Here is a 243,793-nt window from a genome sequence, read left to right as displayed (position 1 = left end):
GCAGATCACACCGTCCCTCATGTAGCTCCTTGAACGTTAGTGCTCTGGCTCCCCTGGAGCTGGACTCCAGAACCAGACGGGAGACTTGCAGGTCATCAGACCCATGGATTTGCAAACTGTGCTCCTGGAAGTCTCAGAGATTCCAGGAGGTCCCCAGAAGCAGCTATGGGAATGAGGAAGAGGCTGAGGAGTGGGCCTGGAAACTATCCAGACCCTGGGCACATTTCTCACTGCCTGTTACTGCTACTACCCTGGTCTAAGCAACCTCATTTCTGGCCTGAATCAGACACTAGCCTCTTAACTGGCCTCTTTGCTTCCATTCTCATAACTGTCTAGTCTATTCTCAAAATAGACAGGCAGCAAAAGTGAGCCTGTGAAAACAGAAGTCACATCAGATCTCTCCCCTGCTCAGAACTATGCGGTGTTCTCCATGTCACTGAGCATAAAAGCCAAATTCCTGACAAGACTCTGCAAGGCCTTGCATCATCCAGCCCCTGGTTCCCCTCTACTCATCTCCCATAACTGACTTCCTGGTTCATTGCACTCCCACCTTCCTGACTTCATTGCTGTTCCTCCAGTGCACAGATATGTTCATGTGGAGAGCCTTTGCTCCAGCTGCATTCTCTGCCTGGGACATTTGTCTCCCAGATATGTGCTTGGTAGTTCCCTCAACCACTTTTCAGGTCTTTGCTCAAACCTCACTTTCTCCCTGAGGCCTTCCCAGACTCCTTTCTCTATAGCATTTACCTCCACATCAACTGGACACTGTGGACTTCCCTTCCCCTAACTTATTTTCTTTATACTGTTATATATATCACCTTCTAACATATCATAGAATTTGCTGACTTACTATGTTTATTTATCATCTGCCCCCCACTATGTTTCCCAGGCAGTAAGAATACTAAAAAAAATTTCAAAAAAAAATTTGTTGTCTTGGTGTATCTGTGAATGAGTGAATAGGTTGCTGGGTCTGCCACCCCATCATCAATCAGAGCAACTTCATCTTTAAGATTATTATGTGGTGCAGTGACACGTGTAATCCCAGCTACTCAGGAGACCTGAGGCAGGAAGGTCGCTTGAACTCAGGAAGTTTGAGGCTGCAGTGAGCTATGATCAGGCCTGTGAATAGACAATGCACTCCAGCCTAGGCAATATTGCAAGACGCCACCTTTAAAAAAATAGAATTACCTTTGATGTAAGGTTTCTGTATAAGATACCACTTAAAGAAAAGATTCAGCAACAAATTGGAAATCACTATAAACCACCACTCTGGTCCAATCGTCCTGTTGTGGGAAGTCAGGGACCCCGAACGGAGGGACCGGCTGAAGCCATGGCAGAAGAACATAAATTGTGAAGATTTCATGGACATTTATTAGTTCCCCAAATTAATACTTTTATAATTTCTTACACCTGTCTTTAATGCAATCTCTGAACGTAAATTGTGAAGATTTCATGGACACTTATCACTTCCCCAATCAATACCCTTGTGATTTCCTATGCCTGTCTTTACTTTAATCTCTTAATTCCGTCATCTTCGTAAACTGAGGAGGAGGTATGTCGCCTCAGGACCCTGTGATGATTGCGTTAACTGCACAAATTGTAGAGCATGTGTGTTTGAACAATATGAAATCTGGGCAACTTGAAAAAAGAACAGGATAACAGCAATGTTCAGGGAACAAGAGAGATAACCTTAAACTCTGACTGCCAGTGAGCTTGGGTGGAACAGAGTCATATTTCTCTTCTTTCAAAAGCAAATGGGAGAAATATTGCTGAATTCTTTTTCTCAGCAAGGAACACCCCTGAGAAAGAGAATGTGTCCCTGAGGGTAGGCCTCTGAAATGGCCCCTTTGGGGGCGGCTGTCTTTTATGGTTGCAGCTGTAGGGATGAAATAAGCCCCAGTCTCCCGTAGCGCTCCCAGGCTTATTAGGACGAGGAAATTCCCGCCTAATAAATTTTAGTCAGACCGGTTGTCTGCTCTCAAACCCTGTCTCCTGATAAGATGTTATCAATGACAATGTGTGCCTGAAACTTCATTAGCAATTTTAATTTCGCCCTGGTCCTGTGGTCCTGTGGTCTCGCCCTGCCTCCATTTACCTTATGATATCTTATTACCTTGTGAAGCATGTGATCTCTGTGAGCCACACCCTGTTCGTACACTCCCTCCCCTTTTGAAAATCACTAATAAAAACTTGCTGGTTTTACGGCTCAGAGGGCATCATGGAACCTGCCGACATGTGATGTCTCCCCTGGACACCCAGCTTTAAAATTTTTCTCTTTTGTACTCTGTCCCTTTATTTCTCAGACCAGCCGACACTTAGGGAAACTAGAAAAGAACCTACGTGAAATATTGGGGGTGAATTTTGCCCGATACCTCCCTTTCCACAGATGGGGAAAGCCTGGGCCTACAGGATTCACACATCTGGTTAAAGCAGAACTGAAAGATAACCTATCCCGCCTGATTATGCTCAGCCTTCTTCAGTCTGTTTCACACTCATCCTCCCTACTTAAATGTCTTTCTCTTTTCCTGCCATAAAGCTTTACATCTGCTTTTAAAGAAGCAATATTTCACAATTAGCCTAAACAAGACCATCACTGCTAAGAACTAATAACATGACAGTACCCTGAAAAGCCCCTCTCCCTTTTTAAGCTCTGATTACCACAAGTGACAGGCTTGTAAGAATGTGATAAGCTGGGTTTTCTATTTCCAGCTCAACCACCCCAGGTGTGATTAGGTTTACTGATGCTGTTATTACTAGTAATTAACTTTTATGTGTTTTTTTCATTCTGGCAACACCCAGTTCCTAGAAGTTTCGCAAGAATTTCTCACATATGCAAAGGTGAATGAAGGGATAAACATCACCATCTGTTCTGTATTTTCCTCCCCAGCAGGTATTTTTTTCCCCTTATTTTTTCCCCTTTATGTTATATTATGGGGGAAACAGTTGGCCAATTGTCCAGCCAGAGTCACAGACACACTTTATGGACTTTGTCCTGTTTCCAGATTTAAATAAGAAAGAAAAAGAAACCGGTGTGATTCCATCCTGTGCAGCTGTTCTCTGGAGCAGTGATCCTTTATCATCACCCACCTCCTCTCTCATCTAAGTGTGCGCCGCTACCCTATGGAAGATTTGATGGACATGTACTTAAGCCTCCTAAGGCCCAGAACTATCTTTTCAGTTGTGAACTAAAGGGCAACAAAGGTTGTCACTTTAAGGTGGATAATGATACAAATGAGCGCCAGTTATCTTTAAGAATCACCAGTTCAGCGGCTGGTGCAAAGGATGAATTGGACATTGTTGAAGCAGAGATAATGAATAATGAAGGCAGTCCAATTAAGGTAACACTGGCAACTTTGAAAACATCTGTATAGCCAACAGTTTCCCTTGCGGGCTTTGAAATAACACCACCCATGGTCTTACCATTGAAATATGTTTCAGGGCCAGTGCATATGAGTGGACAACACTTAGTAGCTGTATAGGAAGCTGCAGAGTCAGAAGACAAAGAGGATGAGGATGGGAAACTCTTAAGTATATCTGGAAATCGATCTGCCCCTGCAGGTGGTAGCAAGCTTCCACAGGAAAAAGTAAAACATGCTGCTGACAAAGGATGATGATGATGAAGAAGGTGATAATGATGATGATTTTGCTGAAGAGGAAACTGAAGAAAAATCTTCAGTGAAGAAATCTACAGGAGGTATTTCAACTCAAAATGCAAAACAACAAAACCAGAATGGAAAAGACTCAAAACCATCAACACAAGATTAAAACGTCAAGAATCCTTCAAAGCAAGAGAAAAAACTTTTAAAACACCAAAGGACCTAGCTCTGTAGAAGACATTAAAGCAAAAATGCAAGCAAGAATAGATAAAGATGGTTTTCTTCCCAAAGTGGAGGCCAAGTTCATCAATTTTGTGAAGAATTGCTTCCGGGTGACTGACTAGGGGGCTATTAGAGATCTCTGGCAGTGTAGGAAGCCTCTTTAAGAATAGTTTAAACACGTTGTTAAAATTTTTCATCTTATTTCATTTGTGTAACAGTTGATATCTGGCTGTCCTTTTTACAATGCAGAGTGAGAACTTTCCCTACCATGTTTGAGAAATGTCTGGACTCCATTGCTAAGTATGTGTTGTCTGAAATGCCTGTTTAGTATTTAAAGATAGAACTCTCCCCTTGGCTTGGCTTTAAGTATGTGTGAAATGTCACTGTGGGACATAGTAGTAGCGATGGTCAGACACGGAAATGGTGAGAAGACAAAATAAACATGTGGAATAAACCCAGTATTTGAAGAAAAAAGAAAAGATGTAGCTAATGTTTATTTCAGTGAGATTGGTGTTTAGGAATGAACCATTTGACACAGAAGGACTGGTAACAGGGAAGAGCACAAAACCTTTTCCGGTACCAGTGTCAGGGTATTCATAGTGACGATTTCCTCTGCCCAGATGCTCTGGCCCCAGGCCTGGCAGGGTGGCCCTGAGCTGCCTAGCATGAGCTCCATTTGCTGAGACAGGCCTTGCCTGATCCCCAGTCTCCATCATCTTACTCTCTCGTATTATCGTCATGTGACTGCATGTGAATTTACCTTGTTCATCTAATTTTTTAGACTGTTCATCTTTTTTTTTTTTTTTTGAGATAGAGTTTCACTCTTGTCACCCAGGCTGGAGTGCAATGGCACGATCTTGGCTCACAGCAACCTCTGCCTCCTGGATTCAAGGATTCTACTGCCTCAGCCCCCCAAGTAGCTGGGATTACAGGCATGCACCACCATGCCCAGCAAATTTTTGTATTTTTAGTAGAGATGGGGTTTCACCATGTTGGCCAGGCTGGTCTCAAATTCCTGACTTCAGGTGATCCGCCTGCCTTGGCCTCCCACAGTGCTGGGATTACAGGCATGAGTCATCATGCCTGGTCTAGACTGTCTATCTTTAACCCCACCTAGAATGTGGACCCCATGAGCGCCAGGACCTCATTTATCTTGTTCCTTGCTCTATAGCAGTGCCTGGAAGAAGGCTTGTCATGAGTTGAGTAGACATTTTCATTTCACCAATAGTTTGTAAGCTTTTTGCTCACCTAGAGCTATTAATCTCTGGGTTACCTTACTGTCCCTTTTGTGCTGTCACAGTCCTTCCAACCCTGTGTAAGCAATTCATTCTATTAACTTTGTTTGAAATACCCAGAGTGGTTTCTGTTTTCATGATTCGACCTTGTCAAAGGGTGATGAGACCAACACTCAATATCTGGGGTGAGTGGGAAGTAAATTTATTGCTTACTATTGAAAGGGAGAGCTTTGTTAGGCACATTCTCTCTGAGCAGAACTTTCTGCTAATATTCTATAAGGCTCTGGGGAAGCATGAGTTTCAGGGATAGGAGGACATTTAGAGACATAAGTGTGTTAATATCTGTAGAAGCACTCTCTGAAACTTGTTGATTGGCACTCAGAGTCATGTTTATTGAAATGAGTCCATCCTGCCTGGCCGACTTGTAGAAGTGAGGATTGACACTGATTGGTTGGCTTGCAAAAGCAGTCACTGAGACAAGTTGTTGATCAATAGAACAGGTTTAAAATCAGTTTTGGTGACTTCTTGTTACCATGGTTATAGAACAATCAGTCTTTCTAGATTACTGAACACTTACTTTGTTTTTATGTTCAACCCTGACTGATAGACCTACCTTAGTCTAGGTTTGGACTCTAGATCTTTTTCAAACTATGCCCCTTATTAACTTTGTGACATTTCTTGAATAAATCACTTAACTTTACTAAACTCCTCATTTATCAGATAGGGCTAGTGATGCCTTCCTCTCGGATTATTCTGAGATTAAATGTTATAATGTGTGTGAACACTGTAAATTATAAAACATTCTGAAAGCGTGAAACACATTTGAAATCCTCTTAAAATTTGACAATATGCCAAAATGGTGTGCAAACTCTAAAGCACTATATAATTATAAATATTTATATTATCTTTTTAGTATTTAGTATTGTTTTAGTGCTTATATTATTATCATACCCTGGTCTTTAAGTCTCAGCTGAAGTGTTTTTTTCCTCCAAGAAAGTATCCTTAACTACTCAAGTCTTTATTGATCTTCTTTTTTTCTGGGTTTTGATATTTATCATATTTACTGAAAAAATTAGCCCTTATACTTATTCTATCTTGATTATTCACTGTAATTTGTGGTTGTTGATCTTATCTCCCAACCCAGATTTTAGCTTACTTTAGGCAAGAATTTTGTCTTCATTAACGTCAATAGATATCAGAGCTGCAGAGCTCATGAGACCAAGGTCAATAAGTAATAGCACACGTACTCCTGCTGCATTGTGAACCTATAGAGACATAGCTATGTTATTGAAGAGTGTTGTCTCCCTAAGCCCACACATTGCCTTAGGATTATTTCCATCATAGCACTCCAGGCAGCCACTATAAGTTCAGTGGTATTATACCTGAGATAAAACCTACCGGCTATGGTGGATCTATGCTAATCTTCTCATTTTCCGAAAGTGGAAATTAAGACCCAAAGAGGAAGTGATTTACTCATGGAGCACAAAGTCAGAATGAGAACTCATGTCTCCTATTCCTTGTCATCACTCTTTCTTCAACATCATGCCACATGCTGCTTGTCAATATCCCCAAGGTGCCTGACACAGTGGCTGAGGTCATACTGAGTGCTCAATAAACACCTGTGGCTGTCTTTCTTAGGGCTGAGTTTACTCAGGTATTTGGAAAGCAGAGCGTTTCCACAATACTGTTGACATTGTAATTTAATATTGTTGGGTCTGCCTCGGTGGCAGCTTAATTCATGATTGTGAATTATACATTAATCACATTCATAATGAAAATTCAATGTAAAAAGCATAAGTCTAAAAATATATTTGCATGAAATTAGTTTATTCTCCTCTCAGTAATTTAAGACTGAGTTTGATGCATCTGAGTGAAATTTTCCTCTCAGTTCTCTCTCCTGGCACTTAACTGGGCACCTAACAAACCAATTATTAAAGGCAGTATGTTTTTTCAACCCCAATACCAATAGCATTTTTGCTGTTTGGAGGTAGTTGTTGTAAACTAAATCTCAATGTCTCGAGAAAGGGTCTTTGCTCAGGAAAAGTCCAGACCACGAAATTCCTTCAGATAGAGTCCCTAATATGTATTAATCCATAGCAATAATAGCTGTTACTTACCATTGTAACCAAGCCATCCTCACTCTCTTTGACTTCCTACGTTAACTCTGGGAAAATAGTGGGTATTGTGACTTCTTTAGACAGGTTCAGGCCTGTGAAATTTAGAATTGTACCCCCTACTCCCACAAGTCCTTTCTTACCCCATTTCATTTCGTAAAAGAAAATGTGACCAATCAGGAAAGTCAATTTATGAATAACTCTAATAGTAACGTTCATAGGGGCCGTAGTAATGTTTATAGGGTTTGAGGCTGAAATTTCACCTCCTAGAATTTATTCTAAGAAAAAATTCAGGCCGGGCACGGTGGCTGACACCTGTAATCCTAGCACTCTGGGAGGCTGAGGTGGGCGGATCTACTGAAAATACAAAAAATTAGCCAGGCATGGTGGTGCATGCCTGTAATCCCAGCTACTCGGGAGGCTGAGGCATGGGAATCACTTGAATCTGAGAGGCAGAGGTTAAAATGAGCTGAGATCATGCCACTGCACTTCAACCTGGGCTATAGAGTGAGACTCTGTCTCAAAAAAAAAAAAAAAAAAAAAAAAAAGAAAAGAAAAGAAAAGAAAAAACTCAAAAAAAATGAAAAAAATTGGGAAAGTGACAAAACATTCAACAATAGGAAAATAATTAATCATTATATGTCTATCTCAAGGGCTGTGATACCAGACTAATAGCAACATAAACAGCTCTTACATTATAACCATAAATAAAAAATAGAAAAAATAGTATATATATGTAAATTATAATTCAAACCATATAAATATAGATATGAGCAAAGACTGGAAGGTAGTGAACAAAGACAAAATTAATTTACATCAGAGTGGCAGGAGAATGGTGCTGTTTTGGTGGTGATCATTTTTAAAGTGTTCTTTAGTAATGCAAAAAATTAGTAATATACCAGTAGAGTTAGTATTATGGTATATGAAAGCAGAAAGAACAATAGTTTGGGAGTCAGAAAATGCTACTAACTGGTAACGTAAACCTGGAAAATTATTTTGCTCTCTGATCTCATGTTTTTCATCTATAAAATGAGCAAGTTAGGCTGGGTGCGGTGGCTCACACCTGTAATCCCAGCACTTTGGGAGGCCAAGGCAGGCAGATTACGAGGTCAGGAGACTGAGACCATCCCGGCCAACACGGTGAAACTCTATCTCTACTAAAATACAAAAAAAAGTAGCTAGGCATGATGGTGCGCACCTGCAGTCCCAGCTACTCGGAAGGCTGAGGCAGGGGAATTGCTTGAACCCGAGAGGTGGAGATTGCAGTGAGCCGAGATCATGCCAGTGCACTCCAGCCTGGGTGACAGGGCAAAACTCCATCTCAAAAAAAAAAAAAAAAAAAAAAGGAGCAAGTTATTTCTAAGTTATGTAGCTTTAAATTATATCATCTTTCATGGATTTACTTACTTCCTTAAGTTGTTGTTTGAAAGTGTTTGAAAATGTTTAAGGATGGTAAATATTTGTTAAATTTCAGGGTCTTGGTCCCAGTAAAGAAATTCGCAGTTTTCAGTTTTAAGCTTAGCAAAATGGGTTACATAAAATAAAAAGTAATACATCTATCTTGTCTCAAAACTGGTCATTTTTTTTTAGCTTAAGAATTTGATTTACCCACTTTTCAGAAAAGCTCATACTTTTAACCTGCTACTGATTACACAATTAACCAGGCAGAAAAATGTCTTTGGAAGATGGAAAAATAGTATCATTCAAGGGCAATCTGATAATATGAGTGAAAAAATGGAAGTTTGACTGCCCTCTTCTAATTGTTGCAAGACACAGTGATATGTATATTTTTGTTTTATGTGCTAACAAGTCAGCAAATACAGATCCCCAGTAGTGGCAGTATGTTCATCAACAGAACCTTCCCTAAAGGTGCTGCAAGGAAGCTGTTGGGGACCTAAGAATCATTGTTTCCAGAAAACATTTTACTTAGCTTGGCTCCAAAACTTAGTTCCTTTTCTAAGGCTTCCCTTTTCCCTTTCCTTTGCAGATGCAAGTCCAACCCACCTTTTGGGTATCCAAGGCCTAGCAGAGGCTTTGTGGTCACATCGACATGGGTCTAAATCATTGCCTTCCCCCTCACCAGCTGTGTGACCATGCTCTTCTCTGAGGATCATGATCTACCTATCAAGCCCTTCCTCACATAGCTGTGGCACAGAGACCTAATACTTAATGTCCTAGTATAGTGCCTGGAATTTGGTGAGTATTAAATAAATGTCGAGGCCAGGTGTGGTGGCTCATGCCTGTAATCCCAGCACTTTGGGAGGCCGAGGCGGGCGGATCGCCTCAAGTCAGGAGTTTGAGGTCAGCCTGGCCAACATGGTGAAACCCTGTCTCCACTAAAAATACAAAAATTAGCCAGGTGTGGTGGTGGGCGCCTGTAATCCCAGCTACTCGGGAGGCTGAGGCAGGAGATTCGCTTGAACCCGGGATGCCGAGGTTGCAGTGGGCCGAGATCGCACCACTGCACTTCAGCCTGGGTGACAGAGAGAGACTCCATCTCAAAAAAAAAAATAAATAAATAAATAAAAAATAAAAAATAAAAAAAAAATAAATAAATAAATAAAAATGTTGAGACGTTTCTCATTTTCTGATTCCCTCTTTTAAGACTCCTTGTCTATAGTACTATTTGTAACACTTATTTTGGCACCACATATATTTCTCAAGTGGCTCATATGAGTATAACTAGTCTACTAACTCTCTTTGCTATAGGATCCTGGCTCTAAGATAAGCATCCATTGAACATGCTAGAAGCTTGGAGAGAAATCTAGTAACATCATCTATTATGAAGCAAAAAGTAGAGCTAATATTTATTGAGTGGTTCTAAATATTAGCCACTGTGCTGAGGACTTCTAATGTATTATCTCCTTAAATCTTTACAAAAATTTCATGTGGTAGGTAATATTTATTACTCCTCTTTACTAATGAAGAAATGGCATTTAGAAAGGCTAATTCATATGACCAAGAGACACAGTTAATAAATGACAGCTGAGATCTGTAACCCACATTCCTCTGATTTTGAATTTAAACTCTGCTTAAGAAATGAATTTGTTATTGACAATGATGCTTGTAGAGTTGCTACAGAGTGCCCAGGGCCCACAATCCAACCCCAGATTTGTAGGTGGAGTGGTGCCTTTGACTCATGACTGTTAGAAACTGGCTCTGCAGCCGTATTCTAGCTCTGATGTCACTACGTGGCTCATATTTCTGCTCCACCAGCTGCAGGATAATAAAGAAAGGAAAGGAGGGATTGTCGGCTCCTTGACAAAAGTGAACTTTATCAATCTACCTAAAAGAAAAGCAAGAGAGTGTCTAAGCCCCATCTCTAGTCAGACTTTTCTCAGATTATGTAATTGTTATCTCCTTTAATTGACTGTCACAAAATTTGATCCTGCTGTATGATAGATCTGTTTTATCTGTATTTTTTTTTTTTTTTTTTTTTTGGCAGAGTCTCGCTCTGTCGCACAGGCTGGAGTGCAGTGGTGCGATCTTGGCTCACTGCTACCTCCGCCTCCTGGGTTCAAGTGATTTTCCTGCCTCAGCCTCCTGAGTAGCTGGGACTACAGACGCACGCATGCCACAATGCCCGGCTAATTTTTGTGTTTTTAGTAGAGACAGGGTTTCACCATGTTGGCCAGACTGGTCTCAATCTTCTGACCTTGTGATCCACCCGCCTCGGCCTCTCAAAGTGCTGGGATTACAGACGTGAGGCACTGTGCCCGGCCTATCTGTATTGGTTTTAAATGGCTAAATTAATGACTTTTGGAAAGAAACACGGTAACTCTTACTGAACACTAAAGCTATGGAATCATCACTGAATATTTAAAAATCTTGATGTTCCAGGTTTCTTTAACGGACCCGCATATTTTCTGAATATCTTATACCAAGATAATGATGATTACATTACATCGAAATTCGAACGTACAGTTTCTATTGAATGCATATCGCTTGCTCACCATTGTGAAGTCAAAAAATTGTTAAGTAGAACAATTTTAAGTTGGGGACCATCTGTATATATTTCCTTCAAAAGTTCCTTATTGTGCAAGTGTTGGTGAGGGTGTTGAGCAACCAGAACTCTTACACCTTGTTGGTAAGAAAGTAAAATGATACAACCACTTTGGAAAAGAGTGTGTCAGTTTCTTAGAAAGTTAGATATACAGTTACCATATAATGATCCAGCTGTTCCACTCTAGGTATTTACCCAAGAGAAATGAAATCATACATCCATGCAAAATCTTGTACATGAATTTTTGTAGCCGTTTTATTCATAAAAGCTTCAAATTGGACATAATCTAAATATCTATTAGCAGGAGAATGGATACTGATTCTGGAAGCCTAACTTCCTGAATGGGGTCAGCCTCCCTTTAAGCTTATCTTATAATGAACTCCACCATATAAAGAGCTTTAAAGTTGTCATTCCCATTCTTACAATAAGAAAAAAAAATGAACAAACTAAAAATAATTTTTCTTAGATCTATCAGAGATTTGATGTAGCAGGGCAAACCACCACCTGAAATGTGGAGGAACAGGCTGACATGGAGAGTCAAGCCAAGATCAGCTTACCTAGAGCAGAAGCTACTGGAGCCATAAACTGATGGGAATACTAAATGGTTATTTTGACAAATTCCTGGAGGCTGACTATGGACTAATGTGAGCATGAGATACTCCTGGGATCCACAGTCTTCGGGCTGGGGGAAGGGTGTTGTAAGTGACACACTTTCATGGGTTATTTCCAGAAGCCCCACCAGGTTCTCATGGTGAAGAGCTAAGAGAAAACTTAGCAGTAATCATTTTGAAATACTCTCAAAGCATTTTTCCATAACAAAAATCTACTCTTCTTGAGAAAAGGACTTTACCAGAGTCTTATGAGCTTAGGAGAGGGGCAATTCCTCAACTTGAGCCCTGCTATCCTTCCCATCTCACCTGGAGAAAAAAGGCTAAGAAACATTTGTGAAGGTCTCAACCCAGGGACAATGGTCCACTAGTAGACTGAGATTTAATCATAGAGTTATAGACTGCTTTCCCTTCCCAACATTTACCACCATATCGACAGGGTCAGGACATCAGTGGATAACAGCTGAAAGAGTTTCAAGGCAGATACTTTATGTAAGAAGGTGCTCTTAGGGATACTCAAAGACAGCAGAGGAGATAAAAACATGGACATTAAGGGAAACTGGCCGCAGATACAGCTATAGCAAAGAGCAACCACAGCATAACTCCTCCAGATAAACATAAAGCCTCACACTATTTACCTCAGTTCCTAGCATCTGATTATTCATGTCCAGCTTTCAATAAGGCACACTAGGAGACAAGATAAAAACAATCTGAAGAGACAAAGCAAGAGAACCAGACTCAGATACGACACAGGTTTTAGAACTGTCCGACCAGGAATTTAAAATAACTATAATTAATACGTTGAGGGCTAGAATGGGAAAAGCAGACAACATGCAAGAACTTGTGGGCAATGTAAACAGAGAGACGAAAACCTAAAAAATGAATCAAAAGGAAATGGTGAAAATTTAAAATGGTTTCATTAATAGATTGGGCATGGCCAAGGAAATAACCAATGAACTTGGAGACGTGTCCATAGAAATTTCCCAAACTGCAATGCAAAGAGAAAAAATAAAGAGCAGAATATCCAAGACTGTGTGATGATTCCAAAAGATGTAACATATGAGTGATTGAGAGGAAAAGAGAGAACAAAGCAAATGAAGTAAAAATGGATGAAAGTTTTTCCCAATGAATGACAGACACCAAAGAACAGATAAATTAAATAAATTACAATGTGTTAAGGGAAGGGAGGGAGGAATTGGGAATACCCTATTATAATATAGCTACCTGCCCATGAAGCACTATAGTGCAGGGGTACCCGATCTTTTGACAGGGGCCACATTAGAAGAAGAATTGTCTTGGGCCCCACATAAAATATACTAACAATAGCTGATGAGCTAAAAAAAATAAGCAAAAAAAAACTTATAATGTTTTAAGAAAGTTTACAAATTGGTGTTGGGCCGTATTCAAAGCCATCCTGGGCCGCATGCCGTCCACGGACTGCAGATTGGACAAGCTTGGTATAGTGTCAGTTGAAAGGGATTTAGATTACTTGCAAATACATAATGCAAACACTAGGGCAACCACTAAAGAAATTTTAAGAAGAACTATGATTGATATGCTAAGAAAGAAGATAAAGTAGAATCCTATGAAATGTTCAGTTAAAACCAGAGAAATCAGAAAAAGAGGAGAAGGGAAAAAAGAAACAAATAATGAGTGCAAGGAAAACAGTTACAAATAAAGGGATAAAATAATTGGGGTTTAGACATTTGACAGTCATCCATTCAGCAATATAAAGAATGAACTATTGATACAGGCAACAACATAGATATATCTCAATAATGCTGAGTGAAAGGAGCCAGATTCCCCCAAAAAGAATATATACTCATTTTTTCCATGTATATAAAATTCTACAAAATTTGAACTAATCTACAGTAATAGAAAGCAGAATCAGTAGGGCCATGGAGAATTCTTAGCTAAGAATTTTATTATGGGCCTATAATGTCTATGACATTAATTTGATGGGATTTTGCTACGTGCATGTACAGAATAGTAAAACTTGGGTTTCAAAACGCCATGGGCTGTCGTGCATCTGTTTTATCTGTGAACTCAAAAGCCTGGAGGCAGAACAGTTTCTTACATGCCATGGTTAAACTAAGTGCTGGGGATGGATATGGAGAGAATGTGAATTGTTGAGGTGTGTATAAAAGAAAATCAGATTCAAAGAAATTATCATCTGGGAATATTTGAGCCACACTGAAGCTAGTATTTTAGTTTAGAATACATTATCTTTGTAAAACCAGCTGACAATGCAGTGTTAACATTTTTACTCAACTGATGCTATTTAAACTGGCATATTCTGTTTATTGCGTAGGGCTTTTCTTTGAGTATGTTCAAAGAAAAGATATTTAAACCACAAAGAGGCAAGATCATGCCATATCATTTATGGAGAAGATGTGAGTACTAAAGCTTGTTGAGAAGAAACATGAGAACTATTAAAAGCAGTTTTCTGTAATCAACATGCTGTTGCCACACACTCACAACTTCATTATTACTGGAAAAAGTTTTCCTCTCTTTACTTAAATCTAAAATATTTTTGTCACCTTGTGCTCTCAGATAGGTGTATTAAGTTACTTTGCAATGTGAATCTTCACTACAATCTAATATGAGCAAAGGTCTTCAAGAAAATACGGTCCTGGCATTAGATGGACCTTTAGTTGAAATGGTCTAATATCTAATAATAGGGGTAGAGCCAATTGACAAAACACTTGAGGGATCCACTAGAGGGCAGTAAAGTGTAAATGAAATTTAAATTTGCCCCAGAAAGGCTAATGTTATCCCAAACATTTGTATTGCAAATAAGATTTCTTGAATGCAAAAACACTGGATTGGATTAGTGATGTACAGTGTTTCTCTTTTCCTGGAATTAGTAGTCAAAGAGCCATTAGATGGAAGAGCAAAATGAAAATCAAATTTGTTCCAGTCTCAGCTCTTTTTACTGATTGTGTGATTTGGGGCAACCAAAAATTTGCTTCTCTGGTCCACTTCTATGATATAGATTTGCACAAAATGATTATTTTTAAATATTTACTTATTTATTTGTTTATTTATTTATTTTTTGAGACAGTTTCGCTTTGTTGTCCAGGCTAGGGTGCAGTGGTGCGTTCTTGGCTCACTGCAAGCTCCACCTCCTGGGTTCAAGAGATTCTCCTGCTTCAGCCTCCCGAGTAGCTGGGATTACAGGTGTGCACCACCACGCCCGGCTAATTTTTTTGCATTTTTAGTAGAGACGGGGTTTCACTATGTTGGTCAGGCTGGTCTCAAACTCCTGACCTTGTGATCTGCCTGCCTCTGCCTCCCAAAGTGCTGGGATTACAGGCATGAGCCATAGCACCCGACACAAAATGATTATTAAAGTTCTTTTCAACTCTAAAATTTTATGATTTTATAATTTATGATTCTATCTCAGCCCCTTTAAAACCTTTCTGATTAGACTCTTATTTGATCAACCATAATTTGCCATTAATGGAGATTCTGTTTGGAAATCACCACCACTATTTCATAAAAAATTTAGATCCCTCAAATGCACTGATTTACTTTCACAAAAAAATTTACTTAATAAAATGACATGTATATAAATCTAGTGACAATAGTTATTGCAACATCTTCCGGAATAAAAACTTGGGCTATTTAAACTATCAATGCCATTTTTTATTTTAAAAACAGAAAAATTAAAACCCACAATTATACGTAGCCAAGTTGTTTTCACTCTCCATTTATTTTCCTTTTAAAGTGCTACATTTGTGAACTCATTAGTAGTTACCCTACCAAAATTTCAAAATCATGAAGAAGATTATACATAAAAAATGAATGTTGGCTTGAGGGCCAAGGAAATATTGACTGATTAGATAGAAGAGCACATGATAGATCTGAACTACTGTATGTCCTCATTCATTTGGTCAACAACTGCAAGCTTCTGGATGTGGCTGATTTTGACAGAGTCATAGAATTCACAGTATTCTTCACGTTTGTTCAACAGTCATCATAAATACACGTCACAATAACCCTAATTTGTGACTAAAACAGAAACTCTTTTCTTTTTTTCTTTGAATTTTGTACAATATTTATTTTATCAAACTCTTTTCTAAATAGCATTTTTAATGAACATGAATGGATAAAACTGTGAACAATTTTAATAAAAGCAGAAACTGGTCGGGCATGGTGGCTCACGCCTATAATCCCAGCACTTTGAGAAGCCAAGGAGGGTTGATAGCTTGCGTCAGGAGGTAGAGGCTGCAGTGAGCTATGATCGCACCACTGCACTCCAGCCTGGGTGACAGAGTTAGGCCTTGTTTCTAAAAGATAAAATGAAATAAAGCAGAAACCATTTCTGAATCCAGATTGATAATGGAGTCATATTTAACACCATCCTGTATATTTAAATATTTTCAATTTTTTAAACCCTCACTTAGGTTGCATTTTCCTATTTGCATAAAAAAAGAAAAAATGTCCTACTGGCAGTGAATTCAAGGGATGAGGGAAAATCGTCCTCTAAAACAGGATTGTTAAATCTGGAATTATTATCAGAAGCCAGAGGTAAAACCATGCTATCTGTATACTCTCCACTGCCTGTTCCAGCAGATTAGCTCACCTGGTTACAACAATGCTGGCACCCATTTCTATGATTCTGAGGCCAGTTAGCTTCTTCCTCAGAGCCTTAGACCCATCAGCTCATCTCAATGCCTGAAGTTATTAGCATGAGACAATAAATTATTCATTTCAACCAATTTGCTTTTTCACCAAAAGCAGGATGAGGAATGCAAGTAGACACGAACTTCAGAGTCAACAGTTTCAGAGAGAAGTTACACAATTCTCGCAACTTTAATAGTGAGCCCTTTAGACACTGTGGTATTACCTACATAAGAGTAATGAGTGAAATACCGATTGTCTAGGTTCAAATTCTGACTCTGCTCTTGATTCTGTGCCTCAATATCCTCATCTGTAAAATGGGCATAGCAGTGCCTCCTTTTGGGGGTTAAAACATAAACAAATTAACACTTGTAAAACTATTTATTATTATTATTATTATTTGCAGACAGGGTGCCACTCCGGTTGCCCAGGTTGGAGTGCAGTGGCACGACCTCGGCTCACTGCCGCCTTGACCTCCCAGGCTCAGGTGATCCTTGCGCCTCAGCCCCAGAGTAGCTGGAACTACAGGTGCGTGCCACCACGTCCGGTTAAATTTTGTATTTTTTATGGAGACGCGGTCTTGCCATGTTGCCCAGCCTGGTTTCAAACTCCTGGGCTCAAGCGATCTGCCTGCCTCGGCCTCCCAAAGTGCCAGGATTACAGGCGTGAGCCGCCACACCTAGCCTATTATAACTATTATTTAAGCTTAGAACATAAAAGGGTTTCATTTTCTCCAATGCTTTTCCAGTAAGATATAGCTAGGAGTATCAGACTGCATTCCAACTAATAATTCACTGTTGATCTTCGTCAAGTCACTTCACCTCTATTGCCCTCATTTTTCTTATCCGGGGTCTTAAACAAAATGCTTCAAAAGTGAATGCTCCAAGATGGTCTCGATGCATGTTGTGGAAAGCACCAATTTTATAATGAGGTGATTGGAGCAAATAGATCGCCAAGGCACTTTCTAGTTCTAACACTTCATGTGATTCATTATTTCCCAGGCGTGTGTGGTACATATGGTATGCAAATGGCTGTCTGTATTGGGAAACACTGTAGAACCATTCCATTTGCTGAAAAGAATTCTGGAGGTATCTATGGAAAATATCACATCTTTTACTGGGATAGTTAATCTAGAATCATCTCTGCCGGTGTTGGACTGAAACAGGCCTGATGAGAACAACAAATACACGTTTATTTTGTACCACGTGGCTGTCAGTGTCCGGAGTCCCCCAGGCAGAGCGCCCCGGGGAGGGCTGGGCCCTCAGAGCAGCAGGAGGGCGCCCAGGGACAGCTCACCCTGGCCCAGCAGGCGGCCCCGCTCCCGGCCGCGGCCCTCGTCCCGGGCCTTGATTCGAACGGCCAGGCGGCGCACCTCGTCCTCCGAGAGGCCGTCGAAGCAGAAGTCCTGGTCAAAGGAGGCCTTGCGGCTGCGCCCCACCACAGCGCTGCATTGCCAACGCGCGGTGCCCGGCGGCCGCAGGACGAGGCTGAGGCAACAGCTGACGGCTCGGGGCCCGGGGGCGCATCCGGCCAGGCTCTCGGCGCGGAGCAGCCGGAGGCGGAGGCGCCCGGTTCCCGGACAGTACTCAGCGGCCAGGCGCAGGGCGTCGCCGGCGCGGCCCAGAGCCACGGTGCCCTCGGCCTCCAGGCGCTCGGGAAACGAGACCCGGGACGACGGCGGGCTCGCGGAGGGGGCCTGGAACGGGAACTGGGAGCCCGCGCGGCGCTCCTCGTCCTCGTTCCCGCTGGAGACGGAGCGGACGCGGGCCAGGCGGCGACTCCTCCCCGCCCGCAGCACGCGGCTCAGCAGCCCGTCGGGGACACGCAGGAGGCGGCAGCCGCGGGGCCGCCGGGCGAGCGCGTCCTGGGGCGGGCGGGGACAGCCGGGGGCCGCGGGGGTGGCCGGGCCCGGAGCTCGCGGGATGCGCAGGGTCCCCAGGAGGGCGTCCGGGCCGCCGCCGCCGCCGTAGGTGTAGGCCCGGGGCCGGGGCGCGGGCGGACACCCGAGCAGGAGCGACTCCTTGCGGCGCGTGTGCGGGCTCTCGAGCAGCACGCAGAAGCCGTAGGCGGTGCGCACACGGGGCAGGTGCGGCAGTGACAGCGCGGCCTGCGAGCGCGGGTCCCAGTCCGTGCGGCCGGCGCCCTCGTCCGTCCCTGCTTCTTCGACCCAAGAATCCCGGAGTGCAGCCAAGGCCAGGCGGGGCATGAGCCGCGGCGGGATGCAGAACTCGGGGATGCGGTCCGGAGTGAGCACATTTGCGCACGCGGCGGTGGTGCGAGACTTGGCTCCGCGGGCCCGACCCGGGAGAAGCCAGTCTCCGCTCTGCCGAAGGCACTCAGGACCCAAGCGGAGTCGCTCCAGGCACCACATCTGGCCACCCTCTGCTGGAGCTTGTCTACCTGCAATGCACAAAGGCACAAGGATCGTCAGAGCGAGCCCCGCAAGGTGCAGTAATTCCTGTCCCTTTTCTCCTATTAATACTTTCGGGGTGTTTCTTCCTGCCTTTCCCGAAACAAGGCAAACTGCTCTTGCTTGCCGCTATTGCAAACTACTTTTCAGTGAGCGAAAAACAATTGTTTTTCTCTTGTCCTATCTCAACTCTGTTGTAATACACACTTCGGAGCTTGTTTTAATCCCTTTCCGCCCTCGCTGGCCTAAGGCAGAGATTCACCAAATGCTGGATTGTAACTTCAGTCGCTCTGTTCTCTGTGCCAACGATTGCCTTGCAATCGTTTCCTGACTCTTTGGACTACAGCAGTCTAGTCCTCAGCTAGAATTAAAATAATTGTTATTCCTTCCAGGAAACTGTGGCTTGTTCTCCCCTAGCAGAGGCAAAGAGCCTCAGACGAATCCCCCGGGGAATTAAGCAAGCCGATGGGTCCCTCCTAAAATACCTGGAGTCCTGCGTCAGATGGGTCTCTGCACCTTTCTGCCTGGGACACCGACCAGGAGAGGCGCTTAGTCGCCGGGAAATTCAAAGCGCGCGCGGCGGGGTTCAGCACCAGTGTTCAAGGACTGCCAGCCTGAGCTTTTATACCTGCCGCTGGGAGCGCTTGCCAGTGGGCCGAGCAGAGGGGCGCTGCCTGGTAACCTGACGCCAGGCCCTTCCCTTTCCCTCTGCCACGTGGCTGGATTTGCTGAGCAAGGTCTGGAGACCCAGTTCTTTCTCCGGCTTCAGGTGGAGGTGTTTTCCTCGGAAACTCCGAACAAGTTTCTGTTTCCTCACATGCAAAATGGTATTAAGTCTCTACTATATCGCAGGGTCATGTGAGGATCGACGGGCGTAATGAATGTGAGCACGTAGAAGTACTCTACATTCACCATTAAAATGAAGACAAGTCCGGTTTGTCTTATTCCTGCCTAATACCCTTCCCCAAATCCAGCTTCCCAATTGCCCAGCTTTCGAAGTTCTTTACTTGCTTTCCGGTTTTCAGTTCTGATTTTAGATATTCTTTTCTGATTATAAACCCCTCTGGGTTAGGGGGAACATTTCATGTCTTGATCAGGGTGGAGTTACAGAGGTGTATCCATAGGTAAAAAAAATCAGCTAGTGTACACTTAAGATTAGAGTACTTTATTGTATGTTATACATCAATTTAAAAAATCACAATCTACTTCTTAAGCCATGTGTGCTGATTTTTTATCGGGAAAATGTACACTTGCATGCATCTGGGCAGTTGGAATCATTCTTTGGAGGCGCCCTGACTACATCTGGCCTTTCTAGGCTGTGCCCACCAGAGAAATCCTTTTCCTTCCTTTTGAAAACTAACCTGTGTTCATTTTGTAAGAGAGTTGCTTCCAGTTAGCTCAGGCTGAAAGAGATCTGAGGCATTTTGTTCAACAGCGTTCAGGCAGATATTTCTGCCTAAGATACTGCCTTGCAAATTATTCACTTATCTAAATAATGTTTAATGAATTAAATTGAATTCATGCAAAAATGATTTCAGGATAGGGCATGTGCACTTTGTTTCCAGGACACACAGGCACTGTGCTAGATGATTTACATATAGTCTGTAGAACTGTCACAGAAACCCTGCATATTTGGATCATCCTTATTTTAGAGATGAAAACTCAGTTTCAGAGGTCAAGTATCTTATCCAAGGTCACATAATGATGGGAAATGGAGGAAATCATACCTACTAATGGGTATAAATGAGCTGTTTGGGGAAATAATAATGTAAAATATTTTGCACCATGTAACATGGTAAGTGCTAAATACATAGAACTGATTATTATTAATAGAGATAGAAGGAAAGTTGTAAAGTATAGTGGTTAAGAAAATTGGGTCTGAAATCGAATCTACTGTTAATGCCAGAATGGTGGCTATGTGACCTTGAGCAAGTTACTTAACCTTTCTAAGCCACAGTATCAAATTTAAAATTCATAATAGTGTCAACCTATAGGGTTATCATGAGTATAAAGTAAGATAATGAATATGAAGAGTTTAGCATAGGGCCTGACATACACAATGTCAGATATAATATTATTATTACAGAAGAGAGCAAATGCTCATTAGTTCATTCATTCAAAGCAATATGTACTGAATGTTTTCTAGGTTCCAGCCACCATGCTAGGCAAGTGGATACAGGTTGGCTGTACAAGATCATATCAACTATGTAAATCCATAAATGATGGAATAAAATGATGAGGATAAACTATTTGAATTCCATTTGGGTGAGGCAGGTGTGAAAAGAGACTACCGAACATTATTTATTTATTTATTTATTTATTTATTTATTTTTAAGACAGGGTCTCACTCTCTTGCCCAGGCTGGAGTGCAGTGGTACTATCTGGGCTCACTGCAACCTCTGTTTTCCAGGCTCAAGCAATCCTCCAACCTCAGCCTCCCAAGTAGCTGAGACTACAGGCATGAGCCACCAGGCCCGACTAACTTTTTTTTTTTTTGGAGAGATGGAGTTTCAACATGTTGACCAGGCTGGTCTTGAACTCCTGGGCTCAAAGTGATCCACCCACCTCAGCCTCCCACAGTGCTAGGACTATAGGTGTGAGCCACTGTACCTGGCCTGAACATTACTTATATGTTTCTAGTAGGGGGCAGGATTGGTGGGTCTCTGGATTTACTGTGTTCTTGACTAGCTATGTCTTTTTTTTTTTTTGAGACAGGGGCTCACTCTGATGCCCAGGCTGGAGTGCAGTGGTGCAATCATGGACACTTCAACCTCAACTTCCCAGGCTCAGGTGATTTTCCCATGTCACCCTCCTGAGTAGCTGGGACTACAGGCATGCACCACCACCTGGCTAATTTTTATATTTTTTATAGACATGGGATTTTGCCATGTTGCCCAGGCTGGTCTCAAACTCCTGAGCTCAAGAGATCCCCCAGCCTCGGCTTCCCAAAGTGTTAGGATTACAGGTGTGAGCCACTAAGCCCAGCCTACTTCTTTGTCTTGAAATCACCTCTACTCTTTGCCAAAATTCTTGGGCCTGGGCTAAAACTATGGGAAAAGTTTTATCAAATTATATACTTGAGGGCCATGTGCATGTGTTCTGACTCAGCTTTTCCTGGGAGACAAGAATGTTGTTAGCCCTGTTGAGGGCTCTTGGTTAAAGTGATTAGGAGCACAGATCAGAGTTTTACAGTCTGAGAAGTTGGCTGAAAAGTTGTTAAGCAAGTTAATGAACCTGTCTGAGCTCAAGTTATAAAATGAGGGTAATAATACCGACCACATAAGATTGTTGTGGGGGTTAAAAAGATACGCATGAAAATCCTTGGTTGGCAGTTAAATGCTGGCTAACAGTTATTATTATTACTATCATTTTATTATGAATGTTTGCTTGGGCAGGGATTAGCTGATTCATACATGGATTCCTTTAAAAACATTTTTCTCCTCAGGCAAGCAAAGCAGATCTACTTTGTTTTTATTAATGATTCACCTTCTTTAGTAACACCTTAATAGCATTTCCTGTACATGATTTCTTGAAAATAGCAGAGATTTGCCATTACATGGCTGGTCCCTGTGACCCTGTTAAGCCTTATGTTTTACTTAACTCGGAAGCATGAACCAACCACCCAGTACTTGGGAGGATGGTGTAACAGGGTGCCCGGAACACACAAATCTACTCACAGGAAGACAGTGGCTGTTCCAAGCTCCCAGCTGTAGCTGTGGGAACATCCAGTATTGGAGCTGGAAAACAATTCTGTAAAGTGAGCATAAATAGACCACATACCATCAAGACCAGAGGTGCTCTAAGAGTAAAAGGAAATTAAACATTTTAAAGTATACTTACAAAAATATAGGAGGTTGAGTGTCAAGGAAAGCAAGAAGAGAGATTACAACCAATAAAACACAAGTGTTCTGACTTATGCATCTTCTTCAACACAACTAGAGTATGGAGTACTGGAAAGAATACAGAGCAGGGAGTCAGGACACTTGGGTTTGGGTTTTTGCTCTGACAGTCACTAACTTGTGGGACTTTGGGCAAACCCTTAATTCTCCCTGGCACTCAGTGTCTCCATCTGTCAATTGAGGGGGCTGGATTAACAGGATGTCCTCCTTCTGGCACTAACATTCTGCAATCCCGTGCTTTCTCCTAGTTAAGCTCCCTAACTTTTCCTGCAGTCCATGGTGTCATGGCTTATACTCCAGCTTTCTCCTCCATTTCCTTTCCCCCAGATTCCTTCTGCTTTTCTCCAAAAACTCTAGGGTTGGGGACTAGGGTATGGGTGGTGGTTAGTGTGAAGTTTTTTTTTTTTTTAAACATTTTTGAGTTAATTTTTAAGTGTCCCTAACTTATACTTTTGTTTTTAACAGAAATAATATTTTGCTCATCTGTTTTTATTGTTTAGTCCCTCATTGAAGTTTAGTTTTGTAATTTCCTTTGTTGTCATTCTCATTGTTCTTAAGCCAGAATGAAGGCAAGAACTATAATTAATTAGAATGCTCATTTTCTTTAACCTCTGTATCCAAATTATTTCTGATATAATGCCATACATAAGGGTGCTAATGGTGTTTCTTGACATTGGTTATGGTTTGTTTTAAATTGGGACTGTATATTTCTGACTTGTTAAATAATGGAAGATTTGGGGCATTACTGAATGCACATAATCAATCCCTTAAAACATGCTGAAAATGGAAAATAGTAAAATTTAAAGCTTTTTATACTACATGGTAATAGCATTTTTTTGTACCAAAAATTTAGAGCCAAATTTTCCACTCTGAGATTTATTTTTCCTGTCATGTACCTTTCAAAGTAAGATCTCTGAAAATGACTAATAGCCCAGTGTTGACTAAATTGTATAATTACTGGAAGAGAAAAGGGTGGCAGTGCTCAGGGAATCAAAGGAAATTAATATCTGCTGTGTGATTTTGGGTACGTCACTTAACATTCGTGAGCTTAATTTTTCTATAAAATGAGGACCATACTACTACCTGCATTAGTTACCTCACAGCTCTTTTGTGAGGATTACACAAAAATGCCTACCTTCACATAATAATGACATGACGCCTTACGAAGTATAACTGAAACATAATAAAATTGAATGATGCATATGAAAGCACATTTACACGTTATTCTTTCAAAATTACAAAGTTATACCATAGAACTGTAAGGAATTACTTTATTAAACAAAGCATTAGTGTTACTCACTTCTCCCAAAAGATTGTGCCTATTGCTCCACCTGCTTGACCAAGCTATGTTGCCTGTGCCATCTTTCCTATCATCTTATACTGTTATTTATACATCCTTGGATTGATTTCTTTCTTAACTTTTTATGGTACATGCCTTATCTCAACCAGAACATATATTGCTTCTTTACATTCCTCTTGAAGCATAGTCAGTGTGAATGTAAAAAGGAAGCGGGATCGTTAGGGTGTATGACTAGAAGGAACGTAGAGAAAGTTTGAAGAGAGTGTTCTAAACACTGGGAAGTTATTGGATGTTTTTGAGCAGGTGACTAACTTAAGCTCACCTGTGCTTTGGGAAAACAAGTCCAGTGTTCATGAGAATAGATTGGAGGAAGGAATAACTGGAGGCTAGGAAGTGAATTTCAAGGAGATGGATGGCATGGTCCAGAAGAAAAACACGGAGAATTTAGGAAAGATGGCAAAAGCAAAATAGACAGGTTGGGCTGTTATTTGCTTGTGGATGGTGAAGAAATCCAAAGTACTTACTGGTATTTTGTCTGTGTGACCAGCTAGGAAAAACAGATGGTTGAGGATTTATCTTCTTGAAGAGTGGAGTGTGCAGGAGTGGGAGAGGAATGTGATCTTGACAGTACTAGTTAGTACTGACTGGGTCTTTCTTTGTACCTTCAATTTTATTTAATACACAACGCCAATTGTAGCCATTTTGATTTTCTTTCTTCTCCAGCGGACCTTGAATTTCAGATTTTTCTTTGTGATCCTGTGCAAGCCTAGGTTGTTTAAGAAAAATACACGAATAGTTTCTCAGACACTTCCTCGTAGCAAAGGACTTAATGCTTGTGACTACAAATAATCAGCATTTCTTAGGTTTATTTCTGTTTACTGTATCTCAACAACTTTTTGAAATATGTTTTAGGAAAAAATTTCTAGTTCTCTAAAGAGGTGAATGTCAATGGGTGGTTAAATTTCACAAGGGTTGAAAGACCTTGTGGTATAAAAGCTCTGCTTTTAAGGTCGTGCTACATCAAAGACAGTTCAACGATAGCATGGAAGAAAGTGATATATAATTAACAAGTACCTCATACTTAAAAAGGCACTACTACGTTTTGTTTTTTATATCTTTAATGAGATAGGTAACTAGTTAGTGGCTAGTGAATTAAAAGCGAATCTTAGAGAAAGGGGAAAAGAACGCGTTTCCCACAAAACGTGTATATTCAGTTCTCATTCTATGATATCTGCCATTTGATGTGGTTCTGTTCCCCTCCTCCCACTTTTAAATTATTTGTCGCGCGCCAGTGGTCTCAGCTACTCGGGAGGCTGACACAGGAGGATCTCTTGAGTCCAGGATGTCAAGTCTGTAGTGAGCTATGATCCCGACACTGCATTCCACCCTTGGCAACAGAGCGAGACCCTGTCTCAAACAAAACAAAACAAAAACAAAATAAAAAACCAGTGTGTTTTCAAGAAGCAGAGACCAACCCCCAGGCGGAGTCGAACTCTAGCAGGACAAGAACGCGGGTCGGTCCTTTTCCCCCACCTGATCCACAGGTGCAGGGGTGGTTGCCTAGGTGACGCTCAGCGCATACTCCAGGCCAGGCGGCTCCGGACACCGCGATGCGGCAGGAGGTCAACAGCAGGTGACGGCGGGAAAGCAGAGCGGCCACATAGATGTCCCTGTACTCGGTGACTCCTGCCCTCCCTTGTTCTTCTCGAAGGTCCTTTTCTTCTCGTGCACGGCTGCCGAGACAGGCTCAAGCTAACTTCCCCTGCACGCCTCCGTCGGCCCCTAGAGGGCCGGGGCTGCGACTCCTACAAGGCCTCGGGATCACCGCTGGGCCTCCCTAGCTACCGGCCGGGCGACGGGCGCGCCTGCGCACAGGCGGGGTCACGCGCGCGGCGCGGGGTGGGCCGGCGCCGGAGGGGCTGTCATTCGCAGCGCTGGTCGCCGCCCTCAGCTGCGCCGAGCGGTTCCGGCTCCTCCCTCTGCTGGTGCCTCAGCCCCACCATGGTGCTGGAGTCGGTGGTCGCGGACTTGCTGAACCGCTTCCTGGGGGACTATGTGGAGAACCTTAACAAGTCCCAGCTGAAGCTGGGCATCTGGGGCGGTAAGCGAGCGGGGCGTGGCCAGCGGGCTGCGGGCGCTGAGGGCCCAGCCGAGGGCTGCTCCGTCCGGGATTCTGCCCGGGCCCTGCTCCCTCCGCCGCCCGAGACTCCCCATCTCGGTGCGGCAGGTGCTGGATGCGGGAGCCTCTGCCACCCGCGGATTCTTGGGGTCCCAGTCCCGACTCCGGCTGGGGAGATGCGGTGGGATCCCGCCCGCGCTGCCAAAGTTCCCACCTTTCTCGTCCCCCGAGGCCAAGCCCTGGCCCTGCTGTCCCCGCCCTGCCTGTCTCTGTGGTCCTCTCGCTGCACTCAGGGTGGCCGCCTTGGCCCTACAGCATAAAAACAGAGCCCTTTCTGTTTCGGTACCGCGTGGAGTGAGCATGGTTGTTTGGTCATATACGCTCGAAGTGGCACTAAGAAAAAAGAAGGAGGAAATTGCATTTCGCAGTTATCTTCACTATCATTTTACAGGGAGCAAGAACTGGGTTCCTTCTCTTTAGGATTACCGGGTTTGGAGAAGAATAGGCAGGAGATCTTTAAGAAAGGCGTGTGCTTAGGGATTCTTACTCTTAATGCTTTCAGCTCCTGTGAAAATGATTTCTTCCTTTAATATTTACTTTTCCGTCAATACGAAGAAGATTTTGAATTTTGTTTTGGAGCAATAGAGAGAAATTCAAGCCTCGACCAGCGTCGTCGTTAATTAGATGTCTGCTTGGTTGCATGCTCAGGAATTTATGCCAACGTTTTTATCCTGGAGATTAAGTGTATAGAAGTATTCAGTAAATAGTGTACTTAAACATACACTCTTCAACAAGCTTAATCGTTTGCATGAATTACGTGTTAAGCTTTGAGGACTTTGGGACCTTCTCACTCCGCAAAAGGTTTGGGTGGGAACTCTGTCAGCTTTGGAGGAAAATTCAAAAAACGACTCAAATGTGTGGGTCTGCTTTTAATTCAAGCAACAACAAATAGCCATAGACTTCCCCTGTCCACTAGGGTAACTACTAGCCACCGTAGCTGTGGAGCACTTGATATGAGGTTAGTGCTAATTGAGACGTGGTGTATGAATTAAAACATCGTTTTGAATAAGTATTACTCCTAATGAAGTAGGAGAAAAAATATGATACTTCAATAATTTTTATGTTGCTTATGTGTTTAATATTTGAATATATTGGGTTAAATTAAATATAATATTAAAATGTATTTCCCGTGTTTTTTAGTTTTCCTTTTTTTCTTTTTAAACCTGGCTTCTAAAATTTATAATTACGTATATGGAACATATATTGGGCAATGCTGTTTATACCCTGAATTACGTAAGAGCCTGGTTTTGTTTTGTTTTGTTTTTTGGCTTGTCTTTTTGAGACAGGGTCTTGCTCTGTTGCCAAGACTGGAGTGCAGTGGCAAGATCGTAGCTCACTGCAGCCTCCAACTCCTGGGCTGAAGTGATCCTCCTGCCTCAGCCTCCCAAAGTGCTAGGATTACAGCTGTGAGCTATAGTGCCTGGCCAAGAGCCTGTTTTTAATAGGTGGCTGATCATTTGATTGGTTCACTGTGGTTTGCCCAACAATACAATAGTCCCTTGGTATCTATGGGGGATTGGCTTCAGTACCCCTGACCACACCAAAATTGGAGGTTGCTCAAGTTCCTTAAATAAAATAGCCTAGTATTTGTATGTACCCTATGCACATCCTTCTGTGTACTTTAGGTTATCTCTGGATTACTTATAATACCCAATAAGTAAATTCTATGTAAATAGTTGTTGTATTATTTTTTAATTTGCATTTTTTTATTGCTGAATTGATATTTTTTATTTTTTTCCCCCAAATATTTTTGGTCTGCAGTTAGTTCAATCCGTGGATATGGAGGGCCTACTGTACATACTTTGTTTACATCCCCCCCACCACACTCGATACAATGTAAAACAAAGGGAAGTAAAGAAAGACACATTTAAGGAATTAAATGATCAGCATCTTCTGTAGAAATCAAGTGTGTCTTCAGAATACTGGCAATATTATTTCCAGTGATTCCTTATAGTTTGGAAACATTTGAAATTTGAAAATGCACTGGAGTAGCAAATCTGAAATCTGAATAGGCCTAGTGAATGGTGCACTGTGTTGGACAAGCCACTTACCTTATTGGGCCTTAGTTTCTTCATCTTAATTTAAACTTTATAGAAAAAATATTTTTAAATTCTGAAAAGTTTAAATCATACTGGATAATATAATATTTTCATGTAATTACTCATATTTTAATGTTATAATATTATGCCATATTTACTTTAGACATTTTCTTTTTAAAAAGATAAAACATACGGATATAGTGAAAGGTTCCGTTGCCATCAAATGTTACACTCTCTTTTATCTTTAAAATTGGAGGTTGGACTAGGTAACATCTAAGGTGATGCCAATATTCTGTTCTTCTAATAATGGTTTAACCATGACATTGAGGAGTATACTGCTTGAAGATTTTGAAGTTTTTCACAACTGAAATTAAAAATGTCATAATTTTATGTTATTTCCCCTTTTGTCTTTTTTTGGTGAAATCTAGAAAAGGAGACTTTCTTTCGTCTCATTTTTAAATTTTTAGAATAAGGTATTCTGCCAGTGGCCAACATTAACTTTATAATAGGCCTGAGCAAATAAACCCATTTCTTTCACATATTGTGTCCAGTGAACATCCAATCAGGGATTCTCCTAACTTTATCAGCTCACAACTCTGCCTCTGTAAAGTTTTGCTGCCTTTTATTTTTGTGGTTGCTATAAAGAAAGCTAGAAGTCATGAGCTTTTATCGTTATTGTACAATCTGTTGTTGATAACCCTAATTTCTCAATAAAACTGGAAGGCAAGATATCTGAGTTGATTTTTCCTGTTCTTTCAAAATATTGCTAAAGAAATTTGTCTGAAACTTTTTTGGGTAAACAAATGGGAATATTTAATAAAATAGCTGATATTTTATGATATCCATGATGTTGACAAGTTTTACAAAAAATTGAAAATTCTATATAATCTTGTTTGACAACTGTTTGCTTTAGCAGATAAGGTTTACAGTTCACAGAGTGTTTTTTTGTTGTTGTTGAATTTTCAAGTCTTGAGAAAGAGAAGAATTCATCTTGTAAATATTTCACATATCTGATCTTAATATTCTTTGGAATCAATTGATAAACTACTTTGATACATCTTAACTGGAATGTCTAACTAGCCTAAAGCAGTGATTTTCAATGGGAGGTGACTTTGTACCCAGGGGATATTTGACAGTGTCTGAGACTTTTTTGGTTGTCACACTGAGGGAAGAGGTGTGCTATTGGCATGTAGCAGATAGACCCTGGAGTACTAAACATTCTACAACGCAGAGGACAGCTCCCTGCAATTGTCCAGCTCAAAATGTTAGTTGAGAAACCCTAGTCTAAGGAGAAGACTGAGATTGTCTTCTGCATTTGTAAGGGACCTACTGGGTGCTGAAAAAATTGTAGTAAGGTGTTAAAAAGGACATGGAAGAAGTAGATTACTCTTATGAAATCTATAATTCGAGAGAGAAATTGATATCTTAAGTGACTGAAACGTATCATGTCAATAAAAATGCATAATCTTTGCTTGGGTGATCTTTGGAAGTAGTTTTAAGAATCGAAATATTGTGTTAACATGATTTGGAAAAGATCATACTGTGCATATATTCATATATGTATATATAGGTGGTCATAATGAAATTTACAATTAAAAAAGGTTGAGAGGCCAGGCACTGTGGCTCACGCCTGTAATCCCAGCACTTTGGGAGGCCGAGGCGGGCAGATCACGAGGTCAGGAGATTGAGACCATCCTGGCTAACATGGTGAAACCCCGTCTCCACTAAAAAAAAAAAATACAAAAAATTAGCCGGGCATGGGGGCGGGCGCCTGCAGTCCCAGTTACTCAGGAGGCTGAGGCAGGAGAATGGCGTGAACCTGGGTGGTGGAGGTTGCAGTGAACAGAGATTGCGCCGCTGCACTCCAGCCTGGGCGACAGAGCGAGACTCCGTCTCAAAAAAAAAAAGGTTGAGAAGGTTGGGGAAAATTACTGGAATGTCCAGAATCAGGAAGTATACTTTAGATGTTGCCTTTAAATTTGAGAAGCAAAGCAAACACATCCTACCATTATCTTTCTGTTTCTGTTCTTTAAAGATTTTATTTAATGCCAAGCAATTCTTATGTATTTTTAAAAGTAGTTTAAGCAGAATTTCCTTTTAAAAATCCTTGCCACTGTAGATAATTGAGACCTTGATTATTTATTAGCTGTGGGACCCTGGGCAAAACATTTCAATTCTCAGTCTCCTAATCTGTAAAGTGGATATATAACACTCAATGTATTGGTGAGATAGATTATGTCAAAATCCTTTGTCATTGTTGATAATATTGATAATAATAATGATTAACAAACCTGGCTGGGTGATGAAAACAGTCTTTGTTTTATTTTCATAAGGATGTTTCTTCGAACTTCAGACTTTTAGAGGTATTAATCTTCTTCTTCTTCTTTTTTTTTTTTTTTGACTTTTACTTTAAGTTCTGGGATACATGTGCAGAATGTGCAGGTTTGTTACATAGGTATACATGTGCCATGGTGGTTTGCTGCACCTATCAACCCATCATCTAGGTTTTAAGCCCTGCATGCATTATGTATTTGTCCTACTACTCTCCCTCCCCTTGTCTCCCACCTCCTGACAGGCCCTGATGTATGATGTTCCCCTCCCTGTGTCCATGTGTTCTCATTGTTCAAATCCCACTTATGAGTGAGAACATGTGGTGTTTGGTTTTCTTAGAGGTATCAATCTTCTATTGAGTGATAATTTTGTGTAGAGCTATCATTACATATCTAAACATTTCTTATTTTCCAAACAAATTTCTTTAAAAAAAACCCCTATTTGCCTTTGAATTTATGCTTATGCTTTTACAGTATTACCTGCCAGCTAGTTTGCAAGTCAGGCTTTCAGAGGTTCCGAAAAGTGCCTGGTGGGTACCTACTGCCTACGTAAGTAGGAAGGTTTATCTAGATTTTTGTTCCCCACAAACTGGTACCAATAGATAAATTTCACAGCCCTTAGCTATTGAGATGTGTCCAGGATATAACTTAAGAGTAACATATATTTGAAAATGTATGTTGAAATGCCACATCTTTGCAATATGATTTGAGTAGTACTGTTGCAATGTAGAACCTTTGTCAATTTGATTTTTCAAAATGATTTACCGTGGAGAGTCAGCAGGAAAATCCTCCAGAACTCAGAACTCTGTTGTTCTCAGTTCCATTGGACAGGTGGAATCAACATAGGAGCTGTGATGTGTTAGATACAAGGGTGACTCTGGTGACCAGGAATAGAAGCCCAGTGCAATGCCCTCAGAATCTGTGGCCCTGCAAACCAGACTGAACCTGTGCTGTTTATCCTACTCCTGACACTTTATCCCACTCCTGACACTTCCCCTTGAGCTGCCAGATATTGTTGGGGCAGCACAGCATAAGAAAGGAGAATGAACACTGGACTGGGAATGAGCAAACCTCTTTAATCTTATTCTATCTCTGATTCTGTCTAGTTGTGTGGTTTTTGGCATGTATCTGACAGGTGACCATTGGTTGCTTATCTGTAAGTGAAAAGGTTAGACAAGGTCATCTCTTCTGTCTTTAAACTTCTGTGATTTGAGCAAGGTAAGAACAACGTGAGATCCTTCATTGGATGAGTGGTACTGCCACTTCCTCCGCATTCGTAGTGAGAAAAGGTAGTTAAATAATGTATCTTTATCTTTCCTTTTTGCTCTTCACCCGATATTGGTGAGCAAAGAGCCACAGTCAATGACAGTGACAAGATAAATGAAGTTCCAGGCTCATGCTGATATTTGTGGGTCTAAGTCTAATATACTGTAATATATTGTCTTAACAGGTACCTGTAGGGCAGCTTGAGAATGAAACAAAAAGCAGCTCTTTTTGCTTTTTTTGGCTTTGACACATAAAAGATGGCAGTGTCTAGGTATTTCTAAACCTGTAGAGGGATTTTCTTTAGTCTTTTCCTCCCAGCCAACACTTGATGTAGTGGAGGCCACATTTCTCATTAGCTCGTCCTATAGCATATAAAAATAAACAATAATGAAAAGGTCATTAGTGTAATATATATTTAGGCTCAGTTACTACCAGTTAAAGCAGTGCTTAAAAATTTAAGCACCTTTTCACATATTTAAGTAGCATTACTAATTAAAAATTAACTCCTTTTCTAGAACTAAAACTGAGAATTGGTACTTTGGTAACCATTCTGCTAGGAAGCTCTACCACATTACTCAATATTATGGGATCCCTAAAGTGAATTGAAAGGGGGAAAGTTCAGTGGTGATGTTGCAGCTTTTTACCTTTCTTTGCCAAAACTTCCTGTTTCAGTAGGGAAATGGGAAGAGTGGGAGAGTTGTTTCCTTTCTCTTTCCTGTTTTCCTCTCTGAAGACAAAGTCACTGTGAACTCATTAAAAGGAGTCTAGATTGGTTAATTTGGGTTGACTAGCTAGATTCATTTGAAATTAATAGCTGTAATATTTTCCTTGGTATTCTTTTTTTTTTTTTTGAGACGGGGTCTCGCTTTGTCGCCCAGGCTGGAGTGCAGTGGCACAATCTCGGCTCACTGCAAGCTCCACCTCCTGGATTCATGCCATTCTCCTGCCTTCGCCTCCAGAGTGGCTAGGACTACAGGCACCCGCCACCACGCCTAGCTAATTTTTTTGTATTTTTTAGTAGAGACAGGGTTTCACCGTGTTAGCCAGGATGGTCTCGATCTCCTGACTTCGTGATTCACCTGCCTCGGCCTTCCAAAGTGCTGGGATTACAGGCGTGAGCCACCGCACCAGGCTTGGTATTCTTTACTAAAACATAAATCATTAGAATAATTTGATTCATGCTTTGCTTTAAAAAACTGTTCAGTCATCTACTTTAGCTCACCTCCCTGGAAAATGAATTGTGTCAGAACATTCGGATATGCTTTCAAATAAATGATGTTTATGTTATAGATACATAAACAAAATCTTAAAAGATAAGTACAAAGCATTCTTTATTTCACTATTCTTTATATGCAAAGCTAGTTTCATGGATTATGGCATGGTATTTTTGTTTGTTGGATGGTTTTTGTGTTTAATCACAGTTTTGGATTAACCTCTATATTTTATATTAAGAACGTTGACCTAGGAGTCGGGAGACATAGCTTCTATTCTTAGTACTGCCACAAAAAAATTGTGTAACCTTGGATAAACTACCAGATCTCTTTAGACTTTAATTTCTTCGTGTATAAAGTGAGAGGGGCTTAGATTTGAAAATCTTTATGGTCCCAAATAGTTCTAAATCATAACTTGTGAATTTCTGTCTTTTGAGGAAAAAATAGATTTTTAAAAAGTACTAAAATGACCATTTTGTAATACCATCTCCTGCATCTGTTTTCCCCTGTGGCACTACCTTTTCTTCTGGTTATGCTCTGAACATAACCCCCTTGACTGTATCCTACCTTTCTGCCTGTGCCCTTGTTATACTAATTTTAGTTATCCTTTTTGTTTTGGATTTTTTTACATCTCTTTGAAAATACGTAGACCAAAAGTGGAACTGACAACCACACTGGCCTGTGAATGCTGAGTCTGATTCTTTTATGGTGTTTTTGTTGTCCAGGGAGGTCGAATTACCTTCTGAATTAAAATCCTATACCCTTTATGCTCTGCTATTCGGGAGAACAGTGTTATTCTGAACATAGCATTGAGTGTTAAAAGATTTGAGCCTTGAGACTACCACTTACTATTAGGTTGCCATAGGGTTCTTGGGCTACTCATTTAACCTCTCTAAGCCTCAGCTTCTGTTGCTTAATGTATACATCCTGTTTCTTGCCCAGGAGGCTGTGAGGATTGAGTAATGTTATATATCTGAGAGTGTTTTCTAAAATATAAAGATTTATGATCTTATTGTAGTTGTTTCCACCCCAGTACAATACGCATTCTGAAGTCAATATTTATTGAGTACCTACTCTGAGGAGAATCGGTAAGAAGTTTATAATCAGACTGGAGATTTATATAAAGTTAAGTGTTAAGCACCATAAGAAAGGTATGGCCTAAATTTCTGCAGAAGTTTAGAGAGATTATTTCTGGTTGGAGGTACTTAACAATAGGACTATATTTCTTACATTTATTTTGTAGGCCATTATGTATTTAAAAAGCCATTCTTGGACTTAGGCAGGCTTTTCCATATTGTGTCAGTACCATTTGATTTTTTATTTATAAATATACTAGCTTGGTTGTTTTCTATAATTTAGCAACTATTTCTACTTTTTTTTTTTTTTGCGATGACTCCAACTCTTCATGGCATTTGCTAATTTACTTCCATTTTCATCTTCTGGTTCACTGATGAAGAATACTAAATTTTGATATCCAGAATTTACCCCCTTTTTTTTTTTTTTTTTTTTGAGACTGGGTCTTGCTCTGGCTGTCGCTAAGGCTGGAGTGCAGTGGCATGATCCTGGCTCACTGCAACCTCTGCCTTCCTGGTTCGAGTGATTCTTCTGCCTCAGCCTCCCGAGTATCTGAGATTACAGGCACCTGCCACCATGCCTGGCTACTTTTTTTGTATTTTTTGGTAGAGACAGGGTTTCGCCATGTTGGCAAGGCTGGTCTCCAACTGCTGGGCTCAAGTGATCCAGTCACCTTGGTCTCCCAAAGTGTAGGGATTACAGGCATGAGCCACGGCACCTGGCCCTTTTAGTGTATTTCTTAAAATATCTTTCAAGATTGGCTTTGAAACTATGGTGACTTTCTAGCAGTGTATGCACATCCAAAATATTTGTAGTTTATTAATGAGAATGATATGGGGTCTCTTCTGAAGCACAGACTGCTTACTATGCATATTGTCTACCCTCCTCCCATGGGCCTGTCAGTCCAGCATAAAGGAGATCGCTTCACAGAATTTCCTTGTCTGTCACCTTAGTCTGTTTAGATTTGGTAAGATTAGAGCCACTTGATTGTGGGATTGGCTTTAGAGCTTTCCTTGCTGGCAGAGTTAAGTTTATTCATCTCCAATTATTAGTCACCATATCCCTGTTTGTTTTTTGTTTTTAAAGATTAGACACAAATACCCTTCCTTCAGTTTTTTTGAGAATTTTCTATGACTTCTATGTGTTCTTAGTCCTGGTGATCTGGCTATAGCACTAAAGTTATTTACATTGTATAGAATTATTATGTTGTTTTAAGGTAGAAAAGGAAAATGAAATCTTTTTTATCGGTGTTCAGTTAAATATAAAATGGTTGATTTTTAGGAGAGATGTGGTCTAATCTTGGTCTTATAAATTCTTTTTCTTTAAACAGGATTTGTGGAATTCATAGGATATGTAATGACACTGCTGCATATTTATCAGTCAGAATAGCATGCAGTTGAGTGGAGAGTACTTGTTAGTCCAATGCCTTACCAAGATGAGTACTCATCTACTGCTTGAACGAATGAATGCACTTTTACCTCTTTACACTGGTGCCAGTGTTAATCTGAATTATACTGCTTATTCCTTCCCTATTTGTATTAGAACTAGAGCTCCTCCTTCAGTGCAAATAACTTGGAGAATGTATTATTCTTATTTCACTGTTACAGTTACTGTTCGTTAGATAACATTCACATTTTCAAAGAGGAAGTATCCATTTGTCAGACTGGGTGGCAGAAATAGATGCTGCTTTTTTTGTTTTTTTTTTTTTTGGGATGGAGTCTTGCCGTCGCCCAGGCTGGAGTGCAGTGGCACGATCTCAGCTCACTGCAACCTCCGCCTCCTGGGTTCAAGCAATTCTCCTGCCTCAGCCTCCTGAGTAGTTGGAATTACAGGCTCATGCCACCATGCCCATGCCTGGCTGATTTTTGATTTTTTTTTTTTTAGTAGAGATGGGGTTCCACCATGTTGGCCAGGCTGGTTGCAAACTCCTGACCTTGTGATCCACCTGCCTTGGCCTCTCAAAGTGCTGGGATTACAGGCGTGAGCCACTGCACACCAGCCAATATTTCTTTGTTATTCTTACGTGTTTGTTATTCTTACTAGATATAGAAAAAATTTATATAAAAAATATTTAAATCGTATTGACATGTGAATTTACTGTTGTTTTATTTCCCTATTTTCCTTGTTATAATTTTCATAATAATTTCACATAAAAATAATATCTAATTATTATAAAAACTAGAAAATACTGAAAAACATCAATAAAAATCTATCTTTATTCTACCACCCAGCAATAATAAGTACAATCTCTTTTTGTCCAACAGTCTAAATATACTTGTCTAACTCTGTTAGCCATATTGGTAGTTTTCAGCATTTCACATCTTAACTACCACCTGCTATCCTACTACTTGATCAAACAAGTAAAGTGTCACTGCAGTAGAAACAGCCCACTTTTTATAAGTATATTTATATTTTTGCAAACATTATGGTAGTGCCTTAACAATTGTTATAAAGACTTCATCTCTAACGCAGATGATTTCTGATCACTCCTGGTGACTCTTGGCCCACCAATTGAGAATGACTAGGTAGAACAGTCACAATTTATGAGCAGAGCTGAAAGTCTGCGTGTGGGCCTTAGATCTTATTAAACTAGTTTGGATGGCTTCAGATAGGCACTAGCATCTGTGCAGATTACCCTGTGGGCTAGAATAGACTTCCCAATTGTAATTTTGTGTAATTCATCATGTGACAGATTTGAATCTAGGAATATTTGTCTTTATGTAATTTTAGTGCATATATAATACGTAAGGACTTTTTTTCCCCCTGTTGCTGAACACACTAGTCTTCCATGACAACTTTATTACTCGTACATCTGGACAGTGATGATATCCTGTCAATTCTGCCTCCAGAATAACTCTTTACTGTGACTCTACCTCTTTCATCCTGAAGTTACTGTCTTATTTTTGGTTTTACTTTCTTTTCAGTGTATTATAGAAGTTTCCTGACTACCTGTATTCTTTCATTTCCCTCCTACTGTATACTATGGTATTTTCTTACCGTTTGTGAAGTTTCTTTCCTACTTTTCTTCCTTCATTATAGTTTTTGAAAATTTATTTTAGAAAATTTGAGAACTATATGTACACAGAAAATGAACTTTATTACATAGAAATAACCACTGTGAGCATTATGGCATCTTACAGTTTTTTAAATTTTTTTCTATGTATGTGTGGAATGCACACACACTTGTGCATATATAGATACTTCTAAAATTAGATCAATCTGGGCATTCTTTTACTTTTTGAAAAACTCAATATTCTATGAACATTTTCCCATGTCTTTCTACTTTTTTTTTGTTTATAATATAGATGTATTGTGAGTTAGGCCTTGTTGCTGGACATTTAGATCTTTAGGTCCTTCTTTCCTTCCTTTCCTCCCCCCTTTTGTCCTTCCTTCTTTCCCTCCCAATACTGCAATATCCTTGTAGCTAAATTGTTTGGACAGATCAATAGTTATTCCTTAGGACAGTTGAGTAATGATTCTAAAATAACATAATCTCTGTTATATATATTTTGTTTCTTTGTATTGAAAGTAATGGCAAAAACCGCAGTTACTTTTGCACAGTGCCCTCTACTAAGCCGTGAGTGCGTTAATGAATATCGTTCTAGTAATCTTTCTCTTTCCAGCACCTAACATATAATGGATGCTTAATAAATGTTTAATAATTTTGAGATTTGGGAAAAGCAGATCTCTAAAATGACGTAAACAAGTTAAATATACTTTTAAATTCACTCCAAAATACCCGGAAGAAAAAGTTACTTGATTGAAAAATATTAATGGGGAGTATAGCTACTATAGTTTTTAAAAAATAAATGTGTCATAAATGATTAAGAAAATATATAACAGTAATTTATGCCTGCATTTAATGTTGAAACTATAGTTTTATTAGCCTTAACATAATTTAAGTGAAATGAAAACTTTTTCCTTAAGTTTTTATGTGAGCATGAATATTTCACTATTGTGTATCAACAAATACAGGGATAGTGTTTAAAATTCGAGTCATGTAATAGTATTTTTATAACTTAGCATTTGAATATAATAAAAGTTGGACTGATTAAAGAATATTAGAAGCACATACAGTAATCATTGGGAAGGTAGAAAGTTTGGAGACATGAAAGACTAACACCATGTTTCTGAAGAAAATGTTAATTGATACCATAATTAAAGAACCCGGGATGATTGATCTGACCTTGTAATCATCTCTTTATATCTTGAGATTTTGGCTTAATCATTCAAAATAATGGCTACTTTCTTTGGTCTTAAAGTTCTTCTGTCCAAAAAGCTCCAACTTCTTTCCCATTGTTTGTTTAAATGTTAGCTAGTTTAATATTTTATAATTTCTTTTACACTGGGTTAACCTATAGTATGCTACAATTAATAACTCTTGAGCATATGTAGCAACTATTTTGTGCCGATAGCCTTTTAAGTCAGCTTTGTTTATCATTGTATTCTTAGCACTTAGCACAGTTTCTTAGTGCTTGGTACTACATTATGATAGGTTTACTAATTGGTATGTTATTGTAATATTTTTCTTCGTTTTCTTTTTTTAAAGGAAATGTGGCTTTAGATAATCTACAGATAAAAGAAAATGCCCTGGTAAGTTTGTTTTAAACTATGCTAATAACTCACTTAATTTGGTAAGTTCTTAGAAACCTTCGCCTACTAGGCATCTGATACCAGGTACTAGATAAAGTGATGGAATCACTCAAGGGATTACTTGTTTAACTATTTGCTGTTGGAAAATCTGAGATTAAAGATTTAGAAATTTTTTCCCCTAATAGTCAAAATAGTATCTCTTGGAAACGGAGTGTTTTTCCTTGATCTAATTTGACTGTATAGTTTTGTGGTTGACTTTTTCCTTATAGAAATATTTTTCTTCAGTAGTGTCTTTACATATTTTTGAGATAAATGAGGGCTTGATTTTAAATAACATATCTAATTTCGGAAATATATTGATGGTCTAGCCTTATTATAGTAATATGAAGAGGTAAAATAGGATTTTCTGGACTTTAGCTCCAGAAAGTAATTTGCATCATTTATTGTTGAGTTGAAAACAAACGAAACAATGCCCTCCACCCCACAATTAGGTTTCTGTTTAGCTTATTGGCCTAAATGTGAGTTTGTGAAGTCACTTAATGAGTTTATTGTTTAATTAATTTTTTCAGGTTTCTAACCTCTTATTTTTATTTTTATTTCTTTTTGAGACGAGTCTCACTCTGTTGCCTAGGCTGGAGTGCAGTGGCATGATCTCAGCTCACTGCAACTTCCGCCTCCCAGGTTCAAGCAATTCTTCTGCCTCAGCCTCCCTAGTAGCTGGGATTACAGGTGTGTGCCACCACGCCTGGGTAATTTTTGTATTTTTAGTAGAGATTGGGTTTTGCCATGTTGGCCAGGCTGGTCTCCAACTCCTGACCTCAGGTGATCTGCCTGCCTTGGCCTCCCAAAGTGTTGGGATTACAGGCATGAGCCAGTGCGCCCAGCCTAACTTCTTAATTTCTTTGATCTTTTAGCATGAGTTTAATCATCTATAAAGTGGAGTTAATTATAAAACAATATAATATCTCTGTGTCTTTGTGGCTTGAATAAGATGAGAAGTAGAGCCTGGCACATAGTAGGTACTCAAAAATTTAAATATTTTTCTCTTTTTTATATAGGATACTACAACTTTTTAAATTTTAAACAAAAATTTAGACCTTCTGATTCTGTTGTTATAGATTGGAAAAGAAGTTTTTTTCTCTATTTATGACAATATAAATAGAATGTAGTGACAGGGTATTTATCTAGCATACTAAGGAGACAAATTATTTGAACTCTATTTTAGCCTAATTCAAGTTTTGGTTATAATTAAATATAATAAACTATCTTGTAATTTTTATATATATATATATATTTTATTATACTTTAAGTTCTAGGGTGCATGTGCACAATGTGCAGGTTTGTTACCTGTGTATACATGTGCCATGTTGGTGTGCTGCACCCGTTAACTCGTCATTTACATTAGGTGTATCTCCTAATGCTATCCCTTCCCCCTGTAATTTATATTTTTTATTCAAAGTAGCTCCTTTCCCTAGTTAAACCAAATTGATGAATTTTTACTTTGATATGGGTAATTTACATTTATTTTGTGTGGAAATTATTTCAGGAGGATTAAAATGAACATGAGACCACCTTTTTGTAGTTTGCAGTTTGTATACTGTATAATGCGAATTCCCTTGAATTTATCTTTCCTGTCCTCCAGGAGGACAGAGCTGCTCTTATTGGCAGCAAAGATTTTTTTTTTTTGGTCTAAAAAAGACTTATTATCTAAAGCTATTATAATAGTACTCTGTTGAATTCCTGTTTACGTAGCATTCAGACGTAATCAGATGATCAGGTAAATTGATTATTTTAGTTAATTATTACCTGTATTTTGGTGATCAGATTTTTATAGTGTTAGTATATATTAAGTCACACCTAACAGAAAGGATGTACTGACTGGTTTAATTTTTAATAATTCTAGAGACTCAGGTGATCATTATGGATATCAGTTATTGTTTAGTATTCTGTGAATAAAAAAAGTTATTTGAACTTTCTAGTTGTTTGGAATATAGGTAAGTGAAAGTTTATTATTATTTGTTGGTACCTCTCTGTAACTTATCTAAACGAAATACTAATTTGGTAAATAATATATTGGGAATCTAGCTTTTCTTTTAAAGATTTTTTAATTTATTCATTTACTAAATATTTGAGAGAGAAATGTTGTTCAGTATTGTTTTCAACTAATTTATGCAAAAAGACTCTCTTCTTTTTTCTGTTCTAGTATTTCAGATAAACATTGTCTGTGTGTTTAAATTGATTTGATTTGATTTGAATTTCCATTTGTTTTCATTTACTTAAAACAAGTAACCAGTTTACCTGGTTATTTACAAACTTTTTCTATTTTTACTATTTATCGTTTTGTTTCTTTTGTGAATTCTTTCTTTAAAGTCAAAGTTTAAGTTATAATTTTTTTTTTTTTTTTTGAGACAGAGTTTCGTCTTGTCACCCAGGCTGGAGTGCAGTGGCATGATCCCGGCTCACTGCAACCTCTGCCTCCTGGGTTCAAGCGATTCTCCTGCCTCAGCCTCCTGATTAGCTAGGATTACAGGCACCTGCCACCACGCCAGGCTAATTTTTTTGTATTTTTAGTAGAGATGGGATTTCACCATGTTGGCCAGGCTGGTCTCGAACTCCTGACCTCAGGTGATCCACCCGCCTCAGCCTCCCAAAGTGCTGGGATTACAGGTGTGAGCCACTGCACCAGGCCTATAAAACGTTTTTTGGCTATAAAACATGTCCTTTATGAGTTATTCAAATATAGAAAATTTGGTTTTTGTTTTTCTTTCGAGATGTGTGTTTAAGTGATCACACAAAAGGGAGTTTTGGGTTGGCTTAATAATTTAAGATGTCCTTTACATTTTCTTTTTCATCTGAAGAGTGAATTGGATGTTCCTTTTAAAGTCAAGGCTGGCCAAATTGGTAAGTACTTTAGTCTTCATTTGAATTATTCTTAGCCTATCGTTTTCTATTTTGCTTGTGTTATTTAACCTAAAAAAACTTTGATTAAAAGTGTGAGAGTTTTTTTTTTGCTTACGTTAATTAGAGCTTGTAGAGTTCTGAACCTAATGTATATTATATATAAAATGTACATCTTATTTTTTATGACAAAAGGTAGAAAATGGAAGGCTGTTTGAACTACAATTGAATTTTTCAGGCTTTGGTTCCACCACACAAAATATACATTCATTTTCAAATTAGATTTCCAAGTTTTATGTGCTTTTTCTTTAAATGTGGAAGTAGTGTAATTTGCAAACTCTAGTAGATAAACTGTAAATGTAGCTTATTTCCTTCATGTTTTGTTCAACCATTTTCACTTGATGTATTATGCAGCAATGTGGTATGGAGGATATGTTTTGGTAAGTACAAAGTCTCTCTCTCTGCAGTTAAACTCCTACACTAAGACCATCTATAAATAAATGTATATCTTGGTTGAATAAATTTTTTCAACAGGAAATTTAATCTACAAAGTCTTCCCATCTAGTCCATGCTATCTGGTTTTTATGTTTATTTATTTATTTAATTTATACATACTTAAATTTTGGATTTAGGTGGTCCATGTGTATGTTTGTTACATGGATATATTGAGTAATGGTGGGGATTGCGTTTCTAGTGTATCTGTCACTCAGATATTGAACTTTGTATCCAGTAGGTAATCTTTGAACCTTCACCCCGCTCCTTCAATCCCTACCCCTTTTTGGAGTCCCCAGTGTCTATTATTTCCATTAAATTTTTTTATTTTTAATTTTTGTGGATACATGGTAGGTATATATATTTATGGGGTACATGAGATATTTTGATACAGGCATGCAGTGTGTAATAATCACATCAGGGTAAATGAGGTTTCTATCACCTCAAAACTATTTATCCTTTCTTTGTGTTACAAATAATGTAATTAATACTCTTAGTTATTTTTAAATGTGCAATCAATTATTGTTGACTGTAGTCACCCTGTTGTGCCATCAAATACTGGATCTTATTCATTTTATCTAACTTTGTTTTTGTATTCATTAACCATTCTCCCTTGTTACCCTTCCTAGCTTCTGGTAACCATTGTTCTACTCTCTGTCTCCATGAGTTCAATTGTTTTAATTTTAGTTCCCACAAGTAAGTGAGAACATGTGAAGCCTGTCTATTTGTGCCTGGCTTATTTCACTTAACATAATGACCTCCAGTTCCATCCATGTTGTTGCAAATGGCGGGATCTCGTTCTTTTTTATGGCTGAATAGTACTCCATTGTGTATATTTACCACATATTCTTTAACCATTCACCTGTTGATGGACGCTTAGGTTGCTTCCAAATCTTGGCTATTGTGAATAGTGCTGCATTAAACATGAGAGTATAGGTATCTCTTCAATATAGTGATTTCCTTTCTTTTGAGTATATACCTAGCAGTGGGATTGGGGGATCATATGGTAGTTCTATTTTTAGTTTTTTGAGGAACCCCCAAATTGTTCTCCATAGTGGCCATAATAATTTACATTCCCACCAATAGTGTACAAGGTCTTCCTTTTCTCCACATTCTTGCTAACATTTGTTATTGCCTATCTTTTGGATAAAAGCCATTTTTACTGAGGTGAGATGGTATATCATTGTAGTTTTGATTTGCATTTCTCTGATGATGTGATGTTGAGCACCTTTTCATATACCTGTTTGCCATTTGTATGTCTTCTTTTGAGAAATGTCTATTCAGATCTTTTGCCCATTTTAAAATCAGATTATTAGATTTTTTCCAATAGAGTTGTTTGAGTTCCTTATATATTCTGGTTATTAATTCCTTATCTCTTACTTGTCCTGGCAATGTCTCTGTGGAGCTGTGTACTGCAAAGGCTATTATGCACATTTATGTCTATGTGTACCCATTGTTTAACTCCTACTTGTAAGTGAGAACATACAGTATTAGATTTTCTACCTTTGAGTTGATTTACTTAAGATAATGGCCTCTAGCTTCATCCATCTTGCTGTAGGGGACATAATTTCATTCTTTTTTATGGCTGCATACTATTCCATGGTATATATGTATGACATTTTCTTTATCCAGTCAACTGTTGATGGACACTTAGGTTGGTTGTGTGACTTTAATATTGTGGTTAGTGCTGTGATAAACATATGAGTGCAGATGTCTTTTTATATAATGATTTATTTTCTTTTAGGTACTCAGTAGTGGGATTGCTGTTTCTATTTTTAGTTCCTTGAGATATCTCTGTACTGTTTTCCATAGAGGTTAAACCAGTCTACATTTTCACCAACAGTACTCAAGTGGTCCCTTTCCTCTGTATCCATGCCAATATCTGTTATTTTTTGACTTTTTAATAATAGCCATTCTAGCTGGTGTTAAGATGGTATCTCAGTATGGTTTAAATTTGTATTTCTCTGATAATTAGTTATGTTGAACATTTTTTCATGTGTTTGTTGGCTTCTTGTATTTCTTCTTCTGAGAAATGTTTGTTTATGTACTTTGCTGTTTTGAATGGGGTTTTTTTCTTGTTCAGTTGTTTGAGTTCCTCGTAGATTCTGGATATTTGTCGTTTGTTGGAGGCATAATTTGCAAATATTTTCTACCTTTCTGTAGGTTGTCTGTTTACTGTGTTGATTATTTCTTTTGCTGTGCAGAAGATTTTTATTTTTACTTTAAAAAAAATAATTAATTAATTTAGAGACAAAGTCTTGCTCTGTTGCCCAGGCTGGAATGCAGTGGCACAGTCATGGCTTACTGCAGCCTCAACTTCCTGGGCTCAAGGGATCCTCCCACCTCTGCCTCCCAAGTTGCTGAAACGACGGGTGTGTCACCATGATCGGCTCATATTTGTATTTTTTGTAGAGATAGAGTTTCATCATGTTGCCCATGCCGTTCTTGAACTCCTGGGCTCAAGTGATCTACCCACCTTGGCCTCCCAAAATGCTGGGATTACAGGTGTGAGTCACCACGCTTGGCCTAGAAGCTTCTTAGTTAAGTCCTACTTGTTTAATTTGTTTTTCTTGCATTTGCTTTTAGGGTCTTTGTCATAAATTCTTTGCCTAGGCTGATGTCCAGATGAGTTTTTCCTCAGTTTTCTTCTAGGAATTTTATAGTTTCAGGTTTTATGTTTAGGATTTACTTTAAAAAATAAGTAAATTACAACCCAAGATAGCTCACTCTTATAATTTTACTTATGCTACATCCTTTCTCCCAACTTTATAACCCTGCTATTACACTATATCACTTTTATTCTTTATTCAATATTCTGTATTATAGGAAGGCTTTGTCTTTCACTACTCTAGCATCTCTTAGCAATTATTTAGATACTTCTGTTTGGGTCATTTTATATGACATATATGTTTCCTTTTAATATATAAGAATATTTTTATGTTTTTGTCTCTTGAAACAGGATAAATTTTCTTAGATTGAAAGCATCTTTAGACATGTGTCGTCTTTTTTGTTTGTTAGATAGCGCTGAATGTGGTGGTTATGTGTAGCAGTGCTCTAAAAGTATTGTGGCCCTATATGCTTAACTGAAATCCTAGAATATAGAAGTTGTAGCCATTCATTTATTCTTTTACTTTTGAAATATTTATGCACATGTTATGTACAAGACTACGCAAGTGCTATGGGAGATGCAGGGATGAAGGTGATATCTTTGTCTTCAAGGAAGTTATAGACATCTAAAATTAGAACATAGATTGAAATTGTATTTCCAGTGTCTTAGATCAATTATAGCTGACTAAAGAAATTTTGCATTATTTATTATATTCTTACAACTAGATTTATATTTTGGAGGAGGTTTTCTAATGGTTCAGAATTTGTTCTTTTTGCTTTTAAAGTACACAAAGATTTAATGGCTTCCTTCAGTATTACCCATTGAGTTATGAGAGACCCTTTACAAATAAGTATGCAAAGTATATTGTCTTTATGACTATCTTTTTTTTGGTTTACAGAGCATTTATATTAGTTGTTAAATTTCTCCTTAGGTTAAAATATTATACCTAACCTGTAGGGTCAGTGTGGCTAATTAAGCTCAAGTGTGATTTGGTTTTCCAAGAACTAGACATATTTGTGGGTGCCCTTGAGTTACCCTTTTTCTTAAAAATTTTTAAAATTTCCTGATCTATAAAAGGAGGGAGTAATATATAAACAACTCAATTCTAGGATCTTTATGAGAGATTGGGGGATAATTAGTATAAATGTAGAGAAGAAAAGGTTTAGGGAACAGACAGTCCCTTTCTGGTATGCTAGTTAAAGGGACATTTCCCACTTTTTCTATCTTATGCTCACCAAGAAGGCAATCAAATAAATTTTGTTAGGAGATTTTGAGATAATTACAAATGTAACAGTACCTATTGTAAATATAAAATCATTGGACTTAGAAATGACCCAGAACGTTGTAGACTTCCCTTGACATGCAAGCCATTTAAGAAATTCAGCAGGTTTACAAGCTGAAGAGAAGTGAAAATCTAAATGGAGAAATAATTTGATATTTTAACCTTGGGAATAGATACCAGGTAAAACTGGCTTTCCTACTTATCCATCTAGGTGATCCCAAATATTCTGTCTTACACTGCATTGTTTTATTTTCTCTGTAGTTTGTTATACTGTTTTTCAGTTCTTTGAACTTTGAGCATTTTCATTTAAAAATGATTTTAAATGAAAAGCCACCAGTGATTCTGGTGGCGTAAGCGACTTAATTATTCATATACAAGCATGACTTAGTTGAATCAAATTCTTTTCTCCTGAAAATCTTGATTAGTAGCTCTGAGAGACCTATAGATTTTAAATAGAATTTTAAAAATTATAGATGAAGGAAGGTATTTTATTTTGGAACATGTAAAACTTTATGTGTAGGAAAGGTTTGGATAGAATTGCTGTAGTAAGGCAGATTAGGGACATTTTGCTGCCTGGAGACCTGGAAAGAGGGGATACTAGAGATTAGGGAAAGAAACATGGAAAGATTTTGACAGATTTTGCCTATTTCAAAATTTAGCTGAGAGCATGCCCTTTTGGTCTTCTCTTGTCTGCCCTGAACAGGCTTTTCCCCCATAAAACCCCAAACTTGGGACAGTAATATTAGGGCCATAGTTCATCTGTGTCATTGAGTGAAAGTTTTTGTGGGCTCACCTCAGGAGGACTTGACATTAATACCATTGTTTCCAAGAGAGAACATGTGTTCTGTCTTCTAAGTGATTTATAAGTAGATATTTGGAATATAACTGGTCTGAGTTGCCTGTGACTCATAATACTATTCCTAATACCGTATGCCTTGCTTTTAGAGCTAGCCTCTTCCTGTTGTGACAATTGGGTATGCTGTTAAAATTCCATTTGCACAAAGTTCCTTTGCATCTCTTCTCTGTGTTGCTGCTTCAATTCCTGGCAGCTTGTGCAGGTATTATTTTACTGTTGATCTGTAAAGATTTATTTGTTGATGTGGATAGAAGAGCATGTGCAGTATTAAGACTGTCAACTGTTGTCGTGCACTGAATCTGGTTCAGCATCCTTACTAATAATCAGGTCACTGCTTAACCCACTAGATAGACTTAAGCAATTAATTTAACTTCTCTAGGGCTGAGTTTCCTTTTTTTCAGGATTGAAATAATAGCTGACTTATTCATTTTACAGTTTTTGAATATTAAATGGATAATGATTATCAAAATATTTTATATTAAAAATAAAAATTACAATGTGAATATTCACTTAATAGTAATTTTATGTGGAAAAGACCTTTGTAAACTTTAGTGTTGGAGTTTTTTCATTTTTTCTGAGTGATGTACATACCATGAAGAGTTTTTTATGCTTTTTCTCTTAGTGGAAAGTGAGAAATTTATGTGTTCTTGAGCAGTCAAATAATAATTTAAGGTTGAAATTATGTTTCCTTAGATAAATTAACTTTGAAGATTCCTTGGAAAAACCTTTATGGAGAAGCAGTTGTTGCGACCCTAGAAGGATTGTACCTGCTTGTTGTCCCTGGAGCAAGTATGTTATTTTAGGTTATAACCATTCAGTAACATCACATTGAAATTAAATTGTTATGAGTTAAGTATTTTAATACTTTTATTTATTAAGATAGAAGGTAATTTAAATAAATGAATCATACATAGATGCACTTATTTGCATACTTTTATATATGTATGCACATATATCTTACCACATTTGTGTATAAAGTATTTTTGTTGTTGAAAATTTAATTCATTTTTGCAATTTATTCTCTTTTCTATGAGTACTTGTTTTGCAACTAAGGCTCCCTGTTGAGCTGCATTAGGCAGATTTACTGATAATAAATGAAGTGAAATAAATCTTTAAAAATATCCTGATGTGTTAATTTCCAGATTTCAAGATTGAAAAATTAATTTTTTTTCCTATTTTGTTGCTTCTGATTTTGAGTGAATGTTCTTTCAAAAATGTGTAAAATTGGTAATTTTTTCCTTTGAAATGATAGTATTTTAATTTTTAATGTCTTATAGTGATGTTTAAGTAATATCTTTATTATTATTTTTTCATTTATAAAAACAATATAATGTTAAGAAAAGTTTGGATGTTTTAGGGAAAAATTACTTACAATTTCTCAACCATTGTATAAATAAAATCTTTATTTTTACATTTTGCTCTTCAGCAAATGTAATAGTCAATACTATAAATACGTCATTGTAGTCAATACTATAAATATATCATTATAGATCTTTTTTATTCTTTTGTGTTATTTCCTTAGATTGCATGATCAGAAATGACATTACTAGATAAAAAGGGCTTATATATTTTATGATTGTTGATACGTATTCCGAATTACTCTCTGAAAGTTTAAAAAATCAATCTATATTGATCCCAGGTAGTATTGGATATTAAGTTATTCCAAATTTACCACTGATAGAGCAATATTCTGGTGTACTTTCTGTCTTCCTTCTGTTTCTGCTTCTTATGTTTGTTCTCATCCTCCTCCTGTCTCCCTTTTTCCTACCTGCCTTTCTACCTGTAATTTCTTTTCCTCCCTCCGTCTTTTTGTATTTAAGTTTTTGTAAGTGAATAGGAATAATTTATGTTTAAACATTTCGTAAAACTAAAAATGTGAAAGTATTTTTGTTTTGCGGAAAGATTATACACTTACACAATCATAATGAGGCTGAACTTTTTCTGTTTATTTATGAATTCCATTTATTTTTGTGTGAATTGACTATATATTTTTAGGTATTAAGTATGATGCTGAAAAAGAAGAAAAATCCTTGCAGGATGTTAAACAGAAAGAGCTATCCCGAATTGAAGAAGCCCTTCGAAAAGCAGCAGAAAAAGGTAAAAAGTTTGTTTGAGATAAACTTAGACATACCTGTATTTTAGATATAATTAATATCCTTTAAAGAGGATGCTTTCGTAAGTCTTCATAAGTTGAAGTTCTAAAGACATGATTTTTTTTAAATCTCAAAATATTGCTTATATTTTCATGACTCACTTTTAGGAAAAAGTAATTGCCTTTTTTCTGTGAGTGTTTTATTGTGTTGACAATTTGATTTTTCCACTTTTCTTAATTAGTCATTTTTATGGTGCTAGTTTGGGAGACTTTCCAAATTTTCAGTATTTGCAGGCCTGTTTATTTTGGGCAAATGGTAACAGTTTCTTTGTGTGCATGTTTATCCGTGTTCTTGCTGGATAATGAGGTTAAGCATAATGCTATAGTGAAATGATGTTTAGAGGAAATGCTGCTGTAATTCTAGTCCTAGCTATCTCCCTTCATGTTGTACAGGATATTTTAAAAAACCCCAAAACTTGATTCTTCAGGTTTTAACATTTTAACATCTGCCTTACGTTTACATTTTTATTTTTATCTAAAAATAAATCTGATGACTTTGTTTGGTTTATAGAGCAAGAACAAGGATATGATGAAAAAGAGTAGTCTATAGAGTGATGAATTGAAGGACTTTTCCAGACATCTAATGTTTATCTCAATCAACAATTGCTGATTAGGGTATATGAGTTATTAGCATTTTATGTAATTTTTGTGTCATTTGGTGGCATGTGTATATATTTTTATGATGAAGATAGTCTCTCTCAAAAGATAAAGCAAATATTGACTTAGAAATGATGTTAATTATATTTAGATATAATAAGATTTCTTTTCCTAGCTTAAGCTGTTGTCATTTAATTGAATCAATTAGAAATCTTTTTTAAAAATAGCTTGTTCCTTAAAGTTTTTAATCAAAGTTTTAAATTCTTGCTCCAAGTATTTTTTCTTATGCAGAAATATTGATTCTTTTATTAAAAGTTACTAAACTATTTAAAAATACAGAGGTTACCATAATGGAAGAAATTTTCTAAAAGCTTCAACTTTTTTTCCCGTTTTTTTCACACTTAAGCATATTTTGTCTTCCTGCTGAAGCTTAAGTATCTGTATTTCTAGGAAAACAGTTTTCTTTATTTGTATGACTTTAGCATGGCAAAAAAGCAAGCCAAGAATGGTTTTGTTTCATGACAATTAAGTGTGAGTTTTTTCTTTATATTCAATTTTGGCTAATTAATATATGTAAAAGTAGTACTATAAAAATGAAGACTAAGAATTGGAGAGCACTAGGATTTCATTTTTTTCTTGAAACTATTCAGATTAGGATATTAACATATGTATATTCATCATTAGGTGTATTGATGTATACTTAGATATATTGATATTACATATAATTACACATCATTTACAATTACATAATAAGTTACATATATTATTTAGAAACAAATCTTAAACTCCTCCTTTTTAAAAAATGGAGCGTAACTTACATTTGCCTAAAGAATATTTTAGTGTTTTCAGTCACCTGTAAGAAAAGGCGTGGTATATAGTCTCATTTGTTTTCGTGGTTGACAGTTTAATTGGTAATAAGATTATTACACATTTTGTACTCAGAGTTAGGAAATTTTGACTCCTGAGTCTTCAGTGCTGAGAAAACAGACATTTGGGTCTCACAAAGAGGCTATTATGAATGGTTTGATATAAAGGATGTACATCTGTAGTATTAATTTTGTGTAAATAGAACTGTTAGGCCTATGCCGTATATGGTAATGACATTGCAGCTTCTTGAATGATAAAATTTAAGTTTTTTTCATATAGAATTAAAATTCAAAAAGTGAAACTGTTTTAACACTCAGTTTTAACATGTTATATTTGTCAAAAAAGTTTTGAGACTAAAAGATGAATTCAGGAATTGGGAAGTATATTTAGATTATTTTTTTCTTAACTGTTAAGAAACACATTTAAGAATGTTGCAGTATTTTCTCATTTCTATGGATGTGAGTCACATCTTCAAATAATATTATTCATGTGAATGATAGAGGACAACCCTGACCTTTATATATTTCACATTTTACCGTTATTAATAGTTATTAATTATACTTTATTTCTTACTTGTTTATTGATATTAAAAGCACAAAAGCACCATTGCACTGTATAGGGACTCAGAGAGGGAAGGAGAGGAGATGATTCAACTCTAAGCAGCAGATGATAAAAATGAAAACAAAATTATCATGCTGATCTGCTCATAAAAAGGATTTTGACTTAGCTTGTTTTATGTGATAAAAATATACTGTTTCCCACTATCATATAGGAATAAAATAAATTGAAATAAAACTATGAGTTCATTTCTAGAAAATTTGCTTAACTGTAAAAATAAACTCTTTGATATTTTTCTCCTTTTATTTCATTGGAGTGAGTCTATTTTTCTGGAAGGCTATCATAAAGAGAAAGATTAAATTCCTAGTAAGGCCAAAATATTCGCAAATGCTAGATTCTGTACTTAAGATGTTGGATTTTATCAAAGTAATAGGTACACACACTTGAAAATCAATAGTTTTGCCAAAACGACAAGATAAAAAATGGCAGTCCCTTGTTTCATCCTTTGCTACCCTCCAGACCAACTCCTTTGAGTTAGTAATATTTTTTAGCAATGTTAACATTCTGTCATTAATCTAGTTCATTAATATAAGGCATTATCTAGGACTTCCTGTTATGGTAGTCAAGGAGTTTACTTCTCTTACTATCTCCATGCACCCTGAATTCTTCCCGTTTTCTCATAATATGGATATATCATAATTTTTGGCCAATTACTAGTCACTACTTAGATTACTATGACAATGCGATTATTGTTCACTGTGCAGGTCACATGATGTGTGTGTTAGGCAGTTTTTGCATTGCTATAAAGGAATACCTGAGACTGGATAATTTATGAAGAAAAGAGTTTTAATTGGCTCACAGTTCTGTAGGCTGTATAGGAAGCATGATGCCAGCACTTGCTCCTGGTGAGGGCCTCAGGAAGCTTTCAGTCATGGCAGAAGATGAAGTGGAAGCAGGCATGTCACCATTTATGAGGGACCCACCCCAATGATCCAGTCACTTCACATCAGGCCCCACCTCCAACACTGGTAATCACATTTGAACATGAGATTTGGAGGGGACCAATATCCAAATCATATCAATGTACTACGACTGTATTTCCTTTCTTATACAACCTTTTGTTTTTCTTGAATTTGTGAATGCTGCTTTCTTATTTGCTTAGTCTTCTATGTAAATTTATCTTTAATTCTTTTTCACATGCTACATGAAATTTGTCTGCTATATGAGTATTGATAGTATTTTCCAATCGCGTAAACCCATCTGTTGGTACTCTCTACCACACTGTTGTCTCTTGGAGTTCCCCCTCTGAACTGATTGTTTTTTAGACCAGCTGCACATGTGTCATCTTAGGACTGGTCTTAATTGCTCGTCTATGTTTAATTCCCTGTTTCCTGGGTCCTTTGCCTTTTTTGCTTCCTTAGTTTACTCATTTGTTTTCCTAGAATACATCTAGAAGCTTTTAAGAATGGATGCACCGTTTATAATTTCGAAAATTCTTTTAAGGCTGAATGTCTTTGTGTTTTACTTCTACGCTTGTTTGATTTGTCTGGGGATAGAATGCTAGGTTAAAAATTAGAATTTTGTAGGCAGCAATGTTTTCTAGCTTCCAGGCTCCTTTGAAAAAAGTCTGATGCCGGTCTACACATTGTTGAAAGCAGAAAAATTAGAGAGTCCTTGGACCCTCCTGTTAAAGACCTTACATTTTAATTGGACAAATAAGAAATTTGCGTAATAATAAGCAAGAGAAAGTGTTGAGTCCCATCAAAGAGGTACAGACAGTTTTATGGGAGTTCAGAATGAACATGTCATAGTCGGCCAAAGAGATCAGGGTAGACACTGTGAAGGTGTGTATTTCAACTGAATTTAAAGGATGGATCTGCAGAAAGGAGAGAAGGCATAGGTAGAGGAGACAGTGAAGGTGGGAAAGTATAGAGTATCTGTGGGATCAGCTAACAGTTTGGGAGTCTGATAGAGAGTAGTTGGATGTAGGGTTGGAAAGCTAAGTTTAGGTCAATTTTAAGAGATTTGCATGCTCTGATGATGTTAATGGTAATGACAGTGAAAGTAGTTGACGTTTATTGAGGATTTACTATTCAGCAGTCACTCTTCAAAATACTTTATATGAATTAACCCATTAATAGTCACATTTGATATAGGTGCTATTTTTGTTGCCATCTTACAGTTGAGGAAAGTGAAAGTTAAATAATTTGTTCTAGGTCACACAGTTAGAAAATTGTAGAGCTAGAATTTGAACCCGGTCTGGCTCTAGATCTTGTAATCTTAACCTGTACAATGTGAACTTTCATCTGTAGCTAGTGGGGGAGTAAGTTTTCCTTTTTCTTTCTTTAAGGGTCCAAAGAATGACATGATCAGAGGTATGATTTAAGGAAAAACTTGCAGTGTTGTCTAGGATAGACTGGATTTGGAGAGCGAAGTGGAAGATGCTATCTAGCCATCATTAATGAGAATGGATATAAAGGATTCAGATAGTGTATCTAAAGGGACCAGATCACACTAAAGTAAGATGAGGTCATTTCAGCCGACTCTAAAATTAGTGTCAAATATCACAGTAGTATTTTATTCTGAAAATGGGCAAAATGGCATGCAAAAAGAGAACCAAAATAGTGCATTTTTGCACTGTTTGAAAACTTGTCAAAAATTTTAGTGAGCCATTAGCCGTAATTGATATTTACCTGCCTCACATAATTTGAAATGATTATTATAATTTTAATTGTTAAGAAGTTTGTGTGTTGAGAGAACGAAAATGGTGTCACTATGAATACTTCCTTAGAAATAAAATAGTCTTGGTGTCATCAAATTTTAATTACCCTGTTACATGATTTCTAATTATTTGAAATTAAATTTAGGTATATTTTACATGCAAAATTAAAGGTGTCTTTAAATTGCTTTGCATTTTGGTTATTGCTGCCATGTGGGATGCAGGCACACATTCAGGGGAGTTCATATATGGCTTGGAGAACTTTGTTTACAAGGACATCAAGCCTGGTGGGTATGCATGGTTAATTATATTCAACTATATAAACATATTCTTGTGTATGCTTGTGCTTTTGGTGGAGTCCATTTGATGGCATGCCATCCTTTTAGAAAATATGGAAATGCAATTTGTGTTTTCCCCGTTTACCATCATTTCCTTTTCCTCACCTGTAGTCATTTATTCATTCACTAAATATTTGAGTGTCTTCTTGTGGCTGTCACTGTGCTGGATGATGCTGGATGTTTGTGGGGTAAACAAATATGATTCAATCTGTTCTTACGAAGCTTAGAATATGATCTACAAATAACTTTCAGATTTGGGCTACTCTTTTGACTTTAGTTCTAGAGTTCAGTAGTTTCTGAATTAAGCAGTTCATCTCTGATAGCGGTGGTTTTGGAACGTAAAAAGCAATAAAGTGGATTTTTTTCTTTTGAATTCAGAACCTTGACAGGAGGTGTTCCTCTGAGCTTTGATTTGTTTCACCTCTGTTGTAGCTCTAGAGGTACCTCTACACTACTGTCCTGTACAGCATATTGAAATTTCAAGCTTTGCAAAAGGCAAATTAAAGGCTTACTGTTTGTATTAGGATTTATAATATGATTCTTTTATATACTAGGAAATCTACCAAATACATTAAAATAATACTTTTTAGTATTTTACATAATCTTATTTGTTAAACTTTATGTTTTATATCATACTTCAAGAGCTTGTTAGGTTAACTCAATCACACTTAAATTTGTTTTGATTAAATGGCAAGTGGGTCTGTATCTTGAAATTTGTAAACAATAAGCATCATGTTAGAATTATTTCTGTAGCTAGGAACTTTAGTAGGTTGATTCATGTGACAAATGGAAGAGGAATTTTCATGACAGGCTTTACAGCATTAGGTGAAATTACCCTGAAAGCAGTTTCCGTTCTAATAAACCTGCTCCTTCCGTAAGTGTGCCTGTGTTAATTTGTCTTATAGTTACTTTGTTTAATATCAAAGATAGCATGGAGATACTCATGGCTCACTGTCCGGTTTTGTAGGTTATAATCAAGCCAGCTTACTGTAGTCTGGGTAGCATTGTTAAAAACAGCAGACTATAACAGCTGTCACCATAAAAGAAAACATCATTGATTCAGTTTTTTTTAAAGGTATATTAGCGTAGATAAAAAAATGAGGTCCAGAATGTTGGTGCTTCTGAAATGAGAATAGTTTATTTTGTTGATGATATCTTCATTCAGCTGGCTAGGACTCAACGTGTGTTTCATGATCATTTCCTCTTTTCAGTTTATGAGTACATATTATTTCCTCATTTGATGTTACTTTTTTTTTTTTATTCTAAAGCAGTGGTTCTCAAAAAGTCAAAATGATTTTCATAATAATACTAAGCATTATTTGATTTTTCTTTTTGTTGACATTTACATTGCTGGTGCAAAAGCAATAGTGTATAAAAATTGCTAGCTGCCTTAGCATGATTCAAGGCAGTGGCACCAGACTATAGTAGTAGTCACTGTATTCTTCACTACCATGCACTCACAGTAAGCAAAATGAAACCAAAAAATTGCCAGTTTTTACTTAAGAATTCCCTTGATGAAGTAGGAAGTTTTAAATTTTAATAAACTTCAACCCTTGAGCATGTCTCTTTAATATTTTGTGCAACAGCAGAGAAAGTATGCCTGAAGCATTTCTGCATACTGAAGTAGGATGATTGTTTCAAGGAAAATTACTTGTGCATATGTTTGAGTTGTGAGCTGAGCTAGTTGCTTTTTTTCTGGAAAGCCATTTTTAGTTGGAAGAATCACAGACTATCATTATTCAGTTTTGGTTGTTTGGTAGACACTTCAACAAAACCACTTCAAGGAAAAGCAACTGGCAATATTTGTTGCCAATGATAAAATTTGAGCTCTTGAGTAGAATTTTGGAAAACTTGTGTTTGCCAACTTGAGATCGACAGCTTCCCAGTAGTACTTCAAGACTTTTCTGATGAGATTCTGATGTAATATTAACAGATGTGACTTTCAATATTAAATAATGAAATGACTTGACATTTGGAAGATTTGCATAATTCAGTAAAGCAGTATTTCCAATGGAAGATAAAAAACATACATGTGTAAAGGGGTTCATTTAAAGTGCAAGATGGACTAATTGATTTTAATTTGTGTGAAAAATTCATTGATAGGGCTTCAGATTCCATGATGCAACTACCTTTAAGAAACTTCCACTTGTTGAGTTTGATACGAAAAGGCAATGAATATACTCCCCCCTTTTCTAATTATATATCTATAGTGAGATCAGATTTTCATCATGTACTTCAATTAAAACAACATATCTCAACAGGTTGAGGGCAGAAGCAGATATGCTAATCCAACTGTCTTCTACTAAGTGAGACATTAAAGAGATTTGTAAGAATGTAAAACCATGCGACTTTTCTCACAACTTTCTGTTTAAAAAATATAGCTATTTTTATAACTATACGTTATTATGTAATGGCTTATTTTTAAATGAATTCATATTTTTTCAGTTTTTATTTATAATATGGTAAATATCAATAGTTATAACCCATATAAATAAAAAGTTCTTTAGAGTCCTCAAGTTATAAATGCTAAATGGATTGTGAAACCAAAGTCTTTGAGAACTGCTTTAGTTTGTGATTGAGAGTCATAAATTTATTATTTATTGGATTAATTAGAAACTTTCTCTAAAGAGCTATGTTAGCTCTAAGATTAGATTTAAACTGTTTAGAGAGGTTTAAACATGGTGTATCTGCCATTGAGATGAAAGACAGAACATGGGGCTAGAACAAATATGAAACCAGAAAGATAATTGGTCAGGTAAGAAGAGAATTTAACACGAAGCAGCTGAGTCTATGTCTTTGAAAGCTGTTCTAGCCAAGTGGAATGGTTTTCAGGGCTAGTCTGGCTTTCTTACTTGTTTCTTTTCAAATGGTATTTCTTTGAGAACTCATTCTTTTTATGTATGTTTGATTTATGAATAGAACAGAGTCAGTGACTTTCACAGTGGCAAGAATTACTGGAATAGCACTATCCTGATTGTGTTACATTACTTATTAAATGTTTACTTCTTGAAACTGAGGGTTTTATTTTTGTAGTCCAGGATTTGTTTCTTAATTTTTGTAGTGGCAGAACAATTTGCTTTTAAAAGTCAAGGAAGAACAAATTAAAAATTTCAAGCTCAATTTCACATATATTCTCTAAAATATATATAACATGAATTTAGTTGGATCTGAATTTTTTTTTATTCATTTGAACAGATAAGTATTGTGTGCTTTGTGCCCAGGTATAGGATTATCTCTGACCTAATGAAGTCTGCTTCCTGATGGCAAGACAATTGAGCAAACACTTCAAATATGGTATAATCACTGTTTAATGCAATTCTGTATAAGGTACAGGCCCTGGGGCTACTTGGAGTAGTTTAAGAAGGCTTCACACAGGCAGTAGTGCTGAACCTGAGATTTAAAAGCTGCCCAGGAGTTCGCCTGGTGAAGAACTTCAGGGAGGGCGACAGAAGTTCACGGAATGACATGTGTAGAGGCATTAGGCATTAGAAAGTATGGCTTGTTTGGGAAAGTGTAAATATTATTTCTGTAGTATCCACTGCAAGGATGCATGGCAGGAGATAGAACAGGGCAGGGACGTAGGGTCACATCATAAAAGGACTTTATTGTGTAAACACATTTTAATTATGTCTGGGGGGTTGCAGAGAGCCTTTAAATAATTTTGAGCAAGAGATTAACAGGATATGATTAGTATTTTAAAAGACATCAATCTGGTAACAGGGTAGAAGGACCTTTAATAGGAGCTGAGGCTGGAGACTAGAGATCAGTAGATAATACAGAGACTGCCTCAAGAGTTCAGGCTGGAGGTGATGCCTGATAGGAAGTTGGGTATGAAGATTTGTAAGTTGAGTAAGACAGGTATTGGTAAATGCCAGAATGCAGTGAGGCAGTGTCGAAAGAGAATGAGGTTTTAAAGGAATTCCTAATCGAATTCAGTGTACAGTCCAATGTACATGTTATGCCCACTTAATATTCTTTATATCTTTGAGTCATTAAATAATTTGCTTGTGAAGTGTATCATCCAGAGGAAGTCATCTGTGGGCAACTTACCCTTTCATTTCATTTGTATGCCTATGTTCTTACCATATGTTTATCAAAACCTTCTTCTGAAAGTTTTATATTCTGTCGTTGTTACATTTCCAATATTTTGGTAATACTGAAATTAAAGTGTAACTTTGTAAAGTCATTAATATTATAAATGGCATTGGGAATGGAGATTTTATCCAATTTTAGTATAATTACACCTGCCAATTTATTTTCTAGATTAAAGAAGGTTATTCTTTACAATAAAAGGTTATTCTAGACTAAAGAAGATTTGTAAATTTGTCTTTATATTGAAGTAACAGATCAGTTTAGAATAAGGTAAGGTGAGTTGTGCCAGAATTTGCTGTTAGGAAGAATTCTCTTGTTTTCTTTTCTGTCCTGTAGTCTGCTAACTTGAATCTTATCCTTTTCTCACTAAAATGCTTCCACTGAGAAGGACGTAAACGTAAAAAGCACAAAAAACATTTTAAGAAACCTTTTAAAGGTCTTGATCGTTCAAAAGGTAGGTAAAAGTGGTTTTATGCCATGGTGTTGTTTATACACATTGCCACTTTATTTCTGATTTGGAATGTGAAATGAATGTCAGATAACAGTATAAATTCAAAAACAAGTTTTAAGTTGGAAATGCATATTAAAATATAAATAAAGACACTATTGGCTGTAATTTCCATTGAGTAGTACCTTAGCTATCCTTTGGTTATTAATTTTGAGGTATATGAGAATTTCAACTCTTGAGCTTGTATTTTTCTGTTTTTTAATAGATAAGCCAAAAGAAGCCAAAAAGGATACATTTGTGGAAAAATTGGCAACTCAAGTAATAAAAAATGTACAAGTAAAAATCACAGATATTCACATTAAATATGAAGATGATGTAAGTAATTTTTATTTACTCAGTTAATAATTAAATATGTATTTTATAATAGTCTTGACTTTTCTGTATATGGATTATCTGTACCCATTTTTAAATCCAAGATTAATTTTTTTCTTATGAGTACACTACCATATCTTCTTGTGTTAGGCTAGTTTTATTGGGCATTTATGTACATAAATATACTATAAAATTACCATGTGTTCCTTTCTGAAGCTGATATAAGAGGTTTTTGGATTGTCTTCTGTTATTTTTTTTGAATTTTACTTTACGTGTTAAGATATAATATTATAACTTTAAGGAACTAGTTTTTGCTTTATGCTGACAAAAGAGTTAATTCTAAAAGGTGATGAATAACTAATGATAATGTTAATTGGCCAAAAAGTGACTAAAATCTGATCACTTGACTGTAGTCTCATTTTCTTTACATTCCACTGAGTTGGATTGAACACCCAAAACTATTCACACACATGTGCAACAGTAGTTGCACAGAAGAAACCAAACTTCACTCATAACCAAAAGTGTAACATCAGCTGATTAAGAACTGTTTAACTGGCTAATTTTAATTAAAATACAACACATATTTTGAACAATATGCATTGCTTTGTTTAAAAGTTTGAAACATGTAAGAACTTGAATTTTTTCGTTTATCTAGAAACCTGGAAATGTTCCTTGCTTCTAAAAATGAGTTTGCATTCTTTTTGTTTTTAATTTGAATTGAATTAAAGCAATACTGACATTTCTAGAATTTGTTTTTCTTTACTTGATAAGTTCCCTATGTAACTTGATAAGTCAGCAGGACACATTTGTAGATTGTCAAAAAATACCACCTCTGTCTTATACTGACTTTATTTATGGAGTCATTAAAATGAATTGTGTTAACAAATAAATGTCTTAAAAAAATCACTTATAAATGCCTTTGTTAATAACAAACTTAAGAAAATAAAGTATACTCAACACATCATGAAAGTGGAAGAATTATCATTAAAATCCTATGTCGAGAAAAGTGAACCTGGGTACACTGTTGGTGGGAATGTAAATTACTACAGCCATTTTGGAAAACAGTATGGAGTTTCCTCAGAATCTAAAAATCAAATTACTGTATGATCTAGCAATCCCATTTCTAATTTGTAAAATTAAACTTTATCATAGGTATGTATATGTAGGAAAAAACCTAGTGTATTTAGGGTTTGGTACTATTTGTGTTTGCAGACATCCACTAGGGGGCTTGGAACATATCTCCAGAGGATAAGGGGGAACTGCTGTATATATCCAAAGGAATTGAAGTCAGTATGTCAAAGAGATGTCAGCATTCCCTTGTTCATTTCAGCACTATTCACTATAGATTGCCCATCAGTGGATGAATGGATTAAAAAAATAGATAAATACACAATGGAATACTATTCAGCCTTTAAAATGAAGGCAATTCTTTCATTTGCAAAATTATGTATTAAGAAATGAGTGTAGAGAAAATGTAATAATTTATCATAAAGATGCTCACTGGATAATAGCTGTGGTTTGTAGATAGTACATTAGCAACTGAGGGTTGTCTTTAATAAAACAAATGAGTTTCCTCAGAAAGAGCTGCAGGTTATTTTGAGCTAGTTATCTCTAAGTATAAAAAGATGAGTGTGGGAATAAAGGAAAATATTTTGCCACAAATCATCATATATCTGATGTTAATTAAAATGACTTATAAAGCTATTTGTACTTCTCAACTGTACCACATGGATTTTTTCCATTTAGAAAATTGTATGTGACTAAACTCTGGAGTCCCAGTTGGATGATTTAGAACATTATCCATTTCCCTTCTCCTTATTTCCCTTAGTTTCTGCCATGACCAAACAGTTCTATAAGACTTTTCTTTAAGATGTCTAAAACAGTGATACTGTGCATATTGTGGTATAGTTTAAGCACCGTGGATTGCAACTTAGATATTGAAGATTAGAAATAGAACAAAAACTTAATGTTGACAGATTTTGGATACAGAGACTAAATAAATTAAATATTAAGGATCTAGAGATTTTCCTAGAAGCATTTTGAAGTGTTAAGAACATTAAAGGCTTAAAGAGATAGTTCATATTTCCAAGTATGAAAGCCTTTTTTTTAAATGTGTAAATTTAAGGAGTACAAGTGCAGCCTTGTTACATGATATACTGCATAGTGGTGAAGTCTGAACTTTTAGTGTCTCCATAACCCATAATATACATTGTACCCATTAATAAATTTCGTATCATTTACACCTACTTCTCACCCACCCTACCCTTTCAAGTCTCCAATGTGTATTATTCCACACGCTGACCACGTATATTCATTATTTAGCTGCCACTTATAAGTGAGAACATGCAGTTTGTTTTTCTGCTTCTGGGTTGTTTCACTTAAGATAATGGCCTCCAGTTCCATCCATGTTGCTGCAAAAAAACCCAAACAAACATGTTTTCCTTTTTTTATGGCTGAATAGTATTCCACTGTGTACCCTAAGTGTTATTAAAATGATTTAGTGTCATTGTTATCTGTAACACCTTTTAAAATTTATCTGTGAAAAAATCTTTGATGATACACATAAAAAGATTATTCCTTTTTAACTGTCTAGAGAAAAGTCTTGTTAGTCATAGTTAGTGAGTCATTTTCTAGTGTGAAAAGAGTTCCACTGGGAAAGGATCTTATTGGTAGCATAGAAATGTTATGTCTACAAAATATGGATAATCCCAGCCATGTTATTACCTTCTTCCTCTGTGTTTTCCACAAATCCAATTGGGTTGTATGACTTAGCCTGTAAACACATTTCCCTCTGCTGCCCATTGTGAAGGACATGGATTCGCCTTCACCATCGCATATTTTACTGTTATCTTTTCTTCTTTGGTAGGTCACTGATCCAAAGCGGCCTCTTTCATTTGGTGTCACACTGGGAGAGCTTAGTCTACTGGTAATGTTTGCTTTTTTTAAAACTTCTATGGAACCTGTAAAGTATTATTCTGAAGTCACAGGGTAAATGGTCTAAAATCAACTATGCAACAAAGAACTATGATTTTTTAAATATCATGCTAAACAACTTTTCTAGAAGTTTAACATTTTTAGTGATGCTATTATTACATTTTAAAATTATTTTTGTCTTTCTGTGTAACAGGTATCAAAATATCATTTTCAAATTATTTGAAAGAAATAAAAGCTGTATCTTAAACATGTGGGGAAAGTAGGGGAAGACGAATTTCTGTAGAGTCATGTACTCATCTTTGGTGTAGGTAGATGGAATTTCTAAATAGCTTATAGATATGCATATGTTTATGTATGTGTATGTGTGTGTGCGCACACTCATCTCATTGGGCAATATGTAAATTAATTTATTGTGATTATTTTATAATGAGTTTTTCTTTTAATGATCTTTAAGGGTAGACTGTGTGTGTATATATATACACACATACATACATATTATATATAGGCTGGACATTTTTATTTCTATTACAGGCAACTAAGTGGTAGGAAACATGTTTTGGGGCATGTATGGAGAGGAAGATGTGGTTCACTTAGATACTTTTAAAGTTAAGGAGGGTACAGGAATTGAATTCAGCTCTGCACCAAGCAGACCTAATAGACATCTACAGAACTGTCCACCCCAAATCAACAGAATATACATTCTTCTCAGCACCACACCTCACCTATTCCAAAGTTGACCACATAGTTGGAAGTAAAGCACTCCTCAGCAAATGTAAAAGAACAGAAATTATAACAAACAGTCTCTCAGACCACAGTGCAATCAAACTAGAACTCAGGATTAAGAAACTCACTCAAAACCGCTCAACTACATGGAAACTGAACAACCTGCTCCTGAATGACTACTGGGTACATAACGAAATGAAGGTAGAAATAAAGATGTTCTTTGAAACCAACGAGAACAAAGACACAACATACCAGAATCTCTGGGACACAATTTAAAGCAGTGTGTAGAAGGAAATTTGCAGCACTAAATGCCCACAAGAGAAAGCAGGAAAGATCTAAAATGGACACCCTAACATCACAATGAAAAGAACTAGAGAAGCAAGAGCAAACACATTCAAAAGCTAGCAGAAGCCAAGAAATAACTAAGATCAGAGCAGAACTGAAAGAGATAGAGGCACAAAAAGCCCTTCAAAAAATCATTGAATCCAGGAGCTGGTTTTTTGAAAAGATCAACAAAATTGATAGACCGCTAGCAAGACTAATAAAGAAGAAAAGAGAGAAGAATCAAATAGACGCAATAAAAAATGATAAAGGGGATATCACCACCGATCCCACAGAAATACAAACTACCATCAGAGAATACTACAAACACCTCTATGCAAATAAACTAGAAAATCTAGAAGAAATGGATAAATTCCTCGACACGTACACCCTCCCAAGACTAAACCAGGAAGAAGTTGAATCTCTGAATAGATCAATAACAGGCTCTGAAATTGAGGCAATAATTAATAGCTTACCAACCAAAAAGAGTCCAGGACCAGATGGATTCACAGCCGAATTCTACCAGAGGTACAAGGAGGAGCTGGTACCATTCCTTCTGAAACTATTCCAATCAATAGAAAAAGAGGAAATCCTCCCTAACTCATTTTATGAGGCCAGCATCATCCTGATACCAAAGCCTGGCAGAGACACAACAAAAAGAAGAGAATTTTAGACCAATATCCCTGATGAACATCGATGCAAAAATCCTCAGTAAAATACTGGCAAACCGAATCCAGCAGCACATCAAAAAGCTTATCCCCCATGATCAAGTAGGCTTCATCCCTGGGATGCAAGGCTGATTCAGCATACGCAAATCAATAATCATAATCCAGCATATAAGCAGAACCAAAGACAAAAACCACATGATTATCTCAATAGATGCAGAAAAGGCCTTTGACAAAATTCAACAGCCCTTCATGCTAAAAACTCTCAATAAAAGGTATTGATGGGATGTATCTCAAAATAATAAGAGCTATTTATGACAGACCCACAGCCAATATCATACTGAATGGGCAAAAACTGGAAGCATTCCGTTTGAAAACTGGCACAAGACAGGGATGCCCTCTCTCATCACTCCTATTCAACATAGTATTGGAAGTTCTGGCCAGGACAGTCAGGCAGGAGAAAGAAATAAAGGGTATTCAATTAGGAAAAGAGGAAGTCGAATTGTCCCTGTTTACAGATGACATGATTGTATATCTAGAAAACCCCATCATCTCAGCCCAAAATCTCCTTAAGCTGATAGGCAACTTCAGCAAAGTCTCAGGATACAAAATCAATGTGCAAAAATCACAAGCATTCTTATACACCAGTAACAGACAAACAGAGCCAAATCATGAGTGAACTCCCATTCACAATTGCTTCAAAGAGAATAAAATACCTAGGAATCCAACTTACAAGGGATGTGAAGGACCTCTTCAAGGAGAACTACAAACCACTGCTCAACAAAATAAAAGAGGACACAAACAAATGGAAGAACATTCCATGCTCATGGATAGGAAGAATCAATATCGTGAAAATGGCCATACTGCCCAAGGTAATTTATAGATTCAATGCCATCTCCATCAAGCTACCAATGACTTTCTTCACAGCATTGGAAAAAACTACTTTAAAGTTCATATGGAACCAAAAAAGAGCCTGCATTGCCAAGTCAATCCTAAGCCAAAAGAACAAAGCTGGAGGCATCACACCACCTGACTTCAAACTATACTACAAGGCTACAGTAACCAAAACAGCATGGTACTGGTACCAAGACAGAGAGATACAGACCAATGGAACAGAACAGAGCCCTCAGAAATGATACCACACATCTACAACTATCTGATCTTTGACAAACCTGAAGAAAACAAGAAATGGGGAGAGGATTCCCTATTTAACAAATGGTGCTGGGAAAACTGACTAGCCATATGTAGAAAGCTGAAACTGGATCCCTTCCTTACACCTTATACAAAAGTTAATTCAAGATGGACTAAAGACTTACATGTTAGACCTAAAACCATAAAAACCCTAGAAGAAAACCTAGGCAATACCATTCAGGACATAGGCATGGGCAAGGACTTCATGTCTAAAACACCAAAAGCAATGGGAACAAAAGCCAAAATTGACAAATTGGATCTAATTAAACTAAAGAGCTTCTGCACAGCAAAAGGAACTATCATCAGAGTGAACAGGCAACCTACAGAATGGGAGAAAATTTTTGCAATCTACTCATCTGACAAAGGGCTAATATCCAGGATCTACAAATAACTCAAACAAATTTAGAAGAAAAAAACAACCCCATCAACAAGTGGGTGAAGGATATGAACAGACACTTCTCAAAAGAAGACATTTATGCAGCCAACAGACACATGAAAAAATGCTCATCATCACCGGCCATCAGAGAAATGCAAATCAAAACCACAATGAGATATCATCTCACACAGTTAGAATGGCAATCATTGAAAAGTCAGGAGAAAACAGGTGCTGGAGAGGATGTGGAGAAATAGAAACACTTTTACACTGTTGGTGGGACTGTAAAATAGTTCAACCATTGTGGAAGACAGTGTGGCGATTCCTCAGGGATCTAGAACTAGAAATACCATTTGACCCAGCCATCCCATTACTGGGTATATACGCAAAGGAGTATAAATCATGCTGCTATAAAGACACATGCACACGTATGTTTATTGCGGCACTACTCACAATAGCAAAGACTTGGAACCAACCCAGATGTCCAACAATGATAGACTGGATTAAGAAAATGTGGCACGTATACACCATGGAATACTATGCAACCATAAAAAGTGATGAGTTCACGTCCTTTGTAGGGACATGGATGAAGCTGGAAACCATCATTCTCAGCAAACTATCGCAAGGACAAAAAACCAAACACTGCATGTTCTCACTCATAGGTGGGAATTGAACAGTGAGAACACTTGGACACAGGAAGGGGAACATCACACACTGGGGCCTGTTGTGGAGTCGGGGGGAGGGGAGAGGGATAGCATTAAGAGATATACCTAATGTCAAATGACGAGTTAATGGGTGCAGCACACCAACATGGCACATGTATACATATGTAACTAACCTGCACGTTGTGCACATGTACCCTAGGACTTAAAGTATAATAAAATATATATATATATAAAATAGTTAAGGACAGTGAACCATAAATCATACCAGACAAGTTTGCCTTATGACTACTTATATGGAGAGGGCCTCGATAAGGAAAGAAGAGGAAGAAGAATGGTAGGGTGGTACACCGGCAGAGAAACAGAAAAAGAGGGACATGGCTATGTGGAAGGCTTAACAATGTTGTGGGCATATAGAGAAGTAGAGATACACATTGAGTTGAAGAACAGAGCAGAAACAATAAAGAAAAAGAGAGAGCTGAAGAAACAAAGGAAAGGGAGTGAAGGAAACTAGTTTATCCTTTGCCTGTTTCCAAAATGAATTTGAAGTAACTTTTGACAAAAAGAAGTATACAGTAACACCTTTAAAGAGGATGGAATCTGTGTTCTAAAGGATAGAGAGAGAATTGTTCCAGAAAACTGTAACTAATGATAGTGGTCATAAGGGAGCAGAGTGACTTTGAGCTTCTAGCCGACAATGCAAAAAATACAAAATAGTCATATACCTCCTGTTGTCTGATAACAGGTATACTATTGCATAAGAATGTGTAGTTTCCTTAGTGTTTGCTGCTGTTTGTCCCTTCGTATCTTTGCTCAGACTCTTCATTCTACTTTAGTTGTCTGTATTACTTTCTTCTCTTTGTCTGCCTGGTGATTCTACTCAAGTTTTAATACTTACGTGATATATGACCTTTCTTTCTCATTATTTTTCACTTACTTCTTAGAATTTACCATTCCCTCTTTTATGCTTCCTATTGTATTTTATCAAAGACCTGTAAAATATTATTGTACTGGTTATCATGTTAATCTCCTTCTGTCAAAACCACATTCATTCACTGAAGTAGTACCTACCTTTTAGTGTTTTTGTGATGATTAAATGAGATAGTTTATGTAAAACATTTGGCACATTGTCTGGCTCAATTGTTTCCTGCTTCAACTATTATAGTGGCTATTATAACAACAACAGCAATAGCAAACCTACCTCTTTTGTATCCATACCATTTATTTTTCTTTGCAATTACAATCTAACTTATAAATCTAAAGTTATCTTCCCACCTCTGATCTGGATCTCATTTTACCTATCTGCCCATTGTACTCGCACTCTACTACTCCACTGAAACAGTTGTTAACAAGTTTCTCAATAACGCCCTTGCTGCTACCTAAGTTTAGTATTTGATGTTGCTGAACATGCTGTCCTTGTAGAAACATGGCCATGCTGTAATTTCCATACTCTCCTGGTTTTCTTCCTGTTACAAAACAATTACTTGTTTTTTTAAAAAGCATGTGTACTATATTCAATAGTGTATAGGCTGGCTCTCTGTTTTCATTCACACCTGATTCTTTCCGTAATTCAAATACATACTAACCCAGTAATTATTTTCTGAATTAATGAACTCAAATTAGAATCATGTCAATTCTCTTTTCCTTGTTTCTGTGATTTTGTCTTATAAATATGTGTAAAGAAATAGATAGCTAACACTAGTTAACATTAAGTAGATGTCATTTCTTCCTAAATTATTTTGTTACATTTTATAAGTATTAGAGCACTATTAATGACATCCATACCACATTTCACAGGTATTCTCTTTTTTCTTTTAGACTGCAAATGAACACTGGACTCCATGCATATTAAATGAAGCAGACAAAATTATATACAAGGTATTATGTTGTAATAAAAATTTTTGTTAGTTTCCTAGGTGCACTTAATTTATTTTCTTGAAGAAACATTGATGGAGCAGAATGTGCCATTGGAGTGTGAGTTAAAAGTCTAGGGTCTAGTTTTGGCCCTGCTACTTACTATGTGACCCTCTGTAATCACTTACCAATTCTGAGATATAGGTTCTTTACCTATCAAGTGAAGATACAGGATACAGTTAATAGTTCCCAAATGGTACTTTATTAGATATTGAGATATTTTTAGATGTTGTAGAGAAAATATTCTCTGATCAAGTAAGATTATTGATTAAAGTACTAAGCTATACATAATTAAACAGATATGTTTCATTTTATTTTAAATTATGGAGCTTTAGATATGTTAACAAACACTGTGAATCTCCAAGAGGGATAATTAGTATGTAGCTTTCCCACCTTGTTGACCATAGACTCCTCTGCTATCACCTGTTTTCAGGAAACAGCTATTCATATCTGCTGGAGGGATCATGTCTTTTTTTTTCAGCAAAATATTTACAGGGTCTGTTAAATACTAAATTCTGAATAAATATTTGATAATTGAATGAATGAGTTCCTTGGAAATAGTGTTCTTGAAAATGCAGTTTAGCAAATGCTAGACTTAATAAAGTCTGAATAACATGAATATGTTTTCCCCTCATTTTTATATTATTTTCTTTCCTTTAAAAATTCAAAATGGCATTTGGGTAATTTTGGAGTGGTGAACATGAGAATAATCTTTTAATATTGATTCATAATTTCGGTGTGTTGATTGCTTGATCTCTTTCATTTTTCTCCTATAGCTTATACGACTTGATAGTCTTAGCGCCTACTGGAATGTAAATTGCAGCATGTCTTACCAGAGATCAAGGGAACAGATTTTGGTAATATTAATGTATACTTGGAAGAGCTAACTTCACTCCCACTCCCTAAATTTGTTTCATATAAGAGGGCCTTCATGAGGACAGGATATCAGCCATTTGTTTAACTTGTATTTCACTAAATCAGAAATATGAAAAACATCCTTTCAAATCCACTATGTGTCTTCAGAACAGCAGTTTTGTTTTTGAAGATGTTTGTGAAATCATTCCTGGGCAGTGATATCAGAGCCCATGGTATTAAATTAAAACTCTATTTATGCTTTTTTACATTCTCATTGTGATGATATTCTTGTCACATTCTGATATTTCATATTAGAATGATTAAGAGTATTATAAAGATAATATTTCTCAGATATAAAGCATGTATCTTTGACAAATGTTTTAGACATTTGTGATGATGATTTTCTGAATAGTAGAAGATTAATTCAAAACTTCAATGTGCTGAACCAGTCTTAGCCATGTTTATTTACTTAGAGGATAAAGAAAGAACAATTCAGTTTTTAGAACTGGATAAATTTCAATCTTCTATCTCTGATTTGTCAGAAAGATACTGTAACATACGATTTACCTTTGACTAGAATGTGTCTGAAATCCCAGTGTATGGATATACATATATGTACATTTTTTCGGAGTCAGAGTGGACATACTACAAGGTTGTTTGTAGACATACAGAATTCTTAAAATTATCTGCTTCTGTATCTTTATACTTGTAAATGATGCTCAGTGTATTTTTCTTATTGACTACTAGTAACAGAGAAACAAAGATATTGATGAAGAACCAAGCTTTGTGTGTGTGTGTGTGTGTGTGTGTCTGAATATGTGTGCATTTTCTTTTTCATTCTCATTCAAATTTTTTGTTTAGGATCAGCTGAAAAATGAAATTCTTACAAGTGGAAATATACCCCCAAATTATCAATACAGTAAGTAATAGTAAAAGTTTATTTCATGTTATAGGAAGAAACGTAGAATTAAATACATTATTTTAACATACTTTTCTGATAAACTTACTTAGTCAAAGTATATTAATTTTATACCTTACTATTATGATACAGCATGTTTGGGTTATAATTTATTATTTAGGAATAGATTGTAACACACACCACTGGAGAATAAGAGAGAGAGAAGGGCAGTATAGCTGTAGTTCATTCCCTACAGCCAACCTTCTTTGAATTCCATGTATTCTTCTTAGCTTGCTACAAAGCTTAGCTTTGTTTTAGGATTTAGGTTTTCTTTCTTTTTTCAAAAAGTGACTAAATCTCAGAGATTCTGGTATTCATGTCACCCTTATGTTACTATTGCAGTGTTAACATAATCCTGCCACTCTAGAGAATTTTTTTTGTGAGCTTTTCTATTTCTTGGCAGCCTCACCTTTATTTTACAACTGGATCTCTAACAAAGCTTGCTGCTTATTTATTTATTTTTTCCATCTGTTTTCTTTATTTCAGTTTCATGCTAATGAAGCTATTGGTTTTTTATTAGTATACCCCTTTATGGTTGTTCTCAGCTTTCATACTCATGTTGTTCCATATTACTTTGGTTCACTGTTGTTTTCTTCATGTTCTTTTATAACTAATTGACGCTGGATAATAGTTGGCACTTATGTTACATAGATCCCTACATTTTTTTATGATGAAACTTTCAAGTGCTGCTAGTTTGTGAAATCATTTACGTTCATTGATGGTAAGAAATAGTTAAGGAAAATCTACAATTTCATTCTTAGGCATTTTCCATTTATAACTAGCCTTTAAAGCAGTTGAAAATTTTGTACAATCTTATGCAAATTGTAATTACTGAGATATCACAGTTTTTATAGTTTGATACTATTCACGGTTAAAATTTATCACCTTGCATTCCCCTATCATCTTCCCTAATACACCTTTTTATATTGCTTCTCAACCTGAAGATTATTTTCTTTAGTTGATTCTAAGGTTATATACGTAATGATCATTTTGACAATAATAAAGTGGTGAGCAGTTTCTTTTTTTGGAATGAATTTTATTCATGATTTTGTTACTAAATTCTGCTGGTGATTAAATAAGACAAATTTATCAGATCTTATTTCCTTTTTTGTATTAGTATTTTTAATGAATAATACAATCATTAAATGTCTTGCAACAAGGAAGAGAAGTCTAATTTTATGCAGACTGTGAATAACCAAGAGTAGATTGTCTGTCTCTTTTATACATTTCTTACCTAGAAGCATAGGACTCCAATTTCCTCCTTGGAGATTTCGCTTTAACCATTGAGCTTATTATTATGCATATAGGTAGAAGCTTAAATTGCTTAAATATTTTTTGGTAGTGATTTTGTTACACACATTTTTATCATTTTTCTTTACTTCTAGAGTAACAGTGTTCTCATAATTATTTACACTTGTTTATATGTAAAAGCATATAAACATATCTTATGTCTTCCCATGTGATATAAGTTTTCCAGCCAATATCAGCCTCTGCAAAACTCTACATGAATCCTTATGCAGAATCAGAGCTCAAAACGCCCAAACTGGATTGCAACATAGAAATACAAAATATTGCCATTGAACTGACCAAACCTCAGGTATGATTCATGTGGATATTTCCAGCTTTGATTAGCCTTGAATCTTCACTGCTTTTATTTGTGATTATTACTTCTCTAGTGGTTGGTGGTTTTTTCGGGTTCGTTATGTTGAGATTTGACTGTTTAAAAATTTTTGTTTTAAAGGAAATGAATTTCAAATTTGAGTAGTTTTTAAAGTCTTATTTCATCTTTTCCTAAAGTGTGGAGAATCATATCAAACTGTAGGGAATGACATTATTTCCATTTGATTCACAATTGTTGATGGAAGATTTTTTTTTTTTGAAAAAAAAATCTCACTCTGTTGCCCAGTCTGGAGTGCAATGGTGCGATCTCAGCTCACTGCAAGCTCCACCTCCCGGGTTCATGCCATTCTCCTACCTCAGCCTTTAGAGTGGCTGGGACTACAGGCGCCTGCCACCACTCCTGGCTAATTTTTTTGTATTTTTTAGTAGAGACAGCGTTTCACTGTGTTAGCCAGGGTGGTCTCGATCTCTTGACCTCGTGATCTGCTGGCCTCGGCCTCCCAGAGTGCTGGGATTACAGGCATGAGCTACCGCACCTGGCCTGTTGATGGAAGATTTTAATGTGTTTTTCTGTCCTCAGTTTTTAATGGAAGACACTCTTATTAACTATTGTTTCTTTAATTTTTAGGACAGCTATGTTGGCAGCTTTTTATTTGTTTCCCAAGCATGGTTACATGCCCAGAGAGTTGGGGTGACAGGCTTGGTGAACTGGAAGTGAAAGGAGGACAGGAGATTTAGCTAATTTAGCTTTTTTGTACAATTCTGTTCAATAAAAATGTAATGCAAGTTGTAATTTTAGATTTTCTAGTAGCTGTGTTAACAATGTAAAAAGAAAAAGGTGAAATTAACTTTAATAATACATTTTATTTAGCTTAATATTTCCAAAATATTAATCATATCAACATATAATAAATGTAAAAAGTTATAATGAGACATTTCACATCACTTAAAATACATTTAAGTTCAGACTAGACACATTTCAAGTGATGAACAACCGCATGGTAGGTAACCTTTAGTTAGAACTGCATTGTGAAAAATTAGAGATGAGGAAGCTAGACTTGCCCCTTTTTTTTTTAATCTTCTCTGCTTTCATGTTACCTCTGGGTGTATGTTTCCCTCCATTTGAACTGTTTGTCAGATCTACATAGAGTTGCTGTGTTGATGGTAAGATGGCTGCTTAAATAGCTTTATCTTGCTTTGGTTATGCAATAATTTTTTGCAGTAATTTCAAAATCAGCTCATAGATAGCTACTGCTGAAACGATGGTCCAGAGGAAAAATATATAGTCTTAGAAACAGGCATATTTTGTATCATAATTTACAGATACCATATTTCATTGTTTATAAGATGTTCATTTAGTTTACATTTTAACATATCTGAAAATAGGATGTATATATTGGTGATAAGAGAATTTAATTAACAGCAGTTTTCTTTTGTAGTAGAACCTAAAATTATATTACAACTAAAAATTGATAGTGTCTTAAATTTGATGAACTATAGTATACTTGTAATTGATAGCATCTTAAATTTGATGAAATATAGGATATTATTGGTCTACCAGGCAACATTGTTCAGGGAATTTGGAGTCTCACTAGTTTAAAAAATGGAATGAAATTTAGTCTTTTTTTTTATATGTACAATGTAATAAATATAATTTTATATTTGTTTTAACAGTACTTAAGTATGATTGACCTTTTGGAGTCAGTGGATTATATGGTTAGGAATGCGCCTTATAGGAAATACAAGCCTTATTTACCACTTCATACCAATGGTCGACAGTGGTAAGTTAGAATTTGTTTTTTGTTTCGTGAGAAACATATAATCATATATTTAGTTACTCTCAGAGTTAAGCAACCTTTAAAAGCCAAGTAATTCAGCCACTTTAAAAAAAAGAGACGAGTATTTAAAGACAAATAGTAAATATATTGATTACTTATAAAAACAGCTTTCACTTCTTTTGTATGTCCATATTACTTTTTTCATATGAACATCCACTTGTATTTCTGCTCCTAGGTTCCCAAATTCTTTTTTTTTTTTTTTGAGATAGAATCTTGCTCTGTCCCCATGCTGGAGTGCGGTGATGTGATCTTGGCTCACTGCAACTTGTGCCTCCCTGGTTCAAGCGATTCTCCTGCTTCAGCCTCCCAAGTAGCTGGGGGTACAGGGTGTGCCACCATGCCCGCTAATTTTTTATTTTTTATTTTTTTGAGACAGAGTCTTGCTCTGTTGCCCAGGCTGGGGTGCGGTGACACGATCTTGGCTCATTGCAACCTCCATCTCCCGGGTTCAAGCAACTCCCTGCCTGAGCCTCCCAAGTAGCTGAGATTACAGGCACCCACCAACCACGCCTGGCTAATTTTTGTATTTTTAGTAGAGACAGGCTTTCAGTATCTCAACATCTTGAACTCCTGACCTTGTGATCTACTCTCCTCGGCCTCCCAAACTGCTGGGATTACAGGCGTGAGCCACCGTGCCTGGCCTAATTTTTGTATTTGTAGTAGAGATGGGGTTTCATCATGTTGGCCAGGATGGTCTCAAACTCTTGACCTTGTGATCTGCCTGCCTTGGCCACTCAAAGTGCTGGGATTACAGACGTGAGCCGCTGCACCCTGCCGGTTCCCAAATTCTTAACTTAACATTCAAGACATTCAACATTTTTATAAAAGTTTTATCGCTTATCAGTCATCCACATAGGCTCAGTGTTATAACCATACTGGAATACTATTTCCCATGTGTCATTTTGTGCCTTTTGGATTTTGCTTTGGCAAACTCTGTTCCTTAAGGGTTTTCTTGTATCTAAGTCTATTTAAGTCAGACAATTTTACTGGGAATTGCTGAGCTCTTGTAGGAAGACAGTTAAGAAGAACAAAAAATTTGACAGCTAAGATCTAAAAAGTCAAGACTTTTCCTGTTTTCTCTTAAACCTTTATATTAACATTTACGTTAACAAAATTTGATTTTCAGGTGGAAATATGCAATTGATTCTGTTCTTGAAGTTCATATAAGAAGGTATACACAGATGTGGTCATGGAGTAACATAAAAAAGCACAGGCAGTTACTCAAGCGTTATAAAATTGCCTACAAAAACAAGTTAACACAGTCTAAAGTCTCAGAAGAAATACAGAAAGAAATTCAGGTATATCTTGCATATATTAGTGAGAGCTATTATTTGTCTAATCATCCTTTAATATTCTTCTGCATGTAATTTGAATCAAAAAATAATTTTAGGAAGAACAGAATTCACCTCTTTTTGAGAGAGAATTATGTGGGAAAATGCAGAATTTTTTTTTTTCCAGTTTTTCTTCTTTAAAAAAACTTTTCTTCCCCCTGCAAATATCAGATAAAATAAGGTTACTGTAAACTATTTGGGGAAAGGTGTCTGGTTTTTATAATAATGTTTAGGAAGTCAGTATCAGAGCTGTTTAAATATGTGTTTATTAGATAGCTATATCTTACTTGTTTTGTTAGTAAACATCCTGTATTTATACGGTAGTGGCTTTTCAAAATACTTCAAAATATTGTTTATAAAAAACAACTTTTACTAAGAAGACATTTATGCAGCCAAAAAATACATGAAAAAATGCTCATCATCACTGGCCATCAGAGAAATGCAAATCAAAACCACAATGAGATACCATCTCACACCAGTTAGAATGGCGACCATTAAAAAGTCAGGAAACAACAGGAGGATGTGGAGAAATAGGAACACTTTTACACTGTTGGTGGGACTGTAAACTAGTTCAACCATTGTGGAAGACAGTGTGGCGATTCCTCAGGGATCTAGAACTAGAAATACCATTTGACCCAGCCATCCCATTACTGGGTATATACCCAAAGGATTATAAATCATGCTGCTATAAAGATGCAGACGTATGTTTATTGTGGCACTATTCACAATAGCAAAGACTTGGAACCAACCCAAATGTCCAACAATGATAGACTGGATTAAGAAAATGTGGCACATATACACCATGGAATACTATGCAGCTGTAAAAAAATGATGAGTTCATGTCCTTTGTAGGGACATGGATGAAACTGGAAACCATCATTCTCAGCAAACTATAGCAAGAAGAAAAAACCAAACATTGCATGTTCTCACTCATAGGTGGGAATTGAACAATGAGAACACATGGACACAGGAAGGGGAACATCACACACCGGGGACTGTTGTGGAGTCGGGGGAGGCGGGAGGGATAGCATTAGGAGAGATACCTAATGCTAAATGGCGAGTTAATGGGTGCAGCACACCAACATGGCACATGTATACATATGTAACTAACCTGCATGTTGTGCACATGTGCCCTAAAACTTAAAGTATAATAATAATAAAATTAAAAAAAAAATAAATAAATGAATAAGAATTTCTTTAAAAAAACAACAAGAACAGCTTTTACTTCTCAGGAAAGAAGAGGACTTATCTACTCCCTTTTAAAAGGTAGAAACATGGCCGGGCGTGGTGGCTCACGCCTGTAATCCCAGCACTTTGGGAGGCTGAGGCGGGCCGATCACCTGAGGTTGGGAATTCGAGACCAGCCTGGCCAACATGGTGAAACCCCATCTCTACTAAAAATACAAAAAATTAGCTGGGCGTGGTGGCGGGCGCCTCTAATCCCAGCTACTCAGGAGGCTGAGGCAGGAGAATTGCTTGAACCTGGGAGGTGGAGGTTGCAGTGAGCTGAGATCCCGCCATTGCATTCCAGCCTGGCAACAAGAGTGAAACTCCCTCTCAAGAAAAAAATAAAATAAAATAAAATAAAAAATAAAAAAATAAAAGGTAGAAACACACTGGATACATAATTTGCTTAATGTCTTCTGATTTCAGTTATAGAACTATTTCTAGCAATGATTCATAATGTGAAAAATCAGTTGAATTCCTATTTTTCTGAAGTATATCACAATCACCAGTATGAAATATTAGAAAAAGCGTAGGTATTGGAGTTAGATGGATTTGGGTTCAAGTACTGACTTGGATATTTACGAAGTGTCCTTCTGATATGGACACAAGTTTCTCAAACTCTCAGGTCTAGCGTTCTCATATATAAAATGGTAACAATATCTGTCTTACAGAGTGGTGAGAATTGTATGAGACAGCACATAAAGCACTTGGAACACAGGTCACCTGGTTAATGTTAGATTCCCCCACGTACTTTTATATAAATGCCTCAAATCAGTTTCTACTTTAGCCTACTTATTGATTTGCAGAATTTTACGTTCTTAAATATTATGTGTTTTGTAATGGCACCCTTAGTACAATGGCTATATAATGATAAGAATAGGGGGGAGTTAGAAGTAAGAATCATAAGGATGATATGTAAAACAAGTCCCCTTCCTAAATATTCTTGTTTTCATGTGCATTTATGTCTATGTGTTAATTATAATGGTCTCACAGAAAAATTATTTTCATACTGTATTTAATGAGGATTTATTTTCTTGGAAAACTTATTTTCTCTTACTGTAAAAAATTAAATTTAAAAGTCTAGAATACATTCAAATTTATACTAATACTTTCATTACGTCACAGGTACTGTTAATGGACTAGATATGCCTAGCAATCATAAAAGAAAAATTTCTTTTATCTAATGATTAAATTTCTTGTTTACAAGTGCCTCTGTTTTTTACAGGACTTGGAGAAGACTCTAGATGTTTTTAACATAATTTTAGCAAGGCAACAAGCACAAGTTGAGGTAATCATTTTTATTAGCTGATTTTATGTTTTAAACATGTTAATGCCCACTTTTAAACCTAGGATCAAGAAATTGAAGTTTCACGAGTTGAGGTTTTTATTGCTTAATTTAGTCTCGGGAGAAAAGAAACTGGAGGACTGAAAAAAAGCCACTAACATGAAGGGGAAAAAAAAACTTATTTTTATTATTTATTTTTTTTTGCGATGGAGTCTTGCTCTGTCTCCCGGTCTGGGATGCAATGGCGTGATCTTGGCTCACTGCAGCCTCTGCCTCCCGGGTCCAAGTGATTCTCCTACCTCAGCCTCCTGAGTAGCTGGGATCATAGGCATGCGCCACCACGCCCAGCTGATTTTTTTTTGTATTTTTAGTAGAGACGAGTTGTCGCCATGTTGGCCAGCCTGGTCTTGAATTCCTGACCTCAGGTGATCCACTCACCTCGGCCTCTCAAAGTGCTGGGATTACAGGCGTGAGCCACTGCGCCTGGCCACTTAGAAAATTTTATAATGAAAAATCTGAAAAACTCCAAGAAGAAAGTAAATAAAAGACATCTATAATCCTGACAACTTAGAATACTACTGTGATCATTTTGGTTATCAGTTTTTCTCCCATGCTTATATACCTGCGTATTTATGCTTTTTATCTCCTTTTTTTTTTTTTTTTTTTACTTTTTCTTTGTTTCCTCTTCCTTCCCTTCCTTCTTCCTTCTGTCTCTCTCTTCTTTCTTTTCTCCTTTCCTTCCTTCCTCTTTCCTTCACTTTGTTCCTTTTTTTCCTTTCTTTCTGAAATTGGAAATTATCTACTGATAATGTTTTATAACTGCTTATTTATTGATGCCTTGTGCGCAGTGTTCCATGTCATTTCTAAGATTCTGTAATATGACTTTTTGGTAATTAAAAAAAAATTACAAATGCAGTATAACTCATTGTAGAAAAGTTAGAAAATATAGATAAATAAAACAAAAATAAAAACACTCATTTCAGAAACTAAAAGTAACTACTGTTAATACCTTTCTGTATATCCTTTTAGTCCTTTTCATAGTTATAGATGTCCATGTACTTACTCTTACTTTTACATGAGATTAAGGCATATACAGTTGACCCTTGAACAACCTAAAGGTTAGGGGTGCCAAGCCCCCACGCAATTAAAAATTTCTGTATAACTACTTTCTCTCTCTTTTTTTTTTTTTTTTGAGAGATGGAGTCTTGCTCTGTCACCCAGGCTGGAGTGCAGTGGCGCAATCTTGGGTCACTGCAACCTCTACCTCCCAGGTTTCAAGCGATTCTCCTGTCTCAGCCTCCTGAGTAGCTGGGACTATAGGCATGTGCCACCATGCCCGGCTAATTTTTGTATTTTTAGTAGAGACGGGGTTTCACCAGGTTGGCCAGGCTGGTCTCGAACTCCTGACCTCAGGTGATCCACCCGCCTCGGCCTCCCAAAGTGCTGGGATTACAGGCATGAGCCGCCATGCCCGGCCTGTGTATAACTTTAGATTCTTCAAAAACTTAACTACTGATAGCCTACTGTTAACCGAAAGCCTTATTGATAACATAGTTGATTAACACATATTTTTAAATGTTATATGTGTTGTACACTGTATTCTTACAATAAAGTAAGCCAGAGAAAAGAAAATGTTATTAAGAAAATTATAAGAAAGTGAAAATATATTTACTATTCAGTAAGTAGAAGTCGATCACCATAAAGATCTTCACATTGAGTAAGCTGAGGAGTGGGAGGAGGAAGAGGAGGATTGTCTCAGGGGTAGCAGAGGCAGAAGAAAATCCTTGTGTAAGTGTACTCATGCCGTTCAAACCCATGTTGTTCAAGGGTCGTCTCTACACTTGTTCATTTATTTAGCAAGTACTCACTGAGTGTCTGTTATGCTTGCATTATGGCTAAAAGTATAGACTTGGGAGTCAGATGGTCTGGATTCTGATCCCAGCTTTGCCATCTACTAATTATATGATTTTGGGCCATTTGACCCCTCTGTGCCTTAGTTTCCTGATTTGTGAGATGGGATTAATTAGTAGTACCTACGGCTTAGGGTTATTGTTAGGAGTACCTGATAATTCATATAAAACACTTAAATTATTATGTGCCTGGCACATAGTAATTACTAAACACGTGATTTTTTTTCATTGTCATTATCGTTTGCGTTAGCGTACATAAATGAACAAAACAGACAAAAATCTTTTATTTATATTGTAGTAGGGTATAAGGTTAATAAGTACTTCAGTAAGAATAAAGTAGGAAAGAATATAAGGAGTGCTGAAGCTAGGCAGTGATAATGATTTGCAGTTTTAAACAGGGTTGTCAGGAAAAGCCTCACTAACAAGGAAACATTTGAGCAAAGACCTGAACATGGGGCAATCAGCCAGAAAGATATCTAAGGGAAAGGTATAACCAGGCAGAAATAATAAAGTTTAACTGCTTAAAGGTTTTGGGGTTGGGACATACCTGGCTCATTCAGGAAACTAACTGGAGTCCTGAGAGAGGGAAGAGTGGTGGTTTATGAGGTCAGAGAAGTAAGGTAGCAGAGGAATGGGAGGGCTGCTCATGGGAGTTGAGATTGCCAGATTGTGTAGCATCTTACAGGCCATTGTGTGGATTTTGGCTCTTACTCTGAATTGGGAAACTAATAGTAGGTTTTGAAACAGGATGATACGATCTGGCATAAGTTTTAAAATTCACCCTGGCTACTTTGAAAGCAGACTGTAGGAAGGAAGGCAAGAGTGAAGATGGGGAGCAGTTAGGAGGCTATTGAAATAGTTGAGATGAGTGGTGATAGTAGCTTTGCTGAGAATGGTTGCAAATAAAGGTGATGAGAAAGGGTCAGATTCTAGATATACTTTGAGGGTACAGCCAGTATTTCCTGACTGACTAGATGTGAGTTGTAGGAGAGAGAGTAAAAAATGCCTTTAAATATTTTGACCTGGAGCAGTTGGAAGGATGGATTTGCTATCAAATAAGAGGGGGAAGATGGGAGAGAACAAGCTTGAGTGAGATGAGAGAAGACCAGGAGTTCAGTTTGGGACCTATTAAGTTTTAGCTGTCTCTTAGACCTCAGAGGGGCAATGGAGTAGGCAATTATGTGGAGTTCAGAAGAGGAGTCTGTGCTGGATATAGAAATGTAGAAAGGGTCAGCACATGGATTTCTTTAAAGCCACGAGATTGCATGAGATCACGTCAGGAATTAGAATAGCTAGAGAAGAGGAGAGTTGCAAAGATCCAAAGCATCTATTGTTACCATCAGAGGGATGGGAAAGAACCAGCAAAGGTGACCATAAAGGGATTGCCAGAGTTGTATTAGGGAAGCTGTATGAATGTAACACCTTCAAATTCAAGTGGAGAAAGAATTTCAAGGAAGAGAAAGTGATCAACTGTGACAGATGCACCTGATTTTTTAACTAAGATAGGACAGAATTGAACATTAAACCTACTAAATATGGGATATTTTTAGCCATGATGTTTTTCAAGTGATTTTTTGGCACCAATTTCTTTCTATTCTCTTCTTTTGCACTCTTAATTATTTGGACTCTTAATTTTTTTATATTCTATGCATATATGTATATATATATGTGTAAAATATATAAGCAAGGATGAAAACACCCATATGTATAAGATATATGTGTTCATATATAAGATATATGTGTGTATATGTAATATAAATATAAACATATTTATATGTATGTATTTAGACCTTTTGGTGCTCTGTTCATTTTTTTTCCTTGCAATCTTTTTTCTCTCTCTAAGGCAAGATAATTTCTGTTGATCTATCTTCAAGTTCTGTCTTTCTTCTGTCATCTTCATTTTGCTATTGAACCCATCCTGGGAGTTTTTAATTTCAGATAATATATTTTTCAGGTCTAAAATTACTATTGAGTTTTTTTTTATAGTTCGCATTTCTCTATTGAAGATTCCAATCTTTTTAGTAATTTCCAGGGTGTTTGCCTTTATGTAATGTACTATAGTTACAGTGGCTTTCTGATAGTTCCAGCTATCAGACATCGAAGTTATCTGATTATTGGCATCTGATGATTATCTTTCCCTTGAGAATTGGTTACATTTTCAGTTTTATTTGTTTTTGTATGTCAAGTAATTTTGGATTGTATTTTTGACATTGTGATTATTATATAATCTCTGGATCTTGTTATAATCCTCTGGAAAATGTTGACATTTTGTGTTAGTGTACAACCTATTTAAGTTCTGAATATAGGTTGTGTTTGCCTTCTGTGGATGGTGGTTCAGATTTCAATTCAGCTCTTTAAACCTTTGGTATGTAAGTTTGAGTTTGTTTTACACATGAATATTACCGGGGTTAGTTTGAGACTTGCGCAGGTGGTTCATATTAGTTCAGGTGGCTAAGACCTTTCCTACTTTGGTTTGGGTTAGTTTCACATATGTGAAGCTTGTATTAGACTGAGATTTGGACAGGTTCATGTACAGAATTAAGAGATATCCCCTTCTCCGGCTCTTTCCCTGCCAGGGTTTTCTCACATACGTTCTGGCCTTCATGAACTCCATTTACTGGTTCCTTGGCCAGAAATACGGAGTTTTCTCAGGGTTTTAGGTGCCTGTACAGCTGTGCTCCATGTTCCTCTGCTCTGCTCCATGGTGAGGCCCTTGCTCAGCACAGAGCCATGTATAGTAGTTTTCTGTGTCTATATAACAAACTTAGTGGCTTGAAACGACACGTAGCTATTATCTCTGAGTTTCTTTGGGTCTGGAGTCTAGGTATGGGTTAGCTGAGTCCTCTGCTTAAGGTTTTAAAATATTGCAAGATGTTGGTTTGGGACTATGGTATCTGAAACGTGACTGATGGCGGATCCACTTTCCTTGGCAGAATTTAGCTCTTTGTGGCTGTGGGATGGAAGGCTTCAGTTTTTTGTTGATTTCTGGCTAGAGCTGCCCTCAGCTTATAAATATCGTCTTCAGTTCCTTGCCTAATGGGCTTCCCAACATAGACAACGATAACATGGCAGCTTTCTTCTTCAAAAGAAGAGAGAAACTCCAGCAAGATGATCGCTAAAGTCTTATGTATATAGCATACACATTGTACACAGAATCAAGTATATTTTATTACCTTTGCCATATTTTATTGTTTAGAAACTAGTGGCAAGTCATGCCCATGCTCAAGGGCAAGAACATTAGAAATGGGAGATTATGGTGGTGGGGTGGAATGGGGTGGGCAGAACATGTGAGAAAAACAAATGTCATGGAAAACTCACTGTTGTGCAGGTCACTTCTCCAAATTGTGACCCCTTCTACTGTTTGCCTGCTTTGCTTACTTTTCAAAATCTCGGGTAGATCTTTTTTATATTTTGTTCTGAAGTTTTAGTTGGGTTGAAGAGGGCTTATGCCACCATGGAACTAAAACTTTCACTGAAATTAGTAATAAAGAAGTCACTTAAGAGCAATTTTTATAGAATAATGTGGGCAGAAACTTGATAGGAATGCGAGAGCGTGAACGACTAGGAATGGGAGACAGTGAGTAGGAACAGTATGATTCTTTGCTGTAAGCAGAGCAGATAAATGGAGCAGTAAGTGGTGGACAATGTGGAGTCAAGAGAAGGTTTTGTAACTTGCTTTTCTTTCTTTAAAAAGATTGTAGTATCCATTTTCAGTGTCAGCAGAATCATTTATCTGACATCATTTCAGATAGCTGAATAGAGGCCGGATGTGGTGGCCCACTCCTGTAATCCCAGCACTTTGGGAAGCTGAGATGGGCAGATCACGAGGTCAGGAGTTTGAGACCAGCCTGGCCAACATAGTGAAACCCTGTCTCTACTAAAAATACAAAAATTAGCCGGGTGTGGTGGCACACGCCTGTGATCTCAGTTACTTGGGAGGCTGAGGCAGGAGAATCACTTGAACCCGGGAGGTGGAGGTTGCAGTGAGCTGAGACCACGCCATTGTACTCCAGCCTGGGTGACAGAGTGAGACTCTGTCTCAAAAAAAAAAAAAAAAAAAAAAGATAGCTGAATAGTATTCCATTCTGTGCATATACCAGAATTTGCTTCACTATTTCTCACTGGCTATATTTAATTGTAAGTGACTCTACAATGAATAGCCTTATCTCTGCATTTTCTCAAACATCCCTTATTTTCTCACAGGCAAATCCCCCAAGGTACAAGTTGTTAGGTCAGAAAGTATGAATATTTTAAAAGGTATTTGCTACTGCTGGGGATTGTTCATATGAAAGAGAGGAATCAATCACTGGAGGAAACAATTTCAATCCTCCACGACTTAAGTTGCTTTAGCTTAAATGTGTATTCTTAGTACCAGTTACAGTTGCTTAAAAAGTGAAGAAAGAGAACTAATATTGGATGCAGTAGACAAAGAAGGATGGATGTAGAAGAGAAGGCAATTTGATCTATCTAAAATTGATTTTTTTCATTGTAATGGAAAGTACATAGGGCCTGAGTTTAAAATGTAGGCAGAGGATTGGCTGAAGTTATTTACCATAGGCAACTTACTTGGACAGAGAAGGAAGTGAAGGCAACAAGGGGTAATTGAAGAAAAGGGAAAGGGCTCTGCATCCATCTTCATCTTAGGTCTCATTTGTATAGTTTTATTTATTTTTGGTCTCATATACGTATATATGTATATATATATATGCTTTGAAATAACTATAGGTTTATAATAAGTAGCAAAGATAGTTCACAGAGGTCCTGTGTACCCTTCATCCGTTTCTCCCAGTGCTTACATCTACATAATTATAGTACAATACCAAAACCAAGAATTTGACATTGGTATGATGTGTGTGTATAGTTCTGTGACAGCTCTCGTATTTTTAAATGTTAATTCTTATTTATTTTTAAATGGTAATTGACAAACATATAGGAAAACTTTTCTTCACTGTTCTTTGTTACTTCATTTTCTTCATAGCCTTTCTTATTGTTTGAAATTAGTATTTTTGATTGTGTGCTTTCCTACTAATTCATCTCTTTTTCTCTTTATTGTGTCTAAAATTTTCAGTTTATTTTTAAATTTCCTTGAAATTTGTAGCGTGCTGATCACACCTTTAAGATTTCAACGCTAATGCTAATAATGGCTTTATCTTTCTTTTAAAGGTTTTCAGATATTTAAGTAGAGATTTGGGAGGAAGTTGAATGTTGGGGTTTGTCGCCATACTATCTTGATGTCTCTTAGGATGTTTTAAAAAGGTTAATTTCAATTAATTTTTTTTCCAAAATAAAAAGGCTTCTTTGCCCCAAAGTGTAAAAAAATGTATTATCTATTTTTATAAAGAATAATTTTTATGGTAGCTAAGAATATGGTAACAATGAAAAAATACAATTTAGTGCTTGCCCTTTTAAAACTTAAAGCTATCAGTTTGGTTAAAAGAGATGTTAATAAAATATCCAAATGCTTTTTAGCTTTTTCTGCATTTAGATTTATAAAAACTATCTGTGAATTCATCTATTTATTAAGTCTCAGTATCTAAGAGAGGTTCAAACTTGAAGTTTCTGGTTGCATTTTCCCTAAAAGCACTCATAGAAGATTCTTAAAAGCGGAAAAACTCAGATGATATACATTTAATTGGGTGTCATTTCCAAAAAAGCTCAGTTTTATCTACTTGTGAAACTGTTGAAGCAGTTAATTCCCTTTATCATGATCTCTGCTGTTGAAGGAAACTAGTTTGTTGTCGTCTCAGTGGTTCTGAACCTTGGCTGCATGTTAGAATCACCAGGGGAATTAAAAAAAAAATACCTGTCTCTTGAGAGAGAACCCACTCTCTCAAGATTGGATTTAATTGTTGTGTGGTGGGGCTTTGGCTTTGGCTTTTTTTCTCATAAAGCTCCTAGATGATTCTTTTGTGTAGCAAGGATTGAATACCACTGAGCTGTGGTATCTACAGTAGCTGATTTGTCATTTACTTTGATCTTGCAGTTTCAAACAGGGCTTGAAAATGTATATACTCATCCCTAGCTTGTGACAGAAGTTTAACATTTGGCCCATCCTTAGTCTTTACATTCACCAATCAAACCCTACTCTCTTTACTATAGAATTCAACTCTTTACTTTTATCTTCTCTTTTGTATTATTCCACTTTTTATTACACACAGGGGCTTACAATATGTTACCGATTCACTACCAATTTAAAATACTTTAAGTGGAAAAATTATTGAAATTCACTTATTCAGGGAATGAGAGCATATAATCTAAATTACTTATCCCCTTTATTTTGTTTATCCCTGTATTCTGCCTTTTGGTTATTCATCTATATTTCTCTGAAAAGTGGGCAAAGAGAAGGAGCAATACAAAATCAAGTCAGGATTTGTTGAGAAAAGAGGGTGAAATGAGATTCAAAGACTATTTTAATTTATATCCCTCTTTCTGCCACTGTCCTAGTTAGCAGGCCAGCATTGTATATGAATTCTGAAATATAATTGTTTTAAATTAATACTTTTTTGGGTGTGTTCCCTTTCAAGGAACTTTTCGTTTTATAAACATGCAGTTCTAGTGGCTCTTTAACTTAAAAATTTGGAAGAATTTGGAAGTCATATTGCTTAGAAATATTTTACTTGAAACCTTAACTATATTGTTCATAACATGCAGCCTCATCAAAATGCTATCCGTTGGTGTGAGAAGTATTAATAAACTAATAGGGGGACTGCATTTAACTAAATTATGTTGTGAGCATCATTTAAGATCTTGACTGGTGCAATGTTACGTAGTGTTAAAAAAAAAAAAAAAAAAAAAAGAACCATTGTTTTTTTCCAGGCTACACCTGAAAATGAAGAGGGCAACATTCTTAAAGTAAATTTTTTAATTTTTATTTTTTAGGTGATTCGGTCTGGGCAAAAATTAAGGAAAAAATCTGCTGACACAGGCGAGAAACGTGGAGGCTGGTTTAGTGGGTTTTGGGGTAAGAAAGAGTCTAAGAAAAAGGACGAAGAATCATTGATTCCTGAAAGTAAGTTCCAAGTCAAATAATTTATTGTACAGTGTTAAGTTAAAAAAAAACTATGTAAATTATATCTTCCCTGTTGAATTTTATTTTGAAATACATTTGAAATAAATTAGCTCAGTATAGTAAATATATAAGCAAATACATCAGGCTGGACTATTCCTATGTTTATCTAAAATAAAACTTAGGTTAAAATAAAATATTGATTTTTTGTTTGTGAAATAATGTTTATGTCAAATTTAAAATGTTTAAATTTAAAGATCTCAACATTTAGCATTTTTTGTTACCTTTTGCATAGATATTCAATTACAAGTTTCACTTAAGTTTTAAAATACTTAGGGAATTCTAAAACCCATATATTAGAACTGAATTTCCTTAATGGTGTCTCTTTGCCTTTTCTTGACCTTAGCAAGCAAATAGAATATGTTTGGTCAAAGTTGTAGTATATTAGAGGATATTACCTGTCTAATTTTGCTTTAGCATTTGTGTCTGTTGATTTTAAGATACTTGTTAGTTTGGTTAGTCTTTTTAGTTGTATCTGTAAAATGGAAGCAATTAATTTCTTAAAATGTTGTTTTTTCATAGCTATTGATGACCTTATGACTCCAGAGGAAAAAGATAAACTCTTCACTGCCATTGGTTATAGTGAGAGTACCCACAACCTAACTTTACCTAAGCAGGTAATTACTTAAGTGGTTTAAAGGAATTTTGTCTCATTGTACTATATTAGATTGAATTGGATTAGAGTTACTGATTTTTTTAAGTAATAAAAATGTTATTAATTCCACTCTGCTACTTAATGGTTGAATGTTTCAGTCAGGTTTTACCAATTAAAATTCTCTCTCCAACTTTATTTAATTTGATTTTTTGAGATGGAGTCTCGCTCTGCACTCGCTCAGGCTGGAGTGCAGTGGTGTGATCTTGGCTCACTGCAACCTCTGCCTCCTGGGTTCAGGTGATTCTCCTGCCTCAGTCTCCCGAGTAGCTGGGATTACAGGCACCTGCCACCCTGCCTGGCTAATTTTTGTGTTTTTAGTGGAGATGAGGTTTTGCCATGTTGACCAGGCTGGTCTCAAATTCCTGACGTCAGGTGACCTGCCTTCCTTGGCCTCCCAAAGTGCTGGGATTACACGGGTGAGCCACCGTGCCCAGCCTCCAACTTTAGATTTAAGTAGTTTTAGTGAACGTAAGAATAACCTGACAAAAGTACTTATTGTAGTGCTAAATTGAATCTTAAAAAAATTTTATCTTAAATTTTTTCAACTTGTGAAGCATAACATATATAAAAGAGTAAGCAAAACCAAAATGTACTGCCTATTTGATTGACTAAAAAGGGAACAGGTGTGCAATTATTATCGAGGTCAAGATTTAGAATATTGCTGTCACCTTAGAAGTCCTTATGTCCCCCATCATTGCTTCTCCAAAGGTAACTGTTACCCTGATTTTTATGGTAATCATATCCTTTATTTCTTTTTGTTTTTTTTTTACTACCGATACTGTTATTTTGTTTTGCATATTTTTAATCTTTCTATAAATGGCCTCATAAAATATATATTTTCTGTTTCTAGTTTTGTTCTTGTGAGATTCATCCCTATTGTTGCAGTAGATGTATTTTGCTAACTTTCATTGCTGTATAGGATTCAGTTATTTGAAAATACCACATCATTTGTATTTTTGTTGATGAACATTTGGGTTGTTTCTTGTTTATCATGAATAATGCTGCTCTGAACTTGTGTCTTTTAGTATGGATGTGTAAGATAACGTTTACTGAGGAGTGGAATTGCTGAGTCATAGGATATGACCATATTAAATAGTTTTCCAATGTGGAAAACACTTCCGCTAGCAGTATGCGAGGATAATTATTGCTTCACATCTTCACCAGCACTTGGCGTTATCAATCTTTTAAATTTTAGCCATTCTAAATGGGGATGAATAGTAGTAGTATTAGCTTGGTGCAAAAGTAATTGTAATATTACGGTTTTAATTTGCATTTCCTGGATGACTAAAGAGGTTTTGCACTTTTTATGTATTTATTGGTCTTTGGTCTTTAGATATGCTATTTTGTGAAAGTGGGTTTTGAGTCTCTTCTTCATTATTAGGTTGTCTTTTTTTCTTATTGGTTTGTAGGAATTCTTTATATATTCTGGATATGAGGCCTTTGCTAGTTAGATGTTAATATCTTCCCCGACAACATGGCTTGGCTTTTCATTTTTAGTTGTGTTGCAAGTCTCTCTACCCACAATGTAAAGTACATTTTCATTCTCTGTTTTTTTTTTCTGTTGAGACAGGGTCTTACTCTCCCAGGCAGGAGTGCAGTGGCACGATCTTGGCTTCCTGCAACCTCCGCCTCCTGGGTTCAAGTGAGTCTCCTGCCTCAGCCACCCGAGTAGCTGGAATTACAGGCATGTGCCACCATGCCCAGCTAATTTTTTTTTTTTGTAGAGACAGGGTTTTGCCACATTGCCCAGGCTGATCTCAAACTCCTGAGCTCAAGCAACCTGCTTGCCTTGGCCTCCAAAAGTGCTGGGATTACAGGCGTGAGCCACCACTCCCATCCCCATTTTCATTCATTAATAATATCTTTTGATGGCTAGACTTTTTATTTTTAATATTTATTTTCTTTATTAATCTTTTCCTTTATGGCTAATGCTTTTTTGGTGTCCTGTTTAAAAGTCTTTCCTCATTGCAAGGTCATGAAACTATGCTTCTAGAAGTTTTATATTGTCTTACTTTATGTATTTAGATTTATGGTCTATCTAAAATTGATTTTTGTGTATGGTGTGAAGTTGGGGTTAAGATTCAATTTTTGTCCATATAGCTGTCTCCTTGACACAGCACCGGTTGCCTTTGCCACTGCTCTCCATTTACCTCTTTATCATCAGTTAAGTGTCTTTATTTCTGGAATTCCTGCTTTATTCCATTGGCCATTTTTCTGTCTTTGTAGCATTCTGTCTTAGTTACTGTAACTTTGTAATCAGTCCTTTGACCTTGTTGTAGAAATCTTTAAACTCTCTTGTTCTTTAAGATTACCTTTTCTATTCTTGGTCCTTAAAATTTCCATATAAATTTTAGAATCAGCTGTTCAGTTTCTATAAAAACTTGAGGTTTTCATTGGGATTTTATTGACTGTATAAATTAATTTGGGGAGAATTTATGTCTTTATAGTATTGAGTCTTTTAACCTATAAATATAGCACATGGCTCCATTTATTTACCTCTTTTTCATTCCTCTAATAATGTTTTATAATTTTATCTGTAGAAATTGAACATCTTTTGTTGGATTGGTATAAGTGTCTTTAAAATTTGGTTGAGGCAGAATTTACATACAGTAAAGTTCACAGATCTTAAAATTTCATTTGATGAATTTGGACAATTGAATACACCTATGTGGTGATCAACAAAAACAAGATAGAGAACATTTCCATCCTTCCAAAAAGTTCCTTTGTAACCCTTTCCAGTCATTTTTCTTCTTTTGCTTTGCAAAACAAACACTTATAACTTGTCACCGTGATTACTTTTTCCAGTTCATGCATTGTTTTGTTTCTATCTTCTTTTGCTCAAAATAATGTTTTTGATATTCACCCATGTTGAGTATGTGTCTGTAGATTGTTCCTTTTCATTGCTGAATAGTATTTCATTGTATGAATATACCATAATTTTTTATCTATTTCCTGTTGATATATATTTTTTTGTTTCTGGTTTTGGCTATTACAGATATCGCTGCTATGAACATACTTGTACTAGTCTTTGATGGAGATATGTTTTTACTTCTCTTGAGTTAAATACCTGGGAGAGTAGAGTTGCTGGGTCATAGGGTAAATATGTATAACTTTTCTAAAAACTGGCAAACACTTCTCCAAAAGTTGTAATATTTTATATTCCTACCACTGGTTCCAGTTGCTACATATTCTTGACCACATTTGATATTGTCAGGCTTTTTAATTTTAGCCATTTTAGCAGATTTGATATGTTCCTCGACTGTGGTTTTAATTTACATTTTCCTAATGACTAATGATGTTGATATGGGTAGGTTTTTGTGTCCTCTCCCAGATCTCATCTTGAATTGTAATCCCCATAATCTGCCCCTCACCACCATCAAGGGAGAGACCAAGTGGTAATAATTGAATCATGGGGGTGGCTTCTCCGATACTGTTGTCGTGATAGTGAGTTACTTCTCATGAGATCTGATGGTTTTATACATGGGAGTTCCCCTGCACAAGCTCTCTTGCCTGCTATGTAAGACGTGTCTTTGCTCTTCCCTTGCCTTCTGCCATGATTGTGAGGCCTCGCCAGCCATGTGGAACTGTGAGTCTGTTAAACCTCTTTCTTTGATAAATTACCCAGTCTCAGGTATGTCTTTATTAGCAGCATGAGAATGGACTAATACACTTGATTATTATGGTTTTATAAGTCTTAAAGTAAGACCTCTGACTTGGTTTTCTTTTTTATTTTTTAAGAGTGTTTTGGCTATTTTAGGCCTTTTCCACTTATATATACCTTTTAGAATAATCTTATCATTGTTTTCAAAAGTACATGCTGCTTTTGTTAGATTACATTGAATCTGTAAATTATTATGGGGAGAATTGTAATTTTAGCAATATTGAATATTCCAGTCACATAATTCCTTTCTGTGTCTCTGACCATCTGTCAGTAATTTTCCTTCTACCTGAACAATGCCAATTATATTATTTTGTTGAATGCAGTTCTGCTGGTGACGAGTTTTTAATTTTTTTTGTCTTTCTGAAAATATCTCTATTGTTCCTTATTTCTTGAAGTATACTTTTGTGTATAGAATTCTAGGTTGTTAATGATTTTCTGAGTTTTGAAGGTGTAATTTCATTGTTGTTTGGCCTGCATTTTCTTTTGTGTATTTAGCTGTTAGTCTTACGGCATCACTTTGAAGGTAATTTCCACCCATCCCTCTCATTTTTCTATTTTTAAGAAAATCTCTTTACCTTAGATTTTCAGTAATTTTACTGTGGTGTGACTAGATATGTGTTCATTTTTGTTTATACTGTTTGGACTTCTTACTGTTTGGACATCTTGAGGTTTCATCAATTTGGGAAAAAATCCTCACTTCCCAGTTTTATTTCCCATCATTCTTTTATCCTTCATCCTTTGGCACTTCTAATGTACATAGTGGGATCTTTTCATAATATCTCATGTGTGTCTTATTTTCTCTGAGGTATTTCCAAGTTCTTTATCTGTTTATCTTTGGCTGGTTTCCTCTAATTCTCTCTTCAGCTGTTTGTATATTACTGTTAAACTCATTTATTGAATTCTTAATTGGCTTTTGTATATTTCAGTTCTTGAATTTCTATTTGGTTCTTTTTTTATAGCTTCCAAATTCTTTTCTAACATGCTCTCTTTCATCTTTTATGTCTTTGACCCTAATAAATCTAGTAGTCTGAGTAAGTCTAAAATTAGACACTTGATGTCTAGAGCTCCTGTGAATCTATTTTCTGTTGTTTCTGCTGGTTTTTGTTCCAATTTGTCATGAATCTAGTGAGCCTGTGTGTGTGTGTGTACCTCTGTGTGTGTGTGTGTGAGAGAGTGTGTGTGTATGTCTGTATGTGCACCAATCAGTGTTACTGTAGGTATTGAGATGATTTGATGCTGTGCTGCAGATCATGGGAGTCTGCCTGTTTCTAGTTCACCTTTACTCTTATGATATGGCCCTTTAGGGTCCCAGGCAAAAGAATGTGTTTTAGCAGTGCTTTTACCCTTTGGTGGGACCTGGTTTCCAATTTTGACCCTGCTAGCCTAGCTTCACAGCCTCTAGGCTGTCCCCTTTGAAATTTCCAAATACCTCTAGGAGAAACAGGTCCCCAAATTCCAGGATCATCTCCCTGGTTCTCTGTTTTACCTCCAATCTTGACTCAGTAATTTTGGGGTCAGGATTTATTTTCTCAGTGTCTTACTAACTCTGCACAGCAATCAAGCAGATGTTCTATATAGGTTTCTTTCCTTCAGCCACAGGATTATTCTTAAATACTTAGTTTGTTTCAGAAAAAGTTGCTGAATTGAATCTTTATGCCACAAAATGCTTTGTAATTGTTTCGTTGTTATAACCTTTAAAACTAAGAGAGGGCCGGGTACGGTGGCTCATGCCTTTAATCCTAGCACTCTGGGAGGCCGAGGTGGGCAGATCACCTGAGGTCAGGAGTTCGAGACCAGCCTGGCCAACATGGTGAAACCCCATCCCTACTAAAAACACAAAACTTACCTTGTCATGGTGGTGGGCACCTGTTATCCCATCTGCTCAGGAGGCTGAGGCAGGAGAATCACTTGAACCCAGGAGGTGGAGGTTGCAGTGAGCTGTGATTGTGCCACTGCACTCCAGCCTGGCAATAGAGCAAGACTCTGTCTCAAAAATAAAATAAAATAAAATAAAACTTAAGAGAAATGAATTTTTAGATCTTTTGTAAGCATCCTATTTGAGTGGACAATCTTATATTGAATTTTGTAATTTATAGTGAATAAATTTGTAAATGAAGAATTTTTCCTTTATGGTGAGCATATGGATGCCAGAACCTACCATGCTCTATTTGTTAGGTTGCTTTATAATTCAACAAATTTAAATAAGAAATTATTAAAGAAAGTAATAATTATTTAAACTTTAACAATTTTAATTTCATTCTTTCTGTATAGTATGTTGCCCATATAATGACCCTGAAGTTAGTAAGCACCTCTGTTACGATAAGAGAAAACAAGAATATTCCAGAAATACTAAAAATTCAGATAATTGGCCTGGGCACTCAAGTATCTCAGCGACCAGGAGCACAAGCACTTAAGTAAGTTTTTAAAAACTTATTTCAATTTTTATTTTTAGTTATAGTTTTAGACAAAAAAATGTGTGTTATTCAGGTTTCAAAATGATTAGTGCCAGCTCTTTAATTTCTTTTCCTTGTATATGTCAAATAGCCTTTTTATATTTGCTTTTGTTTTGTTATGGAGCTATATGGGTACTTCATCATTTGTTCTGCCCTCCCTCCTTTCCTTTGTGAATATTTATTGGATAGTATTTAATTTATAGGCTCAATACTGTAAAAGCTGTGGACAAGTACAGTAAGTTTTTGTTTTCAAGAAATGTATGCTATAGCTGATAAAAGATATACAAAAAATTAATAATTCAAGAACTATATAACATTAGACAGCTCTAGGGTAAGAAGGTATTATAAAATTAAATGCCTCATAGTTAATGCTACATGAGCTTAGTTGTGGAAGAGAATAACTGAGCTAGGAGAAGGCCTAGGTTAGCTGAATGGAAATGACTAGGAGAAGCTGGAATGGAGTAAGAGGGTGTTAAGGGTGGCATAGAAATAGGGAGAGGAGTTCATCCATGTCGTGTGATCTTTTATTCATACAACAGTGATCAGAACTTTTACAGTATTCTAAAGTTGGCTAAAGTGAGTTTTTCACATAGATGAAAGGAGTTAATTAAAACAACAAGAGCAGCAAACCAGATTGTGTGTGAGCAATTGAATGCCTGGCTAAGGAGGTTGAGCTTCAGCTCTGGATAATGTGCATGGATGGTCCTGGTTCTCAAAGAAGTTTTAAAAGGGAAATTTGTATTTTAGCCCATTAGATTACAAAAGACCTTATCTGTATCTTTCCTTGTTCTTCATTGGATTATAGGGTAGAAGCGAAATTAGAACACTGGTATATAACAGGTTTGAGACAGCAGGATATTGTACCGTCACTTGTGGCTTCAATTGGTGACACTACATCATCCTTGCTTAAAATTAAATTTGAAACCAATCCGGAGGATACTCCTGCTGACCAGACTCTGATTGTTCAGTCCCAGCCTGTGGAGATCATCTATGATGCTGTAAGTGCAAGGAGAAAGTAACTCTTTATTTAAATCATCTTATATTTCCGACGTACAGTTTTATTATTTCTCCTCTTTCATATTTAACATTTATTTACTTAATAAGTAAGTTTCCTAATAGGTTTTTCTTGTTTCAAAAGCAGTATATGTTCAGCAGCTAATTTTGATTTTTTTCGTGTTCTATACATTTTTCCCTACTTCAAGGTTTATTTATCTATGCTTATGTTAAATTTAAAAAAAATCTAATATACTTTTAAAAATTCTTGTTTATTTGCCAACTACTTCCAAATTGTTACATGTTTACTTCCTACTCCAGTTCTTTTTTGTGTATTTTCTCTTTTCTTTCAATGTTTGGAACAAATTCAAAGAGCTTTAGGAGTGATTAAAAGAATTTTAAATATTGTTCACATGGGAAAAAAGCATTGATGTTTAGATGTTATTGGAAGTGCTGGCTCAGGTTCTGTATCTATGACTTTACCTTTTACTCATGCTATCTTATCCGTCATCTCAAGTTAGTCATCAATATGGATATGGTTCACTACTCATTGCATCACTTGTAGGTTTGCCCCACCTTGTTGAGATCCCTGATGTAATTTTACTTTACGATTGAAAGCTAAATAAAGTGTGTGTGTGTGGGTGGGGGGACAGTATATAAAGACTGCAGAACTCCTTATATTTTATAATTAAAAAACTTTAATTGTGGTAAAATACACATAACTCAATTTAACATCTTAACTGTTTTTAAGTTTACAGTTCAGTAGTGTTAAGTACATTCACATTGTTGAACAACCAGTCTCCAGAACTGTTTTCATCTTGGAAAATCTCTGATTTTTTAAAAGTTTAAATTTGGCATGTAGGTAAGAGCTGAATGACTTTCTTCCTCTTAATTTTCTAAACTTCAAAGTGCAAGGGAATCTAATTACAGTGTAGAGAAGTAGAGTTTCATCTTCTGACTAATTGGAGGCTAAAACTAGAAGTAATGTCTGCTGCTACATCCATATGACGCTGTAGAACATACTTTACATCTTAATGATATGTGCACATTTGTTGCCTCTCCAGTAAGCTTGCTTAGGCTCTTCCTTTCTCCAGGTTCTCATTTACTCCAAAGGGAGATGTAGTAGGACAGAATATCTTAGGAGTTTCGCAGTTCAGAGCTACAACTGTTTAGAATTTAGGTGAAACTTTGAAGTTTACAATATGGAAAGAACTATGTGTAACTTGGTTATGTTAAAAAAATTTTCTTATAGAAAACTGTCAATGCAGTGGTTGAATTCTTTCAATCAAATAAGGGATTGGATCTTGAGCAAATAACATCAGCAACATTGATGAAGCTGGAAGAAATTAAGGAGAGAACAGCTACAGGTAAAGAATTTGAGTGTCTACATAAGCATCAGCTAAGCTTTAAAAATTTTGCCTACTCTAATGTAAACATTGTATTCAAAATATTATGTTGCTTTTTTTTTTTATTTTAAACTCAGGCTGTATTACAGTATAGAGTGGACATGGCTTTCTCAAAATCAAATATACCTGCTAGACTGGGTGAGAAAGAGCATAATATGTGGCACAGATGATTCTTCCTGCCATTACAGTTAAGAACTCACGCTTCAGAATGAGCTTGAGATGGAAAACAACCCTCCATCTCAGTTCTTAAGAAACTGTTAATCACACTGTGTGTGAATATAGTTTGAAAGATACTTACTTTTGTATAACATGACCTCTAAACTCAAGCCAACTATTTTATCCAGTTCCTTAACCAAGGAAATAATAAATTCTTCTATCCCTACATAAAATACTAGCTATGTTGGGTTTACTATACTGTGCTATAATAAGATTGTTTACTGTTGACTATATGCAGTTTTCACCTTACATGCTGAATTGAGAATCTAATTTGTGAGAAAAAGTAATACTCCTTTGTAATACTTTTCTTTTTTTTTATTTTTTATTTTATTTTATTTTTTGAGATGGAGTCTTGCTCTGTTGCACAGGCTGGAGTGCAGTGGCGCGATCTCAGCTCACTGCAAGCTCCGCCTCCTGGGTTCACACCATTCTCCTGCCTCAGCCTCCCAAGTAGCTGGGACTACAGGTGGCTGCCACCACGCCCGGCTAATTTTTTTTTGTATTTTTAGTAGAGACGGGGTTTCACCGTGTTAGCCAGGATGGTCTCTATCTCCTGACCTTGTGATCCACCTGTCTGGGCCTCCCAAAGTGCTGGGATGACAGGCGTGAGCCACTGCTCCCAACCTGTAATACTTTTCAAGTAAAACTCTTATTCTGGTTGTTAATAATATGATTACATATTTCAACTTGACCATCTAAATCTGTCATTATTTCTTATGTCTTTAGGACTTACACATATTATTGAAACTCGAAAAGTCCTTGATTTAAGGATAAATCTGAAGCCTTCTTATCTAGTAGTTCCACGGACAGGTTTCCACCATGAAAAGTCAGATCTTCTGATTTTAGATTTTGGTACATTTCAGGTAGGTATATATGCATTTTTTTGTCTGCCCATCTTTGACCTGCTTGGTAGCTAACTCTCCAACAGTTTGCTGTTTTTTTCTTCAGAGTTCACTAAACTAAATGTAGACTTATTTTTTAGCCTCTGTTTCAAGCCTAGCTTGGAGTATTTTATATATGTTTTATGACTATTAAAACAAAAAACCTCCAAATTTTCTGTAGTGGTAGGGTGATTTGACAGTAAGGACTAGATTACATCTGCCTTTTCCTAATTAGAAAGAAGCATTCATAGTTTTCATAGTTTCCAGGGCTTAATTACGCAGTGTTATTTGTTGCTTACATATTTTGACAATAGGAAATTGTACGTTTGTTAAACCACTGTCAGTAACTAAGTAGAGCAAGAGAACTTTTGGATTTTGGATTTTGAATCTCATAGAAATCCAAGCCTCCAGTAAAAGGTGACAATTTCAAATATATGAGGGGACTTCGAAGTTTGTGGAAAAATGGAATTAAAAGATACAAATAAAAAAATAAACTTTGTTTCTCAATTTAAGATCCATTAAGTTCAAGACACTTTTGTAAGTGATTATACCTGCCGTTTAGTCCATCCCTCAAGGATTGAGGGTCCTGGGAATTTAATCATGTCATTGTAGTCTTTTCTACATTACTAACTGAAGAAAAATAGGTGCTGTTCACAGATTTTTTTTTTTTTTTTTTAAGATTAGGAAACCAAAAAAAGTTAGAAGGAGCCAAATTAGGACTGTAAGTTGGGCGCCTAATGATTTCTCATAGGAAATCTTACAAAACTGCCCTCATTTGATGAGAGGAATGAGCAGAAGGAGCATCGTTGTGGTGAAGAAGGACTCTCTGGTGAAGTTTTCCTCAGTGTTTTTCTGCTAAAACTTTGGCTCACTTTCTCAAAACACTCTCATAATAAGCGGATGCTATCGTTCTTTGGGCCTCCAGAAAGTCAACAGGCAGAATGCCTGGAGCATCCCCAAAAACTGTTGTCATGACCTTTGCTCTTAACTAGTCCACTTTTGCTTTGACTGGATCACTTTCACATCATGGTAACCATTGTTTTAATTGTGATTTGTCCTTAAGATCGTACTGGTAAAGCCATGTTTCATCTCTTTTTTTTTTTTTTTTTGAGATGGAGTCTTGCTCTGTCGCCCAGGCTGGAGTGCAGTGGCGCAATCTCTGCTCACTGCAACTTTTGCCTCCTGGGTTCAAGTGATTCTCCTGCCTCAGCCTCACAAGTAGCTGGGATTACAGGCACGCATCCCCACACCTGGCTAATTTTTGTATTTTTAGTAGAGACGGGATTTCACCGTGTTGGCCTGGCTGGTCTCGAACTCCTGACCTCACGTGTTCGCTCACCTTGGCCTCCCAAAGTGCTGGGATTACAGACGTGAGCCACCTCACCCAGCGCATATTTCATCTCTTATTATAATTCTTTGAAGAAATGCTTCTGGATCTTGATCCCACACTTGTTTTTAAAATTTCCATTGAAAGCTCTACCCTTGTCTGTAGCTGATTTGAGCGCACTGGTTTTGGCTCCTGTTGATTAAAAAGTTTGCTCAGCTTTAATTTTTCAGTCAGAATTGTGTAAGCTGAATCAGTTGAAATGTCTCTGTTGTTGACTATTGTTTCTGCTGTTAATCATCGGTCCTCTTCAATTAGGGAATGAACAAGATTAAGCTTTTCTTCGCAAATTGATGTACATGGTCTGCCACTGTGGGCTTCATCTTCAAAATTGTCTTCACCCTTCTTAAAATTAGTTATCTATTTGTAAACTGCTAATTTCTTTGGGGCACTGTTCCCATACATTTTTCATAAAGCATTACTGATTTCACCATTCTTTCACCCAAGCTTCAGCATAAATTTGGTCTTTGTTTTTGCCTCAATTTTAGCAGAATTCATGTTGTTATTATTGGGGGGGCCCTTTTCAAACTGAAGCCTTAATCTTCTTAGTGACTCAAACTAAATCCTGTTCAGTCATGTTATAAAAAGTTAGTACAAGTTTCTTTTGGTACAAAACAGTTTTGAAATTCATGCATAGTTTTTTCATAATGGGCATTTTCCATCAACTTTTTGAAGATCCCTTGTATACTCCTGAATTGATCCTTGCTTCCACCGGGAAGGGGGAAAAGGCAGTACAAATTGGAGCTGAATTATAGTGGCCTAATTTTATTCCTGTGGTATAGTGCCGAGAAGGAACAAAACGCTGCTATCTAATGGTGAAGGGTGTAGGGTAGGGGTCAGGGGAGCTGAACTCGAAGTGGCAATAATTCCTGAGAGCCAGAAAGAGGAGGAGTTATACATCTAGACAAGTTATTCGAGGCAGACAGCTCAAACATGAAAATGTGCTGAACACCTATTTCTCTAATAGAGATGTATGCCGAAATATTATATGTTTACAAATAATTATCTGAAAATGAAAATGTTTATTCATTAAGAGCAATATTTTCAATTTGTTAGGTTTTAACTAACTAAATGCAAGACTAAAACCTAACTAAAGTATGTTGATGTATGTGCTTTTCTGTTTTGGAAAAAAAAATGGAAATTTGTCCTTCATTTTAGCTCAACAGTAAAGATCAAGGTTTACAGAAGACTACTAATTCATCTCTGGAAGAAATAATGGATAAGGCATATGACAAGTTTGATGTTGAAATAAAAAATGTACAACTACTTTTTGCAAGAGCAGGTAAACTGTTATTCAGCTTTTAGCATCTTGGGATTATGTTGGGTAGTTTGTGTAATATATGTGTATATATGTGTGCCTATATATCTACCCTGACAACCATTTTGCACACATATTCTTTTGGCCGCTTAAATAAACCATGTAGGACACTATCAGTGTAAATTACTGCAACATTTATAAATAGAAATGGAAATTTGGCTAGTCATCTTAAGATACCTAGCTCCATTTCAATCTAAGCCTATGCATAGCCTATGTTTTTGTAATGTGACTGTAAAACTGCTTAGAACACAAAATGGAAGTTGCAGTGGAATCGTGTTTTTCTGTCTTACTGCTTTTGGGATGACTCAATATTATTTTCCTTGCTGCCTTCATTATTAAATATTATACTATATTAGCCTAGTCTTTATTTCAATAATATTATTAGTATTATGCTTTCTACTTTTGTAGATATCTGAGAAATATATATCTACAAAATAGTAGATATAGTCAATATATTAAAGATAATTAACTTAATTATTTTCCAAAAGCTTTGGTGTTTTCTATGCTTATATAAATATTTTTGTTTTTTTTAAAGACTTATTTAGTTTCTAGAAGCAATACATATTTATTAATTATCCTTGATCATAGTATCACGTGGTAGATCATTAGAGGAAAGGACAGTTATAGTCTATATGTGCAGAGTTTATACTCTAGTAGGAGTGTTGAGATTTATTAAAATGTAAATGCATAATGCTCTACTTACTTTTCATATATGAAGAGCCTGTTAATTCCTTGGAGTATTTACACAGACCATTAAAATTGCCTTATCTTTTGTATTTACTTAAGAATAATTGGATTATAAGTCATAAAAGATTTTCAGTCATTGTCATCAATAAAGATCTGCATAGGACTCTATTAGTTATTGGAAAATCTGTTTTTGGGACCTTCTTATTTGAAGAAAAGTGATTATTATTCTTTTTTGGTCATGAAATTTTGTTTGATAAAACTCTGCTTTGCTTTGGAATTGTGTGCTAAGCTGGGTGTAAATATTGTACTTAGGAACCCTGTAGTTCTTTTTCTTTTTTCTTGTTTTTCCTCCTCTTTTCACTGTAATTATCAACCTTGGTCACTAATTCTGGAATTGAGGTAATAGATCCTGGGCTTTGTTTTTCCTGTTTACTTTGAAATGCAAGATGTTATGTGAACATTCTTCAAATAGAATTATTTTATATCACAGTCTTTGATGCTGTCAGTCTGTATTTAAAAAGCATAGGTTATTTAACTGATATGCTGAAAGAAGTAAAAATTGGTAGTCATTGACTCTGGATTAATTTATAGTGATTTTCCATAGAATGTCTGACAATTTAAAATAATATTCATTAAAAATAATATCCGTGTTCCACAGCTGTTTGTAAAAATAATAAATAATATCTTAAATTATTTTTTAAAGAGGAAAACTGGAAAAAGTGTCGATTTCAGCATCCATCAACTATGCATATATTGCAACCCATGGATATTCATGTTGAGTTGGCCAAGGCCATGGTAGAAAAAGACATTAGAATGGCCAGGTAATGTATGAACTTCTTTTATATTAGAAAATCAACAGGTGAAATATGTCTGCATCAGTTGCTAGAATTTAAGGAAGCAAAGATAGATTTCTGTGGGAGACAGAAAAAACGATTATTCCATTTTGCAGCAGAAATATATTTTTAAGAAAATGTATATTTGAATTATACATCAACTCTTATTTCAGAAATATTTGAACTTTTACATTCTGTAAAAGTTGATGGTTCATGTTTTTGAACGAATCGAATCCAATGCTTAATATCAACAAAATAAAATCTTCGAAAACATTCGAGGCTCTTTTGATAATGAAATCCCATATAATCCTGAGAAAAATCAAAGGACATAAAAATAAAAAATTAATTTTGAATTTAAGTAGACAGTTATGAAATGTTTATACTGTTTTTAAAAAACAGATATATTGAAATATAATTGATGTTCAATAAGCTGCATCCATTTAAAGTTTACAGTTTGATAAATATTGCCTTAGCTATATAGCCATGAAACCATACTCATGGTTAAGATAATGAACACACCATCTCCAAAAGTGTCCTTGTTCCCCCTTTGTATTCCTTTCTTTCCTTCCCTACTTAAATTTCTCTTCCCCCAGTCCCTGGACAACACTGGTCTGCTTCCTGACACTATAGATTTGTTAGAATTTTCTAGAATTTTACGTAAATAGAATCTTAGACTTTCAACTTTTTTGTTTAACATCTTTAATTCAACATGATTAATTTGAGATTCATTCATGTTGTATGTATCAGTTCATTGATACCCTTTATTCAGCATAATTAATTTGAGATTCATTCATGTTGTATGTATCAGTCGTTCATTGATACCCTTTATCAGGTGGATGTTAAACCAACTTTTCATTACCGATTAACCTCACTTGGTAATGATGAACATCCCTAATCCAAAGACCAAAAATTTGAAATGTTCCAAAATTTGAAACTTTTTGAGAGTCAACATGATGTCACATGTGGAAAATTCTGCACATAAGTTCTTAATACAAGCTTCGTTTCTTTCACAAAATTATTAAAAATTTTGTATAAAATTACCTTCAAATTATGTGTACAAGGTATGAATGAAACATAAATCAATTTCATGTTTAGACTTGGGTCCTATCTGCAGGATATCTCGTTATGTAATACAAATATTCCAAAATCTTAAATACTTCTTGCCCCATTTCTGATAAGGGATACTCAACCCATATGTATTATTCTTTTAAAATATTTTTGGACTTGTTTTGCCAAAATTTTGTTACAAAGTTTTATATTTGTGCTAATGAGGGATATTGGTCTGTGCTTTTCTTGTTTTGGTATCAGGATAATGTTGGCCTCGTGTGTTGGGTTTTCTGGAAGATATTGTGTAGAACTAGTATTATTTTTTCCTAAAATGCTAGGTAGAATTCACCAGTAAAGTCATCCGGTCCTGGAGTTTTCATTTTGAGAGGTGTTTAACTACAAACTCATGTTTTTTCATAGATATAGGGCTAGATTATCTATTCTTTTGAATGATCTGTATGTTCCAAGTGTTTGAGTTTGTGTGTTTTAAGGAATTTGTCCATCTTAGTTGTTGAATGTGTTGGCATAAAACTGTTCATGATGCTTTCCTCTTACCTATTTAATACATGAAGAATCTGTAGTGATGTTATTTCTTTTAGTCCTGATGTTAGTAATTTGTGCCTTTTCTATTTTTCTCCTGATCACTGTGATCAGACGTTTATCAATTTTGTTGATCTTCTGAGAAACCCAGCTATTGGTTTCCATTATCTCTCTTTTGATTCTTTTTTTTCCTGATTTCCTCTCTGATATTTATTATTTCTTTCTTTTGCTTACTTTGTATTTCATTTGCTTTTCAGTCCTAGTTTCTTAAGGTAGAAGCTGAGGTCACTGATGTGAGACCTTAGTTTTTTTCCAATATAGGCATTTAGTGCTTTATATTTCCTTCTCTATAGTGCTTTACTGTACCCCAGTGTGGCATCCAGCAACTAGGCATCTGTCAGCTTGAGCTGTTCACAGCTTAGTCAGGAAGACAAAGATAAACAACAACAACCAGAAAGAGCTTTATGACCAGCACATAGCTGCCACAAGGCTATTGAGACAAATAAACCTGAGGCAATTACATTGAGTAGGGAAACAGAATAGAAGCACCTGCCAAAAAGTAAGCAACTGATAAAAGCACAATGGTGATTCGTAGTGAGTAAAACAGATGTCCTCATGGAGCTGACATTTTAATCAGAGGAGACATAAAATAAACAAATATAAATGTGATATGTCAGGTGCTGCCAAGTGCTATGTATAGAAAGAAATAAAGCAAGGCAATGGGATAGAGAGTGATGAGGTTAAATACTCTTTGATGTTTATAATAAGAATCTTTGATACCAAGAAGTAGTGTTTTGGTTTTGAAAGGTAGAGAATTGTGTTTGGAAAGATTTTCATAAAAATTAGTTAAGTTAAAGAGGTTTGGCTACTTAAGAGGGATATGTTGAAATTATCTTAAAACTTAGCTAACATAGAACTTCCCATTTCCTGACAATGTTGTCTAAATTAGGCATTAGTGTAATTAGATTAAAACACGTCAAAAGTTTAGGCATGTTTTAATCTAATTACATTAATGCAGTTCTTTCCCTCGTTTGTAATATAGAGATGCTGACTTAAAACCACTGAATTGTATTTTTAGATTTAAAGTGTCAGGAGGACTTCCTTTGATGCATGTGAGAATTTCTGACCAGAAGATGAAAGATGTGCTATATTTGATGAACAGTATACCTTTGCCACAGAAATCATCAGCCCAGTCTCCAGAGAGACAGGTAAATAGATACAATAAAATGTATAACCCTATATTTATTGTTTTAGAGCAGTGATGAAAAGTCAGTTTCAGGGCAAGGTTTATAAGTGAAAGGACCAAAAGTACAGAAATGAAAGTAAAATGTCTTTCAAATTTATAACGTGTTTTAAATAAAGTTAGAGGGGAAAAAAACTAACAAAAATCTTCTTTAGAATCTTGCAAATAAAACAATTGGTATAAAATTTTCTTATGTGTTAGACTTATAAGTTCTAGGTCACTTTAATTGGAATTGGTCTTTACACAGTAGAAATGTTGGATTTCTACTTTGAAATGAAGTTTGATAAAGCCAGCTCATGGTGATACCATGTGCCAAGGACCTATAAAAAAAGATGTACTTTAATATTGTAATAGACAGAATGTAAATGATATATAGTAATAATAGACTAACTTACTAGAGCTACGCTTAGTTTTGTCCTTGTAGATGTGAGTGGTAGACTTAATAATTTGTAAATTCTAGCCAATTATTAATTGATTACACAATATATCTTGTTGGAAGATTTGTATATTGTGTTATATTGTGTGTATGTGTCTTTCCATATCTCTTTGTCCTCTATTACTTTTTAGTCTTCCTCTCATTTATGACATTTAATCCTGCCAAGTCATCCTTTTTAAGAAAACTTTTTGTATTTGCTAGGTATCCTCAATTCCTATTATTTCAGGTGGGACAAAAGGTCTGCTTGGTACTTCACTGTTGCTAGACACTGTGGAATCAGGTAAGGAAAGTAAAATACTCTTTCTCTATTAAATTAAGCCTATACATTGTTATATAGAGATAACATTTTCAGAAAATAAGGGCAATCTGAAAGTGCTGTAGTAATTTACTGGTTTTAGTTCTAGTTGTGCTACATTAGTGTGACTTTGAGTCTCTTATCCCCTTTAAGCCCAAGTTTCTGTCTTCGTTGGACAAATGAAGGGATTTTTTTTTGTAGTTGACAATGCTTCAGATTCTAAATAAACTACTTTTTTTGGCCCCAGTCTCTAATGAGCTTTTCTCTAGCTTTGACCTAACTGATCTGTTTTAATTTTGAACTAGAATGTAAGCTTCATCAGGACAGGACCATGTCTATCCTGGTCATTCTGGTATCCTTAGTGGCTGGCATAGCCACGTGGTAGATAATGCCCAATAAATATTTTGTTGAATATTGAGTGAATGAACTATAGGGAAAAACAGAACCATTGAAGAAAAGAACATAGTGCTATTTGATTTCAAATATTATTACATGTCAGGTTGAGTCACTTGGTGGAAGTTTAAAAAAGGCAGCTATTCTGATGCTGAATATGAAGATTATATCTAATAAATGAATTTCACTTTTTAGAGATATAGGTTTGAGTGTTTCATGCAGTTTTCAATATACATTGTCTCAGATCAAATAAATGTCTTTTTCCTTTAGAGTCTGATGATGAGTATTTTGATGCTGAAGATGGAGAACCACAGACTGGTAAAAGTATGAAAGGATCAGAATTTAAAAAAGCTGCAGAGGTCCCAAATGAGGAGCTCATCAATCTTCTACTCAAGTTTGAAATTAAAGAAGTATGTGCTTTTTTGTCTATAAATAGATATATTCTGGCTGTCACTATCTTGTAAGCTATCCTCAAGCTAGACCCAAATGTCAAGTATATTAAAAATGTGGTACTCTGTCTTTCCTGCTGCCCAACACACATGCACATACACACTCTCACACACACAAAGATTTTTAAAAATGAAATGCTTTTAAAAAAAACTGATGTAAGAGTGATCTGTGGCATATCTAATTTATTCTGGTAGAGCTTAGACTTTTAATTAGGACTTACTTTTCTGCAGAAAATTTTTATGACATGCCTACTTTAATTTTTTAAACCTTTCACTTTTAAGCTAAATAATATTGCTCATTATCATGTTTATGATTTGGAAAAATGTAAATAACCTAAATTTCCAACATACGTTTACAGACTTTAAAAGTCATATGGTAAAAGGAAACATGGAGAGATGTTCATGGTATGTCATTATTTGGGAAAACAAAAAGATTATAATACCAAGGATATTATGATTCCATTTGAAGTTATATTTATATGTTTTCTTTGGTAAATGACAGACAGTGTTCATCTCTGGGTGGTGAGATTACAGGTTTTTATATGTGCCTGCTTCCTTTTCCATGTATTCCAGATTTCTATAAAAAATTTGTCTTGCTTTGCTAATAAAACAAAAAGGATAGAAAATGGAGGTGTTCCGTATTGACTGTTTCATATGCCAAAGTGAGAGCATGTCGTAAAATATAATGTCAGAAATACTACATTTTAGCTGTGTGTACAAACCTAAGTATTATTGGTATTTGTTTAGAGAAAGGTATGTTCTTTACTGTTAGCCTTCTTCAACTTCTCTCTTTCTCCATACTACATCCAAAATATCATTAAATCCCATGACCCTAACTTCAAAATGCATTCAGATGATTGCTCTTCCTTTCTGCTGCTACTGTACTGTCCAAGTCACTGTAATCTTCTTGCCTGGATTATTTTGCAATAGCCTCTTAACTGTCTTTGCTTCCATCAGGTGCTCTGTTATGTCATTTGCCAGACTGATCCTTTAAAAGTGAATGTCAGGCCGGGCGTGGTGGCTCACGCCTGTAATCCCAGCACTTTGGGAGCCCGAGGTGGGTGGATCATCTGAGGTCAGGAGTTCAAGACCAGCCTGGGCAACATGGTGAAACCCCATCTCTACTAAAAATACAAAATTAGCCAGGCGTGGTGGTGGGCACCTGTAATCCCAGCTGCTCGGGAGGCTGAGGCAGGAGAATTGCTTGGACCTGGGCGGTAAACGTTGCAGTAAGCTGAGACTGCACCACTGCACTCCAGCCTAGGTGACAGAGCAAGACTTTGTCTCTAAAATAAAATAAAGTAAAATAAAAATAAAAGGGAATGTCAGATCAGGTTACTACTCTGCTCAATATCCTCCACTGACTTCAAATGTCACTAAAAGTAAAGGACTAAGTCCTTCCCATGGCCTACAAGGCCTTACATTTGTAACACCTCATGTGACTGGCCAGTTCTTTCCTGCCTTGCTCACTCTGCTTTAGCCATATTCCATTTATCCCTTCAATAGGTATTGATCATGTGCCATTATTACCAGACATTATTTTAGATACTGGAAAATAGCAGTGAGTAAAGTTCTTGCCGCATGGAGCTTACAGTTGTCTTATGTTTTTCCTTCTGTATACCAAAGCACATTCTTTGTGCTTGCTATTTCCTTTGCCTGGAACACTCTTTTCCTGGATGGCTTGATTTTTTTTTTTTTTTTAACTTACTTCAGGTATTTGTTCAATTGTCATCTTATTGGAAAGATCTGACCACCCAAGACAAGACAGCAACCTTCATTTTCTCCAACTTTTCCTAGAATGTAAACTTCATGGTGGTAAAGAATGTGTTAATTTGTTTTCTGTTACTATAACAGAATACCTCAGCCTCCCAAAAGGCTGAGATTACAGGCACATACCACCACACCCAGCTAATGTTTTGTATTTTTTGTGGAGATGCGGTTTCACTATGTTGCCCAGCCTGGTCTTGAAGTCTCGGGCTCAAGTGATCCGCCTGCCATGGCCTCCCAAAGTGCTGGGATTACAGGCGTGAGCCACCGCACTTGGCCTCTTCTTTAAGTATTTTTAAAGTGTTATCTAAGTATGTAATTATAACATCTGCTAATAATAGTATTTTTTGCCTTTTTTCAGTATTTATATTATTCTGGTTATTATTGCTGCCTATCAAGTTAAATAGCTTAAAACAACTATTTTATTTTGCTTACAGGTTTGTGGGTTAGGAATTTTGGAAGGGTTCAACTAGGTAATTGTGTGTATAGTCTTTCATTTGGTTGCATTCTGATGTTGACTGGGGCTGCAGTCATCTGAAGCCTCAAGCTGGATGTCCATGTGGCTCACTTATGAGGCTTGCAGTTGATACTGGCTATTGGCTGGGAGCTCAGCTGGGACTGTTGACTGAAACACTTTACCGCCACTCAGCATGGTAAAAGCCATGGTAGTCTGAGTGGTTGAACTTTTTACATGGTGGCTGGCTTCCCGCAGTATGAGTGTTCCCAGGTGAGAGTATCATGGTCTTTTTTGACACCAGAAGTCCTTATAGTATCAGTTCCTTTCTACTCTATTGATTTAAGCATTCACAAGCCTGCCCATATTCAAAGGGTGGAGACAAAGATCTACACCTTTTGATTAGACTATCAAAAGCACTTACATCTTTTAAAAATTACCATGTTTTATTTTTTATTGGATAAATCTACAGGCTATAATTTCCAGAGTTAACTTAAATAGTAGTATGATAGTGAACATCTTGTCTTGCTTTCTACTTTAATGGGGATGCTTTTAAAAAAATTACTAAACATGATTTTTGCTTTGAAATACAGGTTTAAGAAAATCATATTCAGAAAGAATCTATACATTCCTATTTTACTAAATTAGAAAACGTAAACAATGAAGTTAAATTTTGTCATAATTTTTTTATAAATGTACTTATATTCTCAACAATAAAGTTTTGTAATTCCCATTTATATTAAATAGCTATTAAATTATATTTAATATAATTTCCAATTATATTAAATAGCTATATATTAAATAACTTTGCTATAGTATGAGCAGAGTTACTATTCTCATGGTGATGTGTATGGAGAAAGGTTTTGTTTTCATTATTTTAAGTATGATTCAGACTTCTTATCAACTTTTCATTGACTCTAATTCTTTTAGGTGATTTTGGAATTTACTAAACAGCAGAAAGAAGAAGATACAATTCTAGTATTTAATGTTACTCAGTTAGGAACAGAGGCTACAATGAGAACATTTGACTTAACTGCGGTATCTTATTTAAAGAAAATCAGCTTGGATTATCATGAAATTGAAGGTAATAGCCATAAAAATAGAAATAATAGCCTATAATAAAGATAGCACTTTTGAGTATCTGAAACACTTTCGTTTGTATTGTATTTATAATAAATAATAGCTGCACTGTTCTAAGCACTTTACAAGTAATAACTCATTTAATCCTTATAGCAATGCTATGGGGTAGGCAGTGTTGTAATCTACAGTTTAAATGTAAGTAAACTAAGGCACAGACTGATTGTATTTATTTACTAATCGTCACAGGGCTAATAATTGACTGAACCATGATTAAAACCCTGGAAATCTGGCCCTAGGGTCTGTGCTCTTAATTAATATTATCTTTTGCCTCAGAGAGTCTGTAAAAATCCCCTTGATATGGGGAATATTATTCCTGTTTTATAAACAAATAAAGGCTAAATAAAGATTAAGTGGCTTACTTAATATCCTATATTTAATGAATGACAAAACTTAGAGTTTATCTCTGGTCATATGTTATTGAAGGCCTTGTTCTTTCTATTAAATAGTATTCATATACCACAAGAAACACCAGGTTATAAAAATAAAAATGATAGGACATAAAGTTAGTTCTTTCAGAAACTCTGATTGTCATATACCACAAGAAACACCAGGGTTATAAAAATAAAAATGATAGGATGTAAAGTTAGTTCTTTCAGAAACTCTTGATTGTTTATTCATTTCAGTGTATATATTGTGTGCTCAGGTATTTGAGGCATGTTGGAATGGACAAATCTACAGTAATTAAAATTCCCTAATATTTCCCTAATGCTTTAGTCAAATACAGTTGTCCCTTGGTACCTGTGGGGCATTGATACTGGGACTTCTGTGGGTACCAAAATCCATGGTGCTCAAGTTCCTTATATAAAATGGCATTGTATTTTCATATAACCTATGCATAGCCTTCCATATACTTTAAATCTCTAGATTGCTTCTAATACCTAATACATTGTAAATACTATGTAAACAGTTGTTACACCATATTGGTTTTAAAAATGTTTGTATTTTTAATTTTTTATTGTTGTTTTTAATTTTTTTTAATATTTCAATCTGAAGTTGGTTTATACTATGGATTGGAATCCTTGGATATAGAACACTGACTGTGTAAAGACCTATGTTTTATAACTTTTTAATAGTTGAAACTAAAACAAATCTCAATTTAGAAGAAAAATATTTTATGTGTTAGTAATTTCTATAGGACCTGTGTTAAGATAAGGTTTACATTATTGTCTTGAGGGAAAAAATGTAAATAACAAATTTTCTAGGCTATTTTTTCCTTTAGTGAAGGTTATGCCCTTGGAAGTCAAGGGAAAATTTTGAGATCTCTCAGAAGCAAGAGTTACAGAATTGCAAATAACAAAAGATGGATAAAATGGTGGACAAATTACTTCTCCCTCCACAGCTTTTGGAGGCAGTTCCTTGGTACATCTACCTCAGGATATAAAGGACATCTGGCAGTACCTGTTGTTTTTAAGTTAAAAAGGAGTTTAACAGTTCTCTCTTAAGGAAAAAAAACAAAAAGAAAGCTTTCCTCTTTTAAGTCACCTCTCATAGTTTAAACAAAAGGAAATTATTTACATTTCTTTAATAGAAGTAAAATAAATTATTTGTCAATTTTAGAAGTCACCTGTGAAATCAGGTGAAAATAAATATGCATGTTTTTGTCTAAGTTGGATGTCAGAGGTAACAATTTGGATTGGTTAATTTCTTCAACAGTGATGGCCTTTGTATTTAATAACTGTGACAGCATGCAAAGATTTTCTTTTAAAGCTTAATTAACAAATTTTAAAAAATCTAAAATGTTTCAAATTACAAAAGAGCAATTTATTTGAAACACTTTTTTTTTCCTTTTTCTTTAATCTAGGATCCAAAAAGAAGCCCCTTCACTTGATTAGCTCTTCTGACAAACCTGGGTTAGATCTTTTGAAAGTGGAGTATATTAAGGTAAGGGCTATATAATGATTATATATTTATTGTATACTCCAAACTATATCTCTGGAAGGAAAAATATGACAGTAAGTTACTAATGGCTCTGGATGTATATCACAGTTTCTAATTAGAAGGAAATCTGTTTCTTTTTTCATTTGTACACCTTCTTTTTCTTTCACTTAAGTACAGGGCTATTATTATACAAAGTCACTAAACTTCTTGTTCCCAGAGATGGAAGCCTGGGATGAAGTAGGTACCATTTGTCTTCTAGGGCATAGCCACATACCTATACTGATTATAGGTCATATATAGGTGACATTTGGCTGAGTATCCTGCGTCAAAAAGGATAAAGTCATGTTAAATTGGGTTCAGAAGACAAATACCAGGAATAGGAAGGGCCACAAAAATATTTTGTATGAGAAACACTGAAGGAACTGATGGTATTTAGCCGCCTTCAAGATTAGTTGATTTGTTTAATCAGTCAACAGCTATTTATTGAATACCTCTGGATGTGTTATTGGATGTCTGTACTGTTAGGTGCTTGGGATACAGAAATGAAAAACATTCCCTGTTCTCAAGAAAATTGTAGACGAGTAGGGAGATAGCACAAGTAAATAATGATTAGAATATAATGTGATTGATTCTCTAATTAAAGAAAAGCACAAAGCATTATTGGAACAGAGGGGCAGGGAAATTGGCAAGGCCGGAAACTTCTCACAGGAGGTAAATCTTTGAGTTTGAATTTGTTTATGTTCCCAAGGGATAGAAAGAACTAGGACCAATGGTTAGTTATGATGGGAGATAGATTTTTGACTCAGTGTGAAGACCTCATTAAATAAAAGCTTCTAAAGATTAGTTTTGTAAAGAAACAAGGTTTCTTTTACTGGAGGTATGAAAAAATAGACTTGCTGAAGACTTTATGGGGAGGATTTAAGCATTAGGTGATAGATGGGCTACGTGACTGTTACACCTTACAACCTTCAGAGTTTGTCATTCTGATTCCTAGCTACAGTTTCCCAGAAGTGAATATTCTCCCATGTTTGAAGAGGAGAACACATTTGCACTATTATAATAAATACATTATTTGGATGTAACTTTAAAATAAAGGCAATAAAATTAAATATACAATGTATATAAAATACATTTATAACTATAAATAAATTAACCAGAGATAATAAATAAGTGATTTATTTACTTTGATCCTAGTACCTTCTTTAGAACTTTTACTTCTTTTTTCAGGCTGATAAGAATGGACCTAGTTTTCAAACTGCTTTTGGAAAAACTGAACAAACAGTTAAGGTAAGAAATTCTGTTAAAGGAGTTTATCCTGTTTGAAAATAACCTACTCTCAAAGCCTCTAGTATCCTTTGAGGAGTATTGACTGGGTAATTTGATGACATAATCAAGGACCAATAAGAGTTATAAATAACCTCATCAATACTTACCATGCTCTGTGTTTATGATTCAGCTTAGTAAAGCTGTTGTTTTATTATGTCACATCCTAACATCCTTAGAAGTTTCAGTATTATTTCTAAATTAGGGAATGCTATAGACAAAAGAACTTTCATGTACAAAGAACTAAAAGGTTTCTAAACTAGCCAAACTAGATACCATTGTTTGATGTACAGGTGAAAAAGTGTATAAAATATAAGGAGTGATGTTGAGCACTTTTGAAGTCAAAGCACTACTAACATAGTAGCTTAGAGTAAGAGGGGCAAAATGTACTTATGGGTAACTAAAAAGAAAAGGAGAGAGGTGAGTTTTAGCTCACACTTTTTTGAGAGATGGGGAAATCAGTTTTAATATTGTGAACCTTTTATTGTTTTTATATCCATTTAGTGTTATGAGAAAATGAAAAGAAATTCATTTTTATAAACAGAGATTTTTATTTTATATTAATTTGCTATTAGAAAACTACCCATTCTTGAAATCAATTTGTATTGCTATTTTAGCTTTCTAGAGCGATTGTTTTAAAAAAAGTAGTACTTTTTCCCTACAAGTTATATATTGTGTTTCTTTTTAAATGATAAGACCATTATTGTGATTTGAAAAGATCACTTAGTAACCCATTCATAATTGTCCTTTTTATATTTAAATCTCATGGATGCCACCTTTGATATCATTTCTAGACATAGTAGTAGCACATGGTGGTTCTGGGATTTCGCCTTTTGACTTATAATTTTATATAATCATAATTGTCCATTGAAGATACAAGAATCCATCTTACATGTTAAATATCAGGATAGCCATGAGAAGCAGAGTATAGATTTCATAACCATTATGCTTGGGAAATGGAGTAATTAGGTTACTGTAATATTCTGATGTACCCCTGAAGTGTGTAAGTGTAATTTGTCTCCATATATTCCCTGTTTAAGGGGATTGTGAATCTTCCACTTTTTACTCTTCCTTCTAAGTGGTGGAAAGCAATGATGTAAGCCCACCTGAGAATCTTTTGGGTCTGTCGTGGAGACTACAGGTTATAATTGGCTGTGGAAAACTAATTTTCTCTTTAAAACATTTTTAGGTGGCCTTTTCGTCTTTGAATCTGTTGCTGCAAACACAAGCTCTTGTCGCTTCTATTAATTACCTCACAACCATTATTCCATCTGATGATCAAAGCATAAGTGTTGCCAAGGAGGTACAAATTTCAACTGAAAAACAACAAAAAAATTCAACTCTGCCAAAAGGTATGAAACATACATTTTTGTTTTTTGTTAGCAAGGGTTTTAGAATTCTAAAGCTAAATGAGGAATACTAGAGATTATCTGACTCGGTCATTTAAATACCATTTTCCCCTTTTCTTCAAATTAAATTATATGCGAGCACCTGATATATAAGGCAAATGTAATCAATACTGTTGTTTTTAAAAATGTTTGTTTTTGTTCTTATTTTGGTGGTGGTATAGGAAGCCTTTAGGTAGGTAATAGGGGGAGAAGACCTGTATTTATACTGAGCTCTTCCTCCCGTCTCAGTGACTTCTGAAGGGGCTTTATAAAGAGTTAGTCTTTCTTTCCATTTTACACATAAGGAAATTAAGGCTCAGAGACACAAAGGTAGGGAAGGGTTCAGGAGTACCATCTAATTGGCCAAGAGCCCAGGTTTTGGATCAGGAAGAACTCGGTTCACATCCTGATTTTGCTACTTCAACCATGTAACCTTAGACACATTATTTAACTTTTCTGAGGTTCAGTGTCCTTATTTATTTTAGTTTTTTTCTTGCTTTTAAATTACAAAAGTAATATTTCACTATTAAAAATGCAAACTTTACAGAATATATAAAGCAAAAAAAAGTGTTTGAATCTTTAAGAGTTGGAGAATGTTATAATTTTTTTTAACGTAACAGTGGTTCACTTAATATAGCGAATAAACCTTAATAGAATGTAGATGACTAGAATCTCACTGTGTGATAGATGCTTTGTTTTATTTTTAGTGATTGTATCCTCCAGAGATAGTGACATTATTGGCTTCAGGCTATTTGCCAAGTTGAATGCTTTCTGTGTCATCATCTGCAACGAAAAGAACAATATCGCCGAAATCAAGATTCAAGGTAAAAGTTCACACGGCATTAAAAATTGGCGAAAAGATAAACTTTTCCTTCTTTTTTTTTCTTTGCAATGCTAAAGAATGTACAAATAAAGGGCTCTAAGCTATGAAACCTGAAAAGACATAATTGGATTGTATGCTTCCTCTCTTTGGGATATAGATATTGGTCAGAATCTGACTATCCCAATTGAACTCTACACATATCCTGGTGTTTGGGACCTTCCTGAGAGTTATCTAGGAAGTGGAAAAGGGATACTGATGTCAGTGTAGGAATGCTACTGATGGGCTAGGAGAAGTGTCAGTCTGGATTTTAGGTGAAGGTCTGTGGACGTGCTTTCTAGTAATTTTTTAATCTTTTTTTTTTTTTACCTTTATATGATTTTTATATATAATATAATTACGTGTTTGTATTTATTTATCTTTCCTTATGAAAAGCAATCTTATAACGGTGACAATATCTATGAGCCCATTATGTTCTTTTAGGTAAAAGCTGCCAAAACTCATCTAGCTTTTCCTCTGGCTTACTTTTACTAGCTTGTTGTGACCTGGTAAAGGTCAAGAATATGTTGAATATGTTTAATGAAATTTTTTAAGAACTTAAAAACTAGAAAACTAGGGGCTTTTTTCCTTTGTCCTTTCCAAACTGTCAGCCCATCTACTAGTCTGATTTGTGAAACTTTTATAGTTTCCATATAAATGACTGGATATAAGGTATAAAAGATAATTTACTTAAATCCTGAGATAATCTATTTGTACTAGATGTATTTCTTCCCCTGATTGAAAAGTCAGGTAATTATTGTTTAACGAATTTATAAGTTTTGGTGTTTATAAAACCAAAAAACTCTAATATTGCAACTTATTTATACATTGGGAGTTGAAACATTGCTAAATTTAAAAAAGTCACCCCAAAATAAAATAATGTAATGCAAAGAAAGATCTTATTTATGGTAGGTCTGTAGAAATTATAATAATACACTTTTTTTTTTCAGGCCTGGATTCCTCCCTTTCTCTCCAGTCAAGAAAGCAGTCACTTTTTACTCGACTAGAAAATGTTATTGTCACAGATGTTGATCCAAAGACAGTTCATAAGAAAGTAGGTGATTGTAAACAGATAGTTAATATTCTTTAATGACTGAATATGAGATTCTATTGTAAAATGTATTTTATTTTCAAAACATTAATGAAATATACTTCAATAGAAAAATGTTTTTATAAAGATTATAAATGTAAAGCCTTTTGTAAATGGGATTTTATTTTGTCATTACCTTCCTGGATAGAGTACATTCAAGTCTCTGTTTTTCAGGCTGTGTCAATAATGGGAAATGAAGTTTTCCGTTTTAATTTGGATTTGTATCCAGATGCTACTGAGGGAGATTTGTATACTGACATGTCCAAAGTGGATGGTGTGCTATCTCTGAATGTTGGCTGTATTCAGATTGTCTATCTTCATAAATTCCTTATGTCACTTCTGGTAAAATAATTATTTGTATATTGATTTTTCAACTTTGAAATACTTTTAAAAGTGTGATAATTATGATGGCAAATGTTATAAACCTTGGATTTTAGAGTGGGCATTATTTTAGTTATATTTATGCATGAATGTAGAGATCAAAACCCCTATTTAACAGTAGAAATGTGAATCATTTAATGATTTTTGTCTAGAACAAATTATTTTTGCTACAATATAATGAAGCCAAATTCTTTAGTATAAAAATTATTGGAAAAAAAATTTCTTTCTCTGTTCCTTAACCATATAACATTATCTCAGTTCAGGCAGCTCATAGCTATGGATGGATTATCAGTAATTTCTTACTACTACTAGAAAAATAGGGCTCAATGGAAAGTTAAATATTGGAAAAAAAAAGTTACCACATATATGAAAAGAAGATAGTGTTATTATTGATGTGCCTGTATTCTCTTTGCATTTCTCTTTTTATGCTTTGTGTCCTCAGAACTTCCTGAATAATTTCCAGACAGCCAAAGAGTCTCTGAGTGCTGCCACTGCCCAGGCTGCAGAAAAGGCTGCCACAAGTGTGAAAGATCTTGCCCAGAGGAGTTTTCGTGTTTCATTCAATATTGATTTGAAAGCACCGGTTATAGTCATCCCACAGTCTTCCATTTCCACCAATGCAGTAGTGATAGATCTTGGGTTAATCAGAGTTCAAAATCAGTTCAGTCTGGTGTCTGATGAAGACTACTTAAATCCTCCAGTAATTGATAGAATGGATGTGCAGCTAACAAAGCTTACACTTTATAGGTATGCTCGTTCAATAAGTATGGATTTTAATATTATATTCATGATTTCCATGAAATTTTATGACTTGAAATTCCTACCCAACACAGTTTATTCAAATAAACTGTTCCATTACACAGAACAGGTTTTTTTATTGTTGTCATTGTTGTGTGTGTGTGTGTGTGTGTGTGTGTGTGTGTGTGTTTTGAGTTGGAGTCTTGCTCTGTTACCCAGGATGGAGTGCAGTGGTGTGATCTCAGCTCACTGCAACCTCTGTCTCCCGGGTTCAAGCAATCCTCCTGCCTCAGCCTCCCGAGTAGCTGGGACTACAGACATGCGCTACCATGCCTGGCTAATTTTTTTTTTTTTTTTAATAGAAATGGGGTTTCACCATGTTGGCCAGGCTGGTCTCAAACTCCTCACCTCAGGTGATCCACCTGCTTTGGCCCCCCAAAGTGCTAGCATTACAGGTGTGAGCCACCGCGCCTGGCCCAGGAGAGTTTTTTATTTTGTGTTTTGAGATGAAGTCTTGCTCTGTCGCCCAGGCTGGAGTGCAATGGTGCAGTCTTGGCTCACTGCAGCTTCTGCCTCCCGGATTCAAGCGATTCTCCTGTCTCAGACTCCTGAGTAGCTGGGGCTGTTAGGCACGTGCCATCATGCCTGGCTAATTTTTTTGTATTTTTTGTTATAGAGACGAGGTTTCACCATGTTGGCTAGGCTAGTCTCGACTCCTGATATCAGGTGTTCTGCCCATCTTGGCCTCCCAAAGTGCTGAGATTACAGGCGTGAGCCATCGCACGAGGCCAGCAGAACAGTTTTTTAATGAACTTTTGTTTTCAAAAATTTCTGACCTACAGAAAAATGGAAAAAAAATAGTACTGTGAATGTACCTACATATCCTTCATCTAGATTCACCAGTTGTTATATTTGCTTTAAGCTATCTATAAACATATACATATTATTTGAAACGTTTTTGCTAAATCATTTGAGAATAGACATCTTTAACTTTTTGTCCCTAAATACTTTGTCATGTGTCTCCTATAAACAAGACATTCATTCTCTTACATTAACTATGATATAATTCTAGAAATTTAATATTGATATAATACTATAAGCTGAAATTCAGTCAATATTCAGATTTTACCAGTTGTCCCATTATAATAATTTCCATTATGGGAATGTCCATTATAAAAATTTCTCCCTGATTCAGGATCACCCATAGCGTATAATTGTATTCTGTGCTGCTGAGGAAGATTTCTGTTCTGGCAAAAATTTATTTTGGAGTAGTTCTTCAGCTTTTGTCTTTTTATGACTACATGACTACTACTGTAGTTTTGAAGACTACAGTCTGGTTCCACTCACCTCTCAATTTGGTTTTGTCTGAGTGATTCCTCATGGTTTGATTGAACTTACACATTTTTGGCAGGCATGTTGTATAAATTATTTTGTATCTTCAGTGCTCATACCAGGTGGCACATGAGATCTGTACATAATTCATTTTAAAATTATTTTATACCCCATGTGTGAAGATTTAATTATGTAGAATAAAAAATTAATGACTATAAGGCAAGTCTAGAAAATAATCCTAGAGAAAAGCTTTATGAAATGCCTTGGAAAATGCTAACTGTTCTCCTCTTGTTCACTTTGCCATCATTTTCTTCAGTCTCTGAACCAACATACCTATTAATCCTTGAACAACTGTATATGATGATTTTCTGTATTTCTTCAACAGTGTGGATTGCTTTTAAAAACTTATTCAATTTTTTACCTATCTACTGTTTAAAGAAAAAAGTTTTCTTAATGGTTCATTGTATATCACCTTTTAATTTGTCCCTTCTAGTGGATTATATATTAATTATAGATTCAGTTTTGAAAATACTTGAGCCACACTGTTTCAGATCAGTATTTAGAGCAGCAAATAACTGCTTGACTTTGCTTTTTTTAATATGTTGCATTTCTACCCTATATCTATGCCTTATGTAACATTTCTGTTTTTCATAGGACAGTGATCCAGCCAGGCATCTACCATCCTGATATTCAGCTGTTGCACCCAATTAACTTGGAATTTCTTGTAAATCGGAATCTAGCTGCGTCTTGGTACCACAAGGTGCCTGTTGTGGAAATTAAAGGACATCTTGATTCAATGAATGTAAGTATGTGAGTGAAAAAAAACTTCATTGTTGAAATTTTAAACTCCAAAGACTTTTAGTAGAAATCCAAATGAAATGTAGACTTTTTTGCTGAGTAGTATAAGAGAAATTTCAGTGAGACTTTGTCCAACAAGATCATTATTATTTTCAGTAGAATTTAATCTTTAGTTAAGATTTCTTAACTTTAAAATTGGTTATACATACATATTGGTGGAGATCTGTATATAAATTATGTATTAGCATATTATACTATATCTCATGTATTATATATGTACATTTTGTTTTTAGGGATATCTAAGTAGCCCTAAGATGATGATAGCATTGAGGGAAATAATTACTTTTTATATTGAAGACAACCTTTTTATTTCATTGGAATTGTTATTGTTTAAAAAGTAGAATTATGCATTTTCCCAAGTTGTCACTTTAATAAAAAAGGTCAGATTTCTTTGATCATAATTAATTTTCAGTAAACATAAGTCACTGGAGCTAATACTAACTGATAAATTACACTGGTTTTCTATAAACATCTTATTATCTTTGAAAATAAAAATTTTAACATGAAATAAGTAGTGCAATACTTGAGTGGGTTGTGATTGTATGTAACTTTTCAGTGTTAGCATTATTCTGTCCCTCGTGTTGCAACTGGGAATTTATTTTCTGTATTAAAATTGTTTCATTTTAAAATGTAATATAGTTTTTTTAACATAATATTTTACAGGTTAGTCTAAATCAAGAAGATCTTAATCTTTTATTTAGGATACTAGCAGAAAATCTCGGTGAGGGTACTGAAGACTTGGATAAAGTGAAACCAAGAGTACAAGAGACAGGTAAGAGGCTGACAGTAAGTGACATAATATATATGTGTCTATTTATTTATGGTTTAGTAGAGAATCAGGAAATAAAAAGTAAACAAATATATGTTTACAAATTGCAGTTTATATTACTGAGTAAACAAGATGCTATTGAATGAAATCATAGTTGGAGACGATTGACTCTCTTAAGCTAAGTTGTCAGTTATAGTTTCGGACTTTTTTCTAAGTTGCGTGAGTTGAGAGGAGGCCATAAAGAAGGACTTCAAATCAGTGGTAGATTCTTGAAATAATCATTGAAATTGCACGTATAGAAGAAACCATTTTGAGTTGGCAGTAGGTTATGGTAGCATAGTGTATCTGATTTTTCAATAAGGCTTGGTAGTAAAATATCTGTAAGAATTGAAATGGTTGATGAATTATCACTTTCCAAAGATACTGAAAAGATTGTACAGCATTAAAAATGGAAAGAGAATTTAAATTATTAGTTACCATGGCCCTTTTGACTTAAAGAAAAAGTTCCAGCCTTATTTTTTAAGGTAATATATGTGTATGTGTGTGTATATATATATATAAAATGTTGTATACACACATAAATATATAATCTTTAGTTTTTTTCAAACAAATGGTAGCATCCTGTATGTGTACATGCATGTGTGTGTTTATTCAGTTTGCTATTTAAAAAAAATATTAACAGTGTATCTTGGTGTCTATTCCATATCTGTAGATATGTATAGATCTGCTTCATTCTTCGTAATGGCTGCCTGGTATTAAATTCTGTTGAAGCATCATAATTTATTTAGCAAGTTCCTAGGAATAGACATTTTTGGTTGTTTTTAAACTTTCATTATTACCATGTTGCATTGAATATCCTCATACATATACTTTTACAAGTATGTATATGTCTATAGGATAACACCAGTTAAAAAATATGTAAAACTAATTGACAATTAGGTCAGCAAATAATTTCGATAGACTAATTTAAGATTTTGACAGATCTTGCCGATTGCCCTCCATAGAACTTTACTAACCCTGCACTCCCACCAGGTTGTTTTTCTATACCTTTCTAACACAGTATATTATCAGATTAAAAAATTTTGGACCATGTGCTAAGTGAAAACTGGTATCCCGTTGTATTTTTCATTATTAAAAAACTATTTTACTGTATTTTAATACATACAGTGAAGTATACAAATATTCAGTGTACAATTCAGTGAATTTGTGCATATATGGATACACCATGATCTCCTGATAGTACATTTTCAGTACCCCAGAAGGCCTCCCTCTTGCCCTTTCTCAGTCAGTACCCAACACTCTGCCTGCAAATCCACCCAGAGGTAATTACCATTTTAACTTGTAATAGATAGATTAGTTTTGCCTCTTCTTGAATTTCATATAAATGGAATCATACAGAATTTACTCTTTGATGTTTGGCTTCTTTTGTTCTGCATTTTGTTTGTGAGATTCATCTGTGTTGTGCATAGGAGTAGTTTGTTCTTTTAATTTCTGTGCACTATTCAGTTATATGAATGTATCAAAATTTATTTTATTCATTCTTTGGTGGACATTCAGGTTGTTTCCAGTTTTTAGGTGTCATGAATGAAATTGCTATGAATGTTATTGTGTGTCTTTGACATAATTATATGCACTTTTTTTTGGATACATAGGTAGGAGTAGAATTACTGGGTCATATGTGAGATTTGGGTTTAGCTTCAGTAGCTTGTGCCAAATTATACCAAGCAGTTTTCCAACTGGTTGTACCAATTTACTTTCCTAGCAGCAATGTATGAGAGTTCCAGTTGTTTCACATTCTCCCCAGTACTTGGCAGTGCCAATCTTTTTAAATTTAGCATTCTGATAGATATGCAGTGGCATCTCACTATGGTTTTTATTTGCTTTTTGATTACTAGTGAAGGTGATCACCTTTTCATATGGTTATTGGCCATTTGGATATCCTTTTATGTGATGTAACCATTCTATCCTATTGACAACTATTTGATGTTTACCTTTTTTCTTATTGATATGTAGTTTTTAAATTCTGAATATGAGCCCTTTTTTGGTTAGTGTGTGTTATATGCATATATGTATAGAAATATCTTTTCCCTATCTGTGGTTTGCCTTTCACTGTCTTTTTTTCCCAATTTTTATTTTAGGTTTAGGGGGTACATGTCCAGGTTTGTTACATGGGTAAATTGCGTGTCACTGAGATTTTGTCTACAAATGATCCCATTACCCAGGTAGTGAGCATAGTACCTGATAGGTAGTTTTTCTACCCTCCCCCAGTCCCACCCTCTCCCCTCTAGTAGTCCCTAGTGTCTGTTGTTCCCATCTTTGTGTCCATGTGTACTTAATGTTTAGCTCCCACTTACAAGTGAGAACATGGGGTATTTGGTTTTCTGTTGCTGGGTTAATTCACTTAGGATGATGGCCTCCAACTCCATCCATGTTGCTGAAAAGGACATGAGTTCATTCTTTTCTGTGGTTGCATAGCATGTCATTGTGTATATGTACCACATTTTCATTATTCAGTCCACTGTCAGTGGGCAGCTAGGTTGATTCCATGTCTTTGCTATTGTGAATAGTGCAGTGATGAATAGGTGAGGGCATGTGGTCTTTTTGGTAGAATGATGTATTTTTCTTTGGGTATGCACCCCGTAATAGGAGTGCTGGGTCAAAGGTAGTTCTGTTTGAAAGTGTCTGAGAAATCTCCAAACTGCTTTCTATAGTGGCTGAACTAATGTATATTTCTACCTACAGTGTATAAGTATTCCCTTTTTTCTACAACCTGGCCAACATCTGTTATTTTTTGACTTTTCAGTAGATATTCTGACTGGTGGCCTTTCAGTCTTTTAATGGATCTTTTAATGAATAAAATTTGTTAATTTCAATCAACTTAAATTTACTGGTTTTTTAAATGATCAGTGTTTTTTATTTTCCATTTGAAAAATATTTGCCTACTCTGGGAATTGTTTCGTCAAAGCAAAAATATTTGCTAGAATCATTTCCCCTGGTCCACACTATGTTTGGAACAGTGCTGGAGTCAGACGACAGTTAGGAAACCTTGCCCTGTGCCGTGCTTTGTTAAAGGTAATGATTAACAGTAGCGGCTTTCTATATGGAATTCTGGTGTAGCTTACACTACATGGTTCCTGTGTGTTGCATTAGTGGTCAACATAATGTCAACTGCAATAATAGTAATAACTAATTTAATGATATTGAGGGACAGTGGAGAGTGAAGACTGCAAAATCAGACTGCTGAATTTGGGTTCTGCCGTTTGTGCGACACTGAGCAAGGGACTGAATCAGTCTGAACCTCAATTTGCCCGTTTCTGAAATAAGGACAATAAAGTTCTTACTTCAAAGGGATGTCATAAGAATTAAATACAACAGTCTATATACAGACCTTAGAACCGTGTCTGCTACACAGATGAGCACTTAGAAAGTGATAGCTGTTATTATTTTTTATATTACAGTTTAAAACAATTTTATTGCATTTCTGGGTGTACGAATTTCAGAAACCCAGCATCACAATTATATAGCTTTACCTTTGTTTATTAATATGGCATAAGAGGCCCTGACCTCCTACTCCCTTTTTTCTTTTCTAGTCTTACTTCTTGTTGTCCTCCTTATGATTTAACCATATCAAACTCCATTCTGTTTGCAAAACCTATCATGTGTTATCATTCCCTGGTTTTGCTCCTTTCTAGTAATGTCTCCACCGTGTGAGGAGGTCCTTTGCTCTACTTGAATAATACCTCCTCTAATACAGCCTTTGTTGACTTCTGTATAACAGTGTCACGCTTTGTTCTGTGCTTTCAGTGCATTTTATATGAAGTCTATTAACATTTGTTCACTTAATGTGACTAGGTGTGGCCTGCTTGTTTGTTTGTATTTTAAACGTATATGTCTCTTCCACTAAACCATGAGTTTTCCAAGGGCTAGCGCTGTTACTAATTTGTGGATTTTCATTGCCTCTACCAGGTCCAGAATACTCATGTAAGTCCACAATAAGTATTTGTGGAAGAAATTTGTGAATAAAAGTAATGAATTTCTTTTAAACATTTCAGGTGAAATGAAAGAGCCCCTTGAAATCTCTATATCACAACAAGATGTACATGATTCAAAAAATACTTTAACAACTGGAGTGGAAGAAATTAGATCTGTAGACATCATTAATATGCTGCTGAATTTTGAAATTAAAGAGGTGTGTAATTTTCATCTGTTTTTGTAAAGTGAGGTGAATAAGTAATGGATATTGGAATTACCTCTACTAAACTTATAGATAATTGGTACTCATGAAAAAAATCTATGTGGGCTGTTCACATGTAGCAGTGATGTTTTAAAAATTGAAAGTTTGTTAAGGATTTGGGAGTTTATAATATTTCATAGAGAAAATGACAGCATGTTCTATAACATGCTTTTTAATGATTTTAGGACAGTTGGAATGTCACTTGCTTTGGATGTCATATAAGAAAGGCAGGAAAGGGCAATAGTATCAGATAAATTCTTTTCAAATGTTAGAAACCCTTGATAGAATAAAACACAATATGCCTGCATTTTTAAAAAAAGTTACATTACTAATATGTTTGCCATCTGCATATTCTTGAGGAAAGATGAAATACGTTTTCTTCTTTATTCACATATCCAACAAATATTTATTGTATATGCCCAGTGATAAGGATAGAGGTAAAAGGCGTAGAGTCTGAACTCATGCAGGAAAACTATTAAAATTTTTGTGATTATTTCACGAAAACTCTGCTGAGGATACTATTGGAGCTTGGGGTGCTGATGGTAGGGAGGGGGCATTTAAGCAAACTGAGAGGGTCAGAAAAGATTTTCCGGAGGAGGAGACATTTGAATGAAGTTTTAAAAGAGAAATAAGAAATTATCTGAGAAAAGGGATCAGGAAAGGGTCTGGGGCAAGGCGGAAAGAGGAACAGGCATAAAAGTGTGAGTATGTGAGAAAGCATAGTGGATACAGGGACTTGCAAGGACTTCCTTTAAAATCCATTTTATCATTAAGTAATTTTATAGAGGTTATATTTTTGCTCTGAGCTAAAAATAATAAACTTTTAAGTAGGCTGGTTGCAATGGCTTATGCCTATAATCTCAGCACTTTGGGAGGCCAAGACTGGAGGATCGCTTGAGTTCAGGTATTTGAGACCAGCCTGGGCAACATAATGAGACCCCATCTCTACAAAAAAAAATTTTTTTAAATTAGTCAGTTGTGGTGGCATGTGCCTTTAGTCCTGGCTACTTGGGAGGCAGGAGGATCGCTTTAGCCCAGGAAGTCAAGACTGCAGTGATCTCTGATTGTGCCACTGCACTCCAACCTGGGTGACAGAGCAAGACCGTGTCTCTGACAATCAGTCAATCAGTCGATAAACAAACAAACTTTTAAAGGAATGGGCTCTACTTTTAAGAATCTGAAATACATGCTTTGATGTTATATGTTAAACTTGGATGTTTTTCTGGTTAATATCAGAGTTACTGAAGGTTTTTAAGCCTTGGTAGTTGAAACATTGATAGATGAATCATTCTATTTGCAGATATACTTAACACACACACACAAACGCACATACACACACATATATATAAAGCCCATAAGACCTTTTAAATATTATTTATAATATATATTATGATTGTTCTCTTCCCTTAGGACAATGATTGGGTTAAAGGGGAGCAGTTTGCATTGCTCCCCATGGATATTTGGCATTGTTTGAAAACATTTTCTGTTGCCATTATCTGGGGGGAGAATACTAATGACAACTGGTAGGTAGAGGCCAGGGATGCTGCCTCATATCTTACAGTGCATAAGACAGTTCCCACCACAAAGAATTACCAGCTCAAAATGTTAATGGTGCCGAAGTTGAGAAAGCTTGCCTTAGGAGTGGTGTAAAAATTGGCTGTTGGTCTCATAGACTTTCAGAAGAAAGGCTGTCCATCAGACTAGGACTTCTGGGAATCAGGCCAAACTGCAGGCACAGATAGAAGTAAACATCTTAACATTGTGTGAATTTCTTCCTTATATCACTCTGGATACTTATTAAATTCTGGACTTACCTTCATTGTGTATTAGTGAAATAGTTGGTGGTAATACTGGTACCCTTTTTTAGGTTGTGGTTACTTTGATGAAAAAATCAGAAAAGAAAGGAAGGCCTTTACATGAGCTAAATGTCCTGCAACTTGGAATGGAAGCCAAAGTTAAAACCTATGACATGACTGCTAAAGCTTATGTAAAAAAAATTAGTATGCAGTGCTTTGATTTCACTGGTAAGTGTGAAATATTGTCTGTGTAAATTATTCATTAGGCCGATGATCCCTACCTTGTTATCAACATTAAACATATTGATTTGTGTGCAATTGTGTTAATTTCCTAGTACATTAACTCAACTTTTCAAAAACAGTCCCTGGGTACAGTTCTAGGGGACCCATTTTGAAAGTTGGGTTAATTTACTAGGAAATATGATGTTTTATTTGTTTTTTAAATTTTTAAATTATGTGAGTTTTAACATTTCTTTTTAATTGTGTTAATATGTATTTGTGAAAAATGAAAATCAAATACAAAAATATATAGAGGAAAAAATTAATATCATCTGTAGTCTCACGTCCTTCCCTCAGAATAAATACTAAGTTATCGTTAGTGGGTATCCTTGACCTTTTAAGTTCCTGCAATAAGCTAACTTTTAAAGTTCTCTTAGTGTTTAAAGTTTGTAAGAACTCTATGGGATATCTTTAAGTAAACTTGTATTGAGAATAATCCCTACTTTATGTATTTTATAGGTTCTTTAACATACCATGATTTGTTTAGATGAGAGTAATACAGTAGTACCATATGTTATACCAGTTGTAATTGGTGGGTACTAGTATTTTTGTTTTATGGAATTTGTTTCCTTTTTTTTTTCAAAGCCAGGTTTATGGAGGTAAGATTTATACACAACATACTTCACTTTTTTTAGTGTACAGTCCTGAGTTTTGACAAATGTACATTTGTGTACAATTGGCTGGTCCTGTTTTAAAATACGTGAAATGTTTAACTTGATGGATCAACCTTGTCTTTTTTCTCTTTTAGACTCTAAAGGAGAACCTCTTCACATTATTAACTCTTCTAATATGACTGACGAACCCCTTCTGAAAATGTTACTGACAAAGGTACCTAGTTTCATTTCTAGGATTCTTTAATATTTGAATATATAAAGTTATATATATTACCCTTATATTTAATATTCTAATTTTCTCTCCCAACATTTTTCTATCTAAACTGATTGATTGTGGTGAATTTTGCAAGCATCTGAAAATCCTGGATACTTTCATTAACCTTCTGAGTTACCCTATGATGTTGAATAAATGGTAATAACATAAAGTTCCATTGTAATCCAAAGCAAAGTGTGTTACAATCTAGCACTTTTTCCTACTTTTTAGATTAGTGTACCTAATCTAGATATACTAGCATTTCCTCCACAATAGGATAAGGAATTAGAGTTTTTGCTTGTATGGAATGTAAGAAATGCTTATGTGGTCAGTTTGGTTTTTTTTTTTTTTTTTCTTTGAATGGCCTTCTTTGCCTTTAAAAAATATCTTTTTACTCTTCTAATAGCATACTTAGAAAAGTGAAGAATATGTATATTTTCAGTGTATGAATTTTTGGTGTTTGAAACTCAGTGGTGTAATTCTCCACTATTTGTAGGCAGACAGTGATGGACCAGAATTTAAAACTATTCATGACAGTACCAAACAGAGACTAAAGGTAAATCTTTTATAATTTACTATAAGGTTGGGTTGTGTTGATTAAATCTAGCTTCATAGCCATTTTCAACTGTGAGAATGTAAGTTCTAACATGAGAATAACAGTGGCAATAATAATATTCCTAATTTATGGATAAAGTTAAGTAGATAATAGCAATGGAATAAAATTCTTACAAAAAGTTGATTTATGTTCTGAAAAGATTGTTTCCCAGTTTTGACTTAGATTTCTTGACAAGTATGTGAATAATACACTTAAAGGGAATTTTGTTACTCATTTTAGTTAACTGTGGTTTTTTGGCCTAGCATTGATGGAAGCATTAAACATTTGAATTATGTATTGGTGTTAGGATTAGAATAAGGTTAAGTGAAGCATAAAGCAAAGCCTGGTACAGACGTTACAAGCAAGCATTACCTGGACTGAACCTGGTACAGTCCATTTGAACACGCATAGTCAGCTTGGAACTGCCTGAAATGTGGTTTAAAGCCTGATAATATTTTCTGTATCTTTACTTAAAACTCATCCAGTTCTTTTGAGTTAAAATTGTGGTTGCACATGGGAGTGAGCAGAGAGTTGATTTACTATCTGGCAAGGATTAACATTTTAATAGTGAGTTAATAGTGAGTTCTTAAAAAAATAAACATTTTAAAAAGGCCCTTAATTGAACTATTCTTGTGCTACTTATATCTGTTGAACCCCTGGTGTAAAAATGTTACTGCATCTGAAATCTGCCTCTTTAATTGTTCATTATCTTAGGTTTCATTTTCATCCTTAGACTTAGTACTTCATTTGGAAGCTTTACTTTCCTTCATGGATTTTTTATCATCTGCTGCTCCATTCTCTGAACCTTCCTCTTCTGAGAAGGAATCCGAGCTCAAACCACTTTTGGGGGAGTCCAGAAGTATCGCTGTTAAAGCTGGTAATAATTTTTGAATCATGATCTAATAATACTTTGAACTTTAATAATCATATAACAACTTGTTTTTTTCAATTAAGATGAGTATTTAGCATGTTGACATTGCTCCTCTGATGGATTAGGTTAGTTTCAAGAGAAAGGAAATGTTATCTCTATGGGATTATAGAGCAGTTTAGTGAGGAATTTTAAATAGATGTTGTTTAATATTATGTATTTATATTTCAATTCACTGTCTAGCTTTTACATAAAATAGAAATTGTATGTACTTTATGTTGATGTGTCTTTGTAGTCTTCAGTTCAATGGAAGTGAGAAAGGAAGAAGTTCAGTTACGGATTCAGTCATACAAAGTAACAAAGGCCCGTTTCAGTTAGTCAGGTAGACTTACCTGGTGCTCAGCAATTTTAGGTGCTTAGTGGGACACTGCAGGGAAGGACCTCATGGAATAGACACACTCACATTGGTTTCTAGCCAAAACTATATTTAGATCACACAGATATGGGCACAGGGTCCTCAGGCATATGACTTATGTTATGAAATATTAGGTATGACATATCCTGAGTGAATAAATAACATTTGCTTACTTTTAAGGCAAATATCATTTTAATTATTTTTCTTTCATGTTATATAATGTCAGTATTAAACATCTAGTAATTTAATTTTCAGACCATTACGAGTTTGAGTTTTACCTATATTACTGGCATGTTTGGTGTAAAACTGTCAGTACTGTTAGAGCAGGTACAAGGATCTGATTTTTTTTTGAGACGGAGTTTCACTTTTGTTTCTCAGGCTGGAGTGCAGTGATGCAATCTTGGCTCACTGCAACCTCCACTTCCCAGGTTTAAGCGATTCTCTTGCCTCAGCCTCCCAAGCAGCTGGGATTACAGGTGCCCACCACCACGCCTGGCTGATTTTTTGTATTTTTAGTAGAGATGGGGTTTCACCATGTTGGCCAGGCTGGTCGTGAACTCCTGACCTCAGGTGCTCCACCTGCCTCGGTCTCCCAAAGTGCTGGGGCTACAGGTGTGAGCCACCATGCCCGGCTGGATCTGATTTTTTTAAACCATGGAGCAGAGCAACAATTTCCTTATAAACTAGAGTAAAAGAGCTTTACCCTCTTTGTCTTTAATGTACTTGTCACATTAATAGCCTCAGAAATATCCTCGGAAATTCCTCTCCTTTATATTATATATACATACAATACATACACAACACAGTTGAATAAATGAAAAAGAAATGTTTAAACTCACAATAAACTAGAAACACTATTAACCCAAAGAAACAGTCTTCCAGTTTTGCTATATTGTTGGTCTTTGTGGTTTGATTATGCTACATCAAATATTAAAGAAAAAAACAACCTGTCATACTGGTGATTAAGGACAGATACTCTCCATGCTTTTGCAGTTTCAATCAGAAGATTCTGTTTCCTTCCAGCGAGACAGATTTTTAGGAAAATGGATCCTAAATTTATCAGTCAGGATCTGGACTAAAGTGGATTTAGGGAGCTAGTTTGATTGTGATTCTTATGCAGACATACACTTGCATGCATATGCATTATAAATTTTTTTTTTGTATTTTTTAAGTTGGCCCTTTATGTTCATTTCTCATAGAATTTATTTTAGGATTCTTGATGGAGCAACAGGGTGTAATCTGGAGAAATTTATTATGTAGTTAATAACATGTAAGTGCCATAGTAAATAATATGTATTTTATTAACTGTGCATCACCATTGCAGTTTATCATGAATTATTCTTCCTTAATCTAATATATGATACGAAAAGGAGTTCAGAATCAAAACTTTAGACCAAGAGAATTCTAGAATTCTAGAGTTCTAATATAGATTGTTTTCTTTTTTCGCAGAAAAAAAGGTTATAGTAAAGTTTCCATCTAGTAAATTGCACTTTCAAGGTGCTATTAATATTATAGTTGCCTTTGTTCTTAATTTGAAGGGGAACATGCTAATTTTTGTAGATTGGAATTTGATAATTGTTCTAAAATTTATGTTAATTACATGTTATCTTATCTTAATGGTGGGCGTTTTGGTTCCTCAGAGTACATTGGGTACTTTTATTTTGGTGGATTTGAGGTTATTGTATGTGTTGTATTATCTTTTCCCTTTGCTCATCAGAAGGTTTCTATTATTTTTTAGTATCCAGTAACATTTCCCAAAAGGATGTGTTTGATTTAAAGGTCACAGCTGAATTAAATGCATTTAATGTCTTTGTCTGTGATCAGAAGTGTAACATTGCAGATATTAAAATACATGGTAAGTAGTTATTTCTTGTTGTAGGTATTTCTGTTTCTTTACATAACTAGGAAAAATGAGCTTTTACCTGTTAGATTTCTCATGAGTATTCTTTTGGTTTACTTATATTGAAGACTTTGCAAACTTTTCAAAGATGTGCTTTAAAATGTTACAAGTAAATTTGTTATGATTCATCGCTGACTTGAGACATTCCTTATGCATTATGCATTATCTACATTTTTATGCAGTTGTAGAAATCATTATGCCTTTAGAAACTGAGAATGACAAAGAAATTTTTTTTTGGAGGGAAATCTTAGAAGACTGTTTTCTAATACAGTTTATTATAGAAGTAAGACTATTCATCAAATAATGTTCATTTATTTTTAGTTATTGGAGCAACAGTTTTTAATAATATAGTAAATGTTTGTAAGATCACTGTTTAACAAATATTGTCTTCCTAAATGACCACTGCTGATCTTGCCAATGCAGAGGATATTTAAATTTGGAGAAATGTGATTAATTTTTCTAAATTAATCTGAATTTCTTTGAAACTTAATGGGTTGTTTTTATTTTTTGGTTTTAAAATTTCTACAACTTTTTTGGAGGAGATGCCTGTGTCCCTTAAAGTTATTACTTAAAGGTATTATTACCTTTCTTAGGTATCTCATACATGAAAGTTGATGCCATTAATATGTCTTATAATGAGTAATTTTTATTCACTTTATATCTTGTCAGTATATTATTGAACTTAAATACCACTGGCTTGGTCATGTGGATTGGGTGAAAAGTTTATAAATATTATGTTTCCTATAGGAATGGATGCCTCTATTTCTGTGAAGCCTAAGCAGACTGATGTGTTTGCCAGACTTAAAGATATTATAGTTACGAATGTAGATTTGCAGTCCATTCACAAAAAGGTGATTAAAAAATAGATTTTTATATTGGAATTTATTTTGTTCTTTGGATTTGAGATGCTGTTGTTTATTTGCACAGTATACATTTATTGTCTGTCATGTACCAGGCACTTCATTAGGAATTGGAGATGAAAACGGTAATAGTCTGCTTTCACATTGTATATAGACTAGGCCTCTTGATACATAGTGATTTGTAAAAGTTATTTCTGAACAGCTAAGTGATTGATATTTTTACTGACAAAATGCTTTTTATAGAAATAGGAAGAAGTTATTGTCACATAAAATGTTTTCAGCTAATAATTTTTAATGTTGAATTCATATATTGCTACTTCATATATCAAGGATTCTGTAATAAGAGAACTTATTTATAATACATTGATAAGGGCTATACAGCTCTTTTGATATAATAACCAGTTAATCTAATACTTTTAGGCTGTCTCTATTTTGGGAGATGAAGTCTTTAGGTTCCAACTGACTCTTTATCCAGATGCCACAGAAGGAGAGGCCTATGCTGATATGTCCAAAGTAGATGGCAAACTTAGTTTCAAAGTGGGTTGTATTCAGATTTTTTATGTTCATAAATTCTTCATGTCTCTTTTGGTAAGTTTTTAAAAATATATTTATTTCTCACTGAGGCCTAAATATCTTTTCTTATACAACTGAACCTAGATAGTAAAAATCTTCACTGATAAGGCTGTGTGATGAGCACCTGAGTGCTGAACAGAATGTTATGTTTAAGGAAATCCTTTTCATGATGTTAACCAAATGAATTTTTAAAATTATTTTGAAGATGTAGACTGTAATTCTATAACATTTCCATAGGTATACATTTTAAATGTACGTTTTATGTTTTAATTTAGGGCGTTCCACTGTAACTTGTTTAATGAAATATATTTAAGAGTATTTAGTTAAAACAATTTTTTGAGGAAACTCTTCAGGCATTTGAGTTTTTGAGGAAACTCTTCAGGCATTTGGAGGACTCATATCGGAACTTACAGCTTTTGGTTATGATTGTGATCAACAGCATCACGAAATGCTTTTCTTTTTATTACTTACTTCCATGGTGTACTGTCATGGTGTATTAGTCCATTTTCACACTGCTATAAAGAACTGCCTGAGACTGGGTAATTTATAAAGAAAAGAGGTTTAATGCACTCACCATTCCGCATAGCTGCAGAGGCCTCAGGAAACTGAATCATGGTGGAGGGGGAAACAGGCACGTCTTACATGGCAGCAGACAAGAACAAGCTTAGGGCGAAGAGCCTCTTATAAAACCATCAGATCTCATGAGAACTCACTATCAGGAGAACAGCATGGGGGGAAACCGCCCCCGTAATCCAGTCACCTCCTACCAGTTCCCTCCCTTGACACCTGGGGATTACAATTCGAGATGAGATTTGGATGGGGACACAGAGCCAAACCATATCACATGGGCTGAAGGATTTAAATCTGCCTATTCTTCTTAGTTAGGCTGCCAATCAAAACTTTTTAAAATCATAATTTTTTAAAAAACAAAGGTAATTTCAACTCTTTTGGACTTCAGTTGTTAATTTCAGTTGATAATTTCAACTATTTAATTTCAGTTGATAATCCAACTACTTTAGATTCAGGGCATACATGGGCAGGCTTGTTACATGAGTATATTGCATGATGCTGAGGTTTGGGGGTATGATTGATCCCGTCACCCAAGTACTGAGAATAGTTTTTCAACCTTTTTCCCCTTTCCTCCCTCTCTGTAGTAGTCCGCAGTGTCTGTTGTTCCCATCGTTATGTCCATGAAATAGCCAGTGTTTAGCTCCCATTTATAAGCAAAAATACGTAGTATTTGGTTTCTGTTCCTGCATTAATTTGCTTAGGATAATGGCCTCCAGCTGCATTCATGTTGCTGGAAAGGACATGATTTCATTCTTTTTTATGACTGTGTAGCATTCTGTGGTGTATATGTGCCATGTTTCCTTTATCTAGTCCACTGTTGATGGGCACCTAGTTTGATTCCAGGTCTTTGCTGTTGTGAATTGTGCTCTGAAGAACACGTGAGTGCATGTGTCTTTTTGGTAGAACCATTTATTTTCTTTTGGATATATACCCAGTAATGGGATTACTGGGTCAAATGGTAGTTTTGTTTTGAGTTCTTTGAGAAATCTCTAAATTGCTTTCTACAGTGGCTGAAATAAATTAGATTTCCATGAATAGTTATGTAAATGTTCTCTTCTCTCTGCAGTCTCCCTAGCATCTGTTATTTATTGACTTTTTAATAACAGCCATTCTGACCGGTGTGAAATGGTATCTCATTATGGTTTTTATTTGCATTTCTCTAATTATTAGTGATGTGGAACATTTTTTCATATGTTTGTTGGCTCCTCGTATGTCTTCTTTTGAGAAGTGTCTGTTCATGTGTTTTGCCCAGTTTTAAATGGGATTTGTTTTTTGCTTGTTCACTTGTTCACACTTCTTTTTATAGATTCTGGATGTTAGACCTTTGTCAGATGCATAATTTGTGAATATTTTTTCTATTTTGTAGGTTGTCTGTTTACTCCACTGAAAGTTTCTTTTGTAGTGCAGAAGCTCTGTAATTAGGTCCCACTTGTCAATTTTTATTTTTGTTGCAATTGCTTTTAAGGACTTAGTCATAAATTCTTTCCCAAAGCCGATATCTAGAATGGTGTTTCCTAGGTTTTCTTGTAGGATTCTTATAGTTTGAGGTCTTACACTTAAATATTTAATCCATCTTGAGGTAATTTTTGTATATGGTGAAAGGTAGGGGTCCTTTCACCACAGAATAAAATGTTGTTTTGTTCTTTTGCTTATGGGTAGCCAGCTATCTTAACACCATTTACTGAATAGGGAATCCTTTCCCCATTGCCTATTTTTTGTTGACTTTGTCAAACAATAGGTGGCTGTAGGTGTACAGCTTTATTTCTGGGTTCTCGATTCTGTTCCCTTGGTCTGTTTGTCTGTTTTTGTACCAGTACTGTGCTGTTTGGGTTACTGTAGCTTTATAGTATAGTATAAAGTCAGGTAATGTGATGCCTCAGCTTTGTTCTTTTTGCTTGAGATTGCTTTAGTTATTTGGGTTCTTTTTTGGTTCCATATGAATTTCAGAATAGTTTTTTCTAGTTCTGTGAAAAATGACACTGGTCGTTTGATAGGAATAACACTGAATCTATAGATTGCTTTGAGAAGTATAGCCATTTTAACAATATTGATTCTTCCAATCCATGAGCATGGAATGTTTTTCCATTTGTCTGTGTCATCTGTGATTTCTTTCAGCAGCGTTTTCTAGTTCTCTTTCTAAAGATCCTTCACCTCCTTGGTTAGATATATTTCTAGGTCCTTTTTTTTTTTTATGGCTATTGTAAACAGGATTGCATTCTTCATTTGGCTCTCAGCTTGGATGTTATTGGTGTAGAGAAATGCTACTGATTTTTATACATTGATTTTGTATCCTGAAACTTTACCAAAGTTGTATGTCAGTTCCAGGAGCCTTTTGGTGGAGTCCGTAGGGTTTCCCATGTGCAGAATCTCAGGATTCCTTAAAAGCATGCATTTCTACTTAAACCGTCATGTTTACTTTTCTAGAGAGTAATTAACTTGGAGGTGGGTGCCAGGGAGTTTAGGTTGCTTTTGTAATATTAATGGATGTACACCAAGAATATTGCTTCTAAGAATGATCTTATCCTCATTGGGAAAAATTTTTCTGTTTTTTGTTGAACTTGAGATGAAATACATTTTATTATAAATAAATTTTGACTCTTACTAATGATTATATAATTACAGGATTGTAGACAATTAACTGTCTTTCCTCATGCTGAGTACATAAAAAAAAAAGCCTCATCAGAAATAAGCCGGCAGAAGCTTAGTTTCTAAGACTAAACTTTATTGCTGTGACCTAGCAGTACAGAATTGAACCCACTTTTGGAGAAGTACAGTACTGTCCTTCTCCCTTTCATTTAAATTTGAATTTAAAATAACCAACATTCTTAATAAAAAGGAGATTTTTAAAAGAACTGTTGCAAAAATTTGTCATGAGAATAAAATAATTCTCAATTATTTTATATTTTATAAAATGAAAAATATTTTATAAAATGAAAGAAAGAGCTCTATCTTCCTAGAGTAACTATTGTTAATAGCTCAGAATGTATGTTTCTAGACTTTACCCTCTCCATATACAAAATCATAAATAACATCTCTTTTATATTACTTTTTTATTTAGTTTTTAAAGTAAATGCTTTTTAAAGTTTTTTCTTTTAAAAATAAATACCTTTTTTCCCCTAAATATCTGTCTCTTCCAACAGAACTTCCTCAACAATTTCCAAACTGCTAAAGAAGCTTTGAGCACAGCCACAGTCCAGGCTGCAGAAAGAGCTGCTTCCAGCATGAAAGATTTGGCTCAAAAGAGTTTCCGCCTTTTGATGGATATTAATTTGAAAGCACCAGTTATTATTATTCCTCAGTCTTCAGTATCACCTAATGCTGTTATAGCAGATCTGGGTTTAATCAGAATTGAAAACAAGTTTAGCTTGGTTCCTATGGAACATTATTCTCTTCCTCCAGTCATTGATAAAATGAACATCGAACTCACTCAGTTGAAGCTGTCAAGGTATAAATGTGTAATCTAATTGTGTATTGCTTACTAGAAATAGGATTTTCATACTATTTTTGCCCAAGGTAAAATTTTGTAATGATTTGTGGTTTTCATTCCTAATTTCTTCTAATTATGAAACCTTGACCATTGGCTTCTTGGTCAGTGGTTAATAGTCATGTATGTGCCTCATAGAGTCTGTATTTTCCCTTATACATTTATAATATGATTTTTTTCATTCTATAAAAATTAGCTATTATAAAATTATAGTTTACTTGATACTTAATTTAAATTTTTTATTTTTCTCACTTTGCACATAGCTATTTCCTTTTTTTTTTTTTGGTGGGAAAAAACTTCCTAATATATAAAATTTAAGATTTATTTCTCATTTTCAAACCTTGTCACATTTGGGAATTTTCAGTGAGTTATCTAAAGGATTAGTGAATCGAAATGGGACAGTGTTGGCTGTATTGAGTGACAAGAGCATTTATTTGGTTATGCAAATGGTTGTTGGCAGGCAAGCTGGAATGACTATTACCATATGTTCGTTTAACTTTTAGATTAGTTGAGTTTCCCCCTTGAGTCTGGAGAAGTACCAATAACATATTAAGGGCTAAGTGTAAGATTACTTTCTTTATCTTGCAGTTTTAGGAGGATGTAACATTTGTTTGCATGACAGTAAACTATTTGCTGTATCAAACAGCCTTTGTGAAAAATAGTAAATAATGCAGTAGTCATAGTGTATGAAAATTATGTCTTTGAAATCAGTGTTATGTAGGTTTGGTTTTGGATAGCTCTCCATATAAACTTTATGTATTGTGATTTAGATTGATTTTAAAAATGTGAAAAGAAGTGTGTTCTAGAAGACTTCTGATAGCAGCCTTTAGCCTTTATGAAATGCTGTGGGGAAACTGTTACACAGTAGGATAGTCCTCATTTTAAAATGTAAATTTGAAGTAAAAAATAAATTCTTGTTTTTCTTTCAGAACTATTTTGCAGGCTAGCTTGCCACAAAATGACATTGAAATTTTAAAACCAGTCAACATGCTTTTGTCCATACAGCGAAACTTAGCAGCAGCATGGTATGTGCAAATTCCAGGGATGGAGATAAAAGGAAAACTAAAACCTATGCAGGTAAGTAGCTGGTATATAATATATGAAAATTTCTTGATAGGCTTTTATCATTGATCATAGTGCAGTTCTAGTGGATATCAGAATGTAGTAGTTGCTACATTATTGATGAAGCTAAACCAGTTTTCTCTTAGTGAGCATTTGTCTGTTGTATGTATACTTTTGCCTAAGTAATAAATTGAATAAACTGGATTTTGTTTCCTATTCAAAAATAACAAAAATAAATAAATAAAAAATATGCAAATGAAATCATCCTTGTTTCCCTCACTTTTCTTTGTTTTCATTTTAGTTAGATATTTGGTAAAACCAGCAAGGAGTCTGAGATAAAATCTGTTGGCCTGTATTAAAAATATTATTCTTAATTTTGGAAAATTCTGTTAAAGTTTTAATGCAGTTAAATTGTAAGACAATGCAAAGTGATATTCAGACACTGCATTCAAAGCACCTTAGTATTTTTTAATGTGTAGAGGGCCTGTTTTAATTAGAAAGGTGGTATCATTTTGAATAGGCAAATGTGTATATTTGCTAAGCATATAAATACACCATTATTTTTAATAGTGTAGTTTGTAGAGGCCCTGTTTTGATTAGAAAGATGATACCATTTTGAATAGGCAAATGTGTATATTTGATAAGTATATAAATACAACTTTTTTTTTTTTTTTTGAGACGGAGTCTCGCTCTGTGGCCTAGGCTGGAGTGCAGTGGTGTGATCTAGTCTCACTATGACCTCCGCTACCCGGGTTCAAGCAATTCTCCTGCCTCAGCCTCCTGAGTAGCAGTGATTACAGGCACCCGCCATCCACTCGGCTAATTTTTGTATTTTTAGTAGAGACAGGGTTTCACCAGGTTGGCCAGGCTGGTCTCGAACTCCTAACCTTAGGTGATCCACCCTCCTCGGCCTCCCAAAGTGCTGGGACTACAGGAGTGAGTCACTGTGCTCGGCCGCAGCATTATTTTTAATAGTGTAGTTAGCAGGTTGCATATCAGCTCAGAGGAGGAGGTGAGACTGGTTGAAGGTAGTTATGGAAGTATAGGAATCCTGTGATTATTGTGTGCCTATGTGTGAAGCTGTTGAAACCAAACAGCTGAGGATGGGATAGGGGTGAGAGAGAATAAACAAAACCAAACAAAAATTTAGTAGTTTAATAGGTTTTCATACCTGTGATTATTTCAGAGTTGGTTCTAACATAAAATAGGAAGGATCAAAGGAGCAGAGTTCTACTAGGGAAGAACTTAAAATTGAAGCTTATTGTAGAAATGAAGGGTTTCTGTTCATATACTAGTGGATATATTGCATGAAGAACAATTATTAAATTTTGTTTGGGCATTCATAGGGTAGCCTTTATTCCAGAGTATGGGTACCTTCTTTTAATTTCTGTCTTTCTGCTAAGAGATTAGATCCCAGGACTAATATTTGGCTCTCCCTTTCAAAGATTAGATCCCAGGACTAATATATTACAATCCCTTTCAAAGATTTTGTGGTTATAGGTTTGTTGAAAGCATAAGTAAAACCTGAATGTCTGTTGGTAGCAGAACATGGGTAAAATTATGGTATCTTCATATAATGGATGTTGTAAAGCAGATAAAGTGAGTGAAATAGAACTATATCAAAACTGATATATCTTGAACATAAAAATGAAAAAAGTGAGTTGCAAAATGATGGTACAGTTCTATCAGTTTTATATTATTTCAGATTTTCAACAGGCAATATAATACTATTATACATTGTTTATAAGAGGTGTAGTAGTGATAACTTTAAGAAAAGTATTCATGGAAATAATCTCTAAATTAGGCTGGTGTCTTTCTCTAAAGACGAAAGGAGAAGGGAATAGGGTCTCAGAGAAGTACATGCGGGGCTTCTGCTATATCTGTAATGAGAAACAAGATCTGAAGGAAATATTGCAACTTGTTAAGATTTGACAAAGCCAGGTGGTAGATTCACAGGGGAATATTATAGTATTCTCTGTCCTTTTCCTTTATGCTTTTTAAAGTATTTTAGAAGAAACAAGAAAAAAAAGTAACATCTGATACTTTAGCATCAAAGTATTATAATTACTTTAACCAAAAGGATCCTTATTAACTCAGGAATGCAGCAACAGTGGATGAGGCCACCATTGCCTAATTTGTCGCTGTTCCAGGTCTCTCTAAACACCCCTCTTTGGTCATAGTCTATATAGTTTTCCTGGGCCTGGGATGCAGCCAAGAAAGGGTGTCAGGCAGGTGACACCGGCAAGTTGTTTCCCTGGTCTGGGCTGCAGCTAAAAAAGGGTATTAGGCAGGTGATACCTACAAGTTGTTTTGGGTGGATCAGTTTGACGATTTTTAAAGAACTGTGGGGCTGCCTTTCAAAATTGTCCTTCATAGTTTTTTTTTTTTTTTTTTTTTTTTTTTCCCATAGCAAAGTGAAAGAGGGGTGAACTTAGTTGCCCTTCAGGAAGCTGTGGTAATCTTGGTTGGTATGAGAAGTGGGACGGGATATACAAGGAAATTCTAAGGTGTTAAAATTACACCTGTTGTATGAGGCCTGGAGCTTAGGACAAGCCATAAATCCCTGTTCATTATCTTGTACTTAAATAGCTCGTATTTTCATTTAAAGTGGGAACTAGGTAATTTCTCTGGTGGTAGGGACCTAATTTGGGGGACATAGGGTACTGTGGTATTCAGAGATTTGCTATGCATGTATGCATGCATGCATGCATACATACATGCTTGTGTGAATTTGTAAGTACTTGAAACAGGCCTTTGGAGCCACTGTGTCTTACATAAGGTAGAAGGATAAGAAGCTTCAAAGAAAGTACTGGTTTAATGGATTTTAGCAGCCAGTAGCAGCTTCGTTTGTTTTAGTTGCTTTATCTTGTTCTGCAGCCATCTGTGAGAAAGTTGGTATTAAGCCTGTTTTAGAGATTAAGAAACTTGAGTTAAGGACGTTAAGAAACTTTGCAGACAAGACAGCTCGAAAGTGGTAGTTGATACAGATCTGCCTGACTCAAAGCCCTGGCTCTTTTTCTTTTTGCTACACATACCCTTTTATGAAGGTAAGAGATAAGATGCTACCTTCCTATTTTTTGTTCTTTAAACATTCTTTGTAGATACATTTGTTATTGTTCTAAGTGGTCTTATTCTTGATAAGTTAAACAAATGTTTTATATATGTCCAGATGCATATGTACTGAGATTAAGAGCTACGTAGCAGGAGAGCATCTTTTTACTTTTTGGTAGAGACTAGAAACTGATCAATACTCGTCCTGTATTTAGTTTCAAGGGGAGTAAATAATATAGAAGAAGGAACTGGCACTGGATGAGATGAGAGAGAGACAGAATGGAGATGGGAAGATAGGGAAAGGGGACAGATAGGCACAGGTCCAGGAACAGGAAGATGTAGTGACAGATAAGCCATAGAGAGTATTGGAGTGCCAGAGGCAGGGGCCTGGATATGGGTGAAGGCAGAAGTGTGTGTACACACAGTAAACAAGGTGAAATACTTTTCTTCTGGTATTTATAGTCCTAACTCTAATTCTCTTCTTTTTAAGTAGATGAACAATTAATTTGAAAGACCACAAATTGAGATATAGATATGATAGTCTGCATTTTTTTAATTACTTATAGTTAACAAATTGTTGGTGGTTTCTAGGTTGCTCTCAGTGAAGATGACTTGACAGTTTTAATGAAAATTTTGCTGGAAAATCTTGGAGAAGCTTCCTCACAACCAAGCCCTACACAGTCTGTGCAGGAGGCTGTAAAAGTGAGAAAAGTTGATGTTTCAAGTGGACCTGACCATCTCAAAGGTATAAATTGATGATATTTACTTTATGGAGAAAAAATTAGTGTTAATGTCATATTTATATTTAGTATTTTTCTAGTTGTCCAGCACAATGTGGTATGCACTAATTCAGTATTGTACTACTTACTGTGGAAATTCGGCTGGGGCTGGGAGGTATGTCTGTTGTCTGCTACAGGGGGAAGGGTCACTTGTTGTTGGCATGGTGCTTGTTTACCCTTTACTTGTGAATGCTAAATTTTCTGAATTCACTGGGCACTGAAGTGTGGCGTATCTTGAGAGAAGAATCAAACTAGATAGGCAGTGTAGTAAGGTCCCAAAATAATTAAGAGAGAAAAGGACCTTGGTATCACATATTATACTTAGGTGATTGAACTATGAGAAAGGAAGGTATTCTTGTAACAGCTTTATTTATCTGGACTTATTGGAGCGTTATGTTTCAAATACAGATCATTAATTTGAACCTATTAAAAGCAGTGAACCTTTTGAATTCAGCCATTTTTAAATAATTTTTCTAAAATACAAGGTTTCTTTTTGATTTCTTAAACAGATTATATTAAATATAATTTCACTCTTTTTTCATAATTTAAAGCCATTGATGTGAATATGATGTTTTATTAGACTGTAAATATGTTAATATTTTCATGGCTAAAAAGAGATGAAGTACCCCTTGCCCATATAATAAATGGTCCCAGCTGCTGTGCTTTTCTAATGCTCTTATACCATCAGCTATTACTTCAAATGACAGTAGTTGGTAAAACTACCAGTTGATATACCATATCAACACTGCTTCTCCTATAGTTAGGCTAGGTGTGTTTTGAAATCACACAAACAAATGACTAGAACAGTGTGCAAGGTTTCTGGTTTCCGTGGATAGTTTTAAGTATTGCATAAGCTTGTTGAGGTCAACATCTCCCCAGGTGACGTTTGTGCCACCATACAGACAAATGCTAGATAAACAGGCTGTTGTTATAGTTTGACAGGAACTATGTAGAGATGAATAAACTATTAACAGGCAAGCCTTATGTGATTAATGATCTCATTATGTTCAGCCGTGATCACAATCACGTATCTGGTTCTTGCTATATGGACACCGTGTCACTTGGGAAAATTTATGAATGCAAATGGAAGCTGCAAAGATGATGAAAATTAGAATATAAATTATTTCTAAGAAAAATAGAATTTTCTAACTTGGAGAAGGCTTACGTGGTTAAAGTTATGCAGTATTTGTTTTTCCAGTAACTTGTAAGAACAGACTGTTCTATAGAATGCCAAAAAATTAGAGTCAATATTGCAAAAGATTATATAATCAGTCCATAAGAGTGATTGAAAGCAAGATCTATTCAGTCCGTATGATTTATCTAAAGATGAGGGAAAAGACTAACTTACTTCCTGAAGTCTCATTTGTCTCAAAATTCCAAAGCACCCACTCCTTTCCCCTGCATCATATGTGAACTCTGTTTGATTTTGCTATTGAGTTATATTCTGTTCTTCTTATAAAGATAACAGATTGGGTAATATAGGTAATTAAAGATAATGAGGCCGGGCGCGGTGGCTCATGCCTGTAATCCCAGCACTTTGGGAGGCCGAGGCGGGCGGATCATGAGGTCAGGAGATCGAGACCTCACTGGCCAACATGGTGAAACCCCATCTCTACTAAAAACACAAAAAAATTAGCCGAGCGTGGTGGCGGGCGCCTGTAGTCCCAGCTACTTGGGAGGCTGAGGCAGGAGATTGGCGTGAACCTGGGAGGCAGAGCTTGCAATGAGCCGAGATCGCGCCACCGCACTCCAGCCTGGGCAACAGAGCGAGACTCCGTCTCAAAAAAATATATAAATAAATAAAAATAAATAAAGTTAGTGAGAGGTGCATTAGGCTAGCAGAGAATGTTTTACTAGCTGTCTAATATAAGGCAAAGTATTGGACTGTTCTGAGTCTCCAATTTCATAATGTCTTGAAAATGGCTTGTAGCCAGTTAGGTGTAAGTGCCTTGAAAATTAAGGCCTCCTCTTTAAAAAAATGTTTTTAACATAGTCTGCCTGTGCCTGTTTGCACATATATGCTAAATATATATGGAATAGTCACTGCCATTTTTAAAATTTAACAGTTGGAATGTAATTGCCATTTTTATTAATTGTCTCAATATGATTTACAGAATCCCAGAAAGCATCATATAAATTTAGAATAAGAAATTATCTCATATTTAAAAATATTTGTAAAATTATGTACCTACTTAAAAGCTTTTAAATTTTCACCATTAGAACAAGAAGATTGGACAGACTCAAAGTTCTCTGTGAACCAGACTGTCAGTCTCCAATTTGACTTTCACTTTGAATCTCTTTCCATTATCCTTTATAACAATGATATCAACCAGGTATGTAATACATTTATGTAATTAGAAATAAATCCTTAGCTCTTGATAGTCAGTTTTAGAGTGTTGGCTTTTTTTTTGTGTGGGACTTTTCATTAAAACATTTAATATGTCTATAAAATTCTATTTGGCCTACAGAATATGCATTGGTCCTGCCCTCTTTCTTCACTTTGTTAGTGTTTCTGATCTTCCAAGGCTAAGGCAAAGTACTCAGGGTTTTATTTCTTTCCAAGTAATATCAGCACCAAACACATTTTGATTTATTACCAATAGAAGAATTTTATATATGAGTGATTAATTATATGTACAGTTTTATCACATAGCTATATATATATGTATATATAACGACTTAGGAATAATTTAGTAGTGACTTTGGAGACTTACCTGATTATTTTTAAATTCATGATTATCCTTGATATATAAGCATTAATTGTGTTTCTATTGAATAAATGATATATGTAGTAGATTATGTATTAAGGATACTAATTAAAGAATTGAAGAACCAAGGTCTTATGCCATGATGATTTGAACTAAATAATATATCAATGGTATTTTAGAGAGCTATTTTTTATTATGCTGATATTTCCTTCCAGTAAATATTTTTAATTATATTATATCATACATTAATACCTATAATACATATGGCATATTTGAATATCCATATTCCATATTGATTATAGATTCAACAGTGAGCATATACCCTAATTGGGCAGTGAGCAATATACTCAAATGGACATTAACAACAGATACAGATTATGGGTATTATATCTGTTAATGTCCATTTATATGAAATATGTTCATTCATATTTCATTTTATTTACTACAAATTATGCAATATTCATACATTTTACTATTGAATTTTTGGCTTGTATCTGTCATTTATGCAACGAACTGCCTTATTTTCTAATGTTTAATGCTCATTACAACATCAGAAAATGACCTTACCGAAAATGAACAGTTAAATTCATTCTTCATTTTACTTGGTACCATCATTCTGCTGGTTCTGCAGTCTTAAAATCTTGATGTCTACTTTTATTTCATTGTTTGTATACCTTTCTTATTCATTGAGATGCTGAGTACTGTCAGGTTTTTCTTTGAATAAACATTTACTTTTTTCTATCAATTCTCACTGCTGCTTTATTTGAGACTCTTCTTACACTTGTAGTACTGCAATGACTTCCTTGTTTGATTTTTTACCTTTCATCCATCCTAGATACTGGCACAACTTCAGTTTCCTAAACGAATCTCGTGTAGCCATTTCCATCTTCCCTTTCCACTAATAAACATTGTGTTATATAATCTGAATTTCATCTTATGGAAAGAAATTCAGTGGCTCCAAATTGTCTACATCAGGAAACCATATCAGTAATCCTATCAGGAAACATTAGTGTGTTGTGATCAGTAGATGTGTCTCAGGTCATTTCTATTAATGGTTACAGAATAAAAGTTTGTGAATTATTTCCATTTTCATAAGTTAAAAGCATTCAAAGCTTGCCAGTAATAATGTCATTCTGACCCAATTGCATCAACATACTATCTTGAGTGAGAGAAGGGGTGGAGTTCTAACCAGTGTGCCGATGATTGCACATACCCAGCACCCCTATTATCAATGCCAGGGTCTCTAGTAAGCAATGGTGTTGGATGTTCATCACTTCCCTGAAGGTTTTTGTTGATTGGCTGGGTTTTTTTTTTTTTTCCTAAATCTGGGCATACTGAGAGAATTTGGAATTATATGTTATGGTAGAATAAAGATTGAGGTCCATTTTTCTATACATGAAAATTTAAATATTTAGTTTGGGATTTGAGACTTTGATTAGGCCTCTGTATTTCTTTCTAGTTTTTTCCCTACCATTCTTTAATCGGAGTATCCAAGCTCAATCACCCTGTATCCTATGTCCTCAAGCATCTTGAATTGTTTGTTCATGTTTTTTCTTCATGTAGAGTGTCTTCTGCCACCCTCTTAGCCTATCTGATCCCACTCAGCCTCTGAGGCTCTATTAAGTTCTCACCTTCTTCATGAATTTTCCCCAGCCATAATGATCTCTTCAACCTCTCTGAGATTTTACTATTTATACTCTTTACCTAACCACTAAATGGCTTTTGTGAAATGTGAGAAGATATAAATATGAATGAATAAAATACTGTATGTCACAAAATATTTAATCATTTACAACTAATAGCATCTTCTTGTGATGTTCCTTTTAGTGTATTTCTATTTTGTTTTCTCAAGGAATTAGGGTATATGCTCACTCACATCATCTACCATGCCTTACTCTTTCTTGTAAACCTCATAAATCTTATCACTGTTTTTTAATGGAAGAGCTCATTAAATATTTATTATTAGAGGCAGGGCGCAGTGGCTTATGCCTGTAATCCCAGCACTTTGGGAGGCTGAGGTGGGCGGATCATGAGGTCAGGAGTTCAAGATCAGCTTGGCCAAGATGGTGAAACCCCATCTCTACTAAAAATACAAAAAAAAATTAGCCAGGCATGGTGGTGGGCGCCTGTAATCCCAGCTACTCGGGAGGCTGAGGTGGAGAATTGCTACGCAGGAGGTGGAGGATACAGTGAGCCGAGATCGTGCCACTGCACTCCAGCCTGGGCGACAGAGCGAAACTCCATCTCAAAAAAAAAAAAAAAAAAAAATTTATTAGATTAATTGATTAATTGACAGAACTCTTTCCTAATTATTTTTATTTGCATTAAACTGTAAATCAGATAAATTTTTCTATACTAATCATTGTTGGATATTCACACATGTATATATTTATTTGTGTGTACAGATATACTCACAAACATGCATATTCTCTGTTCCATTCAGATGTTTTAGCACTCATACTTTTAAAATTCATGAGATCAGTTTGCCTTTAAGCTTTGAATTAAGTAATATGTTTAAAAGTAATTATATAATATTTGAAGATAATTGATTCTTTTGCTTGAAAAATGTACCATAGGAATCTGGAGTTGCATTTCATAATGACAGTTTCCAGCTTGGTGAACTCAGACTACATCTTATGGCCTCCTCAGGGAAGATGTTTAAGGATGGCTCAGTGAATGTCAGCGTTAAACTTAAGACATGCACCCTTGATGATCTCAGAGAAGGAATTGAGAGAGCAACATCGAGGTTTGTCAGCTCTCAATTTGCTATACATGGCTGCCAGGCATTGCTAGGCTAGGGATCATCAAAAAAAGATCTCTGTCTTTTGGTCATACTTCCTGATTTGAATTGCATTAAGAAGTAGTGCTAATTTCAGATTCAGCTGCTTTTAAGGTTAAGTTAAAGGGAAGTTTAATAATAAAATGGAGTAACATCTTTAGAATGGGAACTGAGAGAAAATGAGTTTTAATAGTTAAATCCACATGGGGTGATATATTTGGTGATATATTTTTCTAAATTCTTCCCAGTAGGCAGAATTTTGTTATAAAAAGCCTTCAAGCTATGGATTTTTCCTTCGTCATGTTTATTTTGATCATGTCTTTTTAAAACAGTTATGCAAAATTTCTTTCAAAGTTTTAATAGAAATAGAATCTCTAGCGCATTCACATCATTAAGCCATTTTTGAAAGGGTGACTTATATTAGCTCATTCTAAAGTGGGAAATATGTAATTTTCAATAGCCTAATTATGTTTTTATTTTTCTCAAGTAATGAGACATAATATTTTGTATCTGATTTTTTTGTTGTTGTTTTTGAGAAAAACTATGTTGCTACTTAAACTTGGACTCCATTGAATACATATGGGATACTTGTGAGCCCTTTGTTTTTCTGAGAGATGAATAAATGAGGAAAGAGTGCTGTCATGCACCCAGCTTTTCTAGTTTGCAAATTTTGTGTCTGGAGTAGCTGTCCACAGCTATCCAGGAAAGGGTGATAAATGCTATCATCTGTTAGGTAGCCTGCTTTTTCCAGTTCATGGGAGGACATAGGGGAACTATAGTTGAGCACACTTGATAAACACTTGATGATTTGAGTTGTATTGAATACTTTCGGACTCAAATTTTCGTAGGATGATCTTTGAAGATAAATTCCTTCAGGGAGATTTTAGTTCATAAATAATAATAAAAGGCTGCCTTTATTTTGTGTGACTACACTGATTTGTTTTGTTAATTGCCCAAATTCCTTTCTGGCCATTATTGGTTTGTTTCTTTAGTATGGCATTATAATGTAATACTCAAAAATTGCATTATAATGCAATAACATATAGAATTGCATTATAAGTATAAAATATTCAGTAATTGCTTAATAACGTATATGTTGCTTTGGAGATTAGTAGTCTTGTTTACTAATGGATAAATTAGATTCTAGTTAATGTTGACCTGTTTTCTATACAGATTAGAAACTGAAAGGTGAAAGAAAGATTATCAAGGTATATAGGAAATTCTTCATCTTTTTTATTGTTTTAGCAAGAATAAAATAATGAATAGCATATTTTTTTTTCAGAATGATTGACAGAAAGAATGACCAAGATAACAACAGTTCTATGATTGATATAAGTTACAAACAAGACAAAAATGGAAGTCAAATTGATGCTGTTCTTGACAAGCTGTATGTATGTGCCAGTGTGGAATTTCTGATGACCGTGGCAGATTTCTTTATCAAAGCTGTGCCTCAGAGTCCAGAAAATGTGGCAAAAGAAACACAGATTTTACCAAGACAGACTGCCACGGGGAAGGTCAAGATAGAGAAAGGTTAGCAGAATTTATCTGTCATAGATGACAACTTGTATATTTTGACAAGAATTACAAACCAGAAAAAAGAGAAATGAAAAATTTAAGAATGTAAAATTAGTCTTTTAGATTTAAACATATTCTATATAAAAACTTTAGCTTTTTAGTTTTTTAAAACATTTTAAGAAATGTTTTAAAATGAAAACATTTTTAAGAGAGAGAGGTACAGTAGACATTGGACCAATGGCCAGGAAACTCCGCTGGTTCCAACTGTGCCATGAACATTTCTTTACTGATCCAGAAATGAAGTTAATTTGGGTCAGTGGTTAGTGGCCTGTTTTATAGGTGAGGAATCTTATTCAAAGAAAACATGTTGAGAATTCTAGCACATTGAAGAACAATTGAAAATATTAAAGCAGAACATGGGGACTTTGGAGGACCCAGCAGGACTTCCCTAGATGTCACTTTAACTCCTTAAACTCTGTGGAAGAGTTTGCAGATGTCTGGTCTAGGTGTATGCTGAATCCACTTTCAGCTCTACTTCTTTTATTCCAGCATTATCCAGTAGATCAGTGATTTTCTTTATTTTCTTTCCCTTTTTTTTCTTTCCTTTTCTCTCCTCTCCTCTTCTCTCCTCTCTCCTCCTCTCTCCTTTTTTTTAAAAATTTTTTTTATATTTTTAAAATTTTTTTGAGATGGGCTCTCACTCTATCATCCAGGCTGGAGTGCAGTGGTATGATCTTGGCTTACTGTAATTTTCACCTCCTGAGGTGGGCTCAAGCAATTCTCCCACCTCAGCCTCCTGAGTAGCTTGGGTCCACAGTTGTGCACCACCACACCTGGTATTTTTTGTTTTTTTGGTAGACGTGGGGCTTCGCCATGTTGCCCAGGCTGGTCTCAAACTCCTAGGCTCAAACAATCCACCCGCCTCTGCCTCCCCAAGTGCTGTGGATTACACCTTGCCCCTGCCAGATCAGTGACTTTTCTATGTTAAATTATAAATGTCTAAGGTCAGATATTTTTCTCTCTAATGTATAACCTAGATTGAAAAACTAATATGTCCTGGTAACAATGCTATTTTTAAAATTTACCTTTAATGTTTTTTAAATAGTGATCATATCTGATATCGCTATATTTATATATGCATTGAATATATTTGTAGTATAGATTATATGACATTGACTATGGACTTTTGGGTGAAATTGAAAGAAACAACTAATAATAATCTATTTTATCAGGGTCTCTTTTCCTCTTCCTGATATTCTTCTTTCCAGTTTTCCCCTTCTTGCCCCTGCAATATAATATATACTTATGCCTGTGTACATGCACATTCTTTAATTCTGATAAAAAGAACTTCAAAACAGGATTATTCTTTTTTTTATTACTATTATACTTTAAGTTTTAGGGTACATGTGCACAGCGTGCAGGTTTGTTACATATGTATACCTGTGCCATGTTGGTGTGCTGCACCCATTAACTCGTCATTTAGCATTAGGTATATCTCCTAATGCTATCCCTCCCCCCTCCCCCCACCCCACAACAGTCCCCAGTGTGTGGTGTTCCCCTTCCTGTGTCCATGTGTTCTCATCGTTCAATTCCCACCTATGAGTGAGAACATGCAGTGTTTGGTTTTTTGTCCTTGCGATGGTTTGCTGAGAATGATGGTTTCCAGCTTCATCCATGTCCCTACAAAGGACATGAACTCATCATTTTTTATGGCTGCATAGTACTCCATGGTGTATATGTGCCACATTTTCTTAATCCAGTCTATCATTGTTGGACATTTGGGTTGGTTCCAAGTCTTTGCTATTGTGAATAGTGCCACAATAAACATACGTGTGCATGTGTCTTTATAGCAGCATGATTTATAATCCTTTGGGTATGTACCCAGTAATGGGATGGCTGGGTCAAATGGTATTTCTAGTTCTAGATCCCTGAGGAATCACCACACCGACTTCCACAATGGTTGAACTAGTTTACAGTCCCACCAACAGTGTAAAAGTGTAAAACAGGATTATTCTTGCTAGGTCAAAGTGGTAATGGTATTCTTGGGACAGGGATCAGATTGCTTTATCTTGCTCAATCTGCATTTGTTAATAATCATTTAATAATTAGTATTAACCAATTAATATTGTCAGTTTCACCATATCTGTTATAGAAAAACGTTGAGAACAACTTAACAACTTGTAGATAACATGTAGTCAAATGAAAAGACTTACCTTAAACTTTTCTGGTTCCTGTTGTTTGTTCCTTCAGATGACTCTGTTAGACCAAATATGACTTTAAAGGCCAAGATCACAGATCCAGAAGTGGTATTTGTTGCCAGCCTGACAAAGGCTGATGCTCCTGCTCTGACAGCCTCGTTTCAGTGTAACCTTTCTCTGTCAACATCCAAACTCGAACAGATGATGGAAGCTTCTGTGAGAGATCTGAAAGTGCTCGCTTGCCCTTTTCTCAGAGAAAAGAGAGGGAAAAACATTACAACAGTAAGAATTACCTTGTGTCCTCACCTTGGGTTGAAGAATGGCAGAAACGGTTGATTCATAGAATCCTAGAATATGAGAGCTCTGCAGGGACTTTAGAGATTATTTATTGTGAACTTGGGGTTTTACATATAAAGATATTGAATTCCAAAGATGTTAAATGACTTAGCCATGGCTGCTAGTGACAGAACTGGGGACTACCTCCCGAATGGTTTTATTTTCATTATACCATCTTCTGTTGAGTAGTATTTGAATTTTAGTACAAATTAATATTCTTTTTCAACTGTTTCTTTTGTTCACCATAGTATACCTAATTAATGAATGAGTGAATATTTAGGCTTAGAATGACAAAATTAAATTGGAGTCACCTCGCCAAAAGCGATGGTGTTCTGCTGTTATTAAAAGTGAATGTCAATTATGTTTTCACATTATTATCGAAACATATGATTTTAGTCAGTTAATTACCACACCAATTATTTTCTAGTATTGATAATTTTATGGTGAGAGAATCATTATATTATGTGACTAATTTGCAGTGGTATTTTAAATGTAAAAAATTTGTGGACAAAGTGACTTGCATAAAGAAAGTATGAAGTCTATACTTTATCATGAAATATTCTTTGACAGGATCATCTTTATACATGTCACCAAAAGTTTATATCAATTAGCTCTTCCTAATTCTTTCTCTTTTAGAGACAAGGGTCTCACTTCGTCACCTAGCCTGTAGTGCAATAATGCCATCTTAGCTCACTACAGCCTCAAACTACTGGGCTCAAATAATCCTTCTGCCTCAGCCTCCTGAGTAGCTAGGACTACTAGCCGGCTAGTTTTTTTTTTTTTTTTAATTAATTTTTTGTAGAGAAGGGGTCTTGCTATATTGTGCAGGCTGGTCTTGAACTCGTGGCCTCAAGCAATCCCCCTACCTTGGCCTGCCAAAGTGCCGGGATTATAGGTATGCACTACCATACCTGGCCTCATCCTATTTTTTAAGAAACGGCAATTGTGCCGTACTAATTGCTCCATTCAGTTCAGGTACAAGCCTATTTATTCGTTTCTTTAATGATATATAAGAATATAGGCTTCACAATTTGAAGAATTGACTTTTATTCTAATAAAGGCCTTACATGATATTTCAGACTGACCTGTCAAGCATCTGGAAACTGTTTATTTACCTACCTTACCAGAGTCTTTAGCTCACTTTTATAGATATTTCAAAGGTATATTTTATAGAGGCCATAGTTTAAAAACTATTTTAGCAGAAAGAAACATTTTAAACAGTAAATCTGCTTTATTACTTAAGGATTTAGCATGATGAAATTCATCAGAACTGCTTAAAGTGATTTTCCAGTGTTCACAGATTTCTCATAGTTCAGAAGAGTCTTCACAACAGAGTCTCAGCTAATTTATTTTTGCTTTTTTGCTTTTAGTATAATAGCAGGCTGTAGTTAAAGATCCCAAGTTAAGTAAGACATGGTTCTTGTAAGTGTGTGTTATGTATATAATGGATCTATGGAAATGTGAATTTCATTTATCTGTTTATAGGTCTTGCAGCCCTGTTCTTTATTTATGGAAAAATGTACATGGGCTTCAGGAAAACAAAATATAAATATTATGGTTAAAGAATTTATAATTAAGGTTAGTACTTACCATATTCTTTGAGTGAAAATTCTTATTTTTCTTCACAACATTGCATATTTGCAGTTGAGACAGTATCTTTTGATGTCTCTCATAACTCAAGCATTGTGCTAGTCACATATTCAGTAATCAGTAATTTCTAACATTAAAGTATATTTTTCTTTAATGCAAATGTTTGTTTCTGTTTTCTGTAAAAGAGTACTTTTTAATATCTACAAATGATCGGGGTAGTTTTTCTCTATTCTATTTGCATGCGTGTGTTGGGGAGGTTGAGTTGGAGGAGGGAAGAGATATGGGGTGGGAAGAGAAGGGAAGAAAGGATGGAGAGAAGAGGTTGTTATTACTTTATTTGTAATAAGTTCTTTTTAGGCTTTTATTTGATGTATAAGTTGATTGAATTTAATAGCTATATGATTTGGCTTCAAATATTTATAATGACAGATGTACACTAGAAATAATTATTAGAGTTTACCGTTTTATTCTCTACATTTAAAGTACTGAAAAACAATAATTGTTTTCCAGTGGCATTCAGGTTCTTTAAGTATACCTCGTGCCCAGTCACGAATAGAAGATATAGAATACTTTCTGCAATCTATTTCTCTGTTTGCACAAAGGATACAAAAATGAGTCCTTTTTTGGTTAATTGCTTAATTTTTGGTTAATTGGTTAATGCCAGTAATAGTAGTAGCTTTACTTATATAGGTCCGTGACCAACAGTGATTGAACTAAGGCTCAAACTCATTTCATTTGAAGTACCATGTAAATATCAATTTAGTTTTTTCTCAATATTTTAAAATACTGGATAGTCTTAGAATGTATATTGTTAATGGATTTACTTTTAAAAATATATAAAGTAGTAAATGAGGGAAAAACTCCTCAAATTTGCAAGTATTTTAAGGCACTAGGTTAGGTGCTGGTGAGACTTTACATTCTTTGTATATAAATTTATGATTGATTCAACAAACATTTTTGAGCTTTTACTGTGTATTAAAAAAATGTCCTTTACAAGGCATTGGGGATATGTAGACCCTGCTGTCAAAAAACTTAATGACATATGTGGGAGAAAGAAAGAAATCAGTGATTACAGCTTTCAGTGCTAGAGGCATGGCCAAGATGCAGTTGGGAGCACAGGCATGGGGCCTTTAATTCAGATCAGGACATCAGGGAAAGCTATGTAGAAGCAGGACTATTTGATTTGAGTTTTGAAGGGAGATTAAATAGATAGGGAGCATGGAAAGGTTTATCCAGACAGAACTGATAATATGCACAAAGGCAGAGGTGTGAAAAAATCCTTTAAGACTTAGAGGGGTGGTCACATATGGCTGGAGAGAATGGTGTGGTGGAGTTGTAAGACTGGAAGCATTAATTATAAGTGACGTTAATAAGACAAGGAAAAAAAGTTGACAAGTTAGGAAAGCAATACATACTAGATCTTGCTTTTGATGATATAATTATATCGCTTTACATTTTAAGTAAGGATTGTGAGAAGTGAACAATAAAGGAGTACAGTTAACTTATTTAACCTAGTATTTCTCAAACTTTGGGAGAATCCTGGCTAGCTGGTTGAATAGGCACTAGGCCACAAAGAGCTTTGCACAAGAGAGTTTGAATTTTATCTTGTGGGATAAAAAAGTATGAAGATTTTAAACATAAGAATGACATACTCAGATTTGGTTTGTAGAAAAATTATGCTGGTGGCAGTGTGGAGGGTAGGCTGAGAGGGCGTTGGACATAGAAGATATCATCAGTGTAGAACTAAGGCACAGTAATAGCAAGTGAGGGAAGTGAGCAAAGAAAGGCACTATCCAAAGATAATAAGAGGTAGGATTTGCAGATCTTGGGGTAAGTCAAAGGAGAGCTGTGATTTTGAGTCTTCCAGTTTTAATAAGGCAAATGTATATCTTTTTCTTCCTTTTTTTTTTTAAGAAGTTCTTGTTGCATACCGATATTTATGTGTATCTTGACAAGGATCACACACTTTGGCTTAGTTAGTGTAGCTGTTTTTAAAATGAAGAATTTGTTTACATTTCTGTACTTGTCTATTCACATAACACTATTTTGCTCTGAATTGATCAGCTTAACTTTAGATTTTGACTACTGACATATAACGTTAGTTATTTAATTCCAGATAACCTGAGTAGAAGTCAGTGTTGCATGGTTACTTGGCTTGACACATAATTTTGTGTTCTCTCTTGTTTTTCTTGGTTACGAATTTATTTAAAATTTAAATTAGTTACTTTAATTTAAAATTAAAATTTGTTTAATTTAAAAATGTCACTTATAATTAATGTATGTCACTTAAAATCATGTATGTATATATTCTCATCTGGGAAAGAATTTATTATAAGTATTTTTCTGCTTTCTTTTTTAAAGATTTCACCCATAATTCTTAATACTGTGTTGACAATCATGGCTGCATTGTCTCCAAAAACAAAAGAAGATGAATCCAAAGATACATCTAAGGAAATGGAAAATCTTTGGGGTATCAAATCAATTAATGATTATAACACTTGGTTTCTTGGTGTTGACCCGGCAACAGAAGTAACGGAAAGTTTCAAAGACGTTGAACATTCACTGATAGAGGAAAATTGTGGTGTTGTTGTAGAATCCATTCAAGTTACCTTAGAATGTGGCCTTGGACATCGAACTGTACCTTTATTATTGGCAGAGTCTAAGTTTTCAGGAAATATTAAAAATTGGACTTCTCTAATGGCTGCTGCTGCTGACATGACACTACAGGTATGGCCACATCACTTAATACCTTCAGAGACAACTTCTTGAAAGTGCAATTTTGGAATTAAGATATACACTTTTCTTGTTTGTACATGGCCACCATGAGTACATATGTGAATAGATAGTGTATTCTGACATTTAATTTGTCGATGTATTGTTTTTTGATAATTATTTTTTAAAGATTGATTTGCTAAATAATTTGTGACAATAGAGTAAGAGAGTAAAGGAAAATACACTCTATATATTGTTAGATAGGTTTTGAAAATGGCTAATGATATATAACATTAATTACTTAATAATTTTCCTGTTGGTTACAGAAATATGTAATTAAAGCCAAAGGACCGTCTTATAATTTTGTGTGTGTCTTTCCAGGTGCACTATTACAATGAGATCCATGCTGTCTGGGAGCCACTGATTGAGAGAGTGGAGGGGAAGAGACAATGGAATTTAAGGCTTGATGTAAGGAAATCTTAAAATATCTTTGGATAGAATGATACTATGCATATTCATTCATAGTTTTTTTTCAGTGATTCTTAAGATGTGGTCTAGGATCCTTGAAGCCCTTTTAAGGGCTCTGTCCATGAGGTCAGAACTCTTTTCATATATCATTTTCATTCTCATTCTCTCACGAGTGTATAGTGGAGTTTTCCAGAGACTACACGAATGTGATATTGCAACAGATTGAATGCAGAACAGAACCGAGAATTTATCTGTCTTCCCTTAAGGCAGGCAGTAAAGAGATATGCGTATGTTCCTCTTCTCACTGTATTTTTAAAATAGTTATTTTTGATTCAAAATGTTATTTATATTAGCATGTAATTTTTATTTTTAAATGAATTTTTAATTTTTTTCAGTTTTAATTGTTAATAGAGTACATATTGGTAGATACAACATAAATGAAGCTCTTTAGTATACTCAGTGATTTTTAAGGGTGAGACCAGAATATTTGAGAATTGTTAATGAACTCTTGTGTGTTATCTTTTTATGTTATTTTTTGAGAACACCTCAGAAACCTAGATACTGAAGCACATTTTTCTTGATTAAAAGGAACTTGAGTCATATATTGTTAAGAAATTGTCATAGCATACTTCTTTGGGGCAGCCTTACTAAGGAGTCAGGCACTGAAACTGACTCCACATATTCTTTTGTTAAAGATAAGTCACTTAACCTGTGTTCCAATTTCCTCTCAATAAAGAAGTAATATTTTTCTGACCTGCCTTTCTCTGGCATAGGGAGGCTAACAAAGAATGTTTTACGAGGCTTTTGAAATACTACTAGAACAAAAGCTGATGGAATCTGATGGCTAGTTAAGTGTTTATTATGTTAATATTACTTATTTGAAGGTGTTATTGGTTTAAAAAATAGAAGGAGAGAAACATTTCCAGGTGGCACCTCTAATAGGGATCAATTTAGACTTCAGGGTCCTCTTAGATTGCTCGTCAACACATAATCACCAGTTGGTTGACACTGGATAAATAGCTATGCTCTGAGGAATGCATAAGAGACAAATATTGTAGCTGGCTTTGAGTAATTTCATGGCATAATTCTAAACTTTTCCCCATGCTTGGACTATACCCTGAAAGAATGAATGCTGATCTCCATGAAATCAAAGTGAAGCATGGTATATTTTTGAAAATAAGACTTTTGCGAAGCATTACTATAAAGCGATCAGTTTAGGAGAACTGAACTCCAGCATTTTTATTTTATTATCAACTGGCTAATAATTTAAATTTGCTATGTTATTTTTCTTCATAGGTAAAGAAGAACCCAGTTCAGGATAAAAGTTTGCTGCCAGGAGATGATTTTATTCCTGAGCCACAAATGGCAATTCATATTTCTTCAGGAAATACAATGAATATAACAATATCCAAAAGTTGTCTTAATGTTTTCAACAATTTAGCAAAAGTATGTCTGAATCTTGCTTAGAATATTTCAAGTGGAATTTTAAAATGAAACATATAATTTTTTTGTCATCAAAATTAGTTTCCAAAAAATGTGTAATTATGGTATAGGTTTTGGAAAGAATGTATGTTTTTTCAAAAATTTTACTGTGATGATATGTTCCTTTTCAGGGTTTTTCAGAGGGCACTGCTTCTACTTTTGACTACTCTTTAAAGGACAGAGCTCCTTTTACGGTAAAAAATGCTGTAGGTGTTCCCATTAAGGTGAAGCCCAATTGTAATCTCAGAGTAATGGGCTTCCCTGAGAAAAGTGATATTTTTGATGTTGCTGCTGGCCAGAATTTGGAACTGGAATATGCCAGCATGGTACCTTCAAGTCAAGGGAACCTATCTATATTGAGCCGTCAAGAAAGCTCCTTCTTCACTGTGACCATTGGTAGGCTATATTTGTTTTCCTTAAGGATATCCTAGCAGTTGTTGGTGTGGGCTTATTTTTGATAAAATGTGAAAAAACATTTTGCTGCAGATATCTGGAGATACAACATTTGAAACATATAATTGCTAACCTCTTGTTTCTTGTTTTCTAAACTTGAGAAAATTAAACTTTATTGATTTAAGAAAACTTTATAAAACTAGATTATTTTTGTGCCCTTAATGTATATATTATATAATATATATATTATTATATATATAATGTGTTTTTAAAAAGATAGGAGTTTAATGAGGAGAGAAAATAGCTATATTCAGAAGTCTTACAGTATTGACACTGTGACAAAGAAAAAGATTGTTGCTATATGATTGAAAGAATAAGTTGGATTTTGTTTTTATATTCAAAACCCCAAGCAAAATTGTTTTCAGCCAAAAATTTTATAACAGTAACTGGTCTTCTTTTTAAGTTTATGTCTTAGAAAAGCAATTTGTGGTGGTAATTTCTAGTGATGAGAAAAAATACTCGTCATTATTTTGAGGTACTAATGATTGTTCTGTCATAGAGAAACATTGGCAAATTAATATTTGGAATTCTTTTTACTTATGCACTGCCTTAGTACCTCATGGATATACAGAAGTTGCAAATATCCCTGTGGCCAGACCCGGACGACGATTGTATAATGTACGGAATCCCAGTGCCAGTCATTCTGACTCTGTCTTGGTACAAATTGATGCAACTGAAGGGAATAAAGTAATTACCCTTCGCTCTCCTCTACAGGTAATACTTCAGAGTGAATTGTATCCCTTTCAGTGTATCAAGAAATATTAAATCATTTAGCTGAATATAGGAATACAGTAAAACTTCATTAGGTCAATTCTGATTATTCAGAAATAAATAGTAATTATTCAGAAATAAATAGTAAACAGAAATGGCTTCTATTTACTGTCCAGCTTGTGTTGGTAATATTTATTTTAAATGTCTATAGTTTTGTTTACTTAAAGCTCATTTTTGTTGTCTATCTTTTAAGACAAATGTAAAATTAATAAAGCTTTTTTGGTATATTCCTTTAAATATTCAGAACCGAGGATTATTGTAATTGTAGTTAGGAAACATTCCATTCTCTTTGTATGTCACTTGGATTATATTTTTCAAGTTATGTATGAAGGCATATTGGAATGATCTATCCCTCTGAAAAACATTTTAGCATCTTAATCTGTGTAAATATTTTTTCTACTTTTAAGGTTTTATCCAACATTTTTCTTTTTCTGTGTATTACTACAGGTTTCAGCATATGGTCAACAAAAGAACATTTTTTTTCCTACCTGTAATATCAGATAAAAATGAAAAGGTTTCAAATTTTGGACACTGTTATCTTATAGTTTGTTATTTGCTCCAATGCATAACAGACTGTTGTCAAGAAAAGAATTGTACTATTTTTCTCATGATTTTTTACTATCCATTTCTGTTTAGTTATTATACATGATGCATTGAGAAAAGATTGTCGTGGAGAAAAAATGGCTTAAATCTTCAGAGAATAATACATATTTGGAAGATAATATAGACTAATACTAAACATAAGCTTATAATATATGGAGCATTTGAATATCTTAGTTTTCAACTGACATTTAAACATTAAGTTTAATATATTGTAGCCCTTAAATACCCTAAAATTTTTCAGTTGCCAATAAAAATATCTTCCAATACTGAGTTTGAAATTTTTTAGATCTAAAAGTATTTGTTTGTGGCTCTCATTTTTTCTTTCGAGCTTACATATCTTTTAAAAAACTTGTATTTTTTTTTTTTGTCCAACAGATCAAAAACCATTTCTCCATTGCATTTATCATCTATAAATTTGTTAAGAATGTTAAGCTATTGGAGCGCATTGGGATAGCCAGACCTGAAGAGGAGTTCCATGTTCCTTTAGATTCATATAGGTAGATACTTCTTAAATGTATTAAACTTTAAATGTATTGAGTTGAGGATTTATATTCTGGAAAATAACTTCATATTTTTATTAACTAAAGATTGGTAAAAGCCAGTTTTAAGACATAATTTAGTCTTCCATTGAGAAATACATTTTTATTATCATTGAATTTATCAGGTGAAAATTCCTTATTGTATATTTGATGTCAGGATTTTTCTGAGTATTTTTATTAGATTCCCTTTGTATTTGAAATGAAAATTTTTTTAAGTTGTCTTGTTTACAGAGTTGTTTTTTGTTTGTTTGTTCTTTTCAGAAAGTTCCTCCATAAGTTAGCTATGTGATTTTGGGTGAATTTCCTAACCTTTTTTTTTTAGCCCTGGTTTCCTCATCTGTATATCTGTAAAAACAGGAATAATAGCACCTATCTTGTAGAGTTGTCAGGAAGATTTAATGAGATTCTTTTTTTTTAAGTTCTGGATCAAAACTTTATTGTCAGTGTTTCCTCTTTCTGCAGATGTCAATTGTTCATCCAGCCAGCTGGAATCTTAGAGCATCAGTACAAGGAATCTACCACTTATATTTCTTGGAAGGAAGAACTTCATAGGAGCAGGGAAGTCAGATGCATGTTGCAGTGTCCATCAGTAGAAGTCAGCTTCTTACCTCTCATAGTGAATACAGTTGCTCTGCCTGATGAATTAAGCTACATATGTACACATGGGGAAGACTGGGATGTAGCTTACATTATTCATCTTTATCCTTCTCTCACTTTGCGGAATCTTCTCCCATATTCTCTAAGATATTTACTTGAGGTATGTCTCTTGCATTTTGTTTGATTTTTGTTGTTGCACAGAGTAAATTCTGATTTTGTTTTATGGTATTTTTAAGTGAGGTCAGTGTTTTATATAGCGTATGTGTAATGTGTAATGCCTTCATAATATTAATGATAGCAAAAACTGGCATAACATTTACTATGTGCCAGGAACTGCTCTGTGTGCTTTACATGTATTCGCCTATTTACTGTTTATAATAACCTCCTGATGTAGGTACTATTATTAGGCCCATTTTACACATAAGAAAACTGAGTTGAAAATGGGTTAAGTGACTGGCTCAAGGTCCCATAGCTAGGAAGTGGTGGAGCTGGGATTTGAACCTAGGCAGTTTGGCTTTTTGATCCCTGCCTCTTTACTGTATCTTCCTTAAATTAAGAAGCATGATCATCTGTTTATTAATTAAGTAAAATTCCATTAACTAAAAGATAGGAAAAAATGAGAAAATATTTCATCTTAGTTTAAAGTTTTTATTTTAAAGTCAATATTGTGATTATTTCTTCAAGATTCTATTGAAAATAAACCTTGGAAAATAAAAAAATAATTACTGTCTGTCTTAAGTAATAAAGATTTTCTAGTAATGGTATATGATGAATATTTTAAAATTTCTGTATGGCAGTATATTTTAAAATACAAAAATCTGGAAAGTGTTTGGAACCTACATGTTTTTTTATCTGACAATGAGCCATTCCTGAATTGTGGAGACAAAAATTAATTAAACGAATTGAATAGTATTTATATAAGAGTATTTTATAAGAATTAAATAGTATTTATGTAAGAGGAGATTTTTACTAAGGAAACATGGTTTATATGTTATTATTCATTTTTCAAATAATGCCACCTTACTTAGATAACTCGTCAGAGTAACTTTTTACTTTGACGAGTAAATAAGAATAATTTTCTTATTCCATTCATATGGGAACCATTAGGCATGGTCTATAATTACGGGATAAAACTGAAGGCCAGGCAGTTAAGTGGCTCATTTAATGACATAGCTCTAATGGACAACAGCCAGGCTTCCTGAATCTAGTCTTTGACTCTTGATATAGACCTGATTTTTTCACAAAACTGATGGCTATTAGTCTCCTAATGGCCAAAGTCAGTTTCTGCCTGTGGCTATGGTGTAGTGTTTTCTTTTTAGTCCATAGTGAGTACTGGACATTTGTAATATGTAAGCATGGTACTTCACAGAAGACTTAGCAGTTTACATGCATCTGGTAGGTTATTTAGCATTTGTGAAAAATAAGAATTTTGTTATTTCAGAGGTTTTAAAAAGTTACTCAGCAAATTTTTGTTTGTTTTTAGGGAACAGCAGAAACTCATGAGCTGGCAGAAGGCAGTACTGCTGATGTTCTGCATTCGAGAATCAGTGGTGAAATAATGGAATTAGTCCTGGTGAAATACCAGGGCAAAAACTGGAATGGACATTTCCGCATACGTGATACACTTCCAGAATTCTTTCCTGTGTGTTTTTCTTCTGACTCTACAGAAGTGACAACAGTCGACCTGTCAGTCCACGTCGGGAGAATTGGCAGCCGGATGGTGCTGTCTGTCTTCAGTCCCTATTGGTTAATCAACAAGACTACCCGGGTTCTCCAGTATCGTTCAGAAGATATTCATGTGAAACATCCAGCTGATTTCAGGGATATTATTTTATTTTCTTTCAAGAAGAAGAACATTTTTACTAAAAATAAGGTGCGGTTTTGTTCACATAGTAAGTTAAAGCAGATAAATTCCTAATCTAGAAACTTGGGAGTCATTTGTCTTCCCTAAAACCATGCTAACCTATTTGCTAAACGCCATTGGTATGAATTAGGTTCAAGGAGACTTAAGCATAATCAAGTGGGATATTAGGAACTAATAGGTTTCCTGAGACTGAGTTGCCCTTTTCTCCAATGCCTATAGAGTTACCTCTGTTCTTGAAGTAGTAGTAGTAGTGGTATAGTAGATAGAATAGCTTGAATTTACGTACTTTACCAGTGATGAAATGGCATTTCTAGAGATGTAACCATTAAATTTGGCACATATTAGTTGAGCCTTCCTGTGTGTGAAGCACTCAGGCAGGCCTTTGGGAGAGAAACCTAATGCCTAAGCCTCATCCTTTATGCTCTGGTCCCTTCTTTCTTCTTCAGGCTCACGTTTTGGTATCCCTCACTACACACTTTCCCAAGGACTCACCTCTAGGCTTTTGTATATGCTGCACCCTTTGCCTACAATGCCTCTTACCCTGTTTTTTTTCTGTCTTCCTCATCGTTCCTGTTTATCTGCTGTTCATCCTTTGGCATTCTGCTCAAGGCTGATATGTATGAAGATTTTCTAACAATTTAAAATGGGCCTAGACATCCCATCCGTGTTCGTACAGGAGTACTGGTTCTCAAATTTCAGTGTACATTATTAGAATCACCTAAAGGTTTTTTTTTTTTTTTGAGACGGAGTTTTGGCCACGCTCGGTGGCTCATGCCTGTAATCCCAGCCAGCACTTTGGGAGGCTGAGGCTGGCGGATCACCTGAGGTCAGGAGTTCGAGACCAGCCTGGCCAACCTGGTGAAACCCTGTCTATACTAAAAATACAAAAATTAGCTGGGCGTGGTGGCAGATGCCTGTAATCCCAGCTACTCGGGTGGCTGAGGCAGGAGAATCACTTGAACCCAGGAGGCAGAGGTTGCAGTCAGCTGAGATCGCACCATTGCACTCCAGCCTGGGTGATAGAGTGAGACCCCCATCTCAAAAAAAAGAAACGTAGTTTTGTTCTTGTTGCCCAGGCTGGAGTGCAATGGCATAGTCTTGGCTCACTGCAACCTCCGCCTCCTGGGTTCAAGCGAGTCTCCTGCCTCAACCTCCCAAGTAGCTAGGATTACAGGTGCCTGCCACCACACCCTGCTAATTTTTGCATTTTTAGTTGAGATGGGATTTCACCATGTTGGCCAGTCTGGTCTCGAACTCCTGACCTTAGGTGATCTGCCAGCCCGGGCCTCTCAAAATGCTGGGATTACAGGTGTGAGCCACCACGCCTGGCACCTGAAAGGTTTTAAACACTGATTGCTGGGTCCTGTCTGTAGAGTTTGATTCAGTAGGTCTGGGTATGGTTTGAGAATTTGCATTTCCAACAGGTGATGCTTTGGCAGCTCCACTCTCTTTGAGTGTGGATTAACACATGGTATTGTAATTGCTTGTTTATGTGTCTGACCTCTAGTTGTCCTCAAGTTTTTTACAAACTAATTGGGTGGGTGAAGGTGAGATTAATACAAGGGCACAATTTGATCTCTTCTATAAAACTTTATCTAAATCCCAGAACCAGAAGTAAACTATTTATCCTCTCACCTCGATGGCATTTTTTGCCTCTTGCATGGTTCTTATCCCATTGAGTCTTGTATCATAATTTTTCGTATGTATTTCCTAATCTCTCTGTCTAGTTGGAAGCTCATCGAAGACAGGAACTGTGTCCTGCTGTCTGCCATTCTGCCTATCACAATGTCTTTAGTGTCTGCTGAATAATGTTAAAGACATAAATTCTCTATATGCTAAGACGTTAAAAATTTGTTAGCTCTAGATCGTAAGTCTATCACTGGAAAACATCGTTTTGCATTATAATTCTTTTTAAAAACGATACATAATCTCATTGGTATCTAGGTTTACTACACTCATTGCATAGGTGAGTGAGAAAGTCAGAACTTTCTCATTCAAACTTTCTCAGAAAGTTTTTGTTTTATTGTTCCCTAGAGTTTTTTGTGGTTCTGTTACCTGTTTGCAATATGGCTTTGATTATATTTTTCTGTGTCCCACGGTACTAAAGAAATTTCTAGTAGTCCAGCAACTTTCTCTCAAATAAAATTATTATAGTGTTTTAGATTTCTTATATGACGATATGTGCTCTCTGGTATAGGTACAATTAAAAATCTCAACTAGTGCCTGGTCCAGTAGTTTCTCATTGGATACAGTGGGAAGTTATGGGTGTGTGAAGTGTCCTGCCAACAATATGGAGTACCTGGTAAGATTCTGCTTCCTTATTTACCTTTGATTCCATTCACCTTTGCTACAGTTCAACAAACAAGTTGGAATAAACATACATGTGCATGTGTCTTTATAGCAGCATGATTTATAGTCCTTTGGGTATATACCCAGTAATGGGATGGCCGAGTCAAATGGTATTTCTAGTTCTAGATCCCTGAGGAATCGCCACACTGAACTCCAAAATGGTTGAACTAGTTTACAGTCCCACCAACAGTGTAAAAGTGTTCCTATTTCTCCACATCCTCTCCAGCACCTGTTGTTTCCTGACTTTTTAATGATTGCCATTCTAGCTGGTGTGAGATGGTATCTTATTGTGGTTTTGATTTGCATTTCTCTGATGGCCAGTGATGGTGAGCATTTTTTCATGTGTACTATCGCAAGGACAAAAAACCAAACACCGCATGTTCTCACTCATAGGTGGGAATTGAACAATGAGAACACATGGACACAGAAAGGGGAACATCACACTCTGGGGACTGTTGTGGGGTGGGGGGAGGGGGGAGGGATAGCATTAGGAGATATCCCTAATGCTAAATGACGAGTTAGTGGGTGCATCACACCAGCATGGCACATGTATACATATGTAACTAACCTGCACATTGTGCACATGTACCCTAAAACTTAAAGTATAATAATAATGAAAAAACCAAAAAACAAAAAACAAGTTGGCTCCTAAAGTGTACTGAAATTTGAATTTAAAGTGCTAATGTGGAGGGCTGTTATCACTACAAATTTTTATGGTCACTGATACCAGAGCAAAACCTGAATTTGTCTAAGTTTAGGACAGTGAGTTTAATCCATCCAGGTGAGCAACTTGGTAAATATTCACAGTATGCTAGAATCCTTATTCTGTACCACCCCTTGCCAGACATTTCTTAAATCTTAAATTTGACTAGTATGAAAATTTGAATAATCTGATGCCAATTAACCTATTTTATTAATACTTCAAAATTTTTATTTTACTAATAACAGATAACAAAGGCTGTACACTAATTATAAAGCAATTTATGTTTGGAATTTTAAAAAGTAAAGAATGCTAGACATATTAAATCTGTCATTGCAAGTCATTAGTTAAATTACTAATTGATATTTCTTGAATTGTTTCTGATGGAGCCAAACTAAGGAACTACAATTTTTTTTTCTTAGAAGATAATCTTTTGCAGAATGTAACTTATAGTTGCTTTATTTAAGAATTATTATTTTAAAATATTGTAAGAAGTTTGTGTGTGAATGAGGGGATGTGTATATATTTCAAAGACATTGAATAAATTGGAAAATAAGCTTTTTTCCTTTCCACAGGTTGGTGTTAGCATCAAAATGAGCAGTTTCAACCTTTCGCGAATAGTTACCCTGACTCCCTTTTGTACCATTGCAAACAAGTCATCATTAGAACTAGAAGTTGGCGAGATTGCATCTGATGGCTCAATGCCAACTAATAAATGGAACTATATTGCTTCTTCAGAGGTAACATTTTTCTTTGTTACAACTGATTCCTAAAATATACAAATAAATATTGACATCTAAATAAGAATTGTATATACCTCTTTTTCAGACTGTCGTATTTATGTGTTGATATATGACAGCCAGCTTTGAAAGATTTTTTTCTTACTGTATTTTTTAAAAAAGAAGAAAAGTTTTGATAATACACTAGCCCAGTGTAGATCATTAATAGTCTTTTTTCTAATTCTTCCTATATGTGTAGAACGTAGCTATGTACTGTAAAAAGTACATAGAGATTATGTACTATGGTGTCTCCATAGTCAAGATAATGTCTCTGTATTCAAGAAGCTATTATCTTAAAAGAGTCATAAAAGTCTGCATGTGGAGAGATAGCACATGCTAAGTTATAGGTGGTTATAGAATTTCTGAATAGGTGAGCTGGAAATTTCTTTGAAAATTAGCTAAAATTCCGCCCTCTCACTTTACTGAAAAGGAAACTGAGTTTCAGACTTTTCCAAGATTGATAAAGTCATTGGTAGTTGAAATGATGGTGTTATAGATCAAAAGATAAAAGTTTCACAGAAGAGGTGGGATTTGAACTAAGCTCTTCATGCTCAGTAAGATTCGAGGAGGTGAAGCAAATGGGGGAATGTGTACCAGAAGAGGACAGGTGCAAAGATAAGCACTAGTGCTTGATCTTGCCTGAGTTTTCAACCAAATCAGCTGACTCTCAGGATAGTTGAAGGTCACTTTCTACTGTTTAAAGAAAGATTCTAAAGTTACTTAAAAAATATTTGGCAAAAGACTCAAAAGGAAGGATTCCAATTGCAATATAAACAAAGTTAGAGCTCTAAGAGCTGGTCTGTTCAAGGCACTTAGAATGATCTCCATAAACTCAGCAACAAATAAGTGCTTATTTTTTTTTAATCTTTGTGTGGGTTTGATTATAGTAGTATTTTTTATTCAGAAATAGAATTTACCTAGTATTCTGTAACAGAAGGACATTTTGTATTAGGAATGAAATCTTCAGTTTTATAAATAAAACTGAGGCTCAAAGAAGTAAGTATATGGTCTGATATCAAACAACTAGGAGGATGGTGTCAGAACTTCCAGCAAAGTCTGTGGTGTTCTCTCCTCTGCCTTCAATTGTCTTTCTGGTTTATCTATGATTAAGATACTCTGTGAAAGAATTCATCGTGTATTAATGAATTAAAATGGGTATACACAAAAGCAAATGATATTTTAATTTTTAAATATAGTTTTTCAGTAATTAAAATGAATTTTACAATTCTTAATCAGCAGGCTCTTCAGTTTCTCATATTGCAATTATACCATAAATACATATAGACTAATATATCTGTATTCTGATGTGATTTCTTTGGTTTCATCGTCATTATATTGTCAGTAATCTTACTATGAGATGTTGAGGACATATTTTTAGAAACTTCGTAATAATTTCATCAAGATCAGAATCAGAATTGAAAATTTAATTAGGTAATGTCTTATTTATTATATAACAGTATTGTCTTAAGACTGATAATAACTTCTATATTTTTAGTGCCTTCCATTTTGGCCTGAAAATTTGTCAGGCAAACTTTGTGTGAGAGTGGTGGGCTGTGAAGGATCTTCCAAACCATTCTTTTATAACCGACAGGATAATGGCACTTTATTGAGCTTAGAAGATCTGGTAAGTTTTCATATTTTATTTTATTTTTATTTTTATTTATTTAATTTTTTTATTATACTTTAAGTTCTAGGGTACATGTGCACAAAGTGCAGGTTTGTTACATATGTATACATGTGCCATGTTGGTGTGGTGCCCCCATTAACTCGTCATTTACGTTAGGTATGTCTCTTAATGCTATCCCTCCCCTCTCCCCGCACCTCACAACAGGCCCCAGTGTGTGATGTTCCCCTTCCTGTGTCCAAGTGTTCTCATTGTTCAATTCCCACCTATGAGTGAGAACATGCGGTGTTTGGTTTTTTGTCCTTGTGATAGTTTGCTGAGAATGATGGTTTCCAGTGGCACTATTCACAATAGCAAAGACTTGGAACCAACCCAAATGTCCAACAATGATAGACTGGATTAAGAAAATGTGGCATATATACACCATGGAATACTATGCAGCCATAAAAAATGATGAGTTCATGTCCTTTGTAGGGACATAGATGAAGTTTTCATATTTTAAAATAAAATGTCTTTGATTTTTAAAATTTGCTTTGAGATATTTCAGTAAACCATGCTATCAAAATTTACTGGTAATTATTTGAAGGTTCTGCTATATCAATATGTAATGCCAATATATATTTATAACAGATCAGAGCCAGTTTGCTTTTTAGTAAGAACTTAAGAAAACAGGCCGGGTGCAGAGGCTCACGCCTGTAATCCCAGCACTTTGGGAGGCCGAGGCGGGCGGATCATGAGGTCAGGAGTTCGAGACCAGCCTGGCCAATATGGTGAAACCCCATCTCTATTAAAAAGTACAAAAATTAGCTGGGCATGGTGGCACATGCCTGTAATCCCAGCTATTCGGAAGGCTGGAGCAAGAGAATTGGTTGAACCTGGGAGACGGAGGTTGCAGTAACCCGAGATGGCGCCACTGTACTCCAGCCTGGGTGACAGCAAGACTCTGTCTCGAAAAAAAACCAAAGCTTTTGTGTTTTACGTAATATTGAAATTCCATATGTAAGTGTAGATTAAACCAGTACATCAAACATACTTTTTTCTTTTCTACAATAGAATGGGGGTATCTTGGTGGATGTAAACACTGCCGAACATTCAACTGTCATAACTTTTTCTGATTACCATGAGGGATCTGCACCTGCCTTGATAATGAACCATACACCATGGGACATCCTCACATACAAACAGAGGTATGAGAAAAAAGGGTTAATGGGAAATACTTTTATTGGTTCACAGTAACTAGTGGGAAACACTTTGGTTTCATATTCAAAATGTTTTTAGATTTTAGAAAGGTGATATGGAACACCTGGTGTTTATGTCTAATACCCTTACATGTTTTGAGATAACACTCTGTAAACACATTAATATTTCTGCAGCAAAACTGATGAATATTCACATCAAATGGGATAAATAGAAATTATTAATAGTTTCATATCAATTCAGGTCAGGTTTTGCTGCCAAATGAGTTTTGACACCAAATTTCCAGAAAAATCTTTGGGCTTTTAGAGCTTTTTAAATTTCAAAATGGCAGATAAGGGAGTGAACCTGTTTAAGTATTCCCTTTCCTGGTAATCTGGTAACGCTCAGTGAACCTCTTCCTATAAATCTGTATTTAGTTTTTTTGGGTAGGGATAGTAGAAGGTTGAATGAGGAGACGATGAGTAGATAGTGGTGTTGAATGTATATCATTGGCGATAGGAATTTCATTGTTCTTGCCTTTGCTGTCATTTGTTTTGGATGATGTCATTATTTAATGGTAGAGAATTTAAGCCCTTAAAATATCGAATAATTTTATTTATAAAATTATATATATTTATATTAACATGTATATATGTGTATATATTCATGCATATATACGCACATATAAATGTATGTATATATGTAAATTTCTTAAAGATTTCCCTAGTCTTAACTCTAATGGAGTGAATCCAGTGAGAGACTTAAAAGTACAGATTAGGATTAAAACCTAGTTGGATTACTTTTTTTCTCCCAGTTCTCTGGAATATTTTTTGCATTAAATGGACAAATACTTCTTAAATTGTAATAATCAATTTTAAAATCTCCTGGGAGTCTTGTTAAGATGCAGATTTTGACTCAGTAGGTTTTGGATGGGGCCCAGGACTTTGCCTTTCCTGCAAGACCCCAGGTAATACTTATTCTGCCTGTTTACAGGACCACACTTTGTGTAGTAACAGTGTGAACATAATTTTTTTGTTGCTGTGACCCATAATATATCTTAAGTATTGTATTTGATTAAAAAGCTTAACTGGTCACAGTAATGCATACCTCTAGTCACAGCTACTTGAGAGGCTTGGGTAGGAGCATCTCATGAGCCCAGGAGTTTGAGGCTGTAGTGCAATATGATCTTGCCTGTGAATGAACACTGCATTCCAGCCTGGGAAACAGGGAGACCCTGTCTCTAAAAAATATGTTTAAATTTAAGCACTGAATAGAAGTTCTTCTGCTACTAAAGATATTTACTCTTCACAGCCATTTCCACGGGTGGACTCTGATCTGGCAATCTGTTTACCCTAATGAATTCCATTGATATGATTCCACTTGGATCAATTCCGAGTGCATTGAAGCTTCAGAAAGGGCAATATTCTGTTTCCCCGAGCTTAAAAACCATTAGTTTATTAGATATTTTAGGGTACTTGTTTTTAGGTAGAGTTGTGTTTTATTAACCAAAGCAATTTCGTAGGACTTTTGTGCTAATCCCTTCCTCGGTAAACTACAAGTTTGAGTTTCTTATCTCCAAGATATTCTGATTTTCTCTCTGTTCATTGTGTTTTAGTGGGTCACCAGAAGAAATGGTCTTGCTGCCAAGACAGGCTCGACTTTTTGCCTGGGCAGATCCTACTGGTACCAGAAAACTTACATGGACATATGCAGCAAATGTTGGGGAACATGATCTGTTAAAGGTATCATTTGATGTGAATGAGTGCTATATGAGTTACCTGACAGTGAAGGAAGTAGAGAAGCTATCTTCACTGACTCCTTGTCCTAACTGAACTAAAAGTGAATTGGAAGTATTTCCAGAATAAGTAGCTTTTGGACTTTAGATGGCAAATACTGTAGTTCAAACCAGTATATTACCTTAGATCAATCAAAGTAATTTATTTACAATTTAAAAAATAGACCTGCTTTATCTTGCCTATGTAAAGCACCTTTTTAATTAATTTACCTATTTTAAAAGGAAGCCATTGTAGGACTAAGTTAAAAACAACTTTATTTTGAACATACCTATGCCACTTTTGGCTATGAGTTTTTAAAGCTTGTTTTCCTAAGCACAGCTATATATTTTGTTAATTAATGAAGTCTGATAGTATGCAAATTATCGCATGTCAGAAATATAGTGAAATATTTATCGAAACAATATTTAGGTAGCTGAGTTGATTAAATATGTTATTTTTTAGACTCTTAGCCTCTGAAAGGGCCCAAAGAATTCATATACCATTCTCCCATCTGATATAGGAATTACTCCTGCATTGTAATATATCATCCAGTTTCTGTATGAATATATTCCATGATGAAAGAGTTTAAATAGTGTCATTGTCCGTTGTTCACTTGTCTAATAATGCCAGCTGTTAAAAGACTTTCTTGACTTTTGCTTTAAAATGGTAGTTGGCCAGTAGTTACTGAATTATCCTCATTTCTTCTCTCCTTACATTTGATACTACTCAGCAACTGTAGCTCCCAGTAAGTAGCATATAGATACTAGAGAGAAGGTAGCAATGACATTCTGGAGGAGGATATAAAAGTCTGTGTATAGATGCAGATCCGGGAAGAATTCTGTTAACAGCATGGTCAGGGATTTCAGTTTTTAATGTTTCTCTTCTATTTGGTGTTAGAGAATGAGGCAGTAGGAAGAGAGGGTGATTCCACCTCAGTCAGCAGATAGTCTGCCACGTATTGAAAATTGAGCTATAAGGAAGGAAATCGTTCATGTCCTTGTCCACTCAGTTGATCAAAGAAGGGAGTTCTGCTTAGGCCCAAGTGGACATGACAGGGGAGTTCAAAGAAAATCATACATTGTTGGCAAACACTAGGTTTACACAGATCTTTCCTCATTTAAGTATGATAAACAGAAAAAAACCCAACATGGGCTTTATGAAAAAAATACTTCATTAGAAAAAGGTAGCGTTATCCTGTTGATTCAGAAGGTAGTTATACCTCTGGAAAATTTTTTACTACAGGACCAGAAGAAGCATTTCGAAATGTATGCCTGGCATCCTCAACTAAGTTAGAAAGACATGACAACTATGAAATAAGAGAAAGCAAGGTGAAATAAAAGATAAAGACAGCAAAATAAAGTGTAAGGGGAGAGGGGAAACTGTATTCTGTGCATACTATATATTTAGATCCCATTTAATCCTAAATTTTATTAGAGAAATGACAAAGATTATATCTTTTTTAAAAAGCTATCAATTAGTAGAACTCAAATCAGTGAGAAAGGAATTCAAAACAATGAGAAAATGAAAATAAGTAAAACTTTGCTGTTATAGTAAAAGAAAGAAACCTAAGAAAGTATATAATAAATGACAGATACATTTTATTGAGGACATATCATATATTAATGCTTTTTATATATTATCACTAATTCTTATGATAGGAATTTTGAACTGCTAGTTGGAATTCAAAATCAGATCTGACTTCAAAGTCTGTGAACTTTTTCTGTTAGACCATGCTTCCCATCAGTTATGTCAGTAAATGAAAATGGTTTAAATTATATTAAAAGATAAAAACATTCAGATTAAATTAAAAAATAAGATTTAACTGTAAGTTGTTTACAAGACTTCTGTTTCAGCCAAGCTAACGGAAAATTGTAACCATGAAGATAGATGGTAAAGATTTAACAAGCAAATGGAAGCAAAAAGAAAGTAAAGTTGTTGATTTTAATTTCTTTCTTTTTAAAAATTCATACATAATAGTTGTACATTTTGGGGGGTACATGTGATATTTTGATACATACATAAAATGTGCAATAATCAAATTGGAGTAATTGGCGTATCTATCACCTGAAACATTTCTCTTTATGTTGGGAACATTCCAAATCTTCTCTTCTAGCTGTTTTGAGCTATAGAATACATTATTGTTAACTATAGTAACCCTACTGTACTAGCTAACACAACAAGATCTTACTCCTTCTGACTATATTTTTGTACCCATTAACCAACTTCTCTTGTTCCCTCCCATCCCCTTCTCATCCTTTGGTAACCAACATCAACTCTCTATAAAATAAAATACACTTTTTTTTTTTAGCTCCCACATGTGAATGAGAACATGTGCTATTTGTCTTTCTGTACCTGACTGACTTCACTTAACATAATGACCTCCAGTCCTATCCATATTGCTGCAAATGACAGGATTTCAGTCATTTTTATTACTGAATAATATTCCATTCTGTATATATAGCATATTTTCTTTTTCCATTCATCTATTGATGGACATTTAGGTTGGTTCCATATCTCAGCTATTGTGAATAGTGTTGCAATAAATATGGGACTGCAGATATCCCTTCAATATTCTGATTTCCTTTCATTGGGATATATACCAAGCAGTAGAATTGTGGATTATAGTTCTGTTTTTAGTTTTTTGAGGAAACTCCATACTGTTTTCCATGTAGCTCTACTACTTTACATTCCCATCAACACTGTACAAGTGTTTCCCTTTCTCCACTTCCGTGCCAGCATCTCTCTCTTTTTTTTTTTTTTTAATTAAAGCCTCTAACTGGGGTGAGATAATCTCATTGTGGTTTTGACTTGCATTTCCCTGGTGTTTAGTGATGTTGAACATTTCTTCATATACATGTTTGCCATTGTATGTCTTCTTTTGAGATATGCCTCTTCAGATCTTTTGCCCGTTTTTAAATCAGATTTTTTTTTTTTTTTAAGGAATTCAAAACACTCCACCAAGCTTGTGGAGTGTTTTGAGTTCTTTGTATTTTCTGGTTATTAATCTCTTCTTAGACAGATAGTTTGCAAATAATTTCTCTCTTTCGGTATGTTGTCTCTACTTTGTTGATTGTTTCCTTTGCTGTGCAGCCTTTTAGCTTAATGTAATCCTGTATGTTTGTTTTCACTTGTGTTGATTGTGCTTTTGAGGTCTTATCCAAGAAGTCTTCACCTAGACCAATGTCCCAAAGCATTTCCCCAGTGTTTTCTTTAAATAGTTCTATGGTATCAGGTCCTAGATTTAAGTCTGTAATCTATTTCAGTTTCATTTTTGCATATGGCAAGAGGTAGGGGTCTAGTTTAATTCTCCTGCATCATATGGTTATCCAGTTTTCCCAGCACCATTTGTTGAAGACTCTGTCTTTTTCCAGTATATTCTCTTGCCGCCTTTGTTGAAGATGAGTTGGCTGTAAATGCATGGATTTATTTCCGGGTTCTCTATTTTGTTCCATTGGTCTGTTTTTATGCCACTGCCACGATGTTTTGGTTACTATAACTTTGGTATATTTTGAAGTCAGTTAGTGTGATGTGTTCAGCTTTATTCTTTTTGCTCAGGATTACTTTGGCTATTCAGGTTCCATATGAATTTTAGGTTTTCTCTGTTTATGTGAAGAATATCATTGGTATTTTGATAGGGATTGCATTGGTCTTGTAGATGGCTTTGGGTAGTAGAGACATTTTAACAATATTAAATTCTTATAAACCATGAATAAGGGATATCTTTCTATTTTTTGGTGTCCTATTTCATTTTTTTCATTAGTGTTTCATAGCTTTATACATTTTGGTCAAATCTTATTCCTAGGTATTTTATATATTTTTTGTAGCTATTGTAAATGGTATTGCTTTCTTGATTTCTTTTTTAGTTTGTTTGTCGTTGGCATAAAGCTATGCAATTGATTTTTTTTCTGGAGACAGGGTCTCGCTGTATCACCTGGGCTGGAGTGCAGTGGTGTGATCATGGTTTACTCCAGCCTCAACCTCCCAGGCTCAAGTAATTCTCCCTTCAGTCTCTCAAATATCAGGGACTACGGTTGTGTACCACAAAGCCCAGCTTTTTTTTTTTTTTTTTCTGTAGAGACAGAGTCTCGCCATGTTGCCCAGGCTGGTCTCAAATTCCTGAGGTCAAGCCATTCACCTGCCTTGGCCTCTGAAAGTGCTAGGATTGCAGGCATGAGCCACTGTGCCCAGCCATTTGATTTTAATATATTGATTTTGTATCCTGCAACTTTACCAAATTTATCCGTTTTAACAGGTTTTTTCTTTTTTTTAATGTGTGTGGAGTCTTTAGGTTTTTCTAAATGTAATATCATGTTGCTTGTGAACAAGGATAATTTGACTTTTTTTTTTTTCAAATTTGGGTGCCCTTTTTTTCTTTCTCTTGCCTGAGGGCTTTGACTAGGACTTCACTGTGTGAAATAAAAATGGTGAAAGTGGGCATCTTTGTCTTGTTCTAGATCTTAGAGGAAAGGCTTTCAAATTTTCCCTCTTCAGTATGATGTTAGCTGTGGGTTCGTTATGTATAGTCTTTATCATTTTGAGATATGTTCCTTCTGTACCTAGTTTGTTGAGAGCTTTTTTCATAAAGCAATATCAAATTTTGTCAAATGCTTTTTTAGCATCTGTTGAAATGATCACATGGTTTTTGTCCTTGATTCTGTTAATGTCATGTGTCATGTTAATTTGCTTATGTTGAACCATCCTTGCATCTCTAGGATGAATCTCACTTGATCATAGTGATGGATCTTTTTAATGTGTTATTGCATTCAGTTTGCTGGTATTTTGTTGAGGATTGTAGTTGTTGTTGTATCTTTGTCTGGTTTTAGTAATAGGTTAATGCTGGCCTTTGTAAAATGAGTTTAGAAGTATTCCCTGCTCTGCAGTTTTTTTTTGAAGAGTTTGAGTAGAATGGTTATTAGTTCATTTTTTAAGTGTTCGGTAGAATTCAGCAGTGAAGCCATCAGGTCCTTGGCTTTTCTTTGAGGGAAGACTTTTTATTATTGCTTTGATCTTGTTACTTGTTAATGGTCTGCTCAGGCTTTGTGTTTCTTTTAAAATAATTTTAAAAAATTGACACAATTGCACATACTTATGATATTGTGCTATATCTGTAATATATAGTGATTAGATCATGGTAGTTAACATATTCATATCTCAAATATTTATCATTTCTTTGTGTTAGGAACATTCAATATCCTTTTTCTAGCTGTATGAAAGTATATAATAATATTGTTAACTGTAGTCATCCTACAATGCTATAGAACACTAGAACTGAGTCCTCCTATCTTGCTGTAATTTTGTATCTCCTTTAAGAAATCTTTCCCTATCCCCCCTTCTCCCTATCCTTCCCAGTCTCTAGTATCTGCTGTTCTAATTTTTACTTCTGTGAGACCAACTGTTTTTTAGCTACCACATATGAGTGAGAATGTGCAGTGTTTAACTTTCTGTTCCTGGCTTATTTCACTTAACATGATGTCTTCCAATTAGGTTTTCTGTTTCTTCAGGGTTCATTATTAGTAGACTGTATGTGTCCAGAAATTTATCTCTGTCTTCTCTGTTTTCCAGTTTGTTGGCAGATAGTTGTTCAAAATAGTCTCTAATGATCCTTTTGTATTTCCTTGGTATCAATTGTTATGTCTCCTTATTCATGTCTGATTTTATTGATTTGAGGTCTTCTCTTTTTTTGTAGTCTAGCTAAAAGTTTGTCCATTTTATCTTTTCAAAAAACTTTTTGTTTCATTGATCTTTTGTATTTTTTTGTCTCAATTTTATTTATTTCTGCTGTGATCTTTGTTATTTTTTCCTTCTACTAATTTTGGTTTTGGTTTATTCTTGCTTTTCTAGATTCTTAAGGTGTACTGTTAGGTTGTTCATTTGAAATCTTTCTACTTTTTTGATATAGGCATTTATTGCTGTAAACTTCCCTCTTAGTGCTGCTTTTGGTGTATCCTATAGATTTTGATATATTGTGTTAACATTTTCATTTGTTTTAAGAAAATTTTCTATTTCCTTCTTAATTTCTTCATTGACTTATTGTTCAGGAACATATTTAATTTCTGTGCTTTTATACTTTACAAATTCCTGTTGTTATTGCTTTCTAGTTTTATTCCATTGTGGACAGAAAAGATACTTGATATAATGTCAACTTTTTTGAATTTTTTGAGACTTGTTTTGTGGCCTACCATATGGTCCATGTGCTGATGAGAAGAATGTGTATTCTGCAGCAGTCGGATGAAATGTTCTATACATGTTTGTTAGGTCCATTTGGTCTAAAGTGTAGTTTAACTCCAGTGTTTCTTTCTTGATTTTCTGTCTGGATGATCTGTCTATTACTGAGAGTGGGGGTGTTGAAGTCCCCTATTAATATTGTATTTCAGTCTATCTCTTCCTTTAGATGTTATTATTTTCTTTATATATTTGGCTGCTCTGGTGTTGGGTACATATATTTACAACTGTTATATCCTCTTGCTGAACTGACCTCTTTATCATTATATAATGACTTTGTCTCTTTTTATAATCTTAGCCTTGAAATCTATTTTATTTGATGTAACTAAGTATGGCTACTCCTACTCTTTTTTTTTTCTTGGTTTCCGTTTGTGTGGAATATCTTCTTCTATCCCTTCACTTTCACCCTATGTGTGCCTTTATAGTTGAAGTGTGTTTCTGGTAGACAACATATAGTTGGGCCCTATTTTTTAATTTACCCAGCCACTCCATTTCTGTTAATTGAAGAATTTAGTCTATTTACATTCATTATTATTATTGATAAGTAAGGACTTATTACTGCCATTTTGTTACAGGATTTCTGGGGTTTTTTTGTTTTCTGCTTTTTGTTTTGAGACGGAGTCTTGCTCTGTCACCCTGGCTGGAGTGCAGTGGTGCGATCTCGGCTCACTGCAACCTCCACCTCGTTGGTTCAAGCAATTCCCCTGCCTCAGCCCCCTTAGTAGCTGGGATTACAGGCATACGCCACCACGCCCGGCTAATTTTTTTGTATTTTTAGTAGAGATGGGGTTTCACCATGTTGGCCAGACTGGTCTCAAACTCTTGACCTCAGACAATCTGCCCACCTCGGCCTCCCAAAGTGCTAGGATTACAGGCATGAGCCACTGTGCCCGGCGTTTCTGATTCTTTTATAATGCCTCTCTTTCTTTCTTCTTTTCTTACTGTCTTCCTTAGTGGTTAAGTGGTTTTTCTCTGACAGTATGTTTTTAGTTCATTGCTTTGCATTTTTAGTATATTTATTATAGGATTTTGCTCTGTGGTTACCATGAGGCTTACAAAAAACATCTTATAGACACAATACATTATTTTAAACAAATTACAACTTAACTTTGATCAGAAAGGAAAGCAAGGAAACCAGAAAGGAAAAACTAAAAAATGCTACACTTTTAAGTCCATCCCCCCATACATCTTGGCATTCTGTTGTCTCAATTTATATCTTTTTTATATTGCCTATTAAGAGGTTGCTGTAATTATTATTATTTTTGATAGATTTGTCTTTTAGTCTTCATACTAGATATATGAGTGGATTATACACCACAATTATGGTGTTAGATTATTCTGAATTTGTCTGTGTACTTAGTTTTACCAGTGAGTTGTATGCCTCCAAATTTTTTTTTCATTTTAACATTGTTTTCTTTCATATTGAAGAACTCCTTTTATCATTTTTAGTAAGATGGGTCTAGAGGTAATGAATTCCTTCAGCTTCTGTTTATCTGATAAAAACTTTATCTCTCTGTCATGTTTGAAACAAAGCTTTGTTGGATACAATATTCTTAGTTGGCAGGGTTTTTCTTACCCTTCAACACTTTGAGTATGTTGTCCCACTGCCTCCTGCAGGGCATGGTTTCCTGAGAAGTCAGTTGCCAGACAAATAGCAGCTTCTTTATATGTTATTTGCTTCTTTTCTTCTGCCACTTTTAGGGTCCTCTCTTTGTCATAGGCCTTTGAGAGTTTGATTATTATATGCCTTAGGGTAGTCTTATTTGGATTGAATCTGTTTGGTGATCTGTGACCTTTACCTGTGTATTTCTATCTTTCTCCAATAGGGAAAGTATTTTCTTGTTAATTCTTTAATTAACTTTCTACCCCTTGCTCTTTCTCAGCTCTCTCTTGACCACCAGTGACTCTTAGATTTGCTCTTTTGAGGTTGTTCTCTATATTTTGCAGGCATTCTTTGTTCTTTTTTATTCTGTTTTCTCCTCTATTTTCCAATAGCCTGTCTTAGAGCTAACTGATTCCATCCTCTACTTGATCCAGTCTGCTGTTGAGAGCCTCTAATACATTTTTCAGTTCAGCAAATTTATTTCATCATTCCAGCATTTTTGTTTAATTTTATTATTTCAGTCTGTTTCGATTTCACTGATAAATTTCTTAATTGTTTTTCTGTTTTGTCTTGGAAGTTACTGACTTTCCTAGAATTGCTACTTTGAATTCTTGATCTGAGAACTCACACGTGGCTGTCTTATCAGTTTGTCGCTGGCACTTTGCTTTGTCTATTTGGGGAGGCCATGGTTCCCTGCTTGCTGTTGTTTTTTGTGGACATGTGTCTATGGCTTTACATTGAAGGATTATTTATTTATTCCAGTGTTTGTTCTCTGGCTTGTTTTGGTCTTTCTAGAATATGTTTGCTTAGAGGTCCTTTGCAGTTGCCTGTGGGTCACCTTTATCCTAGATCTCTGCCTCCTATTCAGCACTAGATGGTGGTATAATTGCTGGTTTGCCTCAGTTCTCAGAAACATTTGGCAGTACTGTCTCCAGTGGTGGGGAAGGAGTTGCATCTCAAAGGGGATATCCCAGCTATGTAGGAAGGCTGCCCAGGGTTCTTCCTCAGAAGATTTATGGACTGTGCCTCCCACAGTGTTGTGCTGCTGAACAGCCACTCTGAATAGGCGTTTCCTTTGGCTGAAATAAAGAGCAGAAATTTTTGGGCTGGAGTTTTTAATCCTGCTTCCCCTCTTTGTCTGTAGCCTCCCTTGGGGGGTTTTTCTTCCTAAGGCACTTGTGATGCTTCCCATGGGCTGAGCCAGGAGTGGTTTTCCTGCAAGGGAGCCCAAGATGGTGGGGAAGCTGGCTTTCTGCTTTGATCTCACTTTATCCAGTGTAGAAATTGTGAGCCTAAGAGGAATTTCCTGCATGCAGTGCCAGGCAGATTCGGGGAGAGGCATTGTGGGTAGAGAAGTTCATTTCTGTTACCATCTGTGTGGAGCTTTTCACTTCTCTGTGACTCCAGGAATTGTGTCAGCCTCAGGTTCAAGTTCTGGGATATTGCTGGTGATAATCTTGGCACTAGAAGTTTATGTTTGGTTTTCTGTGGTAAAGAGTGAAGCCACATTGCTTCTACTCCTCCATTTTGGAGTTATCACCCTCTGTTGATTTTAATTTCTGACCAATTCAAAGCAAAATTATTAAATAGATAATGATAATATGACACAGAAGGAGTGATAGCCATAAACCTTCATGCAATGAATAGTATTACATCAACATATAAAACTTAAAATGCTAGAAATTAACTGAAACACAATTACCTGGGGATATTTTATTGTACTTCACATGAAATAGATGAAAAACAAGAGTCAGATAATATTGGAATAATAACTGTGAACTAAGATACATAGCACATTTTGTAGTTTACAGATACAGAATTCACCTTCTTAATAGGTATGTTTGAAAATTTGATTTCTTATTAGAGTAAAAAAATTGGGCAGGCATCTTTGATCATATAATGTACCTTGAAAGTATTAGTAAATTTTGAACATTAATGACACTCAACTATTCTTATACTCTTGGTAACTTCAGTTGTTTTTGTTTTTTTTTCTCCCCTGGAAAGCATGGAATGGAAAGTACATAGTAGGTACTCATACTGCTTATTGAAATGAACTGTTCTATTTTCATTAAACCCAGAATGAAGTGGAATTTATTATTTTAACCTCTGAAAACACTGACCAAATCAAGCCTCGTATTTTTAAGTGCTACATATAACCTTCACCAGTGTGATTTACATAAATATTTCCTATGTTATAGATCATGAAAACTTAAAAATAAGCTAGGCTGGTTTTGTCTGAGGTTACATTTCTTTCTTTCTTTTCTTTTTTTTTTTTTTTTGAGATGGAGTGTTGCTCTTGTCGCCCAGGTTGGAGTGCAATGACGCTATCTCAGCTCACTGTAACCTCCGCCTCCTGGGTTCAAGCAATTCTCCTGCCTCAGCCTCCTGAGTAGCTGGGATTACAGGTGCCTGCCACCATGGCTGGCTAATTTTTGTATGTTTAGTGGAGACGGGGTTTCACCATGTTGGCCAGGCTGGTCTCGAACTCCTGACCTCAGATGATCTGCCCGCTTCAGCCTCCAAAAGTGCTGGGATTATAGGCGTGAGCCACCACCCTGGCCTAAGGTTACATCTCTAATAAACTTCTGAACCATTCTGTTTTCCGGCTTGGAGACAAAGAATCATCTTATCGCATTGGTGCCACTAAAGGATCCTCTCGAATCCTGCTCTGTGCCCTTCAGCACTCACTAGGTAATTCAGACTAAGGTATTAAAAAACTACGTACTATTAGTCTTAGTTTTTGAAAATAATTGGTGAGTATATTTTAAAATAGATTATAGCTTAATTTATGTCATTTTGATGGTTAGAATTTTTCAATTTATAGTAGTGCTTCTTAAACTTTTCTAATCTTTCTCAGTTATTATAGTTCAATTTTATATAATAAAAAGTTACTATGTGTGGGTTTAATGAAGTCTTTCTTCTTCCCAGGATGGATGTGGACAGTTTCCATATGATGCAAACATCCAGATACACTGGGTATCATTTCTGGATGGGCGCCAGAGAGTTTTGCTTTTCACCGATGATGTTGCCTTGGTTTCCAAAGCACTGCAGGCAGAAGAAATGGAACAGGCTGATTATGAAATAACCTTGTCTCTCCACAGTCTTGGGCTTTCACTGGTTAACAATGAAAGCAAGCAGGAAGTTTCATATATTGGGATAACCAGGTATGCAAGAAGGAAAATAAGACATCCTAAACCTTTAAAAGGCATTAAGTTCATAATAGCCGATTTGAGGAAAGTAAAAAGATAACTGGTTTGAGTTTGGTATGCTGTATATTTATTCAGTAAAGCTTACTGAATAATTCTTTGAACTGTTAGTTGAAAAGCCCCGAGGATAGAAAGATGACTAAGATATTGTCTTTGTCTTCACAATACTCATTGTCAGTTGGTGGGGAAAAAAGTGATTTGTTTCTTTCCTTGTTGTCCTTATGTGTGTGCGTGTGTGTGTGTGTGTGTGTGTGTGTGTGTTTAATGAGTTACAAAAATACTGAGAAAAGGAAAGGATGTACAAAGAAGGATGTACATGCACAATGGAAGTACAGAGGTACAAGGGACTAGTTTGTTTTGTGCGGTAGAGGTTGGAGAAACTCTGATGAGTTAGGGGAAACCAACAGAAACAAATTGGAAAAAAGGTTCAGAGAGGAGGCTGTATTTGATATGAGTACATAATCTTTAATGGGTGGCCATTTAGAATTTTCTAATAGTTATGGGACCAGTTATTTTCTCCAGTTCTATTTATACCTGTATAAGACAAATATTAGAATATTTAGTTGATTTTAAAAATCACAGTTAATTTGGTAAAAGACTTATTCTTTTTTAGAGGCTGATGGGTGGAATGGTTGACATGATACCAAACATAACCAGGGTAGGATCTATCAATAAGCACATGTTTGGGGAAAGAAAAGCAAATTAAGGAGAAAAGTAAATAGATAATCTATGTAATGAACTTTGCACAACACCTGACAAACTAATGGTTATAAATGGTATCATACATACCATTAATATAATGTTAATATATTTATATGTAGATAGGCAATGCATTCTTTGTTATATATTTCAGCATTATGTGATATTTTTAAACTAAACGTGGAAATCAGTTTTAGTTATATAGGTCCAGTTTTCCCTTTTGTTCTTCGATAAAACTTTTTACTTTAATATTGTATATGCTGTCCTGGTTTGTCAGGTTTACCTTTATATATAAGAACATTTAAAAATTTGTCTAAAATAACTTCATTACCTTTTTTATGACATGGTACACATTCAGTGAAATTTAGATTTTCAAAGGAAAAACACCAGTTACATAATTTTAAAAATCAGACTTTTTTTGAGCAGCCTTATGTCTAGAGAAAAACTGTAAAATAAAGAGTTTTCATGTGCCCGCACTCTTGTTTCCCCTATTACTAACATCTTGCTGTAGTGTGGTACATTTGTTACTATTGATGAGCTAATATTGATACTACATTATTGTCTAACTTCATTATTATCTAACTTCTATATCTAACATTAAGTATTACTCTTTGTGTTGTACATTCTATGAGTTCTGACAAATGCGTAATAACCTGTATTCACCATTACAGTATTATATAAGATAGTTTCACTGCCCTAAAAGTCTCTCAGATTCCTCCTGTTAATCCCTCCATTCCTCTTCTAAACCTTTGGAAACCGCTGATCTTTTTATTGTCTCCAAAGTTTTTCTTTTTTCAGAATTTCATATAGTTGGAATCAAGCAGTATGTAACCTATTCAAATTAACTTCTTTCACTTAGCAATATGCTTTTAAGGTTCCTTTGTTTCTTTTCATGGCTTGACAGCTCATTTCTTTTTATTATTGAATAATAGTCCATTGTATGAATGGACTATTACTCTAGTTTGTTTATCCATTCAACTATTGAAGGAGATCTTGGTTGCTTCCACATTTTCACAATTATGAATAAAGCTGTTATAAACATTCATGTGCAAGTTTTTGTGTAGACATATGTTTTCTCCGCTTTGGGGTAAGTGCCAAGGAATACGATTGCTGGATCATATGATAAAAGTATGTTTAGTTTTGTAAGAAACATCAAATTATCTTACAAAGTGGTTGCATCATTTTTGCATTCCCACCAGCAATAAATGAGAGTTCCTGTTGCTCCACATCCTTGCCAAAATTTGGTATTGTCAGTGTTTTGGATTTTAGCTATTTTAATAAGGATATAGTAGTGTGTCACTGTTTTACTTTGCAGTTTTCCGATGACACATGATGTTGAGGATCTGTTCATATGCTTATTTGCCATCTATATGTCTTCTTTCCTGAGCCACCTGTTCAAATCTTTTGTCCGTTTTAAAATTAGGTTATTTTCTTAATGTTGAGTTTTAAGAGTTCTTTGTTTATTTTGGATACCAGTCTTTTATCAGATGTGTGTTTTGCAAATACTTTTTCCCAGTCTGTGGCTTATCTTTTTATTCTCTCAACTGCTTTTAACAACAGAAGTTTTATATTTTACCTCAGACTCATTATCAATTCTCTTCCTTCATGGATTGTGCTTTTGGTGTTGTATATAAGAAGTCTTCACTATACCCAAAGTTAGCTTATTTCCTCCTGTTATCTTCTAGGAGTTTTGTAATTTTGTGTTTTGTATTTATTTATTTTTATGTATGTATGTATTTATTTATTTTTGAGACAGAGTGTCACTCTGTTGCCCAGGCTGGAGTGCAGTGGTGTAATCACCGCTCACTGCAACCTCTGCCAACTATGAAAGCAATCCTCCCACCTCAGCCTCCTGAGTATCTGGGACTACAGGCACGCGCCACCAAGCCAGGCTGATATTTTTTATTTCTTTGTGGAGATGGGATTTCACCATGTTGTCTAGGCTGATCTCAAACTTATATTTAAGTCTAATCCAGTTTGAGTTATTTTTTGTGAAAGATGAAAGCTCTGTGTCTAGATTTGCTTTATTGCATATGGATGTCCAGGTGTTCCAACATAATTTGTTGAAAGACTTTGGTAGTTTCCTCATTTAGATCACATACACGTTGTATTCGATTTTATTTATACCTAAGTGTTTGTTTCTTTGGTGCTAATGTAAATGGTATTCTGTTTTTATTTTAAATTTTAATTGTTTATTGCTAGCATGTAAGAAAGCAGTTGACTTGTATATTAACCTTATATTTTTGCAATCTTGTTATAATTGCTTATTAGTTACAAGAGTTTTTTGGTTGATTCTTTGGGATTTTCTGTTTAGACAGTCATGTCAAATGTGAACATTGACACTATTTCTTCACTCCCAACTTTATTTTCTTGTCTTATCACATCTTGGACTTCCAGTACTATGTTGAGGTGGGAATGGTTGAGAGTGGACATACTTGTCTTGTTCTTAATCTTGGTGGGAAAGCATCTGGTTTCTCACTATGATGTTAGCTATAAGTTTTTTGTAGGTGCTCTTTATCAAGTTGAGGAAGTTCCCCTTTAAGTTGTCTCAGAGTTTTTATCATAAATAATGTTGGATTTATATTGTCTATAGTAGATATTTTATTCAGTGCTTTCATTGACTGGTATCCTCTAAATACATTTTATAGTTAGGACATTGTTAACACTATCATTGACTGATAGAAACAAGCTATGTAAAATAAAATATTATAGATTTTAGTATTCTCTAATTCAGGTGCCAGCAAAGTTTGGCCTATGAGCCAAATCTAACCCAATGCCTGTTTTTGTACAGCTTTTGATTTAAGAATGATTGTTTTTACATTTATAACTGGTTGAAAAAAATCAAAAGAAAATAACACATGAAAATTATGAAATTCAGTTTGTTTCCCATAAATAATGTTTTGTTGGGACACAGTGATTTCTGTTCTTTTACATGGCTGCTTTTACATTGCTACTCAGTGCACTACAAATCACAGTGTGTTTGAGTTAGTGCATATTGTTCTGCAGCATTTTTTATATTACTGATATATATCCATCATATCAAAACAAGAGAAAAGTGAACTTTGAATGTTCATCTTTTAGGGCATAATGAAATGTGTATTATCTTCTTATTAAAAAAAAGCATCATTTTATTATGTTATGGAACTACAGCTCTGCTGAAGTAATACAATATATATTGACAATATAGTTTCCAAACTAAGCACTTACCGTAACATTTTCAAATCACAGGAAAGCAATGGCCAGAAAAATTAGAAAATTTAAGGCAAAATATGTCATCACACAGAATATCTTTACAAATACAAAAAACAAGAATGAGGCTGCAAGCAAAGTAAGTTTCTGAGTGACTTATTTGTTAGCCAAGCCAGGAAAGTCTTTTACCAATAGTGAGTTAATTGAATTGTGTCTGATTGCAGCAGCTAAAGAAATGTATCCAGAGAAAATGAACTTGTTTAAGACCATTAGCTTTTCAGTAGGAACAGTTGCTTAAAGAATTGAAGACATTCAGAACAACATCAATAGTCAATTACAAAAACAAGGCAAATGATATTGAGTGGTTTCCTTTGGCTCTTGATGAGTCAACAGATGTTACTAGTACTGCTCAGTTGTGTATTTGAGAAGTCAGCACTGAGTCTGAAGTGACTAAAGGATTAACCTCTATAAATAGTTTGCCTAGGACAACTACAGGTGAGAATATTTTCAAACCAGCGGAAGAAATACTAATTCAATACAACCTGAAGATAGATACAACTGATTATGGGAAAAATATGTGTGGAACAGAAAAAGACTTAGTTGGACAAATTCATAAAGCTAGTGAAAATGTAAAGCATTTAAAGCGTATTGTATTATTTGTGAGCAGGTACTTAGTGGAAAATATTTCAGTCCACCTTTTGTTATCAAACCATTAGTGTCAAATAGTTAACTTTATTAATTCATGTGGACTTAACTATCATCAGTTCTGTGAATTTTCACCAGAAATAGAAGCTGAATGTTCTGACTTGTGTTACCACACAGCAGTTTGATGGGTTAGCAGCAGTAACTTTTTATTGTACTCTTTGAGTTCTGGGCCAGGATTAAAATTTTTTTGAACAAAAAGAACCACCCTCAACCACTATTATTAAACACCAATAATAGTGGCTTTGGAAATTAATTTTTGTTGCAGAATTGATAATGCAATAATAGCGGCTTTGGAAATTAGTTTTTATTGCATAATTGCAGAATTGATGATGTTTTTTAATGAATTTCAAGCTAAAATTAGAAGACAAACAGTGCTTATGTGAAAAATTTATACTACGGTATAGTCAATTTTGAAGACAGCTAATGTTTGAATCTCGAGTAGTATCGAAGATGTTCCATGTACTTCCTGTGCTGTCCAAGGTTAAAACATGAAGCAAAATCTCCACTTCCACATATATTTGGAGAGGATATATTTTAAGGCCTGCAACTCCAGTTCCAGCAACATTTTTTCTGACCTCAATGCAGGTGTAAGGAAGTTTCCACGTTTGAAAATTCATTTGTGCAATTGAGGAGCTTCTACCTAACTTTGAATTGGAAGTGATTGACCTGTAATGTATTAATATACTAAAAGGCAAATATCAAGAGAAGAATTTAATAGAATTTTATAAATGCCTTTCAAGTGATATATATGTTCAAGTAAAATAATAAATTCTCATTGACCAATATCAGTATTTGGCAGCACCTATCTGTGTGAAATGGCATTTTTAAAGATGCTCATTACAGATTACCATTAATAGATGAACATTTACAATAGATTTTGGTAATAAATAACACTAAGTGACATGTTACTTTCACAAAAGAAGTTTTTTTTTCATTAATAGACTTATTTTTAAGAATTGCTCTTAATTATTTTATATTCTAAATTTCATCAATTAAAAATTTATGGGAGTTTTTTCTCTCTTTGGTATCTAAGTTGCCTATCTAATAACTTGAATTTTGTCTCAGTCCAGAAAGCCTAAAATGTTTACTATTTAATATATGGCCCTCTGCAGAAAAAGTTTGCCAGTCCCTTAATTGATTGATGTCAACGTTGATAGAAAAAGTATTTTCTTGCTTGCCTCTTTTCTTTTTGTACTCTTGCAACACAGGTATAGTTTGTTACTTTAAGAAGTCCCTTATACCAATGTAATTATCACAGGAAAATAATAGTTACAATAATCTAGAGTTGAATAAAGTTCCACAGACCTAAATACATATTGCTAATTTAATTTTTTTGTGTGAATTATTTAGTTCTGGTGTTGTTTGGGAGATGAAACCAAAACAGAAATGGAAGCCATTTAGTCAAAAGCAGATAATCTTATTGGAACAATCCTATCAGAAACATCAAATATCAAGAGACCATGGCTGGATTAAGCTAGATAATAATTTTGAGGTATACCAAAATTCTTTTGTTTTGATTTTTGTATGTGTATTTTCTTGGTGGTGGTAGTAAGTAAAATTGTAATGCCCAAGTAAAGACGTGTGCAGAAATGAACTAGTTTATTTGTAGATAAACTTTTATTTCTTAATAGGATTGGCGTGTCTAATGATACACATTAGTATATTTTTAATTAAAATATATTGTTATTTAATCATATACTGTGAAACAGGATTTAAACCTGTGTTTTAATAATTTTATTACATTTTTATATTTTTATAATTCTATTTACAAATCAGATAGTCTTATGGAACTTGTTTTCAGAAAGATTAGGGAGAAGTTAAGATTGCTTCATTGAAATTTTTGTTATATATTGAATGACACCAATATATATTGCTAAATAAAGACCGTGTAAAATTACATATTTCATTGAGGAAAAACTACAAAAAGCTGCTCAAGTAAATTCATTAAATGTGAGTGATTGTTGGACATGAGTAGGCATACACAAATAAAGATGCACTCCACCTAGGCCGTTACACAGTTAAAACTAAAAGTCACCTGTGCTCCAGGAAGTCTACAGAAGCTTGACTGCAATTTCCAGCTTGCTCTAGTTTAATCATGCAGTTTAGTTACTCTTTGTCATTGTTGCCTGATGGTTTGGTTAGCACTGTCACCAGTTACATTCCCCAGCACCCCCATCAATTTTGGCCATACTTAAATGATAAAAAACTATATAATTCATGTCAGACATGACTAAGCTCTCAATTATTGATGCAAAACAGAGTTTGTTTAGAATTATCTTTCGGCCAGGTGCAGTGGCTCACACCTGTAATCTCAGTACTTTAGGAGGCTGAGGCAGGAGGATTACTTGAGGTCAGGAGTTTTGAGACTTGCCTGGACAACATAGTGTGACCTTGTCTCTACAAAAAAAAAAAAAAAAAAAAGATAATAAAATTAAAATTAGCTGGGCATGGTCTCACATCTGTAGTCTCAGCTGCTTGGGAGGCTGAGGCAGGAGGATCACTTGAGGCCAGGAGGTTGAGGCTGCAGTGAGCTGTGATTTTGCCACTGCACTTGCGACAGCAAGATGCCGTTTCAAAAAAAAAAAGAGTTATCTGGAACTATTCGTTACTTGAGGAAGTTTTCTTTTACATAAAGCATGTTTTTTAAACTATAGTTTCTATACTTGAAAAGTTTCACAATCTTTTTTTCTAATAACTTTGGTAGAAAAGTGGTGCTTTTGCTTCAGAGATCTCAACTGTAGATCACCTTAAGATAGATCTGTTGGTGAGACATAAAGAAAAAGATTTTTTCAATTTGATCAATAAACAGATATTAAAAATGGAATAGCTACTGTGCTAATGTCAGCTCATCACAAAAACATGTGCTTTTTTTCTAGGTCAATTTTGATAAAGATCCAATGGAAATGCGCCTCCCTATTCGTTGCCCTATTAAACGAGACTTTCTATCAGGAATTCAGATTGAATTTAAGCAGTCTTCTCACCAGAGAAGTTTAAGGGCCAGGTTGTACTGGCTTCAGGTAACATTGTCATTCTCAAATAAGTATTTATCATCACTTTGGGAATCTTGGGAATGAAATTTCTTTTTTACAACTATATAGTTTACATTGTAATTGGCATCTTTTCTTTGTGTGTTTTTTCCCCTTTTTCCGCATATCCTGTTTATTTAACATCTTACTTATAAACTTCGTGACTGTTGAGACTAATTTTGATCAATTAGCCTGCAAAAGGGTTTTCTTGCACTGCGATTGTTATTCTTAAATGTTCCTTTGAATTTGTCATGGGACCCCCAAATAAGATTTTCCTTTGTCATTCTTCAGGACAGAGAGCAGAGCTTTGCTGGAGGTTCCTTTTGGATGCTTGCTTGCTCCCTCCCAGCATCCCTCCCTTCCTTCCTTTTAGCTGTTAAGTACTGTTTAGGCTACTTTAATTCTTTTTCTTTTTACCTTATCCCCTAATTTCATATTCAGTTTCTACTTTTATTTAAACCATAGAGAATTGAAATCTCATAGGATCCATAGATACAAGTATTTTCATTAATGATGTACATACTGCACACTGTTAATACAATTATGAGAGTATTTATATAGTCCTTTATTGAAAGCCTTGCCCTTGCTGAGGTATGTAACTTTTACAGATTTAAAATGAAACTTCTAATTACACCACATATACATGCAGACACTTAATTATGATGAAAGTAGTGGCCTCTTCTATAACATTATCTTTGAAACTAAACATTTAAATTATTTGAAATCTTGCTAAGTTTGTTTTCTTTTCTTTCAGGTTGATAATCAGTTACCAGGTGCAATGTTCCCTGTTGTATTTCATCCTGTTGCCCCTCCAAAATCTATTGCTTTAGATTCAGGTAAAAAAAAAATAAGTTGTGACATAGATATACCTTATTATAAAAGTTAAATAGGCATTAGTTTGACCTAGTATAAAGCATTATTTTTTTTATGTGTTACTTCTTCCTCTTAGAGCCCAAGCCTTTCATTGATGTGAGTGTCATCACAAGATTTAATGAGTACAGTAAAGTCTTACAGTTCAAGTAAGTAAAGATTCCTGCTGTTTCTCTAAAAGAATTTAAAATGAGAATCTACTTTGAAAATAAATCTTACTCTTTTTGAAAGTGACTTTCATGTAAAAAGTATTTTCCAACTGAACCTATTAATTCACTTTTGGTCAAGTAATCTTTTATGCTTCAACTTAATTTTAGTAGTAGTCTCTACATATTTTAAAGTGTAGAATTTCTTCAACCATCTTCTTCCCTTTATAACTTCAATTAGAATATAAAATAGTAAGTGAAATCTAAATGATATGTATTTGTGAGCTGTGTTCTTTAATGTAATTGCTGTGAACTTTAAAAATTGGATCATACATGCTACATGATCTGGTTGTATTTGTTTCATCTGTGAGATGATGAATGTGGCATTTGGGACTGTAAGTGCTAAGTGTTAATGCAGCAGTATTACCTTGAGTGAAGCTTTCACTCTAGTGAAAAAGTCTCAATCTAAGAAGACTTTGATCTTATTAACATAATTTTTAGGAGATGAAGGAACAAGATATAACTGGCTTTTCACTGAAATCAAAGTTTTAACATTGAAAATTAAAAGATTTGGTAGAAATCCTTTTCCATCTTAATTTTTTTTTCTTAGGTATTTTATGGTCCTCATTCAGGAAATGGCCTTAAAAATTGATCAAGGGTTTCTAGGAGCTATTATTGCACTGTTTACCCCAACAACAGACCCTGAAGCTGAAACAAGACGGGTAAAAATTTTTATTTCTTGGGGAAAATATAAAATTAAAAAAATTTAAATCAGCCTTTTTCGAACGAATTTTAATAGAGAAAAAAATTAAAATAGAAATTCTTGATTTTTTTCAGACAAAGTTAATCCAACAAGATATTGATGCTCTAAATGCAGAATTAATGGAGACTTCAATGACTGATATGTCAATTCTTAGTTTCTTTGAACATTTCCATATTTCTCCTGTGAAGGTTTGTTGTAATTATTATTTTGAAAATTTAGTGAAATTATTGTAGAACTTTTTAAAGGGTCTGTGGACCAACGTAGGTTTTAATTTGTTGCATCATGTATTTGGCGGGAATTTTGTTTGATTAATCGAAATAATTAAGACAGTTCTCTGTAGCATATGTATAGCCACAATTCCCACAGAGAAACCACCAGAGCATGTTCCCCAGTTTTGAATTAATAACCCCCTTATTCAAAGAAGAAGCTGACAAAAGCATTTCTTAATTAAGCGTAGAAGTGCTTGCCAACGTTTAATGTTTTGGTTGCACTTTGTAACTACTATCACTGTCTAAACAGAGAGCTATAATGGGTGCTGTAACCAGAATGTGAAAACGCTGAAGTAAGTACTATGCTGTTGATGTGGTGTTTTTCCCCCCTTCCAAAATTTGATTGTAACTAAGGGAGTGGAAAATTGGATACCTTTCACTTGCCTGATTTTGTACTTTATGAACCCATTTCTTTTTTCTCTTTTGTTGTTCTTTTTAGCTTTTATAGGAGAAAGTCACTGCTTAGTAAATTCGTAAATTCACAAATGCTGTCAACCATAATGCTCTAAACTTGTGTAATGGGCCAGATTTGTAATTAAGTAACTCTTTAAAATATTGATGATCCTTTACATTCTCAAAAACTGTTTACAGCACATTACTTTCAATTGCATTTACCAGTTCTTCAGCTAAATGAATGGATTTCTAAAATGGAATTATTATTTTAAATTGATCTATTAGTTTGGTGATATCAGACATTGATAGTGTCAGGTTTAAAATTGATATTGTTTTATGTGATAGGTAATATACCATTTCTTTTTCACTTTTAAGTGAAACTCAGTTATTTGTGGAATTGAACAATACCTTAAACAAATATTTAGTGAATGCTTATTATGAAAGTTGCTGTGGAGGTATCAAGTAGCTTCATGGATATTATATTCTAGGGGGATATTAATGATTGATAATTTACCTAGTCGTGTTCTTAGGCACAGTGGGAATTGTGCCATGAAGTCTAATGGCAAAGATTATGAACAACAATTATTTTCATAGCCCGTAGTAACATTGCTCTAGGGAAGGGCTGGATTAATGTTTACCCGCGGTTACCTTTCCTGGATCCCAGCACTCCCAGACTCGTCATTTGGGCAGAGGGTCACATGAAAGAAAAAACTAACCACAGGCTTTCCTGGCGTTGCCCCAAGTCCACTTTACTTGAACTCTATATTGGTTAGTTAATATGCCTAGGAAATGACAAAATGAGAAAGGAAATTAATCTACTTTATTTACACATATTAAATTACTTTTTGACTATGTCTTCTTGCACTATTGCACTAATGATGGTTCAGTTCAAAGTAGCAGCTAAATGAGAATCTGAAATCTCATGTTTAAATACTAAGTTGGAGGATCTGTGGAAGCTGAAAACCTTAGTATACTTTTAAAAACTTGACAGCTTGCTAACTTACCTTAATTGTCATGTTATTGTTATTATCTATTATTTTGACTGGCAGATTACTTGTGTGCCAGTTGACATGTTTTTCTTCTTAAAATGATTACGCCATTTTTGTAAAGTGTGTCGGTTTCCTTCATATGAATACAATGGCATTTATATACATTGCATAAAATTAGAACTCTGTTTTTGGATCAGACTAATTTGTATTTTATCAAAAAGCAAAGAGAATCAAATGTAAGTGGGTTGTTCTGCTATAATGTATGGAATCAAATAATAGCTTTCACTAGGACTCTAATTGAAAGACTATTTTTGGTTTGTTTCTGGACTACCTGGATCCTAAATATGTAAATTTTTCACTTTTAGCTTTCATTTATTGAACATTGTTTTTCTTTTAGTTGCATTTGAGTTTGTCTTTGGGTTCCGGAGGTGAAGAATCAGACAAAGAAAAACAGGAAATGTTTGCAGTACATTCTGTCAACTTGCTGTTGAAAAGCATAGGTGCTACTCTGACTGATGTGGATGACCTTATATTCAAGTAAGACTTCTGTTAGAGTACATTGGGAAGCAGGTGTACCAAGGTCATGTTTCTGGACATTAATTCTCTCCACTTGTGCAATGTTAGCTTAGGAAAAGGATAACTTTACTACTTATATTTGGAGAATTTGGTCCATTTGTGATTATACTCTTTAGGAATGCTTATTGTATTCATAATGATAAGGTGAAGAGTCTTGTTTTTTTTGATTACTCATATCTAGATAATACATGGATGTAGAATAATAGAATTTTTTAGTCATATATTATAAATTAACCATATTTTAAAACATAATTATATTTAGAGATATGTAATGCTAGATGCATATGCATTAAATAAATTGTTATTGAATTGAAATTCAACAATGGTATTGGAACAAGTAGTTATCTGGGTGAAAAAAAATTCCCTGTAGATCATTTTTACCTTACATGTACACTACTAAATTTCAGAGAAAATGAATGATAAAATATAAAACCTAAACTGAAAAGACAAAAAAAGTCAAATCTCTGAATAGAGGAGGTCTAAGTTTAAAAGCGGTGGAAAACATTTCAATGGAAAATAAAAGATACATTTAACCACATAAAAATCAAATACTTTGCAACAAAATCAATGAAAATAATTAAAAAACAAAAGACTGGGAAAATATAATGACAGAGAAAGGTCTATTATCTTAATATTAAACATTGAGAAGAAAAACCTAGATTCTAATGGTATAATGGCCAGAGAACAATAAGAGATAATTCGCAAAAGGGAAAACACAGTGATGGCGTTATTATTTATCAAAGAATACATGCAAATTAAAGCAAATTATCAAAGATTTTAAAATATGAGTGATTGTATTTTAAAATCCTATTTAATACTAGTCGGGGTGGTTCTAAGAAATAGGCACTTTTTAAATACTGTTGGTATAAGTGAAAAACTGTATTTGTTAGGAGCCTTCAATGTTTTCTTGCTTTTCACTCAGTAATTCTCTTTTTGGAAATTCTTTCCAAAAAGTAATCTAACCTTGAAGTTCAACCAAAGAGTTATATTCAGCATACACATGGCATCATTAATTATTTTACCAAAAATTGGAAATGTCTGACAGTGGAAGAATTCTTTGTTACGACACTGCCACATGGTAGCATGCTATGCATCCATTAAAAATGGTTATATAAAGTTTTAAATAACATAGAGAAATACTTATCCACAGTGTTGAGTGTAAACAGGGCATACAAAATGTTTTAAACATTTTATCATTGCATATAAAAGAAAAGAAAGAATTCTAAGTGCGAAATAAGAAAATAAACCTTTAAAATCCACTATGTGATGGGATGATGGTTGACTTTTAAAGAACTCTTTATGCATGTATGAAAAACTCGTGCAGTTTTTGTAATAATTTAGTAACCATTATTAAGACAATCATAAATTGTATGTGGTAAATGTACGAAGTCAATTGTGAAAGAATTGGCTATGATTAGCATTAGCTGTCATTCAAATTTTAAGTCCCTTTTTTTTTTATCATATAATCTTAGTATCTTTGAATCTTTCCTTTTTCTCCTCCCAGACTTGCTTATTATGAAATTCGATATCAATTCTACAAGAGAGATCAGCTTATATGGAGTGTTGTTAGGCATTACAGTGAACAGGTAATTTCCTATCATAGTATTTCATAAGGAATATACTTCATAAAATATCAGAACATTTGCATGTGACTGTATAGTGTGCAGTAATGTTTATCTAATTTGCCTCACTTTGAAATCTCCTTATTTAGTGGTTTTCTTCAATGATTAATTTCTATTTCTTTAGTTCTACCCCTCTTTATACACCTTTTGAAAATTTTCCTCCAGTTCCTTTTTTGACTTTGCAATTATACTTTTACCACTTTGGGAAAGAATAGTGACTTTATAGTCATTATACTTGATTTCTTCAGTGATTATAGTTTCTGAATATAATCTAGTGAATTACAAGCAGAATTCTAAGCCCGTTTCCTCCCTGTGCCTCAGTTACTCTATGTATGCATAGAGACAGTAGTTGTTGCAGGTCACTTTGGTACAATTGCTATCCCATGGAACTGCATGGTGACATCTCCTTTCCTTCCACTGCTGGAATATTCTTTCTCCTGTTACATGTACAGACATTATGATTGTTACATGTTAAAATGAGGATATGTTTTCCCTTATTTTTTGTTTTGGTTATTATTTTCCATCTAATTTGTTAATAATGATGGTAAAGTAATACTAAAAACAACTAACAATTACTGAATTATATATTCATTTAATATGCATACTCACCCATGCAAGGACAGTGTAACTTCCCTTTTTAAAAAATTTTGAGTTTTTATAGAGACGGAGTCTCACTATGTTGCCCAGGCTGGTCATTAACTCCTGGCCTCAAGTGATCCTCTCATCTCAGCCTCCTAAACTGTTGGGATTACAGGCATGAGCCACCACACCCAGCCTGACCTTCCATTTTATAGATTAGAAGACAGGCTGTTAGATACTAAATGACTTGCACAAGGTCACATAACTGCTACGTGGCAGCCTGTGCATCAAACCTAGTTCTGTCTAATTTAAAAGCTGTTTAAATTAGCATAGTGCCTGGCACATAGTAAAAGATCAATTAGTGGAGGTAGTGGTGGTTATTCCATACAGCTTTCTTTTAACACAAACTTAATTTTATCAGTAAATCTCTTTTTTTCTATTTCATTATGATGTTTCTTACAATAATTGTGAAGGACTTAATTTAATTTTTTTTCTTTTTTAGTTCTTGAAACAGATGTATGTCCTTGTATTGGGGTTAGATGTACTTGGAAACCCATTTGGATTAATTAGAGGTCTGTCCGAAGGAGTTGAAGCTTTATTCTATGAACCCTTCCAGGTATTGACCTCTTATTTATTTTAAGAATAGGTATAGAAAAATGGATGGTCTATTTTTTAATAACAAATAGTAATTTGCATTGTAATTGTATCTGGGAATTGAATAATGTTGAAATCACAAAAGTATATCAATTTTATATTTTTATTTAAAGGTACATGAGATAACATTGGATGATTGTTTAGAATTTAATGAGCACTGCCCACATTTGCCAGGATTTAATGTAGTTGTAAGAATATTTAGAGTGCTGGGTAGATTAAGACTTTCAAGACTGTTCCATCATTGTGGAAGGGACTAATAGGGCACTGAAAGCAAAGTTTGTTTCATATTCAAGCTGTCATCTAACCTATTCCCCTCCATTTAAAGGGTCTAGCAGCCAGTCCAGTGTATGAGGGTTTCAGAAGAATAAAGCAGAGAAAATAAATGGGAGAATAAAACAGTAAAAAAATCTGTGGGCTCTTGCTGTTGTTATCACTGCGCTTGTTTTAGCAATCTGATGAAACTTAGTTCTGGGAGGCCAACTTCAAATTGTAATTGAAGCCAGTGATTTATACCTATCCAATTTTTGACTTAAAGAATTTGCTAAGATCATGTAGGTTGAAAGTGTCTTCAAACACAGTAGATATTCTATCCATATTTGGGGTAGAAGTGAAAATTGATTCATCACAATGTTTATGGATTTTTACAGATTTGGATTCTTCTTGCAAACCCTGAACTATTAAATTAAAAGTCTGAAACTTATTTAAATTTTAAATAATAAGATTATTTTTTATTTTTTATTTTTTTTTTGCCAGGGTGCTGTTCAAGGCCCTGAAGAATTTGCAGAGGGATTAGTGATTGGAGTGAGAAGCCTCTTTGGACACACAGTAGGTATGTATCACATATTTGTGTATATGTATATATTTTTTATTATATTGTTATGAAATATGTTGTTATGAAAAACGAATGCTTTTATTTAATAAAGGAGGGATCACTTTCTTAATAATCCCTTTTAAAAGATATGATTCCCATGTTTTTAAATGAAAAATAACAGTGGACTGCTGGTTTTTTAATATGTCTTTGTAGTGTTGAATAAATGCAAATAATTTTACATTTTAATTAAATAATTTTATTCCTTTTCTTGTTAGATGGGAAAAGTTAATTTCTGCATTTTTTGTATGAGACAGAATTTTAAGCACCTATTAGTTTAAAGCAATTGCATGCTATATATTGTGATAATGCTGTTTATATAAACAATGTAACTTCTCTGAGCCTTAAAAAAATTTTATTTTTAATTGACACATGATTGTATATATTTATGGGGGATAGACTGATATTTTGATACATGTATACAATATGTAGTGATCAAATCTGATAATTAGCATATTTATCACCTCGAACATTTATCATTTCTTTGTGTTGGGAACATTCAAGTCCCTCTCTTCTAGCTATTTGAAGACATACAATAAGTTGTTGTTAACTATAGTCACCCTACAGTGCTATAGCACGCTAGAACTTATTCTCCTATCTGGCTGTGATGTTGTATCCATTAAGCAATATCTCCCTATCCTCTCCTCTCCCTACCCATCTCAGCCTTTAATAACCACAGTTCTACTCTCTAATTCTATGAGTTCAACTTCTTTAGCTGTCAGATGTGAATGAGAACATGCAGTGTTTGTTTTTCTGTGCCAGACTTAACATAATGTCCTCCACGCTCATCCAAGTTGCTGTGAATGACCGGTTTTCCTTTTTTTTTAATGCCTGCGTAGTATTCTGGGGTGTGTGTGTGTGTGTGTGTGTGTGTGTGTATGTGTGTATCACATTTTCTTTATCCATTCATCCACTGATAGACACTTAGATTGATTGTATATCAGCTATTGTCACTAGTGCTGCAGTAAACATGGGAGTGCAGACATCTCTTGATACACTGATTTCTTTTCTTTTGGGTATATACCCAGTATTTGGATTGGTGGATCATACGGTAGTTCTAGTTTCAGTTTTTTGAGGAGCCTCCATACTGTTTTCCATAATAGCTGTATTAAGTTATATTCCCACTCTTAGTATGTAAGCATTCCCTTTTCTCCACTTCTTTGACAGCGTTTGTGATTTTTTTTGTCTTTTTTATGATAACTATTCTAACTGGGGTGAGATAATATCTCACTGTGGTTTTGATTTGCACTTTCCTGGTGATTATTGAACATTTTTTCATATACTTGTTGGCCATTTGTATGTCTCCTTTTAAGAAATATTTATTCAGATCGTTTGCCTATTTTAAAATCAGATTATTTGTTTTCTTGCTGTTGAGTTCCTTGTATAGTTCCTTGTATATTCCAGAAATTAATCCCTTGTCTTTGATAGGTGGTGCAGCAGGAGTTGTATCTCGAATCACTGGTTCTGTTGGGAAAGGTTTGGCAGCAATTACAATGGACAAGGAATATCAGCAAAAAAGAAGAGAAGAGTTGAGTCGACAGCCCAAAGATTTTGGAGACAGCCTGGCCAGAGGAGGAAAGGGCTTTCTTCGAGTAAGTTATCTGCTGAATCTTTAAGAAATCTGCAACTTAAAAAAAATGTATTCTAGCTGGTTGTGTGAAACTTAGAATGCTGCTTATGAGTCTAGGCCTGTAGGAATAGAAAGAATGATAAATGATGGACTTCCCAGTTTCCTTTTTGCTCCCCTTCCCCATTGTCACCACCAGATCTATCCCCTGAATTGCCAGATTTCGTAAAACTGTAATGATGACAGGGTAGTACTGGTGTAGAAGGTGAGGAAGTGAGAAGCAGAGATACATGGTACCGATGGAAACTAGAGGGAGAAGGAGCTCTGCAGGTCATCAGCAATTGACTGTTTCTGTGGAAGGGATGTGTGAAAGTTAATTGTTGATAATCCAGGAACTGCCTTTCATTACTTTTTAATACTTTTAAAATTATATAGGTAATAGATGAATACTGCTTAATTATATAGGTGATGTATGAATATACTCATAATTACAAGAACTTAAAAGTTATTCTGTTAATAAGTAAATAAAACATTTTAAGTAAGGCTAGAATACCCTAATCATCTCATCTGTTTCCAATTTAAGTGTGTAGCCATCAGTTCTCTTTCTGTGGGTTTATGGAATATACAGGTATTTTACTACCATTACTTCACAATGATTAAAAATGTATTAGTATATTCATGTTTTAATTTTGGAAATAATTTCAGGAAACTGCTGTGTTTTTTGGTAGTAATTTGTAATGTTGGGTGTTACAGTTACTAAGGCACTTTATTTGCCAGGTTATTACCTATCCTTGGAAGGGCCCTTTGTTTTCAGTTTTCTACACTTCCACTAAGTTACAATGTAATCACCTTAAAATTTATAATTAGATCATAAATATTAATTGGCTCAACTCACTCATTTTGCTGATGTGGAAACTGAGACTTAAAAGAGATTTCAACTACCCATGGTTACATAGCTGATTGGTATCATAGCCAGATTTAAAATCCTTTTACCTGCTTTACTCCTGTTTCTTTTATAAAATTTATAAAATGCTTTCATTTAAGATTTGCTGTGATATGATATTTGAAAAATCATAGTGCTAACTTATATATGTGTGTTGTTCACATTATCAAGTTAAGTCTTCAATTTTTGTTGTTGTTGTTGTTATTTCCAGTATGTCTGTAGAGACCTCCAGTGGTTGGTTTAAAATTAAACACCTTCCATTCAGTCTAAACTATATGATTGATTTCTCTTTCAGGGAGTTGTTGGTGGAGTGACTGGAATAATAACAAAACCCGTGGAAGGTACGTTGAAAATATTTCCTTCCTTTACAAACTCTGAAGACTTGATTCTATTAGTAAACATAATAGATGTTATATCTGCTATATACTTGATTGAGAAAATTACTGACTGAATTTTATATTCGTAGCCTTAAGTTGCTCAATGAATGTATTTTCCTTAGAAAGCAGAGAGGTTAAGTAGTAGATCATGCTTCAGACTTTGAATGCTATTTTTATCAGGGCCAGAGATAAACTAGATTTGTTTGGGCCCTCAGTAGCAATTCACTCAGTTTTGCTGTTGTTGTTTTTATCCCATTAAAAAAGCACATTGCTTATTCAGTGCAATCCCTATCAAAATCCCAGTTGGTTTCTTTGCAGAAATTGACAAGCCAAGTCCAAAATTTATAGGGCAATTCCAGGGATCCAAAATAGCCAAAAAAGTCTTCAAAAAGAACAAAGTTAGAGGACTTCTACTTCCCAAATTCAAAACTTACTGTAAAGCTACAGTAACTAAGACAGTGTAGTACTAACATAAGGATAGACATATAGAACAGTGGGATACTATTCAGAAACAGAGTTCAGAAGGAGTCAGAAATAGACTCTTACTTATGGTTAACTGATCTTCGACAAGGATGTCAAGATAATTCAATAGGAAAGAACCGTCCTCAACAAATTTGCTGGGACAACTTCATATCTATGAGCAAAAGAACAAAATTGGACCCCTACCTGTACCGTATATAAAAATGAGTTCACAATGGATTAAATACCTAAATGTAAGAGCAAAACTGTTAAACTCAGAGGAAAATATAGGAGTAAATCTTCATGACTTTGGATTAGGCAAAACTTTGCTAGAAAAGATACATAAATTGGACTTTATCAAATACATAAACTGAACTTCATCAAAATTTAAAATTTTTGTGCTTCAAAGGACAACCATGAAGAAAGGGAAAAGACAGCCCACAGAATGGAAGAAAATTTTTGCAAATCATCTATGTGATAAAAGATATCTAGAACATATAGAGAACTATTAAAAATCAATAATAAAAAGCCAACACAATTTTAAATGAGCAAAAGATATGAATAGACATTTCTCCAAAGAAGATATACAGATGGCCAATAAACACATAAAAGGATGCTAAACATCATTACTCAATAGGGAAATGCGAGTCAAAACTATGAGATACCATTTCACACCTACTGGGGTGGCTAGAATCAAGTGTTAAGAGGATGTGGAGAAATTCGAACCCTCATACACTACTAGTGGGACTGTAAAATAATGCAGTCATTTTGGAGGAAAATAGTCTGTCAGTGCTTCAAAAAGTTAAACACAGAGTCACCATGTGTCCCAGCAATTCTACTCCTAGGTTTATACCCAGAAGATTTGAAAACAGGTGTTCAAACAAAAACTGTGCACAAATGTTCATAGTACCATTATTCAAAATAACCAAAAGATGGAAACAACCCAAATGTCCATCACCTGATACATGAATAAACAAAAGGTGATATTTCCATACATTAGAGTAGTACTCAGTCATAAAAAGGAATCATGTACTGGTACTTGTTACAAAATGGATGAATCTTGAAAACATGATGCTAACTATGTGAAGAATGCAGAAGCCTCAGGAGCCGATGCGATCAACTGGAAGAAAGGGTATCAGTGATGGAAGACGAAATGAATGAAATGAAGCGAGAAGGGAAGTTTAGAGAAAAAAGAATAAAAAGAAACGAACAAAGCCTCCAAGAAATATGAGACTATGTGAAAAGACCAAATCTACATCTGATTGGTGTACCTGAAAGTGACGGGGAGAATGGAACCAAGTTGGAAAACACTCTGCAGGATATTATCCAGGAGAACTTCCCCAGTCCAGCAAGGCAGGCCAACATTCAGATTCAGGAAATACAGAGAATGCCACAAAGATACTCCTCGAGAAGAGCAACTCCAAGACACATAATTGTCAGATTCACCAAAGTTGAAATGAAGGAAAAAATGTTAAGGGCAGCCCGAGAGAAAGGTCAGGTTACCCACAAAGGGAAGCCCATCAGACTAACAGCGGATCTCTTGGCAGAAACTTTACAAGCCGGAAGAGAGTGGGGGCCAATATTCAACATTCTTAAAGAAAAGAATTTTCAACCCAGAATTTTCATATCCAGCCAAACTAAGCTTCATAAGTGAAGGAGAAATAAAATACTTTACAGACAAGCAAATGCTGAGAGATTTTGTCACCACCAGGCCTGCCCTAAAAGAGCTCCTGAAGGAAGCACTAAACATGGAAAGGAACAACCGGTACCAGCCACTGCAAAATCATGCCAAATTGTAAAGACCATCGATGCTAGGAAGAAACTGCATCAACTAACGAGCAAAATAACCAGCTAACATCATAATGACAGGATCAAATTCACACATAACAATATTAACTTTAAATGTAAATGGACTAAATGCTCCAATTAAAAGACACAAGACTGGCAAACTGGATAAAGAGTCAAGACCCATCAGTGTGCTGTATTCAGGAAACCCATCTCACGTGCAGAGACACACATAGGCTCAAAATAAAAGGATGGAGGAAGATCTACCAAGCAAATGGAAAACAAAAAAAGGCAGGGGTTGCAATCCTAGTCTCTGATCAAACAGACTTTAAACCAACAAAGATCAAAAGAGACAAAGAAGGCCATTACATAACGGTAAAGGGATCAATTCAACAAGAAGAGCTAACTATCCTAAATATATATGCACCCAATACAGGAGCACCCAGATTCATAAAGCAAGTCCTGAGTGACCTACAAAGAGACTTAGACTCCCACACAATAATAATGGGAGGCTTTAACACCGCACTGTCAACATTAGACAGATCAACAAGACAGAAAGTTAATAAGGATACCCAGGAATTGAACTCAGCTCTGCACCAAGCGGACCTAATAGACATCTACAGAACTCTCCACCCCAAATCAACAGAATATACATTCTTTTCAGCACCACACCACACCTATTCCAAAATTGACCACATAGTTGGAAGTAAAGCTCTCCTCAGCAAATGTAAAAGATCAGAGATTATAACAAACTATCTCTCAGACCACAGTGCAATCAAACTAGAACTCAGGATTAAGAAACTCACTCAAAACCGCTCAAGTACATGGAAACTGAACAACCTGCTCCTGAATGACTACTGGGTACATAACGAAATGAAGGCAGAAATAAAGATGTTCTTTGAAACCAACGAGAACAAAGACACAACATACCAGAATCTCTAGGACACATTCAAAGCAGTGTGTAGAGGGAAATTTATAGCACTAAATGCCCACAAGAGAAAGCAGGAAAGATCCAAAATTAACACCCTAACATCACAATGAAAAGAACTAGAGAAGCAAGAGCAAACACATTCAAAAGCTAGCAGAAGGCAAGAAATAACTAAAATCAGAGCAGAATTGAAGGAAATAGAGACACAAAAAACCCTTCAAAAAATTAATGAATCCAGGAGCTGGTTTTTTGAAAGGATCAACAAAATTGATAGACCGCTAGCAAGACTAATAAAGAAGAAAAGAGAGAAGAATCAAATAGACGCAATAAAAAATGGTAAAGGGGATATCACCACCGATCCCACAGAAATACAAACTACCATCAGAGAATACTACAAACACCTCTACGCAAATAAACTAGAAAATCTAGAAGAAATGGGTGAATTCCTTGACACATACACCCTCCCAAGACTAAACCAGGAAGAAGTTGAATCTCTGAATAGACCAATAACAGGCTCTGAAATTGTGGCAATAATCAATAGCTTACCAACCAAAAAGAGTCCAGGACCAGATGGATTCACAGCCGAATTCTACCAGAGGTACAAGGAGGAACTGGTACCATTCCTTCTGAAACTATTCCAATCAATAGAAAAAGAGGGAATCCTCCCTAACTCATTTTATGAGGCCAGCATCATCCTGATACCAAAGCCTGGCAGAGACACAACCAAAAAAGAGAATTTTAGACCAATATCCTTGATGAACATTGATGCAAAAATCCTCAATAAAATAGTGGCAAACCAAATCCAGCAGCACATCAAAAAGCTTATCCACCATGATCAAGTGGGCTTCATCCCTGGGATGTAAGTCTGGTTCAATATATGCAAATCAATAAATGTAATCCAGCATATAAACAGAACCAAAGACAAAAACCACGTGATTATCTCAATAGATGCAGAAAAGGCCTTTGACAAAATTTAACAACCCTTCATGCTAAAAACTCTCAATAAATTAGGTATTGATGGGACGTATCTCAAAATAATAAGAGCTATCTATGACAAACCCACAGCCAATATCATACTGAATGGGCGAAAACTGGAAGCATTCCCTTTGAAAACTGGCACAAGACAGGGATGCCGTCTCTCACCACTCCTATTCAACATAGTGTTGGAAGTTCTGGCCAGGGCAATTAGGCAGGAGAAGGAAATAAAGGGTATTCAATTAGGAAAAGAGGAAGTCGAATTGTCCCTGTTTGCAGATGACATGATTGTATATCTAGAAAACCCCATTGTCTCAGCCCAAAATCTCCTGAAGCTGATAAGCAACTTCAGCAAAGTCTCAGGATACAAAATCAATGTACAAAAATCACAAGCATTCTTATACACCAATAACAGACAGAGAGCCAAATCATGAGTGAACTCCCATTCACAATTGCTTCAAAGAGAATAAAATACCTAGGAATCCAGCTTACAAGGGACGTGAAGGACCTCTTCAAGGAGAACTACAAACCACTGCTCAATGAAATAAAAGAGCATACAAACAAATGGAAGAACATTCCATGCTCATGGGTAGGAAGAATCAATATCGTGAAAATGGCCATACTGCCCAAGGTAATTTATAGATTCAATGCCATCCCCATCAAGCTACCAATGACTTTCTTCACATAATTGGAAAAAACTACTTTAAAGTTCAGATGGAACCAAAAAAAGAGCCCGCATCGCCAAGTCAATCCTAAGCCAAAAGAACAAAGCTGGAGGCATCACGCTACCTGACTTCAAACTATACTACAAGGCTACAGTAACCAAAACAGCATGGTACTGGTACCAAAGCAGAGATATAGATCAATGGAACAGAACAGAGCCCTCAGAAATAACGCCACATATCTACAACTATCTGATCTTTGACAAACCTGAGAAAAACAAGCAGTGGGGAAAGGATTCCCTATTTAATAAATGGTGCTGGGAAAACTGGCTAGCCATATGTAGAAAGCTGAAACTGGATCCCTTCCTTACACCTTTCACAAAAATTAATTCAAGATGGATTAAAGACTTAAACGTTAGAGCTGAAACCATAAAAACCCTAGAAGAAAACCTAGGCTAATATTACCATTCAGGACTTAGGCATGGGCAAGGACTTCATGTCTAAAACACCAAAAGCAATGGCAACAAAAGCCAAAATTGACAGATGGGATCTAATTAAACTAAAGAGCTTCTGCACAGCAAAAGAAATTACCATGAGAGTAAACAGGCAACCTACAAAATGGGAGAAAATTTTCACAACCTACTCATCTGACAAAGGGCTAATATCCAGGATCTACAATGAACTCAAACAAATTTACAAGAAAAAAACAACCCCATCAAAAAGTGGGCAAAGGACATGAACAGACACTTCTCAAAGAAGACATTTATGCAGCCAAAAACACATGAGAAAATGCTCACCATCACTGGCCATCAGAGAAATGCAAATCAAAACCACAACGAGATACCATCTCACACCAGTTAGAATGGCAATCATTAAAAAGTCAGGAAACAACAGGTGCTGGAGAGGATGTGGAGAAATAGGAACACTTTTACACTGTTGGTGGGACTGTAAACTAGTTCAACCATTGTGGAAGTCAGTGTGGCGATTCCTCAGAGATCTAGAACTATAAATACCATTTGACCCAGCCATCCCATTACTGGGTATATACCCAAAGGATTATAAATCATGCTGCTATAAAGACACATGCACACGCATGTTTATTGTGGCACTATTCACAATAGCAAAGACTTGGAACCAACCCAAATGTCCAACAATGATAGACTGGATTGAGAAAATGTGGCACATATACACCATGGAATACTATGCAGCCGTAAAAAATGATGAGTTCATGTCCTTTGTAGGGACATGGATGAAACTGGAAACCATCATTCTCAGCAAACTATAGCAAGGACAAAAAACCAAACACCGCGTGTTCTCACTCATAGGTGGGAATTGAACAATGAGAACACATGGACACAGGAAGGGGAACATCACACACCAGGGACTGTTGTGGAGTCGGGGGAGTGGGGAGGGATAGCATTAGGAGATATACCTATTGCTAAATGACGAGTTAATGGGTGCAGCACACCAGCATGGCACATGTATACTTATGTAACTAACCTGCACATTGTGCACATGTACCGCAAAACTTAAAGTATAATAATAATAAAGTAAAATAAAATAAAATAAAAACATGATGCTAAGTAGAAAAAAAGTCACAATACACCACATATTACATAATTCCATTTGTCTGAAATGTCGAGAATAGGCAAATCCATAGTGATAGAAAGTATCTGTAGGTGGTTACCTAGTCTGGAGGTGGGGAGGAGCAGGGAGGAATGGAGGTACACTGAGTAGGATTTGGTGGGGAGAGGCTGGGGGAAATAGGGAATGATTGCTAATGGAAAGGGGGTTTCTTTTTAAAATGATAAACGTTTTCTAAAATGGATTGTGGTGATAGTTGTGCAAGTCTGAACGTACTAAAAGCTAATTTATGCTAAAATTTAATTTGCACATTTTAAATGGTAAATTTTATGGTATGTGAATTGCATTTCAATAAAGTTGTTATGTATTTTTTTAAAAGCGCACTCCTTAAAAAATCTAATGGTTAGCATTAAAAAAGAGAATGTTTACTGGTCCCTTCTTACACCTGCAAGTTGCAGGTACGATGAGACTCCTAGGTCAGTAGTTCTCAAACTTGAGCATGTGTCAGAATCACCTGGAGTGCTTAGTAAAACATAAATGCTGGCCCCGCCCCAGAGTTTCTGATTCAGCAGGTCTGGGGTGGGGCCCAGGAATGTGCATTTCTAACACACTTTGAGAAACCACTATTTTATCACATTAGGATTGCATTTAACTTCTTTAGAAAGCCAAATTTTTGTAACTTCCTGGGTAAAACAGTTCAGTATCTGGCCCAGGTTTTGATTGAGCTCAAACTTGCTCATTTAAAAATATCTTTATCCATTCATGGTCATTGGTTTTCTGAAGGTGCCAAAAAGGAAGGAGCTGCTGGATTCTTTAAAGGAATTGGAAAAGGGCTTGTGGGTGCTGTGGCTCGTCCAACTGGTGGAATCGTAGATATGGCCAGTAGTACCTTCCAAGGCATTCAGAGGTAATTGAGTACATACTATGTGCAAGGTGTGTGTCTGTGTGCTAATTATTACAAGGAATACATAAATAGATTAGACTAATTTGCCTGCTCCTAAGGATCTTAACGTCTAATTGAAAGCTGTGGTAGCTTTAAAACATAGAGTGCCTCCAGAAAGGAATAAGAAAAGACATATTTTACGAACATGGTGAAACCCCGTCTCTACTAAAAATACAAAAATTAGTCAGGCGTGGTGGCGGGCACCTGTAATCCTAGCTACTTGGGAAGCTGAGGCATGAGAACCGCGTAAACCTAGGAGGCGGAGGTTGCAGTGAGCTGACATTGTGCCACTGCACTCCAGCCTGGGCAACAGAGGGAGACTTTGTCTCAAAAAAAAAAGAAAAGAAAAGACATATTTTATGGCTGAATTTCTCTTTTATTCAACAAATGTTTATTACCTACCATGTGTCAAGCCCTGTGCTAGACACCAAGGATACAAAGAGTAGATGAGCTAGGCCCTGCTTTTATTGGGGGACTTGGAGTCAGACAGATTTGGTTTTAATACTTTTGCATTATTTGGGGAAAGCTATTTAAAATTACTGATTGTTTTTTTGTGAAATATTTGTGTATTTAATCAACACACACATTATTTTGAAAGACTCTCACGTATTTTCTTACACTTACTCTGATGCCTTATTCAGGGCAGCAGAATCAACTGAGGAGGTATCTAGCCTCCGTCCCCCTCGCCTGATCCATGAAGATGGCATCATTCGTCCTTATGACAGACAGGAATCTGAGGGCTCTGACTTACTTGAGGTAAATTTTGTTCTTCATGGTCACGAGTGAAATGGAATTTTAATGATTTCTAGGCCCAGGATTTCATAGGTGGTTCTTAAAGTTCCTGATTCTTGAACTTCTTTAAGTATTTTACATAGTTTCTAGAGTAGAGGTTCATTATTTGTTTTTCATTTTAGCATGTGTTAAATGGAAATTACAGATGATTTTTTTTCTACATAGGAGCAAAGCTTTTTTTGTGTGCAGAAAAGATAATGTTAAGTCATAGGCTATATCACTATTTCTGTGATAGCTCATTTAGTTAACATTGTTAATTTTGTTTTCCTGCTTTGTAGCTAATTATTGGAACTTCATTGCTTCCATTTCTCCCAACCAAATTAATTTATTTGCACTACTTTGTAAATCTGGATTTATTTCAGTAACTAGAACTAGATGAGAGAATAAAAGATTATATATAATTATGATCTTGTTAAACCTTAAAGAAAATTTAAGAGCTTTTTGGCTTTTATTTTAGTTTTAACTTGATTATATTTTGATAATATATACATATATAAACTGCTATTCTCCCATGACAGGCTTTCCCCCAAAAGAAATGTATTAATATTTTTCTACCTTGACTTTAAAATAAAATGCCACTTAATTGTTCTTCCTTTGGTTTTTATTGTGTATGATTACATTTTATCTATCTTTCTGCATGCTTCTAACTTTATTTTCTTTGTTTTTCTGCCTGCACAGCAAGAACTGGAAATACAGGAATAAATGTTTCCTAAACTACTACTTGATTTCATCCTTAAAAATCAAAACAAACTGTGATGACTGTGTGTGAATTCCATTGTCAATTTTAATGAAATTTTCTTTAAAACTCTCACCTCCATCTGAACTTTTCATAGTATGGGCTTGACTACAAATAAAAACTTGTGGTATTCCTGGTAATACTGTCCAGAAATAAGAGATTAGTATAAAATATTAAAGGATGCAGAGAATCAACTCTCTTCTCCGTTTAATAGATGAAAGACTTTATTGAGCTCAGAAGCAGATGTTGTTACTATCATTTCGAAAATTTTATCTTATGGTGTTCATGTGCATTTCGGGTAAAATTGAAAAACAGGACAATTATTATGTCCAATTAATATGTTTATGTTTGTGAGTCTTGAGCATGGAATTACATAGCTTTCTGTTTCACAGATGGCTCTAAATTTGCTTAAGTTACGGGACTGTTAACTGGAGCATCTGCTTTAAAAATTGAATTGTCAGTTGCTCTGAGCCTGCCCTTAGACCTCAAGTAATACTTGGCACATGAATTTTGAGGATATGTTTCCTCTTCCCTCTTTTTCCTATTTAACCCCTTGGTACTGTTGCTAAATAAATGATAGTCATTTTATAATTATGTTATATACATTTTCAGCCTTTAGCATTTCTGCTTTTCAAAAATTGAATCTCCTTGTTGGTTATGCTTATTTCATAATTATTAGTTTTAATTAATGTAGATAGAAGTTGAACATGTAATTAGGCAAATTGCTATGTGGCACTTGAATACATAGATTTCTTTATTTTCAAAAACCAACCTTTTGCTTTTAAATCCTTAGAGAGGGTTTATTATCTTAGAGAAAAAATAATTATAATCATTATTTTTGAAATTAGTATCCTCTTAGTTCTCAACATAAGTTATGTTGCAATTTCTTTTTTTTTATAATAAATGATGGAAATGTTTAATTTAACAATGTCTTATCTAGCAACTTTCATGCTTCTCCTCAGAAATGAAGCCAAAATATAAACTTAGATTTAATGTGTTGTATATTTGAAGAGAATGAAACTATTAACATATAATTGTTCAGTTGGATTATGTATTTTAAGGATTGCAGTTATCAAAATAGTAAATTGAATGTTTTATGTTTAAGCATTTTAAAGAAGAAAGACTGACATCCAAAAACCAGCCTGTGCTAGATATACAAAGGAAATTACTTCTGTCCTTAAGGGACCAAGTATAACAAAACATGTAAATGTTAAAAGTAGCTGACAAACCTTTCTTGTGCCTAGATAATTTAGCAATGGCAAAAATGTCACCACATGCAGTTTTCTAGGAGAGTCAAGCACAAATAACTAATTTAAGATGCTGACTTAAATCATCTCCAATAGTTACCCTTCCTGAGATTCTAAAAGTAACAATTTTTAATTTTACTGGTTATATTGCTATTTTACTGAGACTTACTTTTGAGAACCCCTGTAACTTAAGATTTTTTCCTAATTGTTTTGTTTAGCTCTTTGTTATTAATTTTTTCCTTGTGATATCTTTTTATAACTCTCTCAAAAAGCACAAAACTTCAAGAAACTTTTAATTATTTTGTCTGAACATATAATCTTGTCTGATTTCTTAGTTTTTATTAAGATATCAGACAACTTTTAAAACTTTAGTGCATTATTATAATTACTGGAAGAAAAAGAATGATTATACACTTATGAGAGGACTTGATAGTTTTTGTCGTGGATGTCAAGTGTGGGCATGGATAATTGAAATATTTAGGCTATTTCATTCTTTGCCCATCTTGCTGTGATCAGTTAGTTGGGTAAAAATATTTATTGATTATTTAGACTGTACTGGATATACAGAGGAAGCCTTCTGTCCTTAAGGGACCAAGTATAACAAAACATGGAAATATTAAAGAGCATTAGAGTATAAAAGTATATCTTTTTAGCCCTTTGTAATATGGCCAAATTCTAAATAATTTATTTGGGGATCTTTTGATCCTCGTTTTCCTTTTTCTCCTAAGTACTACTTTGTATTCTTTAATACGCAGCTTTGAGAGTTACTGAATCATATATTATATTTTCATGAGATGTACTATTCTACTTATCCCCTAATCTTCATATATATATACACACACACATATACACACACATACATACACACATACATATATACACACATACATATATGTACACATACAGATATACATACATATACACATATATACACACACATACACATACATATACACACATATACACATATGTATAACACATATACACACATACAAATATGCACATATATACACATACATATATACACACATACAAATATACCCATATATACACATACATATATACACACACACACACATATATATACACACACATATATACACAAACATACACATATTTACACATACATATATACATGCATTATGTATGTATAGTCATTTAATACTCATTTTGGTTCACATACTTAATGATCAACAACATTTAAAACAGCATTTCTTGCTTTTTAGTTTTAGTTATATTTTTCCATGTTCTTAGAAATGCCTCATTAACATTTTTAATTCTTGTATTACCATCTATTGAGGTGACATTACATTGTGTTTTTAACTCTTCTTAATTCATGACATTAAATTTGTTTATTATTCTACTAACAGTAATAATGCTGTAATAAACATCATTATAGATTTTGCTTTTTTATATCTTGTTTGCTTTTTCATATTTCCTTAGAATTTACTTGAAAAAATTGAATTACTGGGTAAAGGGCTTTTGCAAAGTATTGTTAAATTCCTCAAGTTGCATTTTTGGGAAGGGGACGTGAATATTTTATCAACTAATTTGGTCTCCCTGCTGTCATTAGTGACTGAATATCTTAATCTGAATCTCAGAGTGTAGTGGGTTTTTAGTAGTGCTGAAAACAAGTTTTCTAAAGTGTATTATGGTGATAAATTGTATTTTAAAAACTGTCAGTGGCTTGAAGCACAATAGCCTAATAACTAACGAAAATGCATAGAAGATAGAAAGTGGGTAGTATGTCTTGTACTTGCATTTCAGATCTAAATATTTTAACATATTTAAATTTCAAGCTGAAGATAAATGCATTACATTATTAAATTCATTTCCCATTTTCTCTTTGAAGAAATTAAGGCATAAGTGTTAAAAGATTTTAACTAATTCGCACAAGTTAATTGTGAAACAAATAGCTATTGCTGTGAAATCTGCACTCCTCTCTGAGACTCATTCTGAAGATGAGATCCCAGTTCTTTGTGGATACCTCTTCCTTATTCATGGCTTTTTGCAATTGTCAAGGAATGACTAGGTACCAAGCAACTTTAAAAAATGTATATTTAAGCATTGAAATAGTATCAAGTGTGATTTCTCTGCTTGTGGTTATATTGATTATATTATCCTTTTAATAATATTGGCATTATATTCTTGGTCATAAAATGTCAAGGTCTTATTTATTCAATATATTTATGTTCTGTATTTTCATATATATTATCTGTTTTCAACCATGCATTATATATAATGTCAGTAATAGTATTTCATTAGCATTCATTATTAAAAACCTCTAGTTTTTAATATTTGACTAATTCAAGTCACAATACTTTTCAGATAGCTGAAAAGGAAAATAAATGTGTTTTAATTTGCTACTACTTATACTTGAATTACCTTATGCTCATATTTGTTTTTAGAAATAAATTGTGCCAGCTATTTTGAAATCTTAGAAATTGTTTGTTCATATTAATATTGTCATATTTTCTTTTCTATAAGAAATATAATTTGATATATAAATATACTTCCCCACGCATGTTTAATGTATAAGATCAAGTGTTCGAAGCATTAAACATTAATTATCTTGGAATTTTGTTATGTGTATAATATCTATTAATACCTCTATGTAAACCAGTGGTTCTTTATCTTTGAGATCACAGACCCCCCTCTGTGATAAAAAAAAAAACCGACAAAAAATATTAACTGCTCTGAAAAAAGTTTTAGAACTACGTTTTCAAAATTTTCTATTTTATGTTAGGTAGTTCAGAGACCCACCCCAAAGTCCTACCAGTGACCCCTTTTTCAAATCCCCTGTAATGTTAATGTAGTTTTTTTATATTAGCATATGTTTCTTAATTAAAATGTGTGATAATTGCTGGTAGATATTTTAATATTTCTAAGTTACTACAGAACAAAATGTATTTTACCAGAAGACCACTTGGTAAGCATTTATTACATGTTTTTCTTTTAAGGCAACAGTGGAAGTTAACTTACAAACATGCTGTGAATATTTTTCTAGCTTCATGTACCAATATGTAGAATTGTGCTTTTATTTCTAATTAATTTTTTCCTAACACTATTATTATAATTAGCTAATATACAGTATTGTAAATACTACTTAAATGCATATACTTCCCAAATCTAGAGCCTGGTTTCCTTTTCAGAATCGTATCAAAAAGTTGGAAGGAGAGACTTACCGATACCACTGTGCTATTCCTGGAAGCAAGAAGACAATCCTTATGGTTACAAATAGGTACTGACTTGAAGTGACGTTTTTCCGAATAGTACTTAGTTGCATAGGTCACAAGAATTTTGAAGGCTAAAATGGCAGAAGAGTTGGAGAATTGTACTTAAAATTCTCCAGAGCGAATGGCAAAATGTTCATTTTCATAGAATCACAACAATACAGATCTAAATAGGTCCTTTGAGATTTTCTTTTCCAACCTCCTCATCTGAAAGATGCTGAAACTGAGACTCATTGTGGCTTAGGGACTTATCCAAGTTACACAACTACTGAGAGAATGTAGAATAGGCTTTATACCTGTAATAGTGATACCCTTATTCATGAATTACAAGTCCAGTTATGGAGGATTAATTCATGAATCACTTTTCTTAATAAGTTTTATTTTGAGTGATTAGCATACCCCTTTTAAAGGGTGGCATTACTTCTATATGTTTATCTCAGCTTTTCCTAAGCATTTGGTTGTGGTAGATTTTTCCAAATACAAGAACTTATACTAAACTACCAAGCTTATTTTCCTGGGATCTATCCTAGATAATAAACTTATCCCAAAATGACAATTATATATTAATAATTTGCAGAACTTTCTTAGTGTTTAGCTTTATAAGAGTAAGGCAAAGTTCTTACAGTGGCAGAATCTGCATTAGATTCCCCATGACCGCATTTAAATTTATTCGAATGGGAAGAAAGGAAAGCTGAATGACAGGATAAGAGAGGTTAACCAGTCATGAAAGAATCCTCATGTGAGAGAGGATTCTCCAGTCACGTGATTTGCTCATTAGTTAAGAGTTAAAAATATTCACAAAACAATCTAAAAAGCAGATTTTATGACTTTGACAAGTAATCACTTATTTTTGTGTCCATAATTTTATATTGTCTTCAATATATTAAGCCAAAAACAATGTTTATTTGTCTTAGATATTGTACTTAGCTGTTGCAATGTGTTAATTCATTTTAAAATTGTATCACTTTTATATAATTCAGTACTAGGCAATGAGAATCAATTTGGGTTTTTTTTGGTAATACTTATCAGTAATACTTAGTACTTATTTGATTTAAGCCATTCTATGGGAATATTACTATATACATTATATATTTGGTTTCTCTTCAAGTACATTGAAAAATCATCATCATTTAAAATCTAGTCACTGATGGAGTTGTTTAGGAGGTAATTAGTAAAATATACCTGACCAGTAAATACTATGACTTGGTTTCCTTGCTAACCTTACTTAGTAGACTCCTTTTCTTTTCTCCTTTCCTTTCCTTTTCCCTTTCCTTTTCCTTTTCCTTTCCTTTTTCCCTTCTCTTCTCACTCTTCTTTTCTTTTCTTTCTTTTTTTTTTGAGACAGGGTTTCACTCTGTCACCCAGGCTGGAGTCCAGTGGTGTGATCTCAGCTCACTGTAACCCTCTGCCTCCTGGGTTCAAATGATTCTCGTGCCTCAGCCTCCCCAGTAGCTGGGATTGCAGGCATGCACCACCATGCCCAGCTAAATTTTTGTATGTTTATTAGAGACGGGGTTTGTTATGTTGGCCAGGCTAGTCTTGAACTCCTGGCCTCAAGTGATCCGCCCACCTTGGCCTCCCAAAGTGCCAGGATTACAGGCATGAGCCACAGCACCTGGCCTTAGTAGACTCTTTCTAACAAGAATTTATTTGATTAAGGTAGTTATCATTATGGTAATCAGACCTTTAATGATTACATTAAAATAGTAGCATTTCTTCCAAATTCAGTATTCTTAAAAGTAACATTTTCTTTTTTAAAGAAATGGGGTCTTTCACTATATTGGCCAGGCTGGACTCAAACTCCTGGACTCAAGTGATCCTCCAGCCTCAGCCTGGACTATAGGTATACATGCACCACCACATCCAAAATAATTTTTATTGCTAAAGTTATGGCTATTCATTGTAGATAACATAGATCAGGAGTCAACAAACTTTCTTTAAAGGGACGGATCGTAAAATTCAGACTTTAAGGGCCATACTGTGTTTCTCAACCTTTTATTTTTGCCCTTATAGTAAGAAAGCAGCTGTGAACAGTATGTACAGGAATGACATAGCTGTGTTCCAGTAAAATTTTATATATTAAAACAGGTCTTGGGCTGGATTTGGCTTGAAGGGTACAGTTTGGCCACCCCAGTATTGAAAATAAGGAGATGAAAATGGGCTGGGCATGGTGGCTCAAGCCTGTAATCCCAGCACTTTTGAGAGGCTGAGGCGGGCGGATCACTTGAGGTTGGGAGTTCGAGACCAGCCTGGCCAACATGGTGAAACCTCATCTCTATTAAAAATGCAAAAAATTAGCTGGACTTTGTGGCGCATGCCTGTAATCCCAGCTATTTGGGAGGCTGAAGCAGGAGAATCACTTAAACCTGGGAGGCAAAGGTTGCAGTGAGCCAAGATTGTGCCACTGCACTCCAGCCTAGGCAACAGAGCAAGACTCTCTCTCTCAAAAAAAAAAAAACAAAACAAAATGAAAATAACTAACCATACATGCGTTCTAGTTTGCCTAGGACATAGTAGATTTGCTTGCACGTTTTGTCCCTATGTAATTATCAATAGCTATCCCTTTCATTCTTAAAAACATCCTGGTTTGAATAACAGATTATATGATCACCCCTAAAAATATCCTTTACCAGCAATCTCAGCACCCAAAGATAACCACGTTAGCTGGCACATTTTACAAAAACTATTTACAAAAAAATGCATTATTACATTTTAGTCTTGTCAGTTTTTCATGTAACAATATACTGTGATCATCTTCCCAAAGCATTAAATATTCTTTGACAACATGATTTTTAATGACTACATAATTTTGTATTTGCGGATATGCTATAATTTATTCAAATACTCCCTATTGGACATTTTTTCCCTAATATCTTATTGTTATTTATTTGTAACCAAATCTTTTTCTATTATTTTATTAGAATAAAATTTTAAAAGGGGGATTCTAATTTAAAAGTTGTGAAGATTTTTGAGGTCCTTTCTGTATATCGCCAAGTCATTTTTCAGAAAGGTTGTATCAATTTTTTACATACCACTCAACAATATATGAAAGTGTTATTTCTCCTGTGTTTTGCTGAGACTAGGTTTTATCACTTAAACTTTAATTTTTTGCTAGCTTGATGGGTAGAAAATAATTTTTTGTTTTAAATAGCATTTCTTTGATTACTGTTGAGCCTGTACCTTTTAATATATCATCATCTATTTATATTTGCTACTTTGCGAATTACTTGTTCATATTCTTTGCTCATTTTTCATTGGTATGTTAGTCTTTTTCTTACTGAATTTAAAGAGCATTTTGCAAATTAATGATATTAGCCCTTTTTGTCAAATGTATTATTGACATGTTAGTGATTGCTAATTGAGTTTCTCAGTATATAGCATTTTTTTTTTTATTTTGAAATTCAGCCAAAACTTAGTCCCCGAATTTTTTTTTCTTATGAGTTTTTAAAATCAAAACACAAGTTCTCATGACCTAAGTTTCTTAGGCTATAGCTTCACTAGTTGGTCCTAACTCTGCTGTACTTTATTTTAGTAATCTTTATTGAGAAATTGATTATTGAGCAGACTTTTAAAAAAAAGCCATCAACATATGACAAATACAGGGACACAGAGATGAAGTTACATCTCTGTTCCTTCCCTATTTTAATGGGCAGGGGGCTACAAATTATCAATAATATCACCGTGTGATAGGTGCTAAGAAAAGCGATGGACAGAGTCTCTGAGGACATAGGGAAAACTCTTGGTACAGTAAGATGGGGACCACAGTGTCGTGGGAAAAGTGTCAGGGAGGCTTTTATAGATGAGGGAGTGCTTGAGCTGAGTCTTGAATATGTAGCTCTTGCATAGGTAAACTAGAGGCAAGTGGAGGCATACAACAGTATGGCACTTTGACCAGTAAGATCAATGTGGAATGGCTGGATGGCAGGGTGTTAAGTGTTGGGAGATGAGTCATAGGTAGCAGCTCATAAGATTCTAAGGGTTTAGGTTTTATCATGAATGTGATGGAGAATCACTGGTTTTTGCTTAAGGTATAGTCTGCTATTTTATTTTTTTGAAACAGGTTCTCATTTTCATTGCCCAGTCTGGAGTGCAGTGGCTCAATCGTGATTCACTGCATTCTCGACTTCTCTGGCCTCAGGTGATTCTCCCACCTTGGCCTCTCGCGTACATGGTACCACAGGCATGCACCAGCTAATTTTTTGTATTTTTAGTAGAGACAGAGTCTCACTATGTTGCCCAGGCTGGTTTTCAACTCTGGGCTCAAGCAGTCCTCCCACCTTGGCCTCCCAAAGTGCTGGGATTACAGGCATGAGCCATCACACCTGGCTGTCTGTTATTTTTTTATTTGATATCACTTGTAGCTTCTCACACAGAATAGTACACACATGAGTAATCTCTCTTTTTTTCTACCCCATGGAAGGTTTGTAAACAAGTAATGTGATGAGGCTTGTAGTTTTAAAAGATCCTTGGCGGTTTGGATGTTATACTGGAAGAGAATCAGTCCAGAGGCAAGGAGACCAGTTAGAGACTGTATACGTTTTCTATTGCTGCACAACAAATTACCACAGAATCCACTTCAAAGCTCATTTGCTGTCATTGGCAGAATTCTAAGATCCCTGTTTCTTTGACCTCTGTCAGCCAGCGAGCTGCTCTTAGCTCCTAGAAGCTACCCTTATTCCATCCCAGCAAGGGTGCTTTGAATCTCTGACTTCTTGGTCTCTTAACCAGATTTAGAGTCCATGAACTTAGGTCAGGCCCACCTACATAAACTATTTTTGCTTAAAGTCACCTGTGCCTTATAATAAAACCTAATCTTGGAAGTGAAATCCGTTATATTCAAAGTCCAGGGGACTATACAGAGATATATACCAGGGTTGGGGAATCTTGGAGACTGTCTTAGAATTCTGTCCACCATAAAGACTGTGGCAGCTATCATGGTAGGAAGTGGGGAGCGCCTAAAGAATGAGGATTTGACTTATGAGACAAGGCTTGGTGACTGAGTGGATGTAGAGGAGAAGGGAATACATGATAGGGAGGGAGGGAGGGAGGGAGATAGATAGATAGATAGATTAGATAGATAGATAGATAGATAGATAGATAGATAGATAGATAGATAGATAGATAGTTGGAGTTTGGATAAAAATCTCGAGGTGAGATCTTTCTGAGAGACCATTCTGAGAGAGTATGTGAGTAGAAGACCAAGATTTGAACCCTGGTAAACATGGTGCAAGAGGAAGAAAATGAAGGAGACATTCTAGGTGGAAGGAGAACAGTAGTAGTATTGGGATGGTAAAGAGAAGAGTTTAAAGATATTTGGAACAGTGAATTGTGTTTGGCACGAGGATTTGTAACAGCCATCCTTAGCTCTGTCGGCTGATTATCGACTGGAGCCAGGAGTGTGGGCAGTGGAGACTGTTTGGAAATGTATGGTGGTGTTGGAGATTGCCACAGTGATTGTAGGACACTACTGCCACTTACTAGGCTGGGGCTAGGGATGTTGAACTTTGTCCAGTGCACAAGACTATCCCATACAAGTCCAAAATTTAATAGCACCTCTGCTGAGAAACATAATGCCAGGGATCTATTTCAGTTCTCCACACTCCATTGGTCACCATGTTCATTCATGTCTACCTTCTAAACATCTCAAATCTAACCCTTTCTTCCCCCTTCTCAGAGCCACTGCCATACTTGAGGCTTTCATTGTCTCCTGATTGGACTATTTATATTGCCGTAACTTCCTACCTTGATTGTCTATTGCCACTCTCTTTACCACCTCCCTTCTGTTACCATGAATCTAAACCACCAGAACTGTGAATCTAAAATGATAAACATTATCATGTCATTTCCTCTTCATTAAAAGTGAAACGACATTATCATGTCGTGAAACATTTTTTAAAAGGAAAACTAATAGCCCTTCAAGGTCTGGTGCTAAGCTCATTTTCTTGCCACTTCACCATGGTATCTATCTGGTATTCCAGCTGCAGACCTCCACATTCCTCAAATAAGTCTTTTTCCTTTTTTGTACTCCTTTATATGTCAGTGTGTTCCTCCTTTTGTCTGGACTGTCATTTCCCTTACCCACATAGAGAACTCCTTCCTTTCAAGAATCAACTCCTGCGTCACCTACTTTACCAATACGATCTGTTCCTCTCTCTCTCTTGCTCCAAAAAACTAATCTGCACACTCTGTTACAGCCCTTGTCTAATTGTGCTGTAGCATTTATTTACATGTTTGTTTCTCCTCTAGCCGGTGAGCACCTCTCAAGCAGAATTATCTTCCTTGTTTCTCTGGCACCCTAAATATTTGTTGAATTAATAGTCCTTCTCTTCTTTTGTAATTTTGCTTTCTGTATAGAAGCTTAATTTTAAGTATAGTTATATCAGTAATCAAAATGAATCACATACTGAGAAATCAATGTGGATGCCCTTTAAGGGTTCTGTTATTTTTTTTATTGCCATTGAATAAAATAAGATACTCTGTGATAAAGTGTATTAGCATTAAAGTGTTCAAATCTGATCTTTATTAGTAGGCCTCAAGTGAATCTTTGCTGACATTTAAGGTTTATGACATTTCCTTCACGTTTGTTCTTGACTGGAAGGCATAAATGGCTGACAGTAAAGAGCAATTAATAATTTTCCAAGTAAAACATTTTCAGGGACTTCTGCCTTTATTGCTCCCCAGATGAGAGTACAGCCTGTTTCTTATGTGTTCTAAAGATGATTTCCCTATCAGCTTTTTGGTCCGTTAACCAAAAAAAAAAAAAAAAAAGAAAAGAAAAAAAAGTTACACTTTTCTGAATTCTGCAAGATTGACAGAAGGGGAATTTTTGAGTCTACTTTGTTACTTGGTAGGTGTCATATTTGCTCTTTATTTGACAGTTATCTAGACTTAAAAAAATGAAGCAGGTTTTTTTTTTAGTGCCAGTTTATATTGTTTACTAAGCAAGTGCTACCTCTGCCATCCAGCAGGGTGAAATATTGGCGAGAATAAACTGTCTTCATCATTTACTGTGTTTTTGTTTTCTTTTGCAAAATAGGCGAGTGTTGTGTATAAAGGAAGTTGAAATCCTGGGCCTTATGTGTGTAGACTGGCAATGTCCATTTGAAGATTTTGTATTTCCTCCTAGTGTCAGTGAAAATGTGCTAAAAATTTCAGTTAAGGTAAGAAAACATGTCACACCTTTAGAGCTAAGAATTCATTGCTTTTAGACTGTTTTGCAGTTAACTACACAAAATGTTTGAAGGATTAGTGTCGTTATTACTACTGTATGCTGAGATGTAAAGAAAGATGTAATCAATTTATTTGTATAACTGTACTTTATTTTCTGGCAGTCTTGATTGCATAGAGTGAAATATCAGTCTACCCACCCAAATAATTAAGATTCTGATATGCTGATATTTTCTTTTTGGTAGAATTAAGCATTAGTAAATAGGAGAGGTTTTTTTTTTTAACTTCATATGGACACACATGTTGCTATAATCTTAGACATTTCTGGAAAGATTCCCTCTTTTTAGGTTTTTGGAAGATTATTAAGTGATTTAATAAAAATAAATGTATCCAAAATTCCCATGTTTTATAATATTTGGCATTTATGGAATGCTAATACAATTTAAGTGTGTAATAATACTTTTATGTCTTTTCTGCCATCATTTTGTAAGGAAGCACTTTTAATTACATAGTAATTTGTAAAAGTGATACTCTGTCTTTTGCTTAGTTCTTAGACTCAAGTACTTTCTTTGAAATACGTTTGTTACATTATATATTATAAATTTATTTTCCTGCCTTTAAAAAACTATAAATTATTATTCTAAATATGGCAGTTTCTTTAGTGCATTTGTTTTCCCTAAACAATAATGTTATTTCTATTGGTGAAACTATCTGCAAAACGTTTACTGGGAAATTTAGTAGCTAGAAGAACATTGACTGTGAAATTTAATAGCTATAGATGTGAGTACTGTTACCCTTTAATTTATGTTTACTTATCTTTTCATGGAAATTTACAAATAAAGGAAACACCATGTTACCCTACCATTTTGTATTTCAGCATTACTGCATAGTAGAGTGTCAAAATTTAAGGAATGTTTTGGTGTATGAAACATAGTTTTCAAACTAGGAAAGACTGTGTCACTGTGCATATATTTTACAGTTTCCTCAGTTATCACTTCTCTTTCACATCAGTGGTGAGAATTGACTCAATGTATTTTACATTATACAGAAATTTTATGTATCAGCCAAAGAAATGAAGGAAGGGTTTTTTGATTTGTCAGATGTGATGAGTTACCAAGTGGTGTTTCTGTAGGCTATTTATCATAGCCTGCAGAAAGCCATTATTTTATACAGATAGATGTATGCTCATCCAATTTTATAAATTCTAACAACTCATATATGGAAATACCGTCCTTGTTCCAAGATGATTTATTTCATCTCTTACTTGAATATGTATATTTGGTTAGCCTACTTGTTATAAAATAGAGTTGACGTTTAAGTATACAATTAAAAGTTAGGATTTTTTTCTTCCTCAGAATAATTTCTTTTCTGTCATTGTTTCTTTTGAAACAGGAACAGGGTCTGTTCCACAAAAAAGACAGTGCCAATCAAGGCTGTGTTCGAAAAGTTTACCTGAAGGACACTGCCACAGCAGAGGTAAACAATTTAAAGAGCATGCCTCAATTTTTTTTAGCTGAAATACTTTTTAAAAAGCCTCTTATAATGAATACCATTATTTCTCCCAAAGCTCTCCCAGTTATAACTATGGATGGATATGTAATATGCTGTGGACTCAGTCGGGTGAAAGGGTCTTATTTTTATATGACACATCTGGACTGTATCCTTGGTCCTTAGCTGTTGGTCCTGTTTGGAGAGCTTCAGCCCTTGCTTTCATACCTTTCCCTTCTACCAAATGAGCCTATACTTGTCTTTACAATTCATAATAAGTATTTTACTTTACAGAGAGCATGTAATGCCATTGAGGATGCACAGTCAACGAGACAGCAGCAAAAATTGATGAAGCAGTCATCAGTGAGACTTCTCAGACCCCAATTGCCATCTTAATCACAGACCCCAGGGGCTCCAACAGGGAGAAAAAACAATCACTGGTTTTGTCTATAAATCACTCTGCTTTATCTTGCTAAAGACAATTTTTCAAGCAATCCTTTAGTTTTATTTTTCTAGAATAGCTAGTATTGGGTTTTCTAGTTTTTTCACCTTTTAGTTTTTACTCTAATTTTGTAACCATGTACATGCTAGCAGTCCACTTCTACGCCACCACCCAAATGGGTCAGACCCTTGAAGGAAATGTCACTTCAAACTCAGAATGAAATTTTCATTAATATTAAAATTGTGAAGCAAAGGTCAATAGGCTTATATTTAATTAAAGCCTTACTGAAGAATAAGAAATGAGCTTAGAATGACTAGTGTTCTTTGAAAGGTTTATTTTATTTTTGTTTTATGGGTTTTTTTTTTTTTTTTTTGAGACCAAGTCTTGCTCTGTTGCCCAGGCTGGAATGCAGTGGTGCGATCTTGGCTCACTGCAATCTCTGCCTCTCGGGTTCAAGCGGTTCTCCTGCCTCAGCCTCCTGAGTAGCTAGGATTACAGGTGTGTGCCACCACGCCTGGGTAATTTTGTGTGTGTGTATTTTTAGTAGAGATGAGTTTCACCATGTTGGTCAGTCTAGTCTCGAACTCCTGACCTTGTGATCCGCCTGCCTCAGTCTCCCAAAGTGCTGGGATTACAGGCGTGAGCCACCGTGGCCCGCCAAAAAGCTTTAACCCATGGACAAATGTTGGATCCTGACATTTTGTTTAAGAGTGATTTGTTCAATAATTGAACTGAGTTAACATTTTTGGTAAGCCAGGTAACTGAATGAAGAAAAATCACTAAAGGGAGAAATGACATGTTTTATATTTTCTTTTCATGAAAACACTGTTTTTCCCCCTAATAAAGCATGTTTTACTTTGGTGCTTATTTTTCCTCCTTGCAGTCTAATAAAAAAATGTGGACAATCAAACCTTAAAATATCTATACTCAGCCCTCTGTAATGTAGCATTCATAAAAATTGGGAAGTATTTACATGCTCTTTCAAGATGAGCTTATATGACACAATTATTATTTGCTGATACATGAAAATATTGCACTTTAAGTTTCTCAAGACTCTGAAATATATAAAATTCAATATTTTTATATTCCCAGAAATTGTTTCTTACAGGTTGAAAGACTTTTAAGGGCATCACAAATTAACATTTACTCCCAATGCACACCTAGAATGTATTTTAAATACTTACTAAGAAGAATGAAAATTCTTTGGTTGTTTTATATATAATTAAGGCATATATAATGACACTGCGTTCTGTGAGGGAGCAGGCCCTGTGAGAATCAATTCAGGACAGTATTTTTTTGTGTCCTTTCTCCATCCTTGATCAGAGATAAACTATTAAAACTTTAAAAAATACTCAAAAATATTTAAGTTTTTTGCTTGAACCTTTAGATTTGCTCATAATGTTTAACATAACAACATTTATTTCAAATCACTGAATTCATGGAGATGTGGACACGCTTGGTTTGCTCTATTTTTGTTTATATGTGGTAGTGGTTCTGTCATCATCATTCATGTTTTTTAAGGCCTGGTCATAAAACTTTAAATTTTACTAGTGTTACTTAATGTATATTCTAAAAAGAGAATGCAGTAACTAATGCCCTAAATGTTTGATCTCTGTTTGTCATTACTTTTTCAAAATTATTTTTTTCTGCAAAGTATAATATATACAACTTCTTGCTTAAATTGAATTTCTATATTAGTGGTTAATTGCAGTTTATTAAAGGGATCATTATCAGTAATTTCATAGCAACTGTTCTAGTGTTTTGTGTTTTTAAAACAGAATTCGGAATGTGAGATATCCTATTATATTTTCCATAATGAATCACAGCTGTTGACAATGTCCCATATATTTAAGAAATTATATCATACTGATACTATTTGTAACATTTTGATTTGATTTAATCTCCAGGGACAGAAATAATTCATTGGTAAAGTGTAATAATGCATTTTTTAAAAATGCTTTGAGAGGTAATTACTTGCATATGCGAGAAATAAAACATTTGGCACATTGTTTACAGGTGTGAAAACTTTGTGGGTTTGTGTTATTCAAGTAACATTTGCTTTACGTTTTGTCTTTCCCTTTTCCTTTTCCAATCCAAAAACAGTGAGAAGTTATATTGATAGTTATGAAGGACTTTACAAGATACTAGTCAGAAAAGCTTTTTCTCAGGGGTACTGAGCCCCTTTATCACACTAGAGATCTGTGGCAGAGACCTCCAATATGGGGGGATTACAGAGAATGCGGTTGACCTAGGGGCCCCGCTGCACTTTGAAATCCATTGTGGTATTTCATTGAGCCCATGCCTTCCGTGGTTTCTCTCAGCGACTGGCTGAGTATGGCAGTTATACTAAGACATACTTAGTCTGGAAATTCTAGGAGACACAGAACTCCTCTGACAGCCGACTTGGCCTTGAAGACTCTTCAGTGGCCTTGCAGAACGTTTCTTAGACTGCATGGCAGTCTGGGATGTTCTACCATACCGCTGTCTTTCTCTTCTCCTCCCTCTTCCACATGGGGCTCAGATTACCAGTTTGGAAGGTTCACCCAGTGCTGGATTATCCGGTAGAAAGAATAAATTCATGCTGAGGGCTGTAGCAAAGCAGGGGCATTAAAAAAGGAAAAAAAAAAAAAAAAAAAGGAAGAAGAGTGTACCCAAGCTTCGTAAGAAAAATTCCATCCAGGGTGGACTTACTTCCATGTGTTTTATGATTTAGTATTGTTTTTATTTTGAATTATGCATGAAGGAGGACACTATCATCTTTTTGGTGCTTTGAGTTTCTAAGTATGTTGATCTGGTGCTGCCTGGATATCTGTTTTTAACAAAGTTCTCTGTGTGTTTCTAATGTACAGCCAGAACTAAAAATTAATGCTCTGGACTTAAAATGATCAAATTCTTAAAGGGCTCTACAGATCTCAATGTTAGTTAATATTAAGTTGCAATTATTGCCAGAGCTAGAAGAATCATCTTTTTATTGGGGAGAAAAACCAAAGATTCTTAGAGGATAGAAGATTGCTCATAACAGGGTCATTTGTCCTCTGGGGACAAGCCCTTGTGGTTGAGAATCACTGCCAGAATGACCATGAGTACTGATGAAAGTGGATTCTGTGCCATGTGTGTCGGCTCTAAGAAGAAATCGAGACTCACTGGAGCAGAGGGAGCACATTTCTCTTGGTAATTGTGCCGCTAGTGAGAAAATTGAGGCTTATTCTTGAATTCATGCTGGAAAGTATCTTCAGTTATAAGTATGTATCATTCAAACAGTCAACTGTGGGTCTTTTTGAGGTGAAAAAGTCTTCAGAAAGAGTTTTCTGTTTTGTTTTTACAAACCGCAGACACATAGTTCCTTATTCAAAATTCAAAAATTCAAAAGGCTCTGAAAACCAAAAGATATTGCAAAAATTTGAAACAAAGACATTTGGCAGCAAAATCTGAACTGAATTGACATGAGGCTATTCATGGTCTTTTATTCTATTTGGTGTAAATAATTTGGCTGTAGCAAAAGTACTTTATTTGGTTGTGGGGTGCTGCTGCAGATTTCCCTGGAGGCATACAAGCTCTATGTGGTATATGAACCATATAGTCTTTCTTTTTTCTTTTCTTTTCTTTTCTTTTTTTTTTTTTTTTTTTTAGAGATGATGTCTCACTCTGTCGTCCAGGCTGGAGTGGTGCGATCTCGGCTCGCTGCAACCTTTGCCTCCCAGGTTCAAGCAATTCCTCTGCCTCAGCCTCCCGAGTAGCTGGGACTATAGGTGCGCACCACCACGCCTGGCTAATTTTTGTATTTTTAGTAGAGACAGGGTTTCACCACATTGGCCAGGCTGGTCTCGAACTCCTGACCTGGTGATCAGCCCACCTTGGCCTCCCAAAATGCTGGGATTACAGGCATGAGCCACTGCACCCAGCCCATATTGCCTTTCTTAAATGTGAAGTCCTCTATTCTGAAACATCTAGCCCAAGGGTTTTAAGTAAGAGATTGTAGAGCTGTATACCTACAAAATTCTCAATGTATTAAATTTGCTTCTCAAATTTTAGAAAAATCATAGACTATAGGAGAAACTCTAAGAAACAACAGAATTTTCTTCCCTCTCAGACCATACCAATGTTTCATTTTACAGTTAGTGCTGGCAAATTTTTTTGATAAAGAGTTCAGAGAAATTGGTGTCAACATATATGCTGCCACATGATTGTGTATCAGAAGGATGACGAGAACAAATATGAAACATAAGCACATCAAAATGATTTTTATCCCTTTTGTACATTACATATCTGCTGGATGAAAAGATTTTAAAAATTGACTTCTAGTGGGGAAAAAATTAGAATAGTAATGAAATATATATGCCAACATGGTCCTCTATCCACTGAGATTATAACAACACTACAAAGAAGATTTAATTCTTTAGCATTATTTTAAACTTGAAGAAAGATCAAGCGACTTCCCCAGAGATTGACTACAATGCCTAAAGTGGTTTAAATGCCTTGATAAATGATTTTCACCAAGAGTAGATTTCAGTTCTTGGTATTTGGGTTTTATTTGTTTTTGTAGAAAACATTTACCTTATGATACCAGTTTTTCTCTTCACCCACTTTTCTCTTTTGCCATCATTTTAAGTCTTCCTTCTCTATGCATCATTTTATCTTTTCTTCTTATGGCACCTCTTTAAATATTAAGTTATCTTTGTTAAGTAGATATTATACTATTGCTTGGCAAACTACAACCTACAGGCCAAATCATCTGTTCTTACAAAGTTTTACTGGAACAACCACACCCATTTATTTGCATTGGTTATGGCTGGTTTTGCACTACAGTGGCAGAGTTGGGTAATTGTGACAAAGACAATACGGCCAGCAAAGCCTAAACAATTTACTATCAGACCCTTTACAGAATTTATTATCAGACCCTTTACAGAAAAGTTCATTGATCCCTATATTATATCATATAATTGATCTTACAGATGGGACAAACATATATCAAATGACTTACCCAAGGTCCTGTGGTGAGATAGGAACTGAAATTAGGATCCAACATCACCAACATCCCTCTCTATCTCTACTTCTTCCTAAAAACAAGAACATTGGTGTTGAATGAATGCAGCCAGTGTTGGCCTCTTGGATTTCTTTTAGAACCTTGTACCCTTAACCCCAAATTTTATGTTCTCTCCCTATCTATGTTTTACACCTAACTGTGATATGGCATTTCCCATAGTAACACCCAAACTTAAGCCAGCCCTTAGTTAAACATTTTTTTCCTGGAGAATTCTTACATATGGTCTAATATTACTATGACAGTTAACTAGCATATGTAGCTTTTGAGGTATACAAATGAGGAAATAAGAACTTTGGATATGGGACATAAAACTTGCCTCTATTTCCACAGCACAATCAAAACTAAAAATCAAATGCATGGGGTTCTACCATAAACCATTATAGAGTTCTACCTGATATCAGGAGTAGAAAAACCATGCCCAAGATACATAACTTTATTATAACTGGCTCGGGACTTGCCAAGTAGAAATGATATTTTTGAGCATGGCACCTGACATTATAGAGTAGTAATGTAACAAATGAGCAGGTGTTCAAAGATTGCAATTTGAATGGAAACTATAAAATTTTAGCTTCACCAGAGGATGCTGCTGCAAATTAGTTAAGCAAGCACTTATTGATGGTTTAAATTAAGCAGCCACTCTGGAACAGGGCACATTTCCTTTCCCTGTGGAGTACTGTTAGAGAGGCTTAACCTACTTTGACACTTCTGATCAAATCTTCCCACTTCATTCAATTCATAGTGATTCATGCTCTCAAAAATAGTAAAAACGAAAAAAAAAAATAGGGCATGAACTAGAAGATTAACAGCGTTCTTAACTTTTTCAATAAAGATTTCTTGGACTATGCAGTCAGTTGAATAATCTATCAATCACTGTTACTGAAGTAGGTAGTAGATTTTTTTTTCTTTACGCCAAGATAAGGGAATCATACTCCTGAAGAATTCTGGAATAGCTGTAAGGTCTATGGGACATTTGAATATATCTGGAATTATTGGCAGCAGGAAACAAGTGCTTTCTTGTGAAAAAGATTCCCGTGGTTAAAACTGAGAGGCCTGGAAAGCACTCCTTTCGAGTTGGCCTCAAATGAACAGAATAGAAATCTTGCATGACTGTTATTACAATCCAGATGGTAAATGGACACCATTGAAAACACTGTTTAGTAAAGGCCAGAAAGACTGAGTACCCGTGACTTAGACTGGTGAATAAGAACATATTTCCCACACTACCTAAAATTAATGCTCAATTGCCACCGAATTATAGTGCAGCTCTTTCAGAAGCACTAATGATGCTTATTTTGTGTGGAATGGATTAATTTTAATCATTTTTTTGGCAAAAATAATTCACTTGGGGGCCTTTGTTTTAGTTGTACTTACTCACAGAATAGTTAATGGTTGGGAGATCCTTATATTCAGCATAGATCTATTCTTGTGGCTTCCATCCATTGAGCCCAAATCCTTAGGGCTATCGGAATAAGAATGGCTCTTTCTTTATATGGAAGCCTAGCTATGGGAGCACTACCTAGCAGAATTGAAGGCTGGCCTCATTTCCTACCATTTATCCAGCAAGCAAGTAAGTTTTATTTTCAAGTTCTCATCTTATTCTATCTAAACCATCCCTAATGAGACAAAACTTCAAGTCATCCCATAATCCTGGTGGCACTCCTTAAACAAACAAGTTCATCCATGTTCCTCTTAGGATATGGTGCACTGATCTGCAGGAATGTTCCAGGAATCAACTAAGGCAGATTAATGCTTTGACAATTCCATATTTTCTACTGCTTTTCTAACAGTAGTAAGTATCCCAACCTATTAAAGCAATTACTTATGTAAAGTAACATTTCCCCATTATTGTAATTTATTAATCTTGTAACTTTTACTTATTTAAGAATATTGTTGAGTTATTCTTTTCACCACTTTTGCTAACAGTAAGGGTAAATTTGTATGGTACTCTAGATTTAAAAATCCCTTTACTTCTCTTGGCCTCAGTTTCTTCATTTGAAAATAAGACCTTTGGACCAGATCTGCCTTTTTCACAAAAGGAGTTGAAGACTGGCCTCATGTCCTAAGGATCCCTTTAGATTTTACAAATATTGATAAAATGACCAGTTGTAGAATTATTATTTTGAAAAGGTGAGATGTATTGCTTGCAGAAGTTTTTTCCTCTTTCTCACAATATTCCTAAAGATATTAAATGTGTATTCTTAATCATTAGTTTCTTTTTTAAAACCACAGAACATTTAACACCACCACCACCAATAAAATCCAAAGAGAAAGTGTGGGAGATTGTTGCTAGTCCTTGCATGGAGAAAAGTCTAGATGTGGAGACTGTAGGTAACTGAGTCCCAAAAGAGAGCCCCTGAAAGAACTGTGGGCAGGAATGGCTGAGTCGGGAGCCAGGTCATTGCTGTGAAAATGGGATCCTGCTCTTCCTCCTCAGATGCACACCCTCAGCAGCACCTTTTAGTTGTCTAAGGACCAGTGCTGTGTGAGGTGGTCATGGATCACACCATGCACGACCTGGGCTCTCCATAAGCCATCACCCACTCTCTCTGCTGGTCAGCCCTGTCATCTGAAATGTGTTGGAATCATTGCTTTGGATAATGGAATGCAAATGTTAACTCTTCGGATTAATTTGCATGGATTAAATTACAAAATCAGAGAAAGGTCATTTTAACTAATATACTAAAGAGCTTTACAGTTTATAAATCCATACTTAATCTTTTTAAGTCTTAATAGCAGCCCTATATGGCAGGTAATGATATTTCCATTTTGTAGATGAAGAAACATGTTTGTAGAAGTGATTTACCCAAATTCATATAGGTAGGAAGTGCAGTCTCAGGAACTGGTTGAAATCACGTCCCTTTTCTATCGCACTGTGCCACCACTTTGTAAGCACACCAACCTGCAGAAATGGACCACTTTCAAGCTCAAGGAAGCAAGACAGATAAAATTATAACTAATATGGATGCAGCTCTAAATGATTTTGATTCTAGTTATGCATGCATGCAGATGCATTCTTTATTCTTTTGATCCCCTTCTTGCGTGAGGAAATGAAAAGACATTCTGTAGTTCCTTGTGGCTTGGACTTCTCAGAGTTATCATCCTTCTTTCATAGGAATGTTTCATATTCCCTGGGCTTTTATATCACCTGGTCTTTTCTCGTATTAAGGCTAGTACATATATTTTCACAGAGTAAATGCAGGTTCCTCATGTACCACTAAACCAGTGATCTGGCTAAAGCATTGAATCCCAGTTGGGATGAACTTATGCTCACCTTTGTCTTTTAGACTGTTACCAATCAAAGGTAGGTTTACACCATGGTATATCCATTAGCATATTTCAGATGCAGGTAACCGAAAACTTTCATTTAATTAGCTTAATAAAGGGATTTATTATCTAACATGTTGAGAAGTGACATAACAAGATATAGATGGCTTCCTGCTTTATTTATTCATCAGCACAACACTACTATCCAAGAAGGCAGCATCTTTCCATCTTTCTGGTTTTGCCATCCTCAGCTTGGTGGCTACTTCATGGTCTCTGAATGGTCATGACAGTTTCAGACAACACATTTTGAAAACAATGAACTTGCAGAAGAAAAGCTTAAATCTGCCACTTTTTTTTTTCCTTGAAGAGCAAGGAAACATTCCCCAGAAGTCTCCAGTGGACCTCCCTTCAAATTTCATTGTTCAGAATTGGAAACACATCTTCTAAATCTATCACTAGTAAGGCAAATGGTATTGCCAGGAATGACAGAGAAATTAAGATTTACCCCTGAATCACATGAGACAGGAGTGGAAATCCAAACAAAAATCAGGTATCTTCCAGTAATAAAATTAGGCAGAATAGCCACTAGATGAACAACAAACACGGCCCGCCACAATTAGCTTCAACAATTTTCAGAAATTCACATTCATGTACTCACATATACTAGGGAACATTGGACTGTTTCCTCTGATTTACTATCATCTTGGTCATAATCAGTAATAGAGATCTGGGATTTGTAGTCAAGATGGCACTATCCTTTGGGTTCTTCACTGTGGTACAAACTTAAAGTAATAGTAGATGAACATAAAGTAAAAAAATAAAAAAGACTCATTAGTGCCCCCAAACAGGAAAACCATTTGTATGGAACAGAAATAAGGAGAAAAACGATTAATGACAATATGGAAGACTAAATATCTAAAAGCATTCCTCCTACAAAGCACCTAGAAATACTAGATAAAATATAACATTCTCTGAAATAAATAGCTGAGCTCAAAGAATATAAGAAAATTCCCTCTAGGGCAAAGTGTAAAGGGAAGTTAAAACTAGATCAATAAACATATGAGGGGATATTACTGCAGCCCAGAATGATGCAGATTTGCCAATTTTATTAGACAATTTTAATAATCTCAAGGCTTGGGATTTAATATCCAGGAGATTAGGTCTTGGACCCTTGTAAGTTGAAAAGTAGGAACTTAGAGACCCACATAAAATCTATAAAGATAAAATGACAGGCAAGAAAAAAATACTCCCATTGGCATAGGGAAATTATAAAGAAAGTTGTTTTGGCCTGGGTTCTGAATGAAAATAAAGTTCTCCCCTGAGAATGTGTAATCACTGCCTCTAACACATGGGTTTGCAAATTGAATCCATTCCTATGTGGTCCTGGAGCATCCAAGCAAATGAATTCACATTAAAAGAATCTGGAGACAGTGATATGCCTGGGAATCTGATAAAAGCAAAATCAAACATCTTATTAGGGATAAACCCTCAACCCAGGTTATACATGCCTCCCACTGTTTACCCACATGGAAGATGAGGAAACAAGTCATCTTGAGCAACAGTCGGCAGATTTAAAACTGTTAGAATTACATTGCCAAGAAATTCAGATAAGAACTACCCAATAAAAATATTAAATATGTATGATTAAAAAGAAGAATTAAAGACAAGACACTATATAAAAAAGAAGAGGCAGATTTTGATAAGAACTAAGTAGATTTTTTAGAAATTCAATAATCATTAAAATAAAAAGTGAAGGCCGGGCACGGTGGCTCACACCTGTAATCCCAGCACTTTGGGAGGCTGAGGTGGGTGGATCATGAGGTCAAGAGATGGAGACCATCCTGGCCGACATGGTGAAACCCCATCTCTACTAAAAATACAAAAATTAGCCAGGTGTGGTGGTGTGCGCCTGTAGTCCCAGCTACTCAGGAGGCTGAGGCAGGAGAATTGCTTGAACCTGGGAGGTGGAGGCTGCAGTGAGCTGATATCGTGCCACTGCACTCCAGCCTGGGAGACAGAGTGAGACTCCATCTCAAAAAAAAAAAAAAAAAAAAAAATAGCCAGTGGACAGCCACAAAGTACATTAGACATAGCTGAAGAAAGGATTAATGGACTAGAACAATAGAACTGATCAATACATTTCCTGGAACGCAGCACAGACAGAGATGGAAATGTGAAAGAGAAGTTAAGTGACATGAAGGATAGATGATAGTATCGAACATACTCTAATCCAAGTCCTATAAGAATAGAGAAAATGGCTGACATGATTCAGAAAGATATGATTTGATAGATGCGAGAAACAAAATGAACCCAGAACAGAATAAATACAAAACAAATTTAAACCTAAGAGACACTGGATTGAAACTATCGCATAGCAGTCACCAAGAGAAAAACTGAAAAACAACTAAAAAGAACAGAGAGATTACTGACAAAGATCAGCAGTTAGACTGAGAGAAGAGTTCATAACAGTAGCATCCAGGGAACAACAGGATATCTACAAATTGTTGAGAGAAAACCAGCTGTCTATATAGTTGTCTTTAATCAGCTAAATTATCATTCAAGAATGAGGGTTAAATAATCCTATTTTCATAATAAAAAAGAGAAAGTTTTCCACTCTCAAATTCTTTCTTTAAAAACTACTGAGGGAAGTGCTTCAGGAAATAGAACTCAGAAAGAAGGAATGAAATATAGAAATGAATGGCAACAAAGAAATTGGTAAGCCATAGAGTTAAAATATAATTTAAAGTAACAATTGCACAGGAAGAAGTTTATCAAAACTTTGCAAGACATTTTTAAAGAAAATTATAAAATTATATTGAAATTTTAAATTTTCTTAAATATACAGCAAGTTATATAATGTTCATGAATGGCAAGACTCATTAAAAAGCAATCATATTCAAATTTATCTATAAATTCAATGCAAAATTTTAATCAACATCCTATTAATATTTTTCATGGACCTTGACAGGCTATTTCAAAAATTCATGTGGAAGACGAAAAGGCCAAGGATTATCAAATAACTTTAAGGAATAAGATCAAGTGTAGAATATATTTTGCCCTCCCAGATTTTAAAATTTACTAAAAAACTGTCATAAGTGAAACAACATGATGTTTTCAGAGAAATAGATTAGAAGATAAATGGAACAAAAGACAGTAATGACAGACCCATGAATATATGGAAATACATAATAAGAATAGTAACTATGGCTTACATGGTTTCTGCTATGTAAGTTTTAGGTATTGTTCTAAGCACTTTACATATTCTAATTCATTTACCCTTAAAGATGACATTAAATTTCAGTTAAGCATAGCAGTATTATTCGTAATAGGCAAAAGGAAGAAACAACACATATGTATATTAAGATATAAGAGAATAAACAAATTGTAGTATATACATACAATTGGGTATTATTCAGCTATGAAAAGCAACAAAGTACTATATGCTATAAGATAGATGAACCTCCAGGACCTTATGCTAAGTGGAAGAAGCCATAATCAAAAGTTCACATCTTGTATGATTCCTTTTATATGAAATATCCAAAATAGGCAAAACTATAGACACAAAGAGCAGATTAGTGGTTGTTGCTAAGGGCTGGGAGAGAGGGAGCGATTCCTTAAAAGATATGGGGTATTTGCATGTTCTCACTTACAAGTGGGAGCTGAACAATAAGAACACATGGACACAGGGAGGGGAACAACACACACTGGGGCCTGTTGAGGGAGGGTAGGGGTGGGGAAAACATTAGGGAAAAGAGCTAATGTGTGTTGGACTTAATACTGGAACTTAAAAAAAAAAAAAAAGAAAGAAAATCGAGGCAATGATTACCATAAGAAAAAAGTTACGGGGTGTTCTTTTAGGATGAAAAAGTTGTGGAACTAGAGAGAGGTAGTGGTTGCACAGCATATGAATGCACTAAATACTGCTGAATTGTACATTTTTAAGTGGTTACTTGTTAATGTGAATTTTATACCTCAATGAAAAAATTTGCAGTCAGCAAGGATAGACAAATATTGCTCAGGAAATTCATTTATTCATATGAGAAACAATTGGATTTCTGCCTCATACTACACACTAAAATAAATACCAGGTATATTAAAGACCTACATGCAAAGCAATTCTTTAAAATTTACAGAAGAGAATATAAGAGAATATTCTTATGCTCTTGAGAAGCTAGAACTTTCTATGATAGAAAAGACCATTAAAAAGTTAAATGACAAGCCACAAAGTTGGAGGGAATATTTGCAACCAATACAACAGCCAAATGGTTATTATTTGGAATATACGAAGACCTCCTTTAACTCAATATGAGGAAACAACTCAATAGAAAAATGGGCAAATGCTATGAACAGACAATTCACCGAATAGGAAAACTGGATATGACTGATTGACATGCAAAGTGAAACAGTGAGCTGCCCCGTTGCATCTGTCAGATTGGCACACAAAGGGAAGTTTGAGAACAGCTGATGTTTCACAGGATGCGGTGACACGTGCACGGTAAAACCCTGCTGATGGGAAGGAGAATCACTTCGGAAACCAAGTTGGCAAGCCCTACCCCAGCTGAACACATGCATCCAAACACAGCAGTTCCACTGTAGACACCCAACCTAGGGAACTCTCATGCAGTCTAAGCAAAAAGAGAAATAAGCATACGAGGATGTTCACCTCAACACTTTAAATAAAATAAAAAAATGTGGAAATGGTCCATCAGCAGCAGATTTTAAAACATGCAAAAGAATATGAAAATAGCAGCTGTAAGAAATGAACTCGTAAATTTTGAGTGAAAAGAACAAGTTGCCAAAGGATATAGATCATGTAAATGTGAGCTCATAATACATGAGGCATACATGAAAATCACACATGTCCCCTCTAGAAAAATGATTATTTCTGGGATGAGAGGGTGAGAGAAGGAAAGGGGTAGGAGAAGGATGGGCTTTAGTTATAAATTTGGAGGCCAGGAGGGGTGGCTCATGCCTATAATCCTAGCACTTTGGGAGGCTGAGGTGGGAGGACCACTCGAGGCCAGGAGATGGAGACCAGCCCGGGCAACATGGGAGACCCCATCTCTATGAAAAACACAAAAATCAGCCAGGCATGGTAGTACATGCCTGTAGTCGTAGCTACTCAGCAGGCTGAGGCAGGAAGATTGCTTGAACCTAGGAGTTCCAGCCTGCAGCCTGGATGACAGAGCGACACCCTGGCTCAAAAAAAACAAAAAGATTTTGTACACTTTCTGTACGTGAATCTTTTCATATTTAAAACAAAGGAAGGAAAGGGAGGGAGGATGGGAGGAAGGGAGGAAGGGAACAGGGAGCGAGGGAGGGAGGGAGGGAGACAGAGAGGCCTCATTCATGGTCAGGACAGTGTTTGAAGAGCTTTGTCAGCACAGCCGGGTTGTTGGAACGTTTCTTCTCTTCCACAGCTGTGCCAATCCCAAAATGCAGAGAGGGCTTCTCTCACAGGCCAGAGTCCCACAGATCTCTGAGGGACTGATCTTAAGGGAGGCCTCTCAGTGAGGGAGGTGGCTGTGAGAGGAAGAGAGCAGGTGCTGGAGTGACTCTGGGTCTCGGCAAAAGGCAAGGAGGGAAAAATGGGAAGAGAGGCAAGGGTCAAACGACCTAAGGAATCGCACCCTGGAGGCGTCAGGTTAAAGGAAGCAAGATTCCACCCCATATGTGTCTGCATTCTTCCCGTCCCCCGCCCCAATGCCAGTGGAGGAACGACAAAGGTAAGCGCGGATGAGATGTCAACAACACTGAGGGGAGGAGTGCCTGCAATTGACGTGGCAAACTGGATAAAGCTGGAACCCAGAGGCTTTGATGGGGGACGCTGTCGACAATAGTAAGCTTCTGAATGCTGCACACTGGTAAAGAGAATCCCGAGCGTTGCATGGAACTGAAAACAAGGGGATTAACTGAAAGTCTTAAAATGAGCACATTTAAGACATCCCCAGCCTTCTACAGCCTGCTAATATCCCTTCTCCTGAATTGGCAGGAGATGGTGGGGGAAGGGGGTAACTGTGGGATGGTGGCGGTGGGGGACCTGGAACGGCAATCAGTGCCCTGGAGAAATTGACCCAGAGAGTTTCTGAGCTCTGGGACACAGGCCCTGTCATGGGCAGTTTGAGGAGCTGCACTGAGATGGGGAGAAGCCCAGGAGAAATGAGCATTCTGATGAAGGAGGCCCCAGTCGCCTTTTTCCTCACACTCTCCACTCAGCCTGGCAGTCAGGCCGAGAAAACAAGACAAAAATATAGATTTGTTTTCTTTGGAGAAACTGATTTGCCTAAGACATTTTTGATGTTTTGAGGTTTTGACATTAGAGATTTTGGACATTTGAGTCAACATTTTTGCACCAGTGCAGCGGCTGATTAGATTCAGGTGTCTGATGGCCGCCGGAGCAATGGGGAACCAAGCACCCTCAGAGTGATAATGAACTTCAGAGACGAGGCCCCTCGTGTTACAGAGAGGCCAACTGAGTCCCAGGGAAGCAAGGGGTCTGCCCAGGAGAACACTGGAAAGAAGTCAGGCTTGCGACAGCTGCGTACAATACAGGTATCTTTTCCTCTAAGATAGAAATGCTATATAGTTTAAAAAAAAAAAAACAATGGCAGACTATGTGGAAGGGGATTTCTAAGGCAATTCCATTCTATTACTTTCAGGTACGAATCGTTTCCATAACTTAAACTAGGTTATCAAAGTATGGTCTGGCCAGGGCTCTGGGGGACCTGCTTTAATGAATTAGAGAAAGTTGATTCATATCTCATATACGAAATGATTGTCAATTGCTTCTTCTAAGGTAATTGAGAATGCTTGAAAGGTAATTTAAGTGATGCTTTATACTATTAATTAGCTCTATCTAACTTTTATATTTCATTGATAGAGCAGAGGCCTCACTTGAATTATTTTGGCAATCCAAGCTACTAAGGTTTTCTGGGTAAGAAAATGTTTCTGGACGTAGTGTGGCCTGGCAGGAATCTGGTTCAGATTCAGAAAGCTTCTGACCTTCTATGGACATTCATTTAGCATTTACAGCAGGCTGGCCCTACGCATCTCTTGTTTAGCCACTAATTACACATTTTGATTGGAAATCTCCCTCTTCTAAGGCAGAACCCATGTATCTGAAACACCCATGTCTGGGGGCTGATCTGATTAATTAACTAACCAGGGCTTTGGACAGTTACCTTGTTGCTTCTAGAAACCTTTGCTTTTGATGCAACATCTCTGTCAAAACAAAGATAAACAGGGATAAAGTGACCTCCTAGGGAAACGTAAGCTCCCACGCATCTGTTCTTTGAGAACACGCGCCATGTCTTTCATCCTTCTGGTGGGCAATTTAGGGAGTGCTTTTGCATAAAGAAATTCCTCATGGCTTCCTCCAGAATGGCTCTTGTCTTCATGGGGCTGGGAATCCCAGTGGGAGACCCAGCACAACACAACAAGGCCGTGTTGGAGGGCTTGATTAATGACCTGCGCAGACTTATCTCCCGCCTCTTGCATTTGATTCCGCCTTTTGATTTTCCCTTCTGTTCCTCCAAGTTCCCTTTCTTAAGCTGCCCCCTTTCCTTGTTCCCAGCTGCCAAGGAGGAGGGACTCCGAGCTCACCTCCAATGGCATCAAGCGAGGCTCACGGCATTGCTGCAATGTTTGCCTGGTTCACCCCACTCTGAGAATGTGACAGGTGGCTGGTCATTGTGGACAGAGAAGAGATATTTTTGTTTATCTTGAGGTAGCTGTTTTTTTCTGCCATGTGAGCACCCTGTGAGGCCTCAGCTCCACAGACATAAGAGAGGAATAGCAATTTTGTAGTCAGAAGGCCTGGGCAAGGGTCTCAGGGATGCCCTCACCTCTCTCAGTCTGTCTCCTTGATGCGAACTGAGTAAGTTGGTTCTGAAAGCACTTCCAGTCCTTTAGTAGGTTGAGTAGTTTGAAGTATGAGTAAAAAGCCCAAGTTGCAATAAGCTTAGAGTTTTTTTTTTTTTTTTTAAAGGATACAGATATGTTTGTCCTTGGTGAAATGCAGAAACCTTTCTAGGGATCCAACTTGTACCCTAGAATTGGCTAGCACAGATGCGTTAAAGAAGCATTTAGTGCATACCCACCATGAGCCAAACATTGCACTAGGCTGGGGACACAGAAGCAACAGTCTCTGCTTCTCTGGGCCCTTTGGGCCTAGGGAATGTCAAAGTGAGAGAGAAACAAACACAGTCAGGTCTAAATGAACTTGATAATTTCATTGCTCTTGAAACCTGGAAGATAACAGTTTTCTTACTTTAATTATCTTGCAATAAACGTATTAATATATATGTAATATATTAATATATGCATTGTTATTAATCTGAACACACTTGAAATGTATGCTTCAGAATTAAATTATGAAGCTCATTCTCATTAATGCAAAAGGAAAAATGGACAGGAATACTGACAGATTTAGTTACCTTTTATAAATGCTGAATTGGCTTCTTGAATTAAAATAATCATATATGTCTCTTGAAAAGATATTTACACTGACAGTTTATAAATGCTAATTAAATTCTTTCCAGACCAAGCAGCCAGGTCCTTAGATTGGAGGCATTTAATTTTAGAAAAGGTGAAGTTTAAGATTAATCATTTGAAGTTCTTTTTTTTTTTTTTTTTACATTATTTATAATGTTTTGGTAAGTGCCAAAGTCTTACCAAAGAAGAACCAAAGTTCTCTTTGTGCAGTGAGTATCTATTTTATGTTTTCAAATCTGTTATTCAGAAGCTGTGATTTTGGTAAATTTGTGTTTTAAATCTTTCTGGGATTACGTACCACTGTTTTGTGCACAGTTTGATTTTGGTCTTCAAGTCTTCAAATGTTTTCATGTAATTTAGACTGGAGACACTGTTTAGAATCACATTTCTTTTCTAAAAACATCTTCGTATAAAAGCCTTTTGCTGAATACTTATACTATATTGTTTTCCTTTCAAGCGTTTACTTAATTTAACCTTTCTGTTTTGAAATTCTTTTTGTCTTAAATGTTTTTCATTTGATCAGCATCCTCTGGTTTAAGTACTTTAGAAGTGGGTTATTCTTGCTTGTACTTACGGCACTTACACAGGCGGCAGTAAAGTGAACCAGTTAGACCATTGACTTTTCAATCAAACAGACAGAGGCGAATCCCTTTTCAGTCATTCTTCATCTCTGTTTAGTTTTCTTAACAATAGAATGGAAATAATACTAACCACTTCATGGAGGTGTTAGGAAAATTAAATGAGATCATGTGTGTAAAGTGTCTGGCATGGCGCTCAGTGCTCAGAGGAACCAAGTAAGAGATATTACATCCTAATGTTCTTTGATTTTATAATATTTGATCCAACATTCCTGTTAAATATCCACATTCAAATACTGTTATGATGTTTAATAGGTTTTATCAGTATCTAAAGCCACAGAACAATTAATTGCAAAAAGCATATCATAAACATAATAATAACCCTTGTGTGGTTATTATTTACATGTCTTTTTTTTTTTTTTTTTTTTTTGAGCCGGAATCTCTCTCTGTTCCCCAGGCTGGAGTGCAGTGGCGCGATCCTGGCTCGCGGCAACCTCCGCCTCGCGGGTTCAAGCGATTCTCGTGCCTCAGCCTCCCGAGTAGAGCTGGGATTCATGCGCTACCACGCCCAGCTAATTTTTGTATTTTTAGTAGAGACGGGGCTTCACCATGTTGTCCAGGCTGTCTCGAACTCTTGACCTCATGTAATCCGCCGGCCTTGGCCTCCCAAAGTGCTGGGATTACAGGCATAGGCTACTGCGCCTGGCTAAATATCAATTTTTAATTTACAATGTTCACAATTTTTAAGTGTAGGCCCTATCTCCGTGCATGCCCACAAAATAAGACTGTGCATCTGCTCGAAGCATTCTTGGAATCTAGTTTGTTCAAACGGATGTGTGCTGCAGAATGGATTTGATATTTTAAAAAGACTAATAAAAAGACCAAATGCTTTGGAAATGAAGTGAGGCATTTTGAAAAAGAACAGCCACTATTTGTCTTGGTTTTCAGACCTCCTACTTGAAAGGGCTGTGCATGTATTTGATGCCCAAACTTGAAAGTTCCCTAAACCAGGAGAATCATGTGTGAAACACATCAAGGAGGCAAGCGGCCCAAACACCAAACTTCATTATTTTTCTTGGAGGTGGAGAGAGCTGCTGTTCAGAAAAATTTCCAAGGTTTCTGTGATTTGTTATGAATTGAAGGTCGTTCCCTAGACTGGATCATAGGAGGCACTGAAGCCTGCCTACCAGTCAACGTGGAAGCAGATGTGTGCTGGCAATCCTGAAGGAGGGGAAAGAAAATTCAGGAGAAGAATTCACTTGGCTTGCTTGGTGAGTTTCATTTTGCATCCCTCCAGGTTGTCTTTTTCTGATCTTCCACTAGAGGGCGCCCAGCCACCAGCTGTGCCCGTGCTCCAAGGAAGCCGCCTTTCTGATCCTGCCCTTTGGGCTCCGGTGTGGGGTCCCAGGAGAGTCCTGGCCAATCACAGACTCGGGAGGATTCCGGCTCCAACCCCGAAACAGGCTACCCTCCGACTCCCTGGACAGGGTGGCCACCGTGAGAGCCCTTCACTTCAGGAGTGGGATTTCAGAGACCGAAGTGAGGGTTTTTCATTTATGATCGTTTATGTCTCTTCCATTCAAAAGGGTGCTGCGAGGATGGGGTTCTGGGGCTATATTTCCTGAACCCCAGCTGTCAGACCCTGCAAAGCACTGTGTCTTTACTGGAGCAATAGACTGGAATATTTGAAACCAGAACTCCAGAAAATCCCGAACAGATGGCTTCCGTGATCGGAGCAAGCTCTGTGTCACAGAGCCCCCGGGCCTCCCTGCCCTGGCCAGAGTAACTCCTGCATTGGCACTCTGTGGCTGAGGGGGGTTACTGTCGGCTCAAAATGCCAGTGAGCAGGTCACTGGTTCATGGTTTGTGGGTGGCCCGCTCTCAGCGTGCACTGTAACCCCCAAGTTGAGCAAGGGGGTGTGATATGTCTGGTCCACCTAACTGGCACCTACCCCATTCTGTTTCCTCCTAGCTCTGTGTTTAAGGATCTCGTTTTGTGCAACCTGCCCCCCTGTGAATGTCTTCTGACACCTTGGAACATTTGATGAGAATAACCCGGAGCCACATTCCCACCGCACTTTAAAAGCCTTACAGGGTGCTTTTGCACACCGGATGCCCCTACAACCGTAAGGCGGGGGCAGGAAGAATGACCCTCGCCCCTCACGTCACAGATGAGAACAGAAAGGCTCAGAGCAAGTAAGTCCTGCAATTAGGACTCGAACTCACATCAGATTCAGCAGGGGTTGCTCATACTTCCTCAGGTCTTTGCAGCAGTAGGAATTTGGGTTTGACTTTAGAGAAAACCTTCTGAGCCCCTGACCTTCAAACACATGGGTGCGTGTTAGGAGATTGTGACGCTGCCTTCAGATACTCTTCATAAAACGGCAGCGATGTGTGTTCCCTGAACGGGCTGAAGGGCGTCCTTCCTTGAGGCAGGAGGATGAACTGGATAAACCTGGGGGTGGCTTCTAACCACACTGTTTTGGAGAACAAAGCACCCAGAAATAGATGAATCGGTCCCTTTAAACACAAGAACACTTGTGTACAATTGTATGGAAAGCAGGCAATTTCCAGTTCAGTTAAGAACTACTGTAGGGCCTTTCAAGAGGTGCTCCTAAAAGGTGCTATGATGGTTTTAAAAATTGTGTGCAGCTTGTGAGCTCATTGTTCCAGAGCCCGGCCTCTGTCCCGCGGGAAGCATGCAGTTCTCTCGCTGGCCACAGAGTGGCGGAGTGACTTAAGCTTCGTGCCTCTTTCAATCTCGGGACAGAAAGCTCAGCTTCAGCCAAAGTGAGCAAAATGGAGCATCCAAGAGTTTGTTTAGAGTGGTGTGGAGTTCATGTTTGTGAAAACTCTAAATGTCAGTGCTGGGAGGTGGTGAGGAAAGGGGATGCTGGATTCTGAAGTAGACGGGGCTTTTCCAAGGAGCATTGAGTGGCCAAAGTCAAATCCACCCATAGGACCAGGCGTGGTGGCATGCGCCTGTAGTACTAGCATTCTGGGAGGCTGAGGCAGGAGGATCACTTAAGGACAGGAGGCTGAGGCTGCAATGAGCCGAGATCGCGCCACTGCACTCCAGACTGGGTGACAGAGCAAGACCCTGTCTCTTAAAGCAAAGAAATGATCATGATGACCTCATTAGCTGGCAGATGCTGAGTGAGCTCTGTCCTTTGGAGGCTCACCTTTGGAAACTGCAAAACCATTGCCACTTCCCCCATCTCTATCTGAATTTCCTTTTGTAGATTGTTGGTCCTCATTTTTTTGCTCTTTTTTTTTTTAATAAAAGGAGTGGTTTAAGTGTTCGTATACATTTTGGAGGAAATAATGTCTGATGAGGCAATGATTCATTTTTGAAGCCCATATTTGGATATATGTTTCTAATGTGCATGCTGTATTTAGGGTTATGGCGAGAGAAAAGATTTAAATTTGGGAATAGTTTGGACCTTCTTGGGTGTGCAGGCACTGTGCGTGCACAGAAACACACACATGCACAAAGACAACACAGCTAGACCTGAAGGAGTGTGTGAGCCATGGTTAGAGACATTGAGGACCTTACCAAGCTCCAGGGTTAGGTACAAAGGGCAGGATCCAGGATAGATCCCACTGTTGCCCATGTAGAAGCTCTGGGCTCTCACCTCCTGCACTTCTGCCTAAACCCTTGGCACCGCCGTATAACGACAGTAGAAGTTTAAATGGCATAGTGAGATTAGCAGAAGGAAGGTTGAATTGCAACATGGGTACAGTTTTGAAGCACATCTTGGGGGATAGAAAAGCCTGCAATATTTTTTGTAGAAGTAATTAATATTCACTTTCTCAAACTTGAGATCATAGACTTGTGTGGTATGTGTGTGCCTGCATGTGTCTGTGTATGAGACACACACAAAAAACACACACCATGAAATTGCTGATAATGCTTCAGAACAGAGTGCCCATCTTTAAATTTTTTCTTCCTTCAATATTTGTTTTTTCATCGACACTGATGACATTCATTTATTAATCTTCCATAGACATTTATAGATCACCTACTGTGTGCCAGGCAATTAAGATGAAACAGAATCATGCTGATGTTTAGAAAAAGATAGATCCCTGGGAATCCATTCTTTTTTTGATAGGAAAAAAGCAGGGCTCTACAGTTGGCTGAGAATGTGGCTCCAGGATAGTCAGGCTGGGTTTGAAACCCAGCCCAGGCTCTTCCTATTATTCAGCTTCCTCCTCCTAAAATATGGATAATAGTATTACCCACATCAACACATTGTCGTCAGGAACTAACATATTGGGCTCTCCACAGTACATACAGAAAAAAATCAAGAAACATGTAGCTCAAGGAATATATTATTCCTTTTTCTTTATCAACCACAGCGTTCCATAATCCTCTTCTAACAAATATCCATCACGTGCTCATAGACCAGTTACTGTAGGGAATAAAGATGAGCTGGACAGTTGCTTCTGCTCAGGGAGCTGGGAAGAGCTGGGAGACATGTCACTGTGGCCACCAGGGAAGTGGTACGTGGTGACAAAGCTCAGAGGTGAACCTGTCACTCTGGGTCCATGAAGATGAGGGAGACGTGGCTGTAGCCTCTGGCTCAGATCGGGCTGCCTGGCTGGAAGCACTGTTCACCAGAGATACAGCTCCTAGGTCTTTTCAGAAACTGCAATCCAATACCTGAAGGACGGCATGACCTTCAGAGACACAGAAGGACTGTGCTTCTGTCAAGAGGATTCTAGGGCATAGGGCAGTTGTCTTTAGAGCTGAACTGAGCCCTCGTTTGTAGGCGCTCCCTGAGCTGTGGAGCCCTGTATCATTCTTCCGGGCCTGGTGATTAAGACAAGTCCATGCTGGTGCCTAGGGGTACAAAGGAGGCCTGCCCAGGTACTATCTGCTCATTTTAGCTGGGGCTTCCTGGAGCTGTGCCTTATCCCAGGTTCTTGCCGCTTGATTGATGAAGGTGTGTGGAGGGGAAACTGTATTTATGAATAGCTCCCCAAGCCTCAAGTTCCCTGGGGGAGAATGAGTGAACGCTGGACTCTCGGCAGAGGTGGAGCAGTGCCCCAGGGGAGGCTCTGAAAGGCTGAAAGGCAAGACCCACTAGGGATTGATGCTGCCTGTGCCCCGCCCCAGGGCTGGTGGACCTTGTGGGTCACACGGACTGGGGCTGCACTCTGTTCGCAGTGCCCAGCTTGTGCCCTCCACAACGGGGCACCCTGTAAGCATCTGCTGGGAGAGAGATGGAGAGAGTGAGGGCAAGCACCCACGCCTCCACCCCAGGAGAGGACGTGTGATGCCGAGAAGAGGAGGAGCAGGGCCAGGAACCTGAGACCATTCTCTGTTCCTCTTTGTTAGCCAGGCCACCCTGAGCAGATTAGTTTACCTCTCTGGGCCTCAACTGAGAAATCTGTAATGCAAGGAGGAAGGCCACCGCTGCTGCCTCCCTTGCTGGGCTCTGCCAGTGTTAGTGGCTGCAGCTGGTGTGTCTGGGACCTGGCAGTGTGTGCAGAGAGCCTGCTCCGTGGGCTCAGTCCAGCGCCAGCTCTGTCCAGTAGCTCCCAAGTCATCCCTTTCCTGCCCCTGTCACCGAGCCTCTCCCCTCAGGTGAGGAGCAACTGGCAGTGTGAACAGATTATCCGTCCTCAC

At 35.8% G+C, this 243,793-nt stretch overlaps 2 protein-coding genes and 1 pseudogene across 8 annotated transcripts; 2 read left to right on the top strand and 1 right to left on the bottom strand.

Annotated features, from left to right (window-relative positions):
• Positions 1–3,120: 3,120 nt before the first annotated feature.
• Positions 3,121–3,982, top strand: LOC129014566 (nucleophosmin-like; annotated as a pseudogene).
• Positions 3,983–15,474: 11,492 nt separating this feature from the next.
• Positions 15,475–25,886, bottom strand: C2CD4A (C2 calcium dependent domain containing 4A). Of its 3 annotated transcripts, none has more exons than XM_063652677.1 (3): positions 25,547–25,886; positions 24,538–25,420; positions 15,550–18,804 (listed from the first exon to the last, which is right to left on the bottom strand). In XM_063652677.1, exon 3 carries the CDS (start codon positions 18,773–18,775, stop codon positions 17,666–17,668), a length of 1,110 nt encoding a protein of 369 aa, XP_063508747.1. In that variant the 5' UTR covers positions 18,776–18,804; positions 24,538–25,420; positions 25,547–25,886; the 3' UTR covers positions 15,550–17,665. The 3 variants fall into 3 exon arrangements, with proteins under 3 accessions (XP_054306315.1, XP_063508747.1, XP_054306314.1); XM_054450339.2 differs by having other exon boundaries at positions 24,538–24,779; positions 25,547–25,864; XM_054450340.1 differs by lacking the exons at positions 24,538–25,420; positions 25,547–25,886 and adding an exon at positions 19,300–19,411 and having other exon boundaries at positions 15,475–18,804.
• Positions 25,887–25,888: 2 nt separating this feature from the next.
• Positions 25,889–222,793, top strand: VPS13C (vacuolar protein sorting 13 homolog C). 5 transcript variants are annotated; one of them, XM_054450337.2, is made up of 85 exons: positions 25,914–26,114; positions 38,662–38,705; positions 41,564–41,606; positions 47,535–47,630; positions 48,837–48,938; positions 53,959–54,021; positions 58,553–58,618; positions 58,878–58,987; positions 61,851–61,910; positions 67,672–67,731; positions 68,544–68,624; positions 69,484–69,541; positions 71,050–71,177; positions 72,875–72,981; positions 74,165–74,336; positions 76,822–76,884; positions 85,671–85,800; positions 86,380–86,474; positions 92,445–92,587; positions 93,432–93,624; positions 94,872–94,986; positions 95,968–96,104; positions 98,665–98,788; positions 100,215–100,332; positions 103,010–103,139; positions 103,812–103,890; positions 104,569–104,708; positions 107,899–108,052; positions 109,910–109,989; positions 111,214–111,273; positions 112,499–112,661; positions 113,405–113,521; positions 114,507–114,610; positions 114,821–114,988; positions 115,470–115,774; positions 117,752–117,899; positions 118,619–118,727; positions 122,777–122,913; positions 124,826–124,982; positions 125,782–125,861; positions 126,397–126,456; positions 127,210–127,372; positions 129,517–129,633; positions 130,426–130,529; positions 130,959–131,126; positions 134,822–135,126; positions 136,095–136,242; positions 139,870–140,023; positions 142,278–142,390; positions 145,342–145,511; positions 146,827–147,074; positions 149,310–149,539; positions 151,079–151,171; positions 153,545–153,910; positions 154,277–154,363; positions 155,660–155,809; positions 155,977–156,241; positions 156,852–157,012; positions 158,048–158,169; positions 158,674–158,968; positions 160,292–160,681; positions 162,870–162,974; positions 164,297–164,461; positions 165,996–166,124; positions 167,178–167,311; positions 168,916–169,042; positions 179,829–180,064; positions 186,050–186,191; positions 187,576–187,716; positions 188,480–188,561; positions 188,675–188,744; positions 189,352–189,463; positions 189,579–189,692; positions 191,553–191,692; positions 193,236–193,317; positions 194,435–194,548; positions 195,340–195,415; positions 196,883–197,046; positions 198,260–198,305; positions 205,518–205,641; positions 206,319–206,433; positions 211,605–211,693; positions 218,722–218,845; positions 220,245–220,328; positions 220,635–222,793. In XM_054450337.2, the coding sequence occupies exons 1-85, from the start codon at positions 26,015–26,017 to the stop codon at positions 220,734–220,736; spliced, it is 11,265 nt and encodes a 3,754-aa protein (XP_054306312.1). In that variant the 5' UTR covers positions 25,914–26,014; the 3' UTR covers positions 220,737–222,793. The 5 variants fall into 5 exon arrangements, 4 of the variants coding, with proteins under 4 accessions (XP_054306310.1, XP_054306312.1, XP_054306313.1 ...); XM_054450335.2 differs by lacking the exons at positions 53,959–54,021; positions 58,553–58,618 and having other exon boundaries at positions 25,889–26,114; XM_054450338.1 differs by lacking the exons at positions 218,722–218,845; positions 220,245–220,328; positions 220,635–222,793 and having other exon boundaries at positions 207,148–211,690.
• Positions 222,794–243,793: the final 21,000 nt, after the last annotated feature.

This window comes from Pongo pygmaeus, chromosome 16 (genome assembly GCF_028885625.2).
Source record: "Pongo pygmaeus isolate AG05252 chromosome 16, NHGRI_mPonPyg2-v2.0_pri, whole genome shotgun sequence".
NCBI classification, from domain to species: domain Eukaryota; kingdom Metazoa; phylum Chordata; class Mammalia; order Primates; family Hominidae; genus Pongo; species Pongo pygmaeus.
This window is presented reverse-complemented; position numbering and strand designations above follow the sequence as displayed.

What these genes read in the sequence shown, in the direction of transcription:
- VPS13C (XM_054450337.2), top strand. Translation starts at nt 26,015, where the DNA reads ATGGTGCTGGAGTCGGTGGTCGCGGACTTGCTGAACCGCTTCCTGGGG. An exon ending in AGAATCATTGATTCCTGAAA is followed by an intron (nt 85,801 to 86,379) that starts GTAAGTTCCAAG and finishes GTTTTTTCATAG; the next exon opens with CTATTGATGACCTTATGACT. An exon ending in ATCCTCACATACAAACAGAG is followed by an intron (nt 167,312 to 168,915) that starts GTATGAGAAAAA and finishes ATTGTGTTTTAG; the next exon opens with TGGGTCACCAGAAGAAATGG.
- C2CD4A (XM_063652677.1), bottom strand. Translation starts at nt 18,775, where the DNA reads ATGTGGTGCCTGGAGCGACTCCGCTTGGGTCCTGAGTGCCTTCGGCAG.